Raw genomic sequence first — 277,185 nt, 5'->3', positions numbered from 1 at the left:
AACACTGTCTAACCCAGGGTTTCTGCACATTGTGAAATGAATTCACAGAGCTCTGGAGATGCCTTTGTCAGAGAGCATTTCCATAAAAGAGAGAACGTCAAGTTAACATTTTAAGTGGATTAGAATACTCTGACAAAGGTACTCTACAAGAAACAATCTTTTTTTTAAAGCATTTCTAGCACTACTTCAGGTATTTCCTATGCAATAAATAATGAGAGTTTTATTACCAGTAAGTAAATATTCTGTTACTTTTAAATTATGTTTAGTTACACACTTCAAATATCCATTTTTTTTAATTTACCAGATTTTAGAAATCTTAATTGGGTTGATTTTATTAGGTAGAGAGTAGAGCAAGAGATTCTTGCAGAAACCAGCCTTAGAAATTTACTTACAATAAAATCAGGTTGTGATTCAAGAAGAGAAATACAAGCAATAAAATTGTATCAAATGTATTTTTCTAGCCAGAGCTAGAAAAGGTCACTCTCCAAAATACGTATGCTTCATGACAAAAGCACAACTCTAATTGCGGTAACTGCAAAAGGGGTCTCCCTGCTGTCTGCCACATGCAAAGTTATTGCCAAGGTCCTCTTCAATAACTTCCTCGCAGTGGCTGAAAAGCTGCTCCTCGTATCACAACAGGATTCTGTCCGTCTAAGTGTACAATGGACATGATCTTCACTTCCTATCATCTCCAACAGACATGTGGGGAAGAGTATTAATTTATTATAATGTGACCTTTGTTATCTCAGTCTTCAGTTACATCTATCAGGAGCATCAGTGGAGCACTCTGCACAGACTTTGCAGTCTATAGAAATTTATCTCTGTGTTACATCTGCAACATGGTGTTGTGCAGGTCCACAATAAGTGCTGACTAGTGTCAAGGTAGGGTGTGTCATCACCCAAAAACCTCTCTCAGTCTTTCTCACTGCAAGACTGTAACTATCTTCTAGCATTTCTCTGGAGTGGAGCTACTGGCCAGTTGTTAAACTGCTCTATTACCAATTTTGTTAAGAAACTAAGAGGAAATATTCAAGTCATATATATTATACCATAACCAGGCCTCAGAAGCCTCTAGTCACTGCTGGGATGTTTTTGACAGAGCGCATTTTTAAATGAGTTCTGTTATTCAAAGTGACAGACAGACTACTTTAATTTTTACAAAATAGAAGATTAACATGTCATAACATAAAGGTGTGATTATAAGCATTACAATAAGAAAAAAAAAATAATCAATTTACCTTTTTTTTTCCTCCTAACGTCCAACTTGGGAGAAACCATTCAAAAGAAATTTCTGATCTGCCTGCCACCGGATACCCAAGATAGATTACTTGGCATTACTCTGGGGCAATCCCAGCACATATGGGCTCCATCTTGAACTTCTACTGGATACTCACAAATCTAGGACTTGGGAGCAGTTTATTGCTGCTAGTTCCCTTTAGACATTCTACCCACAGCCAGCTCAAATCAGCCTAGCACCTGCCACTACTTCACAATTCAGTCGAAAGCGAATTCTACACACGAAGATTTCTACTCAGGAATGAGGGCACCCTTGGGTTTGAAATGACCACCATTAGCAGCAATTGATTTAATATCACCATATTGAAATGTAATGTGAATTCCATCTGGTTGAACATTTCAACTAATTTTAGGCCACTTACATTACCTTACAGATGGCTGTCTACAAAATACTAGTTTATTAATAATACCTGAATTTGTTTCAGTATAATATTTCCAATATTATACTCAAACTCCTGTGCCCAATTCTACCAGCAGTTCTATCATATTTATTCTAGTTATACATGTTATTGAATCATGCAGATGGACATGCCTATTGTAAATTTTACAGTTCATGACTGGAAATGCACTATTTTTATCCAGTCATCATGCTAACATAACTTGACTCATTTTCAGTGTTTTATTTTAGTTAATCTGACACTGTCTTAGCAATGCTATCAGAGTTCAAAAATTCAATGGCAAGCATAATATTTAATTTGTCAGTCAATCCATAAATCATGTTACGTACAGTATATAATGCTTTTAATAACAGGTACTCTCTTTTTCATTTTGTGTTACAGCTGACCTATGCTGATGCCACGCAAAACAAAGGAACATTGTCCGTAATTGGGAGCATTGGAGGAAAGGGCCGTGCCATGACCCCTGACTACCTGCGGTCACTGCACGCTGTACCGGGAGTCAGACATGGTACCGGAGTGGCTGATGGTGCACCAGACTTTTCATAATAAACTGAATACTCCTTCAGTGCCTTATGGAACATAATGGAGAATCACAACAATGCAACTCATCATTCAGAATCACAATAAGCATCTAGCTTGCTTGAAAATACAGGGCAGAGTCTTAAAAAATCTAGCTTCTCTGTGAAAGTATATACTGGAATAAAATCAATTTAGTTCAACAAAAAGCCATCATTTGATAACACAAGATTTTCAGAGGAAAGGTTTCATGTATAAAATACCTGAACAATAATATTGGAACTCATTACTTTGAGCGCCAGTGTAGTTTTGCCTCACAACAATTAAAATGAGAAATTGGCGAAGTACTCAAAGTGCAAACACCAATATGCAATATAAATTAAGTGTGAAACAGTTCCTTCAATAACTATGTTAATCAACAAAGGTTTCTTGCAAGGAACAATGGCAAAATTCTTACATGACATCTTTTCTGTGAGGGGAAAAAGTAGAGTTCTATGATTTTCTTAATACAACCCAAGCTGTTCAGTAAGGTACCTACATATTAATTACCTCTATTAATAATACAATATGGGGGGTTCAGTGGGTTAAAATCCAGTCTGTGGAGAAGACGACTGTCATGATGTCAAACTGAATGTGAATAATCACATACAATGATGGCCTACTTTTATATAGGAGCAAATAGGTTTAACCTTTCCCTCTTTGAATATTCTCAAGTGTCTGATCATTGAGAAGATGTGAATCTATAGTGACCTGATCAGGTGAGAAGGGGTTAATCAGAGTGCTATACACAAAGTGTCTATATAAAAACAAAATGATTTTTTAGGTGATAATATGAACAGAAATCATGTAGATTTATTGATTTGTGTCAGTTTCCAAGGATGAAATCTTCACAAAGGTGAAGGATTTGAGTTCTTTTCATTCTTTTAAAACTTGCATGTATAAAAGTAATTGCCTACACTTCCCGCTTTTAACTTCAAACTATAGAAGTTAAGCTATAGTCACAAAGATGTTTCTGTTAAAACTGCACATTGCCAAACTCAGAAATGTTAATGAGCAAATTAGCAAATATTTAAAGCATAAAGATGCATGAGTGGACATCAATTACAAAGCCTCGGAAATGAGGTATTGTAAAAGAAAGGAGTTTTAATACATTTTGTAAATAAACTGTATAGAAAAAAGGAGTTTGCAAATGACTGACCAAACAGAGTATGCCTCCAATTTTTTTTTCATTAACATCTTTATTGTTGATACATTTATCGTATTTTCAGTGAGGCCTGACAATTCTCAGTGAGTTCTTTTACCCTTTCTGACAGTGTAACAGCAGTTATACAATCATCCCTCCTTTAGTCCTTCAAATTGCTGCCTCCCTCCCATACCTCAATGCAGTCTCAATGTGGATGTGTTATCCAGCTGTCAGAAGAAAAGAGCTAGCTTTAGTTAAGTAACTGTAGGGTCCAGGCCCTGTTTATTGGTAGCCGTCTGGCTCTACACACCTGTCTTCTATTCAATAGGAAATATAAAAGCATCTGCACTAGTTACTGCAACACACACAAAATGCTGGAGGAATTCAGGTCAGGTAGCATCCATCAAAATGAATAAACAGTTCTTCAGGACTCTTATTACTGATTTTTAACTTGACACATTCAAAAGTCTTTCTATAGTGTTTACTGTTTGACCTGAATATGGAAAGTGCTAACTGTAATATTTCACTCATTTGGGTGAAATTTTACTGAATTCATGTTGTCACAAAAGATTTGCTTGGTATCAATTCAGATGTTGGCTGCTATCAGATTTTAAAAACACACATTGAGATAACCATGCATTGTCGATCCTTAAACAGATTTCAAGGTATAAACTCCATTCCAGACAAATTTTTATAATAGACTGCACCATTCTCCCAAATCGCCTCACCCTCAAGAACAGCTCCATAACAATTTAGCGAAGATACGGAAATAAATAAGTCTTTGGTTATGGTATCAAATTAAAGCTTCCTGCTAAGGCCCAACAAGCTGGCTAGATATGTAATGCCTGAAGTTATCCTAGCAAGTTTGCATGCATATGCAATTTTAGTGACTCTTGAAGACAGTTTTTCTTAGCTGGTTCTGTGCCCTAACAGTCACAAAATTATTAATATGAAATAAATCAAAGCTTTTCCTTTTCCTTAAAGGCAGTGATAGCTTTAATCACAGTTTGTGAAATTCAAGGTTAGAAGGTTTGAACTCTGTTCTGAGGATGTTGTAAATATCTAGAGTTATTCATTTATGAAGTCATTCCAGAGAAGTCATAAATCTTGGGCTTCATTCCTTATGCCTCTTACCACATGTCTGCTCTGATATTTTGTTTGCAAAAATCATAATTTCAAAGAAATATAATAGATAAGATTGTTACAAATCTAAGTAAATGTTCATATACATGTAAAAGTATCTAAATGATCAATCTGAAAGAAGTACCTCAGACACTTGAGCCCAATGTCAGACTAATAGCCACGTTGTCTCTCAATAAAAATCTAACAAGAAAGTGTGGACACACCTGTTCACACCAAGAAATGGGTTCAATCAATCCACTTAAGAGTTCTTTGCTGAAACTCTGCAAACTACAGTCAATAAGGTTGAAGGTGAAAAGTGTCAGGTTGAACTTAATCAACTTATAAAGTACAAATCCACAATATATCCATAAATTGTTTCAAGATATGTTCATATTAATATTATTCAAAGCAACCCAAGAATGGACAGTGTAACAACCAAAAGTTGCACCACATCATCCTACCAAAAATAGAATTAGGAATCAATGCTGAGGAAGAGCAACATTATTCTTTGCCTACATCTAACCAATGCTGCATACTGACCTGGGCAAGGGCATTCCTGACAATAGGCAATTTTTACCTCTAGCCCATCACTAACATCCTTTAACTTCAATACTGAAATTTCACTAAATACCATTGTAATTTATATAATAATATATCAAACATTACAATTGAAGAAATATCATACTGGACTGCAACAATCTTCTGTTACTTTCATTGGCATTACCACCTATAAATTATAAACAGATTGATGCAAAGGCATACAAGTTACAAGCACCGTTTCAAAGCTGTTAAAAGACTCTGTATTTGGAGGGTGAATAGTGATATGCAGTCCAGTAACTCAGTTTTATGTAGCTGTTGGAAATGGAAACACTGTACTTAAGGTATAAAAATTCTATTGTGCAAAGACATTAACTCAACTTTATTCCTTCACAGGGGTGTGACAACATCACTGCTCTGCACAATTTCACAGTTTAATGCCACTGCCCCAAGGATCTTGCTTTTAGAATGGAAATGTCTACTGTCATGCCAGGGTCCCACTTTGAATTACATCACTTGATAATTTAAGCACTCATATATTTTGTGAAAATCTGTTATGAGAACTTACCATGTCATTTTTGTTACAGTTATTCCCATTGAATACTATTAAATCATTGTCAATTTGCATTATTTCTACAACTGTACATGATATAGAATAGGATTCCATTAAGTTTAATTTTTATTTATTTGCTGCATTTCAGAAGATCAAAGGTTTCTGTTTCTCATGAAATTGAGCCCTTCCAGAGCTGCAGCAGCCTTTGAAAAGCACATAAAGCTTTTACAACGATGGCATTTTATTTACATATATATATATATATTTAAAAAATGACAGATTCTGGTGTTGTTGCCACCTAGTTTGGTAAAATTCCCTTCAACTGTGTTAACTGGATTTGTTTTCTAGTTTGTATAGAAACATGTATAATGGCCTAATTTTAATGTAATCGTATGTTAAGGAGAAGAGAAAAACTAAAGTGGCCCAAATCAATCAATTCTAATTTATGAAAGAAAAATAAATCCTCAATCCCAATTATGTAGCAGTTCTCCTTTTTAAGTGTTATACAAAGCACGACATGACACATGCAACTTCATTGTGGAATATCTTGCAATTGAGAAGCTATATTCCAACCATTGTCAGTTATAGTAGGGAAACGGTCCTCAATGGTGAAATTTCAGAAGTGTTTACTTAAAAAAAAGTTTTAATATTTTGAAGGTCTTTATTTCCAATCACTTTAATGTTAAAGCAAAAGGAATTATAACTGAATAAAGATAGCAGGGCTGATTTATCTATTTTTTATTTAGCGATACAGTGCAGAGTTGGCCCTTTGAGCCGTGCCACACAATCCCTGACAAATCCTATTAACCCTAACCTAACCACGGAACAATTTACAATGACCATTTAACCTACCTGGTACGTCTTTGGACCTTGGGAGGAAACCGGAGCACCAGGGAAAACTCATGCATTCCACAGAGAGTATGGAAGACTCCTTACAGTACGGCAGCAGAACTGAACTCCAAACTCCGGAACACTCCGTGCTGTAATAGCATCGCGTTAACCACTACCCTGCTGTGGCACCCATATGTTTTTCATATGTAGTCTAGGGCACAGGTCATCCACTTACATCCTCATCACCTGGAGAGTATGATTTCTAGAAAACCTGGCGTCCAGGTACATAGCAAATCACAAGTTAAAATGGGGTGCCATCACTTAGTGAGGAGAGATTGCTTTTACTTTTAATTTCAGACAGAAAGACCCATTCTCCCTAGGGCTGCCACAGAAGTGCCAGAGAAGCAGCTGAAGCCATGTCAACGGACCCTGTTTCCCTCAGGCAGAAAGGTGCCTAAAACCATTCTGCAGAAGGCCTTGAAGAAAGTGGAAGACAATGCCAATTTTGCACTGACCAATCAGGACATGTGCTCAATACCAGAACTCTTATTTACCAGCAATGTTCCTTGGCACCCATCCCCAAACACAGCTAACCTTCACCTCAATCTTCACCAATATATGGACACCATAGTAGTCTCTTCTGCCAATCATGTTCTTACCATGTTCTTGTCCTTTCATCGATGACCTACTGTGTTTGGCTTCAATCCAAAGGTGGTTCCTATCACCCCATTCTCATTTCAGAACTCATTTCTTCAGGATTATTTATTCTGTAACCTGCATTAATGGTGCATATGAAACCAACCCTCTTCAAAGGCTCATCCTTTACCCACTTCATTATTCACTTCGGATATGAAATGAAGGTGGGTCAGTTCACATCCAATCCCTCATCCAGGTGTAGCAGGAATCTATGAATGTCATTATGAAGACCACAGAGAGTCAACGCAAAGAGCAAGTCCTGAATATCTATCCACGTCACTTTACTTTCCTCAAGAAAATACCCTGAAAAATGTCAGGGAGCCTGGCAACCTGATGTGGCCTGGACAATCAAGCATCAGTTCTGGTTTAGCTTCCCATGGAAAACTAAGTTTTATCCCTGTTCATTTGTTCTAGGTTCACCTTCTGTAGAAGCTACACCAACCATACATCCCCCTTTGATCACCTAAACATAAATGGACAGTGGGAAAGTTGTCAAAATAGAATCAATATCTAATACATTATATAACACTGTAGGACAGAGACAGCACCTAGTAGAAACAACAGCCTAGGAAACAATTTCTGCTGGACAATTTAACACAGTCGTCAAAGGTAACAAAGTGGGTAGTTGACAAAAAGCGGCCCCCTTCGTATCTGGGAATACAGAAGAAATTGCTTCCAGTTTGAGTAATGACGAGTCCAAGCATTAACACTGTGTAGGGCATCCAGTTGTTTCCATGGATGCTACATCCAACTACACACACCAAACCTCCGTCACCCATGCCAGCAGGTTGATCCTAGGCCATGTTGTTAACATTCAAGTACTAGATTCTGCTTTGATTTGGAGTAGAGAGACTATTCAAGTCTAGTGACATGTGCCCAGCAACACTTCAAACAGGGTCACAAAATTCCTGAAAATGATTAGCCAAATTCAGGGCCACAGTCCCAGAAATAAATCAATCAGCAAAGTTTAATGACCTCAATTTCAGAGTTTCAGGACCAGAATGTTACTTTAGTTCTGAGTTGGAAGAATTGTTACAGTTTTGATTATCATCTTTTCTACCAATTCACTCAATTGATACTTTTTTGTCAAAGATGTTCAATTCAAGAACCACCATGAACAACTGTTAAATTCTACCAGTATAGCCAATAGTTTATTGATTCAGCACAGACATACTCTTTCAATCCTGAATACTCAAATACTTTTGATGGTCATCTGGAGCTCATGTTTTGAAGTTAACATTTGAAGTATGATGTTGGAAGAGGAAGTTGCCAAGTCATCACTTCTCAGCCAATTCAAACAATAAAGGGGAGTTTCTATAACTAACTTTTATAATGAATTCATAGACTTCTGAAGACTCAAACACACATGCATGAAATAATAAGGAAAATTCTGGGCAATGAATATATAAAAGGACCAATAACAAGGATTTCTTCTGGATTGGCTGCTGAATCAGAATCAGAATCTGATTCTGAGATGGTAAGTGGCCAGAGGATTTTAAAGTCGGACTAACATTCATTAGAAATCCAATTTTGTACTGCAATTACATTTTAATAATTGTATTTTTGTGAAACTACCTGTATCCCAACTTTGATGTGATTATAACCAGAAAATGTAGAGGCAGAATTAGGCTACTTGTTCCTTTGAGGTTGCTCTGCAATTCAATCATGACTGGTTTATTATTCCCTCTCAACCTCAGTCTCTTGCCTTCTCAAAAGTTAAAAATTCTAAGTAACTAGATAATCGAAGTACATATATGTCACCATGTACTACCCTGAGATTCATTTCCTTGTAGCCATTCACAATAGAACAAAGAAATAAAATAGAATCAATGAAAAAATACACAAAGCAAAGACTGACAAACAATATGCAAAAGACAAACTCAAAGTTCAAAGTAAACTCATTACCAAAGTGCATATATGGCACCAGATACAGTTCTGAGATTCATTTTCTTGCAGGCATGCTCAGTAAGTCCCAAGACGTATATTAGAGTCAATTAAAAACTGCATCCAACAGGGCAGATGAACAACCAATGTTCAAAAGACAACAAGCTACGCAAATACAGAAGAAAAAATAATAATAAATAAATAAGCAAAAAATATCGAGGACATGAGAAAATGCAAGCAGAAAAAAAGCATACGCTAATAACAACAAATAAATAATTCTGAGAACATTAATTGTAGATTCCTTGAAAGCAAGTCCATGTGTTGTGGAATCAATTGAGCTGTTGAGGTGAGTGAAGATTTCCACCCTGATTGCCTGATGATTGAAGGGCAATAGCTGTCCCTGGACCTGGTTTGTGTTCTCCCTGTACCCTTTGACACCCTTTCTAATCAAGAGCGTTTCAACCTCCACTTTAAATAAACTCAGAGGCTTGGCCTCCACAGAGTCTACAGCAATAAGTTGCACAGATTCACCAACCAATGCCCTGACCAATGCCTTATGAAGCTTCAGGATTTATCATTGCTTTTATATTCTAGTCCATTCAAAATGAAAGCTAGCATTGCATTTGCTGTTCTAACTACTGACTCAACCTGCAAGTTAATTTTAGGAACCCTGCACTAAGACTCCCAAGCCCCTTTGCACTTCCAATTTCTGAATTTCCTTCCCATTTAGAAAATAATCTATGCCTTTATTCCTTCTACCAACATGCATTAACATACACTTCCCTACACAGTATTGCAGCTGCCAGTTCTTTGCCCTTTCTTCCAAATGTTCCAAGACTTCTGCAGACCCCCTGATTCCTCAACACTACCTGTCCCTCCACCTACCATGGTATTATCTGCAAACTTGGCAAAAAGCCATCAATGCCATTATCCAAGTCACTAACATAAAGTGAAAAGTAACAGACCCAACACAACCCTTGTGAAACACCACTAAGAATCCCTTTATTTGCACTCTTTGCCTTCTACCAGTCAGCCAATCTTCTATTCATTGTAGACCTTGTAATGCCGTTGGCTCTTATCTTGTTTAGCAGCCTAATGTGCAGCATTTTGTCAGAGACCTTCTGAAAATCCCAGTAAACACAATCCACTAACTCTCACTTGTCTATTCTGCCCGTTACTTCAAAGAATTCCAACAGATTTGTCAGGCAAGATTTCCCTTTAAGGAAATCATGCTGATATTGGACTATTTTATCATGTGCTTTTGGTGTGTAAGGTTTTAAAATTCTCTTTCTCCTTATGGGCAGCACAGTAGCATAATGGTCAGCACAACACTTTACAGTGCAGGCAACCAGGGTTTAATTCGCACTGCTACCTGTAAGGAGTTTGTACATTCTCCTGGTGACCAGGTAGGTTTCCTCTGGGTGCTCCAATTTCCTCCCACAGTCCAAAGTACTGGTTGGTAGGTTAATGGGTCATTGCAAATTGTCCAATGTTTAGGCTAGGATTAAATTAGGGGATTGTTGGGCAGCGCGGCTCAAAGGACTGGAAGGGTCTATTCCGCACTGTATCTCAATAAATAAATAAAGCCCTGTTTGAGATTTCTACTGCTATGCTGTGAGGTATTTTATTTTCGCAGTTTTCTATAAAACCAGTGCGTCCTGCTGGTAAGAGTGTTTTGGCTTCAGTTAAAGATAAAGGGCCATGTTGTCCAATTTAGAAAGGCTGTGCCAGCCAGTCAGGATTGTGGGATGTAGAGAAGGTTCTAGACAGAGATAGGCGGGAAGAGATTTCTGAAGGACAGTAGTCTGGTTTGGGGTCCTTTTGGCAGGAGCTGCCGAGCAGGGCACAAGGGAATGTGCCACAGAATGCGATTGGATGGAGAGTTCCCGTTACAAGAAGTGTGTTGTGCAGATGGATGACTCCAAGGAGGAAGGGCCAGTATTTCTGAGAGAGCCAGTTCATTTGTGATGGTCTTTGAGGGAAATTTGGACAGTGGCAGGTGCTTTCATACAGCCTGTAGATCCAACGCGCGAGTAGAGCAATAAACGCTGACTACTCTAGAAATGAGCTCCAATATTTATGTGCGTGTTGGACTGGTTTAATTGTATTGGGCCCTTTTATTTTTCTTTCCTTTTTTCTGTAACTGTAAATTTGGTAGATGTGATTTCTTTATAATTTTATGCTGGCGTACGATCAGTCATTTCTGGGCTACCGATAACTGTGTATGGGCAGTATTTACACAGCATTCACTCAGATTGAGGTTCCTTTAATTGAAACATCACAACATTCCTATTTGGTTAAACCCCAAATCATACTGACCCTAGATGTGCATTGCTTAGGAATGGAGGCCTTTTCAGAGCTGAGTCACGTGGCTGTCCGCAGAATGAGTTGATGAGCCAAGTTGGTGTACGAGCCCTGGTGAGAGTCTTACAGTAGGTTAATTGGTCATCGTAAATTGTCCCATGATTAGGCTAGGATTAAATTGGGGATTGCTGGGCAGCATGCTGTATCTCAATCAATCAATCAATAAATAATTATTGATGGTTTTGATTATTCCAATACGTGACTAGTTGGTTGCTGAAGAATTGCGTCAAATTTGAACCAGTAATGAGATCCTTTCAGCCATGTGAAGCAATTATTAAGTTACTTTTTCTTCCTTTTAGTACCTTTAGACATCTTTGAGAAATCTTAGTGAATTACCCCAGGAGATGATCAAATTAATTGGACCCAAATGAGCAGAGAAATTTCTCCACCATGGGATCTCACGTCACTGTGGACTGACCTCCTTTCCACAGTACACTAAACACAAGGACATGCTCATTAACAGTAGAACGTTCCATGCTCCTTCATCCTAGCTTTGAATGTTGTTGCTCAAGCAAGAAGAAATAATTTCAGCCTCACTGAAATATTTAGCATTTAAGGGACTCTCTGAGGATCTCTCAGGATGCAAACCCCAAATAAATACGCACTCACAGTCCCAACATCTTGGCTCTGAGGGGCAAGTTTGGGGCAGGCCCCATCAACTCCTCCAAAATCCCTGGAGATATTGGAAATCCTCACAATTTACCGGAGGGCTCAGGCCAAACCTGGAAAATTCCCAAATAGACTGACTACAATTTTCACCTTGAGATTTCAGCAGACAAATAAAGCAATAGTCTCAAAATTTGATTGGATGCGTAGGTTTCTCAGTCATGAGCAGGGCTCCAGTTTCCAATTTTTAAAAAGCAGCAACTATTCATATATTACACAAGATTACATCACCCACTGCAGCAAGAAACACAATCGGGCGATCAGAACCCATGGCTTTGTAGGGTGAATAAGTTTGTGGAATTAATGCCCCCAGTACTTTTGTACCTTGGGCATCACGTTAGCATAGTGGTAGCAGGGCATCAGAGTTTGGAGCTCAATCCAACGTACCCTGTAAGGTGTTTGTACATCTTCCCTATGGAATATATGGGCTTCTTCCAGGTGCTCCAGTTTCCTCCAACAGTCCAAAGACCTACCAGCTAGTAAATTAATTGGTCATTGTAAATTACCCTGTGATGAGGCCAGGGTTAAATCAGTAGGCTACTGGCACAACGCTCAAAGGTCCAAAGGACCTATTCCATGCTGTAACTCTAAATTTACTTGTTTTTTTTTTCAAGTTTTTGACTTGGATCTCCTCTGGTGCACAGACAGGGAAGTCCACACCATACCAAGGGGTGGGCTGCCACTAGCCAAAGATTCTCCACAGAACCATCAGAAGATCAGTGTGTTCTGATTCAATGAATCACAACAAGAAAAGGAGAAGTGCAGAAAGATATACAGCTTCTTCATTCCTCCCCATGACCTGATGTATTCTGCTTCAGCCGCACCTCTTCCATTTACCATTCTACATTTGGCTGAATTGTGTTCTGATTCTTCTATGTGTTAGTGATTCCACCCTGAATGTGGCATATTTCACTCAGTAAGTTACTTCTAAGTTTGGGCACCCTTGTAATATTTGTTTCTTCAGTGCTTCTTTGTCAAGTCTCACTGACCTCTCTGCCAAAGGCATGTGCTTGAGACCAAGCAACACACACAAAATGCTGGAGGAACTCAACAGGCCAGGCAGCATCTATGGAAAAGAGTCCAGTCGATGTTCCAGGCCGAGGCCCTTCTTCCTGAGTCTAGCATTTTGTGTGTGTTGTTTGGATTTCCAGCATCTGCAGATTTTTTCTTGTTTGTGCTTGAGACCAGATTGTTTCATAAACCCTTAAGTAGTATTGGTATTGGTGACTTGTAAAACAAGACTAATAGTCTGTGACAAAATCCTGAAAGCACATACCACCAGACTCAAGGAAAGCTTCTATTCCACTGTCATCAGGCTCTTATACAGACTTTTTGTGTGATAAGGTGGGCTCTTAACCTCACCTTCTACCTCATTATAATCTTGCACTGCACAGTTTTCAGAAGCTTTTACACTTTATTCTGCATTGTTATTGTTTTACGTTATTCTACCTCAATGCACTGTGTAATGATTTGATCTGTATGACCAGTATGCAAAACAAGCTTTTCACTGTATCCTGGTCAGTCAGTCAGTCAGTGGGTGCCATCCCGAATCCGGGGTTGGTGGCTATGTACCTCCATCCTCCTCGATCTTGCGACAGCACCGAGCACAGCCTCTCCTCCAGTTCGTTCTCGCTGGCCGCCTTGGCACTGCCCGCTGCCGCCCCCGCCGAACTCGAGCCCAAACTCCAGCTGCGGCCGCTTCTTTGAGCTCGACCCTTCCTTAGGCAGAGGCCTTGGGCAGGTCCAGGCACACGGTGCAGTGCCCAAGTTCATCATGTCTCTTCTAACTAGGCGCATAGCGTACGATTCATAGATACGTGGTGAGGCTTTAATCTCTTCCACGGAAGACGGCCGTTGGCTCACAAGGAGCTCATCCTCCCTTTGTCAGGTCTTGTTTTTTTTAGTTCTGCTGGGTTTCCTCACACCCTCCTCACCAGACTAAGTCCGGTGGGGGAGCCAGCCAAGTCGCCGACCACTTGACCACGGGCCCCGGCTGAGCACCGGGCGCACGTTCCCCACCGAATCTCTCCGAGCGTCCTTGGTACATGTGACAATAATAAATTAACATCAAACCAAAACTCTTACTCCAGCACATACAGTAGATTGATTAAGTTATCTAACTCAATACAAATATTGTTTTCATAACTTGTAATTCCTGTGAGGCATTTCTGCATATTTTCCCAAAAATAGGTCTAAGTATGATTTTGAAGCATCCATGCTGAACATATTTTTCTAAACTAGATTCAATTCTCTGTGTCAATCTTTGCCCATTTCTCGCGTTGGTTTAGTATCATCAGCAAGAACTATTGGTTACTTCAGTTGTTAGCTATTGTAACTGACTATACATTTCTAGTCTATTGTAACTCACTATACATTTCTAGTCTAAAATCTTCAACAGTTCTCTTGAATATGAATATTGAAAATCTTACAGCAAAATGGTAGCTTTGCCAACAATATTACTGATAATCTTATAATTTAGAATGTTTAGTTATCTAAATTTAAACACTTAGCATGTAAGACAGGGAGACAGATGGAAAGAGAGACAGACAGGCTGAGGCAGAATGAGAGAGACAGACAGGCAGAGAGAGACAGAGAGAGAGAGAAAGAGAGAGATGGACTGAAAGAGTGAGAGACAGAGACAGACAGAGGGAGAGGAAGACAGAGAGAGAGAAAGAGAGACAGAAAGAGGAAGTGACAGAGAGAGACAGATATACAGACAGACAGAGGTGAGAGAGAGAGAGATGGAGATGGGGGGGCAGTTGAATACTTGTCTTTGAAACATTAATGTAATGTTCACCACTATGCCACCAATGTTGATAAACAGGACAAGACATAGTAGAATATAGAGGATTGAAGGAGACAGCCCATTGTTTAAACCGCTAAACATTGCATTGTTTTGGACCATATCCTATTTCTGCTTTATCAATGCTATCTATGTCCACTGTTTCTGAAATTGGATGCTGCAGAGGTTTATCCTTTGCAGTGAAATCCAAATTGTCCATTAACCTTCAGTGTGGTAAGTGAAATAATTTTTTTCAGTTCAGTTAATACACATTCCAAACAATTAGTTTGATTTCCCACTGAACCATGGCTGGATATTGACATTAGAAGCAACCAAGCGTGTGTTGTCAGTCTGCTTGCTCTTCCTGCCTGGTGTGAAATACCTTGCTAAAGAGCAAAAATCATAAAATGATTAAACAGAAGCTAACAATAGACAAACACTGTAAGCTGGTAGTCATACAAGGATTACTATTTAATGGAGATCTATGTATTCATTCATTGCGAATTGGATGCCCAGCAATTCATTTCAAAGAGAACTTTGGTCCTTTCAGCAAAACAAATGTTTCTTTTTTAGAACTGATGCCTCTCTCCTTATAAGATGCAATTTCCTGGATGATTCTTTGTGAACAACTTGTGGGAAGATATAATGGTGAATTGTACAGTTATCTCAGTGAGCGGGGAATAAATTAAAAATAGCCACAGTAATATTTTTTGAACTTGGCAATAGCTGAGGCAGCTGCCTTTCTGCCCATGGCAGTGTTAAAGAGAGAGTTATTTGAGATGCCTTCCCAAAACACTGATGGATTTATTTTACAAGAACTAAATTGATGGAGAATGGTTCAGAGCCAGAGCTTTGTGTCTGTGGTTCCAGCCTTGCATTACTCCAATGAGCCATCCCTAGTGGTCCCTGATCACACATCCTGTCATATTACACCATGGATTATCTGACATTATACACTACAAGTCCAACCTACCCGTGACATCTGCACCATGAACTGTCAGTCTGCTGGGCCCCAAATCCATTCATTGAAAGATGCACAACTCACTTGATCCGGTTTGTTGTAAACATCATTCAGAAACGCAATGTCACCAGAGTTGCTGACTTGATTTTGGAGTGTGCCACTGGGATTAGAATTCCACCCTCCAGCACTGCGCTCTGCTGTACTGCTGAAGGAAGCAGTGGAACAACTTCCCAGGTTTCTTTTAGAAAAACCTTCTACTCCCATGATCTCTGCCAATATGACTTAAAACAGCCCAATTATGACAATGTGATATTACTTATGCAAGTCACATTTTATCTAACCTGAACATGAGAAAATATACAGATGCTGGAAATTCAAGCAACACACACAAAATGCTGGTGGAACGCAGCAGGCCAGGCAGCATCTATAGGAAGATGTTGACGTTTCGGACCGAAACCCTCCCATCTAACCTGCATTGGAATGTTTTTATCTGCACTGGAACCTCCTGCCTATCAATATAGTGGGAGCCTCCTCAGCACAAGATCCAATTGCTGAAAAAGTAGATGAACGTTTAAAGGACATCTGGATAAGTCTATGGATAGGAAAGGTTTAAAGGGATATGGGCCAAGCATGAGCAAATAGGATTGGGTTAGGGACTGGACTTTGGTCGACATGGATAAGCTGGCTCAGTAGGCCCATTTCCATAACATCTTACTTTAAGTTACTCGGCCATCAACCCTTTCTCAGTGTGAATGCAGGTGGAGAATACATGTGTGGTCTGTCAAAGACCAGCTGAATCCAAAAAAAAGACAAATACTTATATATATCTACCCATATTATCAGTGAGAAAGCCGGTATATGAATACTGAAGTCTGAAATTTATAAGAGCTACAACTGCCTATCATCAATCACACCACATTAGAAATAAGAGATACAGGCAAGTTTAGCAGCTTTGCAAGCCTGTGGGCTATGTGAGACTACCCATACCTGAAGATCATCTGGTAGTACAATAGTTTTAGCTGAAGTGAAATTATTTCTTTCATTTAATAATTCATACTATCCTTTTCTTCTAATATCAACAATGCCTCATGTAATTGTACTTATACAAGAACACTGAAGTAATTTATACTTATTACAATAATGAGGGTTTCTAACAATCTGAGTAATTTCAATGGAACAGACATTGTTCAAAGAACTTCATGTCAATGGAAATGCAGAAACTTCATTCCACTAAAATCATGCAACCTCTTTTCTGGAGTGGAATAAAAATTCTGAGGTGGTAAGCAATGCATTACATGGTGATGGTATTGGAACAGGCGGAAAGAGTGATGGTGGTTAGGGAACTCAGAATAAAAGAGTGAAAGTGATCCTATTAAACTGACATTCCTAACATGATTTCTGAGTCAGCCATCCACCAAGTCAACTGGGCAGCCAGGAGAAAGGGGAGTGGGAATAAGGGAGGGGTGATCATGCAGGGAGTTAGAAGAAAGAAGATATGAAAAAAGCCAAAAAAATCAAAATACTGAAGATCTCTGCAGGCCATATTGGATCTAGGGAGAGAAGGGGATAGTCAACTCTTTGGATCAGTACTCAGCATCAGGACTGAGAGTGTAGAGAGAAGAAAGCCAGCATATAGAAGTTGAGAGGGACAGAGGAGACCAGAAGCTTGCAGGTGATAGGTAGAAGCAAATGAGGGGAGGGTGGGATTACGGGCGGATGGAGCCAATGAGAGAGGAAAGGATGAATTGTACAAAGGTGACAGGTGGAACCAGATAAGGGAGAAATGATAGGCAGATGGAATCAGAAGGAGATAGGAAAGGTGAAACAAGGAAGAGAAAAACCAGGTAGATATTAGTGATAACTAGTTGGAACTAGGTGTAGAAGATTGTTGGATGTAGGTGATGACAGAGGGATAGATGAAAAAGGTGATATAAGGAGACGGAGACCTTGGGTGGACAATTGGTAGTGGATAAAATCCAGTACATGATTGGCATACTTTAAATTGGAAAATTCAATGTTCATACTGCTGAGCTACTGGGTAGAATATGAGTTGAGTTATTCTAGTTTGCATTTGACCTCACCGTGGCATTGAAGGAGGCCAGGAACAGACCACATGGAAATGGGAAAGGGAGAAGAACTTTGTAGCAGGTGCACTCGAAAATAGTGGTCTAGTCTACACTCGGGATGGGACAGGACCAGAACCACACAGGATGGGACCGGACCAGAATCACACAACGGAACAGGACCAGAATCACACAGAATGGGACAGGACCAGAGTCACACTGAATGGGACAGGACCAGAATCACATGGGATGGCATAGGACCAGATTCACACAGAAGGCGACAGAACCAGAATGAGACAGGATGGGACAGGACCAGAATCACACAGGATAGTATAGGACCATAATCACACAGATTGGGACAGGACCAGTATCACACAATACAGAAGAGGTCATGTTATAAGCATTAAATGCAATAAACTAAAGAGGAGGGTGTGCATGTGAATGTCTGCCTCACCCAGAGAGGCTGCCTAAGTCAGTGGATGATAGTGAAGGAAGTGATTGCAGTTTCTACAGTTGCAGGCTGAAAATGCCAGGGTACGGGGATGAAAGATGGGAAGGGATGAACAGACCAAGGACTGAAAAGATATTTATGTCAGAACCAGAGCTGCAAATGAGAAGAGTTTACAGATCCTGGGGTATCAAGCAGATTGGTTTGAATAAGAGGTAGGGGAGAGGGAAAACACTTCTGAATTCAAATTCTTTCTCAAGCTATCCACCTGAAGAGACTCTCAAGTCCCAAGAGCCCCATGCATTAGGGTTAGCACAAAAAGCCAAAATCTGATCAAATTTGAGCCAAGCATTTTTAGCAAAGCACTTGCCTCTTGAGAATGGGGTAATACACAACAACTTCTTGTTAAAGCTCACTGCATGAAAATTGAAACACGAGGAATTCTGCAGATGCTGGAAATTCAAGCAAAACACATCACAGTTGCTGGTGAATGCAGCAGGCCAGGCAGTATCTCTAGGAAGATGTACAGTCAACGTTTCGGGCCGAGACGCTTTGTCAGGACAGGAAAATTGAGGAGTGTTTGTTGAAGGTGTTTGGAGTCAAGTTTTACATTCTGAAACTTTTTACCAATGCTACCCCATCCCAAATCAATATGCAAGAAATTTTCACACAAAGTGTTTGTTCCAATGGAATTCTGACCAGTTCTATATCCATGTTATTGGCTAAGATTTCCTTTTATGATGTCTTTTGTAACGTTGGTCTCTTTCCTGTCTGGATTTGTGGGCTTCCAAATAAGTATTCTTGGTCTGGCCAAACCCTGTTCACTTTTGAACAAAAGTCATAAATGGTACACCAGCAAATGTCAAGTGCTAGGCTATGAATGTGAACAGTTTTTCAGAAAATAAATAAGATTAAATGAGTTTTATAAATTCAAATGGAAGTGGTTATTTTGTTCAAAAAGTGTTGAATTACCTGCAAAGTGTTATTTGAATGATGTCAAGCCTTCTTGATTTGAGAGTCTGAGATAACACAAAAAGCAAGATTCAACATCTCACAGTTAACAAGAACTTCAATATACAGTATATTATATACTATATTCCGTACCATTATTCAACTTGACACTTGCTTTCAACTTCCCTGTTAATGAGTTTCATTACGGGAAAGTTCAAAGTTGCTTAACGTGTGAATCCATCAACATAAATGCCTTCAACATGATAAATCAAAGTCATAATTTAAATTCCTTTTTCTCTATTAACTTGCTTGTCTTTTTTGTGTTTTTAACAAAATTCACAATTGCCTTCAAAAGAAAGCATCAAGCAAAGTGTTGCTTCACACAATTGTCCTTCAGAATATTAAATGTTACGGGAAACATTTTCTTGCTCTTCACCTTCTCCAGATATCTCAAAATTGGGTGTTCTTGTGTTCCCATTTCTCTCATTTATTAATGATATGCCACCAAGACACCTGGTAACCAAGTAACAGCAACTTTCCTTTAGATTTGAAAATTACAGAAGCTCCTGATGTAAGCGTAGTTAATTCTAATCTATTTCAAAACAATCTGGCAAAAAAAAAATCGATGGAGTTTGTTCCCACCTATTTTTGTTTCTCTGTAAACACCAAAGCCCAATATGAACAGGTGAAAAATGTACATTGGTTCTTGCTGGAGCAGTTGTATAAATGCTAGCAGAATCCAGGACCTCATCACAAGCAACCGCACAGCAAACATAACTGAGAATCAACAGACTGTTTTGTCATAAAGAACGTGACAATGGATTACCTTGTCCTTTCACAATATTCCACTTTACACAGAGACCATTGAATCAGCTATAGAAATTCTGGGTATAGAATTTCATCTCTTCCACCACCAGCTAAAGTCAAGTCAAATTTATTGTCATTTAACTATATACATGTATATAATGTATATAAGCATATACTGTATATAGAAATAAGACAACGTTTCTCTGAACCAGGGTAAAGCACAGTAGTACACATAACACACAATAACTTATGAAGGTAAGGATAAAATCAACAGATGTATATAGGCATCCATTAATCTCATGAGACCATGGATTTGTGCCTGGGAAGGTTTCCAGGGCGCAGGCCTGGGCTAGGTTGTGTGGAAGACCAGCGGTTGCCTATGCTGCAAGTCTCCCCTCTCCACACAACCGATGTTGTCCAAGGGAAGGGCATTAGGACCCATACAGCTTGGCACCGGTGTCGTTGCAGAGCAGTGTGTGGTTAAGTGCCTTGCTCAAGGACACACACACTGCCTCAGCCAAGGCTCGAACTAGCACCCTTCAAATCACTAGACGAACACCTTAACCACTTTTCAACACACCAACACAACAGATGAATCACACATAAATAACAAACTAAAGTGCATTAATATTAAATATTGTAAGGTATGGAACAGATTAGCCAGTGACATTTCAAATACAATGTAGCAGAGAGTTCAGAAGCCTAATAGCCTAGGGGAAGAAACTGTTTCTCATCCTGACCGCACTTATTTTTATGCATCCTAGTCTCTTACCTGATGGTAGAGTCAAAGAGGATGATGGATGGATGGCTGAGATCCTTAGTAATACTACAAGTCCTGCATAAGCAGCACTCCTGATAAATGTCCCCAATAAAACAAGTGTTTTTATAGGCATTTTGGTATCTCAACTTAGACCCCAACTGAGATCAATTTATTTGGCCGATGAAGGAATTGCCTAAGTGCACAGTTTTAACATCACCAAATCACACGAATTACCAGAGGGAAGGACTATTTGGCCTGTCAAGTGCATGCTAGCTCTGTACCATAATATTCCAATTTGTCCCACTCCCCTCGTCTTGTCCCCCAATCCTGATCATTTTCCCCATGGTCAGATAGTTATTCTACTTTGATTTGAATCCTACAATTAAGTCTTCCTCCATACCCTTCCTTAACAGAGCATTCTAAATCCTAACCATAACTGATTAAAGTCAAATCAAGTTTAATTATCATTCCAACATACATGGGTACCGTCCAACGAAACAGCATAACCTGGGGCCCAGGTGCATAACATACATTCAAAATATTGAGAGAGAAAAAAAACACGCACACACTCATCATTATACAAGAAATACACATGTACAGTCCAAGTCCCTGAGCAACATGCAAATTGATGGTACAGCTCCCGGCAATTCAGCCTGTCCTTCTGCCTGTCGAACACTGGAGGGCAGCACTGACAAGAGCAGCCTGCTCCCAACCAAGCACAGACACCACGCTATTCTGCCTCCAGCGACGTCTCACGTGGACTGGAGCAGCAAGCAAGCCTGCTTGAGGCCTTGTCCTCATTACAACTGAGGCCATGCCGCTGCCTCATCTCCTGTATTTCCACCAAACAAGGGAAACAGGCCTGCAGCATATCACATTATCAATGTCTAACAGGGTCTTGCGATCGCAAGACAAAAACATCCAAGACAGTCACTTACAGTTACACTGCACGCTGCTTTTGCGCACAGCTCTAACGTCTTCAAATAGCAGGCAGCAGCACAGTCCACACGCAGGTCAGCTCCTCCGAAATCTCGCTGGCTAGTCTGCCGGCTTCTTCTTTTCCCGGCCTTCCACTGACTCCTCCTTCTCCTGGCCAACCACCAGCTTCTCCTTCACCGATGCAGTAGACCTGCTGTACCCTTTCTTCTTGAAGTCCAGTATAGTCTTACAATCATAAAAAAACACATTTTATAATAAAGTGCACCTTTCGTTGGGCCCAAGAGGCCAATGCATTCAAAAGCACCACCATTTTACCAAACAAATTGTCCTTTTGATAGAGATCCACTCCTTGTTTTTTTTTGCCTTGTTCTCTAAATAGCAGCTGCCACTTGAAGAATCACAAACAGATATTAGTATACTTCCAACTAACAGTTTGTTTAGTTTCTAGTCATAACTGGAAATCAGTCTTCAGTACTTAAAATGTAAATGGAAAGTAGTATTCAACTTGAAGTTAAAAACACAGCTTTGCAAACAAACTCTGAATTTTGAAGACGCTCTGTCTGTGCAGAAGCAGATGCCAGTCACTACATCTGTTTTATTACTGCTCAAGGATGCAATATAAGACAATCGGTTGTTTAATTAAGATTGTTTCAAACAGACAAGTGGACTCTTAAATTGCTTAGTTCAAGGAAGCTTGCAGAACCAGTGGAGAGGATCATTTAGCTTATCAATAACTGATATGTTTATAGCTGAAAGATTTATGTATTCAGAAAAGTTAGTTTTATAGCATCTAAATCTCCTTTCAGGCAACTTGTGTTAAAAGGATATCTGCAGAAATATCATCTGCTTGTGAAGTCACCCGTGAGGTATAAAGAGGTATAAATATAGAGAGCAGTTCAAGATTATTAGAAATGGGGTAAAGAACATCAAGAAACCATGAAAGAAGCAAGGGGTGAACGAGAATCCATTCCTCCAACTTCAATTTCTGTGACAGACGACTTGTTTTTCGGCATCATTGGTATATCTTTTTAAATTATAGGTATTGTACCTATGCTTTGGAAATCCTTTATCCTTTGTGTTTAAGAAATGTTTTGTGTTGAGAAATGGTTTGTAATTTGTAAGTGTTTTATAATGTTTCAAAATTCAAGATAATGATTCAGGATAAGATTGAAATCCTCTCTGAGAATTTGGAAATGTTTAAGATAGAAATCTTTTGTGTTTTAATTTTTTTTTAGAATGTGTGGATTTAAGTGTCTATCAGTGTAAATAAATAGTGTTTTAAACTACCTTGTTAGCTGGAAGTATCTTCTCTTTGGTAGGGAGAGGGTATTAGCAGCTTAACTTGCCATGGAAAATAAACTGAGAAGTAAACTAGTCTTTGATGATTGGGTAGATTCAGTATAACCTGCCTTTAGTGAGAGTATTCATAGCTATTTATATCCGATAGGGCATAAAGTTTTCATTTGAATTTATAACATTACAGTCAGCCACCCCAGTACCATCACAAGGCTTAGCATCCCATTCCCATCAACCACCAACAACCCCGATTTAACCCTAACCTAATCATGGGACAATTTACAACCACCAATTAAACCACACAGTAGGCCTGTGGACTGCGGGAGGAAACTGGAGCATCCAGGGCAAACCCACACATCCCACAGGAAGGATGTAGAGAGGCCTTAGAAATGCCAGCAGAATTGAATTCCAAAGCCTGAGCTGCAATAGCATCGTGCTAACCTCGACACTACCGTAGCGCCCAGTTGAAGTTTGAAAATCCATTATATGATTAAGACTGCTGCTGGCATTTTATTTGTGTCTACTTCTCTGAGTGTTCACGGCAGCTACCTTTCTTTTTAATACTGAAGTAGGTCGGGAAGCATCCTAACATTGTGAGGAAGAGGATAAGGATGCAGTAGAGGAAGCTGAAGGGAAGAGAAAAAGGAAGGAAAGGAAGAGGTAATGATCAGGACTTCCTCCTGCTTCCTAAGTACTGTACTCCCTTTATGGTCCCTATCACCAAGAAACTTTACTCGGATTTATGTAAAGACAACCAGTTGCTGCTTTTCATTTAATTCAGCAGTTAGTTGACTAACAGAGTGTAAGTGGAACACTGGGCTTAAAGTTGCCCATTTTGCAAACTGATTACACTGGGACAGTTTGAATCCACCCTGCCTCCAGTCAAACTGTAACTTACTTTGCGTGGTACACCCAGTGATTTTATCTAGTAAAGGAGCCTGATCCTGCTGAATTTTCAAATAATTATTGAACATAATCATCATTATGTTTCCACGACTCAGAAACAAGCAATCACACAGCTGAAACAAGTTCATGTGAAAATGAGTTCACAGTACATTGCTGAGCTGAATCTCTCAAGGTACAAATGGACATGCAGCTAACAAATGAAATACAACAGAAGCCATAACGAATGACTACGATGTAATCATTTTAAAAGGCAATTATTTTAATTGATATCTATCAGAAGCAAATTTTCAAATCTCTCACATTCCTTCCCTATTTAAGAGTCTGGTTAGTTAGTTCAGGAGCTGAGAGACATCGTCAGAGGGTATAAGAAATAGGAACCACCAACCTTCATGTCCATACCAATAAAACAAACCCAAGCCTTCTATTAATATTCTAAGAAGTAACCAATAATCAAAATCATCAGGATACATCTGTGTGCCCAAAGACCTCTATATTTAGTATGACAGCAGTTCAATATTCACACGGACTAGCTATCTGATGTAATGAGTTTTCAAAATCAACCAGCATTCATTCAAATTTTGCTTTTGTGTGCATGTATATGTATATATACTGTATATACGTGGATGCAGTAGAGGATATATATATACACACACACACACACATATACATACACACACAAATGGCATCAGTTTTGACATACTGTAAATGGCAAAATATGCTATGATCCTGACACCCTCTGGGATACTTGCACAGCAGTACAAAAAATTAGTTGACCATATTGAGAAAGATAAGACAACAGTTCATAGAAATGTACAACATGACTGAGAGAATGGGCATTGATAGGAAGTAGAAAATACGAACGTACCAAATCACAGGGACAAAATACAGTACATTAAGGAAATAAAGTATCAGACACCTTTGTAGTATAGACATGACAAGAGGGGACCTGTGTTTCAAGTTTACGCTTGCAGCTACCTGAATACCAGTTTCAACAGAAATAAGGTATCCGGACTCAAGAACAGCTCCTTCCTCTCTGCTACAAGACTCCTGAACCAATCAACACTTTCACGTCCCTCTCTGTGGGGTTTCCACTTTCTTATGCTCTTGACCTTCACTCATTCATTCCACTATTGATACTTGAGTATTCTTTTAGTACTCTACTTCAAATTGCAGTGCAGCCTTTGCACCATCCTGCTGCTTTACACTTGTTGTTTTATTTATTGTTGTATATATTATCTTGTATAGTGTTCACTCTCTGAACCTCATGGATGCAAAGAATTTCATTGCACCCTTGTGTATTTGACAATAAGCTAATCTAATCTTAGTGGTCATGCTTAAATCTGCCAATCATCTTTCACACCTAATCAAAGAATTTGGTTTTTGATTCCCTGCACATATACATACATGAAGATTGAATAAAAGTTTGTTGCATTCCAGTTTGAGTGGCTCTTCATTCATAAATGAAGAAGAGTTGAGGAGACATTTCTTTAGCCAGAAGGTGGAGAATTTGTGGACTTTGCTGCTGAAGGTGGCTGTGGTGGCCATGTCATTTACGTTTATTTAAGGCAGAGTTTGATACATTCTTCATTGGTTAGAGCATGAAGTATTCTGGGGAGAAGGCAGAAGAACAGACTTGAGAGGGGAATGACCGGCCATGATGAAATGGTGGAGAAGAACTTCATGGGCCAAATAGACTAATTCTGCTGTTATGTCTTGTGGTCTTATAAGAAGTGCCAGTAATTACGTAGAGTTTCAGTGCATTCTCCTCTAATACAGTACAATATATTGGGGATGCTGGTTTTTCAATAGCTCATTGGTTTCATCATGGATAATTTAAAAAAATAGAAAATGCAGGAAACACCAAGCAAGTCAGACAGCATCTGTGGAAAAATGATCCAGGTCCAAGACCCTTCATTAATTTGGTGCTTTTATTTTGGATTTCCGGCGTCTGCAGTTATGTTCTATTAGTAGCATGAAGAAATAGTGATTTATTCAGAGAGCAGTACATATTTTTGAGGAGATAGGGGAAGAATGTGGGTTCTTCTTCTCTCCTTTTATATTTTCACCCATTTCGTTGACTCCTTACAGTATAATTTTATGATGCTACCTCAAATACATTTGGCAGTGCAGTGATTGGATAGTATTCAAATGCAAGAACCTGACCTGGTATTGTCATCACTAGTCTGAGGCAAATGTGAATAACTTGCCAGAGCCTGGATACCTTGGCAAAAGTTAGGCTCATATATTTAATCTTTTGCAGAGTGGTCTTGAAAGCGGTATTTCATCTGATAAATGAAGAAAATCACCTTAGCCAAAGAAGTGGATTTGACAGTCAGAAGATCAAATTCATGACCATCTAGCAGAGGACGTGAAGCATTTCATCTCTTTCAGCTGTCAGGCTCCTCTCTGTCCTTCAGATTTTAAAAAAAACCTCAAATTTCTGCTAAATAAGATCTGGGATCCCCTGTTCCTCATAGAAAATGTCAGGATATTAATATCGCCCTACATAATGATTTTAATGCTAACACAACCTTGTTACCTGCTGTCAGTGTTGCTTCGGTTTTCTTAGTTCCTCCAGCATTTTGTGTGTGTTGCTTTGGATTTTCAGCATCTGCAGACTTTCTTGTATTTATAATTCTAAATGTGCCTCTTTTCCTTTGGCCTAATCGATTTTGATTAATCTATACCTTACATGAGCAAGCATCGATGCTTAGTGTTCAGTGGAAAATGCTATTCAGAAGCTTGAACATGACAAGTCAACCTAGACTAGTTCATTTTAATCCTTGCTGCACTTGTTTGATAATACTTTGTAGGGTGTGTTGAGGATGTGAAGGATACAAGATTGAGTAGTGGCAGCAGATGAGAGGAATTTCAGGCACAAACTCTGTCATCATGAGAGCAGCGTGATTTTGTAGGATAACTGACCATGTCCTTTTCAGGTACTTGGCCAATAACAAGTTCAAACAATTCCAGAGATGTAGAATAACTCCGTGAGGACTTTAGAAAATGAATGGACATACACTCATTCTTTTGAAAATGAAAAGCAGATGGTGTACAGCTGTTTGAAGATTTTAAAAAAGAGTTCCCTGTATTCCTATGAAAAAAATAGATTTCTATTTTAAATTGCTAATGCCTGCTTCAATGAGAGAACTAAATGTCATCTCATTTGAGACAACAGATTAACTGCTATGTCTGGTAACATGCAAAAAGAAGTTTAAGTTTACACATGAAAATATATTTTACCTCTGATGATAAATTGCACTTTCACAAGAATTCACTTGCATTGACATATTATAACATTATATTCTGGGTATGAGCTTTTTTATTGAACATTGTATTTATATCATTCTTTATTCCAATGGATGGTTAAGTAAATTTGTATGCTGTGTTATTGGGAAACTTAGGTCATAAAATCATCCATCTGTTGTCGGCCCCCAACCAACACATATTCCACTCTCCCCTCCTACCCCTCCTCACAGTCCCCCACCCTGCTGTCATGACTATACCCCTCCCCCACACGAAACCACCACGGTGGGCTTCTCGGTTGAACAGGTGAGAAGACAGCTGAAACGTCTCAACCCAAGCAAGGCTGCAGGACCAGATGGTGTCAGTACCAGGGTGCTCAAAGCCTGTGCCCCTCAGCTATGTGGAGTACTTCACCATGTATTCAACATGAGCCTGAGGCTCCGGAGGGTTCCTGTACTGTGGAAGACGTCCTGCCTCGTCCCTGTGCCGAAGAGGCCGCGCCCCAGCGGCCTCAATGACCACAGACCGGTGGCATTGACCTCCCACGTTATGAAGACCCTGGAGAGACTTGTTCTGGAGCTGCTCCGGCCTATGGTCAAGCAACACTTAGATCCTCTCCAGTTTGCCTACCAGCCCCGACTAGGAGTTGAGGATGCCGTCATCTACCTGCTGAAGCATGTCTACGCCCACCTGGACAAGCCAGCAAGCACTGTGAGGGTCATGTTTTTTGACTTCTCCAGTGCGTTCAACACCATCCGCCCTGCTCTGCTGGGGGAGAAGCTGACAGCTTCCCTGGTATCATGGATTCTTGATTACCTGACTGGCAGGCCACAGTACGTGTGCTTGCAACACTGGGTGTCCGACAGAGTGATCAGCAGCACTGGGGCTCCACAGGGGACTGTCTTGTCTCCCTTTCTCTTCACCATTGACACCTCGGACTTCAACTACTGCACAGAGTCTTGTGATCTTCAGAAGTTTTCGGATGACTCTGCCATAGTTGGACGCATCAGCAAGGGAGATGAGGTTGAGTACAGGGCTACGGTAGGAAACTTTGTCACATGGTGTAAGCAGAATTATCTGCAGCTTAATGTGAAAAGACTAAGGAACTGGTGGTAGACCTGAGGAGAGCTAAGGTACTGGGGACCCCTGTTTCCATCCAGGGGGTCAGTCTGGACATGGTGGAGGATTACAAATACCTGGGGATACGAATTGACAATAAACTGGACTGGTCTAAGAACGCTGAGGCTATCTACAAGAAGGGTCAGAGCCGTCTCTATTTCCTGAGGAGACTGAGGTCCTTTAACATCTGCCGGACGATGCTGAGGATGTTCTACGAGTCTGTGGAGGCCAGTGGTATCATGTTTGCTGTTGTGTGCTGGGGCAGCAGGCTGAGGGTAGCAGACACCAATAGAATCAACAAACTCATTCGTAAGGCCAGTGATGTTGTGAGGATGGAACTGGACTCTCTCACGGTGATGTCTGAAAAGAGGATGCTGTCTAAGTTGCATGCCATCTTGGTCAATGTCTCCCATCCACTACATAATGTACTGGATGGGCACAGGAGTACATTCAGCCAGAGACTCATTCGTCCAAGATGCAGCACAGAGCGTCATAGAAAGCCATTCCTGCCTGTGGCCATCAAACTTTACAACTCCTCCCTTGGAGGGTCAGACACCCTGAGCCAATAGGCTGGTCCTGGACTTATTTCGTAATATACTGGCATAATTTACATATTACTATTTAACTATTTATGGTTCTATTACTATTTATTATTTATGGTGCAACTGTAAAGAAAGCCAATTTCCCCTGGGATCAATAAAGTATGACTATGACTATGACTACTATGACTACTTCAGTAAGTTTGAATGAAAACAGGATAATGATGTAATTGTGCAGTCTAGGTTTCATAATCATAGATGCCTAATGTACACACAGAGGCCACTTTATTAGGTACTTCCTGTACCCAATAAAGTGTCCACTGTGACGATATCCTGAGTTATTCTTATGGACTGTGCTTTTAAAAAGAGAGAGAGAGAGCGCATGTATCTGTACAGCACAAACAACTTGATATTGAGGGAGAGAGAAGGACGAAGACTGCTCACAGTTTGTTTGGGAATTCTGCAAGGACACTGCCAGCTTCTGAGATCCTACAGAGAGAGAAGGGAGGAGCTACTTGATAGACAGCTGGTGTTCAGCACAACAGTATTTAAACCAGCGTAATTGCTTGTTTCACGGGACACACAGACGCACTAAGGGGTGGTGAAGTTACCACTATCCTGTTCAGGTGCCCACGAGTGTGGGACTGAGGATCGATTGAGAGGAATCGATCTGTGATTATTAGTGCATGAAAGAGCGACCCTGTGGAGCCTACCAGTGTGTCTAAACTTTGCCTGGGTTGGTAGACTATCACTTGAAGACAGTGCTCTTAAGTTGGTCAAGTTTGGCTAACTTGGAGGTTTCGGAGGACAATGGGAAGAATCGAGGGCATCGGCTTACTCGGACAACCACAACACCTCTCTCTCTCTCTCTCTCTCTCTCTCTCTCTCTCTATCACTACTCAACTCAATACCATGAACTGTACTGATTTCATTACCCATCATCGTAAGACTGTATCCATTTACCCCTGAAGCTTGAAGAAGCTTGGTTTTTATATTTCCGCACTAATATATGCATGAACTTTGCTAACCTGTCTGATATATCTGAATTTGTATTACTGTATTGCGTAGTTACTAATCAGTCAGTCAGTGGGTGCCATCCCGAATCCAGGGTTGGCAGCTATGCACCTCCATCTTCTTTGATCTTGCGACAGCACCAAGTACAACTTCTCCTCCAGTTTGTTCTCACTGGCTGCCTTGGCACTGCCCACCGCCACCCCCGCTGAACTCGAGCCCGAGGCCATGTCAGCCTCCAGCCTTGGCCGCTTCTTCAAGCTCGGCCCTTCCTTAAGCGGAGGCCTTGGACAGGTCCAGGCACACGGTGCAGCGCCCAAGTTCATCATGTCTCTTCTAACTAAATGCTTAGCATACGATTCGTGGGTACATGGTGAGGACTTAATCTCTTCCACGGAAGATGGCCGTTGGCTCACAAGGAGCTCATCCTGCTGGGTGTCCTCACACCCTCCTCACCAGACTAAGTCCTGTGGGGGAGCTGGCCCAAGTCGCCAACCACTCAACCACAGCCCCCAGGTGCCGGGCACCCGCCCTCCACCGAATCTCTCTGAGCGTCCAGCACCTGACCGAAAACCATGGTCGAACACAATTAGTAGTTACTAATAAACGAGCATTAGTTAACAGCAATACCAGACTCCAGGGTGTTTTCCATTTCTGCTGGTTCTTTAACCCGTCACGGGGTACATAACACCACTGAGTGTATGTTCATGGTCTTCTGCTGCTGTAGCCCATCCACTTCGAGGTTCAAAGTGTTGTGCATTCAGAGGTGCTCTTCTGCACACCATGGTTGCAACATGCAGTGTTGCCTTCCTGGCAGCTTAAAACAGTCTGGCCATTCTCCTCTGACCTCTCTCGTTAACAAGGCTTTTTTTTTATCACAGAACTACCAGTCACAGGATGTCTTTTTTTTTTGTTTTTAGCACCACTTTCTGTAACCTCCAGAAGTTGCTGTGTGTGAAAATCCCAGGAGATCAGCAGTTTCTGCGATACTCAAACCCTGGCACCAGCCATCATTCCATTGTCAAAGTCACTCAGATCACATTTCTTCCCCATTCTGATATTTGGTCAGAACATGAACTGAACCTTTTGACTATGTCTGCATGCTTTTTATGCATTGAGTTGCTGCCACATATTGGCTGATTAGATATTTGCATTAACGAGCAAGTATGCAGCTGTACCTAACGAGGTGGCCATTGAGTGCATAGCATAATCTAATTCCAAACAGTTGATTAACAAAACAACAATTCTTGAACAGATTACAGAATAATTGAAAAGAAAAATGTTAATGCAGTAAAGTGGAATTATTTAAAATAAAAGGAGCTTTTATAACAAATTAAAAGTGCTTGTAATAGGTCAATATTTACACAACCATTGCTATTTTCAGCAGGCATCTTAAATCCCATTTTCCGAATACTATTATTTTTAAATGTTGTCCCCATTTCTTTGTAAATAAATACTTTACAAATCACTCTATAATAGCAATAAAGCTCCTTTGAAATTTTATATGACTACATTGTGAATGGAGTTAATCATACAGTAGAGTGTAGATTAGGAAGGGGGGAGGGAATGTTGACTCAGACCATGAGATTAGGGAAAATATCCAGTATCTATATCACAGGGTATATATAGTTCAATTATAGAACTCATTCATAATCACTGAGACGGAAATGTCTTAGTAACAAAAGCCATAGCTCCTTCAGTTGAGAGACAGATGTATTTTTCTTCTATTTCAGGGATTATATATGGAAAGAGAAACAAAGTTTCTCCAGAGCTCTTTTGATTTTACAAACTTTAAGTTGTAAGGGAACGATAAGCAAATTTCAAGGATTCAGTATAATGGGGGAGAAGGAACACTTCAAAGTTTCTGTGAAGTATTTTCTTAGACTATAATAAGTGATAAGGAAACCCAATAAAGATATAAAAACACTAAATCTAAAACAATACATAAAATAATTGATAGAAGAACAAGTCCCACAACCCATTCTAATAAATGATGCAAAGGATTAACAAAACAACGTCTAAAACGGATTACAGAATAATTGACTCAGTAGCAAACTTGATGCTCTTCTGCTCATTGAGGACTAAGTTATAATAACTGGCCCTGAGAATCTTAAAATACCTTTGGCACTGATCATAATTCTAGTCCAAGGACAGATGTCCAATGAGCTTGCTCACTGCTCACACGTCAAGAGGGCTTCTTTTGTTTTAAAATGAGAGATGTATAGGGAGGATTTTTACATTTTCCACTGAACTAGTCTATTTTCTCGAAAATTTTATTGGTCAATATTTTCCTTTGCCAAACAAAGCCGTTTTGCTTATCTCCGAAAACAAGTTGTCATATTTCTTTATGGCTTATGTCTAAATGCTTCAAGGCCTCATAGGTCCCATGATTCAAGACCTTATGTTTTCTTTCCTTGCTAATTAACAGACTTGCTTATTATGAGCAGTGTGAATGGACAACTCCATTCCAAGTTAAAAGGTCTGTTTTTAAACTATCTCATTGCAGAAGCAGATTTCCAATTTAGAACATTAAGAGTCAAGTCAAAGCAGCTGTTGAAATATATTACACAAAAATTCCTCTCAGCCATTAGACCATGGAAGTATTCATCCCATTCATCTGGAGCTCTTATTTGGATATTGCTAGAAATAGTCATACAATTTAACTTGGACTAGTTTGTTGTGGAAACCAGTTCAAATCTGAAATTAGAAGTTGACCATAGCCCAATTCAAGAATCTAGACATACAATTGGTCCTGTAAAACTCAGGCTGGATAACCAGATTATAATTGCTTGCTGTTGTCATACCTATAACATTATGTCTTGCTGTTCAGAACACTGACTCTACTGATTCCTTTTGGCAATGACTGCTGAGTGTCCACTGTTCTATCATGAGAAATGCTTTCTTAAAATATTTAGGCAATGTCTACTGCTTGCTGATTGGATGATGTTGTATCTGAACAGAGATTGGCTGTGTACATACATCTACTGATGCCTCTGGACACATCTTCAGTGATGTTCCTGGAATCGTCGGGTGTTTCGGGTCTTTCAATATCATACAACCTCCTCCAGGTGACCCAGCCGGGGCTGATCAGACTCCAGCTTGTATCCAGATGGCTAGCTACTTATGAATCCACGGCTCCCCTCTTTTGAGCCACAGCCATCTTGAGGCCCTCTCTGCCGCATCGGTGGTACTGCGGATGGCTCTCCTCTTCCTCTCTCCCTCGATGCCTAAATTGCTGAAGGCACTAGCTAAGGAACAGGCTGCGAATCCCCTACAACCATCCTCCACTGGGAGACACCTCGCTCTCCATCCAGTCTGCTGACAGTTGCTGACCAGTCCTGCGTACTTGGAGAGCTTCCTTTCAAAGGCCTCTTCCAAGTGATCTTCCCATGGGACTGTCAGTTCCAGCAGCACCACTTGCTTAGCAGACTCAGACACTAGGACAATGTCTGGTCACAGGGTGGTGGCTGCGATGTGGTTGGGGAACTTCAGCTGCCGTTCGAGCTCCACCAACAGCTGCCAGTCCCTTGCAGAGGTCAGGATGTCTGCAGATGTTCTTTTGGCAGGTATTGGCTGCTCCCCAGCTCTGACAAAGGCAATGGTCTGCTTGGAGGGTCGGGACTGCTTCGCCCACTCAACTCCTGCGCTGGTGGCTTTAGTGATGGCCTTCAGGACTTGCTCATGCCTCCATCGGTACCGTCTCACACCAAGTGCCCTTGCGCAGCCGCCAAGGATGTGCTCCAGAGTTCCTCACTTGGAGTACATTGAGCACACAGATGACTCTGCCTTACTCCATGTGTGCAGGTTTGATGGGCTTGGAAGCACATCGTACACTGCCTGGATGAGAAATTGGATGTGGTGTGGTCCGGCTTTCCAAAGATCAGCCCAGGTCACTTTCCTCTCAACCACATTCTCCCATCTTGTCCAAGCTCCCTGTTGCTTCATTTCCAATGCCTTGCAGGTTCTTGTCTCCTCCACTACTGCTGTCACCTCCTCCTGAACTAGACGTTGCCTTTCCTTCCCTCTGGTGTCCATTTGGGGAGTTGGAAAGGATCCTAGACCAGCTCAGCCTCGTGTGACCACTCCCACCAGCCTCCTGTGACGCAGCCTTGCCTCTGCTTCCTGAACAGCTTCCTCTGCCCTCCATTTCCTGTCAGTCCTCACTTGGATCCCTGCTCTAGCCACCTTCGGATCACTTGAGTCCCTATACTGTATCACTTCTCTGGCTCTTGTTACCTTGAATTCTTCCTCCAAGGATTTGAAGGGCATTTGCAGTTTGTTGTGGTGTCCATAGAGTGCGATGCTGCTCAGGCTCTTTGGCAGCCCCAGCGATCTCCTGAGGTGGTTGCTAACCCTCTTCTCTGAGGTTTCGACTGTTAAGATCAGAATTGCATAGACGAGGAGGGGCCACAGGATTCTGGGAAGAATCCCATGCTGATACACCCAGGCTTTAAACTTCCCAGGTAGGCCAGACTTGTCCACAGATTTCAGCCAGCCATCCAACTCGGTGCAGGTCACCTGGATGAACGTCATGTCCCTTAAAGAGCCGTCAAAAACCTTGCCTAAGCTCTTGACTGGCTTTTCTATGATGGTTGGGATGGCTGTGCCTGCGATGCTGAACCGGAAATTGTTCTCCACCTTCCCTTTCCTCAGCACCATCAATCTTGGTTTGGCTGGTTTGAAACGCATCCGGGCGCACTCCACCAGCTTTTTGAGCCCCTGCTTCTCTCTTCATCTAAAATCTAAAACCTACATGAGCTAATGCTAGCATGGCCAGTCTGCACAGAAATCAACTTTATCTGCTTAACATTTAACAATGGTCCAGATCAGACCAGGAGTCATTTGCAGAAAAAGGTTTTGCTGCATATACATTGCTCTTCTCAAGAACACAAACAACTAAACTAAGAAAATAAGTTTCACCTGGATAAAATATTCAGCATGTAAGCATGGCCCAACCTGTATTCAAAATTTCCAGAATATGTACAGTGCCTAATAAAAGTATTCACCACCCCCTACCCCCCCCCAGAAGTTTTCATGTTTTATTGTTTTACAACATTGAATCTCAGTGGATATAATTTGCCTTTTTTGACACAGATAAACAGAAAAAGACTCGTATCAAGGTGAAAACAGACCTCTACAAAGTGATCTACATTAATTACAAATATAAAACACAAAACTGTTGATTGCATAAGTATTCACCCCATTTAATGTGACACACTAAATTATCACTGGTGCAGCCAATTGGTTTTAGTAGTCACATAACTGGTTAAATGGAGATCTGTTTTTGGAGACCTGTGTGCAGACAAGGTCTCCATATTGATTGTCGTAAAAATACACCAGTATCTGAAAGGCCCAACTGCTGGTGAGTCAGTATCCTGGCAAAACTACACCATGAAGACAAAAGAATACTCCAAACAACTCTGTGGAAAGGTTATTGAAAAGCACGTCAGGAGATGGATACAAGAAAATTTCCAAGTCTCTGAATATCCCTTGGAGTTCAGTTAAGTCAATCATCAAGAAATGGAAAGACCATGTAAGAAGGGACTAGTGATGGAGGCCACTAAGAGACCTATGACAACTCTGAAGGAGTTAAAAGCTTCAGGGGCTGAGATGGGAGCGACTGTGCATACAACAACTGTTGCCCGGGAGCTTCACCAGTTGCAGCTTTATGGGAGAATGGCAAAGAGAAAGCCAATGTTGAAAAAAAACTCACATGAAATCTTGGCTAGAGCTTGCTAGGAGGCATGTAGGAGACTCTGAAGTCAGCTGGAAGAAGGTCCTATGGTCTGATGAAAGCAAAATTGAGTTTTTTGGCCATCAGACTAAATGCTATGTTTGGCATAAGCCAATCACCAGACATCATCCAAAACACACCAACGCTACCATGGAGCATTGTGGTGGCTGCATCATGCTATGGGGATGTTTCACTGCAGCAGGCCCTGGAAAGCTTGTGAAGGTAGAGGCTAAAATGAATGCAACATAATACAGGGAAATTCTGGATGAAAACCTGATGCAGTCTGCAAGAGAACTGCGATTTTGGAGAAGATTTGTTTTTCAGTAAGATAACGACCCCAAGCATAAAGTGAAAGCTACACAGGAATGGCTTCAAAGCAACAAAGTTAATGTCATGGGGTGGCCGAGTCAGAGTGCAGACCTCAATCCAACTGAGAATTTGTGGCTGAACTTGAAAAGGGCTGTTCACTCACAATCCCCTTTCAATCTGACAGAGCTTGAGCAGTTTTGTAAAAAAAAATGGGGAAAAATTGCAGTGTCCAGATGTGCAAAGCTGATAAAGACCTATCCACACAGATTCAGGGCTGTAATTGTTGCTAACGGTGCATTTTAGTGCCGTGAACCACATGCTTACAAAGAACAGAACCTGCTTTGCCATTGTTACGCATGGGGACTTAAGGCTTCTGCTGTCACAACTAGAACCAAATATTTCAACTCTTGCTAAAAACCATCAAGCTCAGGGATCACACTGATATAGAAGCTGCTGTACAGTGCACAGATACTGTGTAAGCTAGGCTTAAAGACAAATAAAATTTGAAAGCAGAATCATTTTTCTCATGTTAGCATAGGGTAGACATGTTTTTACACTATCGGGATGCCGGAAAGTATATTGTGCCTAAGAGAGGCAATGGCAAATATGAAGGTGCTTTTGGAGAGTGTTGGAAAATATGAAAGTGCTTTGGGAGGTGTTGGGCTAAAAAAGGTTCGGAAACACTGCCTTAGACTTTGCTCACAACACATTATAGTTATTGAGACCATAAGACCATAAGATATAGGAGCAGAAGTGGGCCATTCAACCCATCAGGTCTGCCCCGCCATTCAATCATGAGCTGATCCAATTCTTCCAGTTATCCCTACTCCACTGCCTTCTCCCCATACGCTTTGATGCCCTGGCTAATCAAGAACCTATCTATCTCTGCCTTAAATGCACTTGACCTCCACAGCTGCTTGTGGCAACAAATTCCACAGATTTATCACCCTCTGAAAAAGTAATTTCTCCACATCTTTGTTCTAAAAGGATGTCTTTCAATCCTGAAGTCATTCCCTCTTGTCCTAGACTACCCTACTAGGGGAAATAACTTTGCCATATCTAATCTGTTCAGGCCTTTTAACATTTGGCATGCTTCAATGAGATCCCCCTCATTCTCCTGAACTTCAGGGAATACAGTCCAAGAGCTGCCAAATGTTCCTTGTACAGTAACCCTTTCATTCCTGGAATCATTCTCGTGAATCTTGTCTGAACCCTCTCCAATGTCTGTATATCCTTTCTAAATTAAGGAGCTCAAAACTGCACACAATTCCCTAAGTGTGATTTCACGAGTGTCTTATACAGTCTCAACATCACATCCCTGCTCTTATATTCTATACCTCTAGAAACAAATGCCAGCATTGCATTCACCTTCTACACCACCGACTCAACCTGGAGGTTAACCTTTACGGTATCCTGTACAAGGACTCCCAAGACCCTTTGCGTCTCTGCAATTTGAATTCTCTCCCAATCTAAATAATAGTCTTCCGATTTATTTCTTCCACCAAAGTGCATGACCAAACACTTCCCAAAATTGTACTTCATTTGCCACTTCTTTGCCCATTCCCCTAAACTATCTAATTCTCTCTGTTTCCTCAACAATACCCACTTCTCCACCTATCTTTGTATCATCGGCAAATTTAGCCACAAATTCATTAACACATTGTCCAAATCATTGACATACATCATAAAAGCAGTGGTCTCACACTGACCCTGTGGAACTCCACTGGTAACCGGCAGCCAGCCTGAATAGGATCACCTTATTCCCACTCTGTTTTCTGCCGATCAGCCAATGCTCCACCCATGTTAGTAACTTCCTGTAATTCCATGGGCTCTTATCTTGCTAAGCAGTCTCATGTGCGACACCTTGTCAAAGGCCTTCTGAAAATCCACATCTACTGCATCTCCTTTGTCTACCCTGCTTGTAATTTCCTCAAAAAATTCCAGTAGGTTAGTCAGGCAGGATTTTCCTTTCAGGAAACCATGCTGGCTTTGGCCTATCTTGTTATATGCCTCCAGGTACTCCATCATCTCATCCCTAACTATCGATTCCAACAACTTCCCAACCACTGATGTCAGGCTGACAGGTCTATAGTTTCCTGTCTGCTGCCTCCCACCCTTCTTAAATATCGGAGGAACAATTGCAATTTTCCAGTCATCCAGTACAATGCCAGAATCTATCAATTCTTGGAAGATCATTGTTAATGCCTCCGCAATCTCTCCAGCTACTTCCTTCAGAACCCGAGGATGCATTCCATCAGGTCCAGGAGATTTATCCACCCTCAGACCATTAAGCTTCCTGAGCACCTCCTCAGTCATAATTTTTACTGCACAAACTTCACTTCCCCGACACTCTTATATGTCCGGTATACTGCAGATGTCGTCCACTGTGAAGACTCATGCAAAATACGCATTCAGTTCCTTTGCCATCTCTGCGTCTCTCATTACAATATCCCCAGTGTCATTTTCCATTGGTCCTATATCAGAGGGGTGTAAAATGAGGGTAGAAGCAAAAAGTAGTAAGGTGAAAAGTAAAAGTGGCAGGCTGGCAAATCCAGGGCAAAAATTAAAAAGGGCCACTTTTCAACAAAATTTTATAAGGGCTAAGAGTGTTGTAAAAGCGAGCCTGAAGGGTTTGTGTGTCAATGCAAGGAGCATTCGTAACAAGGTGGATGAATTAAAAGTGCAGATTGTTATTAATGAATATGATATAGTTGGGATCACAGAGACATGGCTCCAGGGTGACCAGGGATGGGAGCTCAACATTCAGGGATATTCAATATTCGGGAGGGATAGACATGAAAGAAAAGGAGGTGGGGTAGCATTGCTGGTTAGAGAGGAGATTAACGCAATAGAAAGGAAGGACATTAGCCGGGAAGATGTGGAATCGATATGGGTAGAGCTGCATAACACTAAGGGGCAGAAAACGCTGGTGGGAGTTGTGTACAGGCCACCTAGCAGTAGTAGTGAGGTTGGGGATGGTATTAAACAGGAAATTAGAAATGTGTGCAATAAAGGAACAGCAGTTATAATGGGTGACTTCAATCTACATATAGATTGGGTGAACCGAATTGGTAAGGGTGCTGAGGAAGAGGATTTCTTGGAATGTATGCAGGATGGTTTTTTGAACCAACATGTCGAGGAACCAACTAGAGAGCAGGCTATTCTAGACCGGGTATTGAGCAATGAGGAAGGGTTAATTAGCAATCTTGTCGTGAGAGGCCCCTTGGGTAAGAGTGACCATAATATGGTGGAATTCTTTATTAAGATGGAGAGTGACATAGTTAATTCAGAAACAAAGGTTCTGAACTTAAAGAAGGGTAACTTTGAAGGTATGAGATGTGAATTAGCTAAGATAGACTGGCAAATGACACTTAAAGGGTTGACAGTGGATATGCAATGGCAAGCATTTAAAGGTTGCATGGATGAACTACAACAATTGTTCATCCCAGTTTGGCAAAAGAATAAATCAAGGAAGGTAGCGCACCCGTGGCTGACAAGGGAAATTAGGGATAGTATCAATTCCAAAGAAGAAGCATACAAATTAGCCAGAAAAAGTGGCTCACCTGAGGACTGGGAGAAAGTCAGAGTCCAGCAGAGGAGGACAAACGGCTTAATTAGGAAGGGGGAAAAAAGATTATGAGAGAAAACTGGCGGGGAACATAAAAACTGACTGTAAAAGCTTTTATAGATATGTGAAAAGAAAAAGATTGGTTAAGACAAATGTAGGTCCCCCACAGACAGAAACAGGTGAATTGATTACGGGGAACAAGGACATGGCAGACCAATTGAATAACGACTTTGGTTCAGTCTTCACTAAGGAGGACATAAATAATCTTCCGGAAATAGTAGGGGACAGAGGGTCCAGTGAGATGGAGGAACTGGGGGAAATACATGTTAGTAGGGAAGTGGTGTTAGGTAAATTGAAGGGATTAAAGGCAGATAAATCCCCAGGGCTAGATGGTCTGCATCCCAGAGTGCTTAAGGAAGTAGCGCAAGAAATAGTGGATGCATTAGTGATAATTTTTCAAAACTCTTTAGATTCTGGACTAGTTCCTGAGGATTGGAAGGTGGCTAAGGTAACCTCACTTTTTAAAAAAGGAGGGAGAGAGAAACCGGGGAATTATAGACTGGATAGGCGAACATTGGTGGTGGGGAAACTGCTAGAGTCAGTTATCAAAGATGTGATAACAGCACATTTGGAAAGCGGTGAAATCATCGGACTAAGTCAGCATGGATTTGTGAAAGGAAAATCATGTCTGGCGAATCTCATAGAATTTTTTGAGGATATAACTAGTAGAGTGGATGGGGAGAACCAGTGGATGTGGTATATTTGGATTTTCAAAAGGATTTTGACAAGGTCCCACACAGGAGATTAGTGTGCAAACTTAAAGCACACGGTATTGGGGGTAAGGTATTGATGTGGATAGAGAATTGGTTGGCAGACAGGAAGCAAAGAGTGGGAATAAACGGGACCTTTTCAGAATGGCAGGCAGTGACTAGTGGGGTACCGCAAGGCTCAGTGCTGGGACCCCAGTTGTTTACAATATATATTAATGACTTAGATGAGGGAATTAAATGCAGCATCTTCAAGTTTGCGGATGACACGAAGCTGGGCGGCAGTGTTAGCTGTGAGAAGGATGCTAAGAGGATGCAGAGTGACTTGGATAGGTTAGGTGATTGGGCGAGTTCATGGCAGATGCAATTTAATGTGGATAAATGTGAGGTTATCCACTTTGGTGGCAAAAACAGGAAAACAGATTATTATCTGAATGGTGGCCGATTAGGAAAAGGGGAGGTGCAACAAGACCTGGGTGTCATTATACACCAGTCATTGAAAGTGGGCATGCAGGTACAGCAGGCAGTGAAAAAGGCGAATGGTATGCTGGCATTCATAGCAAGAAGATTCGAGTACAGGAGCAGGGAGGTACTACTGCAGTTGTACAAGGCCTTGGTGAGACCACACCTGGAGTATTGTGTGCAGTTTTGGTCCCCTAATCTGAGGAAAGACATCCTTGCCATAGAGGGAGTACAAAGAAGGTTCACCAGATTGATCCTGGGATGGCAGGACTTTCATATGATGAAAGATTGGATTGACTAGGCTTATACTCGTTGGAATTTAGAAGATTGAGGGGGGATCTTATTGAAACATATAAAATCCTAAAGGGATTGGACAGGCTAGATGCAGGAAGATTGTTCCCAATGTTGGGGAAGTCCAGAACGAGGGGTCACAGTTTCAGGATAAAAGGGAAGCTTTTTAGGACCAAGATTAGGAAAAACTTCTTCACACAGAGAGTGGTGAATCTGTGGAATTCTCTGCCACAGGAAACAATTGAGGCCAGTTTATTGGCTATATTTAAGAGGGAGTTAGATATGGCCCTTGTGGCTAAAGGGATCAGGGGGTATGGAGAGAAGGCTGGTACAGGGTTCTGAGTTGGATGATCAGCCATGATCATACTGAATGGTGGTGCAGGCTCAAAGGGCCGAATGGCCTACTCCTGCACCTATTTTCTATGTTTCTATGTTTCTATATCTACTCTCAACTCTCTTTTAGCCTTTATATACTTAAAAAAGCTTTTAGTATCTTCTTTGATATTAGTCACCAGCTTCCTTTCATAACTCATCTTTTCCTTCCTAATGACCTTTTTAGTTTCCTTTTGCAAGTCTTTAAAAGCTTCCCAATCCTCTTTCTTCCCAGTAGTTTTGGCTTCCTTGTATGCCCTCTCTTTTGCTTTCACTTTGGCTCTGACTTCACTGGTCAGCCATGGTAGTGTTCTTCTTTCATTCAAAAATGTCTTCTTATTTGGAATATATCTGTCTTGCACTTCCCTCATTTTTCGCAGAAACTCCAGCCATTGCTGCTCTGCTATCCTTCCTGCTAGTGTCCCTTTCCAGTCAACTTTGGCCACTTCCTCTCTCAAGAAACTGTAATTTCTTTTATTCTACTGAAATACTGGCACACTGGAATTTAGTTTCTCCTTCTCAAATTTCAAAGTGAACTCGATCATATTGTGATCACTGTTCCATAAGGGTTCCTTAACCTTAAACTCTCTTATCAGCTCCAGATCATTGCACAACACCCAATCCAGCACAGCCAATCCCCTAGTGGGCTCAACAACAAGCTGTTCTAAAAAGCCATCGCTTAGACATTCTACAAATTCTCTCTCTTAAAGTTCAGTACTTGCCTAGTTTTCCCAATGCACTTTCATGTTAAAACATAGAACGTAGAACATAGAATAGTACAGCACAGTACAGGCCCTTCGGCCCACAATGTTATGCCGACCCTCAAACCCTGCCTCCCATATAAGCCCCCACCTTAAATTCCTCCATATACCTGTCTAGTAGTCTCTTAAACTTCACTTGTGTATCTGCCTCCACCACTGACTCAGGCAGTGCATTCCATGCACCAACCACTCTCTGAGTAAAAAACCTTCCTCTAATAACCCCCTTGAACTTCCCACCCCTTACCTTAAAGCCATGTCCTCTTGTATTGAGCAGTAGTGCCCTGGGGAAGAGGCGCTGGCTATCCACTCTATTTATTCTTCTTATTATCTTGTACACCTCTATCATGCCTCCTCGCATCCTCCTTCTCTCCAAAGAGTAAAGCCCTAGCTCCCTTAATCTCTGATCATAATGCATACATTCTAAACCAGGCAGCATCCTGGTAAATCTCCTCTGTACCCTTTCCAATGCTTCCACATCCTTCCTATATTGAGGTGACCAGAACTGGACACAGTACTCCAAGTGTGACCTAGCCAGAGTTTTATAGAGCTGCATCATTACATCACAACTCTTAAACTCTATCCCTCGACTTATGAAAGCTAACACACCATAAGCTTTCTTAACTACCCTATCCACCTGTGAGGCAACTTTCAGGGATCTGTGGATATGTACCCCCAGATCCCTCTGCTCCTCCACACTACCAAGTATCCTGCCATTTACTTTGTACTCTAAAATCCCCAATGATTATCATGACATTGCCCTTCTGATACGCCTTTTCTATTTCCTGCTGTAATTTGTAATCCACATCCCGGCTGCTATTTGGAGGCCAGTATGCAACTGCCATTCGGGTCCTTTTAACCTTGCTATTTCTTAACTCAACCCATAGAGACTCTACACCTTCTGATACTATGTCATCCTTCTCTAATGATTTAATATTATTTCTTATACACAGGGCCACACCACCCCCTCTGCCTGCTAACCTATCTTTCCGATACATCGTATATCCTTGGTCGTTCAGCTCCCAATGGCAGCCATCCTTTAACCAGGTTTCAGAGATGGCCACAATATCATACTTGTCAATCTGTAGCTGAATTTCAAGATCGCAAGATTGTAACATTTCTTTGTCTGGCATATCATGAGAAATCTGGACTGAAAAAATGGTGTTAATTCTGAGCCTAGCCTATACATTATTGCTGTTCACTACTGTACTACAATGTTAGCTAGCAACAATTTTCATACTCTAATCATGCAGTGACACAAATTCTGTGATTTATGAAGTTCATAATCTGTCCTTTCAAATGGTCTTCATCCCAGTTCTCTAGTCCAGAGCCCATCCAAGATCTTACTGCCCCACTTTATGTAACTTCAGGCAAAGTATCAAGTTTTGTCTGAGCTATAACGATGTCATAACTCTCCCCTTTATTAATCGCTGTGACTGAGGTTGGACTAAACAATAGGTGATTGACCATGTTCATCAATCAACAATGAAAAAGGCAGAAGCTGACAAAAAAAAAATGTAGACAGTACATTGTGGAGTATCCGAAATATGGATTTACACCAGCACCAAGCAACCAGCAGCAGCCAGCAGCAGCCAATGTGTCTGTGTTGTGAAAAGGTGTTCTTTTTTTCAAATGAGGCAATGAAACTGTCCAGCATCTTTGAATGTTTGAAGACAATACACCCTGATAAAGCAAACAAGAACTTAGATTATTTTTCATCAAAACTTTCAGAAATTGAAAACACTTCAAAATATTTTTGCCAGTACTTCACAACAGAACATGATGGTTTGCATGCTTCATACAACATTTCATTGCTCATTGCTATATCTGGAAAGCCCCATGCAATTGGAGAAGAACTGATTCTGCCAGCGGTAAAATACGTTTTAAGCACAGTATTGTATAAGACACCAGACCAAATAGTTAAAGCAATTCCACTCAGTGACAACTCAGTTCAAAGATGAATAGATAAAATATCCAAGAATGTGGAAGACACATTGTGCAATATACTTAGAACAACAGAATTTGCTCTGAGATTAGATGAATCGATTTTGCCAGGAAACAAATCTTTGCTTTTTGGTTATGTTTACTTCATTAAAGATAAAAGCATAGTTCAAGAGTTGTTATTTGAAAGGGGACTAGAAACAGATACAAAGGGGAGTCAATATTTCTTCTTGTGCAATTTTTCAAGGAGGACATTCCCCTCACCAACACTCTTGCTTGTGCAACAGACGGTGCACCATCAATGACAGGACACCTCTGTGAGTTTATTACTTTCTTGAAGAAAGCTGTACCAAATATATTTACCATTCACTGTGCAACTCACAGACAACAAATTGGCACAAAAAAAACCAAGTGATCAGCTGCACTAATTAAATACTGTTATCACAGCAGTAAATAAAATCAAGTCTCATGCTGTCAATTCTAGACCATTTCCAAAGCTTTGCATTGAGAACAATGAACAGTTTGAATGCTAGCTGTTGCACACTGAAATCAGATGGCTCTCAAACTGAAACTGATTGAGATTCTTTTATGCAATTTTTGAAACTGTAATGAAAATCTTTGAAGATCTGAATACTTCATTCAGTAACCAACTCAAGAATATTAGTCATAACGTTGCTTTCTTGTCAGAATTATTCACAAAATTAAATGAAATCAGTCTTCATTTGCAAGGAAATGATGTGAATCTTATCAAAGTCAAATCAGTCATTTCCATATTTCTGTCCAAGTTAACCCTATTTAAGTGCAACATTTTCCAACACAACATTTTTCCAATTTCCAAGCCTCTCTGAATTGGAAGAGAAAGAAAGAATACCAGATGATAACCTTCAAGTATACTGTGTCAACCTGGGTGAGCTACATAAAGACATGTCAGAGTAATTTCATCATCTTCTCTCATTCCAAATTTCAGATTGGGTAATAAATCCATTCCTGAACATTTGTAATAAGGAATTAACAGGTAGGACGGAGGGAAAACTGATCTTGTTACAAAATGACCTTGAGCTGCAGCTAAGGTTCAAAAAAATATCAAGACTTTTAGCTGCAGAAAGAAATCTCTGAATGCTACCCTGCACTATGGAAAAGGTCAAAATGTTCTTTATTACTCTTCCAACATCATATTTAATGGAGCATGGTTTCAGTGCTGTCACCCAATTTCTTTCAAAGCAACAAAACAGACTGCAAATTACTGAGACTCTTTCTGAGTGACATTCAGCCTGATGTTGAGAAGCTGATATTGCTGCATCGAGCCCCTCCACTTCATTAAAAGGTGAAAAAGCAGAAGTAGTGAATAGTGGGACTACTAATTTATTCTCTAAATAATTTTACTTGTAGCTTTAAATAGATTTGAATATTTTTTGCAATTATTTGTCACTGCTTTGAATTTGCAGTTTCTATTTTCTTTCACAGTGCATCATAAATAAAAATTCTTCATAGTCTTTATGCAATGGCCTGAAAGGAAGAAGGGGTACTGGGGGATGTTGACTTGGAGCCAAGGGGGCAGTAACCCAAAAAAGTTTGGGAAGCACTAGTCTAGGTTACTTGGCTTGCTAATTGTTGAGATTGGGAAATATCTTGATCACCTAATGAGACAAGAATACCTTGTGTCAGTATTAGTATTTTAGACCGGTAACAGGAAATGCACAATATTTTCTATTAAAATTTTCAATGACAATACCCTTATTCTCATTTCTAGTTCTATAGTGAAATTCTTACAAGAAATAAATAAGATGCTTTTCTCCTTCTGTCATCCTCTCAGACACATTGTAACGTAATGAAGGCATCTATATCACTAGCAAGTCTCACAGTTAAGGTCATAGTTTAAGGAGTTGTTGTTTACAGCTATTCACTGGTCACCAAGGTCATCAATGGATAGACAGCAGTGAGCAAACAGTTCTGACAAACTACTTCTCTTTCTGACCTCTAAATTACTGGACAGTTACAAAAACTGCAAGCTGCCACCTTGTAACAACGTCTGCTGTCACTGCAGTTCTTACGCACTAGCTTCGTGTCCAAACGTTTCTAAAAAATGAAAAATCATGTTTACAAATTATTGCCATAGTCTCAAAAATTATTAACCCATGTCCACCAAATCTATTAATTTCAAAGTCAAATTCAAACGCTCACAAAACACTATTATTAGAAAGAAAAGATACCTGTGTAATGTGTGTAAATCAGGGCATTGGGCATTAGCTTAATGACCCTTCTCTTCAATTTGAATTATTTTTGGCCATTATGCTTCTTGTTTTTGCTTAGTCTAAAAAAGCAATTTTAAACATCATCATAAAAATATTACTGCCCTGGATTTTCTGTCCCTTAGCTGATTTCCAATGAAATGGATGGCGGCAATAAATTAGTCAGGGACATGTTACACCAGATCTTCTGTCCTATTTTTACCATGATTCAATATAATACTGGAACAGATGCAAGGCTCATGATCTACAATACATTCACTCATTTATCATATTCAAATGACAGAAGTACTTCATTCAATTTATTTTCCACTATGTGTGCTTTGACTACATTCAGGGCCAAGAAGCTCATTAATTTAAGCAGCAGAAGTGAATTAAATATTAATAGATCAAATAAGCCTAGGCAATCAATTGCTGAGATGCAGAGAGGTTAGGGACGGGAACTGTGGATCATAGGGGGGAAGCTGTAGGCAAAGGTTTCACCCAGTCACAATTCCACCACTGTTGTGGCCAAGTAGAAGATAAGGACTGCTATTTCCTGCTATTGTCACTCTGAAAAATATTGCTCATATTTTGATGAAATATTTACCACATCATTGAGACTTCATACAGTCCCATTTGGCTGTGCTGTAGGATGAAAGCTTAGGCACATAACCAGTAAATATCAATTAATCACAGGAGCTGAGAGCCACTTAAAGCTAGAAGGTATTTATTGTGGACTGAAATTATTTCAAGTTGCCGGACTCATATAATCTGTAGTTTAAGTCCCCATTACATGAGCTACCACTAACAGAGCAGTGCTAAAAGCAAGTATGAATTCTCCATTAGTATTTTAAATATTAATGCAACAATTGGACATAGAACAAATTAATTCTGACTTCTCCTTCGATAATGTGGATGGTCATTTTTCTGTGGTCTAACAATCACATGAAGTGATTCCTCTTCTGTTACATCTGGCTGAATGCTTCACTATGAGCTCTGCTTGTAATGTTGTATAATCTTGGTTTGGTTTTTATTTTGTTTTTGCTTCAGAACAAGAACATTTTTTTTCTGTGAAGTACTTAATAAAGGGTTCTGTATCTATAGACTCCTGACAATCTGCTTTACCCCATTATCTCCTTGTAGAATCTTTCTACATTTATTCTGTGGACATGACAGAAACTTCAATACAGGTTGTGTACCCCTTGTGGGCACGTGGCCAAGTGGCTAAGGCATTGGACTGGTGATCTGAAGGTCGTGAGTTCGAGCCCCAGCCGAGGCAGCATGTTGTGTCCTTGAGCAAGGCACTTAACCACACAGTGCTCTGCGACGGCACTGGTGTATCGGCCCTTGCCCTTCCCTTGGACAAGATCGGTGTCATGGACAGGGGAGACTTGCAGCATGGGCAACTGCCGGTCTTCCATACAACCTTGCCCAGGCCTGCACCCTGGAGAGTAAAGACTTTCCAGGTGCAGATCCATTGTCTCGCAAGACTAATGGATGCCTTAGTACCCCTTATCTGAAGTGTTTGGGACCAGAATTTTTTCTGATTTTGGAATATATAATGAGATAGCTTGCGACTGCCATCATTTCAGACTCTGAATTTATGTGCTCCCAGAAAGCAGTCTTGGTCATCACACAAATGTACTTAACAGTAAAAAATATTACATACCATTAATATAATGAAAATATAATGTGTTCAGGTTAACAAAAGCAGCATCAGGAGAATATCTGAATCATCTGTAGAACAAAAACAAACAACAGGCTTTCAGTCTCCATCTATGATGTTGTGTTTTGATTAAAAGGTTACAGTACGCTGCATTTGTATTTTAGCTTTTTTTATGTTATACATAAGGTACAAGAATAAACAGCACTGTAGACTTGTTCTGCTGTTAGATTTTCCTCAGCGACAATATTCTCAAACTCATTGATGAATTTCCCTTCATGATCAGCAGATGTTTTATCTTTAAACTTCTTTTTAAATCTTTTAAATTTAATGCTGCACCTTTTCTTAAATTCCTGCAACCACTCTGCTGAATATTCACAATTACCTTCAATTTTTAGTTCATCATGATAGACCTTGCTAGTTTCATGATCAGCGTACTGTTAAGTGCCATAAGGTCATTCCAGTGCTGACAAATCCACTCTTTCAATACACAACTGAGATCTTCATTTTCACTTTATGCAGTGTTTTTCTATTTTTCATTAATTTCTCTTCATTACATATGTGAGGTCACTTTGCAGAACTGTTTGTGAGCGCCTTGTGGAATTTTCTATTTGTGACGTCATGTCAGTGCTCAAAAAAAATTTTGAATTTTAGACATTTCAGATAAGGGGTACTCTACTTGTAATAATACAAAAAGGGCCTTATATTCAGTTTACCTTACATCACAAGCTCCCTCCTTCAGGATAGAAGTCCACACATCAGCATTCATTAAAATAAAACAAGGCTTCAAAAATTCTAAGGTTTAATAATTCACCTGAACAAGAACTTGGCAAGAAAATTAGTTGTTCCCTACAGCAATCTCCACACAAATGAATAATCACATAAAATATTGGGTTGTGACATTACTAAATCAACTGGAGATACATTTTACCTGCATATTCACACTCCAAATCACACATGTCACATTGACCATTGCTCATGTTTTTGAAATGAATGAAATAAGGCATTTGTCTAAAAGGACAACAATACAGAGACATGAACTAGGCCATTTAGACTGCCTCCATTCACCTCCTAGTAATGACATCTGTAGATTTCAGGCATTATATTCCAATAACCATGGCTTACAAAAATCTATCAAACTTGAATTTAAAACTGATAATTGACAGATAACCTACATTCAATTGTAATTTGTGCAAGATGGTTTAAATTTCCATCTATCTTTCAGGTAAACAAGTATTTCTTAACTTCAATCTTTAAAGGACTAGCTCAAATTTTCAAACAATGTTCTATAGTGTTAGATTCCCTAACCTGTGGAAATTGGTTCTCTCCGGCTATCTTATCAGTCTCCCCTTAAGTTGCTAAGCTTCAGAAAATGCAACCCTAATTTGATTAACCTCTTGTTATTGATTTCTATGAGTACCAGGTAAAGCTACATACCATCCATCGTCTTTCCTGCAGAGTAATCCTCAGAACTACTCACAGTCTCTGTGTGTAATCCAGACAAGACTTCATTTAGCTGTGGCATAATTTCTTCAACATCAGATTGTAGTACTCCATTGGACTTTGCAAGTACTTTCTTTGTCATGTTCTCCAGCCCCGCAAGTCTCTGAGTAATCTGCTCTCCTCCACTCCTGGCCTTTTGAGCATCAATGATTTTAATTGATCTTCCAACAGCAGCCATGCCAATAGAAAATGTTCCATACTTTCTGTTTTAGATGTAAAGACCATTAAGTTTTACCACAATGAAATTCACACTTTACTTACCCACTTTAATCTATCAACACTGCGAGTATTTGTCACCTCTGTTTATGTTTTCTGCAAAGCTGGCACTGCTGCCAATCTTTGCCATCACCTAAGTCATTAGCAAATACCAGTTCTAATTCCAATCCCTGAAATACATTAGTGTTAGTACCCCGCCAAAATGTATCTTATCTACAGTATTGCCTTTGCACTCTGAGCATATGGAGAATGTTCTAGCAGGTTAAAAATTTGTCTTCATCTTTATGACCTTGAACTTTCCACTGTTCCCTCTAAGCTGTGTAGGTGTGCAGTCACACAGTAACTGAAATGCTACCGTGCACATAGCCCTTATTGCCACAGAGCTTTTATGTAATGTTAATATAATTTTGAAATCTATGTCAATATAATTGTGAAATACCCAGTAATTAATTGTGTTAACATAATCCATAAATTTTCTAAATAATGAATTACCATAACCTTTACTTTGAAACATTGTAGAACTTCAACATATTGACATTGTCAGTGTTTCAAGTTACAACACTGTTACAAATTGTAACAATAAACACAGAATGGAAGTCAGTAGCTCATTGTTAATAGCTTCCAGCCCGCTAAACACCAAGTTATAGTCACAGTATCTTGATAATATCATTTATTGGAGTGACAAAGTGAAAGATCTGCTTGGATCTGTAAGTTCTGACACCGGTTTCTGGGACACCTTTGAAAGGGTGAACTCATTGCAGTGCAGGTTGATGGATACGATTACATATTCCTGTTTCAGCCTACTACAACTGAGCATCACAACTGCAAGCAAGGTCTGTACAATTAATAAAGATGTTTTAACACAATTGAACAGTCTATCACTGCTAAATCCGACAGAAATAATGCCGACTGCGCAATAATATCCTCACTAGGAGGACTCCTTGTCAGAAATGTGGTCGTTGCTTGGGGCTACAAGTGCATTTTAAAAACCAAGGTTTTTGACTACCAAAACCGACTATCTTGCTGGCCAAAGTACAGTCTCTGGTAAATAAAATTGATGATCTCAGAGTTAAGGCATTGTATCAGAGGAACATTAGGACAGCATGCATCCTCTGCTTCACGGAATCCTGGTTAACCACTTCTGTACTGAACGCAGTGATTCAGTTTGACTGTACACCATCAGGATAGGACTGTTGAGTCTCTCAGAAGCAGAGGTGATGGTGTATGCCTCATGATCAATTGCTAATGTATTGGTGGCATCCCAATTTTACCTACCAGACCTGGAATATCTCGCAATTAAATGCCATCCATTTTACCTGTCACAGGAAATTTCAGTGATCTTTTTGATAGCAGAGCATATTCCACCTCAGACCAATGTCAAACAGGCTCTAGATGATCTGAGCAATGTGATCAACATGCATGTTAACCAGGCCAGCTTGAAAAAGTCACTAAATAATTATCATCAACAATTCACTTGTAGCACCAGAGGAAACAACACACTGGACCACTGTTACACCACCAAGAGTGCTTACTGTGCTATTCCATGCCCATACTTTGGGAAGTCTGATCACCTGGCTGTACTTCTACTCCCGGAATATAGGCAGAGACTGAAGACTGCAGAACCAGCAGTGAGGACCAAGAAGGTTTGGACAAGGGAAGCACAGGAGTGCTTACAGGACTGCTTTGAATCAGTGGACCAAACTGTATTCAGGGATTCATTTTCAAATCAGGACGAGTATGATGCAGTTGTTACCAACTTCATTAAAACCTGTGTGAACAAGTGTGTGCCTACAAGAACTTGCTGTACAATCACAAACTAAAAGCCGTGGATGATTCAAGAGGTTTGACGTCTGTTGAGGGCTAGATGATGGCATTTAAGTATGGTAACCCAGGCCTATACAAGAACACCAGGTATGTCTTGCGGAGGGCTTTTTCAAGAACAAAAAAAAATTCCAAGCAGGGTGTGGAGGCAACATCGGATACACGTCAACTCTGGCAGGGTTTGCAGGACATTACTTCCTACATAGGGAAACCCAATAGCATGAATGGCAGCAATGCTTCACTACTAGACGAGCTCAACACCTTTTATGCCTGCTTTGAAAGGGAGAACGTAACTGCCGCTGTGAAGATCCCTGCTGCACCCAGTAACACTGTGATCTCTGTCTCAGAGGCTGATGTCAGGCTGTCTTTCAGGAGGGTGACCCTCCCAAGGCGCAGGCCCTGATGAAGTACCTGGTAAGGCTTTGAAAACTTGTGCCAACCAACTGGTAGGTGTATTCAAACACATTTTCAACCTCCCATTGCTACGACCAGAAGTTCTCACGGGCTTCAAAAGGGCAACAATTATATCAGTGCCCAAGAAGAGTAGTGTGAGCTACTTAATGTCTATCATCCAGTAGCACTCACATCTATAGTGATGAAATGTTTTGAGACATTGGTCATGGCTAGAATTAACTCCTGCCTCAGCAAGGAGCTGGATCCACTGCAATGGACCTATCGCCACAATAGGTCTGCGGCAGACGCAATTTCAATGGCTCTTCACACAGCCTTAGATCATCTGGACAATACAAACAGCTATGTCAGGATGCTCTTCGTTGACTACAGTTCAGCGTTTAACACCATCATTCCTAAAGTCCTGAATGATAAGTTATGGAACCTGGGCCTTTGTATCTCACTCTGTAATTGGATCCTCAACTTCCTTACAGAAGACCACAATCTGTGCAGATTGGTAATAATATTTCTTCCTCGCTGACAATCAACACTGGCCCACCTCAGGAATGTGTGCTTAGCCCACTGCTCTACTCTCTCTATACCTATGACTGTGTGGCTAGGCATAGTTCAAATGCCACTATTAATTTGCTGATGATACAACCATTGTAGGCAGAATCTCAGATGGAGACTAGTTGAGTGGTGTCGCAGCAACAACCTTGCACTCAATGTCAGTAAGACCAAAGAGCTGATTGTGGACCAGAAAGGGTAGGGTGATGAAACATGAACCAATCCTCATAAAGGAATCAGAAGGTGAGAAGGTGAGCAATTTCAAGTTCCTGGACGTCAAGATCTGTGAGCATCTAACCTGGTCCCAACATATTGATGCAGTTACAAAGAAGACAAGACAGAGGCTTAGGAGTTTGCGGAAATTTGGTTTGTCACCTAAAACACTCGAAAACTTCTGCAGATGTACAGTGGAAAACATTCTGACAGGCTATATCACAGTCTGGTATGGGGGTGGGGGGAGAGGTGCTACTGCACAAGGTCGAAAGAAGTTACAGAAAGTTTAAAAATTAGTCAGCTCCATCTTGGGTGCTAGCCTCCGTAGTATCCAGGGTATCTTCAAGGAGCGGTGTCACAGAAAGGTGGCGTCCATCATTAAGGACACCCATTACCCAGGATATGCCCTCTTCTCATTGTTATCATCACGAAGGAGGTACTGAAGCCTGAACATACACACTCAGTGATTCAGGAACAGTTTCTTCCCCTCTGCCCCCCAATTCTGAAATGGACATTGAACCCATGAACACTACTCCACATTTATTATTTCTGTTTTTGCACTACTTTTAATTAAATTAATGCAATATATATATAGACTGTAATCCATTTGTTTTTCTTTCTATATTATGTATTTCATTGTTCTGCTGCCACTAAGTTAACAAATTTCACGACATATGCTGGTGATATTAAACATGACTCTGATTCTGATACTGTGCCTATTATTCAACTCATTCGACATGTGTGTAATCTCTTTTATAATAGATTTCCTGATGATGAGTTAAGAGAATGGCAAGCTTTTGACCGGGATGCTATTGCAAATTTTGAATTTGGAAAAGAGAATGTTGTACGACTGACAAAAGAATACTCAGCTAACAAACTAAGATGAAAGCACAGCCTGAAAAATATCGCAGTAATACTCTGATTTCAATTTTGCCTTTTCTGGGAAAGTAAAGACTGTTTTAATTACAGCGTTCACTGATATGTTGAGCTATGTGCTTAGAAATGAAGAATTTGAATTTGAAGAACTTGACATTGTTGGAACATTTCAAGCTTCTAGTGCTGACTATGAATATGGATTCAGCCTTATGAATTCAAGCAAATGTAAATCTAGGAATATTTGGAGGATCTATTGAGGATTAAGACACATCTATCATCTGGATGCAAAATTAATCTGGACTGTGTTTATAGACAATGGATTTGTAATAAAGACATGTAAGGGGGTTTCGATTTTTATGTTACTGCGGAGGCTAATTAAAATGGCGTCTTTGTTATGTTAATCTGGGGAATGCGGCTTTGTTGTGTTAAACGCTGAGAAAGTTTGCGCTAGCAGCGTGTTGTGGTTTAGAGGGTAATAAGAAATATGTTATTAACCAATTGGGATAGTTGTTATGGTTTTGATGTATTTGAAGATACTGTATGCGCGGGGTTTTGGGGAGAAGGCAGGAGAGCGAGACAGAGGATGGACGAGGTCCTGTGAGTCCGCTAACGGGGTCGGACCCCAAGCGGGACGTTCGGCGAGGAGATGGAGACGGACTCGTGTGGAGCGTCTGGTCGACCACCGTTGTTGGTCCCAGGTGGCCGGTCGAGCTGGTCCGATGGGGTCGCAGGGTGAAGAAGAAGGTCCTTGAGCTCCAACGGTTTTTGTGCACGAAGAGATTGAACTTTGATAAGTGTGACGCCTTTTATTTTCCTTTTATATTTTATTCTCTTTTAATTATATAGTTCCAGTAATATCTATAAACTGTAAATCATTTAACTGCATCTGGTGTATTGTCTGTTATTTGGGCAGGGTGGGGTACCTCACACAGCATCCACACAAACGAATTATCCAGTTTGGCAGGGCCGGGGCTGTTTCCCTAGATGATAGCAAGCCAAGCGACCCTGAGGGTGGCCGGGGGGGCTACATTCTGGGGGCTCGTCCGGGATTGAGTCTGCTGGTATGCTGTGTGGGTGCCCTGTTTAAATCTGTAATGTGTGTCTCTGTGGGTTATTTGCTGTTGATTGCTGTATGCGTTGTGGGTGCGGTCTTTGTTCGAGTTCGGGCTGGCATTGACGAGTTGGAGGTGGCACTAGGGGCTGTCCATGCGGTTGGGAGAGAGAGGAAAGAGTGGTCTGATTTGGAGGTAGAGTGTGCAAATAAATGTTCTAGCTCTGGCAGGCTCCGCCTGGCACTTGGGATAGTGTCCACCCCAAGAGGGGCGGAGGCGTGTGAGACATGGGCGGAGCAGATCTCTCAGTTGTTAGATGAGTGGCAGTGCTCGGTGGAGGGAGAGCGACAGGGATTGGTTGAAAGTTTGAGTAGGTGGGCTGGTGACGGTGTTAGAACTGTCAGGTTCACTTACACCGTAGTGACAGCTGTCAGTTATTTGAAAGGGGGGGGAGTTTTCAGTGTGTCTTCTCTGGCTAGGAGGGCGGCTAAATTGCTTGTAGTGCTGGGGGATCATTTCAGGGGATCAGCCCCTCCTTCAGTTGTTCGGCTGATCAGAGAGGTGTCAGGAAACTTAGTGGAGGCCCAGTGGGGGAACGGCTTGGGGTCTCTGAGGAAGCACGTTCCCAGCAATGTACCAATGAACTTCCGCAAGGAAAAGACCCTATTCCTGAAGGCTTAGAGGGACCACGCCCCAGCGTGTCGTTATGAATAGAGGGAAGCGATGCTAAAGCTATCCTCGACCCCGGGGCACAGATCAAGTTGTTGTACAGTTGGTTTTACAACCAGTGTCTGAAGCATTTATCCTTGACAACCGCAAGGGCACCAGAGACTTTGGATACTAGTGGCAGTAGTTATCCAGAAGACGATGATTGGTTAATGACCCTGGAGTTCATGGAGGCATTTTCTGGGCACCCAGCGTATCGAGTTGCTTCTGAGGACATGTGTAGCAGCCTTGAGCCGGTACTGAATTTAAACGAGACCCAGCGGTGGTACGGCTTGGGGAAAGTAGCTGAGGGTGAGACCCTCTTAGCAGATGCTCCGAACTACCATGAGGGAGGGGAGTTGACCGCTGAAGACACCTTAGTGAGAGAGAAGCAAATGTACCCTAGCGGCATGGAAGATGAAGGCAGCGTGTGTGTGGATGATGCGACGTGGTTTAATGTGCTGCATCTGAGGGGTGGATGTTGCCAGATCCTGAGGAGTGCAGCTGTTGAGCCGAAGACGGCCGTTATTAGTTCCCTAGGATTCTTCCGATCCGAATAGATGCCCGAGGGCATATCCGGAGCCCCTGCATCCTTCCCGTGGGGCATGAGGAAGACCATGGGGGAAGTGAAGGTGTGTGGAGTTTTGACGTATGTGGATGACCACCTAGAGTTTGGATTCGCCTGGGGGGACTATGAGGCGAGGCGAGTGGCTGAGCCCGGGCAACCGAAGCGAAGTGTCAAATGTGGAGGAGTTTTTGGCCGGAGGAGTTTGGTGCAATGTGAGGAAAATGACCCGACATACCAGTTGAACTTCCTGGTGTTGGGACAGACAGTGGTGGACCGGGGGATGGAAACCCAGGTCGTCAATCTGAATGAGACACAGGGAAGAGAGGGGATTTGCACCGCACTGCGCTCATGTACTGATGAATTAATCCAGCGAGAAGAAACAATGACCTACCTTCGAAGGAATCAGCAGAAACTCAAGACGTCCACTCAGAACAGATTGGAAGATTTACACGTTGGGGAAGATCAAGGAAGTGTTCTGACTAAGGTCAACAGAAAACCGAGAGCCCAGGGAGGGGAGTTTGACTACACTCCCGAGGAGGTGAAGAAATGGAGGACAGATCTCGGAAAAGAGAAGCAGACACTTGAAAGGAACCTGAAGGTGACTATCGCAAGTTCAAACGAAGTGGAAAGACTGAAAGTTGACCTGGAAGACGCCCTCAGGAAGAAACAACCGGAGGCTGAACATCCTTTAACTGCTGCTTTTCAGGTCGGGGTGGAAGAAGCTGGTGGGGTAACTGCATTCCAGATTGAGATGGCCAGGAACCCTGCGTCAGAACTGTGGAGGCTGTGGCGAGAGTTGAAGGAGTCCCCGAAGAAGCTGACGTCTCAACTGCAGGAGGCTGAAGGGGTAGCCCCGGCTAAATGTTTCAGTTTGGAGAAACTCAAACAGCAGCTACCGATCGAGGGAATGAGGAAGGATACGGGTTCGAAGGATGATGTGTTGCACATGTGGAACATGCTGCCTTTCGCTAACTTCCCCGTGATTGAGGATGAGACCTTTGGCCCTTCTCCCACTGAGCCAGGTGTAGTGGGGAGAGCTAGCTGTGGGCAGTCTGAGTTACGGCAGGATCAGGAAGGAGGAGAGGTGGGGCCCCGGACACGGGACTGGGGGCTCCGAGCTGTAGTGGTGGCCTGAGTGAGAGAGGAGTTGGCAAGCAGGCCCGAGGTATCCCTAGTAGTGTCTGAGCCTTTTGGGTTTAGGTGAGGGGGTACGGAGGTCTCAGAGGGTTAAGAAGCTCCCAGATAGGTTGGCCTATTTAGTGCCCGTGGGACGGGAGTAAGGTCCACTGTTTGGGGAGCACTGTCACTGTGTGTATCTGTGTATGTGTGTGTTGTGTGTCTGTAGGACTGGGTGGCGAGTTATTTAGAAGTCATGAGGACATGACTTTATTTGGTGGGGGGAGAGCGTAAGGGGGTTTTGATTTTTATGTTACTGCGGAGGCTAATTAAAATGGCGTCTTTGTTATGTTAATCTGGGGAATGCGGCTTTGTTGTGTTAAACGCTGAGAAAGTTTGCGCTAGCAGCTTGTTGTGGTTTAGAGGGTGATAAGAAATACGTTATTAACCAATTGGGATAGTTGTTATGGTTTTGGTGTATTTGAAGATACTGTATGCGCGGGGTTTTGGGGCAGAAGGCGGGAGAGCGAGACAGAGGATGGACGAGGTGCTGTGAGTCCGCTAACGGGGTCAGACCCCGAGCAGGACGTTCGGCAAGGAGACGGAGACAGACTCGTGTGGAGCGTCTGGTCGACCACCGTTGTTGGTCCCAGGCGGCCAGTCGAGGTGGTCCGAGGGGTCACAGGGTGAAGAAGAAGGTCCTTGAGCTCCAACGGTTTTTGTGCACAAAGAGATTGAACTTTGATAAGTGTGGCGCCTTTTATTTTCCTTTTAAATTTTATTCTCTTTTAATTATATAGTTCCGGTAATATCTATAAACTGTAAATCATTTAATTGCATCTGGTGTATTGTCTGTTATTTGGGCGGGGTGGGGTACATCATACAGCATCCACATAAACTAATTAGCCAGTTTGGCGGGGCCGAGGCTGTTTCCCTGGACGACAGCGAGCCGAGCGACCCTGAGGGTGGCCGGGGGGCTACAGACAGATGAGAAAAAGTTTACGAAACAGGAAAGATTTTCTTTGTTGTACTGTTTCATTACACCCTTCAATTAATAAGTAAAATCAAAAGCATGTGTTTTTAAAATTTTCATTCTAAAAATTCATAATATTCATATTACTTAAATGAAATGTTTAAAGTGCTGCACAGTTTTCAGACCATGTAGAAGTTTCCTGCACAGAGCAATAATTGGTCCATGCAGCTTTAAAAAAAAAATTAGAGGGAACATTGACTTTAACTAAAAAGGAAATTGGAATCTCATACAAATAATATTCATTAACTTTCTCCTGTCTAAAGTTTAATAAAAATAATTCAGTTAGATAAGTAAAACATGACTGATAAATCTACATAAATATTCATATTTTTCAAGCTCTCGTCACTATGTCAATTAGAAATTCAGGTAATTTCCTGGCAACAGATGTTAAAACAAGTGATTCATTAACTCCTAATTTTATTCCTTAATCTTGCTTAAATCATGAAGTGCAAAATAAAAATTTCCAATTTATAGTAAGTTTCCCTGAATCAAAAAACAATGGAGAATTATTCTTCAGGCAATGTTCTTACCCAGTATCTTACACTCTCTGGGACTGAAACCATCTGGCATATAGATAGATGGCTTATTTTATTGCATATACACTAGGGTGCAATGAAATTCCTTGCTTGCTTGAAGCTCACAAACAGTACATGTGGTAGTAAACCATATGCATGGTAATATGAAATACAACATTAAAATGATGAATCAAACCAGCAGAAAAGTGAAAAAATCTTAGTCCATTTCTGAAGTAGACTGCATCACAGCTTGGTATGGAAACACCAATACTCTTCAGTGGAAAATCCGATAAAAAGTAGTAGATGGGACCCAGTCCATCACCGATTAAGCCCTCCCCACCACTGAGCACATCTATACAAAACGTTGTCACAGGAAAGCAGCATCCATCATCAGGGACCCCCACCACCCAGGTCATACTCTTTTATCGCTATTGCCATCAGGAAGAAGGTACAGGAGCCTCAGGACTTGCACCACCAGGTTCAGAAGCAGTTATCTCCCTCAACTATCAGGCCCATGAACCAAAGGCAATAACTTCACTCGACCCATCATTAAAATGTTCCCACAGCCTACGGACTCAATTTCAAGGACTCTATAACCCACATTATCAATATCTATTGCCTTTTGATTTATTATTATTATTTCTTTCTTTTGGTATTTGCACAGTTCACATTGTCATTTGCACACTGGTTGAACACCCAAGTAGGTGTGGTCTTTCATTGATTCTGTTATGGTTATTAACCTATTATTGATTTATTGAGTGTGCCAGCAAGAAAATGGATATCAGGGTTGAATATGATGACGTGATGGCGCGTGGCCAAGTGGCTAAGTCGTTGGTCTAGTGATCTGAAGGTCGCTAGTTCGAGCCTCAGCTGAGGCAGCGTGTTGTGTCCTAGAGCAAGGCACTTAACCACACATTGCTCTGTGACGACACCGGTGCCAAGCTGTATCGGCCCTAGTGCCCTTCTCTTGGACAACACTGGTTGTGTGGAGAAGGGAGACTTGCAGCATGGGCAACTGCTGCTCTTCCATACAACCTTGCCCAGGCCTGCGCCCGGGAAACCTTCCAAGGCGCAAATCCATGGTCTCACAAGACTAACGGATACCTATATACGATGATATATATGTACTTTGATAATACATTTACTTTGAACTTTGAAAAATGCTGAAATGATCAAACTGAATTATCAGGTGAGGTAGAATTGAGTCTTGAGTATTTGTCCCCCCGATTATTTTACATCATTATTGTTATTTTGTTTGCACTAATAATCGAGTGCTCAACTGATTTTTTTAGATATCCATAGTGCTATCCAGGTCGTCTGCTGTAGGAGAGAGGTAGTGGTATATGTACAGCACTTTGAGACGCTGTAGGCATCTAGCTCTCACAAGTAGGATTGGAAGTTTTTCATGCCAGATCTGAGATTTTCATTTTAAATGCCATTTTCCTCAATCAGAGAAAGACTTTGTTGGCACATTAAAGCCTGTGGTGAATGTCATCATTCATCTCTGCTTTCACAGAGGACTGGCCACTGAGACGTGAGAATACCGGCAGCAAATTTTTCAAAAATGTTTTTTTTTAAAACACCTCAGAAATTTTTTGCCGTTATGATAGACCTCTTGAAGCTGAACACAATTATAATTTCAGAGTACTTGTATCATGTAGGAATTTGGAGAAACAAGAACTTAACCTTTTTAAATAAAATGTGTTTAACTGTATAACAATGCTGATGCTTTGCAATAGTTCAACTAAGCTAAAAATGTTTTGTTGATGATTTTAATTTGTATTCAGTATTTGAGGCTTCTCACTTAAGTGTCCAACAATAATCAGCCAGCTTTGATGTGGTCATGGAGAAACGGCTGATACTGTTTCTCCATTACCAGAATGTCCTGGTGAAACCTTTCACTATGCTCATCACTCACTGATTCTTGAGAATTTGGATAAAACAGGTTTTAATTTTGAAAAGAAAAAAATTTAAATGTTAAGAAATCTAAACTTATATGGTTATAGAACAAGGTCTTTTTCCTGGCATTACCTAGTTTTTGTCAACACAGTCAGACACAATGAAAAAGCTAATTATTCCTATTTATTTAGTTTTATATAGATTTAGAGGTTTTAAATCATTGTGTCTACACCATAGGTACACATATATGCTGTTAAATGTTGAATATTCACTTTTGTTCATTTTTTATACTCTTTCACGCATACTCCTTTAAAAACTCTTACATCATGCAACTCTTATCATTAGCATTAAATGTACAAAATAACAATTTTGGACATTAAAAAAACACATTTTTAATTTTAAAGAGACAATTACTTTAATAAATCAACTGTTTTGGAGAAACAGATTTTAAGCATATTAATTTAAAACAAAGAAGATCCATCTGACGGTGGTGACTGAGACCTGACGGTGATGGCAGTGGCCTAATTACAACAAACAGTTCCAACCTTTTCACCACTCAAGTCAATGCTTCCTTGCTTAACAGCTTTATTTAACAATTTGGTACAATAAATAACAATTATTCATGTACATTTCACCCTTCTGTAAATAATAACAATGGTAAACAGCAAAATAAAAACTACAGTACAACTGCAATGTTTAAGCAGAAATATCAGAAAACACATCAGGAACTAAAAAAATTCCATCCATTTCTGGGCTTGAAAATCTTCGAAAACATTCAGTCAGCTTTATCAGGAAGTAGACGATTAATATTCTCCTCCTCTATGAAGTCCTTGACTTCAGCAGACAGATCTCCCTCGTTCTGCTCGCACAATGATGGCTCCATCTGTTTGACCAGAATACCTTCAACTGGTATGAAGCACATATCCTTTCCACCTGGTTTTAGATGGAAGCGCATGTTGGGCCCATGAGGGTGGAAAAACTCCACTTGAACATCTTGATGATGAGCATCCACAGTGACAGCCTTTGCTAACCACCAATTTTGGTCATAAATGACTGCAAGCCAATCTCCACAATTAATGTTACCAGCAGATATATCTGTCATAGTACCATCAAGACCACTCTGGGGTTCCTGCTTCATTTCCTCCGTCAGCATTGCCAAAGGCCCACTGTCCTTTCCCATTGTGGTAGGGCCATCATTCTCCTCAGCCTGGCATGTGTATTTTCAGTCAACTGAAATGTTGTTGAGCTGAAACACTGGCACATCTGTGGCTCACAGCAGAAACATGACAATGATCTGCAATGGATGCTGTTTCGGTAAGGTATCACCTGATGGATTTTCCTCGTTGCTGGTACAGGTTTTAGTGGCTGAGAAAGGAGTGCATCATATTCATATGTCTGCATGTCACCTTCAGCAATATGATAGAGCTGAGTACTGCAAAGGCTTCTCCCAACCATCTCATGGAAGATCTTACCATCCACAATGTCATTCCCCCGCAGTACAAGGCTGTCTGCAGTCCTTTTCACAGTTCGCCCAATGCCGTCTGGAGCTCCCTTCCCATGTGAAGTGGCGAAGAAGTTCCAGGTTGTTCTCTGGAAACCCAGTGTTGGAGGTACATTGCAGAGGAGAGAGAAGTTCTTCTTGTTTTTGTACTGCTTGCTGGGGCCATCTGACCAAAATTGAATGGTATCAACTTCTGGAAATTTTAAATGAATATCTCTGAGGACTGGTTCCATGTGAGTCCAAATATGGCAGAAGCTTCCTGTCACTTGGATTCTGATATTGTACAAAATCCTGCTTTCTCTTCTTTTGTGTAGTACATGCCAGTGTGCAGATTGAGCTGTGGGAGATTCTGACCAAAATGGCATGACTGTGCCTCAGAACTATATTTGCATTTCCATGCCTCAGAAAAGTCCACATGCACAATTACAGTGCTTTCATTGCAGTTCTGTATCAAGCTCCTGTATTCCCTGGACTGGTTCTGAACCAAGCACACACGTGTTGTTGGTTCACTCTTTAGTTTGTCTTCATACAGTTCGATGAGCTCTGCCAGTGTGCCATTGTCTATCACAAGTCTTGTATTGTAGTGAATTCCATCTGCTGTTTGGTCCTGAACTCGTTCCCATTGCTGCCACTCAACATTGGTCAACTCTTGCTGTGGGGTGGGAACTGTGTGCTTGTGGAGACACTGGGTGCGGGAGCGCAGAAGACATGCCTCGCTTGTCTGAGAACAACACACAAGTTCAAAACTATCCTCCAATTTGTTGGACTTGACAATATCATGTGCTCTTAGGACATCAAACATTGGCTTTGCATTTTCATGGTATTGGAATGACTTTCGATATGATGATTTTGGTGCTGTGACATAGAATGGACATAAAGCACAGAAGGATGAATAACTGAGTTTTACAGTTGGTTCCTTTTTGATGAACTCCCTGTGGAGGTTGAATATTGTGTCATCGCCAATGCTTTTTCCGTTTGTTCTTATCTTTTATTATCTCTTGAAGTTTATTTTTCAAAGCTTTCATCTTTCTCAAGTATCTTGCTCTTGTTTTCTTTCTTTCCCTTTCCCTTGCTATAGCCTGCCTACTGTGAGTTGGCTCCAGTATAGTCTGATCCAAAGGACTATCTGGGGGAGTTTCTGGGTGTTCTGGGCCCTTTCTCTTATGCTTTCTTGACTCTTGCTGTCTACATTTCCACGCCTTTCTCTTACTCCTCTTTTCCCTTTCATTCAAATCACTGATAGTTTTTAATCTTCCCATCCTCTACCCTCTTCTTCCATCTTTGCTTTTCCTTTCTCAGGTATTCCTCCTTTAACTCTGGCTCACTATATATTTTCTCTCTCCGCTGTTTATGGTATTCCCTGTTTCTTCTCCTTTGCTCCTCCACTGTAGCTGCTGCCTAGCCAGAACTTCCTAAAATACATAATAGGAAGGTCAGAATTTAATGGAATTACTATGAAATTGTGCAAAATTACAATGAATTTAATTATTATTAATTTGGGTGAAATTTTATAAAATGATTATGAAATGGTGCAACTAAATTCATTTATGGTTTTAATCATTGGGGATAGATATAGTAAGGAAATATTGTAGGCCTGTGTGTGGAAGACATAACCGGGAAATTATGTATAGTATAAATAAAGAGGTTAGTGAAACATTACAAGCCATATTACTATTTAGTGTGATCATAAATTATATTCAACCCTCCACTGAGGATGATTTGGATGTTTTTGTCAACACTGTCAAACTATGTGTCACCACCACCAACCTAACAGTTTTGACATCTGACGGTGGTGACAAAAACACACCTTTTTACATGACATGCATGAGTTGTATACAGGAGCCATCTTGTTTTCCCTCTGTTGCTAACTGCCTCTAGCCTCTACTTAAAATGCATAAATTTATGTCATAATTTAAAATAATTCTTTCTATACAAAAGAGACAGCATTGACACATCATGGTTGGAACAGTAGTAACATAAATAAATATGAAAAATTTATTGAAAAAATAGCAAACTTACAGGAGCTTGTTTGACCTTGTTGCATTTAGCAGATGTGAAGGGTGGAAAGGGGGTCCTCAGGAATATAGTTGACCATGTGGTTGCCTGACTTTATTGCTTTTTTTTATAAATATCTGATGTTGTTGACAAAAACTTGAGACACGTTTTGAGTAACCACAAAATAAGAATAAATATTGTTGAAAATTCACTGCTTTTAGTTTTAAAGAGGTTTTTCAATCTACTCTTTCATCTGGCATATATATTATACATTTTAAATGATTTTTCACACTTCTTTATCAAATTGAAATGATAATCTCTTGTCAACAGATTTTGTGGGTACTGGGCTATCATATAATCATATAATTTATAAAATTAAAAACAAACATGAAAAAATGTTGCATTTGTGCAAAAGACCCTCAGATAATCAACCCTGATTATTTTAAATAAGAAAATGTTACTAATTTTCAACAGAATTAGCACTTTTCTTAGTGGGACATGTTTTCCCAGAAGCCTCAAGAATCAGTGCACTAACAGTGCCAAGAGTTGCTGGGAAGAAGTCTAGATGGGAATGCAAAAAATGATTCCTTAATAAAATGTTACACTTCATGGTTTTGTGTGCTTCAAGCATGTTGTCAACCAGCTGCACGTAGTTTGGTGCTCTGTGGTTGCCAAGAAAATTTTCAACAACATCCTTGAATGCCTTCCATGCGATTTTCTCCAGTCCCACCAGAAGTTCTTCAAATTGCCTGTCATTGATGACCTGTTTGATCTGTTGACCAACAAAAATGCCTTCCTTAATCTTGGCATTAATTATTGTGGGAAATAACTCCCTCAAATATCGAAATCCTTTATGTTCCTTCTTCATTGCTTTTACAAAATTTTTCATGAGCCCAATTCATGACCCTGAGGGGAATTAAGGGTTATGGAGAATAGGCAGGTAGGTGGAGATGAGTCTGTGGCCTGATCAGCCATCATCTTATTGAATGGCGGAGCAGGCTCAAGAGACCAGATGGCCTACTCCTGCTCCTATTTCTTATGTTTTTTTCATGAGGAAGCAAAAATATATTTGTTGTTTCTACAAGTGGCTTATATGCCGCACTTTTCTGACCTGGAATCAACTGCTTACAGAATGGCCAATCCTTTGGAGTGAGATACTTTGGCAGGACTATTCGATTCCCAAGTGGAACAACAGTATTTGGTGTATCCAAGCTGCATTGCTACGAGCAGCACTACTACTTTCAAGATCACCAATTTCCAGTTGTAGTTGCTGTACTGTATGTGTTTCAACAAGACTTCCAAATTCTGGTAGTTTTCTATCAGGTGTACTGCATTGCCAATTGGTATTGAAGGGTGGACATTGCCATTGTGTAGCACAGCTTTCAGGCTCAAGAATCAATAAAAAGTTATGGGTCATGCTGGCAACCCAAAGCAAGCCTGGACAAGATAGACAACTTTTCAGCTTACATTATGGACGACATTTTAACTGGCTTGAATTATGAGTTGAAATAACAAGTATAGGGGATTCCAAAAAAAAAAGGTGTGTGATATGGAAATTTCATGGTGATTTTCATGATTAGCAGCCCAAAATCCATAAGATACACCCAAAGGTATTCAGGAGCTAAAATCTTTGTTGTCCAGTGGAATCAGTCAATCTTTTCCAGGCTTTTATAAATCTTCTACCTGATCTACTTCGTACATATTTTTACCTTCTCACACCCAGCAGAGGATTCTCTAATGAGTGTGTGATTTCAGTTCAGAGAAGTTGCCTCAGTTCCTTACCATACATTGGATGAATTGAATTGAATTGGCTTTATTACTAAAGGTCCTTCATATACATGAGGAGTAAAAATCTTTATGTTACATCTCTGTTCAAATGTGCAACATGCAATTATAATAATCTATAATAAATATTATGTACAACAGGATAGTCAATATAACATAGAAATACAGTTGTGTCAGCATGAATTAATCAGTCTGATGGCCTGGTGGAAAAAGCTGTCCCGGAGCCTGTTGGCCCTGGCTTTTTGCTGCAGTACCGTTTCCCAGATGGTAGCAGCTGGAACAGTTTGTGAGTGGGGCGACTCAGGCTCCATCGGGCCTTTTTTACACACCTGTCTTTGTAAATGTCTTGAAAGCTCACAACTGCAAATGCACTGGGCTGTTGGCACCACTCTCTGCAGAGGGTTCTCTGCAGAGTTCCCATACCAGGCAGTGCTGCAACCAGTCAGGATGCTCTCAGTTGTGCCCCTGTAGAAAGGTCTTAGGATCTGGGGGCCCACACCAAACTTTTTCAAATGTCTGAGGTGAAAGAGGCGCTGTTGTGCCTTTTTCACCACACAAACGGTATGTATAAACCACATGAGATCCTCAGTGATGTTTATGCCAAGGAACTTAAAGCTGTTCACTCTCTCAACCCCAGATAGATTGATTTCAATAGGGGTTAGCCTGTCTTCATTCATCCTGTAGTCCACAACCAGCTCCTTTGTTTTAGCGACATTGAGAGAGAGGTTGTTTTCTTGACAGCACTGGGTCAGGGTGATGACTGCCTCTCTGTAATGAATTCCCATTAGGAAACCAGCACTGGAATCTAGCCTGCAGATCATAGGATTTCCAAGTTCAGATATGCATGCACAGAGGCTGCTATTGGTGAAGTAGAATAACAAAGGAAAATATTGACAGCATTTCCAAGCATTATTCCACAACATCTGGATAATCATGGCAAGAAACGATTCAGAACACCATCAGCAAATGTATTATCTTTCAAGACAATTCAATCAATGTAAAAATTAAGATATCCTTAAAATCATACTGCTTTTCCTACTTCAGGTTTAATATATTTCATCATCTCACAGCTTCTATGTACAACTCCACTGTAGACTTTAATCACCTTTTACCTCTGAGTACTTAAGAAACAAGAACTGATGTGTAAAGTAGACCATACAGATGCTCTTGAAACAAACATTGTGGTTGGTTGGTAAGTTGATGGTGAAGATCCTGAGAGACAGAACTTATGAACATTTGGAGAGGCATATTATGATTATGAATAGTCAGCATGGCTTTTTCAAATGCAGGTCGTGCCTTACAAGCCTGATTGAATTTTTCGAGGATGTGACTAAACACATTGATGAAGGAAGAGCAGTAGATGTGGTGTATATGGATTTCAGCAAGGCATTTGACAAGGTACCCCATGCAAGGCTTATTGAGAAAGTAAGGAGGCATGGGATCCAAGGGGACATTGCTTTGTGGATCCAGAACTGGCTTGCCTACAGAAGACAAAGAGTGGTTGTAGACGGTTCATATTCTGCATGGAGGTCGGACACCAGTGGTGTGCCTCGGGGTTCTGTTCTGGAACCCCAACTCTTCGTGACTTTTATAAATGACCTGGATGAGGAAGTGGAAGGATGGGTTAGTAAATTTGCTGATGACACAAAGGTTGGGGGCGTTGTGGATAGTGTGGAGGGCTGTCAGAGGATAGGATGCAAAACTGGGCTGAGAAGTGGCAGATGGGGTTCAACCCAGTTAAGTGTGAAGTGGTTCATTTTGGTAGGTCAAATATGATGACAGAATATAGTATTAATGGTAAGACTCTTGGCAGTGTGGAGAATCAGAGGGATCTTAGAGTCCAAATCCATAAGACACTCAAAGCTGTTGCGCAGATTGACTCTGCGGTTAAGAAAGCATACGGTGCATTGGCCTTCATCAATCATGGGATTGAGTTTAGGAGCTGAGAGATAATGTTGCAGCTATATAGGATCCTGGTGAGGCCCACTTGGAGTATTGTGCTCATTTCTGGTCGCCTCACTACAGGAAGGATGTGGAAGCCATAGAAAGGGCGCAGAGGAGATTTACAAGGATGTTGCCTGGATTGGGGAGCATGCCTTATGAGAATAGGTTGAGTGAACTCGGCATTTTTTCCTTGGAGTGATGGAGGATGAGAGGTGACCTGATAGAGGTGTATAAGATGATGAGAGGCATTGATCTTGCGAGTAGTCATTTTCCCAGGGCTGAAATGGCTAGCACGAGAGGGCACAATTTTAAGGCACTTGGAGGTAGGTACAAAGGAGACGTCAGGGGCAAGTTTTTTACTCAGAGGGTGGTGAGTGTGTGGAAAGTGCTGCTGAGGACAGTGGTGGAGGCGGATATAGATAGGGTCTTATAAGGGACTCCTGGACAGGTACATGGAGCTCAGAAAATTAGAGGGCTATGGGTAACCCTAGAGTAATGTCCAAGGTAAGGACACGTTTGGCTCAGCTTCGTGGGCTAAGGGCCTGTATTGTGCTGTAGGTTTTCTATGTTTCTAAACACTTTGTAAATAAAGTACGAAGTTTACAGTTAGCTTAGTGAGAAATTTGACATATTTTTATGAACATTTAATCCCCTTAAATGCAATGTAAGTGAATGGGATTTAATGGCTACCAGTACATAGGATAAGAATACCATGAATTTTTTTAATTAGATTATGAGGGCACGCAGTCCTCTTTTATTGTTATTTAGTAATGCATGCATTAAGAAATGATACAATGTTCCTCCGGTGTGATATCACAGAAACACAAGACAGACCAAGACTGAAAAACTGAGAAAAACCACGTAATTATAACATATAGTTACAACAGTGCAAGCAATACCGTAACTTGATGAAGAACAGGCCATGGGCACGGTAAAAAAACGTTCAAAGTCTGTAGAAAGTCCCATCATCTCACGCAGATGGGAGAAGGAAGAAAACTCTCTTCCTGCCATGAGCTACCAGTGCTGCAAACTTGCCGATGCAGCATCCTGGAAGCACCCGACCACAGTCTGACTCTGAGTTGTCCGAATACTTCAAGCCTCCGACCAGCCCTCCGACACCAAGCACCAAGCACCATCTCTGCCGAGCGCTTCAACCCCAGCCCCGGCTGCCAGCAACAGGAAAAGCCGAGGATTTGGGGCCTTCCCTCCGGAGATTCTCGATCGCACAGTAGCAGCGGCAGCGAACCGGGCATTTCAGAAGTTTCTCCAGATGTTCCTCCATGCTTCTCACGTCTGTCTCCATCAAATCAGAATTGTGCATGGCCCCTATTTAACAAATACGATATCATTTCATCCGAGAGGCCGCGCCCGCTGCGTCGTGCCGCCATCTTCTCCTCCTGCCTAGTTTTGTTTTGCAAACTTTTTGTTGCTTTCACTTTGTCAATATCACTGAGCATTGGAGACATTCAGAAGCATTCCAAGTATTTGACAGAACAAAGATCTGAGGATATAACATTGCTGTCCCTCAAAGTTAGTATTTGCACATTCTCCCTATGACTCAGAGAGTTCCTTCCAGGCTACCACCCAAATCGAAAAGATGTGCTGATTGTTAGCTTATTTGGTTACTTTAAATTGCCCTGGTGTAGTTGGATGTTAAGTGAATCAAGAGGATATTGATGAGTATGTATGGGAGGTTGTTGGGAAATAAGTGAGAGAGGTGGAATTACCCTGAGTGAAATATCTCTTAATTTTAGTTCTCAACAACACCAGATTAACACACATTCTTAATCACCCTATCAACTTGTATGGAGGAATCTATGGATGTGGACCCCAAATCACTCTGTTCCTCTATACCGTTAAGAATCCTGCCGTTAAATCTGGATTCTGCTTTCAAGTTTGACCTCCCAAAGTATACCACTTCAGACTTTTCTGGATTGAACTCCATCTGCCACCTGTCAGCTTATCTTCATCACATCAATGTCCCATGGTATTCTATGACAATTTGCTATGTTATTCACATCACCACCAAACTTGATGTTATCTGCAGACTTACTAACCCAGTCTTCCACTTTCTCATCCAAGTGCTTTATGAAAATCACAAGTATCAGGTGTCCCAGAACAGAACCCTGCAGAATCTGATCACTGATCACTGACCTCTAGCCAGAAAATGCTCCATCTGCTACCACCCTTTGCTTTCTGTGGTACTTCTTCTTGATTCAACGTTATTTCACTCTACCATCCTTCCCTGCCTCAATGGGGCAAACCTATCCCAAACCTTTCAAAAGTGCTCCAGAAACAACCTCCACATTTCCATTATGTATTTCCCCAAGAACATCTGTTCCCAATTAATGCTCTCAAGTTTCTGCCTAGTAGCATCATAATTCACCCTCCCCCAGTTACCATCCCCTACCATCTGATCTTAGCCTTGTCCAAGACTATGCTATGTTTTAACATTTCATTGGCTTTTGGAGTTAATTGCAAAAAAAAATGGATTTCTAGGTTATTGTGAGTGAATTGTTGAATTTCTCACTGAACAACAATTCATTGCTAAATCCTGGAGATCATATAAAAAATTATAAAAACATGCATGTGCTGTGGGTTGGTCCCTTGAAATTCTATTTAAAATAAAACAGGAGGGCTCTACAGAACTTGGAACACAACAATCAGTTGGTTGCCAAGACTAACTTGGAAAATAGCTAATGCTAGTAACAGGTGCAAAATGAAACTGTATTCTGTGTACAATCAAATTGACTTTGATGTACTCACGAATTAGCGAACATAATTGAAGAAATACAATCATGGAAATTGTGTTCCTTGTCAGCTGTTGTGTCAATTTCAGCTGCTGATTTAATCAGTGATAATATGATTACAATACTATCGAGAGAAGAATCGCCTTTAAGGTGTAAGCCTTCTGAAGTTAATGCACAAAGGCACACTAATGAAATAAACTGTAATGAAACAGTTAAACAATGTCACATTGTGATGAAAAAAATAATACAACAAAAATACTTGATTAAAGTTCTAGGATCATTTAACAGCTGTGGCAAAAGTGCACAATTCAACAGGAAAAGAGTGATCCAAGTGGAATTTAAAACAATATAAATCAGAGATAGCCTATTGATGAGAAGAAACTGAAAGCAAATTTTAGTTGACACAAATCAAGTACAACAAGACAAAAATATAACACATTCATTAAGGCTAACAGAGGCAAATAAAAATCCTATCAAAAAGAAGTATAACCATATTATGTTCTATACCAACAAAAGATGACGGCATGTTACATTCTGTCATGAAAGAAATCAATGTGCTGAAGATAAACAAAATTATGTTAAAATATACATTAGTGTCAACTAACGAACACTATTTCGACAAATATGATGAGACAAAGAAGCAACTTCTTCTAAAAATGACTGAATTAAGGATAACATTAACGATAACTTCAGTCTCTGCAGAGAACAAACTCTGCAGATTATGCATTACTCAGAATCGGGTTTATGATCACTGCCTTATCTGAAGTGCAATGTGTTGTTTTGCAGCAGCAGTCCACTGCAGAGACACAAAATTAGTATAAATTACCAAAAGAAAATTAAATAGTGCAAAAAGGAATAATAAGATAGTGTTCACAGGTTCATGGGCAGTTTGGAATTTGATGGCAAAGGGGAAGAAACTGCTCCTAAATTGTTGAGTGTGGGTCTTCAAGCTCCTGTACTTCCCCATAGATGTTAGTAATGAGAAAAGGGCATGTTCTGGATGTGAGGATCCTTAGTGATGGATGCTGCCTACTTGAAGCACCACCTCTTGAGTAGGTCCTCAGTGGAGGGGAGGTCTACAACACTCTGCAGCCTCTTGTGAAGCTGTGCATGGAGAATCTGTGCTGGGTGGTGAAGCAGCCAGTCAGAATGCTCTCCACTGTGCAACTACAGAAACCTCTAAGAGTCTTCGATGACCTAATCTCCTCTAATTCCTAATGATGTGCTCGTGTGCCTTATTCATGATTGCATCAATGTGTTGGTCCTAGGGTGGATCCTTCAAGATGTTGACATCCAGCAACTTGCAAATCCTCACCCTTTCCACTGCTGACCATTTAGTGAGCACTGGTATATGTTTTCCTGACTTCCCCTTTGTGAAGCACGCAGTGAATTGCTTGATCTTACTGATGCTGAGTGCAAGGTTGCTGTTGTTGTCGTGACAACACTCAACCAGCCTATCTATCTTGCTCCTGTACTCTTTATCGCCATCTGACATTTCACCAACAATAATGATGTCATTAGCGAATTAATAGATCGCGTTTAGGCTCGACTTAGCCAAACAAATATGAGAGACTGAGCACAGGAGAGAGTAGAGCAGTGGACTGAGCATGCATCTTTGAGGTGTGCTGGTGTTGATTGTCAGTGAGGAGATGTTATTACAGATCTGTACGACTAGGGTACACCAATGAGGAAGCTGAGGATCGCATTGCAGAGGGAGGAACAGAGGCCCAGGGTTAAAAGCTTGGTGATTAATACTGAAGGGATGGTGGTATTGAATACCAAGTTATAATTGATAAGCAGCAAGATGACATTCATTTTACTATTGTCTACATGCTCCAAAGATGAATGGAGAGCCAGTGAGTTTGCATCCACTTGTTATGGCAGTAGGCAAATTTCAGCAGGTCCAGTTCATCGCTTAAGGCAGGGGTTAACCAAACTCTTGAACACTTTTTAATGGTAGATGTGAGTGCTAATGGTCGATGGTGATTGAAGCAGCTCACCCTGCTCTACTTGAGCATCAGACTGATTGCTGTCCTTTTGAAGCGGCTGAGAACTTCTGCCAGCTGGTCGGGACAGGGTTTTCAATACACATCCATTGGAGCCCAATGCTTTACAAGGATTCACCCTGCTGAAGGATGTTCTGACAAAGGCCTCAGAGATGGAGATCGCATGGTTAGACCATAAGACATAGGAGCAGAATTAGGCCATTTGGCCCATTCAGTTTTCTGTGCCATTCAAATATGGCTGATCCTTTCTTCCCCTCCTCAGCCCCACTCCCCAGTCTTTGGTGCCGTGACTAAATCAAGAACCTACCAAACCCTGCCTTAATACACCCAATGACCTGGTTTCCACAGTTGCCTGTGGTAATAAGTTCCACAGGGTCGCTACCCTCTGGCCAGCAAAATTTCTCCACATCTCTGTTTTAAATGGATGCCCCTCTATCCTGAATTTGTGCCTTCTTGTCCTACATGGGAAACATCCTTTCCACATCTACTCTGTCTAGGCCTTTCAACATTCGAAAGGTTTCAATGAGATCCCCCCTCATCCTTCTAAATTCAGGCGAGTACAGACCCAGAGCTATCAAATGTTTCTGATATGATAACCCCTTCATTCCTGGAATCATCCTTGTGAACCTCCTCTGAACCCTCTCCAATGCCAGCACATCTTTTCTTCAAAGAGGAGCCCAAAATTCTCAAGGTGAGGGCTCACCAGTGCCTTATAAAGCTTCAGCATCACATCCCTGCTCTTGGATTCCAGACCTCTTGAAATGAATGTTAACATTGCATTTGCCTTCCTCAACCTGTATTTCAACCTTTAGGGTGCTCTGCACAAGCACTCCCAATTCCCTTTGCACCTCCAATTTTGGCCTCATTTAGAAAGTAGTCTGCACATTTATTTCTACTACAATAGTGCATGACTATACATTTTCAAACATTGTATTTCATTTGCCACTCTCTTGCCCATTCTTCTAATCTATCCAAGACCGACACCAACCCCTGTGGAACACCTCCAGTCACTGACAGCCAACCAGAAAAGGATCTTTTTATTCCCATTCACTGCCTCCTACCAATCAGCCAATGCTCTAACCATGCCAGTAACTTTCCTGTAATGCCATGGGCTCTTAACTTGGTAAGCAGCTTTGTGTGTGGCACTTCGTCAAAAGCATTCTGAAAGTCCAAATGTACAACATCCACTACATCCCCCTTATCTATCTTACATGTAATCTCCTCAAATAAATCCAACAGGTTCATCAGGAAAGATTTTCCCTTCAGGAAGCCTTGCTGACATTGTCTTATCTTGCCCTGTGTCACCAAGTGCTCCATTACCCCATCCTTAACAATTGACTCCAACATTTTCTGAACCACTAAGGTCAGGCTAACTGATCTACAATTTCCTTTCTGCTGCCTTCCTGCTTTCTTAAAGAGTGGAGTGATAAATGTAATTTTCCAGTCCTCTGGCACCATGCCAGAGTCTAATGAAAGATCATTACTAATGCCTCCACAATCTCTAACACTACCTCTTTCAGAATCCTAGGCTGCAGTTCATCTGGTCCAGCTGACTTATATATCTTTAGGTCTTTCAGCATTTGAGCACCTTCTCCCTTGTAATAGTAACTGTATTCACTTGTCTTCCCTCACACCCTTCAACATCTGGCACACTGCTAGTGTATTCCTCAGTGAAGACTGATGAAAAATAGTCATTTGGTTCATCTGCCATCTCCTTGGCCCCCATTATTATTTCTCCAGCCTCATTTTCTAGCGGTTCTTTATCCAATCTTATATCTCTCTTCTTTACACACTTAAATTTTTTTTTTTTTACTATGCACTTTGATATGGTTGCTGGCTGCTTTTGGATTTGCAAAGGTGTAACGTTATTCTCCCTTTCAAAGTTTGCATAAAAGTCATTAAACCATTTGTACAGTTAGGTTTTGCCTTGGCATGCAAACCCTGCCACAGCTGCCATGCATCTGTTTGTGTCTCTAATTTCACATGGAATCGTCTTTTCATTCGGGTGGCCTTCTGTAGGTCGTACCTCCATATTTCAAAATTTCTTCAAGGATAAAAGAAATTATGCAGTACCAAAATCTCCATCTAGTGGCCTAGGTCTAGAATAATAAGCAGTTATTAGCATATGATCGTGGTTTGATCCTCTGACAAAATCACATGCAAACCCTGATCACATATAAACAATGAATTCATAAAATTGAGCACAAAATTCTGCTCTATTGGGATCCACACAAATTCTACCTTGCTTTATTTAGAGTCTCCAGGAAATTGTGGTCACTATCCATTGCTGCATATATGGGGTACAAACTCCTGATATTATAATATTGAGAGATTAGTAATTTCTGCCTCTGGCCTTTGGCAAGATTTGATTCACTTGGAACAACAGCAGGAAATATCTACATCTCATGGTCTCAGTATTATTTTTATTTGCATAGTTTATCACCTTTTGCACATCGGTTGTTTGTCAGTCTGTGCCTGTTCCCATAGTTTTTTTCTTGTTTTTCTTTTTTTTTCATTTTCAAATCTTTTTTTATTGATTATTATTGAGATCAACAAAAAAAATACATTAAAGTAATCAAGTCAACATGTCAATATGTACAATGAGGATTTAAATTACCAAATCACTGATTAACAATGCTAAACAATATATCAATAATAAGAAGAAAAAATAAAGTGTTAAGAATATTTTTCAGAAAAAAGAACCCCTACTAACTAAAACAAAGAAACACCCCGCTAACAAAAAAAAAATGAAAAGAGAAAAAAAGTACGCCATACAAGCTCTGGGGTTGTTTTTCTTTTTTGTTGCATCCCTTTATTCCTGTAAATGCCTGCAAGAGAATGAATCTTAAGGTCATATATGGTAACATATACATACTCTGATATTAAATTGACTTTGAAGTCGGTGGGGGGGGTGCGGTTTAGTGAATCCCAGGGTCGGGAAGAACAACGGGCCAAGTTAAATAGTGGGAAAGGAAGTGAATTAATGACAATTTTACAACAAGTCAGGAAAGGTGAATGATAAACTAAAGCCAGATTTGCCTGAAACCTCCAACCAAATTTGTCAAAAAAACCTTTGTAATCTTATTGTGACTCTGTTTATAATCCTTAATCCTATTCCCTGCGAAGTAGTTGTTGGTCCACATCAAAAACACGCCTATAATCTCAACACTGCAGATCTTGCCTGAAGGAGTGCTGGCTAACTTCCTCAGCACAGTTGTCATCTTTTTAAAATGGCATGTTTAAAATCATTCAAATGTTGTTTCTCTTCCTTTAATTTTTGGTAATACTCTGCAATCTCATCCTTCCAGTCATCACCTTGATTACTATTTTCAAATTAGTTCAAAGAAAGAAGGTTGCACCACATACAGATTACATAATTGCAAATAGTTAACTATCATTGAATACAATTCTATAGCAATTGTTGTGTTACTAGTCAGAATCACAATGCACAGAACAGCAGATTAAATCCCAATAGGGCTGCTACTGATGTTTAAGTATTTGAATTTAGTTATTTTAAAGAAATCTGGTCCCATTGAAATGGAATAAACATGTGCTGTCCATTCGTAGCACCTTGTGACATCCAGGGCATTTAAATGCTTTCAAGCTTTTATGGGTTTCTGAAATAGAATCAAGAAGCTCTTGTCAAAATGGTGAAAACGGTTCAATACAGCATGTCTTGTCTTGTCTTGTCCAAACCCTGAGAAGTTAAAATACTGCCTAGAAATTTGGTGCTCCCCCATTTTTGAAATAATAAATGATGCTATATGTAGCCTTAAATCTAAAAATTGAGAGACCAACAAAGGAAAAAAATTACAAAAATTATGAAATCCTCAAAAATTATTTGTAACTTTTTTCGCCTTCATTAAAACATTTTCTGTACATCTCCAAAACTGTTTGCAGTTACTGCCTCACTCCTACACGGACCATTGAGACACTGTGTTAAAGTACACAGTCCATGGTAGCAATAAACTGAGAGAAACAGGGGTGTTGGGATGAAGTAGTGAGTGTGGTATGATGCTTATTTCTACAGAAGCCTACACGCCCCACAACTGACTTATTAACCTCCTACCACCCCACCCCACAAGTGCAATGAAACATTTATTCCTGTGCTTCAGGTTACCACAAGGCAGAAATCAGTGGCACTGATCTGCACAGTTAAAAGCTGCTTCAAGATCACTACAGCAGATCTGTCATCATTCTCAGAGGAATAATGAGAAACGAAGACACTATCATCCCAGGGGGACACTTTGATTCAAATAGGATGGTGACAGCCTCACATTATCATTGGGCATCATTAATACCCATCAGAGAAATGTAGTCTGAGTTTATGATCTGCGATAAGTGATCTGCAAGTTGAGGAAAAAATACATATTTAAAGCAATTATCTCTTAAATCACAGGCTTGTTCATAATTTAACAGCAGGCAGATAAAAGATGCTATCAGGTAATGAAAAATTCAGTGTAAATTACAGCAAATGTGAATGCAATTAATTCTTATAGATCAGCGCTAACATTCTATATTTAATATGCAAAACAATATTTTTAATAATCAATGCAAGGCTACATCTAGCTGTGAAATAATAGCAGAAAAGAAATTATTCATATGTCAATGTGTCATTTGGGAAGCACAGATGAGAAAGACTAGTTGGTCAATTATAGCCTATTTTACATACAACACAAAACAGTGCAGCAGAGGAATAGGCTGTTCAGCCCAGCACATCTGTGTCAGTTATGGTAGCTCTTTAACTAATCCCATGGTCTGTATCTCACTCTCTCTTCTTGCTCTTGTGTCTGTCTAAATGCCTCTTAAAAATTGTTACCATATCTGCATCTGACACTTCCACGGCAGCATATTCTAGGTTCCTACCTCTCTCTGTGTGCCAAAATTTGCCCTGTACATCTCCTTTAAAGAACACAACTCTCGCCTTAAAACCATGCTCTGTAGAATATGACATTTCCACCCTGGGGGAAAATAACTAGGACTATCTGCCCAACCTATGCTTCTTGTAGTTTTATCTACTTCCATCTGGTTTCCCCTTTGCCTCCTACACTCCAGAGAAAACAACTACTCTTTATAGCTAATTCACCCCAATCCACCAACATCCTGGTGAAGTTTTGCTGCACCCTTTCCAAGTGTCCCCTCCTTTCAATAGTGAGGTGACGAGAACTGATGCACACTCCATTTTTGGCCTAATCAATCTTTCATACAGCCTCCGCATGAATTTCGAACCTTTGTACTCAACACAGACCAATGAAGACGTGCATGCCTTTAATCTTCTATATTACCCTACCCACTTGTGTTAGCACCCTCAGGAAACTATGAACTTGCCCCAATGATTGCACTGTGCATGAATATTCCTAAGACCGCTGACAATTATTGTATACTTAATAAATTAGTCTAGAGTATTTTACTCACTAGGGTCTTGCAGTTTTTTTAGGGAGAATGATCTCTATGAATTTCCTGGCGCATTGAAGACAATATGTTTAACAAAGAAGGCACTCTCGAGTATAGTACATGGCATTATTTTGCTTCTAAGGTATTTGTGGGTAGGACTTTACTCCCTGGAGTGTAGAAGAATGAAGGGAGATTTGATAGAGGTATATAAAATTATGATGGGTATAGATAGAGTGAATGCAAGCAGGCTTTTTCCACTGAGGCAAGGGGAGAAAAAAACCAGAGGACATGGGTTAAGGGTGAGGGGGGAAAAGTTTAAAGGGAACATGGGGGGGGCTTCTTCACACAGAGAGTGGTGGGAGTACGGAATGAGCTGCCAGACGAGATGGTAAATGCGGGTTCTTTTTTAACATTTAAGAATAAATTGGACAAATACATGGATGGGAGGTGTATGGAGGGATATGGTCCGTGTGCAGGTCAGTGGGACTAGGCAGAAAATGGTTCGGCACAGCCAAGAAGGGCCAAAAGGCCTGTTTCTGTGCTGTAGTTTTTCTATGGTTTCTATGGAAACTATTTAACTGTGGAAATAACTAAGAAAAGAATATTGCTAAGACTATGTTAGTAAATCAACATCTCTGGGATTTGCACATATGCACCTGCAAATTTGGAACTCTCAAAGTCAAGGTTAGTGATTGACCAGGCTTTAACCATGTTCTGCTGCTGGGCCTCTCATGGAACTTAGCAAAGTCGAGGGGAGTTGGGGGGGTCTTTCTTTCCTTTGATGGCGGGAAATTTTACAACATCTTGTGTCTTGCCAGAGAACTGGCTTCACATCTCCCATTCAGATAGAATTAAATATTGGAATTATTTTTCCAATATTTATAATGGCTTGTGTTTTAAGAATTGATATTAAAATTGTTTAATGGCTCTTAATTCAATAGTATTGATTTTTTTAAATGTCTGAAGAATCTATACTTTAATGATTCCGATGACGTCAGGTAAGTCAAGTATCTTTTTTGTAGAGTGGGGAATGGCTCCTTTTAGTTCCTCCACATGACGTCTTTAACAGTCTTTCAGTGTACAGGGCCTCACTATGAAAGAACGTGGCAGCACGTCTACAGCAGTATTACTTGATCTGATAACCAAGAAAAGTTCATTGTTTGGGCGTCTGTCTTCAGCCAAAGCGAGCTCATTGTAATTATACAGTTCACCAGTGGTGGCACTGCAGCACCTCTACCGTAGAGAGACTGTTTGCACTTTGACAAAGTTACGAGGAATTTTAACTGTAATTTGGGAAAGTAAATGCTGATAGGAAATGCAGGCACCTACAAGATTTTAAACCTATCACTTTTCATATGCAGCCTTCAGATTAGAGGTAATGGGGTGGAACAATTGGAAACAGATTGTTTACATGTAATTTAGTTTACATTTTAAAATAATAATTTCTTTATAGATTTTTAATGGAAGCTATCTACACAAACAGGTCACGTTTCAATTACACTTGCGCTGATCGTTGTATTACAGCGATATAGCAATAGATGCACAGATTTATAATCAGATATTGCTTGGCTCGGTGCATATTAAGGCAGCCATGCCTAACAACGATCCGCAGCTGCTTTCATTGCAATTCTTTGTGCATATTCTACAAAGAGTTAATAGTGCAACTCATTTGCCAGTACACAACAGGACAAGTTAAATAAATATTTCAGTACTTTTGCGGTTCGTATCTCGAGAACTTTTATGTACCTTTTATGAGCCGTGTGCTTTTAAAACCACTGTTTCATATCAAGCAACTAGCAGATGAAGGATCTTTACGAGTCCAGCAAGTGGCGACAAGTATTTTTCCAACAGTGCAAAGATCATTAAGAAGTTCTTCTTATATAAATGTACTGACATAGTAGCATTTTTAATATGAAAGATTTTTGCAATCTTTGGGCTTTTACCTATAAATGCACTGATATGCCATTTTGTCCTCATAATGCACTGTAATAATAATAAAGCTTTAACTTTGCAGAAAAGTCTTGTCACATAAAACCATAAAGGCACTATTCTGTTCAAAGACACTGCTTCAAACCAGTTATGTTACTATAAGCATCAGTATTAGCTAGTGGTAAGGTAAAGATTGTGTATTTGATTTGAACAACAGATGATTAGAGTATTAACAAGAATGTGGAGCCCTTCTTTTTTCACAGCTCCAACCTTTTTTTTTAGAAAGAAAGCGATTGGCTAATTCTTCTGTATCTACGTGTTCTCCTGGCAAAATCGTTTATATTAAGTAGTGAAAAATCTATGGAAGTTTTTCTTCTGAGGGGAAGGAAGAAAATGAAAATGTAATAATCAAAATCCACATATAGGTAAAGTGAAATGAAAATGTATATTTAATAGATTTGAAAGGAGATAAGACACAGTTACTTTAATAAAGTTAAACATTGGAACAGGAACAAATTTCTGAAAAGGATCTGAATGACAAGAGGGAGCTTGCCACCAAAACTACATTTTTGGATATGACATGATTTTGAGAGTTGGCTGTGCGATTAATTCACACCCTCAGATGCAGATATACAAAATATCTGGATTTTTTCCATGCCAATTGGAAGTTGGGTGAACAATTTACCTTCCAACTATTGAAAGGCCTGGACAGAGTGAATGTGAAAAAGGTTGTGGGAGAGTCTAGGACCAGAGGGCACAGCCTCAGAACAGAAGGATGTTCTTTCGAAACAGAAATGAGGAAAAATTTCTTCAGCCAGTGGGTGGTGAATCTGTGGAATTGGGTCATTGGGTATATTTAAAGTGGAAGTTGATAGGTTCTTCATTCGTAAGGGTGAAGAAGTATATAGAGTGAAGGCAGGAAAATGGGTTTGAGAGAGAAAATAAATCAGCCCTGATCAAATGGCAGAACAGACTCAATGGGCTGTATGGCCTCATTCTTCTCCTATGTCTTATGCTCTTATTTATTCTTTTGGCAACCAGAAATTAATACAAGTACTTGCACTACTTTCAGTGTCATATCTCTTCATCCCTGACTTACCAGACAGGATCAGATCACAACCCCTGTCATGCAGGCTGAACTTTGTCCCCTTACAGCCTCTGTTATGATGTTTTAGATTCACTCTTCCTCCTCCTGTTCCAAATTCGGACAAGATTCAAATGCATTCTATGTCCATCAATTCACTCACCTTTCAGCAGGAGCAGAGAGAATCATGCAGCATGGCATTCTCGCTTAGTTCAGCTAAGATACTGTGGGTCTATGTACTAAAGTCAAACTTGAATTTTAATTCAGTGTAGACAGGATGGTAGTTAGGGCAGTGGAATACTCCAGTAAGATGTGGGACTTCAAGATACCTAACAGACTCCATGATGATTACATCTTCAGAAAGTACACCCAAATTCAGCTCCCTTCTGACCAGATCAAGGAGCTGGAGCTGGATGTACTCAGGATCATCTGGGAAACTGGAAACATCATAAACACCCAAAATACAGGCTTCATATTGTTGATGGGTGACCCCTAGGAGAAGGAAAGGGAGTAAACAGTCCGTGCAGAGTTCCCCTCTGGCCATTTCCTCTTAGCAACAAGTACAGTACACTCCTTTGGATATTGCAGAGAGGGATGACCTGTTAGGGCACACCAGTGGCACTGTGGCCAGCTCTGCAGCGCAGAGGGAGGAGAAAAGTCAGGCAGAGCAATAGTGATAGGAGACCCGATAGATAGGAGGATGGACAGGAGAGTCTAAGGCAGCAAAGGAAAAGCAGGGATGGTGTGTTGCTTCCCAGTTGCTAGGCTCCATTATGCCTCAGAGTGGCTGCAGAATATTCTCAAGGGGGAGGGCGAGCATCCAGAGGTGGACGTGCACTTTACACCAATGACATAGTAATCTCTGGATTACTCCCAGTGCCACGTGCTAGTCAGGGCAGGAATAGGATGATAGTACAAGGGAAAGAAAGAACTTCCCACACATGCTCTCTGTACCCAGGATATTTGAAACTGGACACTAGGCAGCTACCCAATAGGAGAAGCAGCTGTAGTTCCTAAACTAATCAGTCACGACAGAAGCGACTTTTGACAACCAGAATAAACCACCCACCCCACAGGACTGTGAATAGCGAAGAAGACAGGCAAAGAATACAGGAGGATATTGATCAGTTGCAGGTCAGTTGAGAAGTGTTGTACCTTGGTAGATCAAATTGAAATGTAAAGGGCAAGAGTCAGTATGGATGGGCAGAGGGATCCAGAGCTTCCTGAAGGTGACTACATAGCTTGATAGGGTGCTTGCCTTTATTAGTTATGCCTCAACTTTATTAGTTGAGGCATTGAGCTCAAAGGTCAGGAAGGCTTTTGAACACACCAGCGCGGCGTATCCCTTGAACCAGCTTCATCTCCACTCACCTCTTCCTTGTTTGCAGTGATAGTTTACCACAATTTACTTCAGAAAATGTGTTATTGATGTTTTTAGTCAAATGTCTTGCCGGAGGTTTGTCCCGGTGAGGAAGATAAAGAATGGTAGGGTGAACGAACCATGGGTGACAAGTGAGGTGGAAAATCTAGTCAGGTGGAAGAAGGCAGCACACATGAGGTTTAGGAAGCAAGGATCAGATGGGTCTATTGAGGAATATAGGGAAGCAAGAAAGGAGCTTAAGAAGGGGCTGAGAAGAGCAAGAAGGGGGCATGAGAAGGCCTTGGCGAGTAGGGTAAAGGAAAACCCCAAGGCATTCTTCAATTATGTGAAGAAAAAAAGGATGACAGTAGTGAAGGTAGGACTGATTAGAGATAAAGGTGGGAAGATGTGCCTGGAGGCTGTGGAAGTGAGTGAGGTCCTCAATGAATACTTCTCTTCAGTATTCACCAATGAGAGGGAACTTGATGATGGTGAGGACAATATGAGTGAGGTTGATGTTCTGGAGCATGTTGATATTAAGGGAGAGGAGGTGTTGGAGTTGTTAAAATACATTAGGACAGATAAGTCCCCGGGGCCTGATGGAATATTCCCCAGGCTGCTCCACGAGGCGAGAGAAGAGATTGCTGAGCCTCTGGCTAGGATCTTTATGTCCTTGTTGTCCACGGGAATGGTACCAGAGGTTTGGAGGGAGGCGAATGTTGTTCCCTTGTTCAAAAAAGGTAGTAGGGATAGTCCAGGTAATTACAGACCAGTGAGCCTTACGTCTGTGGTGGGAAAGCTGTTGGAAAAGATTCTTAGAGATAGGGTCTATAGGCATTTAGAGAATCATGGTCTGATCAGGGACAGTCAGCATGGCTTTGTGAAGGGCAGATCGTGTCTAACAAGCGTGATAGAGTTCTTTGAGGAGGTGACCAGGCATATAGATGAGGGTAGTGCAGTGGATGTGATCTATATGGATTTTAGTAAGGCATTTGACAAGGTTCCACACGGTAGGCTTATTCAGAAAGTTAGAAGGCATGGGATCCAGGGAAGTTTGGCCAGATGGATTCAGAATTGGCTTGCCTGCAGAAGGCAGAGGGTGGTGGTGGAGGGAGTACATTCAGATTGGAGGATTGTGACTAGTGGTGTCCCACAAGGATCTGTTCTGGGACCTCTACTTTTCGTGATTTTTATTAACAACCTGGATGTGGGGGTAGAAGGGTGGGTTGGCAAGTTTGCAGATGACACAAAGGTTGGTGGTGTTGTAGATAGTGTAGAGGATTGTCAAAGATTGCAGAGAGACATTGATAGGATGCAGAAGTGGGCTGAGAAGTGGCAGATGGAGTTCAACCCGGAGAAGTGTGAGGTGGTACACTTTGGAAGGACAAACTCCAAGGCAGAGTACAAAGTAAACGGCAGGATACTTGGTAGTGTGGAGGAGCAGAGGGATCTCGGGGTACATGTCCACAGATCCCTGAAAGTTGCCTCACAGGTGGATAGGGTAGTTAAGAAAGCTTATGGGGTGTTGGCTTTCATAAGTCGAAGGATAGAGTTTAAGAGTTGTGATGTAATGATGCAGCTCTGTAAAACTCTGGTTAGGCCACACTTGGAGTACTGTGTCCAGTTCTGGTCACCTCACTACAGGAAGGATGTGGAAGCATTGGAAAGGGTACAGAGGAGATTTACCAGGATGCTGCCTGGTTTAGAAAGTATGCATCATGATCAGAGATTAAGGGAGCTAGAGCTTTACTCTTTGGAGAGAAGGAGGATGAGAGGAGACATGATAGAGGTGTACAAGATAATAAGAGGAATAGATAGAGTGGATAGCCAGTGCCTCTTCCCCAGGGCACCACTGCTCACTACAAGAGGACATGGCTCTAAGGTAAGGGGTGGGAAGTTCAAGGGGGATATTAGAGGAAGGTTTTTTACTCAGAGAGTGGTTGGTGCGTGGAATGCACTGCCTGAGTCAGTGGTGGAGGCAGATACACTAGTGAAATTTAAGCGACTACTAGACAGGTATATGGAGGAATCTAAGGTGGGGGCTTATATGGGAGGCAGGGTTTGAGGATCGGCACAACATTGTGGGCCGAAGGGCCTGTACTGTGCTGTACTATTCTATGTTCTATGTTTAGAACTATCAGTAAGAGGCCGTTTGCTTTCAGTAGCATCATCTTAAATCAGGAATTGAGTATGGCAGTACCTTGTCACTTTTACAATATCCAAATCTATTCAGAATCAGAATCGAGCTTAATATCACTGACATATGTCATGAAATTTGTAGTTGTGTGGCAACATACAGAGCAATACGTAAAAAATACTATAAATTACAATTAAAAATGTATAATTAAATTGAATATGTAGTGCAAAAAGAGAGCAAAAATACTGAGGTAGTATTCATGGGTTAGTTCATTGTCTGTTAAAAATCTGACGAGGCAGTGGAAGGAGCTCCTCTCTGATGGTAGTAGAAAAGAGCACGTCCCGGGCGATGGGGCTCCTTAATGATAGATGCTGCCTTCTTGAGGCATTCTATTTTGAAAACATCCTCAATGCTAGGGACCATTATCTTCCACTGCAACATTTTGAATAGCAACATCCTATATACCTACTTCATACTCAAAGTCAATTCATTATCAAAGTACATATATATCACCAGGGGGCATAATGTTTAGGTGCTTGGAAGTAGGTACAAGGGGGATGTTAGACGCAAGTTGTTTTACATAGAGAGTAGTGGGTGTGTGATATGTGCTGCCAGGGACAGTGGTAGGGGTGGATACAGTAGGGTCTTTTAAGAGACTCTTAGGTGCATGGAGCTTAGAAAAATAGAGTGCTATGCGGTAGGGAAATTCTAGGCAGTTTCTAGAGTACATGGTCGGCACAAAATTGTGGGCCGAAGGGCCTGTAATATGCTGTAGATTTCTATGTTCTATGCTCTATGTTCATACACTACTTTATAAAATTGTCCAAAGTTGTGTTTCCAAGGTGGCAAGTGTGTGATATTTAGTATTTCAGTAAAATGCAGAGCAAACTTGATGTGGCAGTTCTATTGTTCAAAGGTCAGTGGCTATAAACCATGAAGTACAACTACCAATTCATTAGTGACAATGCCACCTTGAAGACGAGTCTGAAAAGATAAAATCTTCTGCATGTTCCTGCAGTGTGCTTCAAGCTGGTAAATTTTTAATGTTATAAAAATGCACAGGCAGTGACATCTGGTTGTCAGAAGTATTTTTCAGTCTTTGGTATCATTTGTTCAGAGGGCTCAATAAATTGCCTGAGCAAATATACACAAGAATACACACAGGAAAATAGGAGCAAAAGTTAGCCACGTTATCCCTCCAGCCTGCAATGTCATTTAAAAGCATCATGTTTGATCTGCCTGAGGCTTCAACTCCACTTCTGTGCCAGTTGCGAAAGCCCTCAATTCCCTGATCTTTAAAACATTTATCCAACTCCAGCTCCTCTTTAAAAACCTCCAGTGATCTACCCTCTATGACCCTCTGGAGCAGAGATGATACCATCTTCTGTAAGAACTTACTACACACCTCAATTTTAAATGACAGCCCCTTGTAAGTTAGGTCCCCTCTCATTAACATCTTGCATATTAATAACATCACCTCTTATTCTTCTAAATTCAGAAACATAGAAACATAGAAACATAGAAAATAGGTGCAGGAGTAGGCCATTCGGCCCTTTGAGCCTGCACCGCCATTTATTATGATCATGGCTGATCATCCAACTCAGAATCCCGCCCCAGCCTTCCCTCCATACCCCCTGACCCCCATAGCCACAAGGGCCATATCTAACTCCCTTTTAAATATAGCCAATGAACTGGCCTCAACTGTTTTCTGTGGCAGAGAATTCCACAGATTCACCGCTCTCTGTGTGAAGAAGTTTTTCCTAATCTCGGTCCTAAAAGGCTTCCCCTCTATTCTCAAACTGTGGCCCCTCGTTCTGGACTTCCCCAACATCGGGAACAATCTTCCTGCATCTAGCCTGTCCAATCCCTTTAGGATCTTATACGTTTCAATCAGAACCCCCCTCAATCTTCTAAATTCCAACGAGTACAAGCCCAGTTCATCCAGTCTTTCTTCATATGAAAGTCCTGCCATCCCAGGAATCAATCTGGTGAACCTTCTTTGTACTCCCTCTATGGCAAGGATGTCTTTCCTCAGATTAGGGGACCAAAACTGCACACAATACTCCAGGTGTGGTCTCACCAAGGCCTTGTACAACTGCAGTAGTACCTCCCTGCTCCTGTACTCAAATCCTCTCGCTATAAATGCCAGTATACCATTCGCCCTTTTCACCGCCTGCTGTACCTGCATGCCCACTTTCAATGACTGGTGTATAATGACACCCAGGTCTCGTTGCACCTCCCCTTTTCCTAATCGGCCACCATTCAGATAATAATCTGTTTTCCTATTTTTGCCACCAAAGTGGATAATTTCACATTTATCCACATTAAATTGCATCTGCCATGAATTTGCCCACTCACCCAACCTATCCAAGTCACCCTGCATCCTCTTAGCATCCTCCTCACAGCTAACACTGCCACCCAGCTTCGTGTCATCCGCAAACTTGGAGATGCTGCATTTAATTCCCTCATCCAGGTCATTAATATATATTATAAACAACTGGGGTCCCAGCACTGAGCCTTGCGGTACCCCACTAGTCACCGCCTGCCATTCTGAAAAGGTCCCGTTTATTCCCACTCTTTGCGTCCTGTCTGCTAACCAATTCTCTATCCACATCAATACCTTACCCCCAATACCGTGTGCTTTAAGTTTGCACACTAATCTCCTGTGTGGGACCTTGTCAAAAGAACACAGGTCTAATTTTTGTTTGTTAGTTGTTCGCAATTGGCCAATTCTCATCTCAGCAATAAGACAAATAAATTGCATCTGAACTTCCTCAAATGCAGATATAACCATCCTTAGATAAGGGAACAAGTGTGAACAGTGCTCAAGGCTCAGTCCCAACAACAATCTAAACAAATATAATAATACTTATTTATTTTTAAATCACAGCTCCCTAATAATAAAGGCCAAAATGCCATTTGCTTTCTTAATAACTTACCATACCTGAATGCTAAATTTTGGTGAACAAAATGAATACCTACATCCTGTTGTGCTTCATTCATTTGCAGATCAGTAAAGATCATAAACTCCAGATGTATATTGTAATCTGTCATGGTGTTTATGATCTTGTATCCCATTGTACCCCACTCATTTTCAGTCTCTCCCCCTTTAGAGGATACTCCGCCTTTTAATTCCTCCAAGTGTGAGGCGTTGCACTTTGGGAAATCAAACATAATGCTAAGAACAGTTTTGTTGCACAGAGGGATCTTGGAGTGCAAATCCATTGCTTCATGCAAGTGGCTGCGTTGGTTGAGAGGGTGCTAAACAAGAAAAATGGAAAGCTTGCCTTGATTAGTCGGGACACCAAGTTCAACAGTCAAGAAGTTGACTTGCAACTTAATCAGTGTGCTATACTTGTTTGCACACTGTATAATTAATAATGTAGATGATCTTGTAGCACAGTTAGAGATTGGCAGGTATGACATTGTGGGCATCACCGAGTTGTGGCTGAAAGAAGATCATAGCTGGGAGCTAACATCCAAGAATATAATTGTATGGAAAGGACAAGCAGTTAGGCTGGGGGCGGGTGGCTTGTTGGTAAAAATAGATGAAATAAGTTCTTCAGAAAGAGATGACATAGGATCGGAAGATGTAGAATCCTTGCGGGTAGTGTTAGGAAACTGTAATGTTTAGTTGGTTCTTTACTCAGTCTGGAACATCTGCAGAGCAAAGATGCATATTTCAGGATGCTCTTTATTAACTACAGCTTGGTATTCAACACTGACATCCCCTCAAAATTAATCAACAGGCTACAAGACCTTTGTATCAATACATCCTTGTGCAATTGGATCCTCAATTTCCTCTCTGATTGCCAACAATATCTCCTCCACAATCTTCATCAGCACAGTGCACCACAAGTCTGTGTGTTTAGCCCCCTGCTCTATTTGCTTTATCCTCATGACTGTGTGGCCAAGCACAGTTCCAATGCCATTTTCAAGTTTGCTGACAACACCACTGTCACTGGCCAAATCTAAAGTGGTGACGAATCAGCATATAGGAGGGAGATTGAAAATCTGGCTGAGTGGTGCCACGACAACAACCTCTCACTCAATGTCGGTAAGGCCAAGGAGCTGATTATTATGGAATTTATTGTCTCTGATGGCTGCAGAGGCCAAATCATTGGGTATATTTAAAGCAGAGGTTGATATGTTCTTGATTAGTAAGGGCATTGATGGTTAAGAGAAAACATAAAATAATCTGCAGATGCTGTGATCAAAGCAACACTCACAATACGCTGGAAAAACTCAGCAGGTCGGGCAGCATCAGTGGAAACGATGAGTCGACGTTTCGGGCCGGAACCGTTCCTCAGGACTGAAGAAAGAAGGTGGGGGAGGGTTGGAAGAAGGCTCATAGTTTAACTAAACTAAACTAGTTAAACTACGAGCCTTCTTCCAACCCTCCCCCACCTTCTTTCTTCAGTCCTGAGGAACGGTTCCGGCCCGAAACGTCGACTCATCGTTTCCACTGATGCTGCCCGACCTGCTGAGTTTTTCCAGCGTATTGTGAGTGGCTAAGAGAAGGCAAGAGAATGAGTTTGAGAGGGCTTCAACTATGAAGGAATGGTGGAGCAGATTCAATGGGTCAAGTGGCCTAATTCTGCTCATATGTCTTATGGTCTTAGAAGGGATTAGTTTAGTTAGGTGTTTAATTACAAGTTTAATTAGTCCAGCACAACACCATGAGCAGTTATATATCATTATCTGAAATGACTGTTAGATGTTCCAACCAAATTCTGAGGTGGGGCATGAGTTCAGGAAACTGACGTGAATTAACACCATGCGTAAACTGTACATCCGTTCCTGCCTTAGAAAACTGTCGAAAACAACAATATTATTTTTTTGGAATTACCTTGGACTGTATGATATTCAAAAATAGTGCTTAATACTACCCCAAAGTGTTGCCAAATTAAGTACTTCTGAATTGTTACCCAGCATCTTGTTTTCATTTCTCTCAGCAGTAGAATTACTTTTACAAGGACCATCAGTGCTGGCACTGTTCAAGATGTTAAGTCACTGAGCTGCTCTCTCCCTGCTGTACTTTGGCTTGAAAACTTAATCTGATTCTGCAGTTGCTCTACTTTTTATTGATTCATAGCAAACCTGACAATAAACCAGAGGTATAATTTCGTCTTATTGTACAGGAGTTTCAAATGTTAGGCAAAAAGTGATAAATATATATTTTAGCTTTAACTTTGCTTGAATAATTTATTACTTACATTGTCCATAGATACGATGATCCGTACCAAACTCATTGTGACATTTAAAATAAAATCAATGTGGCTATAATATTCTGATTCCGTTTTTAGGGCCAGGATAAAATTTTACAGATTTATTATACAGAGATTCAAAGAGAACATTGTAGACTGAAGTACAGAATAGTAGCTAGTACTGATGTTGAAGCAATATATTAAATTTAAATGCTTGTAAACATTCATATTATTTGATCAATATGTTTCCCATCATAGAGCATGGTGCAGTATCTCTGCCCACAATGTTGTTCTGACCTTTTAACCTGCTCCAAGATCAATTTAGAATCAGAATCAGAATCAGGTTTAATATCACTAGCATATGTCATGAATTTTGTTGCTTAACTCTTCCCTCCTCCCACATCGCTCTCTATTTTTCTTTCATCTATGTGGCTAAGAGTGTCTTAAATGCCCCTAATCTATCTGCCTGATAGCTGAATTAATCTTTCGATAAGTGATTTAAATTCAAGACTTTGCTGAGTGGCTTTGCCAGTGCACTTCTTTTTAACAATTAGTTTCAAGAAAACCTTAAAAGATATGAAGAGAGAAAAATATCTGTGGCTCACTGGGTAATATTCTCACTTCTTCAACCATGAGAAATGACAAGAACTAAAATCCGTGACATGATTTTACTGACAAAAGAAAACTCTCGATAGTTGGATTATTACAAGATTATAGCAAGACCCGAAGGGATTCATTGAAATAGGAAGGGAAGGAGAGGCGAGGAAAGGGAGGAGGCCTGGATTAAAGGGTATGAACTATAAGGAAAGGTTGGAAAGAACTTGGATTGTTCTCTATTGGAAGGTTAGGGGAAACTGACAGAGGTTTTTAAAAATTGAGAGCCATAAAAAAGATTTATCTCAATTTTTAAAAACCTCTGTCAGTTTCCCCTAACCTTCCAATAGAGAACAACCCAAGTTCTTTCCAACCTTTCCTTATAGTTCATACCCTTTAATCCAGGCCTCTTCCCTTGCCTCTCCTCTCCTCTCCTTCCTATTTCAATAAATCCCTTTGGGCCTTGCTATAATCTTGTAATAATCCGGCTTTTCAATTTCAAGCATGATGGTGGTTTGACGCGGCCTTCTTGCCCGCTACCCGGGGCGGCTGGAGACACTCGCTAAAAGAAGAGAGCGCGTGTGGTCTCCAGAATGAAACAGACCCTGTATATGTTTGTATTTTTTTATCAACAGTTTTCACCATACGATGTTAATGTGGAAGAGTGAACAGTAAATGGTTAACCTTACTATGACTCTGTCTTCATTGGCTCTGGTTTAACTTGGTGTTTAGTCAGAGTTTCAACACACTGCACAAGAACACTACAGGTAGATATGTCAAACACCTGTGGAGGGATAGGGATGATGTTAGGAATCAACATTTCAATTGCTTAATTCCCTGAAAAACATGAAAGTATTTTCAACAAGGCAGAGATTCTTTTATGCTGAGTCTGCAAGACCATACATGTTTGACTTCTAAACTAAAGGTCATTGGTCACTCGATGGGCTTAATCTAAATCAGTAGTTCCCAACCATTTTTATGCCATGGACTAATGCCATTAAACAAGGGGTCCGTGGACCCCAGATTGAGAACCCATGATCTAGATTAACATTTCAATGCAATTATTAGAAAATACCCCATTTTTAGAAGGTCTATACTTCGATACCTTGATAAATCAAGGCAGATTTTGAATGATCCACTTCTCTGTGTTATTACAGATCACGTCAATTATTCATCCAATACCAGGAGAGAAAGATAAATGCAAACAACAACACACATAAAAGTTGCTGGTGAACACAGCAGGCCAGGCAGCATCTCTAGGAAGAGGTGCAGTCGACGTTTCAGGCCGAGCCTCTTCGTCAGGACTAACTGAAGGAAGAGTGAGTAAGGGATTTGAAAGTTGGAGGGGGAGGGGGAGATCCAAAATGATAGGAGAAGACAGGAGGGGGAGGGATGGAGGCAAGAGTTGGACAGGTGATAGGCAAAAGGGATATGAGAGGATCATGGGACCGGAGGCCCAGGGAGAAAGACAAGGGGGGGAGGAACCGAGAGGATGGGCAAGGGGTATGTTCAGAGGGACAGAGGGAGAAAAAGGAGAGTGAGAGAAAGAATGTATGTATAAAAATAAGTAACAGATGGGGTACGAGGGGGAGGTGGGGCATTAGCGGAAGTTAGAGAAGTCTATGTTCATGCCATCAGGTTGGAGGCTACCCAGACGGAATATAAGGTGTTGTTCCTCCAACCTGAGTAATCATTTAGTTTGTTTGTCTGACCTTGCTTGGATTCTATCATGCTTCTGAGAGTAAGTGAACAGAACTATCTGCTGTACTGAAAAGCTTTAAAAGATAAATTTGTCAAAGTTATTTTTTAAATCACTTTTACAAGTTAATGTATTGATAAATTAGCATTTGAAACCTTTCAACCAAAGTTTCATTTGGTTCTTATATTAATTGCAACATCACTTCAGCAAAATTATAAACTTTAAAAGGCACAATTATTTAATTCTTTAACTGAGCCTATCTCATATCATTCAATAAATCCTCTGTTCCTAAAATATCTTTCACAGTCGTCATGCCACCATAGTAATCAATGCCTTGTTTTAACTATCAGTAACTTGCTGTGCAAAGACAAATGCTCACATTAATAGATGTGGCTAGCTTTGACTGATGAATACTTGTCAAAGAATAAACGAGCTACTTGCTGGGCAGAATAGTACACAGAAGCAGGCAATTTGAAATGCCTCCTGAGTCTTCTCAGCAGCTAGTTTATTCTGAAAGATTCTAACAATCATTGACCCTGTTTTGTGTGTCTGAAGTCCCTTGTTGGCTGTCCCACTTTCTGAGTGTTAGACTGGGCAGCCTGATTATTGCACATGATACCATGTTTTCATGTTATTTTGCTTTCAGGATCAAATTCATCAGCAATGTCTCCTCACGTCTATTTTAAAGGCTGTCACCATGAGAAAAGTTAAAATGAAATATAACCTATTGTTTTCAATTAAAGTTTGTAAATGTCCTGTTTAAGTTTGACCAGGCTTCAAGAATTATAATATTCAACACATGATTCTGCACCCTTGAGCTATATATGTTCAAGATGAAAATTCATTAATGAAATTGTGGAATTTTATTAATATTTTGTCTACATGGAAATCTTTTCACTGAATTGCATTTCCTGAAATATACAGTATATTCTGCTATGTTATTCATCATAGCTTTTGCAGAGGTATTGAATATAGAGAGCATGTATTGAAACAGTGCAGGTCTTTATGAATTGCTGCACTGTTTGGGAATCAGGATATCTTACCATCAAACTCCATACTTTGGTTAAGCTGAGAATGATGAATAACCCACAAATATTGTTGTATGTTAGTGCATTGGATTCTTTCCAGAGAACCATAAATGGGTCATTAGTTTGCTGAACCAGTTAACAGGCTTCAATGATCTGTTTGTGGTGGGGTAGGGTGAGGTAGATGGAGGATTCCTGTTGATTGTTGTTAAAAATATATCCATGCTGGCAGCCAAAGGAACAGAGAATTTCGGACCACAAAATAGTTTTCAAGGCTTGTTAGTGCGATAGATTAAACACAATTCCTTCATCTCTACACACATTATGCCCACTATCTATTTGCAGCCCAGCATTACACATTTGAAGTCAATTTTTAAATAATCAAATTAGACTTTATGTATAATAAAAATATACTTACAAAAATGATCTGTACAATACCTTTCATTCTTACAATCATAGTCAATGCATTACATAGTGTTCTGTTACATTCCTTAAAACTACTACTGCAGTAACTGAGGGGATTCCTCACCCAACATAGCCCCTTCCTGTCCAGCGGTGGAAGAACCCAATACAGTGGTCCTTCCCCACTCAGCCCTTATGATGGCTGCAACAAGCACCCCTTAGAACTTACTCCTCTACAGACATCTCCATGCACTGGCAGACCAACAAGTTGCAGGGCATCTTTCACCAAGTTAATGATCTGCCAGCAGCACTTGATGTACTTCTCCGAGTGTGTCCCTGGGAACAGCCCTGTAGATCAGAGAGTCCTCTATCATGCAGCTGCTCAGGGTGAACTACCACACAGGCCCTTGCACCTTTCTCTATACAGTCTTTGCAAGCCCATAGTCTGCAAAGAGGTGAGCAGCTGTCTCAGCCCCATTATAGTCATCCTGTAAACAGTGTACAGTGGATGTGATGCTCTGGGCATGCAGGAAGGATCTGACTTAGAGGGTGCCTTTCATTGCCAGCCAAGCAAGGTCTTGGTGAGATCTGGTGATGAGGCCTTCTGCCAGACGATCAGAGAACCACCCTACTGCGTGCATTGAGTCCTTTTCCTGCAGGAGGTTCCATGCTGACCACTGCATGATGGGCGTGGTCAAAGGTGTTGGCCTGATAGAATGACTGGGACATTGCGTGGCAACGGGGCCTGACCTATCCTTCACATCACCGGTAATTGGTGCTCGCCTACTTGGTTCCATACACACTTTCTCTATAGTTCCAACTGCAGTCCACTGAATTGTAGTGCTGTGACGGGTAAACGAAGTACCCTGAAATCTGTATGCAAGAAAGATAAATGTCAGATTATTGCTGAGAAAGCTGTTCTGAAATCTAGAAAGAGGCACCTTCTAAGTAAAGTGCCTTAAATCTAAGCAATTGAATTGTGTCTTATTTTGCACTGCTATGGATGATGTGCAAACAAGACTAAGTTCCCAGTAGCTTGTTCTAACTATCATTCACAAAAAATAAAGTGGAAATTTGATGGTTTCTAATAAATCTCAGGGCAGAAAACCTTTAATAAATGGACCTTAAAGGATACAAAAGAATGCACCATTCAACATGACAGATTTGATCTGGGCCATGACTTTACCCTTATCTCTGTTCCCCATAATCGGTCATTCTTCTATTGTTCATAAGTTTTCTAAATTAGCCATGAAAATATTTGAAGACTCAGACTCCGCAGCTGCCTGGGGTAGAGAATCCCAAAGATACAACACTCAGGAAAGAAATTTCTCCTCTGTATTAAAATCAATCCTTTATTCTGAAACTATATTTTCTAGTTTTAGATTTCCCATAAAGGGGAATCTCTTCAGCTTAATCTGTTAAGCCTCCACATGCAATAAATCATAATAAAATGATGATAAAAGATAACATTTTTATTGCTCAATTCTTTCTATCATCTGGGAGTGAACAGAATGGGATATAAAGGTTCACTGAAATAAATTAGTTTCCACAAGCAAGAAAATATTTTTTTACAAATACACTTAAGACTGGTACTTTGCAACACAAAAATTATTATTAAATGGGTTGCTCTGCTGTCCTTTATCATCATGGCTCCAGTCCTTGTTGCATATGGCATCCTGTGTGACTCAGTATGCAGCACAAATAATAGAGTTCAAAGTTCAATTGTTATCAGAGAATGTATTAATTATATAAACTTGAGATTTGTTTGCTTGCAGGTAGCCACAAAAGCAAGAAGCCAGAAAGAACCCAATTAAAGAAAGAAAAGAAAAAAAAAGAAAAAGAAAAGACCAATACCCAATTCACTATATTACAAAATTTAAATACATTGATGCAAAGGAAATATGAAGTTGGCTAGTGAGGAATGAAATAGATCCAAGAATCCCTGCCAGCCACAGATGGACTGAGTGTATCTTTGCCTGTTCTTTGGAGTTGAGAGCCATTAGTGAGTCATTAACACACATCAAAGTTGCTGGTGAATGCAGCAGGCCAGGCAGCATCTCTAGGAAGAGGTATAGTCGAAGTTTCGGGCTGAGACCCTTCGTCAGGACTAACTGAAAGAAGAGGTATCCACATAAGCAAGTGAGATATTAGTAAAGTTTCTTTCTTATTGAAGAGTTAGAGCAGTGGGGATGGCAGTCAGGCCAGCAGTGTGCTCCTCTGCAGGTAGTGTGAAGTCAGGGAGGCCTCCGGTATCCCTGAACACCAGCTGTAGCTCTTTGCAAACCATCTTAGGGAACTGGAGTCCAATCACAAACAAGAGAAAATCTGCAGATGCTGGAAATCAAAACACCACACAAAACGCTGGAGGAACTCAGCAGGCCAGGCAGCATCTATGGAAAAGTGTAAACAGATGACCCTTCATCAGTCCTATCTGGCTCTGTGGCTCAGAAGGGAAGGGGGAGGGGGGAAAGAAGAGTATTGATAGGAGATTTACAGATTAGGGGATCAGACAGAAAATTCTGTGGATGAGGATGGAACTGCGGGATAGTATGTTGCTTCCCAGGTGCTAGGGTCAGAGACATCTCGGATCAAGTCCACAGTATTCTTAAGGGAAGTGTTAAGTAGCCAGAAGTTGTGGTATACATGGCTACCAATAACAGAACCAGGAAAAGGGATGAGGTCCTAAAGAATAAACGTATGGACTTAGGAAGGAAGCTAAAAATGAAACCTCGAGGATAGTAAATCTCTGATTACTGCCTGTGCCGTGTGCCAGTGAGGATAATAGGAAAATATTGCAGACAAATAAGTGGCTTAAGAGTTAGTGCAGGAAGCAGAGTTTCAGACTTGTGCATCATTGTGATCTGTTGTGGGGAATATATGACTTACACAGTTTACACTTGAACTCAAAAGGGACCAATGTCCTTGTGGGCAAGCTTGCTAGCACTTTGGGAGTGGGGTGGGGTTAAACTAGTTTGGCAGAGTGTTGCAAAGCACAAGTGTTAGGTCAGATGATGGAGCTGTTGGTGTAAAATTAGATACAATATGCAAAGAGACCATGAGGAAGGATCGGTGGTGGATAGAGCATAAATGTTGTCATTTGCAAACACGAGAAAATCTTTAGGTGCTGGAAATCCAAGCAACACACACAAAATGCTGGAGGAACTCAGCAGGCCAGGCAGCATCTAAACGTTGACTGTACTCTTTTCCCAGGTGCTGCCTGGTCTGCTGAGTTCCTCTGGCATTTGGAATGCAGCCATTTGGATGGATTGAAAGGTGTTTGCTTTCATACAATTAAAGTATTGGGAATAAGGGTGATGAACTGAGAATCTGGATCAGTACCTGGAAAACACTACTGGTGACGGTAGTAGAGGCTGATACAATGAAGACATTTATATAAATAAGATAGCCACCTAAATGTAAGAAAAATAGAGGATTATGAGTTGTATGGGAGGAAAGGTTAGATTGTGGAGTTGATTTATGGAGGTCAGCACATCATGGGCTGAAGCAGCTGTACTATTCTGTACTGTTCCATGCTTATTTGATATGTATTGGAGTTTTGAGAAACTTAAATCCCAGCTGCGTACCCAGGTTTTCCCTTTTGTATTTTGTTGTGTACCATTCCTGGTCTTTTGCACAACAGAATTAGAATGGTTATCACTAACTTCAATGCAGTTGGATATGTTTTACAGCAGTAGTTTGGTGCAAACACACAAAATCACTATAAATTACAATCAAATAGTGCAAAAGGAAAAAAAAAATCAATTCTCTTACTTGTAGTGCATTGCTGTTGTTACTATTCTAACCTGGTTTCCAGTCCCTCAGTCCTAACATATTGAGCTCTATGCTCAAGAAGTAATAAGTTTCTATTCAATATTTTTACAGTATAAGCTTAATAGGCAATAAAGAGAATTTGGGGGGTGGGGTTGATGATTGTGCTGCCTTTCTTTTCTTTCTTGGTTTCATGGCTACCTGGAGAAGAATTTCAAGTTGTTAACTTTGATACTAAATAAACCTTTGAATCAAAACCCACCAAGTTTTATATCTTTCAGATACAATGATAACATATGACCAGTTCTTGTCAGCCCATCTGATGTAGGCATGACTAGCTTTGGTGAGCCCAATGGCCAGTCGGCTATTTGATTGCTCCTGAACTCCTACACGTGGTGCAAATATTTTGAAATACATTGCAGTCATGGTGCCTATTTTATTCAATCTAATTCTGATTAGCCATTTTGTACATTTCACACCTATTTACAGTACATTCATCTACTGTTTTCTCTTATCCTGAAACTCTCAGGAGGTCAGCTGCAATTCACTTATGTCCAGTCTACCAACAACTGCCACAGAGAGGTACATTCCAAGATGTAGGAGCAACTTGAAGGATATACTGAAGTCCAAAGTTTCCGTAAGGCTGTCATTTAGATCATGCTTTCTTCAATGTTTCACAGATGTACTGTTTAAAAAGGAAAGGGAAAATTGCTTAAACATTTTAAAAGTGGAGTGACTGCACATTGGAGAAAGATAGGTATTGATTGCATTTACTGTCTGTTATGAATAAAGCATATTTTTGGTGAAAAAAAAATACCCTGCACATTTGCCCTGACATCTCAGAATGCCTCATGCTCATGTTAATTTGCTTCAATACAGGTTGAGGAATGAAATACTTCCCTGCGTAAATATTATGGTTAATTTCCAGGCCCCTTATGTCAAATCACAAACAAAAGAAAATCCGCAGACACTGGAAAGCCAACTAATACACTCAAAATGCTGGAGGAACTCAGCAGACCAGGCAACATCTATGGAAAAAAAGTACTATCGACGTTTCGGGTTAAGGCCCTTCGGCAGGACTGGAGGGAGAAAAGGTGGAGTAGATTTAAAAGGTGGGGGTGGGGTAAAAGAAACACAAGGTGATAGGTGAAACCTGAAGGGGGTGGGATGAAGTAAAGAGGCGGGAAGTTGATTGGTGAAAGAGATACAGGGCTGGAAAAGGAGGAGTCTGATAGAAGAGGACAGAAGGCCATGGAAGAAAGAAAAGGGGGAAGAAATACCAAAGGGAGGCAATAGAGGGCAAGGAGATAAGGTGATAGAGGGAAAAGGGAATGGACAAAGCTGAGGAGGGGCATTACCCGGAGTTCGGGAAATGGATGTTCATGCCATCAGGTTGGAGGCTACCGAGACAGAATATAAAATGTTGACAGAATATACAACACCTTTTATTTCTCTCGGGTAGCTTCCAACCTGATGGCATGAGCATCAATTTCTCAAACCTCCGGTAAAGCCCCCCTCCCCTTCACTATTCCCTTAAAATCTTAATTTTTCTATAGATGAACCTCATTATTTTACCATCATTTAGTATTTTTAGCTTTTTGGTAATTTTTAAATTTTTTTTTTAAGAAAAGCAGTTCTAAGGAATAGTTTTAAGTAATTTTAGGAGTATCCAGGAGAGCCAATGGACCATTTCAATTATTATACATTTTAAGCTAAATTACAGTAAGTGTAAATTCAACTTTAAAAAGTCATGTATTGTAATGAATATGCCAAAGGAAAAATATGAATCATAAATGATTACTGATAAATAGCATGGAGCTAATTCTGTGCCAGATCTGAGGTCAGGATCTTCAATATCCCTTCCCAACCTGTGTGAACAGGTTGACAGTGCTTGAAACTTCACAGACCAAGGTCTTAGGCAGACATCCCACCCTACAAAAACTCATTTCAGGGAGGTAGCACCACCACCCCCGCCTCCCGCAACCCCGTATCTCCTCCCGGTCGACCTCCAAGGGTGTATGTATACAGGACATTTGATTATAACACAACAATTTATTTGATCACATAGAAACTATTTACACACACACACACAATATATATTCCTTGTTAAGTATTTTGTTGTCAGTCTCAATGCTAATAGCTAAATGCTAATGCAAATAGCTTTCCTATTTCTTTTGCAAACTTTCCTTGTACTGTGATGTGGCTTGCTTGGCAGATTTGAGCATTTTGCCGGAAGTCTCAACCTCATAGCAGTCTGTGTCAATGAATTTGTTAATTTTGCAAGACATCAGATATACAAGTGTTTTGTGAGATAGCAGACTTCTAAATTCTGTCTTAATGTGATGCACCATGCTGAATGCCCTTTCTAAATCACAATTAGAATTTGGCATCATTATTTTTGACCCCTATTAGGCAGGGGTGAAGTACGATTTATAGTTTCTTTTTTTGGAACACTCTGCCCTGGCGCTGCAGGACACTAAACTGAACTGATGGACAATGAAAGAGAAAGAGGTCGACTGTAAAGCCTGCTCACAGAGAAAACTAATAAGTCTACTTAGCACAAAGAGAAAGCAATCAGGATTATCTCTCTCTCTCTCTCTCTCTCACACACACACAAATATCGATTTCCAGGATATTGTATATAATTTGCGGGCATCAGGGAGCTGCTATCATTATGCGGGAGATTCCCGGAACTTCTGGGAGAGGTGGGATGTCTGTCTTAGGGAAATATGGTACTGAAATAAACAGGGTCAGAACACTGATTAGGACAGAATAAAGAAAGGCTTCACAATAAAGGAGCATGTTGCTGAAGCAAGTGACATTTGTGACAGGCTCCCAGTCAATTAGTTTAAGGATACTGTTTAAGGAATGATTCTGTCTGCAAGAGTACATAATGATAATGGCTCAAGACAGGGCTAGTAATAAATGAAACAAAATTATTTTTGAAAGTAACAGAGGTAAAAGACAAAATTGGCTAGCTGGTAAGATCAAAGTGTGTATGAGATTAAGGAGACAGTGTAAGCTCAATGTGAAAAAAATGAACCTGCAGCCAGAGCACAGTTAGGAAGAGGCCTACAACACAGTCACGCAGTCTATGAGACTCAAGAATGAGGAGCATACTGTAACTATAGCTTTGGTTAAGTATTGTTTCTGTGTACTGTGTGAAACTTAATAAATCTGTTGTGCTTACAATTGTAAAGAGTGCAAATATACTACAAGCACCTGTAGCAACCAAAAGCTTGGAGTACTGGGATTAAGCCTATTGACGATGTTACAAGAGAAACCAAACATCCCAGAGGAAAGCACAAATGCTCAATGTGACATTGACGAAATTACTATCAGAAGGTAAAGAGCCATTTCTTCCCCCCGCCCCCCCCCCCACAGTACAAAGTAATGCAAATAACATCCAGCTATTTGAGGATATTAAACATCAAAATCAGCACAATAATAATGACTGTGGTAACAAAATGAACAAGCAATATGTTATGAATTCAAATTCTATCAGGATAGGTTGTAAACCTGAGTGATATTTGGGCTACACCCACAAGCATTACAGAAACATTCAGGACTATTACCAAAATCCAATTAGTTAATTTTTGCAGGGAAATAGCCTGTTAAATAAAAAGGCTTGCCTATCCAATGTCAAACTGATACATTCAACCCTACGTTAGCATGCCAGTTGGCATGACACTGTCACAGCTCGGGGAGTTCGGAGTTCAATTATTGACATAATTTGTTATTAGCATAACAAAATTTTCTGTAAACAAAAATGCATGGTTGAGATTTTTTAAAAAGATCTGATTGTTCTGACCTCCAGAGACATAGTTCGTTTTGTATGAATATCACTTCCTAGATGTAAACTTTTTTTTACATCATTTCCTGTGTAGGCAGATTTTTATTTTGATTTGAAGCACACGATGGAAAGATATTGATCTTCATCCACTTTTTATTTGGTCTTGAAACAGCAATATCAGTAAATAATACACATCTTCATGTAAGTGTTATGTTTAGATTCTTCTTTGCACCGCATGTTTACTCTGTATAGATATGGGGTGCTGCATAAGTGTATTAACTTGGTTAACACCTGTTGTCAAAAATAATAGACAATATTAGTGTATTCAGGCGTGCAATGATTCTGCATTGAATTTACTACGTATTTTACTTAACTCTTGGCAGTTTCACAAAAAAAGAAATCTCATTAAAAACCTTGAAAGAAGGCTGAAAGTGATTTTTGAGAAGTTGTTTGGCTCACTACATAGCTGTGTCTATATGCAGTGAAGGCATTAGACTGCCATTCCAGTTATTTCAACTATTTTCACAGTGCAGGTTGAGTACCTCGTATCCAAAATGCTTGGGGCCAGAAGTGTTTCAGACTTCAGATTCTGGAATATATAATGATCTATTTTGGGATTGCCATAATTTCTGACACTGAATTTGTGCTACCAGCAAGTAGTCTTTCCCTTACACTTTTTCATCGCACAAATGTACTTAATGGTAAACATTAGTACATACCATTAACATAATGAAAATATAACATGTTCAGCTTAACAAAAGCAGCATCAGGAGATTACCCGAATCATCTGTAGAGCAACAAATATGCAGGCTTTCAAGTCTCCACTCATGATGCCGTGTTTTGATTAAAATGTTATAGTACACTCTGGATTTTACATTTTTTTTCAGTTTTTATCTAAGGTATAACAACAACCAGCATTGTGGACTTGTTCTGGTGCTAGATTTTCAGCAGCGACTGTCTTGGCAAATTGATCGATGAATTTCTCTGCTGCTTCGTGATCAGCAGATGCTTTATCTTTACGCAAACACAAAGAAATCTGCAGATGCTGGAAATTCAAGCACCACACATATAAGTTGTTGGTGAACACAGCAGGCCAGGCAGCATCTCTAGGAAGAGGTACAGTCGACATTTTGGGCCGAGACCCTTCGTCAGCACTAACTGAAAGAAGAGCTAGTAAGATATCCCACTTTCAAATCTCTTACTAGCTCTTCTTTCAGTTAGTCCTGACGAAGGGTCTCGGCCCAAAACGTCGACTGTACCTCTTCCTAGAGATGCTGCCTGGCCTGCTGCGTTCACCAGCAACTTTTGTGTGTGTCTCTTTATCTTTAAATGTTTTTAAATCTTTGGAAATTTTATGCTGTATCTTTTCATAAACTTCTGCAACCAGCCTGAGTATCACAATTACCTCCAATATTCAGATCTTTGCTTGTTTCATGATCAGCATATTGTTAAGCGCCATGTGTTCACTCCAACTACAATGAATCCACTCTTTCAATACACATTGTGATCTTTTTTTTGCCTTATGCAGTGTTTTTCTATTTTTGATTAATTATGTGAGGTCACTTCTCAGAACTGTCTGTGGTGTGCAGCGACCTGCCCATTGCCTGCAAACCTTCCCAGCGCCTTGTGGAATTAGTCATGTTAGTGCTTAAACAAAATCTTCGGTTTCAGAGGTTTCTGGATTTATATTTTTGGTTAAGGTGTATTCAACATGTATGTATAAACTTCTGTGTTGAACAAACTACAAGGCAGACTGAGGTCAATCTGCTATTATTAAAAGTTGTCATTAAATTCAATAGTGCAACAACAAAAGAATGAGCAGAACTTTCACAACATATGACCAACTGAGAAAACTATCCATTTATTTAGAAAAAGATTACACTGGTAGAATACAGCAGATAAAAAATTCAAATGTAATTTTGAAAATTTATGACCAAACATAGGTATTCATGGAAATAGAAATCTCCTGTAGTTGTACAATTTAAACCTAATTTCATCTCAAGGACAATACTTGCAATTTGCTTTAAAATTTTCATGAAATAAACACAAGATGCTGCACAGGATAGTTTTAATCAGTAAACTAAACAATGGCTGATTTTAATTACACACAATCACTATACTAGTGTATACATAATATACAAATATCTTCATTGCCGTAAAGGTGAAGATGGAAGGTTGTAGACAGCTGGCAGCAGGCATGAGCCTGCACTCAAAATGACTGCAAATGTACTTCGTGGTTTTGCAGCGTACAGCACATTGTGCTTATATTTAAGAGCAAACCACTTGCTAATATACTGAGAATGACATGCATACAGACAAAACATCAAGTGAAAAAGACAACACAACTCAATTTTTAAATGATGGCCAACAGAAATGGAGTGAAAGTAATTGAACAAAATGTTTTAATAGGCTTCGGTTAGGTCCTCCCTCTCCTGATTTTGTCAACCTCACCAATGAAGTCCTTGCGTTCCAAATTCAGTAGCACAAGTAAATTCACGGCACCAGCTTGTAGTCCAATGGGGAAAGAGCTGTAAATATTTAAGAAAAATAAAGGTTTAGTGAACATAGAACATTACAGCACAGTACAGGCCCTTTGGCCCATGACACTGTGCTGACCCTTTAACCTGTTCTAGGACCAATCTAACCCTTCCCTCCTACATAATCCTCCATATTTCTATCATCCATGTGCCTAAGAGTTTCTTAAATGTCCCTAATGTATCCGCCTCTATCACCACCCCTGACACCTCTGTAAAAAGCATGCCTCTGACATCCTTCCTATACTTTCCTCCAATCACTCTAAAATTAAGCATCTTTACATTTCTGCCCTGGAAAAAGTCTCTGGCTATGCACCCTATCTATGCCCTGTTATCATCTTGTACACCCCTATCAAGTCACCTCTCATTCTCCATCACTCGAAAGAGAAAAGCCCTAGCTTGCTCAACGTATCCTCCTGAGACATGCTCTCTAATTCAGGCAGCATCCGGATAAATCTCCTCTGCACTCTCCAAAGCTTCCACATCTTTCTAATGAGGTGACAAGGATTTGGAAAACAATATTCCATACGTCGTCTAACCAGGGTTTTGCAGATCTATAACATTATGTCACAGCTCTTGAACTCAATCCTCTGACTAACGAGGGCCAACAGACAATATGCCTTCTTAACAACCCTATCAAATTGCGCAATGTGGACACCAAGGTCCCTCGGTTCCTCCTGCTAAGAATCCTGCCATTACCCTATATTCTGATTCTGCTTTCAAATTCAACCTTTCAAAGTGATTCACGTCACACTTTTCTCAGTTGATCAGCATCTGCCACTTCTCAGCCCAGCTCTCCATCCCATCAATGTCCACAGTAACCTATGACAACCTTCTCCACTATCCACAACTTCAACATTTGTGTCAACATTGTTGTTTATCAGCCACCGAATAATAACACTACAGTGGCACAGGCAATAAGCAGAGAAATATCTGAGGCATGTAAAAATGGAGCAGCAGTTATCATGGGGGGATTTTAACTTGCACAAAGATTGGGCGAATCATGTTGGTCGAGACAGTCTAGAGGAGGATTTTACAGAACGCATCCATGGTGGCTTTCTTGAACAGCATGTTGCTGAACCTACTAGGGAATGTGCTATCTTAGATCTGGTCCTGTGCAATGAGATGGGTAAAGTTAGTGATTCTGTAGTTAGGGATCCTTTTGGAAAGAGTGATCACAGTATGATTGAGTTTGTCATACAAATGAAGGGTGCAATAGTTCGATCTAAAACCAGTGTATTATGCCTAAACAAAGGATGAGGGAGAATTTGGCTAGTGTAGACTGGGAACACAGGCTATATGGCGGGACGGTTCAGTGGAACAGTGGAAGACTTTCAAAGAGGATTTTCATGGTGCTCAACGAAATTATATTCCAGTTAAAAGCAAAGACAGTAAGGGTGAGGAGATCCAACCTTAGATAACTAAGGAAATAAAGAAGGCATCAAACTAAAAGCTCGTGCATACAAAGTCTCCAAGAGTAGTGGGAAGCTGGAAGACTGGGAAAACTTTAAAAACCACTAAGCAAGTAATAAAGAAAGGGAAGACGGATTATAAAAGTATAAAAGTAAAAGTTTTTTATAATTATATAAAGCAGAAAAGGGTGGCTAAAGTGTACGTAGATGCAGAGACAGATGCAGCATGGATACAGCAAAGGCAGGCCCTGTCTGACAAACTTACTGAAGTGCCCTGAAGATATAATGAGCGCAGTGGATAGAGGGGAACAGGTAGACGTTATTTACTTGGTTTTCCAGAAGGCATTCGATAAGGTGCGCATAAAAGACTTATTCATAAGATAAGGATGCATAGAGTTGGGGGTGATGTATTAGCATGGATAGAGGATTAGTTAATTAATAGAAAGCAGAGAGTGGGCACATATGGGTGTTACTCTGGTTGGCAATCAGTGGTGAGCGGTGTGCCTGCAACTGTTCACGATATACAAACCTACATTAATGATCTGGAAGAGCGGACTAAGAGTTGTGTACCTAAGTTTGCAGATGATTCTAAATTGGGTGGAAAAGTCAATTGTGCAAAAGGTACAAAGAGTCTGCAGAGAGACATAGATAGGTTAAGTGAGTGGGCAAGGGTCTGGCTGATGGAGTAAAATGATAGTAAATACAAGGTCAACCACTTTGGATGGGAAAATGGAAGAGCAGATTATTATTTAAATGATAAAAAAAATTGCAGCACGCTGCTGTGCAGAGGGACGTGGGAGTGCTTGTGCATGAATTACAAAAGGTTGGTCTGCAGGTGCAGCAGGCCATCAAGAAGGCAAATGGAATGTTGGCCTTTACTGCTAGAAGAATTGAACTTAAAAGCAGGGAGGTTATGCTACAACTGTAGAGGGCACTGGTGAGGTTGCACCAGGAATACTGCATGCAGTTCTGGTCTCCTTACTTGACGAAAGATATACTGGCTTTGGAGGCTGTGCAGAGGAGGTTCACCAGGTTGACTTCAGAGATGAAAGGGTTAGAGTATCAGGAGAGATTGAGTCACCTGGGACTGTACTCACTGGAATTCAGAAGAATAAGACATCTTATAAAAACATATAAAATTATGCAAGCAATAGATTAAGATAGAGGCAGGAAAGTTGTTTCCACTGGTAGGTGACACCAGAACTAGGGGACATAGCCTCAAGATTCAGGGGGGTAGACTTAGGACAGAGATGAGGAGGAACTGCTTTTCTCAGAGAGTAGTGAATCTGTGGAATTCTCTGCACAATGAAGCAGTGGAAGTTACCTCAGTAAATATGTTTACGACAAGGTTAGATTTTTGCGTAGAAGGGGAACTAAGGGTTATGGGGAAAAGGCGGGTACGTGGAGATGAGTACATAGCCAGATGGCCTACTCCTGCTCCTATTTCTTACGTTCGTATCTACAAACATACTAACCCATCATTCTACTTCCTCATCTGTCATTTATAAAAATCACAAAGAACAGGGGGTCTCAGAATAGATCCCTGCAGAACACCATTGGTCAGTGACCTCCCAGGCAGAATATGCTCAATCTACTACCACCCTCTGCCTTTGATAGGCAAGCCAATTTTGTATCCAATCAGTCATTTCCCTGGATCACATGCCTCTTGACTTTTAAGAATGAGTCTACCAGGTTTACCCTTACTAAAATCCATATACACCACATCCACTGTTTCACTTTCATTAATGTGCTTTGTCACATACTCAGAATTCATTCAGGCTCATGAAGCATGACCTGCTTCTCAAGAATCTCCTGCAATAGTTTGCCACCACTGAAGTAAGACTCACTTGTCAATAATTCCCAGGGTTATCCTTATTCCTTTTTTTGAACAAAGGAATAACATATGCCACTCTCCAATTACCTGGTAGTACTCCTGTGGCCAGTAAGGAGAAAGATTTTTGTCAAGGGCACGTCAAATCTCTTTCCTCACTTCCTGTAGTAATCTGGGGTATCCTGACCAGCCATGAGGAATTACCCATCATAATGTTTTTCAAAAGTTCCAGTAGATCATCTTTCTTAACATCAGCTTGTTCTAGCAATATAAGCCTGTTTTACACTGTCCTCAGAAAACTCAAGGAACCTCTCACTGGGGAATACTGAAGCAAAGCATTCCTTAACAACTTCCCCTTCTACATTTCCTCTTCTACACAATCAGGAAGGCTCACCAATACCACTACTTTCTGAGGAAGCTGAAGAGAGCTGGATTATGCAAACTTGTAGTCATGCATACTTCTACAGATGCGCAGCAGAGAGCATCAGAACAAGCTGCATCACTGTATGGTACAGAAAATGCATTGCAGCCAACAGGAAGCGTGTGTGTGTGTGTGTGTGTGTGTGTGTGTGTGTGTGTGTGTGTGTGTGTGTGTGTGTGTGTGTGTGTGTGTGTGTGTATGTATATATATATTTTTTTAAAAAGCCAGTATCATCGTGAAGAATCCCACCCACCTTGCTCATAAACTGTTTGCCCCACTCCCATTAGGCAGGTGGCTATGGAGCATCCACACCAGGACCACCAGACTCAAAAGCAGTTACTTTCCCCAAGCAGTAAGGCTGACCAACACCTCCACCCACTACAATCACAAGATGCAACACACACAAAATGCTGGAGGAACTTAGCAGGCCAGACAGTATCTATGGAAAAGAGTAAACAGTCAACGTTTTGGGCTGAGACATTGACCATTTATTCTTTTTCGTACATGCTTCCTGGTCTTCTGAGTTCCTTCAGTATTTTGTGTGACCTCCTCCCACTAACCCAGCCCTCCATACCCCTGAACCACAACTACCTTATCATTACCTGTCAGTCACCTTATGTACCAACACTCCTGTGTCAAGTGTCACTTTATGGACGTACAATCACTGAATATAAACAATCTAATGTATGTATGTATGTATGTATGTATGTATGTTTGTTTGTTTATTTATTTATTGTGTTTTTAAGTAATTGCTTATTGATTTACTGATACAGCACTTCCAGCCCTTCAAGCCACACTGCACCAGCAAATTCACAATTCCAATTAAACCTTACCTAAGCCCAGGACAATTTACAATGACCAGTAAACCTACCCAGTACGTCTTTGGACTGTGGGAGGAAACAGGAACACCTAGGAAAACCCATGACTCCTTACAGAACAGTGCCAGATTTGAACTCTGAACACCTAAACTCCCCGAGCTGTAATATCCAGTACATTACTGTGGCAACGATGATATAATTGTGTTCTTTATCTTATTGTGTTTTATTTTTGTGCTGCATCAAATCTGGAGAAACAATTTAGTTCCCCTTTACACCTATGTACTGGTAATGACGTTAAACAATCTTCAATCTTCTAAACCTGATTAGTTCTTCCAGCACTCCAGTCATCCTCCTGTTCTTCACATACATGTAGATCACCTTGGGGTTTTCCTTAATCCTACTCGCCAAGGCCTTCCAGGATTCCAAAGTCCATTTTCAGCTCCTTCCTGGCTACCTTGTTACTCTCTAGATCTTATTGTTGCTTCCTAAACCTTAAGTAGGCTTCTTTCTTCCTCTCTGACTAGATGTTCCACATTTCATCAACTATGGTTCTTTCATCCTTTCCCTGCCTCAATGGGACAAACCTAACTAGAATCCTATGCAAGTACTCCCTAACCAACCTCCACATTTCTGTTGTGCATTTCCCTGAGAACATCCATTCCCAATTTACACTCCCAAATTCCCACCAAACAGCACAATTCACCATATGCTCCTATCCTTGTCCAAGGTGATCAAAAAGGTCAGGGAGTTTCTAAACAGCCACTACTGAAAACAGCAAATCAGCAGAAACGATCAAAACCATTTATGACTTTCAGATGTACACCTACTGTATCCCCTTGCTTCAAGGCAAATAATGCAGTCTTGTCTCTCCACATAATGTATACCATTCTGTTTCTGAAATATCCTCCACCCAAGCTACAACGATTCACTAAGTGGCCAACAGTTGGACCTACTGTGCTGGAACTGGTATACATCTTCCAGTCTGATGCTACATCAAATAAGTTTTATCTCAACAGGGAGGTGCTTTAGTCACATCGAGGAAAAGTTAAAGTAGCTTAACAGAATATTGTCTCAATATGAATCAATACAAGACAGATCATCTCACAGCAGGCATAAAGCCAAGCAGCAATATGCCCTTTCCATTAAGCCTCACATGATTGTGACATGCATCACTGATTTACTAAGGAACATAGTCCTTTTCTCATGTTATAAACATCCCAAACTTACATCCATTTTATCCTGATTGTAGACTTCAGGAAAGGGAAACCAGAGATCCATGAGCCAGTAATCATCGGAGGATCAGAAGTAGAGAGGGTCAGTAACTTTAAATTCCTTGCTGTCACTATCCCAGAGGACTTGTCCTGGACCCATCAAATAACTCTTATTGTGAAGAAAGCATGACAGCACCTCTGCTTCCTCAAGAGTCTGTGGAGGTTCGGCATGTCACTGAAGAACTTGGCAAACTTCCATAGATGTGTTGGAAAGTGTGCTGACTGGCTGCATTATGCCTGGTATGGGAACACCAATGCCTTTGAGCAGAAAACCCTACAAAAGGTAGTGGATTTGGCCCCGTGTATCATGGGTAAAACCCTCCAAATCATTGAGCACATCTACATGAAATGTTGCCGTAGAAAAGCAGCATCCATCATCAAAGATCCTCACCATCCAGACCATGCACTTTTCTCGCTGCTGCCATCAGGTAGAAGGTACAGATGCCTTGGGACTCACCACCAGGTTCAAGAACAGTTATTACCCCTCAACCATCAGGCTCTTGAACAAAAGGGGATAGCTACACTCATTTAAAGACTGTTATAGTGTTATTTCATGCTTGTTATTTATTGCCTTTTTAGTTATATCTGCATTTGCACAGTTTGTTTACAGTTAACAGTTTCTGATGTTTACAGTTACTGTTCTATAGATTTACTAAGTGTGCCCACAGAAAAAGAACCTCAGGGTTGCATGTGATAAATTTTACTTTGAATTTTAAAGTATCCTTTTGGTATAGGGAATTCAAATAACAAGCATAAGTGGTTCCCAAATTTGTGTTTCTGTTCAGAAACAATTTATTCTTATTGTTTAGTCATTTAATCCTGGATGTCTCCTCTCAAGTAAAAGCATTTGCTAATATCCAATTACAGAAATATAGATATCTATGCTCTATTTTGATTTAAATTACTTTGCACTTCCTTTGCCTTCTGCACCATATTGAGCAGATTCTCTTAATATTTTGCTTACCAAATACTACTCACAAAGAAAAAAATGCAGGAGTCATAAACTGACAAAGAAAGAACTGTTTGTTGTAATGTTAGAAAATAACACTTGACAATTAAGTTGACTATTTTACACCAAAATCAATACCTTACCATTAGTTGGGTTATTCTTCATTATCTATGTTTTTCTGAGGATTTATGAGTATGATTATTAAGGAAAAAAGTCAGAATGTGTCACTTATACCATTGACTTTCTAATAAAAAGACAAGCAAGCACTGTAGAACTGGAGTGATTCTAGAAACTGTATAAGGGATGTAAATTTATCACGTGGCAAAAACATCCTGCACTCAACGTTAGCACGAGCAAGGAATTAATTACGAAGGGAGGGAAGTTGGGAGGACACACTCCAATCTTTATTGAAGGGTCAACAGTAGAAAGAGCAAGCTCTTCAAAGTTTCTGGGCATCAATATCTCAGAGGATCTATCTTGGCCCCAATACAATGATGCATCACAAAGAAGGTATGCCATACTTCATGAGGAGTTTAAGGAAATCTGGCATATCACTCTTGTAAATTTCTACAGATGCATAGTGCAGAGCATTCTGACTCCTATAGAGGCTCCAATACCTAAGACTGAAATCAATTGCAAAGGATGACAGATTCAGCCAGCTCCATCAAGGACACAAGCCTACCCACATCTTCAAGAGGCAAAGGCCCAAGAAAGCATCCATCATTAATGACCCTTATCATCCAGTTCACACCCTCTTCTCTTCAATACCATCGAGGAGCCTGAAGATTACAACTTAACATTTTAGGAACTGCTTCTTCTCCTCTGCCATGAGATTTCTGAATGGTCCATGAAACTAACTTGTTATTCCTCTTTTGCACTTTTTATTTTTATAACTGCAGAGACTTTTATGTCTTGCATTGTACTACTGCTGCAAAACAACAAATGTCATGACACGTCACTGATAATAAACCTGATTCTGATTCTGCGAGGTGAAACTCCAAATGTGAAGAAAATAATAGTGGTTGGCATTAAGGCTCTTTGTATGGTATATCAATTTTAAGATTATTCTGTATTTCATAGAAATTTCAATAAATCTAGTTTTGTCTTGAACCCATTTCTACAAGCATAGGATCAATTAAAAAGGATATTGTTTTTTGTCATCTTTCAATCCACTACTCTCACGCTTTTCTTTCTTCTCTCCTTTGTCATGCCTGGATTCCTGTTGAAAATATTAAACAAATAAAATATTACAAAATTTTGACAGGTTGAATTGATTACAGTCACATTGGCTGCATTCAAGTTCAGTTTATTATCATCTTACCATACACACATACCACAAAAAAAAGGAACAATCCCTGTTCCACACAAATTATATAGGGTTCTAGATTCAGCTCTTAAAATTAATAAACTTGAAGGTTCTTTTATAAATTATGACATCTAAATTTTCTTATTCAAAGATATCATAAACCAGAAATCTACTGGTGCAACCAAGGGCATGTTCCTAGGTATACTGACAACATAATCTACAAATAGGGTACATCGGAGACGATGCGGAGTTAAGATGGCGCTAAATGGCGACTTCTTTGCTTGCATCTTTGGAAACAGCTCTATTTCCAACTTTAATATCTTTATTTTCCCCGTCAGGGTTCTTTTGAAGACCCTGACCTGGAGTTACACGCTGACTTCAGTTCTTTCTGGGAATGGGACCCGTTCTCGGGGTTTCAGGACCGCCCATTACTCGGCACACCAAGGGGTAGGCCTGAGAGGCGGCCTAGTGTTTGGAAGCCTAAGATCTTGCAGCTCTGGATATGGGCAGATCGAGGGTCGGTGTTACGGCAGGAGACTTGTGTGTCATTGGGGAGGCCGGAAAATCTTTCACTGTGGGCCCGTAGACCTGCAATCTTTACGATCTTCGGGCACCGAGCTCTTAAAAAGCGACGAAACAGACTTTTTAACATCGTAAACCAGCTTCTTGTTGTTATGTCTCCCGCTTGCTGTGAAAATGGGGGACACCCCCCTCTCCCTTATTAGGGAGAGAGAAAACCTGTGGGTTGCTGAATGCCAGATGAATTGCGATAGTCTTTGGGGTAAGTGCAAGGTCTGTGTCTTTGCTATCGCTTAGTTCACGCTTGTGCTTGGTAGCTGGTGTGCTTTTTGTTTTGCTGGTGGGGGAGTGGGGAGAGGGGATTGTTGCTCGCCGTCGCTTACGCCCATGAGGAGGGAGCTGGGGGGGAGAACTTTTAACTGTCATTCATTCTTTGGGGTACTTCTCTGTTTTTGTAGATGTTTTGCGAAGAAAAAGCATTTCAGGCTGTATATTGTATACATTTCTCTGACATTAAATTGAACCTTTGAACACTGCCACTGGATAATAAAGTAGCTCATCACCAATTAGTCCTTTATTTTCTTCATTGTCATTACATGCAAAATTATTAAATATAACAGCAATAGTTCCAAGTCACACTTGGCTGGACGTTTAAAGGCAAGAGTCAAAGACATTAAATATTAAAATTTTGGAAGTCAAATATTTCCATTTCAAACAATTAACTTATTTATTTTAAGATACAGATGGTCTGCTGCATGCTCTCAAATAATTGTATTTTTAATTAATTTCTAAGAACTATAGTTAATTAAACATTACTAGCACGTGTTTCTTCGGGAAAGTTGCTGATTCTGCCCTGTTCTAATCTAATCATAAGATTATATTTTTACAATAAAGTATAAAACACTAACATTTGTTATACATTTTAAACTAAATTATCTAAGTTTGCAATTTCTTGTCAAAACTAAATCATCTACCATACCTTTTTGCTGGCAGTTGAACTTTTCTCTATTTTTTCTAATTTGATGGAGTCGTTTTTATCCCTGTCTTTACCAGAGGCAGATTTTGAGCTCTTATTTTTCTCCTTCTCACTCGAGCGTGGGGAATCTACTGGACTTGCACTTTTACTCCTTTTCCCAGAGCCACCTGTGAAACATTCAATCCTCAATTTATTTTACAGTAATAGAACACTATGACTTGAGTTGACTGCAACACATATGCCAATTCTTCAACACAATGTTGAAAGATTTTCATATTTTTGAAAATTTTTCCAACTGACCTACTCCTCATCAGATAAAGAAATTACTTGGCAATGTTCAAAAATGTGCTACAAGTTGTCTGGCTCTCAAGGCCAATAAAACGAAAACAATATTTGCTCTTTTTGATCCCTTGCAACACTGTGACATAACAAAGATTTCACTTGATATACCTTAGCAATTCACACTTACTCACTTGATCCCTAAGCAGATCTATATACAGTACTTTTTTTCATTTTAATACTTGTTTGGAGAATCACTGGTCAAAGCTGAAATTAACACCATCCAAAATCATCATAGCCAAAGATTTATTTTACTTTGGGTTTTTTTTAATGTCACCCGAAATAAACACATTAAATCTCAAGACTGCGCCATTGCATTTTCTTTAAGTAACAAATTTCTATGTTGAAATAAAATGCCACATGAGGACAAGGCAGAGATAAACCACTATTAAGTTCACAGAATTTCATCCAATCACTATTAAGGGTCAGATCACACTACAGAATGGCAATAATATATTCTGGGCAAGTGTCACCTGTGAGTGAGTGGCACATCACTGGCAACGAACAATGGAGCCCACAGCATGAGAGAAAAGGTAGGTGCAACCTGGTGAAGATGCATTTGCCAATATGCAGGCTATACTTTCTAACAGAACAGCTAAAATTCAGCAATTCAAGATCAAGTCCAAAACTTGTGCAAAAGCTGTGAAACTGAATTTGCAGGAGGATGAATCCCAAAATATATTCCATCATTGACTCTACAAGCATTCAAGTAATTGGATCTATGTTTGCCATGAGTAACAGGGATTATACTGCACAGAATCCACACACATCAAAGTTGCTGTTGAATGCAGTAGGCCAGGCAGCATCTCTAGGAAGAGGTACAGTCGACGTTTCAGGCCGAGACCCTTCGTCAGGACTAACTGAAAGAAGAGTTAGTAAGAGATTTGAAAGTGGGAGGGGGAGGGGGAGATCCAAAATGATAGGAGAAGACAGGAAGGGGAGGGATGGAGCCAGGAGCTGGACAGGCGATTGGCAAAAGGGATATGAGAGGATCATGGGACAAGAGGATGGGCAAGGGGTATAGTGAGAGGGACAGAGGGAGAAAAAGGAGAGAGAGAAAAAGAATGTGTGTATATAAATAAATAACAGATGGAGTACGAGGGGAAGGTGGGGCATTAGCGGAAGCTTGAGAAGTCAATATTCATGCCATCAGGTTGGAGGCTACCCAGACGGAATATAAGGTGTTGTTCCTCCAACCTGAGTGTGGCTTCATCTTTACAGTAGAGGAGGCCGTGGATAGACATATCAGAATGGGAATGGGACGTGGAATTAAAATGTGTGGCCACTGGGAGATCCTGCTTTCTCTGGTGGACAGAGCATAGGTGTTCAGTGAAACAATCTCTCAGTCTGCGTCGGGTCTTGCCAATATATAGAAGGCCACATCGGGAGCACCGGACACAGTATATCACCCCAGCCGACTCACAGGTGAAGTGTCGACTCATCTGGAAGGACTGTCTGGGGCTCTGAATGGTGGTAAGGGAGGAAGTGTAAGGGCATGTGTAGCACTTGTTCCGCTTACAAGGATAAGTGCCAGAAGGGAGATTGGTGGGGAGGGATGGTGGGGGGGGAACAAATGGACAAGGGAGTCACGTAGGGAGCGATCCCTGCGGAAAGTGGGGGGGGGGCGAGGGAAAGATGTGCTTAGTGGTGGGATCCTGTTGGAGGTGGCGGAAGTTATGGAGAATAATATGTTGGACCAGGAGGCTGGTGGGGTGGTAGGTGAGGACCAGGGGAACCCTATTCCTAGTGGGGTAGTGGGAGGATGGAGTGAGAGCAGATGTGCGTGAAATGGGGGAGATGCACCTCCTATCATTTTGGATCTCCCCCTCCCCCTCTCACTTTCAAATCTCTTACTAGCTCTTCTTTCAGTTAGTCCTGACGAAGGGTCTCGGCCCGAGACGCCAACTGTACCTCTTCCTAGAGATGCTGCCTGGCCTGCTGCGTTCACCAGCAACTTTGATGTGTGTGGCTTGAATTTCCAGCATCTGCAGATTTCCTCGTGTTTGTGTTTTTAAATACTGCATAGAAAGTGAGCAAATTCTAAAATATTTTGCTTTGAATGAGCTAACAATTTTAATTTTTAAATTAGCTTTACTTTTTAAATGTTATTTTCTTCCATTTTAATTCTATTAATGCCTTAAATACCCAGAAACATTAAAACAATTACATTTCAAAAAACAATTAAATTTTCTATGGCTTCAAAAGAAAGCAAATCTTGCCCTCATTTTCACCTTATGTTAAAGATTGTCAGTAGTTTTATGGGTTGGGCTGAAGTCTGTACACTAAGCTGTCTACAACCTAATGCACTGAATTCAGGGATGTGGAAAGTCAGTAAGATTAAGCCAGTCCTGCATGATCCAGTCCACCTTAAGCAAGGTTTATAACAGATTGAGAAAACAATGAGAAAAAATGTATAGTTTGACTAAGAGCCAAACAATGTATTACATAACAATTAAGTATATCCAGTCTCCATTTTATTCAAGTAAATGTGAAAATTAATCCACTAGATCAGACCTTCATCATGTCGCCAATTTTCATTTCACTTTTCAGCACTTTAAGTTGTTTTTCTATGTTAACTATATTCGACAGCTATTGAGGAATCATTTAGCTGACTTGGATCGGTCAACCTATCTTTAAAAATGCTAACAGCAAAAAAGATACTAATATTTACCTGTTCCATTTTCATCTTTACGCCGTTTTGATTCTTGTATGTTCTCTCGATCACTATTTGAATGATCCTAAGAAGAAAAGAAACAAAAATTCCTACCTAGAATAACAAAAGGAGGTCATTCAAGAGGGAATTCCTGGCAAAACAAAGCTGCAGAGAACATAGGACATAGAATAGTACTACAAAAGAACAGGCCCTTTGGCACATTTCTGTGATGACCATGATCCAATTTAAATTAATCCCATCTGCCAGATCATCTATATCCCTCCATTCCCTGCCTGTTCATGCACATATCTAAATACTTCTTCCACGTTGCTATTACCTGCTTCTACTACTTTTCCTGGCAGTGTGCTCTAATCATCAACCACACTGTGTAAAAATAACTTTAAACATTCCTCCTCTCAAATTAAAGCTACACCCTTCAATATTTAACATTTCCACCTTCGGACCAAGACTTTGGCTTTCTACCCCTTCTATGCCTCTCATAATTTTATGTATGTCTATCAGATTCCCCCCTCAGCCTCTGACACTCAAATGACAACTTTCCAAGTGTATCCAACCTCTCCATTTTGCTAGTACTCTCCGATTCAAGGAACAAACAGATGAATCTCTTCTACACTCAGTCCAAAGCTCCCACATCCTTCTGTAATGCAATAACCAGAAGAGCACGTAATAGACGAAATGGCCTAACCAAGGTTTTCTACGGGTAAAAACCAGCTTTCTAACTTTTACACTCAACACCTCAACTGATAAAGGGCATAGGCTCTTCTTTAAACCTTCCTATCAATCTTTGTTGCTTCGTCTAGGGATCTATAGACTTGTACCAAAGATCCCTTTGCTAAAATTCATGTATACAATATACACTGCCCAAATTTAAATCATCTTTTCTAGCTCCTCAAAAACTCCATGGCCTCTTGTGAGCAAAGTCTAGGCCAGAACCAAATAGATTCAATCCTCAAGAATCATTTCCAAAAATTTCCCTACAACTGATGCAAGGTTTATCCAGTGATTTCCTTGTTTGTCTTTACTGTTCTTCTTAAACAGAGGAATAATATTGGCTTTCTCCAATCTTCTGAGATCTTACATGTGGCTAAAGAAGAGTAAAAAATCTCAATCAAGGCCCCAATCTTCTCTCAATAACCCAGGATCCCATCAGGCCTGGTCCTATTCACTTTAATGCGCTTCAGGTGACCTAACAGCACCTCCTCCTTGATTTTAACATGCCCTAGAATATAAGCACAACCCTCCCTGATCTCACTATCCTCCATGTCTTTCTCTTTACTGAAAAGATACCTCATTCTCATTCAGTATTTTACCCACTTCCTTTCGCTCAATATATAAATTCCCTTTGTCTGAGTGGGATTACCTTTGTTTTTTATAATGTTTTGAGATTCTTCCTAATCCTATCTGTCAAGGGCAGGTTTAGTGGCCTTGTAGCTCCCCTGATTCTGTTAATGTTCTCTCTTGCTTGCTTGAAAGAAAGAAAGATGGCGCTGGTAACTGGCGACTTTGCGCGTGCTCTCCTGAGCAATCTGCCCTCTCCACTATCCTATACCCGAGAAACCCTTCTAAGCCTCCAATCTAGCAAGGTCAAGATCAACAACACCCTGGCGAAGCTACTGACCCAGCTGGAGACCACCATGCCAGAATTGCTTCTTAAACTCCGGACCGCACCTGGATCCGACCAGCGAGGCCGGAGCTTCCGGAGACCCGCGGTCTGCTACTGTGCCGAAGCCCTTGGAGACGCGGCCCATTCCGACCAGCACCTCTTCAGAGCAGACAACCACACAGAAGTGATGGCGGAAACTTCAAGGTGCCCCAGACGCTTCCCCGGAGCGACCACCGTAAAGTCCCGTTGGTGGCCATCCACAGCTGTCGGAAGTGAGGCCTCAGCCGCTGACCTCGGAAATTGAACCCGAGGCTCTGCAACCGTGACTCGGCTTCAGGATTTGTTTCAGCCAGGAGCCCAGCCATCTGGGATTAAGTGTTGGCTTTGGGGCCCGACCCAATCGACAGCCCGGGCCCCCGGCAGCGGAGCCTCCCCCGTTACCCGGCCCGAGCGTCCGACGACGCAACCCGCCGATCGATCCCTACGGGATGCACCCATCAACCTCAAAGAGCTAACAACAACACACTGGAAACCTGGAAAGATGCACTATTTACCGAGGAAGCGTAGGAAAACAGCTGGGCTGCTGGTCAGATTGAAGCTGAGGGGCTTCGGGGTCCCTGTGTCCACCATCCTACTAGCTAATGTGCTAGCCATAGAGAACAAGGTGGATGATCTTAAAGGGAGACTCACCTACTGCAGGGAGATGCAGAACTGCTGTGTATTCTGTTTCACCAAGACCTGGCTCTCCTCTGCCACCCCCGACTGTGCCATCCGACCGGAGGGATTTTCGATCCATCGGATGGACCGCACGGCGTCTTCAGGCAAGACGAAGGGAGGTGGTGTCTGCCTACTGATCAACACTGCGTGGTGCTCGGACACAGTGGCACTGACAAGCTCCTGCAGCCCGGACCAGGAACACCTGTCGGTGAAGTGTCGTCCCTACTATCTGCCACAGGAATTCACCTTGGTCATACTGACGGCAGTCTACATTCACCCCCAGGCGGACATGGAGTGTGCTCTGAACATACTGTACGCCAACATCACTGAACTCGAGACCAGATATCCGGAGGCTTTGTTCATTACAGCCGGGGACTTTAACCAGGCCAACCGCAGAAAGGTGCTGCCAACGTTATACCAACATGTCTCCTGCCCCACTAGAGGCCTGAATACACTTGACCACTGCTACACAGCAGTCAAGGATGCCTACCGTTCCGTCCCACGACCTCACTTCGTAAAATCCGACCATCAGGCCGTACTCCTCCTCCTGGCTTACAAACAGAAACTGAAGCGGGAGGTCACGGTGTCAAAAGTAGGTCGCGTTGGACGGAGGAAACAGATGAGGTCCTCCGTGACTACTTTGAATCGGTGGACTGGTTAGTATTCAAAGCAGCTAACCTCGATGAGTATGCCTCAGCTGTCATGGACTTTATTTGGAAATGCACGGAGGACTGTGTGTCTCGCAAGACGATCCGGGTATTCCCTAACCGGAAACCTTGGATGAATTTTGAGGTCAAGTCCCTTTTAAAGGCTAGAGCTGCGGCTTTTAGGTCCGGGGATACTAGTCGCTACCCGGAATCCAGGCGTGAACTCCGGAAAGCCATTAAAGGCGCTAAGAGGCAATATCAAGCCAAGTTGAAAGCCCAGGCTATCCAGAGGGATGCCAGTAGACAATGGCAGGGTCTAAATGAGATCATTGGGTGCAAAGAAAAGGCTGGGAATATCAATAACTGTGGCGCTTCTCTTCCTGACGAACTTAACGTATTCTACACAAGATTCGAACAGAAGAGGAGCGTCCCGCTCCCTCTGGATGAACTGGACCTGGTGACATCGAGATTCATCGTCACCGAGGAGGACGTTAGAAGGGCCTTCCTGAAGATAAATCCAAGGAAGGCGATGGGCCCAGATGGCATCCCAGGACGGGTTCTCCGGGCCTGTGCAAGCGAGCTAGCTGCAGTGTTTGCTGACATCTTCAACTGCTCCTTGCTTCAGTCTAAGATCCCCTTGTGGTTTAAGAAGGCAACGATAATCCCAGAGCCGAAGAAGAGCAAGGTGGCATGCCTGAATGACTATTGACCTGTTGCTCTGACATCAATTGCTATGAAGTGCTTCAAGAGATTCGTTATGGCACACATCAACCACCGCCTACCAGTCAACCTCGACGCTTTGCAATTCACCTACCAGAGCAACAGGTTAACGGTAGATGCCACCTCTATGGCCCTACATTTCTCCTTAGAACACCTGGAGAATAAAGACGCAAACATAAGGCTCCTTGTCATTGACTACAGCTCTGCCTTTAATACAATCATTCCAAGTAAACTGATTCCTAAGCTCCAGAACCTGGGCCTTAGCACTCAGATCTGCAGCTGGATCTTCAACTTCCTCACAGACAGGGCCCAGGCTGTAAAAGTAGGGGACAAGCTCTCCCCTACAATCATTCTGAGCACCAGTGCCCCATAAGGCTGTGTACTCAGCCCCCTGCTGTACTCACTGTACACCCATGATTGTGTAGCCAAGTTTCCATCAAACTCAATATATAAATTCGCTGATGACACAATTGTAGGTCATATCTCGGGTAATGATGAGTTTGAGTACAGAGAGGAAATTAAGAACCTGGTGGCATGGTGTGAAGACAATAATCTATCCCTCAACGTCAGCAAGACGAAGGAATTGGTTGTTGACTTCAGAAGGAGTAGCAGACCGCACGACCCAATTTACAACGGTGGTGTGCAAGTGGAACAGGTCAAAAGCTTTAAGTTCTTCGGGGTTAATATCACAAATGACCTGACTTGGTCCAGCCAAGCAGAGTCCACTGCCAAGAAGGCCCACCAGCACCTTCACTTTCTGAGAAAACTAAAGAAATTTGGCCTGTCCCATAAAACCCTCACTAATTTTTATAGATGCACCGTAGAAAGCATTCTTCTAGGGTGCACCACAACCTGGTATGGAAGTTGCCCTGTCCAATACTGAAAGAAGCTGCAGAAGATTGTGAACATGGCGCAGCACATCACACAAACTAATCTTCCGTCCTTGGACTCACTTTACACCGCACGCTGTCGGAGCAGTGCTGCCAGGATAATCAAGGACATGACCCACCCAGCCAACACACTTTTCGTCCCTCTTCCCTCCAGGAGAAGGTTCAGGAGCTTGAAGACTTGTACAGCCAGATTTGGGAACAGCATCTTTCCAACTGTGATAAGACTGCTGAACGGATCCTGACCCGGATCTGGGCCGTACCCTCCAAACATCCGGACCTGCCTCTCGTTTTTTTTGCACTACCTTCCTTGCCATTTTTCTATTTTCTATTTATGATTTATAATTTAAATTTTTAATATTTACTAATTGTTACTATTTTTAAGATTTAATATTTGTAATCCATGGAGCAGGAAGCGCAGAATCAAATATTGCTGTGATGATTGTACGTTCTAGTATCAATTGTTTGGCGACAAAGTATAAAGTATATTCTTCTAACGCCCTGTCCAATTTCAGCTTCTGAAATGTTACACATGCTTCCTTTTTCACTTTGACTAAATTTATAACTTTTCCAACTTTATCTTTCTTCCTTACAGGATCATGATGGTTCTAAATTCTGACCAACTGACTCTGAAATGGCTTCTACAATTCAGATATTGATTACCCAATAACAACAGCTCCCAAGCTACTTTCCTGCCTTATACTGTTGTGATTAGTTTTTCCCCAATTTCCCCTAAGGTTAGGTCTTATCCTTACCCATAACTATTGGAAAACTTTTGAGATATGATTGCTTTTCTTAAAACAGTCACCAGAAAATCTGATCACCTGGCTAGGCTAATTTCTTAATGCAAGGTCTGGTATGGCCCCTTAGTTGGATGGACTTAACAACATTCTGTGTTAGAAAACCCTACAGAATAAACAAAATTTTGCCCCAGCTGAGCCTCAAGCACCCCAGTCAACATTTCTGGAAATTAAACTCATTTGTTGAGAGGTTACATGACTTTTAAAAGTCAAGTCTCATCTTAGTCAAAACGAATGCAAGAAATATATTTATCATCACTCCAAGCTTCTTCCAGTCTTTCAATACAACTCAAGAAATATCAAAAGCAGAAAAAAAACTCTGTTCAACAGGAAACATTCAGATTCATAGTTATAGATGTCACTGGTTTAAAAAAAAACTGCAATGTGCAAAACTGTTTAGTTCTGGTTTAAATCTGCTTTGCTATCAACCGTACCCTCTTGCGCTCTTTTCGTTCTTTATCTTCTTTCTTTTCCCTCTCTCTTGACCGATCTCTTAACTTCTCCACTTCTTTCTTCTCCATTTCTCTTTCTTTACTCTTTGACTGTGTGCCTGTACTATGGTTGGTATGATGTGGGCTATGATGCTGTTAAAAACGATGCAAGGCACATTTATGATGACAATGTCTCAACAGAATTAAATAACATTCCATTAAAGTCAAATAAAACACCCTCCTTAATACAATAAAAATTTCAATGCAGTAATACATTTGCTTGTTAGCTGGCTTCAGGTTCAAAACACAACTGAAAACAAGATGATTTTGTTGAGGTCTTCACCCAAAAGATTTAAAGGAATGTAGAATGAGCATTAGTAGTTCTAAATCACTGAACACAAGTGTAAGAAGCAAGATCATTAAAGATATTGAAGTTGCAAAAGTAATTAAATCATTGAAATAAAAATAAGTAAATATAAAATATCTTTAAGATAAACTAAAATAAAGAAAACATCTTTCATTTCAACTTGTCGGTGAAGGGCAGAAATTTCCATTGCCAATTAGTAGCCACAACTTCCAGAAACACACAAACTTCCAGGGATTAACACTGAGACTCTATGTGCCCCTAATTCAAGGGATTTCACTTTAATTTTGTTTGCACAGGGTACCCCCCAGGTTAAATGATCTGATTCAGGAAAATCCCATTTGATGCAAGTTCTTCCATAGATTCTTAAAGCATTTTCCAGATGTTAATAATGATGTTTTATGGTGTTCGTTAATGATTGGATACAGTATACTATGGGTAGTGTTAGGGAAAATATTCAATAATTGAATTATTCAAGTGCATGTCAAGCAATATGAAATGCACTATTATATTAAATGCACATTTCTGACTTACAGAGAAATCAATATATGTACAGCTCCCAGGAAATGAACTGAGATGTTACCCACGGATTGCCCTGTACTAATTTACATTTGTACATGGATATGGTAAAAAGAGAAACTCAGAATAAAGTTTATTATACAGTGGCGTTAGCCCAAGAAAATTTGTGATTGAACTTAACAATTTTGGTTAAACTGCATTTTAATAGACCATTGTATTCGAAGAGCTTCAACGTAATCTATAGAATGCAGGCAGTTAAAATCAATGGTCATCATAAATTTCAAATGCTAAAATATAGAAAACTCAAAGGTAAATATTGCTTAAGGCTTTCCTTATAAGCATGCTTAGTATGAAGCTGTCCTTGGAAGCAATGTCACAGTATTTTTATATGCTCCATTACACTGGCCATGCAACATCACGTCAAAATACAAAATATACCAAGCATTTTTAGCGTTTCATACATTAAAATACTATATGATCACGGAATTTATGAAAGCTGCCTCAGGTCTGCCCTCTCCACCAGAAAATCAGTTGATTTCCCCTGAACCAATCTAGTGATGGGGAAAACATGTGGTGGAAAAGAGATTAAAGGACTGGAAGACAGTATTGTCTTCATTCAGGGAATGCAATGAAGATTGGGAATTGAACTGAAACCTAACACGGACCACACTTTATCAAAGTTGCTGGTGAACACAGCAGGCCAGGCAGCATCTCTAGGAAGAGGTACAATCGACGTTTCAGGCCGAGACCCTTCGTCAGGACTAACAGGAACTGTAGGATTTCATTTAATAATTCCTTTACAAGTAATCTTCGGATGACCAAAGAGAAACACTCCCTAAGCAAGCACTGAAGAAAGACTAGATTAATAAAACATTTCCTACATTCTTTATTCTCAAAATGTGCCTCATGATCAAAATAAGTTAAAATAAAAATCACTAATGGGGTGATGCTGCATTTAGGTTTATATCTCTTTATGGAGAAAAGAGACCACTATGGCTATATAATGGAACAATGACTGTCTAAGAGATAAATTCACACAGCTTTAAAACACATTTCTGGTTTCAAATTTATGTTTACTTGGAAACTTATTATTATAGTTTCTTTATGGTCAGCCAGTCAACTAGTCAGAAAGAAACAAATCAAAATTTTAGAAAGTTGATATACATTAATCTTCAACAACCCTACAACAAACCCACAATATAATTTATATTAACTTACAAGAATTTATTGAGGAAACAAAAGGCCTCTTTGCAAACGTTCCCCACTGCATACAAATTCCAACAGCAAAAATAACATTTTCATCAGATGTTTTGAGTTTTGGACCTTCAAAAATGGAATCTCAAAAAATATCCAAATAACAATTTAGACAAGGGTATACAAAAATATATGATACAAAAATAAATTTGGATATGAAATACTTTAATTTTTAAGTGGTATTTGAGTAACATTGTAAATATATTGTTTGATTAAGCATTCTTGCTCGTTTAAGTAACGCATTGTGGGTTACTTGTAAAAGTTCATAAATGGCATACATCATCACATGATATGGGCATGCCTCATTTAAACTAAAAACTAAATTAGGCTCGCATTTCGGACTCTCCGTCTTTTCCTTTAAATTAGTTTTATGTTTTGGAGTTACAAAACATAACACGAAGAAAATAAATTTTATTTAAAGCTGAAATGAAATAATGGCTCTGAATGAGATAATGTAAAAATTCATAAGAAAAGAAGATATAGAAGCAGAATTAGGCCATTTGGCCTATCGGGTCTGCTCTGCCATTTCATCGTAGCTGATCCATTTTCCTTTTTGGCCCCCATCTCCTGCCTTCTCCTCGTATCCTTTCATGCCCTGACCAATCAAGAATCTATCAACCTCTGCCTTAAATACAGTGGCATGCAAAAGTTTGGGCACACCTGGTCAAAATTTCTGTTTCTGTGAATAGCTAAGCGAGTAAAAGATGAACTGATTTCCAAAAGAAAGTTAAAGATGACACATTTCTTTAATGTTTAAAGCAAGAAAACTTTTTTATTTCCATCTTTTACAGTTTCAAAATAACAAAAAAGGAAAAGGGCCCGAAGCAAAAGTTTGGGCACCCCACATACCAGTACTTAGCAACATCTCCTTTGGCAAGTATCACAGCTTGTAAATGCTTTCTGTAGTCAGCTAAGAGTTTTCAATTCTTGTTTGGGGGATTTTCACCCATTCTTCCTTGCAAAAGGCTTCTAATTCTGTGAGAATCTTGGGCCATCTTGCATGCACTGCTCTTTTGAGGTCTATCCACAGATTTTTGATGATGTTTAGGTCAGAACTGTGAGGACCATGGCAAAATCTTCAGCTTGCGCCTCTTGAGGTAGTCCATTGTGGATTTTGAGGTGTGTTTAGGTTCATTATCCTGTTGTAGAAGCCATTCTCTTTTCATCTTCGGCTTTTTTACGGAGGGTGTGATGTTTGCTTCCAGAATTTGCTGGTATTTAATTGAATTTTAACTTCATCAGTCCACAGGACTTGTTTCCAAAATGTATCAGGCTTGTTTAGATGTTCCTTTGAACCCTTTGAATAGAACTTTTTGGCTGCAAAGAGCAAAGGTATGCTTGGACAAAAAAGGGTGCAGAATTTCATGAAAGGAACCCCTCTCCAACTGTTAAGCATGGGGGTGGATCGATCATGCTTTGGGCTTGTGTTGCAGCCGGTGGCACGGGGAACATTTACTGGTAGAGGGAAGAATGAATTCAATCCTCTACAACAGGATAATGAACCTAAACACACCTCAAAATCCATAATGGACTACCTCAAGAGGCACAAGCTGAAGATTTTGCTATGGTCCTCACAGTCCCCTGACCTAAACATCATCAAAAATCTGTGGATAGACCTCAAAAAGAGCACTGCATGCAAGACAGCCCAAGATTCTCACAGAACTAGAAGCTTTTTGCAAGGAAGAATGGGCAAAAATCCCCTAAACAAGAATTGAAAGACTCTTAGCTGGCTACAAAAAGCGTTTACAAGCTGTGATACTTGCCAAAGGGGTGTTACTAAGTACTGCCATGCAGGGTGCCCAAACTTTTGCTTCCGGCCCTTTTCCTTTTTTGTTATTTTGAACTGTAAATGGTGGAAATAAAGAAGTTTTCTTGCTTAAAATATTTTAAAAATGTGTCATCTTTAACTTTATGCATTTTTGAAATCAGTTCATCTTTTACTCACTTAGCTATTCAGTCACAGAAATTTTGACCGGGGTGCCCAAACTTTTGCCTGCCACTGTATATCCAATGACTTGACCTTCGCAGCCGCCTGTGACAACAAATTCACCACTCTCTGGCTAAAGGAATTCCTCCTCATCTCCATTCTAAAAGGACGCCCCTTTATTTTGAGGCTGTATCCTCAGGTCCTAGACCCCACCCACCATAGGAAACATCCTGTTCACGTCCACTCTATTGAGGCCTCTCAACATTCGATAGTTTTCAATGAGGTCACCCCTCATTAGTCTAAATTCCAGTCAGCAGCAGCCCAAAGCCATCAAATGTTCCCCATATGACAAGCCTTTCAATCCTGGAATCATTTTTGTGAACCTCCTTTGAACCCACTCCGGCGTCAGCACATCCTCTATTAGATAAGGGGCTGAAAACTGCTCATAATACTCCGTGAGGCCTCACCAGTACTTTATAAAGCCTTCACAGTACATCGTTACTTTTATATTCTAGTCCTCCCAAAGTGAATGCCTTCCTCACCACCGACTCAACCTGCAACTTAACCTTTAGGGAATCCTACATGTCAACTCACAAGTTACTTTGCACCTCAGATTTTTGAATTTTCTCTCCATTTAGGAAACAGTTTTCTTTTATCAAAGTGCATGACCTTGCACTTCCTGACACCATATTCCACCTGCCCATACTCCATTCTTTGCCCATAATCCGAAGCAGTCTAAGTTCTTCCGTAGCCTCTCTACTTGCTCAAAACTACCTGTTCCTACACTTATCTTCGTATCATCCAGATACTTGGCCAGAAAGCCATAACTGTCATCCAGGTTATTGGCATATAATGTAAAAAGAAGAGTCCCAACACAGACCCCTGTGGAACTCCACTAGTCACTAGCAGCCAACTAGAAAAGACTCCCTTTATTCCCACTCTTTGCCTCCTGTCAATCAGTAAATACTTTATTCGTACTAGTATCTTTCCTGTAGAAGCATGGACTCCTTTAAGCAGCTTCATGTGTGGCACCTTGTAAAAGGCCTTCTGAAAATCCAAGTATACAACATCAACCAATTCTCCTTTGTCTATCCTGCTTGTTACTTCCCAAGGCAGCCATGCTGACTACGGCCTATTTTATCATGCGCCTCCAAGTACTCTGAAACTACATCCTTAACTCCAACGTCTTCCCAACCACTGAGGTCAGACTAACTGATCTATAATTTCCTGTCTTTTGCCTCCCTCCCTTCTTGAAGAGTGGAAAATCCTTGCTGAGAAGAAAGTAGGATCAGAAACCTAAGCTATTATTGGAACTCTGAAGAGGATTGAACAGAATGCAAAATAGATTATGCTGTCCAACACAAAGACACCAATCATATTCACCACATTTTAAACAAATGAAATATTGTTACCAAGTACTCAATGGAAAAATCTGAAAATAAAAGGGACAGAAAAAATGTAGTATTTCTTGCATAATGAAAAGCATCAAAATTTGGTTGCACGCAGTTAAAACAGCTCACATGACAGTCTTTCAGGATTATTAACATAATACCCTCACCAAAACCCAATATGTATATCGACACAATTCAAAAAATAGCATGAGCTAGGAGGTAATGGTAAATAAACTAAGTTCATATACTGTATATTCTAAATAACTGAAGATAAACTTGCATGATTCAGCAACATTTAAGCAGAATGCATTAGTTCTGTACTAGTGCTGCCAAAACTGCTTAGATTATTCAAAGTCCAGACACGCAGCAAAATTATGTTTGTGCACAAACGTGCAGTCAATTTATTCCCTTGACAAACTCAAGTGCAATTTCAATATTTCACATCAACTGAAACATTTTCAGCTCAACTACAAAAAGCAAAATCTGGAAATGTTGGATAAATTGAACCTTCCAGTGTTCAATAATACTACTAAGATCTAAAATTATATATTAAAATCTTCAAAATCCAATTCTAAGATTAACTGAAAGAAATTATATGGATTTAACTCCTCTGAATTGGAAATTTTGAACTACTCTGCTGCCCTTTGGCATGACAGTGAAAGGTATAAATTGCTGAAAGCAGAAATTCAGCTGGTTTAATATGTTAACTTCCTTTTCCTTTGCGTTTCTATTACATACTTTAAAACCTTCATTTACCGTTCTTCCAAAGTCTTTAACAGATTTATGACAAGAATTTCAATCCTAGGTTTCATGTAGCTTCAGAAAGGGAGACTCTTTATTCTTACTGTTTCTGATTTGAACGAAAACAGAATCCTCTGCATTGACTTCACAATTATCTTGTCATTCAGTGTGAATATTCAAATTGATTCTGTCATCCAACTTGCAACTATGCTCTTCCTCCAATACATTTCTTCACCTCAAGATAAATATCTTCTGAGCAATCAGATTTGCTACCACCTCGCATGTCTCAATCCACTGCTTTTAAATGACATCAAAAGGTCCACATTCCATTTTCACTCCCAACAAATTGTTGGGTCCTCATCTACTTGCATCTCATTGCACTGAACATAATTATTTATCCATGACTTTTGGTAACATTATAATTTGTTTTTGCTTAAGCAATCTCCCCCTTTCCTTGTGAAACAGATGTATTTGGACTGCTCTAAGCTACATTCTGTTTAATAAATTACTTCATCAATGAATTGTTTTTCTTACTGAAACTACATTAGCTCTATCTATCCAAAAATTACTTATTTGTATCCTTCAAGTCTAGCCCCATCTAGCTGAGGACACCTTTGGCCAAAATGATAATTATTCTAATTACAGTAACGTGAACTGTCCTCAGTTATTCTATGCACCACTTTGTTTCTTTATGCCACTGTTATTTACATATTTCTGATGCAACACTGGCAGAATGCTGCCATGGTTCCCACACCCCTCCTTTCATTGCATAATTATGTAAATTACTTACAAACTAACATTAGTCCTTTTTGGACCAGTTGTTATAGATCCTTCAGTGACATCATGTGCACAAGACCCATTTCTTTTGGAGGCGAAAGACATGCACAATAACATGGATAGCCTAAAACCTTTTCTATTATGCCTAATATTTCAAATTCCATGTTTTAAACAAATACATTGGTCAAGATAATTATTAATGACATACAAAATAAGTTGACATCATTAATAATAGCTAAACTCAACTGGACTATTGGTAAATTAATACCTGGAGGCCCCAGAACTAACTGAAGATCCTCAATTAACAAGGCATACAATATAAGAGCAGGGATGATATGTTGCAACTTTAAAACAGGGTTAGATCATAAACAGAATGCAGAATGGCTTCAATTCTGGTCATGACACAAAAGGACATAATTGCACTGGGGAAGGTGCAGAAGAGATTCACAAGAATATTGCATTGGAATGGAAAATATTAGTTAAGATGTGAGACTGGATAAAGTTGGGTTGTTTTCATTGGATCAGAGGTGACTAAGGTCAGACTAACAGAAGTATGAGACAAAGAAAACAGGGATAGTAAGAAACCTTACCCCATGGCAATCTAAACCCGGGGTTGAAGTTAAAAAGTAAAATGCTTAGAAGGATCAGGGAAGAATTTTTCACCTAAATGTTGGCTGTAACCTGAAATGACCAAAAAGAAGCAGAAGGAACAGGTATGAAGTGTATGAAAAAAGGCACAAAGTCTATGCTAAGACAAGTTTAATCGTAATCAGTGAGTGGTGGAAATATTCTACATGTCAGGCATAATGTGCAGAGAGTGGAAGAGTTAACATTTCAAAATGATGCATGATCAAAACAGGAGATTAAGAGATATAAATAAATAGGTGGAGAGAATAAAGTATAGGTGATATGGTCAAAGTCGACAGAAATTATATGACAAAAGGTGATTGATAGTGTAAAGTGAAGGTTTTCCTTCATTAATTTTAAATAACAATTGTCTTTGCCATTTAAACTTCCACCTTACTGTTCAGTAGTAGAAGTAAAAAGCATTAACAGCCAATATAAAAGGACTGAATAAATTATTAAAATTACCAGATGAAAAGACTGTGAATGCTAACAATCTAAATAAAGCTGAAAATGTTGCATAATTTAAGCTTTTCAATAACGGCAGGTCAAAGGCTGCTATGGTTCTTGGACAAAATAGAAGCTTCACTGTAACAGAGAACTTAAAGTGGAAAAAGATAAAAAGCTGGGTCATACTCGCAAATGGTGGTATTCTACAAACTGGTTATCCAATCTGCGTCTGTTCCCCTCAGTGTAAATATACATCATATGCAATAAATTCACAATACAAATAAAACAGTGATCCACTAGGAAAATATGACTAGAGCCCTAGATGGCAAGATATTGCATGAAAGTGAACCTCAGACTAAAGGTTTGTAGATAACTTGGTGCTCAATTAAGTTAGAACTGGCATTACATCATTATCATCACAAACTCAAATGAAGCCCGAGGCATTTCTCTGGAAATTAAATTTTTTTTAAGTAATCAAATTACTAGAATTATGGAATAGGAATATGAAATCCAGGCATTAACCCATAAATTTATTTGCATGAAATCTTCCATAATAAGGTTCAATGATTTGGGACACCTCTTACAGAAGAAAAACAAATCAAGAAAATGGCTGGGATACCCTTTGTTTGGGACACCACACTGTTAAATTGGGACAGGAGATGGTCAGTCACATGCACTTGTGTAGCTGTTAGTCACTACATTGTGCATAAAGCAAATACTGTGTGTGCTTATATTATATTATGAACTTGGATTGATGGGCGTCGATTCAAAAAGCAGTCATTTTTGATAATTTGTTTTTTTTAAATTGTGCCTAAAAGAAATTTGAGACCCTTGCCATTAAAAGATTTGACATTAGCCATGTTACCCTACTGGACCAAAATAAGAGCCATCTACCTAACACGACTCATCATCAGCTTGAAGAGGTAAATGAAGTGCTGAAAAGTACAATTGCACGTTTAATATATACCATCAATAAGACAAACTGAATAAGAATGGGCATTACACAGGGGACAACAGGGAACATCCCAAAAGCAAAATCATGAGTTAAGGATCCAGATGTTGAAGAGGCCCTCAATCAATGGTCTTTCACTCTAATTAGACAACGTGTGCGTGTCAGTAGACCAATGTTAAAATACACAGAGTAGCGAGCTAAGAAGCTAGGTCACAAAGATTTTAAAGCAACAGACGGTTTGTTGTCTTGATGGAAACGTAGGTACCACATTAAACTCAAGAAAGCACACATTGAGAAAGATGCTTTAAGTGCAGAAGCATGGATACCTGCAAAACTACCCGACTTGCTTCAAAAATTTTGTGCAGATGATACCTACAACACTGATGAAATGGGCTTTTTTTTTTTATATTGTGCCATGCCCAACAGTTCCCTTGGCTAGAAAAACACAACTCTATCAGGTTCAAAGAAAGCAATGGATCAGTTTACTGTGTTGTGTTGTTCAAATATGTCAGGAACTGATAAAAAAAATTTGTTAGTTATCGGGAAAAGTGTTAAACTCTGGTGCTTTAAGGGGCCAAGAATAGATAGTTTACGAATTGATGATTATACCAGCGTACACTTGATGAATGGAAGCGTAAGGAGATTGTACATTCTCCCAGTGACCGCTTGGTAGGTTCACTGATCATTGTAAATTGTCCTGTGATTAGGTTAGGGCTAAATCGGGGTTGCTGGGCTGCACTGTTTTCCACGCTAACCTGACAATTGCTGATATTGGCATAAGCCTATTTTAGTGCTTTTAAATGTCTCTGATAATTAGAGACATTTAACACCTTGTAGCTGATTCAATAATAAATAAATTTGGATATATGTTAAGCAATGGTTAACAAATAACAAACAGACAGAAAAATAAACAAAAATACTAAGCTAAACTTAATTTTAGTAACAGAAATCAGCAACCACATTGAAATGAATTAGACTGGGTTACATTCAGCAGTTTTGGCTGGTGTAATCCTGGGAGTTTGAAGATGATCAAATGCAGTAAGTAACTGGCCCTAACTTTGTTAATTACCTAATGCCATTATGCTTCCTATGGAACCAACAGCAGAAGAAAGAGTTAGTGCATTCTATAATACCAATGTAATACAAGTCCAGAACGTGCTCACACACTTACTGCAGTAGCCGAGCCCCTTCGTCAGGACTAACTGAAGGAAGAGATTTGAAGATTGATTTTTGACTTTCAAATCTCTTATTAGCTCTTCCTTCAGTTAGTCCTGACGAAGGGTCTCGGCCCAAAACATCGACTGTACCTCTTCCTAGAGATGCTGCCTGGCCTGCTGCGTTCACCAGCAACTTTGATGTGTGTTGCTTGAATTTCCAGCATCTGCAGAATTCCTCGTGTTTACTATGAATCCATCACCTGGACATCTGTCCAATGCAGTAAGTCACAATTCTTTTAAAGGATCAAATAAAAGGTTTTTTTTTCAACTGTATAGTATTCCAATGATCTTCTGGTCTTACTGCTTGAAGACCTTGAGCAGTTGTATGCAGTAAACAAGTAATCATTTTGTTATTGAAATCCAACAAAGAGAAAGTTAGAAAAAATTATACCAAGCTGATAATGATGTATTATTCCAATATTAATCCCAAGCTTCAAGCAAATAGTCAAATAACTATGAAATTATAGAATAGATAAATAAACAAAAATCTGCAGTGAATGTCCAAAAAATTGCAAAAGCTGAATATTTAAAACTAAAACTGAAAAGAATGAAACACTCAGCAAGTTAGGCCACTTCTGTAGGAGAAACAAGGTCTGATGGTGGATTTCTAACTATTAATGTTGACTATTTCTCTTCCGACAGATATAACATGATTGCTAAGCAGTTCCATCTTTTTTCTGCTTTTGTTCTCAAAATCAGTAATGATTACAAACATAAGCTGAAATGCTGCTTACATCCCACAATCCTTCTATGTAACCAGTAACACAGGTAAGTTGAAGGGTTACGGATAAATGAGTCAGAATAAAACTGATAACAATTCATCACATAAAATAATGCACTTCAGGACTAATTTGCCTCAGCCATACAAATACAAACATATTGAAGTTACTTTGCTACCAAATAAAAAAGTTACAAAATAATGACATATAATGGAAAATATTTCAGATTGTTCTCCTTCAGATGAACTGGTGAAAAAGATTCATTTATAGGTTTTACTCATCCATAAGTTTCCAATAAAGTCATCAATTACATTTATGAATAATCAAGGAGATTTCCAATAATATATCAGCAATGAATCAACAAGACTTCCAAATGAATATTGTTTTGAAAAGTGATGGCAGCTCAGTTAAGAACACTAACAGTAACCAAAATAGATGAATTTTACTCAAAAAGTTCTGCTTATCTTACCAACAATCCCATTCAATCACTATTCATGGGAAGCCGAATTTTAACAAACCACTCAGGGGTATTTGCCATGGCCAATGTTCACAAAGGTTTGTGTGTGCTTTAAATTCTAATTCAAGCTAACAAGCAAATGTACTTCAACAGAATAATAATTAGATTAACTAAACCACAGTGATGTCTTAATCAATCTCAATATTTTACACTATGATAGCAAAGCATCTCAATTTGCAAGTGAAGCAAATATTCTGAATCAAAAATATTTTCCCAAAATACATCAACAATTAAAATGGTAAAAAAAAGTACACCTATCTTTCCTTTTTTAAAAATACTGGAATAGAAAGATATCCAGAAAGGTTTTGACTCAATTTTAAATACAAATAATATGTAAGTAGTTAATAAGATGAAATTACAATTAAACACAACTTAACAGTTTTGACTCTTTAAACCCCAAGCTTGAGATTTTGATACTGAATGCCTGGTTATTATGGTGCTCCATTTTAGAGGTGTCACCAGTCCCATAGAAATCCACCAGAATATCTTGACAGGCAAGTGTAAATTCAAACACTACTGGCAAGTAATTTCATTGAGGATAAAGCTACTTTACGTCAGGTGTATTGTTCTGACAATCCACGCTCACGCGGAAACTGAAAGTTAGCATTCCGAATCAAAACCATGCTGGTGTTTGTTCTCAAGCTCAGCCCACTTGTGATATCTGAAGTATATCAGACTGTTAACCAGGCAAATCCAAATTTTCTGCTTTGCACATCATGTTAAATAAATCAACATATAAGCAGGAGATATTGGCTCCTTAACAGCTGGTAAAAAAGCAAAGCGTTAAAAAAAAACAATTAACAAAATTGGGTCAAAGCATTTCTGGAATACAAGTATATATTTATAAGTGACAATGTTTGTGAAACCACAGTCAATAAGACGACTGCAAAAGTTCACCTATAAAAGCTGTCTAAATAAGGCTCAAGTGTCAAACCTTTGCTGATGATTCTTTGTGATCACCGAGACCATCCTGTAGGAATGAATGGAGATGACAGATGAGCTGCAGCGCTTCTCAGAAACCAGAGGACTTTGGGATGCAAGGTGGTGACCACTCTAATGTCTTGCTTGACATGCAGTTACACCTTTAGGAACTAGGCTTTAGGAATTGTTAATGCTTACTGAACAGGATAATAACAGTAATACATTTGAAATCTATGTTCCAGGAAACAATTTACTGTGATAAAAATGATTTCTCGAACTTATTTAGATATATTATTTAAATCTGTCTGATGCTGCTGTCATTCATAATTGTAGTCTATATATTAAATTTACAACTAAGCATTAATTTACTAGATACAAAATAAAACTCCCTGAATATATTACTTAATACTTAATATAAAATGTTACTATTAAAAAATATACATTAACAAATATCAATTAAATCTTTAAATGTGATGTTATAGAATACTGTTTTCTGTATGAGTAGACTAAGTGAACAATTAAATTCAATGCTAAAAGTGTTAATCTTGTAAAGAGGTGCAGCTCAACAAACCACAATGGGCTCTTTAACCTCCCTTCCAGTGCACTGCATCCAGGAATTGGCACATACTCCTCCAAGTTTCAACCCACAGCAAACTCAAGGATTCGTGGGGGGTTCATCTACATTAAAATAAATACAGCAAACGGTGCAAGGAAGCATCTGCCCTGATTCTTCTATTAGGACACACCCACGTTTCGTGCTGCGTAGTACACCATCGGCCCTCTTGGCTGGAAGGTGGGCTTGGCTGCCATATTTGCATTTTCCTAAGGCAGGATTCAAAAGGCTGGCACACCCAAGGGAAAACAACCCCATGAAGGGAAGAGACTAACAACAGCTGCACGCTGTCAGAATTTACACAACTACAGCAGATCAGATCACCAAGGAGGTATTAAAGACTTTAATGGAATTCCCTCCATTACTTCCTTCCCAGAAGGCACGAATTGGTAGTATGCTCATCAGCGGGCCTGATGAATCCAGAGGTATCCGGTTATTCTGAACAACTCCAACATTCTTCAGTGCTGAAACGCTCTTCACTCTCAGCGCTGACACCTTGTTGCGACTCCAGCTTGAAGCTATTTTGCTTGTAGCATTATTGCACTTCAAAAACTGACCACTTAATACAATTTGAGGCACTTTGAAGAAAAACTTTCTTGGATTTTCCTCTTACTATTTACAATTTTCGCTAGGTCCTTGAAGCCTTTTTTTTTTATATAAAATTTGCTTACAAAATAGTCCAATAAAGAAAATGAATGCATTTTCTATTTAAAAGAAACCTCCAGAGGCTCCATTTTGCACCTTGTATCACTTGAAGGAAGACGATTATTTCCAGAATACCGGCATTCCAAACAGGACAGCCTAATACTGACGGTGCCTTCCTTAGGCTATACTAACCTTTACTGTAGTGGAATGTGATGGTGAGGAGTGGGAATCGAGCTTGCGCCGTTTTTGTTCTGTAATATAAAAATGATTACATGGTCTAGTAGATTGCGGTAAATTGCAAATTTAAAAAGAAAAATCAAAACAAAAATTTTCTTTAGAACCAAGTAATACAGAATATAATTAATAATACTATCATTAACAAAGAACATACAGATCATGATCTTTCTCCTTATATTAAGAAAACAGAGAAAGAATGGAAAGCGAATAAAAAAAAAATACAATGCTTCCTAAAATGGTGGAATCATTTACAAAAAAAAATGAAATAAAAATGATATTACACAATGTAGTTCCCCAAATTGTGCTCTACTTAAATTTCAAATAGCTTAAGGTGAACATCTAAATAGAGAGGAGGACTTAATAGACTTGATGAGGAAGCATGACATAGAAATTAACACATGCAATTTATTGCAAAGAAGATGCAGTAAGGACCAAAATGCAACATTTTCATGGAGATGCAGGAAAAAAGAAGAAATGGAGCTGTACCTATTGAAATCTTTGCAAACTTAAGAACAACCTGGGATTACTATTAAAGTTGCAAGATCTATGGATTCATAAAGAACAAAAGAGTTCAAAAGGAATAAATTTCTGCTAAATCTATCCCAAAAAATGGCAAGGTCCCAGACTGATTGTTAGATTCAAAACAGTACTGTAAGTAGTTCATGGTCTTAGCAGGTGTATAGAAGACATACTGAAGTAATGCCAAAGACAGAGGAGTTCTGTTGGACGGAGAGACCAAAGGCGGCTAAAGAGATTTAACAGTGATATTCAAAATTGTAATGAATCATGGCATAAATAAGGAGAAAGAGGCTTCTAAAGACATTGAGGGTGAGTAACCAGAGGGAAGGGATTTGAGGCAATCACAAAGATGAGATTTCTTGTCTGAACATGTGTGTTTGGTTTCCACACAATAATTCCACATGTTAAATTATATATCAAATTCCACATATATCAAATTTAGAACTTAATGTTTTCCAAACAGTATCATAGTTCTATGCTTATGCACTTTAAATAATATTTATGGCTTACCTTTGGCTAACCCAAAGTAAAACTCAATTAGCTGAAGATGAGAAAAAATTTTTTTACATTCCAGGAAAAATAAAGCAAAACAAATTTGGTCATGTTTCAATAATGTATGAAATAAAAATATATTGTGTTCAAACTTCTTAAACTATAGCCATGTTTAAACTGTCAAGAGGAAAAAAAAGAACAAAGCTGTCAAATTTTGGCAACACACATAAAAGTTGCTGGTGAACGCAGCAGGCCAGGCAGCATCTGTAGGAAGAGGTGCAGTCGACGTTTCAGGCCGAGACCCTTCGTCAGGACTAACTGAAGGAAGAGTAAGTAAAGGATTTGAAAATTGGAGGGGGAGGGGAAGATCCAAAATGATAGGAGAAGACAGGAGGGGGAGGGATAGAGCCAAGAGCTGCACAGGTGATAGGCAAAAAGGGATACGAGAGGATTATGGGACAGGAGGTCCGGGAAGAAAGACAAGGGGGGGGGAACCCAGAGGATGGGCAAGAGGTATATTCAGAGGGACAGAGGGAGAAAAAGGAGAGTGAGAGAAAGAATGTGTGCATAAAAATAAGTAACAGATGGGGTATGAGGGGAAGGTGGGGCCTTAGCAGAAGTTAGAGAAGTCGATGTTCATGCCATCAGGTTGGAGGCTACCCAGACGGAATATAAGGTGTTGTTCCTCCAACCTGAGTGTGGCTTCATCTTTACAGTAGAGGAGGCCGTGGACAGACATGTCAGAATGGGAATGGGATGTGGCTCTTGGCTCTATCCCTCCCCCTCCTGTCTTCTCCTATCATTTTGGATCTTCCCCTCCCCCTCCAACTTTCAAATCCCTTACTCACTCTTCCTTCAGTTAGTCCTGACATAGGGACTTGGCCTGAAACGTCGACTGCACCTCTTCCTACAGATGCTGCCTGGCCTGCTGCGTTCACCAGCAACTTTTATGTGTGTTGCTTGAATTTCCAGCATCTGCAGAATTCCTGTTGTTTGCTGTCAAATTTTGGTTTGGTTTCAATCAATGAAGGACTATTAAGGGAGCCATTAACAGAAACATGAATGCCTCCTGATTACGACCATTTACTTATTTCAAATAAGTGATAAAGCTTTTAATTAACTTGCATTTGACATGCAAGTAATTAGTTATTAAATTGCACAAGAGTGATAAAGCTTCCATGTGGCAGTTCCTCCAGTGGGGGAACTCATTATGAAACCTTGCAAAGCTAAAGAAGCAACAAAGAACTTTGCCCCTTAGTGTTGCCCATGATAAAACCATAGAGAGGAAGTGTTGGAGGGACAGTATTCAAGATGTAATGATGAAAAGAGACAGAGAGAGAAAGTGTAAAATTATCAAAGAGCAGACCCCCAACCAACATTCATCCCTTTGGCTACCACCATTGGGTAGGTAATATATTTTCTGTTGATCCGGTTGCATGCTTGACTGCTTTACAATTGTAATTACACTGACAATGTTCTTAAGTGCCTGAGAAGCTTTAGAACATTGCAAGATAAAAACTAAAATTAAAATTATTATTTTTTTAAATTTAGAAGCCATTGAGGCAGGAACTATTGCAACACTTAAGAGGCATTTAGATCTGAACTGAACTGAATATGCTGCACTGGTTTGGTATTTTATATTCTGTGTTTTTCCACCCCTTTTTTTGCCATTTGCATGATTTGTTCTTTTTTTGCATGTTGGGTGGTTTGACGTTTTTCTTTGAACAGGTTCCATGGTTTTCTTTCATTGTTTCATGGCTGTCTGGGAAGACGAATCTCAGGGTTGTATACAGCATACATACTTTGATAAATAAATGCAGTTTGAATCGGTGAGGGTAAGGGGCTTGGAACAGGCAATTGGGAATAGGGGTGAATGCTGCAGTCAGTATGGACCAAATGGGCCAAGTAACCTGTTTCCATGCTGTATTTCCCTATGATTCTACTGTTCTACGAGTTAGAATGTGCCAACTTCTGAATGACCTGCTTCTGATTTTATGTCATTCCTTACTATTCCTTTTGTATTTTCAACTGCTTCAAGCAAATGGAAAAACTGATTTTCATCTCATAATTTGTTTTCAATTAACAAATAAATCTCTGCTCATGAACAATTTGAAATAGCTTCCAAATCATTAAACACAACTCTGAAAATTTTCATAGACCCATTGGTGTAATTACTGGAGAAAAACTTTGGCAAAGTATGCTTGTTCCTTTTTTAAATGCCTACTTTGTTGGTTGAAATGGGATTAAATAATTTATATCTTCAAGTTCTTCTCATAAAAAAGAAAATGAAACAGAATATATTGTCTTACTATCTTACCCCTATCAGTTTCTGAAGATTCGGATCGTGGAACTGGGGACTTCAAGGACCCAGCAGAGGCCGATTTTTCTCCTTTAGTGCCTGTGTGACTTTCTTTGGATTTGGCTTCCTTTAGTGCATCTCTCTCCTTGGATTGCTCCTTTTCTTTCTCCTTTTCCGAGTGTGATTTTGCTTCAGCACTGCTTGATGTCAACCTGGATTTGTCTTCTTTTGCTGTCTTCTCATCCTTCCTGATCTTCTCTTTCTCTTTGTCTGCTTTTGGTGTTTTTTCCTTGGTCTCGCGTATTTTTTCATCTTTATTCATTCGTTCTTCTTTTGATTTCTCCTTTACTTCTTTAGCTGTTGCTTTAGCCTCTGGAGGAACAGCTGGGGTTGCCTTATCTTTTTTATCCTTGTCTTTTTCCTTCCCACTTTTTTCTTTCTCTTCCTTCTCTTTTGTAACTTTGTTGCTGGAAAAGAATATGAAGCCCAAAATGTTTTATTTTATATGTAGGATGAGAACATATGCAGAATCATATGACTCGCGTTCTAAGTAAATCACATTTCAAGGTATGCTACTATTCACAGAGAGCACTGTATAATACAAACTTACTATAGAGACAAAATATATTTTAACAAAAGTCCAATGCCAGTAAAGATACTCAAATTTCCTAGCATTAGGAAAAGGCAAACATATTTTTACAAGCTTTTGTCAGCATCGTCAAGTGATGCTGATGGATGGGTCTTGCTAATACACTAAATTATATGAGAAGTTATTCATAAAGTTAAGTAGTTGTTGAATTTTGCCAATTAATTTTCAAATGCGCTTATAACTTGAGGACCATAGCCCATGACTTCAATATCAAACCTGGAAATGGCTTATTATACTATCGTCTTTCATAGCCAAAGACACAAGAAGTATCCTCCTCTCTGTTTGGTCTTATATACAAAACAAATTAGTAAAGTGGGCAGCTCTAGAAGCCATCCTGGACAATATCACCCCTTAGCCAACAGGGAATTTACCAGTTCAAATGGCATTCATTTTCAATGTAATTCACAAATGTTATAAAGAATAACTGTATTTGAGGGTCAACAGCAATTCACTTAAAACAAATCATGACTGATTATTTTGAATTTTGCAATAACTAAGGTTAATGAAGGAATGCAGTAGATGATGCTGACATGGATTTTCAAAAGGAGTTATATAAAGTTGCACACAAAAAGCCAGCAAACAGAATTCAGACCAATGAAATTAAAGGGTCAGCAGCAACACAGATAAAACATTAGCTAAAAGACTGAAGCAAGATCACATAAACTGGTATTTTCATACTTTTAGCCAGACTGCTGAAGTATACCCGATCGAGATCCATTCTGCCACCATGGTTTTTTCAACATAAGTTAATTGGTTTGGATGTGGAGAGTTTCCAGATTTGTAGCTGACATCAAGTTTGTAAGTGTGATAGATCTTGTAGTGTCTTACTATCCATTTCAAAATAACATGTATGGACTAATACAAGATGATATTTACTAACTGAAATAGAACATTAAGGCAAAAAGAACAAGGAAAGGCACCAAAGATTAAATGGCACAGTTCTAAATGTGTAAAATTTATAATATTTTGAAACAGTGAGGATTGATTGTAAGTAAAGCACTCAGGATCATGAGATTAGAGACATAGATGACTAAGAAGCACATAAATTCTGTTGAATTTGTTCAAAATAATGTGCACCCTAAAATTCCAGTTAAAGTTAGAATGCAGAAGCTGGAGTTAGTCTCCTTGGAGCCAACAAAAGTTGAGAGATAATATTCATGGAGATGATCAGGATTTTTTCTTTTTTCAGTAAGTTAAACACAAAGAAACAGCTCCTATTAGCAAAATCTAGGAAAAAGTACAATGAGAATAAGAAAAAAAATCTTTACTCAGAAAACAGTTATAACCTGAAACTTGCTAGTTGTCCAATAAGTGAAGAAAGGGATAAGGGCTTGAGAGAAAACATTTTGCAGTAAAACTGGAAAGACAAGGAAAATGGGACTGATTGATTTATTTGGATCCAATTTGTACCCTTCTCATATTGTAACAATTGTAAAAATTCAATGACCATCTATCCATGATACATTTAGAACTTTCAACATGCAGACAGGAAGGCCAAATTCTTACCTATTTATAGAATTGGTTCCATTACTGGCCATAACTTTGGGTATTGTATTAGCTGCTTTGTTAGTAACTTTAATAGCACTCTGAGATTTCTCCTTCAATTTATCTGTTAAAAAGAAAAGAGATTTTAAAACTTGCTCCATTCCTTTAAGGAACTTCCTGTGGGTCTATTCAAAAAAAAAAATTATTAAAGGTGTACTAATGCTTACAACATTTAATGTATAACAATAATAACAATTAAAGCAAAAATGATTTTTACAAAAGATCTATGACCTGGACTTTGTTCTCAATGATATAGTAACAGGTCTCGTGTGATTTCTTTGAATTCCATTCTCCAAGAATTAGTAATCCATGGCAATGCAAGTCCTCTTTCTGACAGTAGTAACTAACTTGTCAGGTTAAAGAGATCACTGATCCTCAGCAAAGTTGCTTCGCATTAAATCATCATATTAAAGAATCCTTATAGACAATGAAAGCAGGAAAAGCATAAATTTAGCTAATGTTTTAAACATTTACAAAAGATGCACATGATGACAGCAAAAATTCAAACACCAAACTTGAAACTAAAATCGAAAAGAATACAAAATAAAGCCAGATTTATTTTGGTGCACAGAACTGACTATGCTATAATTGAAGGCAAGAACACAATCAACAAAAAGATGTATAATTACAGACTACGGAATCTGCCATCTCCAAAGGTGGCAGGCATGGACTGCTCCAGACCGTGATCCTTACTGCCAACCTCAATGGTTCTAACGATCCTGAGCAGATTCAGAAGGCAGACTCCACCGCCATCAATGGGGGTTCCAACCACCACGGACATCTTCAAAGTGCTGATTGCGCAACGTCCAACTCCAACTCCAGCCTTGACCAACAGCACCCAAGGCCGAGACTTCATGTGCTGCTGCTGGAACCCGTCTCCCCTTCCCCCACAACCACTCTGCAATCCCGTGTCTCTTGGGTCCCACCAACAGCTCTCGGGTCCTCGCAGACTCCATCTTCCACTTAACCCACCTTCCATGAGCAGCTTCCCCTCTCCTCTGACACTACCAACCCCCTTTCCCCCTCTGATCTCAGCTCCCATTCGTGCCAGGTCTTCACTGTCCCCTCCGAACTTTTATCTGCATCCGTTGACTCAGTTCTAACCCCCCAGTTCAGTCGCTTCCTAGCTACATCTGTGACACTTCACACACTCTTGATCTTTTCAATGATTTCAAGTTCCTTGAACCCGATCATCTTAGTTTCACTATGGATGCCCAGTCCCTATACACCTCCATCCCCCACCAGGAAAGCCTCAAAGCTCTCCGTTTCTTTCCGGACACCAGACCCAACCAGTTCCCCTCCACCACCACACTCCTCCGTACTGTGGAACATCCTAACTCTCAACAATTTCTCCTTTGGCTCCTCCCAATCCTTCAAACAAAAGGTGTAGCCATGGGCACTCACACGAGTCCCAGCTATGCCTGCCTTTTTGTCGGCTACATGGAACAGTCTATGTTCCAAGTCCACACTGGTATCACTCCCCAACTTTTCTACGCAACATCGACAACTGCATTGGTGCTGCTTCCTGCACCCATCGGGAGCTCATCGACTTCATCAACTTTGCCTCCAACTTCCACCCTGCCCTCAAATTTACTTGGCCCCCTTCCGACACATCCCTCGCCTTTCCTGTATAGTATGAATAGTATGAATGGCAGCTAGGCTTCACTACCAGATGAACTCAACGCCTTCTATGTCTGCTTTGAAAGGGAGAACACAACTACAGCTGTGAAGATCCCTGCTGCATCTGATGACCCTGTGATCTCCGTCTCAGAGGCTGATGTTAGGCTGTCTTTAAACAGAGCGAACCCTTGCAAAGCAGAAGGTCCCGATGGAGTACCTGGTAAGGATCCGAAAACCTGTGCCAGCCAACTAGCAGGAGTATTCAGGGACATTTTCAATCTGTCACTGCTAGGAGCAGAAGTTCCCACTTGCTTCAAAAAGGCACCAATACCAGTGCCAAAGAAGAATAATGTGGGCTGCCTTAACGACTATCACCTGGTAGCACTCACATCGACAGTGATGAAATGCTTTGAGAGGTTGGTTATGACTAGACTGAACTCCTGCCTCAGCAAGGACCTGCACCCATTGCAATTTGCCTATCGTCACAATAGGTCAACAGCAGACGCAATCTCCATGGCTTTTCACACGGCTTTAGATCACCTGGACAATACAAACATCTATGTCAGGATGCAGTTCATCAACTATAGCTCAGCATTTAATACGATCATTCCCACAGTCCTGATTGAGAAGTTGCAGAACCTGGGCCTCTGCACTCCCCCTTCATAATTGGATCCTCGACTTCCTAACCAGAAGACCACAATCTGTGCGGATTGGTGATAACATATCCTCCTCGCTGACAATCAACACTGGCACATCCCAGGGGTGTGTGCTTAGCCCACTGTTCTACTCTCTCTACACATGACTGTGTGGCTAGGCATAGCTCAAACACCATCTATAAATTTGCTGACAATACAACCATTGTTGGTAGAATATCAGGTGGTGACGAGAGGGTGTACAGGAGTGAGTATGCCAACTAGTGGAATGGTGCCGCAGCAACAACCTGGCACTCAACATCAGTAAGACGGAAGAGCTGATTGTGGACTTCAGGAAGGGCAAGACGAAGAAAAACGTACCAATCCTCATAGAGGGATCAGAAGTGGAGAGAGTGAGCAACTTCAGGTTCCTGGATGTCAAGACCTCTGAGGATCTAACCTGGTCCCAACACATTGATGTAGTCATAAAGAAGGCAAGACAGTGGCTATACTTTATTAAGAGTTTGAAGCGATTTGGCATGTCAACAAATATACTCAAAAACTTCTACAGTTGTACTGTGAAGAGCATTCTGATAGGCTGCGTCACTGTCTGGTATGGAGGGGCTACTGCATAGAACCAAAAGAAGCTGCAGAAGGTTGTAAATCTAGTCAGCTCCATCTTGGGCACTAGCCTACAAAGTACCCAGGACATCATTAGGGAGCGGTGTCTCAGAAAGGCAGCGTCCATTATTAAAGAACTCCAGCACCCAGGGCATGCCCTTTTCTCACTGTTACCATCGGGGAGGAGATACAGAAGCCTGAAGGCACACACTCAGTGATTCAGGAACAACTTCTTCCCCTCTTCTATCCGATTCCTGAATGGACTTTGAAGCTTTGGACACTACCTCACTTTTTTAAACATACAGTATTTCTGTTTTTGCACATTTTTTAATAATCTATTCAATATACATAATTGATTTACTTGTTTATTATTGTTTTTTTTTATTTTCTCTCTGCTAGATTATGTATTGCACTGAACTGTTGCTGCTAAGTTAACAAATTTCTCGTCACATGCCGATGATAATAAACCTGATTCTGATTCTGTCTCTATCTCTGCAGACAGCTTATCCACTGATATCTATTATAAACCCACTGATTCTCACAGCTACCTGGATGATACCTCTTCCCACCCTGTTACTTGTAAAAATACTATCCCCTTCTCCCAATTCCTCCGTCTCCACAGCATCTACTCTCAGGATGAGGCTTTTCATAGAAACATAGAAAAATAGGTGCAGGAGTAGGCCATTCAGCCCTTCAAACCTGCACCGCCATTTATTATGATCATGGCTGATCAACCAACTCAGAACCCTGCACCAGCCTTCCCTCCAGACTCCCTGATCCCCATAGTCACAAGGGCCATATCTAACTCCCTCTTAAATATAGCCAATGAACTGGCCTCAAGTGGTTCCTGTGGCAGAGAATTCCACAGATTCACCACTCTCTGTGTGAAGTAGTTTTTCCTGATCTCAGTCCTAAAAGGCTTACCCCTTATCCTCTTAAAGCACACGGTATTGGGGGTAAGGTATTGATGTGGATGGAGAATTGGTTAGCAGACAGGAAGCAATGAGTGGGAATAAACGGGACCTTTTCAGAATGGCAGGCAGTGACTAGTGGCGTACCGCAAGGCTTAGTGCTGGGACCCCAGTTGTTTACAATATATATTAATGACTTGGATGAGGGAATTAAATGCAGCATCTCCAAGTTTGCGGATGACACGAAGCTGGGTGGCAGTGTTAGCTGTGAGGAGGATGCTAAGAGGATGCAGAGTGACTTGGATAGGTTGGGTGAGTGGGCAAATTCATGGCAGATGCAATTTAATGTGGATAAATGTGAAGTTATCCACTTTGGTAGCAAAAATAGGAAAACAGATTATTATCTGAATGGTGGCCGATTAGGAAAAGGGGAGGTGCAACGAGACCTGGGTGTCATTATACACCAGTCGTTGAAAGTGGGCATGCAGGTACAGCAGGCGGTGAAAAAGGCGAATGGTATGCTGGCATTTATAGCCAGAGGATTTGAGTACAGGAGCAGGGAGGTACTACTGCAGTTGTACAAGGCCTTGGTGAGACCACACCTGGAGTATTGTGTGCAGTTTTGGTCCCCTAATCTGAGGAAAGACATCCTTGCCATAGAGGGAGTACAAAGAAGGTTCACCAGATTGATTCCTGGGATGGCAGGACTTTCATATGAAGAAAGACTGGATGAACTGGGCTTGTACTTGTTGGAATTTAGAAGATTGAGGGGGGATCTGATTGAAACGTATAAAATCCTACAGGGATTGGACAGGCTAGATGTAGGAAGATTGTTCCCGATGTTGGGGAAGTCCAGAACAAGGGGTCACAGTTTGAGGATAAAGTGGAAGCCTTTTAGGACCGAGATTAGGAAAAACTTCTTCACTCAGAGAGTGGTGAACCTGTGGAATTCTCTGCCACAGGAAGCAGTTGAGGCCAGTACATTGGCTATATTTAAGAGGGAGTTAGATATGGCCCTTGTGGCTACGGGGATCAGGGGGTATGGAGGGAAGGCTGGGGCGGGGTTCTGAGTTGGATGATCAGCCATGATCATAATAAATGGCGGTGCAGGCTCGAAGGGCCGAATGGCCTACTCCTGCACCTATTTTCTATGTTTCTATTTCATAAGAACATAAGAAATAGGAGCAATAGGAGCAAGAGTAGGCCATCTGGCCCGTTGGGTATGCTCCGCCATTCGGTAAGATCATGGCTAATCTGGCCATGGACTCATCTCCACCTGCCTGCTTTTTCTCCATAACCCTTAATTCCGCTACTATGCAAAAATCATCCAACCTTGTCTCAAGTATATTTACTATGGTAGCCTCCACTGCTTCATTGGGCAGAGATCTTCACAGATTTACCGCTCTCTGGGAAAAGCAGTTCCTCCTCATCTCCATCCTAAATCTACTCCCCAAATCTCAAGGATATGTTCCCTAGTTTTAGTCTCATCTATCAGTGGAAACAAATTTCCTGCCTCTATCTTATCTATCCCTTTCATAATTTTATGTTTCAATAAGATCTCTTTCTTCTGAATTCCAGCGAGTACAGTCCCAGGCGACTCAATCTCTCCTCACAGTCTGAACCCCGCCCCCCCCCAATCTCTGCAATCAACCCGATGAATCCCCTCTGCACAGCCTCCACAGCTAGTATATCCTTCCTTAAGTAAGGAAAACAGAACGGCATGCAGTACTCCAGGTACAGCCTCACCAATACCCTGTACAGTTGCAGCAAAACTATTAAATTCAATCCCTCTAGCAATGAAGGCCAATATTGTATTTGCCTTCTTGTTAGCCTGCTGCCACCTGCAAACCAACCTTTTGATTCATGCACAAGTACTCCAAAGTCCCTCCACACAGCAGCATGCTGCAATTCTTTATTATTTAAATAATAATCTTATCTTCCATTTTTCCTTCCAAAGTGGATGACCTCACATTTAGCAACATTGTACTCCATCCACCAGACCCTTGCCCACTCACTTAACCTATCCATATCTCTGCAGACTCTCTGTATCTTCTGCACAATTTTCTTTCCCACTCAATGTAGTGTCACCAGCAAGCTTAGATACACTACACTTGGTCCTCTTCCAGATTGTTAATGTAAATCGTGAACAGTTGCGGGCCCAGCACTGACTCCTGTGGCGCACTGCTTATCACTGATTGCCAACCAGAGTAACACCCATGTCTCCCAATCTTCTGCTTTCTATTAGTTAACCAATCCTCTATCCATGCTAACACATCACCCCCAACTCTATGTATCCTTATCTTATGGATAAGTCTTTTATGCTGCACCTTATTGAACATCTTCTGGAAATTTCACACACGTCTGCCCTCACCTCATCCTCCTGCCACTCCAGCAAGGATAGAGATCCACTTGTCCTCAACTGCCACCCCACCAGCCTCTGCGTCCCACACATAATTCTCTGTGACTTCCGCCATCTCCAACAGGAACCCACCACCAAGCATATCTTCCCGCCCTATTTTCTGCTTTCCACAGGAATCACTCCCTTCTACCTTGTCCATTCATCCCTCTCCACTGATCTCCCTCCTAGCACTTTGCCTTGCAAGCTGAACAAGTGCTATACTTGCCCCTGCACCTCCTCCCTCGCTATCATTCAGGGCCCCAAACAGACCATAAGACAAAGGAGCAGAAGTAGGCCATTCGGCCCATCGAGTCTGCTCCACCATTTTATCATGAGCTGATCCATTTTCTCCTATTTAGTCCCACTCCCCTGCCTTCTCACCATAACCTTTGATGCCCTGGCTACTCAGATACCTATCAATCTCTGCCTTAAATACACCCAATGACTTGGTCTCCACTGCTGCCCGTCCAGGTCAGGTGAAGTGAAGGTGAGGTGAAGCGAAGGTGAGGTGAAGCGAAGGTGAGGTGAAGCGTCTCCCAATCTACCTCAGATCTCACTGATATACAGGGGGCCACAACAGGAGCACCAAATACAGTAGATGACCCCAAAAGACTTGCACCTTCACCTGCAAGTTTGTTGGGGTCATCTACTGGATCCGGTGCTCCTGCTGTGGCCTCCTGTCAGTGAGACCCGAAGTAGACTGGGAGACCACTTCGCTGAGCACCTATGCTCTGTCTGCCAGAAAAAAGCAACATCTCCCATTGGCCACCGATTTGAATTCCACTTCCCATTCCCATACCAACGTGTCAATGCATGGCCTCTTCTATTATCGTGATGAGGCCACACTCAGGTTGGAGAAGCATCACCTTATATTCTGTCTGGGTGTGTCTCCAACCTGATGGCACGAATATCAATTTCTCGAACTTCCAGTGATGTCCTCACTCCTTCACCATTCCCTATTCCCATTTCCCTCTCACCATACCTCCTTATCTGCCCATCACCTCCCTCTGGTGCCCCTCCCCCTTTTCTTTCCTCCATGGCCTTCTGTCATCTATCAGATTCGCCCTTCTCTAGCCCTGTACCTCTTTCACCAATCAACTTCTCTGCTCGTTACTTTACCCCCCACCCAGTTTCACCTATAACCTTGCGTTTCTTCCTTCCCGCACCCACCCCCCTTACTCTTGGCTCCATCTTTTTTTCTCCAGTCCTGATGAAGTGCCTGGGCCTGAAACATCCACTGTACTCTTTTCCATAGATGCTGCCTGGCCTGCTGAGTTCCTCCAGCATTTTTTGTGTGCTGCTTGGATTTCCAGCATCTGCAGATTTTTTCTTGTTTATGTATAATTTCTGTCTGATTATTTTATAGCACTTGATATGTAAATATCTACAAGTAATTTGTAAGTACCTGTAACCATTTGTAATTCATGAGCTCTCACTGACGGTGGTGAGGGAAGATAAGATATAGCACAGCATGTGGAGGACTGCTGAATCACAATACGAATGAAGCATGGAGAGAAGCACCAAAGTTGCTGACAATTTTATAGTTTGATATATACACAGTGAACCTGATAAATCCACGATCATTACAAATTCCTATCCCAAATAGTGATAAAGTAAAGCTGCAATTACGAGGGAGTGAACAGTGGTGAATAATTCTTGCCCCAGGCTTATAGCTCCAGCTACCTCAGTTCAAGTTGCTCTTGAGTACTGTTTGAGTGGAGTTTGCCCATTTCCCCATGACCGTGTGCATTTCTTCCACCTGCTCCAGTTACTTCCCATAATGTTCCCCCTGTGTACTTAAGTGAAGTGAACCATATATAGTTAACTATGTTGCAGAGCTACAGAGAAAGAGAGATATGAGACTAGCAGTATGAATGCAACTGGACGGTGATCTTTCTCCGCCCAGTAAAGAGAGCTTGCCCCTGCTGGATTATCAGAAGGATGGGCTAGGAAATCAAATCTGGACCACTTGTGTTCTCCATATTCAAGGATATACAGTAAAACTCTAATTCTGATACCACTAAATAAAAATTTTAAAAAACACTGTAGATGCTAGAAATATTTACTGCAACTCATGGAATTACTCAACATATCAAATACCATCTGTAGAAAGAGAAACAACAAGTTTCAGGTTGGTGACCCATTGTCAGAATTCCTCCTGACGAAAGATCTTCGATCTGAAACATTAACTGCTTCTCTTTCCAGAGATATTGTCTGAAGTGCTGAGTATTTCCAGTACTTCGTGCTTTCATAGGCAGAAACCAAACTGGATATATTAAATGAAATTTTAGTCACAATTAAGAGATTCCTTAGCTGACATCAGTCAGAGCTATACCCCAAATGTTTTAAAGTTCACTTTGCATTCATAGGGAAGTCTTTACCAACTATCTAACTTTTTAAATAAGCAATCGAGGGGCAATTTATTGAAAAATCTCAGATTCTAAAGCACAATTAAATCAGAAGTATATTGAAAGCAAAGTTAACAATGAAATAATGTGTGAGAGACCATCAAATTGAATTCAACTTGAAAGATCTGATTTGGTGTCTGAATGGGACAAAATAATTGAGTCTCTGGAAGGTGAGTGATCTGCAACTTAATTCCTATTATTGTATTTGTCCTCTTAGTTATTCACCATCAGCATAAGCAAGTTACAGTAAAAATAATAAGCTAACCCTAAACATTTTAAATTGTTATTTATTTTTATTCCTTAATTATTTTTGTTCCTTGCTCCTTAAGACAACATTTAATTTTGCTGGAGTTCATTGTAAAATGACATTAAAGCACCATTTTAAACTAATGCATTTAAAAATGAATACTGCCACTTTTGAAGAACTCTACAGTTAATCCTCATCCTGCCTTTGTCTTCATCTGCACAAATGCATTTTTCCAGCAAGCATTGCTGGATTACAAGCAAAAGCCTGTCTGATTCTCCACTCCTCAATAATACATTATTACCAAGGCCTTCACTGAGTTAGTTGCACATCACTGAATTCTTACACTATTAATCCTAAAAAGGTGATTAGTTGCAACGCATGTTGGAAATACAGAAAAAAACTTTTCTTACCAGTTTCCTCATTTGTGCCTTCTTCAGCTTTGGCTGCATTGGTGGATGCTGCAGCAGGTTGCGTGATTGTGCCTGGTCCATTCTGAACAGTTGCAGGTGTTGCACTTCTTGCTGGTGGATCCTTGTGATGAAATTCATTCTCAGGGACCATGTATGGTTTCCTACTTTTCAACTGGCCAGAATAGCTGCAAGTCGCACAGAGTGTTAAGCACAGAAAACAAATCTTGGAAGACAGTTACAGTTTAATTTTAAAACATTAGATAAAGTGAACTGAGCAGCTAAAAACTGAACAACTAAAACTAAATATCTTGGGAGTTGGTAAGCGTTCAATGAAATTGATTTTCAATCAACATATAAAGGAATTGTATCTAAAATACAATTCTTTTCTTAAAAGGGATTGTAACAGCTTTCAATCTTTTCAAAATTCCCAGTGGTTCTGCAATACAGCGGTTCCATAACCGTCTTTTCTCAAATTCACATTGAACATGTATCACAAATCAATCCCATTCTTCCACAATTTTCCCTGTAATTTATTCTTCCCACATTCCCATCAACTCTCCTAAGATTCTACCATTGATTAAGCACAAGGGGTAATTTATAGCAGCCTAATAGCTTATCAACCTATCAACTAACTGATGGAGAATCAAAATTAACGGAAACCAAAAACAAGAACAATCAATTCAAGACAGGTTCAGATTGAACACGTTTTCACCAAAATGATCAAAACAGACTGGTCTTCACTGTACAGAAATGTCCCAGGCTAATTTATTGTTATTACAAACTGCATGAATAATCTTATCGAATGGCCCACAGTTAACACAATTTAGAAACATAGATCAAGATAGATGCAGGGATGCTCAAACTAATTCATGTAAAACATTATAATTAATCCTGAATCAGATGGCCTACTGAAAAAAAGGTTACTAAACTGCAAATAGTTTATTGAAAGAAAGGGGAGAAAGAGGAGAACCAGGTGATAGCCAGACGAAGAGAAGAGGCAAGAGGCCAGGGTGGAGAATAGAAGAGGGAAGGGTAAGGGGAAAAAATTACCAGAAGTTGGAGAAATCGGTGTTCATGCCATTAGGTTGGAGGTCACCTACATAGATGAGGTGCTGTTCCTCCACCCTGTGAGTGGCTTCATCATGTTAAAAGAGGCGGCCATGGAACAAGTTATCAGAACAGGAATGGGATAGGAATTAAAATGGTTTGCCACTGGGAATTTCCTCTTTTGGCAGATGGAGCGGAGGTGTTCAACAAAGCAGTCCCCTAATTTATGTCAGGTTTCACCAATGTGGAGGAGGCTGCATTGGGAGCTTCAGATTCAACAGATGACCCCCCAACAGATTTGCAAGTGAAGTGTTGCCTCACCTGGAAGGGCTGCTTCTGGCCCTGAATTGAGGTGAGGAAGGCGGTGAATGGGCAAGTGTGTAGCATATCTTTCGATCGCAAAGATATGTGCCAGGAGGGAGATTAGTGAGGAGGGATGAATAGGCAACAGAATCACAGAAGAAGCAAAGCCTGCAGAAAGAAGGGGGTGGCGGTGGGGGTGGGAAGTAAGATGTGTTTGGTGGTAGGAAACTGTTGAACTTGGCGGAAGATGTGGAGAATGATAAGTTGGATGCAGAGGCTCATGGGATGGTCGGCAAGGACAAGAAGAACTCAAGGTGTTGGGAAGATGGGGTGAGCGCAGATGTCCAGGAAATGTTAGAGATGCAGATGAGGGCTGCATCAATGGTGGAGGAAGGAAAACCCCATTCTTTGAAGGAAGAGGATATCTCCTAAGTCCTGGAAAGGAAAGTCACATCCTGGGAACAGATGCAACTGAAACAAAGTAGCTGAGAAAAGAGAACAGCAATTTTATAGGCCATTCACTGCCTTCCTCACCTCACTTCAGGTTAATAAAAGGCATCGGTAGACAGTTAGTTTCCAGAGATAGAGACACTGATCAAGAAAGGGAGAGAACAGTCAGAAATGGACCAAGTGAAATTAAGGGCAGGGTGAAGTTGGTGACAAAGTTGATGAAATGGATGCGTTCAGCAAAAGTGTATGAAGTAGCACCAGTGCAGTCATCAATGTAGCACAGAAAGAGTTGGGGAGCATTACCAGGGAAGGCTTGTAACATGGACTGCTCCGAGTAGCCAACGAAAAGGCAAGCACAGCTCAGGACCATGGCTACCCCTTGAGTTTGAAGAAAGCAGGAGGATCCAAAAGAGAAATTGTTGAAGATGAGTACCAGCTCTGCCAGATGGAGGAGGGTGGTGATGGAGGGGAACTGGTTGGGTCTTTTGTAGAGAAGAAGCAGAGAAATTAATGCCTTCTTGATAGGGGATAGAAGTGTATTGGGACTGGACATCCACAGTGAATATAAAGTAATCAGGGCTAGGAAATTAGAAGTTGTTAAGATTGAGAGCATGTCAAGTGTCATGGATGTAGGTGTGAAGGGACTGTACCAAGGAGGATAGAATGGAGGTGAGATAGGCAGATATGAGTTCAATGGAGCAAGAGCAGGAAAAAGACAAAAGGGTTATGCAGACAGCCTGGTTCACAGATCTTGGGTATGAGGTAGAAATAAGCAGTGTGAGGTAAGGGAACTATGAGGTTGATGGTACCAGAAGTTAGAGAAACCAATATACCATCAGATTGGAGGCTACCCAGGGTGAATAGGAGCTGTTGCTCCTCCAACCTGAGCATGGCCTCATTGTGGCAATTGAGGCCGTGGACAGACATGTCAGAATGGGAAAGGGAAATCGAACTGGAATGAGTGGCCACCTGGAGATCTTGCCTTTTGACGTGCTTAATGCAGCAGCCTCCAAATCTATGTCGGGCCTCACCGATATAGAGAAGGCAGTACCAGGAGCTCTGAATAGATGACCCCATCAGATTTGACAAGTACTACAATTGCCCTCTACACCTCCTCCCTTACCACAAATTCAGGGCAAAACACATGGTCTCATCTATCACTGCCAGCTTTCACTCCTTCTTCTTCCCCCACCATCTTATTTTGGCTTCTGCCCTCTTCAATTCCAGTCTCGATGAAGGGTCATGGCCCGAAACAGCTGTTTTTCCCGTCCAAAAATACTTTTTAAATAAGTAGACATAAAAAGAATTGATATAGTCTTCTGTCCACTCTACCCCCCCCCCACCCCACTATGAATTCAATCAACTGAAGATACCGGCCAAGCTTACATGGTAAAAATGTAACAGCTCTCCAGCACCTCAAGAGAGTACAAGAGTTGTTCACCAGCCTCAGCAACATCCTTATGAGCTTTTCTACACCCGTGCCAGCTTAAGTACATCAGTCCTATAGCTAAGCAAATAGAACTGCACCAAGTATTCCAAGTCTCACCAGCATTGTGTACAATTGAAACATATGTCCCAACTGTTACGCTCGATGCTCGCAACAAAACACCCTCTTCATCACCCTACCTACTTGTAGTGCTGCTTTCAGGAAACCAAAAAAAACTTGCAAACCTAGTCATTGTCATTTACCATACAAGTTCTGCCCTAACTTCTCAAAATGCAACACTTTATACTCATAAAAGTTGCCATTCTTTGTGAGCTCAAAAGAATTATCAGCAGATTTTATCATGCATTGCCAACTATGATCTTCCCAACTGTCAGTCCGCACTTGCCTGGAAATCAAATGGAATTGTGTGGCTTGCATGCCCTGCTGCAGAACAATTCCATTGTCAACCTCAGCCAAAATTATTTCAATTTTGTAATCAGCAGAAATTTTGAAAGCTGCTCATTCAACATCAGTCTACTTTTAATAACAGGAAATCTTGCCATCTTGTTTGCATTTTTGAGCTTACAGTGGAACTTCTGAGTTGTGAAGTGTACTGGGATAACAGATGTCTTTGAAATGCAACCTTGACTGTTAACAGAAGTTAGGCTGAGCCTGAAAGTACCTTTTCATGATCTTTAGATGTTTAGTAAATATGAAACACTGTTTCAATTTTACAGAAGTACTGATTTTAACCTCAGTGCTTTTCTCTTAATCACCAACTGAAGTTAATTTCTTCACTTGAAAAACCAAAGGGCACACTATTCAAACTACATATATTAAAGGATAGACTAAAATCAGGAAAGTGACAAGTGACACTAGTGCAGCAGCTCTTTTCAATATGGATTGCAGAAGATCAGAGTCCATGCAAATAATTTCACCACCTATCCCATTACATTAATAAATCAAAACATGAATAGTGGATTCCAACTTTAATCCTTTGGGGTTTTTTAGGTTAATGGTCAACAAGAGATTCTGTTTAAGCAACACACACAAAATGCTGGTGGAACGCAGCAGGCCAGGCAGCATCTATAGGAAGAAATACAGTCGATGTTTTGGATCGAGAAACGTCAACTGTATTTCTTCCTATAGATGCTGCCTGGCTTACTGCATTCCACCAGCATTTTGTGTGCGTTGCTTGAACTTCCAGCATCTGCAGATTTTCTCATGTTTAAGAGATACTGTTTTATATTTTTGTATCCCGAGAATATTAAAATGATGGGAGAAAGCATATTTCTTCCAAATGAGATACAATTGAATTTTGTTACATTGTGTTAAGCCGCAATGTCATGTTGATAAATTTTCAGTTCAAAACTGCATTCCATATTTCATTGTGTATTCGAAACCAACAATTCCATTAAAATTAGATTTACATTTACAAGATGCCTTTTATGTCTTTCAGGGTATCCCAAATACCCCAGAGCCAAAAATCTTTTATTTTTCAACAAAGAGGACATTCACCATTTTAAATGTAGCAAAATCCCTGCAGCAAAATTGGGGCACTGCTAGTCCCAAGCAGCAATGTGAAAATTACCACATAATTTGTTTCTAAGTATTATTGTTTTGGGATAAATACCAGCCAGACAACCAGTGGTTATTCCTGCTTGCCTTCAAAATGGTGCAATTAAATTTTGTACATACACATGAGTGCAAGTGGAAGCTCAGTTTACGGTCTAAAAAACACCACTGAAAATGTAACAACACTAGTTCAGTACTGCACTGGATTTCCTGGGCTCAAGTTGCTGCAGTGAGATTTGTACTTGACTAAAAACCTGCGAGAACCAATAACTGAGCAAGTCCTCATTTCCATTTTTAATGTTTTGTTTCTTGGTCATTAAAAAGTACATATCCTTAAGTAAAGTGCACTTAGTCATTATTTGTAAGCTAGTTGGAATTTCACACCTATGCACATTTTTTCCCTCAATAAACAATGCAGATTAAGCTTTTCATTTGAAATTATAGTTTTAAAAGACTCAGTGAGAAATCTGAAAATAGCACCTGGTCAATAAGATTAACCAATTAAATTAGCATTGATTAATAAATTGTGCTACAAGTGATTGAAAATGGTGATGGAAAATAAAGCAGCACCATCTACAGGTGATCGAGGACTGCACTAATCACAATACAACTAAGCGTTGAAGAATTCAGTAAGTCAGGATGCATCTGAAGGCAAAGGGATGGTCGGCACCTTCTATCAGGACCATCTAAATCCCAAACATTAGTCATCCGTTTGACTCCACAGATATTGGACAAACCGAGTTTCTCCAGCAGTTTGCTTTCTGCTGATTATTTCAGCATCTGCAGCCTCTAGTGTTTTCACAACTAAATATTTCCTTAACCAACCAGACAAACTGCTCAAGTTTATAATGTAAAACCAGAGAAGGAAGAGGTGATTACTCTGAATGAATTCTGTCTCCAATGAGATACAGAACACAAAGTAAGGTGAGAAAATGTTGATATTAAAACTAATGGGTCAGAGAACAACTTTTCTTAAAACAAAGTAATGACAATAATAAAAACCTGAAGAAATAAGGTATCATATTTCCAACAATCGGTATTAAGTGGCATATTGGTCAAGCTTAGATTAGAACATTTAAATGTGAAATTAGTTGCAAACTTGCTAATAAATTTCATTGATGGATGAAACCAAAAACAACAAAATTACAAAGCTAATAGAGGAGCAGTGCACTTACAGCATATTCAATGTTCATATTAATTCAGTAACCACTCTATTGCAAGGTCACATTATGACATTTAAAATGGTGAATACCATTAACCTTCCTTACACACACAAAATGCCAGAGGAACTCAACAGGTCAGGCAGCACCAATGGAGGGGAAACAAACAGTCGACTTTTCTGGCCTGATGAAGAGTCTCTTCCCGAAATATCCACTGTTATGCCTTCCACTGATGCTTCCTGAACTGCTGAGTTCCACCAGCATCTTGTGTGTGTTGCTCAAGATTTCCAGCATCTGCAGAATCTCTTGTGTTATTAACCATAGCTGTTTTGGCTTCAATTTTGGGGCCATTTCACTAGATTTTCTAATATCATTACTTTAATACTAGCATTATTGAAAGTATAAATCCAAATTAAAGCCATTGAGGCTGGGGCTGATAAACCAAGACTAAACCTCAAAAATATATTCCACTAAAATACTCTGCATTAAATCACATTCAACTTCACTTTGTTACCCCATAGCAAGAGCATAGAGATCAGGTCTCTTCTCTTTCTCTTCTTGGCAAATTTTATGCACTCTTCGCTCCAATGCTTGACCTAAATTCAATACTTTGGGGTACCAGGGGAGGACTTTCGTCAATACGATCAATATGTTCCGAATATGCACATACTCGCCAGTTTCAAGGCAGTGCACAGATGCCTGAAAGATAGTGAAAAACAATTACATGAACATCAAAACTGGTTCACATTCTTCGGATACAAAATGTAGCAGCACTTTTATATATCTACCCATACAGCAAGTTTTTTAGACGAGCTACTGGAATGCCCTGAGAATCCTCAGCAAAAATAATTAAAATGTTGCAGCAATTTAAAAAAGGAATAACTAGTGAGGTAAACACAAATAAGTCCAACCTTAAAAATTTTGCAATCAATAACCAAGTTCAGTAATTGTTTAGATACACAGTACTTGTAATGAGGCAGTAAAACTCCCTGTCCGAATTGCCAATTCAAATTGCTTTTCTGAGTAGAAGCAATACTGCAAATATCGTTTCTATCATTATGTAAAATTGAACTTGAGCTCCAGGTTTAGATCATGCCACACTTTTGGTATATGAAGAACTTAGTCAGGGCAATACACAGTCAGAAAAAAATACAATTGTAGATCAATAAACAAACATAGGCCCTGTACTGTGTGCCTTTGTTACATATTGCAGCCATCGTGCCAAAAAGACAAAATTCTGCCCATCTTTGTCTAGTTTTCACAAGAAGTAAATATCCAAATATTTCACATCATATTCAGGTAAAAGGGGCAATCACACAAGACAGACTAACCACACTTGAAATTTATTAATACAATGCAAGACACTCATGCTTGCAACAAAACAATCCACAGCCTCAAATCCAATAAATGTTCTACCAGAAATCCAGCCCTAGCACTACATGTCTAAAATATTAACTACATATAGTGCAACAACCAAAGCACTTAACCTCTTAACTAAAAGTTCAAGTGAAACTCAGTCTTTTCACAAATTCAGTTGACCAATGAAACTGTCCACTTGATATCATCCTTGCAAAACAGTAATCATATTAAACCATTGGTATGCTGGCCAATTTAAAAGATATCGTTAAAACTAGTTTAACCAGGAATTTGGGCTGTTGATTAATCATTACATGACGAAAAGTATCAAAACAAATTTCACTCACAAACTACTCCTTGCTTGGTCAAATATTTATTAACATGTCGGCAGATTAACATAACAATGCAACTGGCTTCCCAGGACTGCCTTAGAAAATATTAAGAGTTCATAACCATACTAAATTTGGACTGAAGACTGAACTGATCGCCATAAAAACCTCAGCTTTTGCTGCATCAAAGTATGTGTGATCTCTTTTTCAGTTGATGTCCCTCTCTTTTATCACAAATAACCCCAACTGCCACAGCCTATTGCAACAGTAGAGTTCATTACTACTGCCAGTTAAAAAGAAAAGGCAAAGAAGACAAAGCAAAGCTTACTTTGGTCAATTTGTAATGCCACTTATGTACAACATGTCTGAAATTTTCATAATCTAACTGGTCAGCTTTATTCCCTCCATCAAATCCACTTGCTCGCAAAATTGTGAGAAACCCTGGATAATTGCCACATTCCTGAGGGAGCAAAAGAAACAGAAAACAATGCAGCTGGTTAGACTGAGTCTCTTCCCCTGAGTGTTAAGGGAAAAAATGCCATCATAAAACAAGAACTAAGCTGCAATGGCTTCTTGTATCCAAAACATAATTAAAATGTTACCTTATCATATATAGTTCTGTCACTGTGCCACCTGGTAACTGTCTCCAACATGCTGCAAAGAAATCTGCCGTAGCGACTAGCCTCATTTTCTGTGCAGCTTGCAACAGTGTATATAATGTCAGAGAAGACCTTAAAACAAAGTGAACAAATATTAAAATCTACATGGACAAAAGACTATTTACATATTTTTTGGAAAAAGAACATGAAGTGTTTTACCCGATCATAACACAGAAGTGTGGAAAAATTAGGCGTCTTCAACTGATGAACTAATTCCACAAACTTAGCACAGTAAACTGCATCTATGGCCGAGAAGATGCATCTTGGGAAGATACACAGTTGAAGAAACTTTGTAATGGTCTCATTTTTGGTAGATTCTGAGGGAATTAAAACACAAGTATTTAGTAAAATGCTCTATGAAATAAAATTAAGACAGCTAAGTACGACTATCAATATCAAAGTCCACATCATCATTTCAACTGTATACATGTATGCTACCAAATGAAACCTTCCTCCAGACCAAGTGCATACTATAGTATGTTTAACTCATACATACAAAATAATATTGCCACAAATAAAGTAACAAATAATGAGGTGCATTTAGAAACAGGTTAAAAACTAAACAACATAATGCTGCTGGTGCTACAGACATGGTGAGAGCTTTGCATTGGTAGAGGGTTCAGTAGTCCCCCAACCTGGTGGAAGGAGCTGTATTCCCATCCTAAAAGTCCTTGTCCTAATGCTATGGTAACTCTTGTATAATGCAGGGCATCAAAAAGATTGCTGGACAGATGGGAGGGATCACTGACAATGCTAAGGGTCTTGATTATGCAATGCTATTGGTAAGTATCTCAAATGAGAGACCCCCAATGATCCCCTCAGCAGTCCTATGCCTTCCAAATCCTGCGCCAGATGGTGATGCAGCTGGTCAGTACACTCTCAATCGTGCTCCTGTAAAAAGTGGTTAGAATAGGGTGGAGGAGCGGAGTCTTGCTTGCCTCAATCTCCTCAAAAAGTGGAGGTGCTGCTGTGCTTTCTTGATTAAAGAGGTGGTGTTGAGGGACCAGGTCAGATCATCCATTATGTGCACTCCCATAAACTTGGTGCTCCTAATTCTGTCAATGGAGGAGCCATTTACATGCTGTGAGATGTGGTCAGTCTGCACCTTCCCGAAGACCACAATCATTACATTGCCATTCAAGTTGCTGTACTTGTACCATTCTGCAGGCGTATCACCTTCTCACTGTACGCCACCTTGGTAACGAAGAAACCAACCATTGTCTCATCCGCAAACTTGTTGATCTGGTCAGAACTGGATCGAGCAGTACAGTTGTACGTCATCGGCATGAACAGTAGCAGGCTTACCACAAAGAATAAGAGTATGAACAGAAATGTGTGGTCTTAGTTGTGATGCTTCCCATCCTCAACATTTATTGATTTGGTCAAAAATGATTTTAAAAATGAGCAATTACGCAATATTAAAAACACTACTTGTTTTTCTTTGTTCAGTATATCACAAGTTAATATCAACTGATATAGATACATAATTTTGAAATGGATAAATTCAACTGCATTTAGATTCCAATTACTCACTAGCAAGTAACCAATTATCTTTTTCCAGTCTTAACCTCTGCAGAACTCTATGAGCATGTTCCATTTGTTTCTTTTCTTCTTCCTGAAGCTTATCCTGTAGTGCAGTGCAACGTTCTTTTTCCTTCTTTTTTTTATTCAGGGGCTTGTTAAGAAAAATATATTAACAACTGTTAATATAGTCATGCAACAAAAACATAGAACACAGAATATAGAAGTTGAAAGCATTTTAAAAATAACTAGGTATAAATTGATGGCCAAAACTTTTAAGGTAAACTGTCAAGTTGTTCGCACTCATCTGAACACATTATATACAAGATTAAATTTTATCAAATTGCTTAATTAAAATGTCTTTTTAAGAATACAAATTAAGTGGTGCATGTCAACACTGATCTGCCCAACAAATTCATAAATCATCTCAATAACCAATTAAAATAGTAATTTTCAACATTGGTCAATCCCTTGGTAAAGCCATTGAATCAGACCACTATAGCACAGAGCAGTTCAGCCCACTTAGTGAATTCCAAACTGTTATGTTGCCTTGTCCCATCGACCCGCATCTAGGCCATGGTCTTCCATACCCTTCCCATCCACATACTTATCCAACAACACTTAAATGTGTATTCTTTGGTATGAAGGAAGCCGTGGAAATGATGTCACAAGAGCAATACTTTCAGGCAATTAACAAAATTCTGAGGAGGCGAAAGGGTGTGAAAATGCAAGGATTCATTTCAAAATAGTTTCAATTTCTGAAGCCTTACCATTTCCTGATTGTCATCAATAGCTTTCATTTGGATCTTCAATTTGTTTACTTCACGGTCATAACTTGTACTAGGGACTGCAAGGTCATACATAGAGAGAGACCAAAATGTGGCATAGAACTGAGGACTGATATCATCCCACACTTTAGCAGGGTGAAGTGAAACCACAGCATCATGTACAGGTGCCATTACCAATTCACATGCATTGATGTATTTCTGAACTTTTTGTTGTTGTTTGTTCCCTTTTTCAGCTTTCTTCAATTCATCATATTTGGACTGGAAAAAATATAAATATATTCTGTAACACTTAAATATTAATAAAATTTAATTATTAGCTACAAGTTTTGTTTCTTTTGCATACAACTATCCATATAGATTCCATTTCATGGCTGCTTCTTTATATATTTAATGTTTTATATATATATATATATATATATATTTAAAGTTCAATTACAAACATAGATATATGGAACAGGATGAAGAAACTTGGTCCTCAAGCCTGTTCAAGTCAAGGATATATGATTATAACCACATAGGCATCCCCTCTCCCTGTGGCAACTATTCAAATAAAAAGCCTCATTATTTGCTATATATTAGTCTTCTGTGAATCATCTATGAGAACATCCAGATTCCTCCAACTCTCAGAAATCCCCACCCACTCAAAATTATTTAAAACTGCTTCCACCACTGTTTAAGGGCAAGGTAGCTAAGGGAGTAAAAGGCCACTCTAGGCAGAGGGAAATTCACAGTTAGCAAAAGAATTGCTCACTCTTATCAAAAAATCAAATCATTAAGAATCAGTTTATATAAAAAAGAACAAACTTTGCATCTTGAACCTTTGTACAGAGATAAGAAAAATTCTTTAAGTAAACTAAAAACTGTAAATAAAATTCAAATTAATGCCCAAAACCTTAACAAAGTACAGACTGAAACTAATGAAAAACATTATATGTGAGGTATTTTGTCACAGCAACAATCATCTTCGTACAGCTCAATACCCCAATGGAAACGTCAATGCCACCCTGTAAATTTATGCACCGAATTCCTCAAGTGTCATAGATAACTATTATAGCAGTGGTAAAACATCCAATATGCTAGTAATTTAATTTTACACTATATTTTTCTCACAGTTTCTTTCCAATTTCTCTTGTTTATTCATTAGTACAACGGTAAAACATGGAAAAGTCTTCTTGAAACATGAACTATTTTATAGCAAATTTTTAGTTTCTCTTCAGCTAAGAATCCTAAGCTAAGTTCCTGAGTTTTTTTATCAAGCGGTTCGACTAATTTGACTTAGCCTAACTTCACTAGTCCAGTGCTAATGTTATAAATAACTCCCCTTCTCTGGTCTGTCCCAGTTTGCATTAGCAAAACAGGTTTTAAAAATAATGCACCATCTCAAAAAGTGACAATAGCAGAGATTCAAACCTAAATGCCAGAACCTGGAGCAAAAAACTAGATGCTGGAAGGTCCTTCAGATAAAGGCTTGTTTCTGTTCATTTCCCTCCACAGATGCTATATGCCCCACTGAATTAGAGATTAGTGTGCAAACTTAAAGCACACGGTATTGGGGGTAAGGTATTGGTGTGGGTGGAGAGTTGGTTAGGAGACAGGAAGCAAAGAGTGGGAATAAATGGGACCTTTTCAGAATGGCAGGCAGTGACGAGTGGGGTACCGCAAGGCTCAGTGCTGGGACCCCAGTTGTTTACAATATATATTAATGACTTGGATGAGGGAATTAAATGCAGCATCTCCAAGTTTGCGGATGACACGAAGCTGGGCAGCAGTGTTAGCTGTGAGGAGGATGCTAAGAGGATGCAGGGTGACTTGGATAGGTTGGGTGAGTGGGCAAATTCATGGCAGATGCAATTTAATGTGGATAAACGTGAAGTTATCCACTTTGGTGGCAAAAATAGGAAAACAGATTATTATCTGAATGGTGGCCGATTAGGAAAAGGGGAGGTGCAACGAGACCTGGATGTCATTATACACCAGTCATTGAAAGTGGGCATGCAGGTACAGCAGGCGGTGAAAAAGGCGAATGGTATGCTGGCATTTATAGCGAGAGGATTCGAGTACAGGAGCAGGGAGGTACTACTGCAGTTGTACAAGGCCTTGGTGAGACCACACCTGGAGTATTGTGTGCAGTTTTGGTCCCCTAATCTGAGGAAAGACATCCTTGCCATAGAGGGAGTACAAAGAAGGTTCACCAGATTGATTCCTGGGATGGCAGGACTTTCATATAAAGAAAGACTGGATGAACTGGGCTTGTACTCGTTGGAATTTAGAAGATTGAGGGGGGATCTGATTGAAACGTATAAGATCCTAAAGAGATTGGACAGGCTAGATGCAGGAAGATTGTTCCCGATGTTGGGGAAGTCCAGAACGAGGGGCCACAGTTTGAGGATAGAGGGTTCTATGTTTCTATGAATTCTTCCAGCATTTTATTTGTTTTAAAAAAAAGCTCCTGCTGCCCACCGGGTCAATAATGAGCATCAGTTACCCATAATCAACTCTTAACCCATTTAACAGCACTTGGTCATTCAAATACTCCTCGTTGACCCCCCAAATACTGAGAGAATACATGCCTCCACCACATACTCAGGCAGTGCATACAGATTCCAACCATTCACAAGGTAAAAAAAAATCTTCATCAGATCGACTTTAATATAATGGTAACCAAGAGGGAAAAAAAATCAATACAATGGTGCAAGAAACTTTCAGACAAAGGGAAAAAAAAAAGTGGGAGGAATTGGTGAGACAGTCACCAAAATACTGATTTACATTTGATATTTTCCCTGTCAGTAGATACAATATTTCAACCTGGACATTCCAATTACCCAAATATTCAGGAAAGATAGCATAAATTTGGATAACTTTGATGAGGTATGTTTCCAAGTTTTTGTTGACACTTGATTCAAAGGAGAGAAGGACAACACTTCAAAATAAAACACTTTTTAATGCAGGTTAACAAAAAAAGCCAGAAACAAAAGTTGGGGAAAACGAATATATCGTACGAATTATATAATATATAGGATGAATATATTTTGGGAATAGATGGATTTCATGGGCAATGATGAGTTCAATGACAAAAGATAGGACATGAAGAAGAGAAGAATGTGACATGTAATAGCATGACAAGCTTGATTTCTTTAGTAGGAAGTAAATGAAATAAAAACAGATTATCCTAAAGTTTCAGAACTGTACAAAGTTCTGATGTTTTGGTAATTTCAACTTTCCTCATTTGGACTTGCATGTACTGAGGAATTCAAATATGATATGAAGTGTCATAGACCAAAGCTCAACATTTTATCATCAGAGTAACAAAATTTGGTTCATTAACAAGCCCAATTTCCCATACACCGCAAGAATAAAAAGGGCTCTCCACTTTAACGGCCTCCTCTGGTCATGACTTATAAACCTACTTGATGATTCAAAGTTTATTATCAATAGTAGAGTTCATGCCAAGGTAAAAATTATACTTTAACTGATTTTATGGTGAAAGTCTATGTATTTAAATCCTCTTATCTGTGAAACATTCTAATAAATTGCCAATATTAAAATAATGGCTGAGAAAAAATGAAATCTGCATTCTATTTATGCGCTTAAAATTAAAGTAGCTGCAAAGTAAAGCTGAATACTTACTGAAATGTGATGTGCATACATAGGACGTGACAAGAAAAATGCAGCATCGTGAGGTGTGTGAAACTGATTGCAAAGAACATCAATTGAAGGCACTCGTTTGATGTAATCTTCTGTACTTAGATTTGAAGCTAAAAATCCTCCAAACTGCACCAGTGTATCATGGCACTGTAAACACAAACAAAACACATTTAGATTGGGCTTCAAATTGCATTCCAAGCAAAACATGACAAAAGCAACAAGATTTTGGTAACATCACTATCTCATTATCTATCACCGATCAACATGCTCTTGCTTTTTTCTGAATTTACAAACAATTAGGAAAATGAATTATCAGGGTCGAAACAAAATTAATCTTAAATAAAATTGCATGTAGAATGAAATTTGTGATCAAATGATAGGTTGCAGCATTGTGCTGCATCTATGCACAAAGGAACTATGCTCTGAGCAGGTTCAAAGCAACATACACTCAAAGTTAAATCTAAACTTCCCATACTTGCTCCAGTCATCACCTCAAACGAAAATGATTAATAGAATTTGTTTTGTAATTCTGACAAGCTTGTATAATGATCTGAAAAATAGCTGAAATTTATATTAAATTTTAGATTATTTTACTTTTCCCAAGTCATATTAACTGAGAATGAGGTTTGAGTGACCAAACAATTTGACACAGGAGCTTACAGTGACAGGATGATTTATAGCACATCTGCCTGGGCTGCTGTCAAAATTAACATGTCAGCAAGTAGACTGAACCTTTCAGCACAGTTTTCTATGCTCAAGCTTATCATACGATATGGGAAAAAATAAAAATACAGAGTCATAGGTCAGCACAGTGCAGAAGCAGACCTTTCAGCCCATCTAGTCTGTGACAAACAGTTACTCTATCTAGTCCCACCATCCTGCACCTGGAACATATCCCTTTATATCCCTTCCATCTGTGTAGTTATCGAAACTTCTCTTAAACACTGCAATCAAACCTGCATCCACCACTTCCACTGATAGCTCTGAGTAAAGTTTCCCTCAGGTTCCTCAAAGATATTCCACCTTTCACCATTAAACAATGAACTCTAGTTCTAGTTTCATCCAACCGCAATGGAAAAAGCCCCTCATAATTTAAAATACCTCTTTCTCCCTTCCTATTATTCTCCTATATTCCAGTGAATAAAGTCCTAACTGATTCAACTTTTCCCTACAACTCAGGTCCTAGATTTCCTGTCAGATCGCCGGCTGGTGGTTAAGAGTAGGCTCCCTCACCTCTGCCCCTCAACACAGATGCCCCTCAGGGCTGTGTACTATGCCCCCCCTTTACTCTCTGTATACCCATGACTGTGCCGCCACCCACAGCTCCAATCTATAATTAAATTTGCTGACAACACTATACTGATTGGCCTAATCTCAAATTATAATGAGGGAGCCTACAGAGAAGAGGTCATCACCCTGACACAGTGGTGTCAAGAAAACAAACTCTCCCTCAACGCCACAAAGACAAAAGAGGAATGGAGACAGGCTAGCCCCTATTGACATCAGTGGATCTGGGGTTGAGAGGGTGAACAACTTTAACTCCTTGGCATTAACATCACCGAGGATCTCAAGTGGTCTGTACATACCGGCTGTGTGGTGAAAAAGACACAACAACATCTCTTTCATCTCAAACGGTTGAAGAAGTTTGGTGTGGGTGCCCAAATCCTAAGAACTTTCTATAGGGGCACAATTGATAGCATCCTGACTGACTGTATCACTACCTGGTATGGGATCTGCACTTCTTTCATTCACAGGACTCTGCAGAGTAGTGTGGACAGCCCAGTGCATCTGTAGATGTGAACTTTCCACTATTCAAGACATTTACAAAGACAGGTATGTAAAAAGGGCCCAAAGGATCATTGGGGACCCGAGTAACCCCAATAACAAACTGTTCCAGCTGCTACCATCCGGGAAACGGTACTGCAGCATAAAAGCCAGGACCAACAGGCTCCGGGACAGCTCTTCCACCAGGCCATCAGAGTGCTTCACTCATGCTGACACAACTGTATTTCTATGTTATATTGATTATCCTGTTGCACATACTATAAATTCAACATTGCACATTTCAATGGAGACGTAGTGTAAAGAGTTTTACTCCTCATATATATAAATTCAATTCAAGTCCCAGCAATATTCTTGTAAATTTTCTCTGTACTTTTTGCAATCTTACTGACATCTTTCCTGTAGGTAGGTGACCAGGACTGCAAACAACACTTCAAATGATACACCATCTTATATAATTTCAATATAACATTCCAACTCCTGCACTCAAGACTTTGATTTATGAATGCCAATGTGCCAAAAACTCTCTTTATAACCCTATCTACCTGCGACACAACTTTCAAGGAATTATGGATCTGTATTCCAGATCCCTCTGTTGTAATAACCTGCTGTACAAATCTGGCAAGAGAGGCAGGGGAACAAAATGATGCATATTTTTTTAAAAACATATCTGAAACATATAAATGACACAATACAACACTAAAACATTAACTGATATAATACCAAACACAGCATGCAAAAAAGAAATCACTGAAGTTTGAATCACCAAAATTAAAATTATCTAACTCTAAAATCAGAAGTAAAACTCCACACTTTCAATGTCAGGATTTGCATAGCAAACAAATTATCAAAATGCTGTGCCTCCGTAAGTAATTTTGTTTCCATCAAGAGAAATGCAAAATTACACTGGTTTTGTTTCCAATAACACAAGCTAAGTAAGAAGGGAGGAATAAGAGAAAAAGAGCTTTAACCTCCTTATTTAATATGATGTGACCAATAAAAGAAAGGTTAACAAACACAGACTGCAGGGTTGATATGCACAAATGCACACTTTCCTATCAGCACAGACCAATAAATTTACTATTCTAAGCTGAGGCTATGCTGTACAGCGGAATGTCAGATGCAAGAGACTGATGCTGTTCTTGCCCATCTTGCCAGCTGATAGAAGACCATGGTTTTGATCATGATTCATGACCAGCGAGGAACTTATGAGAACAGTAGCTGTTCTCAACACAAAGGAAGCTCTGTTCCATGTGTTTCAAAAGTTTAAAAAATTTAATCTGTTGGTTATTTAGTTAAAGAGCTGTTCACATTGGATCAATGGAATTACAAAGAGATGGTTAGCTTTGGATTGGGGGGTGAAGGGTAAATTTGAGGCTGAAATTTCAAATCTTCTTAACAGTAAAGTAGATGCATTTGTATAAGTAGTATCATGAAACTGCCATTAGCAGAATATTTAGAAGATAGTTTTTGCTTAGATCTGGTTGTTAAAGTTTTTTTATGCTAAGTAACCTGCTTTGCTACTTAATACACAATACAAGCTTAAAAAATTCTGAAGCTGAACTGCAAGATGAAGGATAATCATCACACAATCTCTGAAAAGTTACAGTATGCAGCTTTGCCATTGTAGATACCAGCAATGAAAGAGATAAATTGTGAAACAAAACACACACAAACATAGAACAGTACAGCACAGTACAGGCCCTTCAGCCCACAATGTTGTGCCGACCCTTAAATCCTGTCTCCAATATAAACCCCCACCTTAAATTCCTCCATATACCTGTCTAGTAGTCTCTTAAATTTCGCAGTGTATCTGCCTCCACCACTGACTCAGGCAGTGCATTCCACGCACCAACCACTCTCTGAGTAAAAAACCTTCCTCTAATATCCCCCTTGAACTTCCCACCCCTTACCTTAAAGCCGTGCCCTCTTGTATTGAGCAGTGCTGCCTTGGGGAAGAGGCACTGGCTGACCACTCTATCTATTCCTCTTAATATCTTGTATACCACTATCATGTCTCCTCTCATCCTCCTCTCCAGAGAGTAAAGCCATAGCTCCCTTAATCTCTGATCATAATGCATACTCTCTAAACCAGGCAGCATCCTGGCAATTCTCCTCTGTACCCTTTCCAATGCTTCCACATCCTTCCTATAGTGAGGCGACCAGAACTGGACACAGTATTCCAAGTGTGGCCTAACCAGAGTTTTATAGAGCTGCATCATTACATCGCGACTCTTAAACTCTATCCCTCGACTTATGAAAGCTAACACCCCATAAGTTTTCTTAACTACCCTATCCACCTGTGAGGCAACTTTCAGGGACATGTACCCCCAGATCACTCTGCTCCTCCACACTACCAAGTATCCTGCCATTTACTTTGTACTCTGCCTTGGAGTTTGTCCTTCCAAAGTACAGCACCTCACACTTCTCGTGGTTGAACTCCATCTGCCTCTTCTCAGCCCACTTGTGCATCTTATCAATCTCGCTCTGCAATCTTTGACAATCCTCTACACTATCCACAACACCACCAACCTTTGTGTCTTCTGCAAACTTGCCAGCCCACCCTTCTATCCCCACATCCAGGTCGTTAATAAAAATCACAAAAAGTAGAGGTCCCAGAAACGATCCTTGTGGGACACCACTAGTCACAACCCTCCAATCCGAACCTATTCCCTACACCACGACCCTCTGCTTTCTGCAGGCAAGCCAATTCTGAATGTACCTGGCCACATTTCCCTGTATCCCTTGCCTTCTAACTTTCTGAATAAGGCTACCATGTGGAACCTTGTCAAATGCCTCACTAAAATCCATATAGATCACATCCACTGCACTACCCTTATCTATATGCCTGGTCACCTCCTTAAAGAACTCTATCAGGCTTGTTAGACACAATCTGCCCTTCACAAAGCCATGCTGACTATCCCTGATCAAACGACGATTCTCTGAATGCCCCTAGATCTTATCTCTAAGGATCTTTTCCAACAGCTTTCCCACCACAGACGTATGGTTCACTGGACTATAATTACCCAGACTATCCCTACTACCTTTTTTGAACAAGGGGACAACATTCGCCTCCCTCCAATCCTCTGGTACCATTCCCGTGGACAATAAGGACAAAAAGATCCTAGCCAGAGGCTCAGCAATCTCTTCCCTTGCCTCTTGGAGAAACCTGGGGAATATTCCGTCAGGCCTCGGGGACTTATCCGTCCCAATGTATTTTAACAACTCCAACACCTCTTCTCCCTTAATATCAACATGCTCCAGAACATCAACCTCACTCATACTGTCCTCACCATCATCAAGTTCCCTCTCATTCATGAATACCAAAGAGAAATATTCATTGAGGACCTCGCTCACTTCCACAGCCTCCAGGCACATCTTCCCATCTTTATCTCTAATCAATCCTACCTTCACTCATGTCATCCTTTTGTTCTTCAGATAATTGAAGAATGCCTTGGAGTTTTCCTTTACCTTACTCGCCAAGGCCTTCTCATGCCCCCTTCTTGCTCTTCTCAGCCCCTTCTTAAGCTCCTTTCTCGCGACCCTATATTCCTCAATAGACCCATCTCATCCTTGCTTCCTAATCCTCATGTATGCTGCCTTCTTCCACCTGACTAGATTTACTACCTCACTTGTCACCCATGGTTCCTTCACCCTACCATTCTTTATCTTCCTCACCAGGACAAATTTATCCCTAACATCCTGCAAGAGATCCCTAAACATTGACCACATGTCCATAGTACATTTCCCTGCAAAAACATCACCTCAATACACACCTGCAAGTTCTAGCCGTACAGCCTCATAATTTGCCCTTCCCCAATGAAAAATTTTCCTGTCCTCTCTGATTCTATCCTTTTCCATGATAATGCTAAAGGCCAGGAAGCAGTGTTCACTGTCCCCCAGATGCCCACCCACTGAGAGATCTGTGCCCTGACCCGGTTCGTTACCTAATACTAGATCTAGTATAGCATTCCCCCTAGTCGGCCTGTCAACATACTGTGACAGGAATCTGTCCTGGACACACTTAACAAACTCTGCCCCGTCTAAACCGTTGGAACTAATCAGGTGCCAATCAATATTAGGGAAGTTAAAGTCACCCATGATAACAACCCTGTTATTTTTGCACTTTTCCAAAATCTGCCTCCCAATCTGCTCCTTGGTATATCTGCTGCTACCAGAGGGCCTATAGTATACTCCCAACAGAGTAACTGCTCCCTTCCTGTTCCTGACTTCCACCCATATGGACTCAAGAGAGGATCCTGGTACATTACCTACCCTTTCTGTAGCTGTAATAGTATCCCTCACCAGTAATGCCACCCCTCCTCCCCTTCCCCTCCCCATCCCCTTTAAAGCACTGAAATCCAGGAATATTGAGAATCCATTCCTGCCCCGGTGCCAGCCAAGTCTCCGTAATGACAACATCATAATTCCATGTATGTATCCAAGCTCTCAGTTCATCACCTTTGTTCCTGATGCTTCTTGCATTGAAGTACAGGTGTCCCCCGCTTTTCAAACGTTCGCTTTACAAAACCTCACTGTTACAAAAGACCTACATTAGTACCCTAGTTTCACTTTCAGAAGGTGTTTTCACTGTTACAAAACAAAAATTCAGCGCGCTATAAAAGGCAGCGCGCCCCGAGCAGCCGCTCTCCCCCCGGATTCTCGCTGGCATTGCTTAAACACGAGCCTGTGAGCAGCTGTTTGCAAGATGAGTTCTATGGTATCGGAAAAGCCTGAAAGAGCTCGTAAGGGTGTTACACTTACGGTAAAACTAGACATAATTAAGCGTTTTGATCGTGGTGAATAAAGGACAATGTGAGTTTGGCTTGTGGAAGTTGACGAAGATGATGTTGAAGAGGTTTTGGCATCTCATCAGCAAGAACTGACAGATGAAGAGCTGATGCAATTGGAAGAGAAAAGGATAACAATTGAAACCAAATGAGTAATGATAAAGTACGACTTTAATTTTGAAAGGGTACGTCGGTTTAGGGGATATTTGCAGGACGGTTTGAGTCCTTATTAAGGAACTGTGTGATAGAAAAATACGTGAGGCTCAGCCTTCCACATCAGCCACAGCAGACGACAAACCTTGACCTTTGACATCGAGGCGGGCAGTCATAGGAGAAGATGAGCTGCCTGCTGTAATGGAAACAGGCAACGAGATGACACCCCAGTGTCCCAACACCCCAACACCCCAACCCCCAGGCCACGGGCAGATACCGATTCGTGGAGAATGCAAAGGTAGCTGGGAGGCACACAGCACATCTTTAAGAAAAAAGCCGAAATAAACATGCTAATTAATTAGATGTCACCGACACGTAATTATCAGCCCAGATCAGAGACGACGCAATCAGAAATCGGTACTGATCTGGGCCGACAATTATGGGCGGCACCTAATTAATTAGCATGTTTGTTTTGGCTTTTTTCTTAAGGATGTGTTGTGTACCTCCCGGCTACCGCTGGACTCCTGCGTTCTTCGCGGCAATGTATCGCTCAGCGGCCTGGAGGGTGGGGGGCCACTGCAGCACCCAAACTCTGACGACTCAGTCTAACACACCATCATCGGTGTGCTCAGCGCTATCCCGATTCCGGTAAGTGATACTACACTGTACATACATTATTTCTACTTTATATAGGCTGTGTATTTTTACATGTTATTTGGTATGATTTGGCAGCTTCATAGCTTAAAGGTTGCTGGAGAGCGCTTGTGCGTTTTTGCCAACAGCGCTTGCATGAGATTTTCTGCCGACGGCGCTTGCGTGAGATTTTCGCTCCGGAGAACAGTTCAGTAATGATTGTGGAGAAGTATTTCTACTTTATATAGGCTGTGTATTTATCATATCATTCCTGCTTTTACTATATGTTACTGTTATTTTAGGTTTTATGTGTTATTTGGCATGATTTGGTAGGTTATTTTTGGGTCTGTGAACGCTCACAAAATTTTCCCATATAAATAAATGGTAATTGCTTCTTCACTTTACGACATTTCGGCTTATGAACCGTTTCATAGGAACGCTCTACCTTCGGACGGCGGGGGAAACCTGTACACATACTTTAGCCCTTCTACCTTACTACCTTTACACCCTTTCTTCTGCTTCTCTTTCCTCAAAGCTTCTTTATATATTAGATCTGGCTTTACTCCATGCAATTCTTCCACTGCTCTATCGCTCCGGGTCTAGATGAACTCAGCAGGTCAGGCAGCATCTATGGAAAAGAATAAACAGTCTACGCTTCAGGCCAAGACCCTTCATCCATAGATGCTCCCTGGCCTGCTGAGTATTCAGCACCCAACCCTTTGTTCACATAAATAAGGATTTATGTGTGCATCATATGCTCCTATTTTCACAGTTGAACCCAAAAAAACAAGGAAAACTGTAAAGCATGAGAAACTAAAAATTCAAAAATTGAAATGTCAGTATTCAAAAGTATTTATCCCTCTTTGCTCCCTCTTTAAACCACCCCTCAGAGCTATTATAGCCAGTAGTCTTTTAGGATAAATCTCTAAGAGCTTTGCAAACCTGATACAGCAAGATTTGCCCATTCCTCCTTGCAAAATTGCTCAAGCTGTGCCAGTTTAATTGAAGAGTGGCAGTGGAAAGCAATCTTGAGGTCTTGCCAGATTTTTGACTGGATCAAGGTCAGGGCTGACTGGGCCACTGAAGGACATCAATTTTCTTCATTTGAAGGCACTTCATGGTTGAGCTGGCAGTGTGTTTTGGGTCATTGTCCTTCCCAGTTTAAGCTTTTGGGAGAGGCCAACAGGTTTTTATCCAGGATCTCTCTGTATTTGGCACCATTCATCTTCCTATCAATCCTGACCAGATTTCCAAACTCTGCTGCTGAAAAGTATCTCCACAGCATGAAGCTACCTCCACCATACCTTACAGGAGGGATTATGTTCCCTGGCTGATGTACAGTATTAGATTTATGCTACATGTAGTGTTGAGGCCAAAAAGTTCCACTTTGGTCTCATCCAACCACAAGACCTTCTTCCACATCTTGTAAGTGACAAAGTCTAAACACTTTTTTTTAAAGCCAGGGCTTCTCCCTTGCCACTCTTCTATAAATCTCCTTTATGTATAAGGCCTTCGAGATTGTGAAGCCATGAACTTCATCTCCAGTTTCAGCCACTGACTTCTGCAGCTTACTCAGAATGACTGCTGGTGTCACAGTAGCTTCTCTTACAAGAGAATTTAGAGGGGTGGCTTGACCTTGGCAGCGTGGCTATGGTTTCATTTCCTCCACCACCATCCCCCCGACTTTTTCACGATACCTTGCAATAAGCTCCAAGACATGTTCAATGCCTTTGAGATGGTCTTGTACCCTTCCTCCTATTTGTGCTTCTCTATTAACATTTCTCTGACTTCCCTTGAATGCTTTTTTGTCTTCATTTTGGTTTGGTCAGTTGAAAATCTATCATACTGTTTGACCATAGAGAGAGGGGGTATTTATTTAGGTGATCCTCTAGTCTTCTACATCAACAAATTGTGTGAGTTGGTAACATATAGAATTGTACCTGAGGAAAGTTAGTGCAGTATCACAAAGGGGATGAATACTTTTTCAGCCTCACAATTTTGTTTTTCCAATTTTTAGTTGACAGGTTTTGGAATTTTTCATTTGATTTGACATGATGCACAATGGTTGGTGGTGGTACTACTACTACGTCCACTCAGGCTTAGGGGGCCGGCGTTGGGCACGATGACAGACTCTCCACTTCTCCTTCTCCCTCATCAGTGTGTTCAGTTCATCTACATTAGCCGCGCCGCTGTCTTCTTGGAGAGTGTTGACCATAGTCTTGGGAGGGCGCCTAGGGTTCATCCTCCCATGCTTGGGAGATTATGTTTGGTAGATTAGTTCAAAAAATCCTACTTTTAAATTTAGAAAATGAATACAGTGAAAAAGAGTTGAGGGGGCTGAATGTCTTTACATGGCACTGTAGTACGTTTTAATCAATTTGACTGCCTTGTCAAAACTATGATTACTCAGATAAGAATCAACAAACTTGAGAAACTAAATTCCTAACATTGTTTTGATAATCTTACACCTTCCACAGAAAATGTTACAGGTGTAATACTGAATTCATTAACTGCATTTCTTAATTCTTACCTGATCATACAATTTCCCGACTAATTTAAGATGTTTCTCGCCCCCTTCCTGGAAAATAACACCATTCCTCTGTTGAGCCATGAGGAGACAAAGGGGAAGTGCCAGGTCGTGGTCAAGCAGAGCATCTTTTAGTCGTTGGGATGATTTTTTTGTGTTCCTAATTTGTCCAAAGTATCCACCCTTTAAACAACAACAAAAAAAATACAGAAATTCCTCCTCACCAAGATAAATGCATCAAGAGTAAATATATTCAAATCACAAGAAAAAGAATCAGACAGAAAACAAAATAGCAGGCTCAGGCTCCAACTTTTTTTTTTGCCTATTATCATTGACCCTCAACTCCCACATCTTTCAAAGATATATCTACCTCCTCTTTAAAGACCTATAGTCATCTTGGCTTCACAACACTCTTGGATACAAAGTACTAGATTTACCACCCTTGTATAAAGAATTCCTATGCATCCCTATTTTAAATGATGGTTTTGCTGTAAATACATCCCTTCTGTCAAGAATTTCTCACTTGTAGAAACAGGTCAACAACTACTACATCTTTGCTTTAGGATCTAATATTAAAACCTTCAGTATCCAAACTTAAACATTCAGCAAATCTTTCTTGCCATTTAAATCAATATAGTATACAGAATAATAAAGAGCAATAATCATTAACAATATAATTTTAGTCATACCTTAAGTTACCTCTGTATGTTTACAGTGATTTTGCAAAAATTTGTTCAATCCTTGATTTGTTAAGTGAACAAAAATGACTTGCCTCAGCTTTTAACTGCTCTCCACCTGTCATAGCTTCCAACTGCTCAGTTGTCATTTCCTCTGTAATTTCAATACCAGCCATCTTCTGTACCACTTCTTTCAGGATCAGAAGATCAAAACTATTAAAAAACACAAAAATCAATAATCAAAATGAAAAGAAAATGTCTTAATTTTATCCTCCATTGTTAATAGAATGATTATTTACCATATCAAGTTATCAGTGAACCATATTACAGAATTCCAATAAATGCAAATACATAAATTATGATCAAAAAAGATCAAGTCGATATTGTGGATATAAATACATCCCACAATTTCCTGTTGTCAAATTTGTCTTCTCAAAGCTGGTCATTAAAGTTGAAATCAAGACACTTATATAACCAGATAAAAATACATAAAAGCAATATATTTGGAAAAGTTAATCAATTATTTCAGTTGAAGTTGGTACCACAGATTATAATTGCAACAAAAGATCAAATGAATTGTGGCACCTCTTCCCCTAAAATATAACAATTTTTATAACTTAAACACTTAGCACAAAACAGAATGTATTAGTTTGCTTGCTCAAACCCAACAGTCGCATATTAGTACCCCTGAAACAATAAAGCTATACCTTTTACCAGCCTTCAGCTGATTTGCAACATACTGCAGAAGACCAGTGAGCTCTATGGGATATTTTCTGAATATTGCACCACAAAAACTTGCTAGACCTGTTAAGAGAAAGGAACTCCTGTCTTTAAAGATCAAAAGAAAAAATTCATTAAAAAAATCAAGCCTATTAGTCTTGGAAAATTCACTTTAAAATACAGCAACAAAATGAACAATGGAAATTTAAACTTTACTAACTTTATTAGTACAATTTCAACAGCAATGTCTTTGTCAATAACTCTATGCAATACCTTACTGCCTTTATCATTTAATATCGTTTTCTTCACATTTATTTCCATGCAGTTCACAGCAGAGTAAAAAACTTCACATCAATGTTGTCATTTCAATTAGTCTTCATGGTAAACTCGTGTATATACTAATTTTATCAAAATATGGCCAACTAACAAATTGTTTTCTTCTTATTGGCACAAAATTCCAACATACAGTGGATTCCAGTTAATTGAACCATCAGTTACTCAAGGTAGCCGCTTATTTGGGACAACTCTTAAAGAATAATGAAAAACTAATCAAAAAAAATTGCCAGGATTCCCTTCATTTATTTGAGACACTATGCTGCTTCATTGGGGTTGGAGACGGTTGTCAACTTCTAACTAGTGCCAGTCACAAGCACTTGTGTGGATGTTAGAGGATACACTGTGCATACTGGTTTTTGTCAACCACAGTTGGTGAGAAATAAGCAGTAAGGCAATTCAGAACATGATTGTTCACTATAGTTTCAAGAATTCAGGCTTGAAGATGCCAGGAGTGGAAATTAAACAATTTCACTACTTCAATAAGTTATGAACTACGAAGAAATTGAAGGTATAGACGATCATCTTGAATGTTACAATGACAATGAAGATTTGGAGGTTGCAGTCATAGATAGCATTGTATGCAGACAGTACATTATCTGCACGAGGAGTCTGTCTTGATTTTGTTTATTGCATACACTGGATTCATTCCTCTGTCGGTAATTATTAGGAATTAATATACAGTTTTATAGTACTGCAGTATTACTGGTAGTGTTTTAATTTGTTCTATATTTCATTTGAATACACAATTTGTTACTCAGCTTATCTTGTTCATACTTATTTTACTACTTTATGAAACTTCAGCTCATTAGGACAGCTGCTGAATTGGGCCAAAATGTACTGGTCCTGATGTATCCCAATTAACTGGAATCCACTGTATTTCTTGCAACAATTAATCATGCCTACTGCACTTTTGACTGCCCAGATATGACTTTCAGGATTACTGCCTATGCCACGTGCCAGAGAGGGTAAGAATAGGACAAAATGGCAGATGAATGTGTGGCTGAGGAATTGGTACAGGGGTATAGTTTCACATTCTGGATCACTGGATCGCCACAGTAGCGTAGCAGTTAGCACAACATTATTACAGCTCAAGACATCAGAGATCAATTCTACCGCTGTGTGTATGCCCTTCTCATGGAATCAGTGGTTTCTGCTGAGTGCTCCGGTTTCCTCCCGCGATCCAAAGACGTACCGGTTAGAGGGTTAATTGGTCATCGTAAATTGTTTTGTGATTAGTCTAGGGTTAAATTGAGGGTCGCTGGTGGCACGGCTTGAAAGGCTGGAAGGGCTTATTCTGTACTGTATCTCTAAATAAAATCTCTTCTGATAAAGGTATTTCCTGTACAAAAAGGCTAAGTTACACCTGAATTCAAAGGGGACCAACATCCTTACAGGCAGGTTTGTTTGAAATGCTGGGGATCGTTTCAACTAATTTCCCAGGGGGATAGGAACCAGAGTGATAGGGCTGAGGCTGGGGCAGTAGGTAAACAAATAGATGCAGAGTGTAGTGAGACTGAGGAAGAACAGGCAGATGATAGGGGAAAATTGTAGACAGTGTGATGGGTTGAAGTGTAGCATCGAGACAACATTGAAAATAGTGATGAATACAGGACAAAAGGCTTTATATTTGAATGCACACTTCGTACAGGATAAGGTAGATGATCTTGTGGATTAGCAGATCTTAGAGATTGGCAGGTATGACTTGGGCATTACTGAATCATGGCAGAGAGAAAATCACAGTTGGGAATTTAACAACCAAGTGCACATATTATATCAAAAGCACAGGCAGGTAAACAGAGGTGGTTTCGTAGCTCTTCTGGTAGAAAATGAAATCAAGTCATTAAAAAGAGGAGACATAGGATCAGAAGACGCAGAATCCTCATGGGTAGAGTTAATGAACTTTAAGAGTAAAAACAAAAGCCCTGATGAGAATTACGTACAGGCCTCTGAACAGTAGCCAGGATGTGGGATACAAATTACAATGGGAGAGAGTAAAGATACTTTATACTTTATTGTCGCCAAACAATTGATACTAGAACGTACAATCATCACAGCAATATTTAATTCTGCGCTTCCCGCTCCGTAGAGTGCAAATCGATAGTAAATATTAAAAATTTTAATTATAAATCATAAATAGAAATTAGAAAATGGAAAGTAAGGTAGTGCAAAAAAACCGAGAGGCAAGTCCGGATATTTGGAGGGTACGGCCCAGATCTGAGTCAGGATCCGTTCAGCAGCCTTATCACAGTTAGAAAGAAGCTGTTCCCAAATCTGGCCATACGAGTCTTCAAGCTCCTGAGCCTTCTCGGGAGGGAAGAGGGACGAAAAGTGTGTTGGCTGGGTGGGTCGTGTCTTTCATTATCCTGGCAGCACTGCTCCGACAGCATGCAGTGTAAAGTGAGTCCAAGGACGGAAACACGAGGGACTCTGCAGACACTGGAATTTCAAGCAACACACATAAAAGTTGCTGGTGATCACAGTAGGCCAGGCGGCATCTCTAGGAAGAGGTACAGTCGACGTTTCGGGTCGAGACCCTTCGTCAGGACTAACTGAAAGAAGAGCTAGTAAGAGATTTGAAAGTTTAGAAAATAGGAACAAATCTCTTACTAGTTCTTCTTTCAGTTAGTCCTGACGAAGGGTCTTGGCCCAAAACGTCGACTGTACGTCTTCCTAGAGATGCCGCCTGGCCTGCTGCATTCACCAGCAACTTTTATGTGTGTTCCAAGAACGGAAGATTGATTTGTATGATGTGCCAGGCTGTGTTCACGATCTTCTGCAGCTTCTTCCGGTCTTGGACAGGACAACTTCCATACCAGGTTGTGATGCATCCTTGAAGAATGCTTTCTACAGAGCACTTATAAAAATTAGTGAGGGTTTTAGGGAACAGGCCAAATTTCTTCAGCTTTCTCAGGAAGTAAAGACACTGGTGGGCCTTCTTGGCAGTGGACTCTGCTTGGTTGGACCTAGTCAGGTCATTTGTGATATTGATCCCGAGGAACTTAAAGCTTTTGACCTGTTCCACTTGTGCACCACCAATGTAAATTGGGTCGTGCGGTCCGCTACTCCTTCTGAAGTCAACAACCAATTCCTTCGTCTTGCCGACATTGAGGGATAGGTTATTGTCTTTGCACCATGCCACCAGGTTCTTAATTTCCTCTCTGTACTCAAACTCATCATTGCCCCAGATACAGCCTGCAATTGTGGTGTCATCAGCAAACTTATATATTGAGTTCGATGGAAACTTGGCTACACAATCACGGGTGTACAGTGAGTACAGCAGGGGGCTGAGTACATAGCCTTGTGGGGCACCGGTGCTCAGAGTGAGCGTAGAGGAGAACTTGTCTCCTATTTTTACAGCCTGGGTCCTGTCTGTGAGGAAGCTGAAGATCCAGCTGCAGACCTGAGTGCTAAGGCCCAAGTTCCAGAGCTTAGGAATCAGTTTATTTGGAATGATGGTATTAAAGGCAGAGCTGTAGTCAATGAAAAGGAGCTTTACATATGCGTCTTTATTCTCCAGCTGTTCTAAGGAGGAATGTAGGGCCAGAGAGATGACATCTGCCGTTGACCTGTTGCTCCGGAGGGCGAATAGCAAAGCGCCACGGTTGACTGGTAGGCTGTGGTTGATGTGTGCCATAACCAATCGCTCGAAGCACTTCAAACCAATTGATGTCACAGCCACAGGTCGATAGATAGAAATGTAAAATGAGTGATGTTACGATAGCCATAGGGGATTTCACATACAAGTAGATTGGGAATATTGGGTTGGTGCTGGATCCCAAGAGGTAGGATTTGTAGAATGCCTATGAGATGGCTTTTTAGAACAGCTTGTGAATAAACCCACTAGGAGAAAAAGCAATTCTGGACTAGAGGTTGTACTACAAACTACATTTGATTAGAGAACACTTCACACTGCAGTTTGAAAGGGATAAGGTAAGATCAGGTGTATAAGTATTACAGTGGAGTAAAGGGAACTACAGAGGCATGAGAGGGGACCTGGTCAAAGTTATTCGGATGACGATACCAGCAGGAATGATGGCAGAACAGCAATGGCGAGAGTTTCTGGAAGCATTTCAGAAGACACAAGATACATACATCCCAAAAGAGAAGCATTCTAATGAGAGGATGAGGCAACCATAGCTAACAAGAGAAGTCAAAGAAAAGTTAAAGTGAGGGCATATGATAACACAAGAACTAGTGGGAAGTTAGAGGATTGGAAAGCTTTTCAAGAAATCAACAGAAGGCAACAAAAAAGGCATAAGGAGAGAAAAGTCGAAACATAAAGGTAAACTGGCAATAATATATGAAAAAGGATAACTTTTTTTTCAGATATAAAAAGAGTAAACAGGTGAGAATGGATTTCAGACCACTGGAAAATGACACCGTAGACATAGTAAAAGGAAACAAAAAATAGCAGACAAACTTAATAAGTATTTTGCATCAGTCTCCACTATGGAAGATACCGATGTGATGCCAGAAATTCAAGAGTGTCAGGGGGCAGAAGTGCTGTTGTAAATATTCAGGTGTTGTTTGAGAAGTTGAAAAGTTTGAAGATAGATAAGTCATATCTACCAGATGGACTACACCCCAGGGTTCTGAAAGAGGTAGCTTAAAAGACTTTGAAGGCATTAGTTGAAGATTGTTGGGGCATCTTTCAAGAATTACTAAATTCTAAAATGGCTCTGGAAAACTATCATTTCACTCTTTAAGAAGGGAGAAAGACAGAATAAAGGAAATTATAGGCCAATTAGCCTAAATTCAGTGGTTGGGAAGACACTGGAGTCCTTTAATAAGGATGAAGTTTCAGGGTGATAAAATAACCCGAAGTCAGCATGATTCCCTGAAGGGGAAATCTTGCCTGACATATCTGCTGGAATTCTTCGAGGAAATAACAAGTAGGATAGACAAAGGAGAGTCAGATGTTGTTTACTTGAATTTTCAGAAGGCCTTTAACAAAGTGCTACACATGAGGTTGCTAAACAAGATGAGAGCCCATAGTATTATAAGAAAGATTCTGACTGGCTGCCAGTGATAATGGTGTTTCTAGGGATCTGTGTTGGGACCACTTCGTTTGACATTATTTGGATAAAGGAATTAATAGCTCCGTGGCTAAGTTTGTGGACGATACAACGATAGGTGGAGGGTTGGATAGTGTTGAGGACGCAGGGAGTCTGCAGAAGGACCAAAACAGATTGGGAGAATGTGTAAGGAAGAGGCAACTAGAATACAGTGTAGGTAAGTTTTTGATCATGTACTTTGGTAAAAGGAATAAAAAACATACTGTAGACTATTTTACAAATGGGGAAAATATTCAGAAATCAGAGGTGCAAAGGGACTCGGGAGTCCTTGTGCAGATTCTCTAAAGGTTAACTTGCAAGTTGAATCTGTGATAGGAAGGCAAATGCAATGTTGGCATTCAATTCGAGTTGACTAGAATATAAAAGGATGTAATGCTGAGGGGTTATAAGACACTGGTCAGACCGTACCTGGAGTATTGTGAGTAACTTTAGGCACCGTATGTTGAACAGATGTGCTGGTAGTGGAGAAAGTCCACAAGGTTTACAAAAATGATTCCAGGAACGAAAGGCTTATCATATGAGGAGTGTTAGATGGCCCTGGGCCTGTATTTGGAGTTTAGAAGAATGAGGGGGGAATCTCATAGAAACCAGTTGAATATTGAAAGGCCTTGACAGAGTTGATGCAGGGAGGATGTTTCCCATAGTGGTTGAATCTCAGACCAGAACACAGCCTCAAAATACAAGGACATCCCTCTAGAACAGAGATGAGAAGGATTTTCTTTAGCCAGAGGGTGATAAATCTGTGGAATTCATTGTTACAGCTGTCTTTGGGCATGTTTAAAGTGGAGGTTGATAGTTGATTAATCAGTCAGGACATCAAAGGTTATGGGGAAAAGGAAGGAGAATTGGGTTGAGAGGTCTAACAAATCAGCTGTTGTGTGTGATGGTGGTGCAAATTCAATAGGTCAAATGTCCTAATTTTGCTTCTATGCATTATGGTCTTACTTGAAGAGCATTTTTAATGTACTGTACTTTTGAAAGAGTGACCTAACTACAAAACAAAATAAAAATCTGACTGACTCTGCAACCAAGTTGAGATAGTGGTGTCATCATGCTTCATCCTCTCTTTCTCCGGATTGGCCAGGGCTTCAATGATGCAATCTTTTCACAAGTTAAGAGAAAACTGCAAACTTGAAATGAAGCAGTAGCTTATTGAGTCTCATTATAAAAATATAAATTTGTCAAGCAGCAATTCCTTGTCTGAGCACAGAAACATGTGTCAACTTAAAATAAACTAGAATCACATTTTATATTCTGAAAATCCCCATTTAGATACCCCATACAATAATGACTTCACCATTTCCTCTTTAAATATCTTTTACATATAGAAATTTACAGTACATTACAGGCCCTTCGGCCCACAATGTTGTGCCGACCATGCCTACTCTAGAGACTGCCTAGAATTTCCCTAGCACATAATCTTCTATTTTCCTAAGCTCCATGTACCTATACAAGAGGCTCTTAAAAGACCCTATTGTATCTGCTTCCACTGCCGGCAGTGCATTTCATCCACCCACCACTGTCTGTGTGAAAATCTTACCCGACATCCCCTCGGTACCCATTTCCAAGCACCTTAAAACTATGCCCCCTCATGTTATCCATTTCAGCCCTGGGAAAAAGCCTCTGGCTATTCACATGATCAATGTCCCTCATCATCTTATGCACCTCTATCAGGTTCACCTCTCCTCCTCCATCAATCCAAGGAGAACAGGCCAAGTACACTCAACCAAAAGGTACGTCCCCCAATCCAGGCAACATCCTCGGAAATCTCCTCTGTACTCTCTCTACATCAATCTGCACAGCAGCTTTGAATGTCCTATTGACATGGACCCGAAGATCTCTCTGCCTAGAGTTTTACCATTTATATTATATTCTGTCCTCAAACTGTACCTACCAAAATGAACCACTTCACATTTAACTGGGTTGAAGTCCATCTGCCACTTTTCAGCCCAGTTCTTCATCCTATCGATGTCCCACTGTAACCTCTGACAACCCTCCAGACTATCCACAACAACCCCATCCTTTGTATCATCAGCAAACTTACTAACCCAGCCTTCTACTTCTTCATCCAGGTCATTTATAAAAATTGCAAAGAAGAGGGGTCCCAGAACAGATCCCTGTAGAACAACAACCACCCTTTGCCTTTTGTGGGCAAGCAAATTCTGGATCCACAAAGCAAGGTCTCCTTGGATCCCATGCCTCTTTACTTTCTGAAGGAGCCTGGCATGGGGAACCTTATCAAATGCCTTACTGAAATCGATATACACTACATCCACTGCTCTACCTTCATCAATGTGTCTTGTTACTTTCTTTTAACTAAACATGGACAACAAAAGGTGCCTTAATCAAGTTGTATTAAAAAACGTTCAATAGAAACCCATTTGAAAATGTTGAAATGCCATAATACCAAGTGGTCAAACCAGTTTTAATTTGTACATCCAAGCAGTACTGCAAATACAAACATGCAATGACACTTGCAAAATCTAATGGGTGTCGTCTTATACTTGTCAAATTCTTATTCTGCTTCTTTCTTTTCATATTTAAGGCTATCTATTTATAAACATCCTGGATTTTCTAAAAAGGCTTAGGCACATATATATATAGCTAAGGTGCCTAAGATTTTTACACAGTACTATATTTGTCAATGTGGTGTGCAGACCAGGGTTGTAAATCCTGTTAATGGTGAGAGTGGAGTACTGCCGGAGGGGTGTGGGACAGGGGTCAGGGAAGGCGTGCCAAGGGCAGGGAGTGGCGCAGCTGCAGACACACCCAGCCCTGTGACACCAGGCAAGGTATTTCGATTTCAAACAATGGTTCATCAATCATTACAGAACACCTCCCTGGTGCTTTCCACTCCTTCCCCTCTCCCTGTCTCCTTCCAACTCTCAGGCAGCAAAACAGATCTACATCAGAATCAAGTTGATCATCACTCACGTATGCCATGAAATTTGTGATTTTTTTTTGTGGCAGCAGTACAGTGCAATACATAAAATTACCACAGTACTGTGTAAAAGTCAAGCACCCTAGCTATATAAATGTGCCTAAGACTTCTGCATAATACTGTATCTTGAATTAGTCTCATTTCATTATATTACAGCTACTTATGCAGCACTAAATTATCCTAAAACAGCTTCTATTATTATTATTAGTTCTACAACCCAATGAATTTAATCAATGAGCATCAAATAAAGTGAAATGACGAAGAATGAACTCACTACCATAAAGTTCCCTGTAACATGCTAGCAGAGGTACTGCAATTTTAATTCATTGTTAACTGTTCTGCCTAAAAACTGCACACAAGAATGACTACTATAATTTAGGTTGATCATGAGAGATTCTCTTTCACATAAATGATTTTAACAAAAAGAATAATCCCACTTATCTTGCACTGCCTCAAAGGAAAGTAAAATTATGGGGATGGGTTGATAGTATTAAGTTTTGAATGCAGAGTTGATGAATATTAAAGCTGTATTTAGCTATGTAGATTGCAAAATAGCAATGTACAAATCAAAATAGATTGACTGTAATCAAAATTAGTAACCACCATAGCAGAAAAATAATAAACCTGTTGAATCCTGCTCAACTAAAATAAACTCATAAGATGCTGCAAGAAAAACATTTAAGTATATGCAGGTAAAGAATCACAGAATTCTCATCAATTTCAGTAAACCAAGGTGAAATACCATTAATAGCTTCATGGGATAGAAACAAAATTTGTGAATTCGAGTTCTAAAACAGAATTTCAGTCTTATTTGCATTGACAAATCAATTTAAGACATACACCTCCAATTTATCATTGACAGCTCATCATAAATTTGGGTGCTTTTAAAGGATACAAGCCAAGACATCGTAGTTCAAGGAAGTGAGGTATTTCAAAGAATCCACAACAGGAGTAATTAGGTTGTCATACTTCTGAATCTGTGACAAAATCTATAAAGAAAAAGAAAGATATTTACTAAAACAAGGGATGTTGCCTACTACAATAACAGAACCTATTTTCAAATGAGATTTTTTTTGTGAACTGACACATTCATGCTATAGGGAACTCAAGATTGTTCAACACAATGAATTCTTGCCTTATTAAATAAAAATCTCTATTACAGAATTAACAAGTACTACAGAGAAAAATGAACTATGGATATGCAAATATGTACTTGAAAGATCAACCCAGTGTCTCATGCAAACAACGTTAAAGGGCTTTTTTACTGGTTTACACACACTCACTAAAATCTAAAGCCGATTTTGAGGATACAAAGAAATAAAGTTAACTAGCTTTCAGGATTAGACTTAGGTTTATTATCAATGACATGAAATGAAACTTGTTGCTTTGCAGCAATATATAAAAAAGTTACAATAATAAATGGATAGAAAAATAAATAGAGCAAAATAGGTAGATAGTGCTCTTGGACCATTCTGAAATCTGATGGGAGAGAGGAAGAAGCTGTTCCTAAAACACTGAGTGTCCTCAAGCTCCTGTATTTCCTCCCTGATGGTGGTAATGAGAAGAGGCCATGTCCGAGGTGATGAGGGTCTTTAACGATGAATGTCACCACCTTTTGAAGCTGTCCTCAAAGGTGGGGAAACTAATGCCCATGATGGAGCTGGGAAAGTCTACAATCCTCTGCAGCTTTATTCGATCCTGTGCATTGGATCTTCCATACCAGGCAGTGATGCAACAAGTCAGAATGTTCTCCTTGGTACCTCTTTCATATCCTTACGGAAAACAATATCCTGAAAGACAACTGGATGTTTCTAAAGGCAGTCAAAGTTGGAATAAAGTTAAACACTGCAACCAAATTACAACAAACGAATCCCCCAAAAATGCAAGTAAACAAATAATCCAGCTTTGGCTGAGAAGAACCAATGCCTGTAGACAACAGGAAAGTTCTAGCACTCTTTCTTCAATTGTGTCAAAGCATACCTTTTGAATGGACAAAAAATAAGATTTCATGTTGCCCAAAAGACAGCATCTGTTCAACATTTCTCTGGTTTGTACCAGTGGCTTCCAGGAAAGACTGGATGGCAACCGAGGAAGGTCAGTGATGCTGGAGAGACAGCTGACCTCCAGGATAGACTGGCACGGGTTCACAAGGCTAGCAACTTTGTGGGCAGCACTCGCAAGAGGGCACCACTCAAGCTACAACTGAACACGAACAGCAATACCCCCAGAGTCTCCCGGGGGGGGCGGGCGGAGGATGAGAGACTCAACAGGACCATCGTACTGGCAACAGCCAGGGCAGGAAACACCATTACGTGGAAGCTAAAGCAAACAACACTGACCGGAGAGGAATTCACAGTAAGGTGTCATTGCGGGAAAGTCTACAAAAACATCAGAGGGCTCAAGATACACCAGAGCAAGTCTAGATGTGGATCAATGGTGACCCAAGTGCCTGGATCGTCAGACATCGCCTGGATGCAGTTCAGTGATGATCTAGACAGCACCCTGGAAGTTGCCTTAGCAGGTCCAGTACACAGAAAGATTGACTCACTCACAGCCATAACGTACAATCCAGCTAAGGCATGTTTTGGCCCAATGGAGTGGAGAAGCCAGCCCGAGTTTCCGCGACAACCAAATAGGAGGGAAACAGAGATTCATCACTTGAGAGGCAAATTAAAGGCACTCAACAAGAGGTTTAAAACCAGCTCACCGGCTGAAAAAGAAGGTATCAAGTACTTAACCAGAATGCTGTGGGAAAAGTTGTGTGAACTCCAGAGGGTGGAACATCTACAACAGCAAAGAAGGAAGAAAGAGAAAAGGCAAGCGCAGTTTGTGAGAGATCCATTCAGCTTCACCCTTCTCGGCCAACAAAAATCTGGTGTACTATCCAGCTCGAAGCCAGAGGTAGAGAAGTTCCTGCAGGAGGCACACAGCGACCCACAGAGGGGTCGGGGACTAGGAACCAATCGGGCTGTGTGTAGATCAGAAAAACCATCAGTGAGCTGAATGTGAAGGAGCCTACATGGCAGGAAATCCAGAACATCATCCGGAAAGCTAAAGCATCAGCTGCCCCAGGCCCAAGCGGCATACCTTATAAGGTGTATAAGAAATGCCCAAAACTTCTTCGGAGGCTGTGGAAGGTCATGAGAAAGATCTGGGCCAAAGGTACTATTCCATCAAGTTGGAAATTGGCAGAGGGATGCTTTATTCCAAAGGAAGAGGTTTCTTCCACAATTGCCCAGTTTAGGACAATTTCTCCCCTGGATGTGGAATGTAAGGTTTTCTTTTTTGTGCTCGCAAGAAGGCTGACTTCTTACATAACGCAAAACTGCTAAATCAACACATCCATCCAGAAAGGCAGTATTCCAGGCTTTTCGGGGTACCTGGAACACACCTTAATGATTAGCCATTTGATCCGTGAGGCCAAGCAGAAAAAAGGCGACCTAACAGTTGTCTGGTTAGACCTCGCGAATGCCTACAGGGATATTCCACATGACCTCATCCTAGAAGGACTCGGCCACTACTATATCCCAGTGACTATTCAAGACATAATCACCAGCTACCTAGGAGGATTCAAACTCAGATTTACATCAGCCCATTTCACAACTAGTTGGCAGGACCTCCAGAAGGGGATTCCTACTGGGTGCACCATCTCCCCCATCCTATTTATTATGGGAATGAACCTCCTATTATCAGCAGCAGAAGATGTAACCTGCGGCTTGACGCTGGAGTCCGGTATTGTTCAACTGGCTCTACGAGGGTTCACAGACGACATCACTATAACAACTGTGTCACATGTCCGAGCAAGATGGGTATATTGGAAACCCTGGGTAATGTAGCCAGTTGGGCGAGGATGTCCTTCAAGGCCAAGAAGTCCAGGTGTATGGTGATCAGAAAGGGCAAAGTTACTAGCAAGTTTAGCTCCCAGGTTCAGGGTGAGGTCATCCCTTCCATCAAGATAACCCGATAAAATGCTTGGGGAAGTGGTTTAATGTGTCACTGACAGATGGGGCCAATGTCACCAATGCTGTGAAGCAGACAGACGAATGGCAGAGGAAGATCGATAAATCCAGACTTCCCGGTAAATTCAAGAGCTGGCTGTACCAATATGGCATTCTGCCCAGGCTTCTCTGGCTCTTCGCACTTTATGAGTTCCCCATGACTGCCGTAGAGGGCATCAAGAGGAAAACCAATAAGCACCTGCGGAGATGGTTGGGAGTTCCCCCAAGCTCTTCTTCAGTGGGCCTCGACATTCATTCTGGGCAACTGTAGCTTCCCCTGTCATCTGTTGTGGAGGAATTCAAGGTGGCAAAATGCAGAGCCTTATTAAGCTTGAGAGATTCCAATGACGTCTTGGTAAAGCAAGCAGGCGTTACAACCAGATCTGGGCGCAAGTAGGCAGCCAACGCAGCTGTGGAGGAGGCAGTGTGTTCTCTGAAGTTGCCAGATATCATCGGCAACCTCTGCGTCGGGCGGCAAGACCTCGGCTCAGTTCACTTCCAGCAGTGGGGAAACGCAAGCATAAGGAACAGGCGGGACATGGTACAGGCAGAAGTATGGATCTGTGAGGAAGAGAAGCGGATGTCAAAGGCAGTGGAACAAGGATCCCAAGGTGCCTGGACAAAATGGGATCTGCCTAAGCGCAAGATCTCATGGGCAGAGTTATGGAGACTGGAGCCCTTCCGTATTTCCTTCCTCTTGCGATCCGTGTATGACACCCTTCCTTCACCATTACATCTGTACACATGGGGAATGAGAGAGGGCCCGAACTGTAAGCTCTGTGGTCAAAAGGGGTCACTGGCACATATACTGTCCCCGTATAAAACAGCTCTAACTCAAGGACGGTATAGGTGGCGCCATGATAAGGTGTTTCTGGCTCTTGCTGACACACTAGAGCAGGAGAGATGCAAGAAGAGGATGGCTGGCACAGATTTGAGGAAGGCCATCACCTTCATCAAAGAGGGAGCCAAGCCTTCTGTAACCAAACAACCAAAGCCCAATCAGCTGCTAACGGCCATGTCCTGGGAAATGAGGGTCGATGTGGGAAGGAGGTTGCAGTTCCCGGATGTGGCGCACACGACCCTACGCCCGGACATTGTACTGTGGTCAACTGAAGACAAGAAAATAATTCTGGTTGAGCTGACTGTGCCAAGGGAGGAGAGATGGGAAGAGGCCACGAGAGAAAGGCCTTGAAGTACCAGCCCTTAGTGCAGGAGTGTAAAGACAAGGGATGGCAGGCATGGTTGTTCCCTGTGGAGATCGGCTGCAGAGATTTCCCAGCCAAATCAGCATGGCGGTTGTTGTCAGATCTGGGCCTGGATGAAAGAAGCAAAAAACAAGCAGCTCGTAGGATGGGGGAAGAGGCAGAACAAGTCTCTTGTTGGATTTGGAGTAGGTGAGAGAAGGGGAGCTGGAAGGCAGGAGCAGATGGGCAGTGATTTGGCCACCAACTGGAGAGTGTCGTGGTTAAGGGTTGAAACACTCTGTGAAGGTTGGGAACCGCCTCATGACATCTGCTCCTGGCTGAACGCTACGGTTACCTTATAAGGTAACTGGAGAATGCACCCTAACAGGTGTATGTAACAAGATACTTGAATAAACCATTACAGCTTAACTTCCGCAATTGGATTTAAATATATTTTGCCTCAAGTGTTAAAGCACCACCTCCTAGCCAAATGCTGAAACTTTACATTTTGTTTTATGAATACACAAATCTTTTTATTCTTATCAATATCTGATAGCCAGGCCAAATTTTGAAAAGTATATTACAATTAAGATTCAAAAGGAATCTATCAATAAATGAAATCCTTATTATTGCCTTTCTTCAAGTTAAATGGGCTTCAGCTTCTTACCCTCGATCATCAGGAAGTCACCTCTACTTCCTGAGGAGACTGAGGTCCTTTGGAGTATGCAGGCCTCTCTTTCATATGTTCTGTCAGTCCGTTGTTGCCAGTACAATCTCCTATGCAGTTGTGTCCATCAACATGGTTGATGTCAACAGGCTCAATAAACTGATTAGGAGGGCTGGCTATTTTAAGAGTCAAACTGGACTCACCGTAGGCTGAGGTAGAACAAAGGACCCTGCAGAAAATCGTGGCAATACTGGACAATGTTTCTCTCCCCCTGCATGTCACATTGACTAAACAGAGGAGCACCTTTTGTAACGGACTCAGCCAACTACGCTGCTCCAAAGAGTGCTATATGGTAGCATTCTTATGCTCAGCCAGTAAGCTCTATAAATGAGTCAACCTATAGGTGGGGAAGTGATGAGCCCCTCCTGTTAGACTGTTTGTGGAAATTTGTCTTCTATTCTTTCTACTTGTCTTCTAATATTTGTATATCTGTGCACTTGCAATGCTACTATGACACTGTAATTTCCTTTGGGATCAATAAAGTATCTATCTTTTTCTGAACAGTCTAGAACCCAAACCTGAAACATCATATAAAACAGGGATAATAAACCCAGAGCAGCTATTGAAGGTTAAACAGCTGTCAGCACTTCTTTTGCCAAGGCACAAACCTCACTCTTCATTTAATTCACTTCTGACAGAATCTGGTTTAGAAATGCATATAAGAATTAAATGAGAATAATTATATATTTGAATATGAAAATATCTGGTGCCCAAAGTGCAAACCAGTGAACCGAATATAACACTGATCAGCTCTTAACTGTGAAGTTTCAAACTAAATTCTTAATTATCAGGAATTTTAAGCAACTAGTAACAGTACTGTTAAGTAAACAAACATTACCATTAAGGAAAACAACCTACTTCAATCATTGAACCATCTGAGGTCAAATACATGTCAGATAAATCTCATCCCACAATGCTCGAACTTTACAAACTTTCCAAATTTTCGCAACTGAGAGAGGGTTCTTTTACCCACATGGGTGAAGTCAAGATACAGATTTAGGCCTCAAATGAAAATTAATGGTATTATGCATTAAAACACACAATATTATCAGGCAATCTAACATTTTAATTTCCAGCTGGGACACAATCTCCACAAATATGAAGTTGAGGATTAATACGTACATAATCAAAAAGGATCGTTGGATTACTGTGACTCAACTTGCCAATTTGTCTTCCAGAAGGCTTTACATTTTCCTTAGTTAGGCGCCTGAATAAAACAATGAAAAGTGAATATATTTACAGTTACATATTATATGTACAAATTGAATACCTAGACTTGAAATACATTTCTAGAACCACTTCTTCCCTTCTGTCATCAGATTTCTTAATGGTTCAGAACCCATGCCCAAAGCATTTGAATTAAGTTTTAAGACTATCTATCAGAGTATCCAGTGTACACTGCAAATCAAATCACGTGGGGGGGGAGAAAAGGGATACACATTAACAAAGGCATTACTCTCTCATAATTCATGAGAAAGCTGTTATCAAACTATCTTGCAGGCATGAAAAAGTGATACACTATCAATGCATACAATTAAATGAAGAAACCACCAACAAAAAAAAATATAAACTCTACAATACTCACCCTGGGTTGTTAGATATGATGTCTCATGATACCAATATACAGTGGATTCCAATTAACTGGGGCACATCAGGACCAGTATATTTTGCCTCAATTAAGCAGTTGCCCCCAATTTAGCTGAAGTTTCATGGCAATAGTTAAAAAGGTATAAGAAAGACAAACTACTATTTAACTGAGTAACAAATTATTTATTTAAATGAAATACAAAACAAATTAGAACACTACCAATAAAAATTACTGGTGGTTTGTTCATTGTATCCGACGATGACAGGAAACCTTTGCAGGAGAGTTTTAAAAACAATTGCACTGGGACAGCTCCAATCTCTTGACCAGTGGTATGAGTAGACATCACATCTGAAGTCCTCTCTGGTTGCAGTGGATAACTATGACTTCTTCTGCACCTTGTCATTCTCTTTTCTTCTGCACCTTGTCATCCTCTTCACTCTCCATGGAGCATTGCAGAACTACCTTCCTGGTCACTGGATCTCACTCGCCCAGCATCCGAAGCTGACTTTGCATGCCACGGCAGTATGTCCCTATCTACCAGAATACATGACCCGCCGGCTACTCTCACCAAGTTTCGCCCACCTATTGAAGCCATGTGGCCACGGTCACATGCAAACAGCTACTTGGAGCCACAGGTGAGAGCTGAGTATCCAGTGGGAACCAAAAGTAACATTCAAGATCATTGTTGATACCTTTAAATTCTTCGTAGTTCCTCAATTGCTGAAGTTGTGAAATCATTTCATTTTCACTCCCAGCTGTTTCCAGCATCTCCAAACCTCAAAGCTCGAAACCACAGTGAGTAAAGCAGTTCTGAATTGTCTTACTGCTTATTTCTCACCAGCTATCAGTGACAAAGATCACCGATTTTTTAAACACAAGCACATGCAATTGATGTTATTTAAAACCTGTTTGTTCTAAGTACGGTCTAGCCACAGTTTCCTGGCCCTATTAAGCAGTGTAGTATCCCAAATAAATGAAGGGAATCCTGGCAATTTTCTCAATTTGTTTTTGTTCTTTAAGAATTGCCCCACATAAGTGGCTGCCTAGATTAACCAATGGCCCAATTAACCAGAATCCACTCTAAAAATATTATTTGAAAGATTTTCTTGCCATACAGGTTTGTTTGACTTCAGTAACTTCCCCACTTCTAGACGTGAAGTTCTAAAATCTTGCACCTATCCTAAGGTTTTTAATAGTGAAAAAGATGGCAAAACTCTTAAAAATTAGCCACTATATCTCTACTAAAAATACAACTAATACTCCGTGATAAATTAGCTTTTCTGAATCTGTTGACCTTTCAAAAGGATTGCCAAGAGGCAAGGAAAAGTGACACAAATAGGTATTATTGGTGAAATTATCAAGCATAAGATCTTGACGCAAAAATGTTTCTGAGAGTAATCAAAACTAGGTTTGCTTTTAAAGGCTTTCACCCTGACAATCCAAGCTGCTGTCCAGGCTGAAATGAAAACAGGCAATGCTGCAATCACTCAGCAAGTGAAACAACATCTGTGGAAAGAGAAAGAGTTGATGGTTCATTTCCAAAGCCCTGTGTTAAAACTGTGGGGAAAAAAAGAAAATAAAGAGTAGAACTACAGATGAAAATTCAAGTTCCAAAATACAACAGCAAATATTGGAGATGCAATCTAAAATCAGAAAAAATATCTTGAAACATCTAACTGATCAGCAAACATTAGAACAAGAAGCAGAAATGATGTTCAATTTGATAATCTTTTCTCAAACGAAATGAAGCCTTTCAGATACAGAAGCAAGTAGGGAAACAGCTGGAGAAACTTGGGAAGATGAGCAAGGGATGCCTATGACAGGCTTGAAAACAGGAGAGATGAAATGACATAAGTTTGATGTCAAAGGTAACAAAAGAGATGTCAACACAGAATGGTAATCATAAATTAACAAAGAATTTGCAAGAAATACCATACATCTTGAACGAAATTTCTGAAAATTCTCAGTTGAAATTGTTGTACTTAACCAAGGAATTGTAATGAGCCTCATCAAAACTTAAAATTAAAAGTGCAAGAACAGAAAAGTTAAATTAAGATGGAATATTAACATTACAGGAAGCTCAGGAACATGCTTGCAGCCACCCAATCAAAACTGTGATAAAGTGAAAAGCAGGAGAATTTAAGTAATTCTTGTCTTCTCCTGATTGGGAAGACCAGTTATTTAAATTTTCCTATCATTCACTTTTTCTTTTGTTTCTCCTCCACTATTTCATATTCCAAATTCCTGCAGAACTTGGGTGTCACTGCAGGATTTACTGCAGCCCTTTAGGTAAATTATTCCTTCAGTGCTTTGTATTTAGTGACAATGAATAAAAAGGAATTGTACTTGATTTCCATGTCAATCTGCAGTCAAAAACAATAGTTTGTCTTCCTCTGAGCAAACATGAGGACAGCACTGACTCTTGCTTTGAAGCTGCGCCACACTGCCTCTGGTACTCCAGCGCAGCAGCTCCAACGCCTTTCTCCTGGGCCACTGCAAACAAGCGACATCATGGCCTGAAGTCCAGTCTTCGCCACAACCAAAGCCACACTGTGCCCCCAGCTGTCAACCATCATAAGAAAAGTGACTAAGATGATCACATGCTGTTAGACAGCACACCTTCTTTGCACACCAACTGACACCTCTCTGACTCAGGCAGCAGCACGATCCGCACCAAGCCCAGCTCCACCGCCAAGCAACAACCCGCAGATGGGGTAGACCTGTTGCACTCCAAGTTCTCAATGTCCAGCAGGGCCTTGCAATCATAAAAAAATGTTTACAAGAGACACCACCACCTCTGGATTGCCCTGCAGAAACTGCTGCACCCAAGCACACCACTATGTTACCAGAACAAATAATTTTATATGTTAGGTGGATAGTTTTCCAGTGAGAGACGATATGAATTTAAATGATCAATGATTTCAAAAAAATCTTCCCAACTCTAGGACAACTCTCACTTAGCAGTACCAGAGCTTCAAACACATGTCAAAACTAGTTACGTTTTCACTATAAAGCAGAATGTTACATACTTTATGATCATTACTGGATCTACTCAAGAACTCAAGATTCTGGTTTGTTATAATAGCATTTCCTGCACACAAGCGTAAGGAGAACGAAGTAATTTTAACTCCAGATCTGAAGCAGCATAAAAAAAATCCACAAAATATACAAAATGCATAAGATAGCTTACATACAGATTGATTCTATGCTCATAAAGTGACACTAGGTAGTGTATAAGGCGGCTGCCGGAAAATAGTAAAGCAGTGGTGGAGTTGGAGGGTGCAGGTGTTGATGCACTTTACTGCTGAGGAAAAGTATCTCTTTTTGAGTCTGCTGGTCCTGGTGTGGATACTACAAAGCCACTTCCCTGATGGAAGGGGGACAAACAATCCATGAGCAGGGTGTGTGGGATCCTTCATAGTGTTACTAGCCCTTTTCTGGCAATTTTCTGTACAGTCGGCTCTCCTTAACCGCGGGCGATTGGTTCCGGGAACGCCCCTCCCCCTCCCCCGAGGATACCAAAAAACGTGGGTGCTCAAGTCCCTTATATAAAATGGCGTATTATTTGCATATAACCTACGCACATCCTACCATATACTTTAAATCATCTCTAGATTACTTATAATACCTAATACAATGTAAATGCTATGTAAATAGTTGTTATATTGTATTGTTTCGGGAATAATGACAAGAAAAAAAAGTCTGTACATCTTCAGTACAGACGCAACCATCATAGCTCTTCTGGGAACGCTGATGCCACCTCGGCATCAGCCGATGCTGATTCTCCCGTGATCTTTAAGTTCTTGAGGCTGTAGCACTTTACATAGCCAGCCAGCCATCCCTTACTAGCCTTAAACTCCTTCCTCTTGCTCATAACACAAGTAGCAAACGAACGAGACGCGAGACGAACAACACTCAACTTTAATTATCTCTAGATTACAGTACTTGTAATACCTAATACAATGGAAATGCTACATAAATAGTTGTTACACCGTACTGTTCAGGGAATAAGGACACTTTGGAGGAGGTTCAATAATACTATGGAGGTTGAGGACTGAGGATCAAAGATCTAAGATTCCTACTTTCTCGACGAGAGATAGCACTTTACGCTCCCTCTTAGCCTTTGAGGAATTGTTTTGACCGCTTAATTGCTTTTCAGGAGCCATTTTTTCACAGAAACAAAGTAGCGACTGAACAAAACACGAGGCGAACAATGCTCAAACGACGAATGCTGGAGAGAGAACTTCCGGGTTTTCCCAATCCGCGGTTGGTTGAATCCGCGCATGCGGAACCTGTGAATAAGGAGGGCCGACTGTATATATGTCTTTCGGGGGGGGGGGGGAGGCTGGTGCCAGTGATGCATTGGTCAGTTTTGACTATCCATGGTAAAGGCTTCCTGTCCGCCGCAGAGCAGTTTCCATTCCAAGCAGTGATGCAGCTTGTTAGGATGCCCTCCACTGTGCATCTGCAGTATGACAAGTACAGATGTGCAAAGTCCAGCTCTCTTCAGCTTCCTCAGAAGGTATTTGGTGAACTTTCACAGCTGTGTTGGATGTGTTTTGGAACTATAAGAGGTTGTGTGTGATGTGCACTCCCAGCGGTTTGAAACTGCTTGCAGTTTTCACTACAGTGCTGCCAATGTAAAGGAGGGTGTCAGTGGTGCAAGTCTTGAAGTTGATAACCATCTTCTGTTTGTAGATATTCAGGAAAAGGTTATTTGCCTGGTATCAGGACTCTGCTCTTCCACTACTACCCCCTGTAGACCATCCTATTATTCCCTCATCAATGGCAATATGGAATGTTAAAATTCAACAAGATGGTTTAAAGATCATTTGGGGGGGGGGTCTGTCAATGAGTCCATATGGATAGAACTTGGAAACAAAAAGGGGATGATCACTTTAGTGAAGCTTCGGTATAAGCCTACCAATAGTCAGCGGGAACTTGAGAAGCAAGTGTTGAGAAACTGCTCATTGTTGTAAGAATAATAGTGTTATATTACTGGGAGATTTTAATTTCCCCAGTATTGACTGGGCTCCCGAAGTGTTATGGGCTTTGACTGCATGGAATTCATGAAATGTGTCAAGAAACTTTTCTGATTTAGTTGAGGGCCTCAGTCGAGAGGGTACAATCCTAGACCTCTTCTTTGGGAAGGAAGCAGGATAGGTAACTGGAGTGGCAGTCATGGAGAACTTTAAATCTAGGGACGATAATTCAGTAAGTTTTAAAAAGGTGATGGAAAAGAACCAGACAGTTCTACAGGTTAAGGTACTGAACTTTGGGGAAATTAAGCAAGATCTAGCAGAAGCCAATTGGGTGAACCTGTCAGAAAAAAAGACTAAAAAGCAAGCTGGGAGGATTTTAAAAGTGTGATATCAAGATTCCAAGAGCAGTACAGGAGAAACTGGGATGAGATGGGTGCACACCATGGTTGTCTTGGACTCAGTGGGCTAAACAGGCTGATTCTGTGCTGAATTAACTTTATGATTCTATACAATACCTCAGACTATCTGAGGTAGATTACGTCTCTTGTGCTCTGGACTTACTGACCTTGGTAAAAGTTCTTCCAAAAGATTAACAGGATCAAAGAAACTTGAGGTTTTTGTTTTTTTAAAAGTCCGTACAAACGCCATACATGCAATGAAAAGCCTGAATATTTAAATAAGTTTGAATGGTACTGGCATATAGCGATGCAGCTCATTCCCTATTTTCTGGTAGTTAGCATGTTAAATAAAAATACAACAATGATGAACTTGCAAAGCATTGTAATAATTAATTGACTTGAAAATAATAATGAGATTCTCAACAGGTTGAACTCATTAATTTTCCTCATTACTAATACAGAAAATAATTAGAAAATTGTGGACTGGGTTATGTTCCAGCAGATTTATTATTTAATATTAAAAATGGAAACTTACTTCATAATGTACTTAGCTCTATCAATTGTCTGAGCTTTGACTTTAACCAGCAGAGGATGGCTATTGTAGGTGTCATTTTTCCACTGTCCATACAAACGATACCTGTAACCAATACGTTTAGGTATTAAGCAACCAGTACTTCAGTGCATGAAAAGGAATAATTACATACAAACACTGTTCCAAATATTCACCTATATTGGTAAGGGAATGTTTTCAACATTCCCCAAAGCTCTTCTGACATGCATGCGTTGGAGTCCATTAGAGTAAGGGAAGGTAACAACACCTGGTCTGCAATACTGAGAAAACAGCTCACAAGGGACTCCTAGAGAGTTGAAGACAAATATAAAGTTAAGTCTCAAAATTTAATTGGTTAGACAGAATATTTAGATTGCACATTTGAGCATCTACTCATCCCGCATCCAACCTGCCAAACAATGATTTCAATAGTAAAGCTGCTTCATTAAATATTTTAAGCTGTGATGTGAACATGTTCAAAGACACCTTGCAAATTTAAATCTGAAAATTTTAGTGTTGCAGCCATTAGAGAGGTTAAAAAATGGATTTCAAATTAAAAGCCTGATTTTTTAAAAATAAACTGATAAGTTGATGAGAAACGGTTCACTCCTCCAAGGCCAATGAGAAGTTGTAACTTGGTAACAAAAGCATTCACTTCATTCTAAATTAAGATGTAATAGTATTACTTTTTGAAAATTATCACGAATTATGGGCAGAGATACAAAAAAAAGTCAAGATAAAAAAATATTGATGACAACTTTGTCCAATGCAAATAGTGTTTCCAATTCAAAATATATGGTCCAATCTACACTGCCAGCTGAAATGGAATATTCTTTCAGAATATTACAAAGGTTGTCAAGGCAAGTCATGCTCAAATTGCAGTTTAATTGCTGTCATTTGTTATTACTGAAATGACCAATTTGCACCTCGAAATTACACAAAGAAAATTAGCAAACAAATCCTTGGTGGTGACAGAAAATGTCATTGTGTGTGTTTGTGGCATTAATTTAAACAGGCCAATGCCAATTTGAAAATAACAAAGCACTATTTCTTACAAATATTGTTACTATTTTGGTCTAATTCTAACACTTTAATAACAGCATTAAATTTGCTAAGCAGCTCTGGAAAAAAATCATTTGTTTTACTAACTAGATCAGAATTCCATTAAAACTATGATTAAACAGTAAATTTTTACTGCATTTTATCTGCACTAGCACTTCCAGTTCAACGGTGAAGAATGTTACTCTGCTAAAAATGTTTCCACTGGATGGGTATTAATTTGCCTTCTAGAGCAAGTTGCAAACTATCCCATCAGTTTGTCAAATGAAAAGCAAAACCATTGCAGATGTTGGAAATAGAAATAGAAAATGGTGAAGATACTCAGGTTAAGTAACTTTAATGGAGAAAGAAAAACACATCCAATGAAAGGTCCAGTCAACGCTTCAGGCCGAGAAGCGTCGACTGCACCTCTTCCTACGGATGCTGCTTGGCCTGCTGCGTTCACCAGCAACTTTGATGTGTGTTGTTTGAACTTCCAGCATCTGCAGAATTCCTGTTGTTTCCAATGAAAGGTCCTTGATTTTAAATGTTAGCTCTATTTCTCTGCCTCAAATACTACCAGACCTGCTAAGTATCTCAGCTGGATCTGTGAAGTATCACATGCATTTCCTATTTTATTACTGCTGAGTTAATATGTTATTGCACAAGCTGAACAAAAAAAAATCAAATATAAACCAATTTCTCTCTGAGAATACACTCTGGGCACTCAATAGGCAGTATCTGCAGAAATAAAAACATGAATGATAAAGAGAAATCAACATGAAACATTGAAACTGTTTCTCTCACCAAAAAGTTAACTGATCTGCTGAGTTTTCTGTGTTTGTTTACTTCCTGACAACTTGCTGCTCTGCTCCAAATCAATGGAGTTCAATTGAAGATCCCCACATTTTTCACATTAGACTCTTTATGTCAAGTTTAGACTGGGGCACTCAGAAGGTTTGGGGTGGCGGGGAGCAGCTTAAAAAACAAAGCTGGATATGAAGCCTGAAGGTTTGCTCAAGTCTTTGAGTGGCGCTTGTTTTGGCCTGCCCTTGACCTAACTGCATTCCAGGAGATCCAGGTGGCTCATAGGGGCTTACCAATCAAATCCAAGAGGCAATATTCCAACAGATTTTTCCTTCTAGATAAGCCAAGGTTAACTCCAAGATATTTGATTACCCAAAGCGCAAGTGTGGGTGGGCAGCCACATTAAACACAATCTAGAAGACCAATATAATCCATAAAGCAGAGGAAAATACCCAGTAACCTCAATTCCACTATGCTTTGGGAACTTACCATTCGCTCCTTGTCATCCAGTTTACCTCCATCTGATGAATGCTGTGAATACAAGTCAAGATCATAACTAAACCAAGACTCCAAAGAAAAAGTTCTCTTCAGTTTCAATAGTAACAACAATTCAATCTTTAAAAGGTCAAGTTTTGAATGCTGATAGTATTAATAATTCCAAAAAATTATTTTGCATAGATTTTGTCAATAGTGCAGATATACATCCTAGGGAGTGGAAACAGAGAGCAGAGGAGGGTAAACATCCAAGGAAAGAGATGAGAGGGAACAACACAAAAGCAGAATAGGCCAAGGATTTAAAAACCATAAGCTGAACTGTTTGAACACAATCAATTTGACAGAACAATATAAAAGGTAGTTCTGTACATGTAAATAACTTTAATGCAAATACGAATGTCCATCACTAAGAAAATTTGGTCACACAAACCTCTTTCATAAATGCTTTTCCTATGCGAACCACCTTAGCAAATAAGATAGGGTCATGCCAAAGATGTGGACCAAGGTAGCAAAGCATACTGAAAACCTCTTTTCTCAAATCTTCATACGTTTCGACTGGTTTTGGAGCCCTTTCATTCCTAAGCAAACGAATTACTGTTCCCTTGGCTCCCTTTGGTACACCAACTCTGCAAATAAAATTTGAAGAACGTAGACAAATATATGTCAAGCTGATCACAAAAGGTGAGAACAGATTAAAAACTGATGACATTAACAAAGCCTACAAGGAAGGAAATCTTCTGAATTTCTGTGAATACCAGACTGCTGTTGCTGTCAATCAAACAGTTGTGAACATAATCAGTGAGTAAAAATACTTAACTTTGTATGCCATAAGAATTCTGGTTAGAGCAGGATCCAAGAATTAGTTTCATAAAAATTTGTTTAAAATAGCAAAATGAAAGTTAAAGAAATGGACTAGAACAATAGTGTTAATTTTTCTCACTTTTTGCAGAAGAATACATCAGCACAAACCTGTGTGGGTGCCATAAATGTCTACAATTCCAAGCAGATATCAGCTGCGTGACCCTGCTGAGCATTTCTCATACTCCCAGTTTCATAAGCCCACTCAATACTTCCTGACGCTCTGTTGAGCCATATTTTCCTGCTACATCCCAGTCACCCTAATAAGTACGAACACAATTTTGTTTTGAAATCCAACTACCTCTGATTCTTTCATCCTCACAGGCATAAGTTACTGGTCATTACCACTTACAAGTTATTTTTTTCTGCTCATATCTCCCCTTTATTACTTGTCTAAAACTTTTAAATTTAAATCACTTAGTATTTGTAGCATCAGCTCATGCAAACAGCCCTTTTTGTCCACTGTACCTCAACATATTGTGACTAATATACCTATCCAACTTCTCTCAAGCTCCCTTTCAACCTGATTTTTGTTTGCTAAATTCCCTCATATCTGGAGCAATTCTGATAAATCGCTGCATTCTAGCCTCAACCAGGTTATGCAAGCCCGTACTTCCTTCTAAACAACAACTTTACAGCACTTATAAAAACACTGCAAAGCAACAAAATGCGACACAAGTGATCAACCTAGATGAAGGGTCTTAGTCCAAAATAGTGACTCTTCATTTCCCTCCATAGACGCTACCTGACCTGCTAAATTCCTCCAGCATTTTGTGTGTGACACTCCAGAGCAACTTATTCAATGTGAATCATTAAATTCACTTACCTTCTGTATAAAGGTTCTGCAATGACGTGAATCAATTGACAGAGGGCAAGTGCTATTGGCTTATGTGAGGTGGCATAGAAAGGAGGTAGCTGATCCATGATACACTGTGCATGATACCAATCACCAATCTTCAAGACAGCTTCTAATAATCCAAGCTTCTGGTTGTCAGGAGGCTGTATAAATTAAAAAATCAAGGCATGCAAGCTAATCAATCCATAATTATTTGTCCAATTTTGTTCCAAAAATGAGAAAATGATAATAAAACTAGTGTGGACATTTAAGCAGGCTCTCAAGTGGAGATCCAGAAGTATAATTTTTGTCAAAATCTTTATTAATACTCAGGATCACAACTTTCAAACTGGGCAGACTCACTACATAACTAAGTACTGATGCAGATAGTGCCAGAGTGAGCAAATACTAATAGTTCACGCTTTACTTCATGAAATTCCTCTTCAATTATCACATATAAGGCAGCTAATAACTGTCCAATGTAGAAGGCAAGCAAAAATGAAACAATGCTCTTGTTGATATCATCAACAAAACACACGATTAAAAGCAACAACCGTTATCTTGGTGCTATTAATTGACCAATACTTAATTTCATAACATGAAAGAGTGGGCTGCCTCACGACTGCCCTCTGACCCTCAACACAGGTGCCCCTCAGGTCTGTGTCCTAAACTCTCTCCTTCACTCTCTGTATGCCCATGACTGTGTCGCCACCCACAGCTCTAATCTAATAATTAAATTTGCCGACGACACTACACTGATCGGCCTAATCTCAAATAATAATGAGGAAACCTACAGAGAAGAAGTCATCACCCTGACATAGTGGTGTTAAGAAAACAACCTCTCCCTCAATTCACAAAAACAATGGAGCTGGTTGTGGACTACAGGAGGAATGGAGACATGCTAACCCCTATTGACATCAATGGATCTGGGGTTGAGAGGTTAAACAGCTTTAAGTTTCTCAGCATAAACATCACCAAGGATCTCACGTGGTCTGTACACACCGGCTGTGTGGTGAAACAACACCAACTCTTTCACCTCAGATGGTTGAAGAAGTTTGGTATGGGTCCCCAAATCTTAAGAACTTTCTATAGAGGCACAATTGAGAGCATTCTGACTGGCTGCATCACTGCCTGGTATGGGAACTGTACTTCCCTCAATTGCAGGACTCTGCAGAGAGTGGAGCGGACAGCCCAGCGCATTTGTACATGTGAACTTCCCACTATTCAAGACATTTACAAAGACAAGTGTGTAATAAGGCCCGAAGGATTATTGAGGACCCGAGACACCCCAAACATAATCTGTTCCAGCTGCCACCATCCGGGAGACGGTACCGCAGCATAAAAGCCAGGACCAACAGGCTCTGAGACAGCTTCTTCCACCAGGCCATCAGACTGATTAATTTATGCTGACACAACTGTATTTCTATGTTATATTGACTGTCCTGTTGTACATACTATTTATTATAAATTACCATAAATTGCACATTTAGACAGAGACATAATGTAAAGATTTTTACTCCTCATGTACATGAAGGATGTAAGTAATAAAATCAATTCAATTCAATTCATTCATTGGCTATCAAAGATGTTACACAATAAATTCATTTACTCTTGTATGCCAGAATGAAGTACTGGGCTAATTAAATAATCTTTTGTTTAACTGTCTTAAGTTTATTTGATACAGTCTTGAGTCAATATTCATATGTGTATAAGACAATAAGAGGCATAGTGTGGACAGTCAGACCCCTCCACCCGCCCCCCCCCCCACCAAAAGGAAGAAATGGCTTATACGAGGGGCATAATTTTAAGGTCACTGGAATATAGGGAATGTCAGAGGCAGGTTTTTTTCTTAAACACACTGAGTGTTGGGTGCATGCTACACACTGTCAGGAGTGTTGGTAGAGGCAGATAAATTAGGGACATTTAAGAAACCCTTAGATAGGTATATGAATGAAAGAAAAATGGGGGGGGGGGCGAAACGGGCTATGTGGGAGGGAAGCATTAAGATTAATCTAAGAGTAGGTTAACTCCGCATGGACGGTCCCAAGCCGAGCTGCAAAAGGAGGAGGGTTGCGCATGGGGCAGGTAACCTCATTCCACAAAAGCCCAGAGCTACAGAAACACCAACAGTAACTCCAAAAACCTCATTCCCGGGGGAGAAAGGATCTTTGAAGATAGGCTACACCTGGGGACAAGGTGAAAGACTGGCCAGGACAGAGAACTCTGGTGAGCTGCTGTCAGCAGCCATGGCCCCAGTAGGGGTGATGGGTTCAGGTGAATAAGGAGTAGGTTAAAACATCTGCACAATATCATGGGCTGAAGAACTTGTAGGTTTTGTACTATGGTTCACACACTAGGCAAAAGACATCCTGAAAAGTAAATGCTGAAGTTGAAAAATGCTTTCATCCCTACCCTTTTACTTCGGAATGACAAGCCAATTACTTAGGACCAAAGTGATCAATGAAAATGCAGGGGATCTCAGACAAACCACCGAGTTTCATTGACAATATCTGGGTCCAATGCATCAAGCAACAAATGCAAACAATCAACAATCTTAACCCTTTGCTGGAGTATAATTTGAACATACCTTTTCATTTTTCTCTTCCTCCTTCTCTTTCTCCTTCTCCTTCTCATCTGGTTTGTCTGCAGAAAGCACTACCAAAGTGAGCTTTCGCGCAATTTGCTTAGCTTCAACAATTTCACGTTTATGTTGTTCCAGAATGCTTGTATCCAACGGAAGAAGCTGGAAAAACAATAGGGATTACAAATGTCAATTGTCAGTTTGAAGTCATGGACTGAAGAACTTTCAATCGGTGCAGGCATGAGCTTCTGTTGAAAGAAAACCATAAAAGGAAAAACTATCCTTGCTGAATCCATATCTTAGATCGTTAGCTGATCACAATAGTTTCATGAGATGACACATCTTGGAATGCATTCATCACCACTTGTGTAAGTGAAAGGGAATAATTAGCCAAACACATTCACACTTCACTACGCCTGCAGATGCAGAAGTAAAACTCATGCTGACCTCCACACTGCAGCTAAGTAGTTCTCCAAATAGTCACAAGCTAGCCATCAACAGTAATGCCCAAAGAATCAGTTACTTTAGCTGTAAGAGATTTAACTGCCAGATTGAAGAAATAGAAGGGAATGAAGAAAAAGACACTTGGAGTATAAATAATACATGCAATCAGCGGCCTAAATTTTGCCTGGACCCTGCCGACATTCCCTTGGATAAGAGCCAAGTTCTGGATTCCTATATTGTGGATGGATGCATGAAAACTATGTGCCAAACCAGCAGCTTTCTGTTTCCTAGTGTTTTTCTGCCAGAAACCATGATTGGTCTAATTACAGAAACCAGTGCAGACCACAAAGTTCCCTCAAACATTTACACTGGCAGAAAACAAAAAAGCTGAATGAGGAGAAACAATTCCAAAGGATTGCAGCAACTTACATTTAATTTTCATTTTCTTGAATTGAATGAATTCAGTCAAATCTCCTTTCATCTAGTTTTATAATTCTTGAAATTGTATCGTTTTTACTGTAGAAGCCATTGGAGGTCATAAGACATTAATGCCTTGCTAATCCAAGCAGGCATCACCTTTTCCCCCACTTTTATGGATCAGTTCTGTTCTGCCCAATCCCCAAATACCACTTACATGTGCAGAAGACTTACAAACAGAATTAGGCCCATCAAGTCTGCTCTGTCAGTGGCCTTTGACTGCTTAAATCCCTAGAACTGACTGTCATCCATGTGCATTAACTAAAGAATTAATAGCTACAGATACTCATCAGGAGTAGAAAAAAGTCAATGTTAAACAGATATAGTGACATGTTATTTTAATGAAATTGTACTTTGTGTAGAGTATAAAAATATGATAAACCAATTAAACTAAATCACATGCTTGTGCTGTAAATACTAAAGGATTCTATAGGGGGGAGCGGAGAAGAAGAGTTGAATTACCAAGTAAATATAATTGCAAGAAAGATCTTTAACCATAAAAGACTTGAGCTTTTAAACAGCCAGATGTTTTGAACCTGCCTTGGAAATGTTAAGCAGTGATTTCAATGCTAATTTTAACTTCCAAGGATGTTCCTGCTATAGATGGCAGCTTCACTCCAGGACACTCTTTAAGAAATAATATTTTGGTGAACATCAACTTCAATACCATTTGTACTTTAGAAGATATTATTAGTCCAATGATAACTGCATTCAAGGTTCAATTTGGAGCCCGAGGACATACTTTTCAGACTTCTACATAAATATCTCTGAAAACATTCAGTCAGCATCCGACAAAAATTTATCAATGAAAAGCATCAACTCTATTGCCCTCTCCCCAAATGCTGCCTGACCTCTAGCTCCACCATTTTCAGATTTCTTTTCATATTTCCAGCATTTGCAGGTACCTGTCATTTGCACTCAAATGTCTACATATAGTGTTTCTTTTTGTAGCTCGGGTCCTAACAGGCATTCATCTTGTGGAAATTACACTAATGAAACTCACTGAAAATAATGAGTTCACTTACATGAACATAAAGATCATCAAGCTCTACCAAGTTGTTTTGCAGTAGAATGGCAGCCACACGATAAAGTGAAGATGGTGTCTCTCCATTGGGTTCCTTAAATTTTAAAGAATTACTTTTGATTAAGCGAGATTGGCATCAATAAATGAAAAAAATACATAATTTTTTCTCTGTTAAATTGCAGTAAAATATAGCAAAAGCAGCCTTAATTCACGATTGTAAGCAAAATTTCTATAATATATAAAAAAATCAAGCAGTAAATGAACATTTAGTTAAGATGACAAAAAGTGAACTTGAAATTTCATTGTGAAATCCTTGAGAATAACTTGTGTCTGTTTTTCTTCGTATTTTTCTTGATGCTTATTACATACGAATAAATTCTGACTTTAAAATGGAAGTGAAGTGAGTTCATGTACTTTTCTTTTTCATGAATCTGATTTAGTTTGTTAATATTTCAATCACTCAAGCCTAATCAAGTCAGGTTACTGCTTCAAACTGTTGATGTCATGAAAACAGTGCCATACTTTCCTTGAAACAATGGGGTCAGGAAAATTCTTCAAAGTATTATACAACCTTTTAACCAGACAAGATTATAACGTTGAATGCAGGCACTTACCTTGGTTTTGAGAGGCTGTCTTCTCAACACCTTTTCCCACAGTCTAGAACTAAAAGGCATCAGCTGAGCAGTTCTACAGTGCAGGAGGGAGGCGAGAGAATATACTATCAAAACAGATAAGTACCTCCAGTCAACATCAATTTTTGTTTAAATGTTACAATTACAAAACCATGCAAGTTGAACTATGAAAAGTTCACATACAATGCTTACCATCGGCAAGTGTTAATCACTATTCATTGCCATTGCTTCAAGTCAGAGGATTTCAGTCAACATGCCATCAATTAAAAATTTAGAACCAAAACAGGTATTCCCAAACAGGATATTTTTTTAAACAGTACCTGATAAAATTTAAACTTGAAGCCCAAGATATGACAGAGAGTCTGTAACTCGCACATGTTCATATAGGATTCTATCAAAGGTACAAAAAAGTCATCATGTTCTGGCCTACATTCGTAAACTTCTAAGATAATGTCCAAAACTCGGTTTGGATCCAGATTGAAGCAACCTTTAAAACAAAAACAGATTATTAAATCAAAAAAGTTTCATAATGCTGTCATTCACTAACACCGAGCATAGGGAGGGAACGTTGACTCAGACATTGAGAGGCCTGCGTCGGGCATCTTCATGCCTTACAAGGTGCAGGTTGGAAGTCTGTGTGCGCTGAGCATAACTTACTTTCGAAACAATATGGTGATAACGCAAGTAATTTCAGATTCTTGTAAAAAGGAATTTATGGATTTGTACAAATGCAAGCTACTTTTTCTTTTCAAATCAAGCTGATTAACTCAAATACTAACATTTTCCAACATTAACTTAATACTTTAAGACAGCCATGTTAAATCCATGTCATGGGGCTAGCAAAAATATTGGACCTTAAGAGGAAGGCTTATTATTATTATTGTTATTAGAACATTTTCTCATTACAGAGTAACAACTTATGAATACAGATGAAGAAAATCCCTATCAACATGCAAAATGCTGGAGAAACTCAGGCAGTATCTCTGAAAGGGAATAAACAGTCAATAATAAAAGGCCGACACTCTTCATTAAAAGAAATATGAAACCCGACAGCACAATACAGGCCCTTCGGCCCACAATGCTGTGCTGAACATGTACTTACTTTAGAAATTATCTAGGGTTACCTAATTTTTCTAAGCTCCATGTACCTATCCAGGAGTCTCTTAAAAGACCCTATCGTATCCGCCTCCACCACCAATGCCGGCAGCCCACTCACCACTCTCTGCGTAAAAAACTTAGCCCTGACATCTCCTCTGTACCTACTTCCAAGCACCTTAAAACTGTGCCCTCTCGTGATAGACATTTCAGACCTGCGAAAAAGCCTTTGACTATCCACACGATCAAGGCCTCTCAACATCTTATACACCTCTATCAGGTCATCTCTCATCCTCCGCCGCTCCAAGGAGAAAAGGCCGAAAAGGCCGAGTTAGGACTGGAAAGGAATAGAAGGGTGGGAGAGGAGTGGGAAGGAGTAAAACTAGGTGAGGGGAAAGTGGGTGGGTGAGAGAGGACAGATGAAGGAAGAACCTGGGAGGTGATAGATCAAAAAGTAAGGGGCTAAAGAAGTAACCTAATAGGAGAGGACAATGGACCATGGAACATGGAAGTAAGGAAAGAGAAGGGACACCAGAGTTGAGGTGAGGTGAAGAGAAGGGATGAGAGAGGAACCAGAATGGAGAATGGAAAAAAGAGAGAAATGAAGTGGGTGGTCACTGGGAGATCCTGCCTTTTGCGGCAAACGGAACAAAGGTGCTCGAAAAAGCAGTCCCCGCTCTACGTTGGATCCCAACAATGTAAAGCAGGCCACACCAGAAGTAGTGGGCACAACAGATGACCCCTACAGGCTCATTGGTGAAGTATCACCTCACCTGGAAGGACTGTTTGAGGCCCTGAATGATCATGAGGGAGGATGTTTTGGGCCAGGTGTAGCACTTATCACGACTGCAGGGTTAAGTGCCAGGACAGAGATTAAAGGAGAGACTAGTGGACAAGGGAGTCATGAAGAAAACTATCTCTATCGACAGCGGAGAATGGGATGGGAGGGAAAGTTGTGCTTAGTATTTGAATGGGAGACCACTAAGTCAAGCACCTTTGCTCCATCTGCTGCTAAGACAGGATCTCCCAGTGGTCACCCATTTCATGGGACTTCCCACTCCCATTCCAACATGTCTCTCCATGGCCTCCTCTACTGCAATAATGAGCTTATGCTCAGGTTGGAGGAGAAAGACCTCCTTTCCTTTCTTCCAAGGTCCACTGTCCTCTCCTATTAGATTCCTTCTTCATCATCCATTTACCACATCCACCTAACACTTCCCCATTTCTTACTTCATTCCTCCTCACCTGGCTTCACCTATCACCTAGCAGCTTGTACTCCTTCCCTTCTCCCCATCCTTCTTATTCAGGTTTCTTCCCCTTTCCAGTCCTAATGAAGGCTCTCAGCCTGAAATATGGACTGTTTACTTTCCTCCATAGACGCTGCCAGAAAGAACTTATAAATCTTATTCATTTCAGTTTGGCTCACTTTTCAAACTATATTTAAAATTAATAAGATTACTTTTTTCCAGATTATCTGGTGAATCCTCAATTGTTGCCTTCCGTAATAATAGACATAGGTGTTCTCAGGTAATTAAGATTTGAAACTTTTGGTATTAAACATGGTGCATCAATATTCTACGGCCAGAAACTAAAACAAATTAAATCAACAAATAGAAAATGCAATTGGTTCATATCAAATAATTCATGAGAAACATCACATTTCTTTGTTGTACTTTAGTCACAGTACTGTACCAATTAGTGATTTGATGTTTTCTAGTATCAGGTCACTTGTGAGGTTTCCAGTTAAGTCTTGGCCAAGCTCAGTAAAAAGCTTTCCGTAACCTTCATTTTCTTCTCGTAACAAGTTAAATTTCTGCTGCTTATAACTAAAAATAAAAAAATGAATAAATAAGTTATCTTAACATTGCTTATGTTGTCATAAGCATTTTCCTCAACCATTAATTCTACTTATATACACACACACACAGATCAATAATCATTTATGTGTATGACATTGTTGTATTCATTCTGCAATTGGTTGGTGAAAGATGTACAGCAACCTGAGTGCCCAGTTTTTTTTAATTAACCTTTCCCATGCTACAGATAAGCATTGCCTAGCAAAGTTTTTACATAGTATGCCTTTAGTCAGCTTAAATTAAAAACATGGCATGTGGGATAATAAAGAGAAACCAATTCTTCACACTGACACAATGCACAAGTCATGACTTGCATTCAAGTCATTGTTTTTAAATATGAACATTCAACACCTACTGACAGCAGCTTTATATAAATTAAAATCTTCAATTACTGTGTTAAGTTTATGTAGGGTGACAAAAATTTTAAGTATATTAAAAGGGAAAAAAAGAAATTAGGGAGAGAACAGAGCCCCTCAAAAACCGAAGCGTTTATGTGTGCAGCCACAGGAAACACTCAAGATCCTCAATGATATTTCTGCTTTGCTTTCACAATGAACACGTGAGAACGAAGGGAAGTTAATGGGGATCCCTTGGGAATAGTCTGCAGCACAAGACAGGAGATCCTGGACCTCTTGAAATCGATGAAAATAGACAAATCTCCAGGGTCTAACCAGAGATATCCAACAACAACATGGGAGGCAAAAGAAATTCCATGAGACCAAACTTACATAGTTGTATCATCAACAGCCATTGGTGAGGTGCCAGAAAACTGGACAGCGGAGATGTTGCACATTTATTAAAGAAGGGATGCAAAGAAAACCCTAGGAAATACAGACCAGTAATACTAATATCTGTGATAGGTCAGCTACTCAAGAGGATAGAGAGGGATAAGATATACATACACATCTATAAAGACGGGTTGATTTGGGATAGCTTTGTGGAGGAGGTGGGGAGAGGAGGAGGAGGAGGAGGAGGAGGAGGTGGAAGAGCAGGAGCTTTGTTCATGGGACATCATATTTTACCAACTCAACTGAGGTTTTTTGATGAAATGATCAAGAGGTTGATGAGGGCTGAGCAGTCGACATGAGCAAAATGGATTTCAGTAATGTCTTTGATATGGTTACCCACATAAGGCTACTCTGCAATGTCATATCACATGGAGTCCAAGGACAGCTGGCTAATTTTTTTTGTGATAGCATTCTGGAGGAAGAGTGTATCATTTTTTAATGTGTGCATTTCTAAATGACAATAAACGAGGACTAAGTGTCCTCATAATCTAAAAAATAAAAAAATTAGATACAGAATTGGCTTGATAGTAGGAGGCAGAGAGTGATGTTGGAAGTCTTGTTCCTCTCGGACTGGAGGCCTGTGACTAGAGGCATGCTGTCGGTGTGCTGGGCCCACTGATGTTGTCATCAATATGAAGGATTTGACTGAGAATGTACAAGATACAGTACAGATACACAGTTTGCAAATACTAAAATAGGTGACATTGTTGACAGTGAAATGTTATCAAAAATTACAGTGGGATCAATTTGGTCAATAGGCTGAGGAATGGTAACTGGAGTTTAGTTTAGTTAAGTGACAAGAATTGCAATTTGGAAAGTCAAATCAAAGTAGGACTTTCACAGTAAATGTCAGGGTGCTGGGGAGTCTTGTACACAGAGAAACTTCGGAGTACAGATATGTGGTTCCTTGGAAGTGGGGTCATAGGTAGACCATGTAGTGAAAAAGGTTTTTGGCATGTTGGCTTTCATCAGTCAGGGTACTGAGTACGGAAATTGGGAGATTATATTGCAGTTGTACAAGACGCTGGTGAATTTGCATTACCATGTTCAGTTTCGGTCATCCTGCTATTGGAAAAATGTTCACTAGAAAGAGAGCAGAAAATATCTACAACAATGTTGATAGGATGTAAGGAACTGAGTTCTACGAAGAGGTTGGATAGGCTAGGACTATTTTCCCCACTGAAGTACAGAAGACTGAGGGGTGATCTAATAAAGTTGAACAAAAACATGAGGGGCATAGAAAAGTTGAATGCACTTTCCCTCAGAGTTAGGGAATCAAGAACATTGGTTTAAGTTAAGAGAGAGAAAGATTTATTCAGAACTTGAATGGCAGCTTTATTTTAAATAGGTGGAGGGCGGAACAGGCTCTTCTGACCGACTGAGCCGTGCCACCGAGCAACCCATTGATTTAACTATAGCCTCATCACAGGACAATTAACAATGACCAATTAACCTACTACCGGTATGTCTTTGGACAATGGGAGAAAACCTATGTGCACACAGGTCGAACATGCAAACTTTCTTACAGAGGACCCCATATCTGTCAGAGGAAATAGTTGAGACAAGTAGGACAGAAAATTTTAAAGGACATTTGGACAAGTACAGAGAGGGAAAGTTTAAGATTTGGGCCAAACACAAGCAAATGGGACTAGCTTAGATAGGCATCTTGGTCAGCATAGGATGGTGGACCAAAGGCCCCATTTCTATGTTCTAGGACTCTCACAATGCCACATGCTATACAATGCAACTGAATTGTCATTTTGTTCCCATCATTTCTCCTTTATGAAGTCACTTTGGAAGTGAGACTTGTGGATGACGATTTATCCTCACTGACCTATAACTTGTAATAATGAGGCCGTCAAATGCAGGCAGATAATTTTGCATTTTCCATCTTCATTGTACACAAGTTTCTCATCAATTCATATTTTATTACTGGAAGCAAATGAACAAACTGTGTCAACTTTCTAACCATATCAATGTTCATGTGTGCTCTTCTGAACCATGAAAAATAAATGTATAGTCTTAACAAACTTGGTAGATAGAAAACTTACACGTTTAGTTTTCTATCTATGTTTCTTAGGGTAGCGCTGGTTAATCAATGATACATTATCTGGGCTCAAACATTTATTTTTTAATCATGTATTCTTAGATTATCACTAAGTAATTCAACTGTTCAAAAAACAATTGTTGGGGGTTCCCACCCTGAATCAGGCTCCTCTGATTCACAAAATGGAATTCTCCTCCATATTCACTACTATCAATAAAACTGATTTTTTTTAATGAATTTGTAGAATTACAAATATAATGAAATGAAATTCTACTTCCTGCACAAATTACTGTTTTAGCATGGATAAATTTTCAAAAAACTGATTTTTTTCCCCAGTAGGGCATAGTCCATAAACAAGAGCATGTTATTAGAGCAAGATAGTGAAAGGACAAGATGCAATCCCACATAGAGTCAAGACAGTCATGGAAAAGGCATTACAAAGCACTACCAGTTAGAAAGACGGGGCACACTTTTGAACTAAATGCTCATATGATGAGAGGGAAAATTCATGGCAGAAAAATATGACTTTTTTGGGAGTAAAAACAATTTTATAAATCAGAGAGGGGACAAAGGAGTAACAAGTCAAAATGGTAACACATTAATGATGGTGATGTATAAGACAACAGTGGTCATTGTCAAAGATTGCAGTTAACTTGATATGCTAGAAGAACTGCATGCATCCAATATGTAATGTTAAAAGAATGAGGTCATAGAATAACTTAATGGTAGGGTAGGAATACAGAAAGATGTTAGCAGTTGACAAACCAGGCAGTGCAAATGTATGGTTGATTAATTGTCAACATTTAGAGTCAATGGATTGCACATGTGAATGCACAAATGAAAGAAGTGAAACAAAAATTTTAAAAATGAAAGCACAAGCCAATTGGAGGTACAATTTCAGGACCATCTCCTTTTCAAAGAACAGCAAAGCACTGTCAGCAATGCCACAGGATATGTTGATATCCACATGCTCCACTGACTGAAATATGAACAAAAACAGGAATATGACTCAGATCAAAGGAGATTTTGGTGACCCAACTCTACTATAGCTGACTACAGTTTGCATAAGGTACATCAACAATTTGCCCAAATCTTTTGGTGTGATCATTGTACAAAATATTCTCAATAAGTATGAAGAATAAGTGTCTCAATTAACTCCCTGATCCAACTAGTAACACATGGCAACTACTACGCTATTTCACAAATCTTTCAAAAGATGCTTAACTTTTCAATTTATTAACCAACACAATGGTTAAAAGAATGATTAAAATTCATATAAACTTTTAAATTTTTCATTGTTTAAATTTCACATTTTTACATTTGTCTGCAGGTGACTGCAAGAAACTGCAGAGTTATAGACACAGCTCAGCTTCCCCTCCATGAACTCTCTTGATTTCTTGCTGCCTCAGTAAAGCAGCCAGCATAATGAAAGACTCCTCCCACTCTGGGCATTCTCATTCCCATCAGGCAGAATGATAAGAAGCCTGAAAGAATGTACCACCAGATTCAATGACAGTTTCTACCCTGCTGTTGTCAGACTCTTGAATAGACCTGATTAAGAAGGATTCATGACCTCACCATCTATCTAGTCATGATCTTGCACTTTACCAGCACTGCATTTTCTCTGTGGCATTTACACTTTCTTCTGCACTATTGTTTTGCCTTGTTCTACCTCAAAGCACTGTATAATGAATGAACAGTATGCATGAGATGTGACAAAATTAAAGCAATACCAATATCAAATTTCCTTTTAGTCACTTTTGCTGAATTCATGTTAATTCTTGTACATTTCTCTAGTCTAACACAACTGCTTTCCATACCAAAGTTAAAATTGCAGAAACTATGTTATTGCCAAAACTACAATTTAATATACAAGTTAGCAGAAATAAATAAAATCTATCAAGCAGCCTCCAATCTTACATCTCCATTTTAAATTAATGTCCTCAATAAACATCTTCTCATTCTAAACATCCACATGTTCTCTATTTGTTCATTTACATGAACATTAATGTTATATGAATGCTCAGTACAAATAACACACCTGCATTAAGTTAGATTAAGAATAAATTTGATCTGAATTTAAAAAAACAGAAGTTGCCAATCTCCATTGGTATAATCACAGCTCACATTATTCCAACAGTGAAATAAAAGTCGTCAATGACTTACAATAGTTTAGTTTTGATCTTAACAGATTTCTGGTTGAACTGCTGAGACTGTTTTACAAGCCCAAGAGATTCTAACGTCTCTGGATCCAGCCGTTCCTTGAGAACTGTATCTGAAACCAAACACTGTAACAAAGGAAAGAGCGGTGAATTAGAGTTCGGTGCAAACTACTGATACAAGGCAGTAATGCTGGTAAAAATTTAAGTTGTTCAAATGACCAACTTAACAATTTTGTCACAACACAGACTAACAATGCAAATACAGAATACTGGCTGCATCACAACCTGGCATGGAAACATCAAAGCCCTTGAACAGAAAAGTTTACAAAAAGTAGTGGATACAGCCCAGTCCATCGCTGATAAAGCCCTCTCCACCACTGAGCGCATCTACATGGAACACTGTTGCAGGAAAGCAGCATTCATCACAAAGGACCCTACCACCTAGTCTCTTCTCGCTCTGCATCAGGAAGGTGGTAAAGGACCCTCAGGACTCACACCACCAGGTTCAGGAACAGTTATTACCTCTCAAACATCAGGCTCTTGAACCTGATGTGTTAACTTCACTCCACCTCACTTGCCCAATCAGTGAACTGTTCCCACAACCTATGGACTCACTTTCAAATCTCATGCTCTCGGTATTTATTATTACATTATTTCTATTATTTACTATTATTTCTTTTCTTTCTCTTTGTATTTGCACAGTTTGTGGTCTTTTGCACACTGGTTTTCTGCCCAGTTGGTGCAGTCTTTCAATCATTTTATTATGGTTATTGGACTTACTATGTATGTCCACAAGAAAATGAATTTCAGGATTTTATATAGTGGCATATGTTTACAGTACTTTCATAATAATTGACTTTGAACTAACACTTCCTGAGATTTTCTTTCACCTCCTTCAAGGCATCCCCTATCACCATTGATGACAAGAATGTGAAATCTCCAAGGATCTATTGCTTTGGGTGCCTGCTCTTAGCTGCATCCTCCTATCAAGAATAGGGAAATTTTTCCTTTGTCCTCACTTTCCAACTTAGCAGTCATCATATGCAAAAAAAAACTTTCAACATATACAAACTGTGGAGGAATTCAGCAAGTCAGGTAGTGTCTATGGTGGAAAATGAACAGTCAACACTTCGGGTCAAGACCCTTCATGAGGACTCATGAGCCTTCTTCGGACCTGACTGCTTTTCAACTATCTTGGTTTACTTGCCAACTCATTTTCCTCCTGAAGGGTCTCAATCTGAAACAGATTGTTAATTTTCCTTCATACATGATGACTCTCTGAGATCCTCTAATATTGTGCTTGCATTGACCTAGATTTCCAGCATCTGCAGTCTCTCATGTCTTAACTTCAATTCCAAATCTGGGTAAAGCATGACAGTTAGAATGAAAATGCACCTGAAAGCTGACATGTTCAACTACTCAGGATGATGAGAACTCCATGTTAACTTCACAGCATCTGACAACTCCCTAATCTGCACAAGACACAAGTGCTCCAGCAATTCTCATTGACCTCTTCAAGGATGCCAGGTGCAATTTCCAAAGTCAAACCAATCCTATCTCGGACCAGTGGTAAAGTATGAATGCACAGTCCCAATCTAATTCCAGTAATGGTGGGTTCTTGCTCCTCCACTGATTCAACATGTGCCCACAATATTCCAGTGGAATGAACCACATTTGTACCCAACTAACCTCAGAGGTAGACATCCTACATCAATTATATCAGAGAATTCTTTATCTTACTACAGTTTTGCCATAACCCTTACTTATGCTCAACAGCATCATATTTAATTAACTACATATCAAATCCTATAATCCATTTTACGCAGCAGTCAAAATGAGGTGTACGCTTCACAGGAGTCTGCATGCCAACATTGTTAATAGCCAGCTCTCATCACAGCTGCTATTAAATCACAATGTGTAAATATTACCACCAGTTCAGCAACATTTGAATCATACAACACACAATATAGCTTTAGTGAGGACTGTACATGGATCTTCAGTTGCAACTCCACTCTTCTGATCTGCTTATAATCTATTTACTGGTCAATGAGGCTAATGCTCTGTGCCTGAATGCCACAAAAGGTTTTGGCAAGTAGCAAGTACATGGGCCTCATCCTCTGTCAAAATCTTTCAGGTTTGAAAATACTGCTAACATTTAAAGTACTTGAAAACAGAGATGATTTGTTTAAAGAATCAAAAATGATAAATTTAAATTTAAAATACAGGAATAATAAAAATAAAATTGTTAATGATCAGGCCCAGAAACCATATTCATACAAATAAGGCCTCTACATTTCCACAAGATAAGAACAAGAAAGGAATTATTCCTTGCATAATTCTGGGGAATCCACAACTTCCATCACCACCAGGTTCTGTCACTTGACTCCACATGAAGTCCAGTAATGAAGTTCAGTTACAGAAGCACTGGCATCTGTCACCCAGCACGCTCCACACATGTTAGGTGCATGCTAGTCCAGGACTTCATTACCTGGGAGAAATTCAAAGTCAGCACAAAGCAGCTAGTCCAATTTCAACTGTAACCTCACACTTGCCTGCCACCAAATTAGCAGGCCTTGCACTATGTTCAATTTCTCACATTCAGGAATTAATCAATTTTCCTGACAAGAAAATATGCATTTTACAGCTCAAAACATAACATTGTCCAATTTGAACAAGTGATCCACCACCTCATACCGGAAGACATTTCATTTCCCATTTCCAAAAGGTAAAACAGATCCTCAGTTCTTTGTTTTCCTGTTGGACCTATCAACCTTCAATACTGATCTCAAGTTAAAGGTGAGTAAGTGTCAGATTCATAAATGTTTGTTTTAAAAAGGTAGATGGGATCTTTTTTCACCACCAAATAATAAGCAGTCAGGAACTGAAGCTATATCACCAAGATCTTATAAAAAACACAGTTATCAAGTAAGCTTATGATTAAATCAACATGGGTGCAGTGATAACTCTGAAGCCTGATTACAACACCTCTTCAAATACAATTCTTCCTCTGAACATGAAATAAAAACAAACCAAACTTTTGAGCAACTGCACCCCCTTGTGTTCTATTAAAGTTATGCAGTTAACTGCAGCTGTGTAAAAAACTAATTAAATGTTTTCAATTAAATCTAATGCAAAAAGTCTGTATGACACTGCAAGACATCCATCACATCCTTGCCTACTCACTCGGCTTCTCTAATTTTCTCCTAATCACCATTTCATCTGAGTACTGTCAGCAAGTTTTGGAATATCACAATTAGTCCCCTCAGATAAATAATTGATAGAGATTACAACTGGGGTCCAAGCACTTATTCTAATAGTGAGCAACCAATCACAGCCTGCTAACCTGAGAAATATGTATTTATTCCCACTTAGTTCAATTTCCAACTCTCATTCCACATCAGTATTTGAACTGCTAAATTGACCATTTTCCGGTGTGGGAGGCTATCAAGTACTGATTGAAAATTCAAATACAAAACTATTCACTGGTTTCTGTTTTTATTTTACCAGTCACATCTTCAAAACAACTCCAATGGATTACACAAACATGGCTTTCCTTTCTTAAGTCTATGCTGACTCTGCTCAATTCTTTCAAAGCCACAGCTTCTCCTGAGAATCATTCTTCAGATGCAGTTGGAAACATGTTACAAAGACTTAGCAACACAATACTGGTTAACTCACTTTTTAAAAAAATACAGCTTCTAACATTAGGTTCTCTTTCAGTTGCTTGAAATGCTCAAGTCATTGTGAACAATACATTGTACCCACATCTGATGAGAATCAAGTAGAAATGCCATCAGCAGGGACTTCTCAATTGTTTTTGATTTGAACAGTGTCAGGATAGAGGCAGTGCTTCTCAAATCTTTCAAAATCTGGTGATTTGTGTTAGGATTGCAGTCATCACACAAGTTAAGCAAAACAGATGTGCGAAGGCATGGGTGATGTAAACATCCTTGTTACCTCTCACTAAAACAATAATAAAATCAAACATACAAATACCTGAATTGGCATGTTGCTATAAAATATTCTGTTTGCCCATTTGGTGAAACAAGATGATGATCATAACAAGGTTGAACTCCAAGTGATTTGTCAGGCCATCTCCAATAAAGTTAGCTGGCCTACTCTGAGCTTGCTGAACACATACCGCCTGAGGTTTGCATCTTTTCCTACCCTGGTGTTCAAATCACCCATACAGGATGGATCAATCCATCTTCCTAAAGGATACAACTCAAGATTTTCCTCAAGAATGGCATTGAAGTATTTTTTGATTACAATGGTGGTTTCAACAACTGGGGTGTGCGCGCTCATAACTGCACACTGGTCATTCGGCAATGCGATCACTTCTCCCATTCAAATATCCCCATAATGCCGTTCATTCTTTGTGGGTGAACCCATTCCATGCGAGCTTCAGTTCACACTTCCCATAAGATGCGCCAAATGCTTTCTTCTCTTTACTGTCCACCTCAAGTCCATAATCTCTCCCGTGGTGGTGATGATGTTAGATTACCTAAATTCACAGGCACCAGCAGCAAAATGACATGTACATCAGTATCTAAGAATCCTAATGTCGTAGGTTCCAAACTCTATTTTGTTGCTCGTGCACTAATTGTTTTATGATGAAAGTTGATACATACGTATTGCCACACAGCACTGAGGGGAGACCCCATTCTGATGTATGGACATCAACACTCACACAAAGGTGGACACACATTAAGTGCCACTTAACATCTGCACATTCAAATGCATGTGTGGGCCCAGGTTAATGCTCACTACAGCTCCATACTTTGCTCTATCTTACCTCCATCTGTCGCATCTCTAAGTTTCCTCTCCTTCAAATGTTCCCCTCTCCCTAACCTCTCCTGGCTTTCCACAAAACAATCCCTCCACCTACCACTCTCTCCTGCCAGTTGATCTCACTTTTTCCTTCCGTGCACCAATCACCCTGCCCTGTTTCTCTCTTCTAATATGCTTTCTTTCCATTGGAAGCTGACCAACTCCCTGTTCCTCCCTTCTTCCCTCACAAGCACTTTTCAATCCCAACTCTTAACCTGCCTCACCACTCAGCAACAACTCTCAGCTCTGAGCAATCAGAGCACCACATATTGAAATAAATATGAAATAAGCTAGAATTTCCAAGTTGCAAAGACCTCCAATGTATAAAGATACTCACCAAACATGCTAAAACCAGTTGGGTAAAATGATCTCTCTTACTTTTTTCTTCCATGCAACTTGTTTCAATATCTGTAATTAACACATTGTTAAACTTTGCTCTTAACTCAGTAGGTACAAAACTGAAATTGATTAATAGCTATAAAAATATTTTCTCCCTCACCAAGAACACAGAAAACATCAGCCAAGATTGATGACATATCATCCCGAAGTTCCTAAAAAACAGAAAAGGGAAGACTCTTATTAATATTGATGTCATAGCCCCACCTATAAATTGAGAACTTCCCAAAAGGAAAATGATGCCAAAACTAATATGTTTGGTTATTAAATGAACATCCCAAAGGAATGCTCTTAATTCCAAGAGATATATAAAGACAAATGATAGCAAAGTTTCCATAAACAGGCTATCAGAGACAAAACAAATGTTTTTGAAACATTCCATCCAACTCGAGCTCCATCATAGGCACAACCCTCCCCACCACAGAGGACGTCTTCAAAATGCAGTGCCTCAAAAAGGCAGCATCCATCATTAAGGATCTTCAACGTCCTGGACATGCCCTCTTATCATTACTACCATCAGGGAGGACAGGAGCTTGACCGTTTTACGAACAGCTTCTTCCTGTGTCATCAGATTTCTGAACAGTCCTTGCTCTTCCTCTTTCGCATTATCTATTTATCAGAATCATGTTTAATATCACCGGCATATGTCATACAAAACTTTAACTTTTACAGCAGCAGTACAAGAAATACACGATAAATTATAGATAAAAAAATGAATGACAGTAAGTATACTACGAAATAGTTAAAATCAGTAGCGCAAAAAAAAATTTTTTTAAAAAAAGTAGTTTGTGGCTCAAAAGAGGGGAGCCATGGAGTCATAAGTAGCTAGCCATCTGGACACAAGCTGGGGTCTGATCAGCCCCGGCTGGGTCACCTGGAGGAGGTTGTATGATGTTGAAAGACCCGAAACACCCGATGATTCCAGGAACATCACCTGAAGATGTGTCCAGAAGCATCAGTAGATGTATGTACACAGGTAGTATCCATATGTTAAATGTCCATTTAGAAATCAGATGGCAGAAGGAAAGAAGCTGTTCCTGAATCGCTGAGTGTGCGCCTTCAATAATTTTAGTAATTAGATATTTTTATGTCTTGCATTATACTGCCGGCACAAAACAACATATTTTATGAAATTTTTCAGTGATGATAAACCTGATTCTAAAGCTCCAAGTGCAACTAAATTTAAGCTTGAAATGCCTAAACGAAACCAAAACATAATTAATTCCTTTTCTAAGAGAAATTTGACCAATAGAGATACAAATTGCAAGATTACATGATAATCACAGGTTAACAAGGCCAAGGAATTCAATCCTTCATTACAAAACACCCTTCAAGGACACTCTCTCTTGAATTACTAATTAATTAATTTGCAGACGTCCACTTCAGTTGCTCCATTTGGAAATTATATATTGATTCTTTGTGTAGAGCATTTTCTGATTTAACCTGCTTTTTATTAGTAACCCAATGCCTCTGTTTCATGTTAATGTTAAACAGTTAATACTTTCATTGACATAGATCTAATGGGTTTCTCAAGTTCAATTAATATTTTAGAGTTGACAGAAATCTTTTGTTTAGAAACTACTGGATGCTGTTTGCAAAGTAAAAATTCTATGACTGTGAATTGTTCACCAAATTTCACTCAATCAAGATCCTCTCTACATTAAATGTATGGATAATGCAGCATTTAATGTTACATAAGCTGCATCCTTACCCAGTTCAAGAGTTTCAAAAAGGCAGCAATTTTTTTTAAAGAAACCTGCTTCCAAACTTTATAAAATCTTAAACTAACCTTAGTTTTTCCACAGCTACCATGGATTCAGATTTTTTTTGTGTTCCCTTCAATACCTCAAATTTTGGCACAAAATAATGAGACAACTGGACAGCACAGCGGTGCAACAGTTAGCGATGCTGTCATAATGCTCCCAGTGATACATGTTCAATCCCAAACTTGGCTATTCTCCACATGTAGTTTGTACATTTTTCCTGTGATCAAGGTTTACCCTAGATGCTCCAGTTCCCTCCCACATACCAAAATGTATAAATAGGTGAATTGACTTATTATTTGTGTAATGAAAGGACAGGAGAACTGGGAGAGGTCATGGGCATATGAGAGAATAGTTTATAGGGAAATAAGAGTATAAATACTATCAGAACTAACAAAGTCTCAAACAAGTGTATGCAATGAGAAAAAAATTAAAGTTGAACAAAGAAATTGCACTTTTAGGAAAAAAATACATCCAGAGAAGATTAAGGCAAAATGCAATACAGTGGTTTCCAGTTAATTGGGGCACATCAGAACAAGTACATTCTGGCCCAGTTAAGCAGCTGCACCAATTAGCCAATGTTTCATGGAAATAGTTAAAAAGACAAACTAATGTTTAACTAAGTATCAAATTATGTATTTAAATGAAAACCAGAACAAATTAGAATACTATCAATACTACTACAGTACTATAAAACTTTGTATTAGCTCCTAACAGTAATTGATGGCGGAATTATTCCAGTGTACGCCCCTGTGTCCCATTGATTGACTGCAAATGAACAAAATCAACAAAAACACCTATTGCAGATAATTGGCTGTCTTTATACAATCCATTCAAGGACTGCATCTTTCAGATCTTATTTTCATTGTAGCATTCAATATGATTGTCAATTCTTCATAGTGCCTAACTTGTTGAAGTTGTGAAACAGCGTCATTTTCACTCCTGGCTGTTTCTGGCATCTCTAAGCCTGAATGCTTGAAAACTATGAGCAATAATGTTGTGAATGGCCTTGTGCTTATTTCTCACCAACTTTCAACAAAAATCACTGCTTTTTGAATACGAACACATGCAACTGAAACTACTTAAAAATTCTAACCATGGTATAGAGTCTAACAGCTATGCAAGTGCATATGACTGACGCTAGTTAACAAGTGCTTAGTAACAGTCTTTTGTCCGAGTTATGTAGCATTGTGTCCCAAATAAACCAAGGGAATCCTGACTATTTTCTCGATTCCAAATAAGCAATTGCCCCAATTAACTGATGGCCCAATTAACCGGAATCCACTGTATTAAGTATATGTCTGAGTAATAAATGGAAGATTCTAATTGTTATTCCAGCTTCTGATCTTGAGTTGTTGCATTAAATGAAGTAAAAGAAATAATGCTAAATCCAACATTAAGACTCAAAATTCTGCACCATATTGTCTGATTCACATTAAGGGCCAAATGCATATTTGCACCCCATCAACAAAATTAAAACCTCAGCAAGTCTCTTCCCTTCCCACCTTAGAAGTGTAATATGTTATAAGTATTAAATTGAAATTGTTAAATATTTAATTATTTGGCTGAAATATTTTCCTTCCAAAATACAGGGCTGAAAAGTTAGCTCTGTGATATTAATTTTTACTGTAGTAATGTCATCACAAATACTGTACTAATCATTCACTCTTACACCATATTAAAACATAGGAATTAATCAGCTGTATTTAAAGCCATTTGTTTACTAATGCAATTTTTAAAAACTGTGCCTGTTCTGAATAAATCTGACTTTATAGGGAGAATGTTAAAGTACCCAATTTGCAACAAAAAAATTGCTATTGTGTGACTTATAAAGGCCTTCATTGTTCCATTCAGTATGAAGGAAAACCAAATATGGACATTATGTTTCAACTGACAAAAAGTGTGAACATTGGAGAACAACTGCTAGCTGCTTCACAATGGTATTCTTTCATATAAGTGGATTACTTAACCAGCAAACTCATGATTGCGTGGATACTAGAGAACAATGACAGTTGTTAGAACTGCAACAATGCAAGAACCTGCCCTGCGACAATTTGGACCTTCCTTAAGTTGTTAATTGGCTCCTGATATTTATCTTTAACCATTTAACTTGCTTTATAATTTTCCAAAGTTAATTGCAATTACATGTAATGGAACAAGGTTTAAAAGTTTGACACTCACTTTCATCGTTGTACAGAAAAAGTCAGGATGAGAACTACATTCACAGTACACGATCCTTCTCTCACTTTCACTCAAAAAAGGGCTTTTCTACAAATGAATTCCAAATTCTTATCTCCCATAACATGGCCCACAGTTGGCAGAACAAATTTCCTTCAGGGTCCAGTAATTATGATGTACAATGAACTGTATTTTTGGATGGCTTTATTCTGCAGTGGAGCAATGGCTGCCAGTGAGGAGAGATTATTACAAAAGTCTGCATGCACAAGACCAAAAAAAATCAGAAAAACAACTGTGAACATGTAATTATGGCAGGCAAAACACTTAAAAGATTAAAGGTGAAAAATCGTATGAATACTTTGCATAATTAATTTGCTAATTATAAGAGAAAACTGTAAGTCAAAAAAAGTTGTAAGCAATTATCCCAAATCCAATTTATTTGAAAAGGTGAGCAAGGTATCTTCTGCGCTACACCCTCAATCAACAGGTTCTTGAACGAAAGGGGACAACTTCACTCTCCCCATCACTGAAATGTTCTCATGACCAATGGACTCACTTTCAAGGACTCTCTATCTCATGTTCCAGATATATATTGCCTATTTTTTAAAAATTATTTCTTTCCTCTTGTACTTGCACAGTTTGTTCTCTCTGCACCTTGGTTGAACTACCAAGTTGAGCAATCTTTTATTGATTCTGGTTATTATACTTTATGTCTATTGAGTGTGCCCGCAAGAAAGTGAATCTCAGGATTGTATATGGTGACATATATGTACTTTGATAACAAACTTCCTTTGAACTTTGAACTGGAATTGCGAAAATGTCAAAATAGCATTGTCATTTCTGAGGATATGGGATCCACTGGCTATCATCCATGCACATGACAGGAAATGATAGATAAACATACATCCATATCTCAAAAGGTCAGGTACTGACATCCCTGGTTGCCCGTTCAATTGCTGGACTTATCACTAATCTAGCAGCAGAGTAGTGATTGCCCAATGAAGGGATAAAGATGCACTTTGCATTCAACACTCAGACTTATATCAGACCAGACTAGACTAGAAAAAAATGCCCCATTCCAATGGAGTCACCAAGCCTGGTAACACCTAATTTTTTTAAAAAAGTGTAAAGCCTGGCTTTTAATATGTTTTTAAATGAAATTTAACCCATTGAGCAACCTTTAAAAATAGTTTCATGCTTTAAAAATCATTAAATGAACTGTTAAAAAGCTGTCAGATCATCCAAAGGTGAATGTACTGATCTGCTTGCAGGACAGAATTGCTCAGTCTCACCGGATCCCAGGTGGGTGCCGAGGATCATCTTATTCAATCTCCCACGCTGGAAAAAGTAGGGACAGGGAGTGAGCTGGGTGCAATTCATTCCCAAACCTGAAAATCCACATCTTTGTGAAGCTGCATCCTGGTTCTTACAGCTGAATGTAAGGTGCATCATGTGTCGCAACTTCCAAGCACATAACAAACAGGACTAATCTATTAATGAATTTGCTTCACTTGCCAACACCAAGATCCAAGACAGCATACAAAATTTACCTGTAAGATAGACACTAAATTGCTCCTTCACTAAGTTCTTGAACCTAGTTCTTGAAGGTAAATTTGCTCTATCAATTAAATATAAAATTAAACTTAATATTAATGATCACCTAAGATAACGTTTCCTGCTGAAGGCGCACAGAGACCCAATGGTGATTAATATTAGAAAAGCTCCTTATAGAAAATAATATTTTACAAAAAATAGACTTCACCTTTGGGAAGACAACGTTTAAGTATCTGGCTTCTTTGAATGTTTCACTTCAATTAAAAGCCACATTCTACTATAAAAATTCATTCATAAAATACAATGCTTATTGAATATCCCATGTTGAAAGAAAAACGAAGTTTTCCACCACTTACCATTATATCATTCAGAGCACTGGCTGCTTGGTCTTGTCTCAAATTCCCTTTTATTACATGCCATGCCAACTCATACAAGGCTTGCTGGATATCTGTTTTACAATCAAATTAAATGCATGTTGATACAGGAACATGAATAAAGACTGAATAAGTCCAATCTATTTCAGATGAAATTGTGTCAAGTTTCAATGACTGAAAATATTCCCAATGAATTCAGACTGCATTAATGAAGCTTATAACTAAAATTAAAGAGAATGCATTTTTAATAAACATCTATACATGGAACAACTGTAGCATGACAACCAATCTTAATTAATCAAAATAGCTCTTGCTCTGAAACCTTTTGTTATATATCTGCTTATCAGTTCATTTCTCTGGAGTCGATGAATTAAATTTCCAATGTCTTTCTTAAATATCTCCTATAAGCATGACAAGTGAATCATGGAAAAAGCTAAAAACAAAAGAAAAATTAGCAGAATTCTATTTTCTCACCTTTTGTTACAGCTTGAAATTCTATGTTTTTGTTCGATTATCATATACAGACAGAAGATATTTGAAAACTAAGAAAATATTCAAATTCCAGTTATACCTTCAATTTCACATCTTGAATTTACAATAAAAAGCATTCTTAAAATCTATTCTGATCTAAAGCATCGATCAGCACCAATGCAGAAATGAGACAGATCCTACATGCTTCTCTATTTATGAACCAAAGAAAGAGAACACAAACTTCACTAATTGGAAAATTATTTTATGAACTGAAAGGACTTACCATAAGCTATTCTGAACCTACAGAGACAGAAGATTTTGTTGAAGAATTGTCTTAAGAAGATAAGGACTTCCAGGTCAACATATTAAAGAAGTGACAGTAAATATTAAATCAAAAATTTCATGAGAACTTTTCTTTGTATGTTTGACTCCAATAAATTCTAAATTGCCAATGATTTTAGCCTTCATTGTCTGTGGAATAAGCCAAACAACATTGCTGGTGCAAACCTGGGATGACATTGTAAATAGAAGGTTTTGCCCTAATTAAACAGAGCTCAATTCATTTGAAAATAGTGCCTATTCTCCATTTGTCAGACAAAGCATGAATTTTCAAAACCAAACATAACAGAACATAAATGTCCTGAAATCTAGGACTTTTTTCAATGCCATGATACAATCAAACTGAACATTTAAGTATCACCTGATGAATGAATATAGGTCATTTTCCTATCAAAATGAACATTAAATTGTTCATGAAGTACAAGAAAATGAATTCCAAAGCAAATTGAATGTGCAAACAGAAAAGGACCACAAGCCATTCTTGATCACCAGGATTCAAAAAAGGGAGGTGAGTGGAGGTAGCAACAAAAAAAAAAATCCTTCCATGGAATTAAAAATTGGCCTTCAAACCTACACTGCAAGGCATATGTTGAATCAACAGACAAAATTCCTCCATATTTCAGGTTCTGTGTCATGTTCCTCACCAAACAAAAATTGTTGTTACATAATAAGCATGTATTCTGAGTGGTGTACAGCAAAAAGATCAGGCCAGTTACAAATAGTGATTCAATTGTACACAGAGTACAATTGCTCCCAGTATACAATCACAAAGCAGAAAATCTTACCTCGAAATGTTACATCATTGTAACCTCGATTCTCACTGAGATTACGGCATAATTGTACACTGCAAAGTAAAATAGCTATCATTAGAATGACTCATAATATAGCATGATAGAATTTATTTATAAAATTAATTAATGCTTGCTGAGCATATTCTTCAAGCAAAATATTACAGATACTGCTAAGCTACAAAATATTTAAATCCTCCAAGACCTAACACAAGCAAATAACAGCAAAACTTGAGTAAATCAAGTTAATTTACAACTAAAACAACAGGAATTTTTTTCACTACATTATTTGGTCAAACAAATGCCAAGAGTTTGGTAACAATTTCAAAGGTATTTTTCCTTTCGATTGAAGATTATGTTGATGCACTTGATTAAATGACCACGTCCATAAGACCAACTAAAAGGCATCCTTGTATTAGATTTTGATGCAATATTGCAAACTGGACATATACAATCATATTTATATTCTAGATACTGCGGAAACATCTGAGATGACCTGTAAGATTGACAACATTGATGAGGTTACAGGCACTGAACTCAAACATAGAACATAGAATAGTACAGCACATTACAGGCCCTTCGGCCCACAATGTTGTGCCGACCCTCAAACCCTGCCTCCCATATAACCCCCCATCTTAAATTCCTCCATATACCTGTCTAGTAGTCTCTTAAACTTCACTAGTGTATCTGCCTCCAGCACTGACTCAGGCAGTGCATTCCATGCACCAACCACTCTCTGAGTAAAAAACCTTCCTCTAATATCCCCCTTGAATTTCACACCCCTTACCTTAAAGCCATGTCCTCTTATATTGATGCAAACAACAGGAATCCTGCAGATGCCGGAAATTCAAGCAACATACATCAAAGTTGCTGGTGAACGCAGCAGGTCAGGCAGCATCTCTAGGAAGAGGTACAGTCGACGTTTCAGGCCGAGACCCTTCGTCAGGACTGACGAAGGGTCTCGGCCTGAAACGTCGACTGTACCTCTTCTTAGAGATGCTGCCTGGCCTGCGGTGTTCACCAGCAACTTTGATGTGTGTTGCTCCTCTTGTATTGAGCAGTGGTGTCCTGGAGAAGAGGCGCTGGCTATCCACTCTATCTATTCCTCTTATTATCTTGTACACCTCTATCATGTCTCCTTTCACCTTCCTTTTCTCCAAAGAGAAAAGCCCCAGCTTCCTTAATCTCTGATCATAATGCATACTCTCTAAACCAGGCAGCATCCTGGTAAATCTCCACTGTACCCTTTCCAATGCTTCCACATCCTTCCTATAGTGAGGCGACCAGAACTGGACACAGTACTCCAAATGTGGCCTAACCAGAGTTTTATAGAGCTGCATCATTATATCGCGACTCTTAAACTCTATCCCTCGACTTATGAAAGCTAACACCCCATAAGCTTTCTTAACTACCCTATCTACCTGTGAGGCAACTTTCAGGGATCTGTAGACATGTACCCCCAGATCCCTCCGCTCCTCCACACTACCAAGTATCCTGCCATTACTTTGTACTCTGCCTTGGAGTTTGTCCTTCCAAAGTCTACCACCTCACACTTCTCTGGGTTGAAATCCATCTGCCATTTCTCAGCCCACTTCAGCATCCTATCAATGTCTCTCTGTAAACTTCAACAATCCTCTACACTATCTACAATACCACCAAACTTTGTGTTGTCTGCAAACTTGCCAACCCACCATTCTACCCCCACATCCAGGTCGTTAATAATAATCACGAAAAGTAGAGGTCCCAGAACAGATCCTTGTGGGACGCCACTAGTCACAATCCTCCAATCTGAATGTACTCCCTCCACCACCACCCTCTGCCTTCTGCAAGCAAGCCAATTCTGAATCCACCTGGCCAAACTTCCCTGGATCCCATGCCTTCGGACTTTCTGAATAAGCCTACCGTGTGGAACCTTGTCAAATGCCTTACTAAAATTCAGACAGATCACATCCACTGCACTACCCTCATCTATATGCCTGGTCACCTCCTCAAAGAACTCTATCAGGCTTGTTAGACACAACCTGCTCTTCACAAAGCCATGCTGACTGTCACTGATCAGACCATGACTCTCTAAATGCCCAGAGATCCTATTTCTGAGAATCTTTTCCAGCAGCTTTCTCACCACAGACGTAAGGCTCACTGGTCTATAATTACCCAGACTATCCTTACTACCTTTTTTGAACAAGGGGCGACATTCACCTCCCTCCAATCCTCCGGTACCATTCCCATGGACAATTGAGGACAGAAAGATCCTAGCCAGAGGCTCAGCAATCTCTTCCCTCGCCTCGTGGAGCAGCCTGGGGAATATTTCGTCAGGCCCCGGGGACTTATCCGTCCTAATATATCTTAACAACTCCAATACCTCCTCTCCCTTAATATCAACATGCTCCAGAACATCAACCTCACTCATATTGTCCCCACCGTCATCAAGTTCCCTCTCATTGGTGAGTACCAAAGAGAAGGATTCATTGCAGACCTCGCATACTTCCACAGCCCCCAAGCACATCGTCCCACCTTTATCTCTAATCGGTCCTACCTTCACTCCTGCCATCCTTTTTTTCTTTACATAATTGAAGAATGCCTTGGGGTTTTCCTTTACCCTACTTGCCAAGGCCTTCTCATGCCCCCTTCTTGCTCTTCTCAGCCCCTTCTTAAGCTTCTTTCTTGCTTCCCTATATTCCTCAATAGACCCATCTGATCCTTGCTTCCTAAACTTCATGTATGCTGCCTTCTTCCACCTGACTAGATTTTCCACCTCACTTGTCACCCATGGTTCCTTCACCCTACCATTCTTTATCTTCCTCACCGGGATAAATTTATCCCTAACATCCTGCAAGAGATCTCTAAACATCGACCACATGTCCATAGTACATTTCCCTGCAAAAACATCATCCCAATTCACACCCGCAAGTTCTAGCCTTATAGCCTTATAATTTGCCCTTCCCCAATTAAAAATTTTCCTGTCCTCTCTGATTCTATCCTTTTCCATGATAATGCAAAAGGCCAGGGAGCAGTGGTCACTGTCCCCCAGATGCTCACCCACTGAGAGATCTGTGACCTGACCCGGTTCATTACCTAGTACTAGATCTAGTATGGCATTCCCCCTGGTCGGCCTGTCCACATACTGTGACTGGAATCCATCCTGGACACATTTAACAAACTCTGCCCCATCTAAACCCTTGGAACTAATCAGCTACCAATCAATATTAGGGAAGTTAAATTTACCCATGATAACAACCCTGTTATTTTTGCACCTTTCCAAAATCTGCCTCCCAATCTGCTCCTCTGTATCTCTGCTGCTACCAGGGGGCCTATAGAATACCCCCAATAGAGTAACTGCTCCCTTCCTGTTCCCGACTTCCACCCATATTGACTCAAAAGAGGATCCTGCTACATTACCCACCCTTTCTGTAGCTGTAATAGTATCCCTGACCAGTAATGCCACCCCTCCTCCCCTTTTTTCACCCTCTCTATCCCTTTTAAAGCACTGAAATCCAGGAATATTGAGAATCCATTCCTGCCCTGGTGCCAGCCAAGTCTCTGTAATGGCCACTACATCATAATTCCATGTATGTATCCAAGCTCTCAATTCATCAACTTTGTTCCTGATGCTTCTTGCATTGAGGTACACACACTTCAGCCCTTCTACCTTACTACCTTTACACCGTTTATTCTGTTTCGCTTTCCTCAAAGCCTCTCTATATGTTAGTTCTGGCTTTACTCCATGCACTTCTTCCACTGCTCTATCGCTCTGGGTCCCATCCCCCTTGCAAATTAGTTTAAACCCCGCCCCCCCCACCCCCGAACCATGTCAGCAAACCTACCTGCAAGGATTTTGCTCCCCCTCTAGTTCAGGTGCAACCCATCCAATCTGTACAGGTCCCACCTTCCCCAGAAGAGATCCTAATGATCCAAAAATCTAAAACCTTGCTCCCTGCACCAACTCCTCAGCCACGCATTCAACTGCCATCTCCTCCAATGCTTACCATCACTGTCACGTAGCACTGGCAGCAATCCTGAGAACGCCACCCTTGAGGTCCTGTTCTTCAGCCTTCTGCCTAGTTCCCGAAACTCACACTTCAGGACCTTATCCCTCCTCCTGCCTATGTCGTTGGTACCAACATGTATCACGACTTCCGGCTGCTTTCCCTCTCATACCAGGATGTCATGCACTCGGTCAGAGACATCCCGGACCCTGGCACCCGGGAGGCAACAAACCATGCGGGTGTCCTTCTCACGTCCACAAAATCTCCTGTCTGCTCCCCTGACCATAGAGTCTCCAATGACGACAGCTCTCCTCTTCTCCATCCTACCCTTCTGCACCACAGGGTCAGACTCAGTGCCAGAGGCCCTGCCACCATGGTTCACACCTGGTCGGTCGCCCCGCCAACAGTATCCAGGACGGTAAACTTATTATTCAGGGAAATGGCTACAGGGGTGCTCTGCACAACCTGTCTGCTCACTTTCGCTTTTGCTCCTCTGACTGTCAGCACAACGACCTGCTTCCGACAGCCTAGGTGTGACTATCTCCCTGTAGCTCTCATCTATGACTGCCTCATTCTCCCTTATGAGTCGAAGGTCATCTAGCTGCTGCTCCAGATTCCTTACATGGTCTTCCAGATCGCCCAGCCGTATGCACTTCTGGCAGATGTGACTCTGCGGGAGAGGGGCGCTCCCCCTGCCACATCTCACATGAGAGGCACATCACCGTCTCAGGAGGCATTGTAAAGACCAACTGTGAGCAAGCTTGTCCTCCACCTCTTCTCGTCGAAGCCTCTCGAGTCAAAGCCTCTCGAGTCAAAGCCTCAAAGCTCATCACATTACAGTAATAATGCTGACTTTTAGTAAAACAGGCATCATCACGATTTGCATGATGCAAAGTCACATCATCTACACACGCATGAAGTGATGTGGGTTCAAAACAAAGTGTTAATATTTTTTCCTTTCCTAAAGCAAATAGAGTCTGAATTTTATTTACATCTTATTCAAAATTTTTGAGTCGTGAGTTCTGAATTATCCAAAGAGCAAGTTTCCATAATCGGGGGGGGGACGGGGGAGTAGAGAGGTGGCAAACACTTAAAAACTAAGCAAACATCTGAAGGAAGTAATGAGAACTGTGATGTGCTTTAAATATATTCTTTAAATTTATGTTTAAATTAAAAGAGCAAATAAAGTCCAGAAAACAATGAAGTATTATGGGCCTTGGATTATGCTCTTATCAGTAGACAACACTGCACAGGAAAAACACCCAAGTTAGCAATTTCACAAATCCACTTAGTGGTGCAGAAACATGCTGACAAATTATTGTACAAAAACATTGCTCAGGAATTCCAAACATCAGCAACCGGATGAAAGAAACCTTGAAAGTGTATTACTATCTGAAGACGAAGAACTTTAAAATGTTACTCTTCTTCAGAGTTGAATTTAAAAACATGCTAGGATGTTAAAGGATTCATTTTATTGGAATCATCCAGTAGTACAATGTTTTTGGTTAACAAAGAAAAACACTGACAAAATTTTCAATAGGTTCAGGTTGTATTTGTGTGATCATGCATCAATCAAATAGAATTTTACTTAATTCAACTTTCAAGACAATTGAATGGGAAGAATAATTAAACTCTACTTTGTTGGTGTATACAACTAATTTGTTTCCAATGTTAGCATCTATTGTCCATTGCTAATTGCACTAAGACAGTTGTGAGTCTACATTGGGGGGAAAAAAAGCTATTCAGAAGGACCAGGATATCCAGAACCATCAATCACTGAAATTTACATTATATGTAAATATAAGGGCATCGGATATATTGGCCTCAGTTGAAAGACGATTTCAACACACACACACAAAGCCCAACTATCCATAAATGGTGATGTAGTGGAAAGAGTCTCCAGTTTCAAGTTTTTGGAGAGGAACATCACTGAAGAGATCTCTTTGTCTGTCAACTCAACCTCGGCGGTAGGGAAGGTACAATGATAATATTACCTGAGGTGTTTAAGAGGAGCTAATCTGCCCCAAAGATTGCTGGCCAACTTTTATTGTTGTGTAATAGAGAGCATACTGACATACAGAATGACAGTGTGGTACTCTAACTGCAGCACGACAGATCACAAAGCACTCCAACAGGTGATTAGGACAGCTCAGCACACCATTGGTACTAAATTACCATACCTGGAGACAACCTACAACTCTCAATGCCTACAGCCCACTTGTAATATCATAAGACACATCCATCCCGGATACTGTGTGTTCAATCTGCTATCTGGTCGAAGATGCAGAAACATCTTAGCCAAGACAGTAAGACTGAAAAGCAGCTTCTTCCTGAGGGCTGTTGTGCCGCTGAATAATGTTGCATCCTGGCTTGCCAATGGCCTTGAAGTGTTATGGACCATTATTATTTTTTTAATTAAGCTGTACCACATGCATTGTAAGGATATGCTTTGCATGGACTGAATTAGCACCACAATCTTGTTGTCTTGAGTATTGAAAACAAAGTTCTATTCCAAGATTTTTGCATAGTACTGCATTTGTCAATGTGGAGCGATGATTGTTTAATTTTAATTGTCATTTTCTTTGTAGTTTAGCAATTATCTGCTTGTATTTTAAGTAGCCTTTAAATACAGAACAGTTTAATATGCCTCCGGTAGCTTATACAAAGTACAATTCCGGAAGCTTCTTAGCTTCTTTGCTCTTTGCTCTAAATAAGTATTTTCTCATTGGTTGATTTCACTACATTATTAAATAAGGATTTTCTAATTGGATTATTGTTATCTATGTAATTTTCTTTCCTCTATGGTATAAAAGTACCTGTATTGTGCCAGGCACCACCTTTCTTTCTTTAGTTTCTCCCTCCAATTACTAGACTTCTGTTCCTGCTTGTTCAAGCTTCCCTTTGTTCTCTCAAATGATCATGAAGCAACAAGCCTCGTAACTTCTAAAAGAACCTCAGATTTAAACAGCAGAGTCCTATAATTTCTGCACCCAACATGGTGCAGCTGTGAAGATTTAAGGACTTGGAAGAATCACAGGCAGCGTGGAAGATTTTTAGCATGCAACTAAACGGGAGATAGGAGCTTCCAACCTAATTGCAAATTGTCTGAGAGAATCAATACATCAGGCTTCAATACATCATTGAATAGATGTAGAAGTAGAATTGCATTGCTATTTTTAAAAATCATATCTGTAAAAAAAGAAACACACAAGGCTGTAGAGCCGCATGCAAACCGGTAGAGCGCTAATTAAATACACAAGCCAGTAGAGCACTAAAAAGAACTAAATTCGTACAAGTGGTGGAGCACTGATAAAAAAGTTATAAAATCGTGCAAGCCAGTAGAGCGCATGAGAAAACTTGATACATGCAGGCCAGCAGAGCACAGGGGAAATGATTAAATTTGGGTTATAGTCATACTTTATTGATCCCGGGGGAAATTGGTTTCCTTACAGTTGCACCATAAATAATAAATAGTGATAAAGCCATAAATAGTTAAATAGTAATATGTAAATTATGCCAGGAAATAAGTCCAGGACCAGTCTATTGGCGCAGGGTGTCTGACCCTCCAAGGGACGGGTTGTAAAGTTTGATGGCCACAGCAGGAATGACTTCCTATGACGCTCTGTGTTGCATCTCAGTGGAATGAGTCTCTGGCTGAATGTACTCTTGTGCCCACTCAGTACATTATGTAGTGGATGGGAGACATTGTCCAAGATGGCATGCAACTTGGATAGCATCCTCTTTTCAGACACCACTGTCAGAGAGTCCAGTTCCATCCCCACAACATCACTGGCCTTACGAATGAGTTTGTTGATTCTGTTGGTGTCTGCTACCCTCAGCCTGCTGCCCCAGCACACAACAGCAAACATGATCGCACTGGCCACCACAGACTCGTAGAACATCCTCAGCATCGTCCGGCAGATGTTCAAGGACCTCAGGAAATAGAGACGGCTCTGACCCTTCTTGTAGACAGCCTCAGTGTTCCTTGACCAGTCCAGTTTATTGTCAATTCGTATCCCCAGGTATTTGTAATCCTCCACCATGTCCACACTGAACCCCGGATGGAAACAGGGGTCACCGTGAATAACCTGTTAAAATTTCGGCTGCAAACTATTAAAATTTTGAGATCACAGTCAACGTAATAAAAAGTATGGATGAATTAAGATTGAATCAAGAAAATGGCTGAAGTCATGAAACTTACTAAGAATTCTTATCTGAATAAAGCACCTCAGTTTGATAAAACGAATGAAAAATTCCAAGCAAAATATACCAACACTGTTGGGTTTATTAACATTCAGAAAATGCTTGAGGGAAAGCAAATACCTGCTACTGATTTGGAGGTAAGACTGTGTGGTCAGTTTGATCAAATGTGCAGGTGGTTGAAAGAACTAAACAGGATGAGTAAAGCCTTACTAATCGAAGGAGTCCCACAGCTTGCAATGAACTATAAAAACGCCATGATAAACAGTAAACTGTCTAGGGAGCAGGTCTATGCATTGGCCAAATGGGTGGAAGAACAGCACGATAGCTCAATTGATGTGCATTATATGAAGTTTCAAAGCAAACTAAAAGGAAATCAAAAGGTGCAACCGCAAGTTCAAGTGTATGGTCCTGCTAGTGACACAACTGCTGGTGCTCTGCCCTGCGAAACACCTACTTCTGAAGCTCTGCCCAAGGAGCTACAGCTGACATTGAATGTTCTTTCTATACAGCCATCCAAACTCCAGGTACAGTGACACCATCTGAAATCCAAAGGATTACAGGGCGGATATAACATGGATTTTACTGACTTCCAGGGACAGCAAGGATGACAGTGATGAAACAGTAGGATTGGCAACTATGTCAAGGTCGTTCCCAATAAAGACCAAGGTAGGAGGAGAAGATGGCGGTGCGCCTGCGTGTGCGCAGCCCTCCGGTGAAAAATGATATCATATCTGTTAAATAGGAGCCGTGGACAATTCTGATTTGATGGAGAATGGACGTGAAAGCACAAAGGAACATCTGGAGAAATTTCTGAAACGCCCGTTCGCTGCTGTCATTACTGTGGTTGGGAATCTTTCGGAAGGTAGGCCTCAAAATCCCCGGCCTTGCCTGCTTTTGACGACCGAGAAGGAGGTCAAATCGTTCAGACAGAGATGGCGCTCAGTACTCGGTGTCGAAGAGCTGATCAGAGCTCAAAGTTTTCGGATGACTGAGTCAGATTGTGGTCGGCATGGCAGGGAGAGTTTTTCTTCCTTCTCCCATCTGCATGAGATGTGGGACATTTGAGAAACTTTGAACTTTACTGTGCTCATGGACTTCTTCATCAAGTTATGGTATTGTGCACTGTTGTAGCTATATGTTATAATTATGTGGTTTTGTCAGTTTTTTCAGTCTTGGTCTGTCCTGTATTTTGTGATATCACACCAGAGGAAATAATATATCATTTCTTAATGCATGCATTACTAAGTGACAAAAAAAGAGGACTACGTGTCTTCATCCTAAAGGAAGTGAAGACACATCAGTATAAAGATGAGAACTATGCAATGAGCCATTTGGTCTACCATCAACCACTTGAAGTAGGTAAGATTGACAAATGGTCAGCTGAACTTCAACGTATCAAGAACATACACCAACAGCATTATTTGGTGGCCTTCAAATTTTGGCCACTAAGTTGTCTTCTCAGCAAACCAGACATTTGAGTGAGAATTGATGACGCATGGGAGATGATGAACAAGATACTGTAAAGAGGCGGTTGGAAGAACAGGCCTCAGCATGAATGGATTGGAAGAAAGTGTTGATTGCAAGCAAAAGGTTTCTGAGAATGTTTCTGAACATGAAAAATACTAGAGGACAACATGGTTAACTTATTCAAGCGTTCTGGACATGAAGATACTGTTGAAGATAGTACAAGATGGTCTCTTGAAGTTAACTTTTATGGGTGGCCTGAAACCAGAGGTTGCTAAAATGGTAAAGTTGACAAAGCTGAATTGGAATGAAGATGCCGTTGCATACAGCAAGCTCATGTGAGTCGCCAATCAAGTGGGACAAGATATCAAAATCCAACCGAAACCCAGTTACCTATTGAACAACAGCCATCAGCTTCTAATGAACTGAAGAAACTGGATGGGTGTTCTTCACAGTCATCTTGGTCTGGGTCATATTACCAAGACCCATCTCCTGAAACACAGTGTCACTTGTGTGGTAAAAGCAGACACTGGGCTTCAAGACTTTGGCATAAAGAACAACAGAAACAAGCTCAACAGCAAACTGAGCCCCCTGCCTCACAAAGTTCTGAAGATTCTAAGTTCATGACACAGTTTCAACAAGCAGTGGTGGATATGATGGACATATGGTCATGGTCAAAAAAATGACGAGGCTTTTTTCTTAGTCTTTGCCTACCTTGACAGAGCAAAAACCTAGATGGCTTATATGTTAACCTACTGATTGGAAATAAGTATGTTTAATTCTTATTGTATAAAGGAGCCGACCTGACATGTATCGCCAAAGCTACTGCCTAAAGGTGCCAAATACCACAAACTGAAATCAGTGAATGCACAGTGGGTACATGAGGACAGAGAATTACATTAATCAAAAACGAACCAGTCCAAGTACAAATCTGTCTCACCTAAAAGAAATGCAATCCAGGTAGGAGATATCTCATAACCTCTTCTTGGAATGGATGTCTTCCTAATTTTAGACTCTGCCCTTGAGCTTGTGGAGGGTAAAATTATTTGGAATCTCATGCAGTTAGCCAAATCTGAATGGACTACTCATCCCATATGGTCAAAAGATCAAAATGACTGTGACCTGCTGGAAATGAATCCTATTAAGTTTACTTGAGAAGATGCCATCTTGTACTAAGCAGTATCCTCTGAGCAGATCATCTGTGTAAGGTATTTTACCTACTGACAACCAGCAGGCAGAGCTAGGGATCCTTATTCAGACTCACAGCCTATCAAACAGTCCAGTCTGGCCTGTAATGAAAGCAAATGGTACCTGGAAATTGACAATGGATTGCTGGGTTGCTAATTAATGTATTGACAAGTTAACCACTTTAGCAGCAGATCCATCCACTATTTTTAATGCTCTGAACTCGTCACACAAGTGGTTTACAGTCATTGATATGGCCATTAGATTCTGTTCAGTAGTACTGGTGCCTGAATGTCAACAGTGGTTGGCTTTTCCAGTTATGATCAACAATACCAGTGGACAAGGGTACTACAAGGGCTCCACAACAGTATCATTGTCTACCACATGGTTTTGAGGCAACATCTGAGGGACCTACCAGCCCTTGATTTGACTATCATACAATGTGTGGATAATATCCTGATTGCATCCTAAACTATAGACCAGCATGAACGTTATGTGCTTAATTTGCTCAATTAGCTAATCTCCAGGGGTCACAAAGTAAACCTAGACAAGGCTCAATTACAACAAGAGGAAGTAAATTTACTCAGGACAAAAAAATTTCCCAAAGTAAATGGGAAATGACTGAGGACCATGCAAAAGTCAGTCATTTGTAGGTTTGTACAACTACAACAGAGCATGGGTCAATTACTCAACCACTCAACAATCTGCTGAAAGGCAGTAAGTGCTCAGATGACCTTGTGACTCTCAATGAAGGACAGCTGGAAGCTATTCGAACTTTAAAAGTTGCATTGTATACTGTACCTACATTAGGAATCCACAATACAAGCAGACCATTTACCCTGTATGTTGATGAGAAATGTGATTATATGATAGCAGTTTTAACTCAAGAACAAAGTTCAAAGTACATTTATTATCAAAGAATATAGAAATTATACAACTTTGAGATTTGTTTGCTCACAGGTAGCCACAAAGCAAGAAACCCGAAAGAACCCGAGTAAAAAAATTGAAACACCAACACCAGACACACATGGAAAAAAACACAAATCATGCAAACAATTGAAGCAAACAACAATCCGAACTAAAAATTGAGCCCTCAGATCCAAACCCTGGAGCAGCCCAGAGCCTTGCTTGTCAGTTCATCAAATTAGTGGGCACAGAGCACAGATGTCAGGAAAGTCTTCAGAGCCTCAGTGCCAGAGAGAGAGAGAGAGAAAGAGGAGCGATCATCACGGAGAATGAGAAAAATTGACTCTCGCTCCAGATCCCAACAAGCTCTCTTTTCAGTCTACCTAGGCTGGCCTTGAAATTGATCAAACGGTGGAACAGTGAAAGGCTCCAGTGCCCAAGAGAGAAAGGAGAGAACATCGCGCAGAGTGAGTGAAATCAGTTCTCGCATATGATCTGGGTTGATGTTTACACTGCCTGAAGAGCATATCGTACCTTGCTCTCGGACCTGGGCACAGCTGCTGTGAAAGGCTCCCAGCCTAGACCACATCACCCAGCAACTTGCCGGGACTGGCTTTCGCCAGCTAGCCCAAAACCACTCTCAAGCTCTTCAGATCAGTTCAGCACCCAAAGCAATCCATCCTCGTGCCCAGGCATCGTATTCTTTTGGCACCCAGAGCGATCCAACCTCACTTCCGGTCCAACTGTCTGAGCATCAGAACTCCATCTGCAACGATTCTGCAACATGCCATTTCGGCTCACCCCTTCACTGTTTGCAGAAATAATTTAACACAATTTACCTCAGAAAAGATATTATTGATTATGCTTTTAGTTGGATTTCTTAGCTTTTTGATGACCAGGAAGCTGTCATACACGTTCTGTAGTGCCATCTTAACATGGCGATCTATAGTGTCCTGCTGGTTATTACTCTGCTAAATCGGATATTATAGCATTAGGGAGGGGTCCGTATCTATGAACAGTGCAGGCAACTTATCTGGCAGTAATGACTGTTCGATCAAATTTTGAATGTTTGATGTCCACACTTCATATACTTTACTGATTATGAATAGGATCTCTCAAGTAACAACCACTCAGTATCCAAGTGGTCAACTGTTCTAGAAGTACCTAATATCACCATTCAACAGGCGAGCCCAGCAAATCCAGCTACACTGTCATCGTCGACATGATATCTTATGGTCTATAGGAGATTGGGGCTGAAAGGGATCAGCCATGATGAAACAGTGGAGTAGACTCGATGGGCCACATGGCCTAATTCTGCTCCTATGTCTAATGGTCAAGAGCAAGAGTATGCAAATTATTACAAAGAAATGCCTTTATCAAACCCAGATTTGATTCTACATACTGATAGCTCCTCAGTGATTGAGTGCAGAATTCGAATGGCTAGACGGGCAGTGTTTCTGAAACTGAAATGCTGGCATCATGAAGCTGATGGAACAAGTGAAGTTGGATTTCTTGACTGAAGTTATCCCCTTTGGTTCAAGAGCCTGATGGTTGAGGATTTGTTTGACTTGTCTTGATGACTCTGGGTGATCATGGTATCTCTGTGCAACAGGCAGACCAAAATTCTTTGATTGAAGCCTGTAAGTTGGCAGAAGGAAGAATTGCTAACATCAACACTGATTCTCAATATGTTTTTGGAGTTGTCTCTGATTTTAGAAACGTACAAAGAAAATAAGGATTTCTTATGACTATAAGAACTCCAAGCAAAAATGGCCAATTAGTACAAGGACTTTTGGATGACATCCAAGTGCCATCAGAAGTAATGTATTAAATTAATGGAAAGCCATGGAAATGCATTTGTGAATGAAACTGCAAAAAGGGCAGCATGGGAAAAATAAAGGAAATACAAGGAGTACCAAGAACATATGCAATGAATCTGACAACTGGAATTGTTGAAATAAAGTTGAACTCTGTATTGCAGACAAACATACAAGTTATCGAAGACATGCAATTCAATGATCCAGACTGGAGAAGTGGTTCTGGATGGAGAATGGTGGGAAGTTAAACAGTGGAGTATGGAGATATGGCACTAGTCATAGACTATAAACCATCTGCATAACTTCTTTATCTGGCACAACACATACAATCCTGATGACAAATTGAGAGTGCAAAAGATGATCAATATATTCTCCCAATAGTGGTGGAAACCAAAGTTCAGGGCACAAGCTCAACAAAATATTTGAAAGATGCATGACATGTAATAAAACAAATCCTGGAGTAGCAGAAAAAAGTGTTCCTGCCCCAACTGGTCCATCTGTCCTGGCAAACACTTGCAAGAGTGTTCCTTGTTCACAGTTGATGAACAGTGAATGGTCCTTTTCTTGAGCACATCACCCAGAGTCATCAAGACAAGTCAAACAAATCCTCAACCATCACGCTCTTGAACCAAAGGGGATAACTTCAGTCAAGAAATCCAACTTCACTTGTTCCATCACTGAAATGTTCCCCCAACCTAAGGATTCAATTTCCAGGACTCTTCAGCTCATGTTCTTGATTATTGATATCATGCTTATTTATTATTTTTTTCCTTTCTTTTTGTATTTGCACAGCTTGCTGTCTTCACACACTGGTTGTCTGGCCTGTTGGTGCAGTATTTCATGGATTCTATTATGGTTATTGAATATGCTCCCAAGAACATGAATCTCGGGGTTCTATATGGTGACATACACTTAAATTCAGAAGTTTACATACACCTTAGCCAAATACACTTAAACTCAGTTTTTCACAATTCCTGACATTTAATCCTAGGAAACACTCCGTCTTAGGTCAATTAGGATCACTACTTTATTTTAAGAATGTGAAGTGTCGGAATAATATAGCAGAGAGAATGATTTATTTCAGCTTTTACTTCTTTCATCACTTTCCCAATGGGTCAGAAGTTTACATACACTTTGATAGTATTTGGTAGTATTGCCTTTAAATTGTTTAACTTGGGTCAAACTTTTTGGGTATTCTTCCACAAGCTTCTCACAGTAAGTTGCTAGAATTTTGTTCCATTCCTCCAGACAGGACTGGTGTAACTGAGTCAGGTTTGCAGGCCTCCTTGCTCACACATGCTATTTCAGTTCAGCCCACAAATTTTCTATTGGATTGAGGTCAGGGCTTTGTGATGGACACTCCAATACCTTGACTTTGTTGTCCTTAAGCAATTTTGCCACAAATTTGGAGGTATGCTTGGGTCATTGTCCATTTGGAAGACCTGTTTGCCACCGAGCTTTAACTTCCTGGCTGACGTCTTGAGATGTTGCTTCAATATATCCACATAATTTTCCTTCCTCATGATGCCATCTATTTTGTGAAGTGCACCAGTCCCTCCTACAGCAAAGCACCCCCACAACATGATGCTGCCACCCCCATGCTTCATGGATGGGATGGTGTTCTTCGGCTTGCAAGCCTTGCCCTTTTTCCCCCAAACATAACGATGGTCATTATGGCCAAACAGTTCAATTTTTATTTCATCAGACCAGAGGACATTTCTCCAAAAAGTAAGATCTTTGTCCTCATGTGCACTTGCAAAGTGTAGTCTGGCTTTTTTTATGGCGGTTTTAGTGCAGTGGCTTCTTCCTTGCTGAGCAGCCTTTCAGGTTATGTCGATATAGGACTCGTTTTACTGTGGATATAGATACTTGTGTACCTGTTTCCTCCAGCATCTTCACAAGGTCCTTTGCTGTTGTTCTGGGATTGATTTGCACTTTTTGCGCCAAAGTACATTCATCTCTAGGAGACAGAATGCGTCTCCTTCCTGAGCGGTATAACAGCTGCGTGGTCCCATGGTGTTTATACTTGTGTACTATTGTTTGTACAGATGAACATGGTACCTTCAGGCGTTTGGAAATTGCTCCCAAGGATGAACCAGACTTGTCATCATTTCTGACCTCAATCCGATAGAAAATTTATGGGCAGAATTGAAAAAGCGTGTGTGAGAAAGGAGGCCTACAAACCTGACTCAGTTACACCAGTTCTGTCTGGAGGAATGGAACAAAATTCCGGCAACTTATTGTGAGAAGCTTGGGGAAGGCTATCCAAAATGTTTGACCCAAGTTAAACAATTTAAAGGTAATGCTACCAAATACTAACATAGTGTATGTAAACTTGGGACCCACTGGGAAATTGATGAATGAAATAAAAGCTGAAATAAATCATTCTCTCTACTATTATTCTGACATTTCACATTCTTAAAATAAAGTAGTGACCCTAACTGACCTGAGACAGGGAATGTTTTCTAGGATTAAATGTCAGGAATGGTGAAAAACTGAGTTTAAATGTATTTGGCTAAGGTGTATGTAAACTTCTGACTTCAACTGTATGTGCACTTTGATAATAAATTTACTTTAAACTTCAAATCATTAAATTACCACTAAGTATCATGAGAAAAGTGTGCCATGACTTCCAACGGTCTTGTGTGGTATCAGAGCAATCCCAAACAAGACAACAAACCAAAGTCCATTGAAGGTGGTAACAGGATATTATATGTCACTGCAAGGTATTGCCCTTTGGTAAGACCAACCAAGGTAGGTCTTCCACAATGAATGGTCGGGCACTGAGGAGTGTGGTAGAACAAAGTGATCTGAGAATACAGGTCCATAATTCATTGAAAGTGGTGGCACAGGGAGGTAGGGTCATAAAGTAAGCTTCTGGCACCTGGCCTTCATAAATCAAAGTAATGAGTACAGGAGATGGGATGTTATGTTGACATTGTATAAGACGCAGGTGAGGCCTAATTTGGAGTACTGTATGCAGTTTTGGTCACCCACCTACTGGAGAGATGTAAATAAGGTTGAAAGAATACAGAGAAAATTTACAAGGATGTTGCTGAGACTGGAGGACCCAAGTTATAAGGAAAGATTGAATATGGTAGGACTTTATTCTTTGCAATGTAGTAGACCGAAAGATTTGATAGAGGTATACAAAATTATGAGGGGTATGACCAGCAAATGAGCCCCATCTTCTCTCAAAATCAAATAAAGGTTCAAAGGTTCAACTTCTAATTTTCTCCAAACTAAGACATAGCATCACTTGAGAGAACCATTGTGACAAAGTGGGAGCTGATGTATCCTTCCACTTCAACAAAATGGCCCTCCTAGCTATCAATGTAACAAGTGCAATAACATGTTGGTCAGACACAGAAATAACATGAATATTTTGAGAAACTATTCCAAAAAGAACAGTTAATTTATTAGGTTGTAAATTAATTTTAAGTGCTTTAGAAATTATTGAGAAAACCGACTTCCAGAACTGTTCCAATATAGAACAAGACCAAAGCATATGTGTCAGTGTAGCTATCTCAGTTTTACATCTATCACAATCACTATCAACATCAGGAAAGATTTTAGAAAGACTCTCCTTTGTCAAATGATAACGAGGTACAATTTTAAATTGAATCAATGAATGGCTAGCACAAATTGAAGAAGAGTTACCAACTTCAATATCCGCATCCAATCCTCCGTCATAAAAGTCAAATTAAGTTCATTTTCCCAATCCTGTTTAATCTTAGATAAAGGACGCTTATCCCATTGTAATAATAAATTATAAATTCTTCCAACAGAACCCTTAATCAAAGGATTCATACTCATAATAGTATCTAACAGGTCAGCCTCCAATATGTAAGGGAAATTACTTAAATATTTTTGTAAAAAATATCTAACTTGAAGGTATTGCAGAAAGTGTGAGTATGAAAGAGAATATTTATCAATCAATTGTTCAAAGGACATCAATCTATCTTCTTTAAATAAATCCTTTATTTGATTTTGAGAAAAGATGGGGCTCATTTGCTCGTTATTATCATTTGAGTTCATTGATATAATTTTTCCACGATCTAATTGTAAATTTTTTTTAGTATATTTTCTTGCTGGCGGTTTGATGTTTATTTTTAGAAGCTTTTTGTATGACGCATGGCTCCGGGGTTGTACACCTAATGGGTTCTCTTTTTTTTTCCCTCACTTTTCTGCTCAGTAGGTTTTTTTTGGTATCACAAAATTTTGTTTTCAATCTTTAAGATAATGGTTTTTTTTGAGGCATTGTAAGTGTTGTTACTTCGATGTACTCATGTTATTTTTCCTATACATACAATAAAAAGATTTGAAAAGAAAGAAAATTATGAGGGGTATAAATAGGGTAAATTCAAGGAGTCCTTTTTCCACTGAGATTGGCTAGGGCTACAACTAGGTCATGGGTTAAGGGCGTAAGGTGAAAAGTTTAAGGAGAACAAGGGGAAACTTTTTCATTCAGAGGGGTGTGAGAGTGTGGAACGAGCTGCCAGTGCATGTGGTGCATGCGACATCTATTTTCAAGTTTAAGAGAAGTTTGGATAGGTACATGGATGGGAGGGATATGGAGGGCTATGGTCTGAGTGCAGTTTGATGGGGGTAGGCAGTTTAAATGTTTCAGTATGGACTAGATAGGCTAAAGGGCCTGTTTATTGCCATACTTTTCAATGATTCTCAGACTCTGAGATTTGACAGGTCACAAAATACTTTACATCAGCAGATGCACCATTGAAAGTATGCTGACGAGTTGCAAAGGCTGCAGAAATTTGTGGACACAACTTGATCCATTATGGACACAGTCCTCCCACCATTCACAGCATTCAAAGGAAGCACTGTCTCAAAAAGTCAACATCTATGATCAAGCTCCCCATCATTAGGTCATGCATTCCTCTCAGTGCTAAGGCTAAGCAGGGGGTACAACAGAATGAGGTCCCACACCACATTTCAGCTACTTTTATACAACCATAATTTTCCTGAACATACCTGTAGAACCCTGCCTTGACATCAACGGAACATTGTGAAACACTTTTTGCACTACCACATCAATTGTGTCATAGACCCTACATCTGTTCTATGTTCTATTAAGGCGGGGGGGGGGTATATGGGAGGCAGGGTTTAAGGGTCGGCACAACATTGTGGGCCGAAGGGCCTGTACTATGCTGGACTGTTCCATATCCTAGCCCCTCTCCAACCATCGCCAAAGCCCATCTTCAGCCAACTGAATTTTTTTCAAACAGCTCAGAGCACAGTCAAAACTATATGGTCAAAGATTCATTTGCAATACCCAAGATATGTGCTGCAACACATGGTCCAATATCTGAGCTTTCACTGAAGATTATGCAATGTTCATAACTATTTGCAAGTCATTAGAAAATGAAGCAATACATAATGTTCAGCCATTGGTTAGGAAATGACAGCTAATATTTACAGAACAAAAGTGACTGTCAGTGCTCTCCTTTGACAAAAGTTGAATCATCTGCCCTCAAAATTCCAACAGTAAAGTACCATAGGTGCTGGAAGTCTGCAATTTGAAAAAACATTAGCAATATTAAACATATTACTCACATTTACTAAAGGCCAGTGGCTTCCTGAGTGTTACTTTTAACCGTATTTTGGCAGTTCTTGTTGCCAAAATATTAAAGTAGCTCTTAATCATGCAGCAAATGATTACCCTCCTGTCACTCCAAAACCATTCCATCAACTTTAAGGTGGAAGTCAGTAGTGACGAAATCCCACTTACTTGAAAGAGTGCAATTCAAACACCACAAAAGGAGGTCAAACACCATCCTTGGCAAAGTAGCTTGTTTTGATTGACATCCATGTAAGACAATTAACATTAATTCCCTCTATCACTGTTGCACCAAGGCAAGATTTCAGAATATCTACAAAATACACTGCAGTCACTTACCTCAACTCCTCCATCAGCATTTTCAAACTACTGATTAAGATAAAAGTGGGGGGAAAAAAAAAACATGGCTTGGTCAGGTATATCCAAGAACAGTGCGGAAAACTTAAGAAATTATGGGAGCCCTGGGTAAAATATATGCATTATCATCACCAGGGAGTGTGATGCTGGAAGACTAGAGAGTGGCTAATACTTTGGTTTTATTGAAGAAGGAATGCAAAGAAAATCCTGGGAACTATAGACCAGTAAGCCAAACACCTGTAAGTTAACTTACTAGAGTAGACTATTAAGCATCATGGTCAGCGCAATGCTATTACAGCTCAGGGCATTCTGGAGTCGAGTTCAATTCCGGTTCCATCTGTAAGGAGTTTGTACGTTCACCCCGTGGACTATGTGGGTTTCCTTTGGGTGCTCTAATTTTCTCCCTCGGCCTAAAGATGTACCAGGTAGTAGGTTAATTGATCATTGCAATTTGTCCTGTGATTGTCCAGCTGGTGTTGCTAAGTGTGGTGTTGAATTTTGGGGCAAATCAAATCACAGTAGGTCTTTCACAGTAAACAGTAAAGCCCTGGAGAGTGCTGTGGAACTAAGGGACCTAGGAGTACAAGACATACTTCACTTAAAGTGGTATCACACATTGACAAAATAGTAAAGGTGGATTTTGGCATGCTTGCCTTTTTTATTAAGGGATGAGGTATAGAAATTGGCATGTTATGTTGCAGCTGTACAAGACATTGGTGAGGTGGCATTTGGAATACTGTGTTGAGTTTTGGCCACCCTGCCAATAGAAAAAATACTATCAAGCTGGAAAGAGAGCAAAGAAGATTTATGAAGATGTTACCAGGACTTGAAAAACTGGGTACAGAGAAAGATCTGACAGACATGCACTTTATTCAATGGAGCATAGGAGGCAAAGGGGTGACTGCATTTCATTGGCTTTGTATCTGTACTCGGCACAATAACAATAAAGTTGAATTTAATCTAATCTAAAAGGGTTATAGACAGAGTTAATGGTCACAGTCTTTTTTCACCAGTTTGGGGAATCGAGAGCTAAAGGACATAGGTTTAAGGTTTAACAGGAAATTGAAAAGACAACTTTTTCCAGATGATGTTTCATATGTAGGAGGAGATGTGAGAGGAAGTGGTTGAGACAGCTGCAATAACATCATAGGATAAGGGTCAAATGGGATGACCTCAAATGAGCATACACGAATTGGCCCAAAAGGCCTGTTTCAATTGTGGATGACTCTGTAACTGCATCACTGAATATTCCCCTCCAGGTTATGCATCACCATGGCCTGGAAATATATCACTGTTCCTTCATCATTGGATCTCCATGTAGAAAAACACAACTATATACAGTGCCTATCAAAAGTATTTACCCCCTTTGGAAGTTTTCGTATTTTATTGTTTTACAACATTGAATCATAGTGGATTTAGTTTGGCTTTTTTGGCACTGATAAACAGAAAAAGACTCTTTCGTGTCAAAATTAAAACAGATCTCTAAGAAAGTGATCTAAATTAATTACAAATATAAAACACAAAATAACTTATTGCATAAGTATTCACCCCCTTCAAGTCAGTATTTAACAGATACATCTTTGTCAACAATTATCACGTTGAGTTTGTGTGAATAGGTCTCTATCAGCTTTGCACATCTGGACACAGCAATTTTTCCCCACTCTTTTTTTTACAAAACTCCTCAAGCTCTGTTGGATTGCATGGGGATTGTGAGTGAACAGCTCTTTTCAAGTCCAGCTAAAATTCTCCATTTAATTGAAGTCTGGACTCTGACTTGGCCGCTCCAGGACATTAACTTTGTTGTTTTGAAGCTATTCCTGTGCAGCTTTGGCTTTATGCCTAGGGTCATTGTCTTGCTGGAAAACAAATCTTCTCCCAACTCGCAGTTCTCTTGCAGACTGTATCAGGTTTTCCAATCCTGGGTATGACTCTAAACTGCAACTGGTGATGAGGCTCTGATTGGGGACTCTCAGAGCTTTGGGGAAAGTGGAGTTACCCATAGTCATTCATTGCCCCCAGGGCCGCTCTGACCCGGAACGGTAGCACCTGCAAGGGTTCCTGCTCAGGATACCAGCGAAGGCCAACGGCAGATCCGGCATATTCAGTAACTGAATTTATGATGGAGAAGGTGGATGAACTGCGACCTCAAATGTCAACGGCTATAGTATAGGCGGACGAACATTTGGGAAGAGAAATGGTGAATTCTTTAGTTCACCCAACTGTACGCAACAGCAAACCACAGTTGCAATTCACTAAGAAAACCATGGTCAAACTCACAAAATGTATCACACAACAACAGCGTCAAGAGGATCTTCAAGACAACTCTGAAGACGTTTCGCTCGGTAGGGTTGATTCTGGCCAGCAGGGAATTCCCGACCGTCATCAAGCTACTGCTCATAAAATTAAAGTAACACAAGAGAAAATTATTGCCACTTGGAATGTAAGAACCCTATCAAGCAGGAAGATTGGATGATGTGACCAATGAAATGGAAAGACTAAAGATTAACATCATGGGAATTAGCGAAGTTCATTGAATAGGTGCTGGAACATATCAGATTAGAAATAAAACACTAGTTTATTCTTGTGGAACACCCCACACTAATGGAGTAGGAATTCTTATGGATGAAAACCTACCAAAATTGTTTTAGGATATTGGGCAATGTCAGAAAGAATCCCCCTCGAGAACAACCATTTGATTTAGTAATTATACAGGTATATGCACCAACAACAGATGGAACAAATGAAGATATAGACAAATTCTATGAAGAATTTGAACAAGCAAAGAATGGATGCAAATCTCAAGATATTGTTATTGCCATGGGAGACAAGGTGCTGATGGAATTTGCTAAATGCTAAAGACAGACATGGTGCTGATGGAATTTGGACTAGGGGAAAGAAATGAAAGAGGCGAGAAATGGGTAGAATGGTACAAGATGAATAATCAGGTCATTATGAATACCTACTTTAAAAACCATCCAAGATGATTGTGGACCTGGAAAAGTGCAGGTGATAACACTAGAAATCAAATTGACTTTATTACTATAAACCAAAGATTTAGAAACTCAGTGACTCAATGCAAAACATATCCAGGTGCAGACTATAATAGTGACCATAACCCAGTAGTATGTTATGTAAAAGTAAAACTTAAAAAACTAACGAAGCAAATACCTGAACAATCCCTTGACTACTTGCAATTAATTAAAGAAGAAAACTTCAGACAAAAATTTACAATTGAGGTAAGGAATAGATTTCAAAGTCTAGAAATAGAATCTGTTGATAGATGATAGAATAAAATTTAACTTTTAAATGATGCCTTGGTAGAATCAGCAAAGTCAGTGATTCCAAACAAAGAAAAAAGCACAAAGAATAAATGGATGACAGATGAAATCAAAAATCTAATGGAAGGAAGGAGACGGAAGAAAGCAAATCCTATAGAATATAAGTCTTTAGGGATAAAAAAAAAGTTAACAGCTAATGTCAAAAAGCCAAAGAAGAATGGTTAAACCAGGAATGTGAGCAAATAGAAAGAATCCCTATTACTGATCCAAAAAGGTTACATCAACAAATCAAGAATATCACTGGTAAAAAGCTCCTCTGTTCTTCAGGTGGATGTTTGAAAGCAAAGCACAGTACCATTATCATGAAGATAGATGAGATTATGAACAGATGGACTGAGTATATTCAAGAATTGTTTGAAGGCGATCGAGGAGAAAAACCAGAAATTCAGAAAAACATTGAAGGTCCAAGTATTTTAAAATCTGAAGTTCGTCATGCAATGAATAAGATGAAGAAAGGAAAGGCAGGTCCTGATGAATTAGTAATAGAACAAATTATTGCCCTTGAAGATCATGGAATTGAAAAACTTACTGATTTAATCAATGACATTTGTGAGACTGGAATAATACCAGAAGAGATGGAAAAAAATCAGTATTTATCACTCTTCCTAAGAAAGCTGGAGCAATAGAATGTGAATTACATAGGATCATAAGTTTAATGAGTCATATCACCAAGATACTTCTAAGAATTTTGATGACAAGAGCTAAAAATAAGATACAAGCTGAAATAGGCAATGTGGTTTTGTGAAAGACAAAGGTACAAGAAACGCAATATTGATGTTAAGGATACTATCAGAACGAGCTATTCAAGTGCAAAAGATTTGTTTGTTTTATCGACTACACAAAAGCATTTGATAAAGTGAAGCACAATAAGTTATTTGAAATATTACAGAAAACTCTATATCTAGATTCGAAAGACCTCCACCTAATCAGAAATCTGTACTGGGAACAAACTGCCGCTGCAAGAATAGATGGAGGAGTGAGTCACTTTACGAAAATCAAGAGAGGCGTTAGACAAGGATGTGTTTTCTCCCTTGATTTAATGTGTACAGTGAAACAATATTACAAAAAATAAGAGAAATCTTGGGAATCAAAGTTGGCGGTGAAAACATCAACAATTTCAGATATGCAGATGACACTGTGTTAATTGCAAGTGCGGAGGAAGAACTACAAAACATAATTGATATAATTGTTGAAGAAAGTGCATCAATTGCAAAAAGACAGAACATATGGTGATATCCAAAAAGGAGAATCCTATCTGCAGGCTGAGAATAAATGGGGAAGACACAAAACAAGTAAAGAACTTTTGCTACTTAGGAAGCTGGGTGACATCAGATGGCAGGTGCCACTTGGACATCAAAAGAAGAATAGGAATGGCAAAAGAAACCTTTACGAGATTGAAGAGTATACTGACCAACACTAAACTAGGCATGACAACCCGCCCCAGAGTACTGAAATGTTATGTTTATCCAGTTATGTTATATGGCTCAGAATGTTGGACAATATCTAGTAACATGAGGAAATGAATTGTAGCAGCAGAAATGTGTTTTTTGAGGAGGATGCAAAGAATATCATGGACAAAGCGAATATCTAATGAGGATGTCAAGAACACAGCAACCACAAAAAGAGAAATAATGTATGAGATCATGAAAAGGCAACGTAACTCCATTGGACATGTGATTAGGAAAGAGGAGTTAGAATGCACAGTAATTATGGGAAAGATTGAAGGGAAGAAAGCAAGAGGAAGACAAAAACAAATGATGATGGAGCCAGCTGCCAGAGAACTGGAAATGAATACCAATGAATTGGCCCACTTGACCCGAAACAGGAGTGTGTGGGCCATGGCAATCAAAGCTCAAATTGGGCATGGCACCTCATGATGATGATGATGATGATCAGGTTTTCCTCCAGGATTTCCCTGTATTATGCTGCATTCATTTTACCCTCTACCTTCACAAGCCTTCCAGGGCCTGCTGCAATGAAGCATCTTCACAGCATGATGCAGCTATCACCAATCTTCATGGTGGGGATGGTGTTTTTTTGATGATGTGCAGTGTTTGGCTTACACCATACATAGCCTTTAGTCTGATGGCCAAAAAGCTCAATTTTGGTTTCATCAGATCATAGAACTTTCTTCCAGCTGACTTCAGAGATTCTTGCATGCTTTCTGGCAAACTCTAGCTGAAATTTCACATAAGTTCTTTTCAACAGCGGCTTTCTCTTTGCAACTCTCCCATGAAGCTGCAACTGGCCAAGCACCCGGGCAACAGCTGCTGTATGCACAGTCTCTCTCATCTCAGCCACCCAAGCTTGTTTCTCCTCCAGAGATGTCATAGGTCTCTCGAAAGCCTCCCTCACTTGTTCCCTTCTTGCATGGTCACTCAGCGTTTGAGGATGGCCTGCTCGAGGCAGATTTACAGCTGTGCCATTTCTTGATGATTGACTTAACTGTACTTCAAGGGATATACAGTGACATGGAAATTTTCTTGTATCCATCTCCTGACTTGTGCTTTTCAATAACCTTTTCATGGAATAGCATAGCGTGTTCTTTTGTCTTCATGGTGTAGTTTTTGCCAGGATACTGATTCAACAGCAGTTGGACCTTCCTGATACTGGTGTATTTTCACTACAGTCTATAGAAGCACCTTGACTGCACACGTCTCCAAAAATAGATCTCCATTTAATGAATTATGTGACTTCTAAAACCAATTGGCTGCACTCGTGTTGATTTGCTGTGTCATATTAAGGGGGGAGGGGTGAATACTTATGCAATTATTTTGTGTTTTATATTTGTAATTGATTTACTTTGTAGAGATCTGTTTTTACTTTGATATGAAAGAACAATTTTCTGTCATCAATGTCAAAAAAGGCACATTAAATTCACTGTGATTCAATGTTGTAAAACAATAAAACATAAAAACTTCTTGGGGGGTGAATACTTTTTATAGGCATTGTATACATTTCTTAAGCAAATTCTTACATCATGTCAGCCAAGAGTACAAATCTTCTTTGTAGTTCTTTTGGTCAATATTTGGACTGAAGAAGTGAAGCAGATATTCTTTTAATGAGAACTTGGATGCTGCATTGCTACCAATGTCAGAATCATGTTTATTATCCCTGACTATGTTGTGAGATTTGTCATTTTGCCACAACATTGTTGGTCCGACCAACTGTCCTCCATGCTGCAGGACTGTTTCGATGACGTCGACTGGAACGTCTTCCATGATGAGAATGTCTCCAAATTCACTGATGGAGTCAAGCACTTCATCCAGAAGTGCATCGACGATGTCATCCCCAGCAGTCAGTCAGGGTCTTCCTGAACCAGAAACCCTGGATCAATAGTTCCGTGCGAGCAGCACTCATAATGCAACATTGAGCTTACATCACTGGTGATCAACTAGAGCTCAAGAAGAGCAGCTATGATCTGCACAAAGCTATCAAGGCTGCAAAACAACAATATAGGGAGAGGACTGAGTCAAGATTCACAACGAATAGCACACGTGACTTGTGGCAAGGGCTGGATACCATCGCAGACTTCAAAGCCAAACGTTGTGGTGTCACCAATATCGCGGCCTCTCTCCCAGATGAGCTCAATCACTTTTATGCTCAGTTCAATGTTGCTAACTCTGAGCCTCCGAGGAAAGCCGCTACAACTTGCAATCTGATCATCTCTGAGGCACGCAGATGTTTCCAATGAGTGGACAGTTGCAAGGCTGCGGGACTGGACGGCATCCCAGGGCGAGTACTCAGGATGCGCGCAGCACAACTGGCAGGTGTGTTTACTGATATTTTTAATCTCTCCCTCTCCCAGTGTAGAGTGCCCTCCTGCTTCAAATTATCCACCATTGTCCCCGTACCAAAAAAGACCAAGGTAACGTGCCTGAACGACTGGGGTCCTGTCACACTCACCTCAATAATAAGCAAATGCTTTGAGAGGCTGGGCAAGGATTACATCTGCAGCTTGCTACCACCCAAACTGGACCCCTACAATTCATCTACCGACACAACCAATCAACAGATGACGCAATAGCCACTGCTCTACTTGTCGTCCTTACACATCTGGAGAAGAAGGATGCTTATGTGAAAATGCTGTTCTTGGACGACAATTCAACATCCTTTTCAAATCTTTTTATTATTATATTATTCAAAAATATAACACGAGTACATCGAAGTAACGACACTTACAATGTCTCAAGGAAAAAAAACATTATCTTAAAGATTGAAAAATTTTGTGATAATAAAAAAACCCTACTAAGCAGAAAAAGTGGGGGAAAAAACCCGATTAGGTGTACAACCCCGGAGCCATGCGTCATACAAGAAGCTTCTAAAAATAAACATCAAACCACCAGCAAGAAAGAAAAATACACCAAAAAATTTACAATTAGATTGTGGAGAAAATCTGTCAATTAGCTCAAATGATAATAACGAGCAAATGAGCCCCATCTTTTCTCAAAATCAAATAAAGGTTCAAAGGTTCGACTTCTAATTTTCTCCAAACTAAGACATAGCATCACTTGAGAGAACCATTGTGACAAAGTAGGAGCTGATGTATCCTTCCACTTCAACAAAATGGCCCTCTGAGCTATCAATGTAACAAATGCAATAACATGTTAGTCAGACACAGAAATACCATGGATATTTTGAGGAATTATTCCAAAAAGCACAGTTAATTTGTTAGGTTCTAGATTAATTTTAAGGGCTTTAGAAATTGTCGAAAAAACTGACTTCCAGAACTGTTCCAGTATAGAACAAGACCAAAACATATCTGCCAGTGTAGCTATCTCAGTTTTACATCTATCACAATAACTATCAACATTAGGAAATATTTTAGAGAGTCTCTCCTTCGTCAAATGGTGATGATGCACAATTTTAAATTGAATCAGTGAATGACTAGCACAGATCGAAGAAGAGTTAACCAGCTTCAGAATCCGCGTCCAATCCTCCGCCATAAAAGTCAATTTGAGTTCCTTTTCCCAATCCTGTTTAATCTTAAATAAAGGACGCTTATCCCATTGTAATAATAAATTATAAATTCTTCCGATAGAACCCTTTGTCGAAGGGTTCATACTCATAGTAGTATCTAACAGATCAGCCTCCAACATGTAAGGAAAATTACTTAAAATATTTTTGTAAAAGTCTAACTTGAAGGTATGGTAAAAAGTGTGATTATGAAAGAGAATACTTATCAATTATTCAAAAGGCATCAATCTAACTTCTTTAAATAAATCCAAAGAAGAATTAATACCTTTATTTTTCCAAAGTAAAAAAATTGGATCACTCAAAGAAGGCTTAAAAAAGTAATTTCGATAAATTAAACTACAAAGTTTAAATTTTTTAAGATTTTAAAAAAATTGCAGAACTGGAGCCAAATTTGTAAAGAATGCTTAATCACAGGGTATAGGTTTAAATTAGCAACTTTAGCTAATTGTATAGGTAAAGCAACTCCCAATAACAAGGTTAAATAAAACGATTTCACAGCTTTCAGTTCCAGATCTACCCAAATTAGCCGAACATTCTTATCAACCCAATATAAGCAAAAGGACATGTATTGCATATTAACAGCCCAGTAATACATTCTTAGATTTGGCAAAGCAAGACCTCCATCCTTTTTCAACTTTTGTAAGTGACATTTACTAATTCTTGGTCTTTTATTATTCCAAATAAAAGATAAAATAATAGAATCAATCCGATCAAAAAACTTCTTTGTCAAAAAAACAGGGATATTCTGAAATAAATATAAAAATTTTGGTAAAATCATCATTTTAATTATATGAATATGACCAACAAGTGAAAATGTAAGTGGACTCCATCTACTAAATAAATACTTCATAGAGTCTACTAAAGGAACAAAATTAACTTCATAAAGATCCTTGTATTTTTTAGTAATTATAACACCTAAATATCTAAAAGAATCAGTGACTTCAAAAGGAGTATTATCATATATAGAGCCAGATTCATTTAAAGGAAACAATTCACTTTTACTAAAATTTATTTTATATCCTGAAAAATCCCCAAATTCATTGAATAATTATAGCAAGGCAGGAATAGATTTGTCAGGGTTAGATATATAAACCAATAAATCATCAGCATAAAGAGAGATCTTATGCATGGTCTCATTCACAAAAATCCCATGAATATTTTCAGCTTCACGAAGAGCAATAGCAAGGGGTTCTAATATTAAATTAAATAACAAAGGACTTAATGGACAACCTTGTCTTGTCCCCCGTGAAAGCTGAAAAAAAGGAGACCTACAGTTGTTAGTGACAACAGTAGCAATAGCTTTACATATCATTTTAATCCAATTATTAAAATTAACACCAAAGCCAAATTTCTCTAAAATATTAAATAAATATTTCCATTCGACTCGATCAAACGCTTTTTCAGCATCCAAAAATATGACGCATTGTGGAGTTTTAAAAGAGGACGAATATATTATGTTAAATAGTCTCCAAACATTTGAAAAAGAATAGCAACCCTTTATAATACCTGTTTGATCTTTAAAAATAATTTTACCCAAAAAATTCTCCAACCGATTGGCCATTATCTTCGACAGAATCTTAGCATCGCCATTCTGTGTGAGGCACAGTCAGTAGGATCTTTATCCTTTTTAAAAATTAAAAAGAAATAGAAGCTTCATAAAAAGTAGAGGGTAAATCATCTTCCACAAAAGAATCCTTAAACAATTCCAACATATACGGAGAAAGCAATTTTCCAAGTTTTTATAAAATTCTACAGGATAACCATCAAGTCCCGCGGCCTTACCAGATTGCATTGAAAAAATATCTTTATGAATTTCGGCTTCAGTAATTTGGGCATTAAGAGTTTTTTGATCCTCAACAGAAATTTTAAGAAAAGCAATCTTTCATAAAAAAGCATTCATTTCAGGAGAATCTACTGAACATTGAGATTTATAAAGTTCAGAATAAAAATCTTGAAAAACATTATTAATTTCTTCATATTCCCGAGCCAGCGTACCATCTTTCCTACGGATTTTCAAAATCTGCCTTTTGGCTCCAGCTATTTTTAATTGAGATGCGAACAGTTTGTTATTTTTATCTCCAAACATGTAGAATTGGCTCTTTAACTTAAGCAAATAGCCTTCAATGGGAGGAGTTAATAATAGGTTATATTGTGATTGAAGTTCCACCCTTTGTTTGAATAATCAATATTAGGGGAAATTGAATATTATCTAAATCTTTAATTTGTTTTGAAATTTTATCTAGTTCTACTTTAGTCTGTTTTCTAAGTTTAGCTGAATAAGAAATAATCTGACCACATAAAAATGCTTTAAATGTATCCCATATAATTAATTTGGACGTACCCCCTATATCATTAAAAAGAAAAAAATCTTTTATCTGGTTTTCAATGAAACTGACAAAGTCAGAGTTTTGCAATAATGTCTGAGACATGCGCCATGGTGGAGGGGCAAGAATGACATCATCAAATTCAAAGGACAAACTCAGAGGCGCATGAACAGACATAGTAATAGCATCATATTAACAATTTTTAACACTAGGCAAAAAGCAGGGATCAATTATAATATGATCAATCCTCAAATATTTTTTATAGACACGTGAAAAGAAGGAATATTCTCTGTTATCGGGGTGCAGATGCCTCCACAATTCGATCAACCCAAAAACGATCAAAAAGGAGTTAATAAGTGATGTGGAACGATTTGGAAGTCGCTGATTGGTTGAGCTCTTATCGATCATAGGATTTAAATAACAGTTAAAATCCCCACCTATTATCAACATATATTCATGTAAATCAGGCTTTAAAGCAAATACCTTCTTCAAAAAAGAATCATCTAAATTAGGACCATACAGATTGACCAAAACAACTTTTCTGTTACAGATCACTTCTTTAACAATTAAAAATCTACCATTATAATCTGATTCAATATCCTCTTGAATAAATATATTGGATTTAATAAAGATAGGCACACCTTTAGTTTTACTGTGAGAGGTAGAGTGGAATTGCAAGCCTCTCCACCAATCCAAAAAACCTATTTTGATCTCCCTCCCTGATATGTGTCTTCTGAGCAAAAATTATATCAGGTTGGAATTCATTAATAATTTTAAAAGTCTTTTTTTCGTTTGATAGGATGATTCCAACCACGTACATTCCAACTTATTACATTAATCCGTCTAAATGCCATACTATAATTTTATCCTACTTTATACATGCGCAGAGCACATACCAATACGGGATGATCAAAAATGGTAGCGATGAAGAATGCAACTAAATAAAAAACACACATGCTCCGGAACCACCCAATGGGAAAAAACGCTTAACTCTAAGCCCACTCACCCACCCCCAGAAGCCCGAAAAAAAAGGCCAGCAATCTATGATAGAATACAAAGCCAAGGACTGCTCTGTCTGTATTTCCTTTCCCTCCCCCAGTTAGTAAAAAGAGAGTGACCTTGTAAGAAAGACGATAAAGTCTCAGCAAAAGTATTTACATTCTATCATCTATTAAACAAGAAAGAAACAAAATAATGTTATCTCTTAGAGAGAAAAACCAGCGCCATCTTTAAATTTAACATTAAATCCCTAAAAAAACTTAAAATTTGGTTATAAGACGCTATAATAAAACAGAAAAAAAGTTAATAGTATATTTAACACAGCTAAATTTTCAAAAATACCAATTAATATCATAAATAATTAAACATATATATAAAGAAGCCCTATTAGTAGGAAAAAACTACCAATTAATTAATTAAGAAACAAAAAAAAAACCAAACCAGGTATTAGGTTAAAGGAACAAATCCCTTGATTTTCTTTTCTCAGATGAATGTCCAAATAACCATTTAAACAGTCATACTTGAACCATAAATCTTCTTTCCAAAAGAGAACCAATAATATGCAATAATGAACAAATCTCCTTATCTTTTTTTTTACTAGTCTCTCAATGGAATATCCAAGTAACCTTCATAAATCTTCTTTCCGAAATGCCAATAATATACAGATAACAAAACCAACTTTCAGATCGTTCATTCGGGAGCGGCGGCAGGTATAGTCTGAACAAAGTCCAGTGCAGTTTTTGGATCAAAAAATGTACGAGGAGAGTAAGGAGGAAAAACTTTAATTCTTGTTCGGTAACACAAAGAAGGAAACAGTTTCTTATCATAAACAACAGGAATTCTGCAGATGCTGGAAATTCAAGCAACACACATAAAAGTTGCTGGTGAACGCAACAGGCCAGGCAGCATCTCTAGGAAGAGGTGCAGTCGACGTTTCGGGCCGAGACCCTTCGTCAGGACTACAGTGCAGTACAGTACAGTTTCTTATCATATGTCTGTTTCATTACCAAAGCAAGTCTTGATCTTTGTCCCATTACCTCCTTCAGATAATCTTCATAAGAACAGAGCTCAGACTCCTTAAGTCTAAAAACTCTCTGTTTTCTTGCCAATTGCATTATTTGATCTTTAATTTTAAAGTGATGAAAACAAACCAGAACAGATCTCGGTTTATTTGGATTCTTAAATTTCAAAGTATACGCTCTGTGTGCTCTTTCTACAGCAGGTGGCTATGATAAAATGGTAGGAAATAAAGTATGAAAAAGCTTACCAAACTAAGCAGTTAAATCCCCATCTTCAGCTCCTTCTTGCAGCCCAACAATTTGTATATTCTTTCGGAGAGACCTAATTTCCAGGTCTATAATCTTATTTTGATACCTTTCCAAACAGGTTGTAGATTCAAACAATTTTTGCTTAGTTATCTTCAACTCCTCTTCATGTGTAATAACTTGAGTTTCCAAGTCTTTAAGTTTTCCCAGAAATGACTTCATTTCATTACTATTCTTTTCTAGTTGGTCTTTAATTGACCCATTTTGATCTTTAATTGAATTCAATGTCTGAACAATATCTTCAGCCCATGGTGGCATTTCATCAGAACTTTCCTTTGGCATCTTTCATTTTCCATTACCTTTGTCATTAGGTTCAGACAGGCTCTTCCCACTCCTCATAGACATAGACATATTATTCCCCCTCAAGAATCAGTAAATAAAAATTTTAAATTCGAAGTTTAACCAAGGGGGAGAGAAAGAAAACTAAGAGCAGCTCAAAATTGCTGCTACTCCATTTGCAGACAGGGGCGGTCTCAACAGTTCAACATTCAACACCATCCAGGCTCAACAAGAAGCTCAGCTACATTAACCTTGACCTTGCCTTGTGCAGCTGGATCCTGGACTTCCAGTCAGATTGCCAGCAGGTTGTAAGAGTTAGCTCCCTCACCTCCAACCCTCTGACTCTCAATACAGAGCCCCTTAGGGCTGTGTACCAAGTACCCTCCTTTACTCCCTGCATACCCACGACTATATCGCCACGACTATATCACAGCTCCAATGTGCTAACTAAATTTGCCCGACAACACTACATTGATTGACCTTATCTCAGTGACAAGGTGGTCTACAGGGAAGAAGTTATCTCTCTGACACAGTAGTGTCAAGAAAACAACCTCTCCCTCAATGTCACAAAAACAAAGGAGCTGGTTATGGATTACAGGAGGAATGGAGACGGGCTAACCCCTATTGACATCAATGGATCTGGGATTGAGAGGGTAAACAGCTTCAAGTTCCTCAGCATCCACATCACTGAAGACCTCACGTGGTCTGTACACACCAACTGTGTGGCGAAAAAGACACAACAGTGCCTCTTTCACCTCAGATGGTTGAGGAAGCTTGGTATGTGCCCACAATTCCTAAGAACTTTCTACAGGGGCACACTTGAGAGCACCCTGACTGGCTGCATCGCTGCCTGGTACAAGAACTCCCTTAATCGCAGGACTCTGCAGAGAGTGGTGCAGACAGCCCAGCGCATCTATAGTTCTGAACTTCCCATGATTCAAGACACTTACAAGGACAGGTGTGTAAAAAGGGCCCATAGGATCACTGGGGACCCAAGTCATCCCAACCACAATCTATTCCAGCTGCTACCATCTGGGGAGCAGTACCACAGCATAAAAGCCAGAACCAACAGGCTCCGAGACAGCTTCTTCTACCAGGCTATCAGACTGAAGAACTCATGTTGATTTGAGTCACAGTCATACTTCATTGATCCCGGGGGAAATTGGTTTTCATTACAGTTGCACAATAAATAATTAAATAGTAATAAAACCATAAATAGTTAAATAGTAATATGTAAATTATGCCAGGAAATAAGTCCAGGACCAGCCTATTGCCTCAGGGTGTCTGACCCTCCAAGGGACGAGTTGTAAAGTTTGATGGCCACAGGCAGGAATGACTTCCTATGACGCTCTGTGTTGCATCTCGGTGGAATGAGTCTCTGGCTGAATGTACTCCTGTGCCCAACCAGTACATTGTGTAGTCGATGGGAGACATTAACCAAGATGGCATTCAACTTGGACAGCATCCTCTTTTCAGACACCACCATCAGAGAGTCCATTTCCATCCCCACAACATCACTGGCCTTATGAATGAATTTGTTGATTCTGTTGGTGTCTGCTACCCTCAGCCTGCTGCCCCAGCACACAACAGCAAACATGATCGCACTGGCCACCACAGACTCATAGAACATCCTCAGCATCGTCCGGCAGATGTTAAAGGACCTCAGTCTCCTCAGGAAATAGAGACGGTTCTGACCCTTCTTGTAGACAGCCTCAGTGTTCTTTGACCAGTCCAGTTTATTGTCAATTAGTATCCCCAGGTATTTGTAATCCTCCACCATGTCCACCTTGATCCCCTGGATGGAAACAGGGGTCACTGGTGCCTTAACCCTCCTCAGGTCTACCACCAGCTCTTTAGTCTTTTTCACATTAAGCTGCAGATAATTATGCTCACACCATGTGACAAAGTTTCCTACTGTAGCCCTGTACTCAGCCTCATCTCCCTTGCTGATGCATCCAACTATGGCAGAGTCATCAGAAAACTTCTGGAGAAGACAAGACTCTGTGTAGTAGTTGAAGTCCGAGGTGTAAATGGTGAACAGAAAGGGAGACAGGACAGTCCCCTGTGGAGCCCCAGTGCTGCTGATCTATATTGTGCTATAGTGTACTATAGTGTATCTATAGTGTACTCTATATTACACTGACTGTCCTACTTATTATAAATTATTATATATTACTATGATTGCATATGACACCTTTAGATGGAGATGTAACAAAGATTTTTACTCATGTATGTGAAGGATGTAAAAAATAAAGTCAATTCAATTCAATACAGTGCAAGACATAAAAATTTACTATAAGCTACAGAAATAAATCAATTGTTCAAAAGATGAATAATAGTGTTCATGCTCCATTCACAAATCTGATAGTGGAGGGGAAGAAGCTGCCTCGCAACCATTGGTCTTCCAGCACCTGTACCACCTCCCGGATGGTTGTTACAAGAAAAGAGCATGTCCTGAATGGTGAGTGCCCTTAATGATGAATGCTGCCTTTTTAAGCCATTGCCTCTTGAAGATGTCCTCGATAGTAGGGAGGCAAGTACCCATGATGGAGCTGGCTGTGTCTACAAACCTCTGCAGCCCTGTGCATTGGAGCCCCCAAACAAGTCTGTGATCAATACTCTACACCTTAGATATATGTAGAAATTTGCAAGTCTTTGGTGGTATACAAAATCTCCTTAACGTCCTAATGAAGTAAAGCTAACACGGTTTCTTCATGATTGCATTAATGTGTTGGGCCCAAGCGGATCGGAGATGTTAATCGTCAGGAACTTGAAGCTGTTCACTCTTCCCACTACTGACCCGCCCCCCTCATTGAGGACTGGCATGTGTTCTTCCAACTTCACCTTCAGAACTACAAAATGTCAATACTGGTTATCACTGGGAAGGAGATACAGAAGCCTGAAGCCATACTCCACGATCATAGACAGCTTCCACAACCTCTGCCAACCAATTTCTAAATGGACATTGAACCCATGAGCATTGATACAACACTGAGCCAAGTCACCTGCAGAAACTCTCTGATGACTCAGCAGTAGCTGGGTGTATAAAGGGAGGACAGGAGGATGAATACAGGACCCTGATGGACGAATTTGTCAAATGTTGCAAGCTGGTTCATCTGTAGCTCAACATAAGAAAGACAAGGAGATGATGATGGACTTTAAGCCTGCACTGCTCCCTGTTACTATTGATGGTGAGAACATGGATGTGGTGAGGACCTACAAGTACCTGGAAGTGTACCTGGATGACAGGCTTGAGTGGAGTACCAACAGATGCTGTGTACAAGAAGAGCCAGAGTTGCCTCTACTTCCTGAGGAGACTGAGGTCCTTTGGAGTATGCGGGTCTCACCTTCAATGTTCCATCAGTCTGCTGTCGCAAGTATAATCTTCTATGCAGTGGTGTGCTAAGACAATGGCATCAACATGGGTGATGCCAACAGGCTCAATAAACTGATTAGAAAGGCTGGCTCTGTTATAGGAGTCAAACTGAGCAAAGTGGAGGCTGTGGTAGAACTAAGGGCACTATGGAAAACCCTGGCAATTCTGGACAATGTTTCACACCCTCTGCATGCCACTTTAGCTGAACAGGAGAGCACTTTTAATAACAGACAAAGACAACTGTGCTGCTGCACAGAGCACTATATGAAGTCATTCTTACCCTCAGCCATTAGGCTGTATAATGAGTCAACCTATTACTGGGGAAGTGATGACCCCCTCTTGTTAGACTACTTGTGATAACTTATTTTATATTCTTTCTACTTCTAATATTTATACGTGTGCACTTATAATGCTACTGTGACACTGTAGTTTCTTTTGGGCTCAATAAAGTATCTATCTCACTAAATTTTGTTGCACTACTTATTTTAACCTGACTATTTAACAGACATGCATATACTTAATACAGGGGTCCCCCGCTTTTCCAACGTTCGCTTTATGAAACCTCGCTGTTACGAAAGACCTACATTAGTTCCCCGTTTTTGCTAATAGAAGGTGTTTTCACTGTTACGAAAAAAAGCAGCGTGTGAAAAAAGCAGCGCGCGATAAAAGGCAGCCGCTCTCCCCCGGATTCTCGCTGGCATTGCTTAAACACGTGTCTGTGAGCAGCCGTTAGCAAGATGAGTTCGAAGGTATAGGAAAAGCCTAAAAGAGCTCGTAAGGGTGTTAGACGTAGCGTAAAACTAGACATAATTAAGCGTTTCGATCATGGTGAACGAAGTAAGGACAAAGTGAGTTTGGCTTGTGGAAGTTGACGAAGATGATGTTGAAGAGGTTTTGACATCCCATGACCAAGAACTGATAGATGACGAGCTGATGCAACTGGAAGAGGAAAGGATAACAATCGAAACCGAATGCAGTAGCGAATGGACGGAAAGTGAAGTCGTCCAGGAACTGAACGTGAAGAAGATGACCTGCCTGCCCTGATGGAAACAGACGACGATGAGGTGACACCCCAGTGTCCCACCACCCCAACCCCCAGGCTGCAGTCCGATACATTGCCGTGGAGAATGCAGCAGTAGCCGGGATGCACCCAGCACATCTTTAAGAAAAAAGCCAAAATAAACAAACTAATTTATTAGGTGCTGCCTGGCACGTAAATGTCAGCCCAGATCAGAGGCGATTGCCGATTGCGTCGCCTCAGATCTGGGCCAACATTTACGTGCCGGGCGGCACCTATTTAATTAGCTTGTTTATTTCAGCTTTTTTCTTAAAGATGTGCTGGGTGCATCCTGGCCACCGCTGTACCACTGCACGCTTCGCAGCCCGGTATCGTTCCCCAGCCTGGAGGTTGGGGACCACTGTACCACCCCAACCTCCGATGACTCAGCCTAACACACCATCATCAGTGTGCTTGGCACTGTCTTCCCAATTCCGGTAAGTGATATTACACAGTACATACATTATTTCTACTTTATACAGGCTGTGTATTTTTATGTGTTATTTGGTATGATTTGGCAGCTTCATAGCTTAAAGGTTACTGGAGAGAGTGTTTCTGCCGAGAGCGCTTGCGTGAGATTTTCGCTACAAACAACAGTGCGGCAATGATTGTGGAAAAGTATTTCTACTTTATATAGGCTGTGTATTTATCATATCATTCCTGCTGTTACTATATGTTACTGTTATTTTAGGTTTTATGTGTTATTTGACATGATTTGGTAGGTTATTTTTTGGGTCTGCGAACGCTCACAGGTTTTTCCCATATAAATAAATGGTAATTGCTTCTTCGCTTTATGACATTCCAGCTTATGAACCGTTTCATAGGAACGCTCTACCTTCGGATGGCGGGGGAAACCTGTATGGTATTTTTCTCTTTATATTTATCATGTATTTCATTACACTGCTGCCATAAAGTTAACAAATTCACTATATGCGCCACTGATATTAAATGTGATTCTGATTAATTCATTGGTCTTGCAGAAGGTGCGTCTGATGCTCCTGTTGTGACACCACTCAACCAGCCAAACAAACTCATTCTTGTTCATCTCCTTGTTACCATCTGAAATTATACCAACAGTTAATGTCAGCCATGACCAACCTCTCAAAGCTCTTCAACACAGGATGACACACACAAAAAATGCTGGTGAATGCAGCAGGCCAGGCAGCATCTATAGGAAGAGGTACAGTCGATGTTTTGGGCCGAGACCCTTCATCCTGCTGCATTCACCAGCATTTTTTGTGTGTGTTGCTTGAATTTCCAGCATCTGAAGATTTTCTTGTGTCAACACAGGAATTGAGGCAGCTTCTCTGCTTTTCTTGGCCACTTTTTGAAACAGGTGGGAACATCTGACTACAACAGTGAAAGGCTGAAGATGTCCTTGAAAGAAGATCCGCCAGTTATATGGCACAGATTTTTAGTACACCACAAAGAACACCATCAGGGCCTGAAGCCATGCAAGGGTATGCCCTCATGAAGGGCGTTCTGATATCAAGCTCCAAGAAAGAAACCCCAGTCATTTGATGTGGGGACTCACACAGGTGTAGTTTTAGTCTCCATTTCAAATTAGGCATGAAAGACAGCGAGTTCCTCAGACATCAGAGCATCAGTGCCATTTATGTTACCAGATTTTACCCTGAAGGAAGTAATGGCATACAAGCCCTGCCATAGTTGTCACGCATCCGATTGTCTCTTTAACTTCACGTGTAATTACCTTTTCGTTCTCAGGATGGGCTTCCACAGGACATACTGGGACATTTTTGTAGGGTTCTGGATTGCCTGTCTTGAACACCACAGATCTAACACTCAGCAAACTGCATATGTCCTGGTCATCCAGGGCTTCCGGTTTAGTAAGACACTGTATGTTCTTGAAAGCAAATACTCATCCGCACAGGCCTTAATGAAGTCAGTGATGACTGTGACATATTCATTTAGATCTGAAGACGAATCCCTGAATATGGCCCAGTCCACCATTTCAAAGCAGTCCTCGAAATACTCCTCTGCCATCTTGACCATTCCTTCGCTGATGATCATCAGGGTGCACAGTTGTATAACTGATCACAATAATCAGCTCCAGTGCCAGCTTGACAACTGCCAGGGGACTTTATAAGTGTGCCTTTCAAATAAATCTCAGACACATACAAAATGTATTAAGAAAAGGTAGATCACTGTTCGGACAGATTTTTGCATAACCAACATGGTGAATCTCTCGAACTCTTATCTAGGAAGATTGTGGGACATCATTGAGATATTAAGAGGGTAAAGATAATTTTTTTGAAACAAAATTCAGGGAGTTCTGGAGAACTGACACTAAAGAGGAATGAGACTTGGGGCAGTTTAGCCTGTTTAATAGCAAGGCAGGCAAGTATGGTCATGAGAACTACTCCTCCTATTATTTTTTTCTTTCAATTACTGTGACTATGGGTCCCTTTCACGGCAACAGGAATTGTTGGCCAATTTATTCAAGGAAATTGAGTCATAGCAGGAGGTGGAAAGGAAACCGGATTTATTTCTTAGGACACAGTGAATGATTTCAACCACTAATCTGTCTCAGATTCTCCAAAGATGCAAAGCATAAACATTTGCCAAAGGCAATATTTATTTCTTCACTTCTTGTATCCAGCCACAAAGCATTAGTCCAAAATCCAGCATCTGGACAAGAGAAGCCAGACACCTCATATTTACAGTTTCTGTAGCTCAATTAATGAGCACACAGTCGCAATTTAAGACTGCTACAAGAATGCTCTCAGAGCTAAGGTGTCTAGCTCTACCAAGTGAAAACAAGCAAATTGCAACTGGTGTTGTAAAGTTCTTTTGATCTACCCAATGCAAAGACACCACGTACTACGGTGACTGTAACTTTAACTCTTTATTAGCAAGTTACCAGAGAGAACCCTCCTGAAGCACTCTCTTGGGCTGCTCCGGGGTCTCTGGTTTCTAAAGCAAATACAGTGTTTTTTATATGTATGCAGTCACATACATAGATACAGGTGGGTTCACCCTATTAGCTTCTGTACAGATGAGTATTGTTTAACTTATTAGCCATAAATTGTTCGTTAACAGCTTAACTACCCTTATGTCTGGGTACAGCCATACATAAGCTGACCCCTCAGAGCTTCCCACCCTTGAAACAGGCATTCCTTATAATGCTTATCTAGCAAGTGCTATCTTTCTTACCGCAGTTAATCAAAAAATGATACAGTTGTTCTTAAGCAAGGACTGAAATTACACGCATCGCATACCGAGAATATTATCACCTGCTCAGCTTATCTTGTGAGAAACACTTGTGCTTCTATGCTCTTTGTCAAAGTCTTAGCCGCTATGACCCTTACAAAATAGCCAGGGTCACAAGAGGCTTATGAGATGCTAACTTCTTAATATTATATTACACTGGCAGCAATCACGCAAAACAAGACCAATAAGGTCAGACATACTTGGGACAAAATGGACAATGCAAGTTTTTTTCTGAACAACAACAAATTTTAAATGTTGGTTTGAGTGTAAGGGAAATATTTCTGTTATATCCAGCTGCATTATATGTTAACCACTGTCTCTGGATAATTCTGACAAAGGTGGTCCAAACCTGGCTGTGAAAGGAGGATGGTTGGGCATGGGACTTGCAATCTCATCCTGTTAAAAACCCAGTGCTACAGAGATGTCAACAGAAGCTCCAACGACCTCATCCCTGCGAGAGGAAGGATCTCCAAAGGTGGACTATAACTTGAACCAAAACAGAGGACTCTGATGAGCAGCAGCCAGTGCCCTAGTAAGGGTAATGGGGTTACATCTACAGGGTGGATAAATTCAATACTTGAATTTAATAAACCAACACACATCAAAGTTGCTGGTGAACGCAGCAGGCCAGGCAGCATCTCTAGGAAGAGGTGCAGTCGACGTTTCAGGCCGAGACCCTTCGTCAGGACTAACTGAAGGAAGAGTGAGTAAGGGATTTGAAAGTTGGAGAGGGAGGGGGAGATCCAAAATGATAGGAGAAGACAGGAGGGAGAGGGATGGAGCCAAAAGCTGGACAGGTGATAGGCAAAAGGGGATACGAGAGGATCATGGGACAGGAGGTCCGGGAAGAAAGACGGGGGGGGGGGGGGGGAGAGACCCAGAGGATGGGCAAGAGGTATATTCAGAGGGACAGAGGGAGAAAAAAGAGAGTGAGAGAAAGAATGTGTGCATAAAAATAAGTAACAGATGGGGTACGAGGGGGAGGTGGGGCCTTAGCGGAAGTTAAGAGAAGTCGATGTTCATGCCATCAGGTTGGAGGCTACCCAGACGGAATATAAGGTGTTGTTCCTCCAACCTGAGTGTGGCTTCATCTTTACAGTAGAGGAGGCCGTGGATAGACATGTCAGAATGGGAATGGGATGTGGAATTAAAATGTGTGGCCACTGGGAGATCCTGCTTTCTCTGGCGGACAGAGCGTAGATGTTCAGCAAAGCGGTCTCCCAGTCTGCGTCGGGTCTCGCCAATATATAGAAGGCCACATCGGGAGCACTGGACGCAGTATATCACCCCAGTCGACTCACAGGTGAAGTGTTGACTCACCTGGAAGGATTGTTTGGGGCCCTGAATGGTGGTATGGGAGGAAGTGTAAGGGCATGTGTAGCACTTGTTCCGCTTACACGGATAAGTGCCAGGAGGGAGATCAGTGGGGATGGATGGGGGGGATGAATGGACAAGGGAGTTGTGTAGGGAGCGATCCCTGCGGAATGCAGAGACAGGGGGGGAGGGAAAGATGTGCTTAGTGGTGGGATCCCGTTGGAGGTGGCAGAAGTTACGGAGAATAATATGTTGGACCCGGAGGCTGGTGGGGTGGTAGGTGAGGACCAGGGGAACCCTATTCCTAGTGGGGTGGCAGGAGGATGGAGTGAGAGATGATGTACATGAAATGGGGGAGATGCGTTTAAGAGCAGAGTTGATAGTGGAGGAAGGGAAGCCCCTTTCTTTAAAAAAGGAAGACATCTCCCTCGTCCTGGAATGAAAAGCCTCATCCTGAGAGCAGATGCGGTGGAGACGGAGGAATTGCGAGAAAGGGATGGCGTTTTTGCAAGAGACAGGGTGAGAAGAGGAATAGTCCAGATAGCTGTGAGAGTCAGTAGGCTTATAGTAGACATCAGTGGATAAGCTGTCTCCAGAGACAGAGACAGAAAGATCTAGAAAGGGGAGGGAGGTGTCGGAAATGGACCAGGTAAACTTGAGGGCAGGGTGAAAGTTGGAGGCAAAGTTAATAAAGTCAACGAGTTCTGCATGCGTGCAGGAAGCAGCGCCAATGCAGTCGTCGATGTAGCGAAGGAAAAGTGGGGGACAGATACCAGAATAGGCACGGAACATAGATTGTTCCACAAACCCAACAAAAAGGCAGGCATAGCTAGGACCCATACGGGTGCCCATAGCTACACCTTTAGTTTGGTGGAAGTGGGAGGAGCCAAAGGAGAAATTATTAAGAGTAAGGACCAATTCCGCTAGACGGAGCAGAGTGGTGGTAGAGGGGAACTGATTAGGTCTGGAATCCAAAAAGAAGCGTAGAGCTTTGAGACTTTCCTGATGGGGGATGGAAGTATATAAGGACTGGACATCCATGGTGAAAATAAAGCGGTGGGGACCAGGGAACTTAAAATGGTAGAGGGGAACTTGAATTTAATAAATCACCTATGCCTTCATATTTGAAGTCACCATGGCATATTTTTCATAAATTTTCAAATTTCAAAAGATGACAAGAATAATTTTCTTAATGGCTGTGGCAATGAGTTCACAACAAATTCATTTTAATATATTTAAGACTGAGGAGATAAGTGCAACAGTTTACAGTGACTGTTAGCTCAGAGAGATTGAAATTTTGATCAACCATGAAGGGTAAGAATTCCAAACTCTATTTTGCGCAACTTGCTAGAAACTATTTTTAAACAAGTATCAACAACATCCTTATTTAGTGAATAAATCACTAAAACTACTCAAAATTTGGAAAAATATACAATTTTCAAACACACAGGGTGTACAAGTAACTGCTCATTCTAAATTCAGAAACAAAACATAATAACTACTTAAAATACAAATTCACTTCTTATAAGGTCAAATCTCCATTCAGATCAAATGGTGAGCCCTTACCAACACTGCACACATACCATCATGCACATATCTGTTTTAAAGTACTGCTTCAGGCAGGCAGATTATTGGAACCAATTTTTATCTTAAGAATATCAGTCCTATTGACCTCCATCAGCTGATAAATTTCTCAAAAATTTGTTTCCAAATTCGTAGAATTTCAGCCAGCCTTTCACCTGTTAATTCCAGTGCGCGTCCTTGAAAGTTGCAACTCCTCAAAGGTGACTCTTATTTAAATTTCTGCCTCACCATCCCTAGTTGCAAGCTCCCATCACTGGTCAGGTGAACAAATTTCCGATTTCTCATTGATTGTTCTACCAACGGATCTGAATCTCTTGATTACTGACTTATCTATTCAGGGAAATAGGAACTTCTTATTAAACTCGTCCAGGCCCTCCTGCACTTATAATTCTCAATCAAATTTCCTTAGCTCTAAAGAGCAACAAAGTGAATTCAAAATTACTCTCCCTACAGAAGAATATTCCCTGACAACAGCTTCAAAAGCCCTTTCTACTGCCAGCATATCCAACTTGCAAAATGGCATGAGAACTATCGGCACTACTATAGCAGAGGTCTAACTAATGATATATACAGTGAACATAGTTTCACTGTCCCTCAGCTCATAGTCAGATGCCTTGCATGCCTTCTAAAGAAAATCATTTATCTGCCTTGCAGCTTCAGGGACTTGCAAACCAAGATTCCGATGTTTCTTATACCATGTTCCTACCATTTATGTTCACTTTCTGGACTGAATTCCATCTGCCATTTCAATGAAAGCATCCACTCCAAATAAAATACCTAATTTCACCATGTAAACCAACCATGCATCATTGATGAGTACCTTAAAAAAGTTGCAGCATTGGAAATTAAGCTTGGAGCAATAACCAAGCAGCACTCAAATTGAAATTGAGCTGTAAGTAAATAAGCATTTTTGCTTTTCTGAAGTTCAAAGTAGATTATCAAAATACGTACTTATTATCCTGAGATTCATTTTCTTGCAAGCATTCACCGTTTAAAAAATACAAGAATCAATGAAAAACTACACAGAAACGAAGGCTGACAAGCCACCAATGTGCAAAAGAGAAACTATGCAAATAACCCAGAGTACAGGTGTCCCCTGCTTTTCAAATGTTCGCTTCATGAAACCTCACTGTTACGAAAGACCTACATTAGTTCCCTGTTTTCACAAACAAAAGGTGTTTTCACTGTTACGAAAAAAGGCAGCACGCGAAAAAAAGCAGCAAGCTCCCCAAGCAGCCGCTCTTCCCTGGATTCGGAACGGCATCGAGGCAGGCAGACATAGAAGAAGATGACCTGCTTGCCCTAATGGAAACAGACGACGAGATGACTCCCCAGTGTCCCACCACCCCAACCCCCGGGCCGCGGACAGATACCGATCCACGAAGAATGCAGTGGTGGCTGGAACGCACCCAGCACATCTTTAAGAAAGAAGCCGAAATAAACAAGCTAATTAATTAGGTACCGCCAGGCACGTAAGTGTCGGTCCAGATCAGAGGCGATTGCCCATTGCATCGCCTCTGATCGGGGCCGACATTTACGTGCCGGGCAGCACCTAATTAATTAGTTTGTTTATTTCAGCTTTCTTCTTAAAGATGTGCTGACTGCGTTTCAGCTACTGCTGTACCACTGCATGCTTCGCGAATCGGTATCAGGTCGCTGCCCGGAGGGCAGGGGCCACTGTACCACCCCAAACTCCGATGACTCAGCCTAACACACCATCATCAGTGTGCTCGATGTCTTCCCGGTTCCAATAAGTGATACTACACTGTACATACATTATTTCTACTTTATATCGGCTGTGCACTTTTACGTATTATTTGGTATGATTTGGCAGCTTCATAGCTTAAAGGTTACTGGAGAGCGCTTGCGCCGTGTTTCTGCTGAGAGCACTTGCGTGAGATTTTCGCTACAGAGAACAGTGCGGCAATGATTGTGGATAAGTATCTCTACCTTATATAGGCTGTGTGTTCATCATATTATTCCTGCTTTTACTAATATGTTACTGTTATTTTAGGTTTTATGTGTTATTTGGCATGATTTGGTAGGTTATTTTTGGGTCTGCGAACATTCACAAATTTTTCCCATATAAATTAATGGTAATTGCTTCTTCACTTTACGACATTTCGGCTTACGAACTGTTTCACAGGAACGCTCTACCTTTGGATGGCGGGGGAAACTTGTAATGCTGTCTCGTTTGGCTGTATTCATGTATGGTTGAACGACAATCAAACTTGAATTGAAGTGAATTACCAAAAAAAATTAACTTGAGTTGCAGAATCCTTGAACACAAGTCCAGAAGTTGGGTTCAGTGATCAGTTCAGTGTTATGAGTGAAGTTATCCACACTGGTTCATGAGCCTGATGGCTCAAGTGTAATAAACTCCTCCTGACCCTGGTAGTGTGGGACCCAAGGCACCTGTACCTCCTTCCCGATGGCAACAGCAAGGAGGAAGCATGGCCTAAATGGTAGAGGTCCTTGATGACGGATACTGCTTTCTTATGGCAAAGTTAGAGCAAGAAAAGATTCAACTGACAACCCACTGCTTTTCAAGTATGAAGTTAAAGCGCCTGTTATATTGTTCAAAGAACCAACAGATCCATTCAAAGACTATTTGAAAACATAATATTAGGACACCGAAAGGATCAGGCAAAAGTGCCTCCATGGTAAAACCTAAGTAATTTAAGTACAATGCACAATCTTGCTGAATTATTTCAAAAACAGGCACAGATGTGTCAATAACCTTAAAGTGAAACCAGAGTCCTGGAAAAGAATAGCATGAACACTTACCACCTGATATAAAAAACTGATATGTTTTTAACCAAAAATAAGCACAGCTTTGAATGAAATCAATCTATTTAACAGTTTAAATATCTAACCAGCTCATAAATTTGACAATGCTACTTCAACGAGTTACATTTTTGTTTTATGCACAGGCTTGTAAAAGGCTTCAGTGGGTTGTAGATTTAGCAACCTCCATCATGGGCACAACCCTCCCCATCATCGAGAACATATTCATAAGGTAATCCTTCAAAAAGGTTGCATCCATCATTAAGGTCCCTCACCACCTGCAACATGCCAGTTCTGATCAGGGAAGAAGAACAGCAGCCTGAAGACCCATCTTCAATATATTAAAACAGCTTTTTCCCCTCTGCCATAAGAACCCTGAATGAGTCATGAACACAATTCTGTTATTCCTCTTTAGCGCTATTTTTGGCTGGTTGGTGGCACAATGGCATCAGCACCGGACTCCAGAGCGAAGGCTCCGGAGTTCGAATCCAAGTCGGGCCACCTCCCGAGCATGCTTTCCATCTGTGCCGGGTTGACCGTCGAGCTAGCCACTCGGCCTCGTTAAAAAAAGGGTCGAGTTAAGAACGTTCATATTGTGACCCAGTTAATCCAAAAGGAGACCAATCCTGACAACATGCGCCAGACAAGAATGGCTGACTGTTTGGTGCGACACACTAAAAAAAAGCGCTATTTTTTATATTTTAACTGAATAGTAATTTGTTATGCCTGTACTGTATTGCTGCCGCTGAACAAGAAGTTTCACAACTTATGTCAGTGACAATAAACTTAATTCTGATTCTAATGTTCAACCACCCATTACTAAAAAAACTCCAATACTTGTTTAATCATGATCAGTTTCAAATTCCCTCACTTTTCAGTGTTTATATATTGAACAAGGGCCAGAGATAATTTATTTCAAATGAGAGCATCAGGACTAAAGATGGCCAGACTGGGTAACAGCTTCTTCCCCAGGCGATGAGATTGATGAATACCCTGCCACCACCAAAGTCTCATCACTAGGTCAGCGAGCCATTTACTGTTTATCCATGCTATGTACTTCATACGCATTTTGAATTATATTTTATCAACTTATTCGTGGCAATATTTTATGTGCCGTGTGTGATATATTTAATAGGGATGCACCATAGTCTGGAGGAATGTTGATTCATTTTGTTGTGTATATGTACAGTCAGATGACAATAAATTTGAACTTAATATGCAAAATGCACAAAGTGGCCAAAAGGTCACAGAGTTAAAATACTTGACAGAAAGGAAATGTAATGTTACTAAGGTCTGGAATGTGTACACAGAAATAAAAAGTCACAGCAAACTTTGAGATCTTTTAAAAGGTAAATGCTCAGCCTTCTCAAAGAAGCCAAATTGGTATGGCTGTGGGACAAGGACAGGACAAAATAAATCACTTTCTTCAGGACAGCACCAATGTCTCTTTATGAAGCATCTTAATTCTATGTTCTAAGGTTGAGAGAACAGGAAAAATATCCTACATACTTCAATTCTATGAAGTACAAATGGCTTGGCAATTTTATTCTGCTTTGCCCTCCCAAATTCCTTATCTCACTCAAAATCTCACTTCATTAATTTGCTGAAGATTTGCTTAATTACCACTTACTTTTTAAGTTATGGAAATTGATTACTTTGCTATAACAACTCGCTAAAAGAACACCTTTCGATTTCCTTCAACTTATATTTTGCACTTCTGTTAAATCCTATCACTTACATTTGGGCCCAATGAACTTCCTACTTATGCAAAGATTTTCCAAAACTCACGTATATTCAACCCAATTTTACGTTACACCTAAGACATCCACGTTCCTCATAAAAGGCACGGAAAACACAGTCTAAGATGAAATGTGGTCTATTCCTAGGCTGAAGATCGGGCCCTCAGTCGACCTAAAAGCACCACGTTTCTATAATATGCAGATATACACAAAAGCTCGCACAACGCTGTGCAACTGATGAACGGGCCGCTCGGGTTGGCTCTGCAGCACGAAATAAGGTATAAATAACCATCACGGAACCCGCCCGTTAAGTTGTTCTCAAACGGCGGACTTACAAGTCAGTTCTGCCTCCTTTCTCCCAGTTCTTCAGCCAGTCACTATGGAAAACCATCACCGCCATCTTAGCTACACACCATTCTACACCAAGAGCCCGGATGTTTCGCCCGGCAAGCTTGCGGGTCAGAGGTCAATGTAGCCCGGCGTACGCTGGGAGTCTGGGAAGAAACTTAATGTTTGTCGTTCTGACTTGCTCCAGCGGCTATGTCCTTTGACTGTAACATAAATTCTTCTTCCGTGAAGTTAGTCCTCGTTATGTCCTAAATCTGCAAACCTAGGAATGCCTGAGTGGCAGTTGTGGATATCTACTGTCTTCGACTACGCCGTCTATAATTGTAGACTTAATTGACTCTTAAACTGTTTCCTTCGTCCAGTGGTACTGGGTGATAGATAATAATTAATAACCCGACTAGAATGGGCTTTTCTTCCTATTGTAGATAGATACTTTATTGATCCCAAAGGAAATTACAGTGTCATAGTAGCATTACAAGTGCACAGATACACAAATATTAGAAGAGAAGTAAGAAATAATTTTAAAATGTTACCTTTACAGTCTAAGGTGTAAGGAGGGTGTCATCACTTCCCCAGCATTGGTTGACTCAATATAAAGCTTAATAACCAGGTGCGGGGGGGGGGGGGTAAGTGACTTCGTATAGAGCTCTTTGGAGCAGCGCTGTTGTCTTAGTCTATTACTAAAAGAGTTCCTCTATTCAGTCAAGGTGGGAAGCAGAGGATGAGAAATATTGTCCATAATTGCCGGGATTTTTTGTACTGCCCTTTGTTCTACAAAATATTTCCAGTTTGACTCCTATAGCAGAGCCAGCCTTAGTAATCAGTTTATTGAGCCTGTTGGCATCACCCATGTTGATGCCATTGCCCCAGCACAACACTGTATAGGAGATTGTACTTATGACAACAGACTGATAGAACATGTGAAGGAGAGTCCTGCATACTCTAAAGGACCTCGGTCTCCTCGGAATTGTTGAGGTGACTCTGGCCCTGCTTGTACACAGCCTCTGTGTTGGTGCTCCACTCAAGTCTGTCATCCTGGTGCACTCCCAGATACTGGTAGGTCCTCACCACATCCACGTCCTCACCAGCAATAGTAACAGGGAACAGTGCAGGCTTAGTCTTCCTAAAGTCCATCACCATCTCCTTTGTCTTACAGATGTTGAGCTACAGATAATTCAGCTTGCACCATTTGACAAAGTCTTCCAACAGGACCCTGTATTCTTCTTCTTCTTCTTCTTTTTTGTTTTATGGTGGTTGACAACCAGTTTTCAGTGCATTACCGCCAACTGCTAGACTTGTGGTGTTCCAACCAAATATGTCCTGGAGTTCTCTACTTTAGACAATCTAGTTCAGCCTGCAGTTCTCTATTAGCATCACTCTGTAGTTGCAATTCCTCGTGAATGCTTAATGCACTCATTAGATAATGCCGCAAACTGCTATTCTTCCCTAATTATGTCACGTTTTTGCGTAGTTGCATTACCTCAACTACAGTGATTTCATCTACATCGCTTGTAAGACTAAAATCGTCTTGTTAAAGAATAGTCATTATTGCATGTTATACTTTTAAAATT

General features: G+C 40.2%; 2 protein-coding genes across 2 annotated transcripts in view; one reads left to right on the top strand and one right to left on the bottom strand.

Moving 5' to 3' along the window:
* LOC140204578 (glutamate receptor 3-like) overlaps nt 1–2,163 on the top strand; it is a 385,312-nt gene extending 383,149 nt beyond the window's left edge. The window contains exon 16 of the mRNA XM_072271301.1: nt 2,076–2,163. The gene's annotated coding sequence lies outside the window, so the exon portion shown is untranslated. The remainder of the gene's footprint in view (nt 1–2,075) is intronic.
* Nucleotides 2,164–102,654: 100,491 nt separating this feature from the next.
* Nucleotides 102,655–275,689, bottom strand: thoc2 (THO complex 2). The gene is made up of 39 exons (XM_072270839.1): nt 275,602–275,689; nt 227,438–227,496; nt 225,825–225,916; nt 220,077–220,128; nt 219,915–219,985; nt 214,752–214,873; nt 209,587–209,720; nt 207,120–207,286; nt 206,169–206,261; nt 204,229–204,384; nt 201,633–201,805; nt 200,379–200,574; nt 199,943–199,984; nt 197,785–197,915; nt 197,594–197,695; nt 191,213–191,297; nt 185,077–185,170; nt 182,261–182,341; nt 175,817–175,913; nt 175,205–175,322; nt 174,436–174,615; nt 164,530–164,694; nt 160,885–161,160; nt 160,127–160,268; nt 158,753–158,910; nt 158,537–158,665; nt 158,263–158,394; nt 156,764–156,948; nt 150,289–150,473; nt 141,003–141,105; nt 138,866–139,314; nt 135,493–135,551; nt 134,056–134,091; nt 121,673–121,822; nt 115,862–115,928; nt 112,855–113,018; nt 111,199–111,269; nt 110,194–110,242; nt 102,655–103,342 (listed from the first exon to the last, which is right to left on the bottom strand). Exons 1-38 carry the CDS (start codon nt 275,664–275,666, stop codon nt 110,215–110,217), a joined length of 4,809 nt encoding a protein of 1,602 aa, XP_072126940.1. The 5' UTR covers nt 275,667–275,689; the 3' UTR covers nt 102,655–103,342; nt 110,194–110,214.
* Between the last annotated feature and the right edge of the window lie 1,496 nt (nt 275,690–277,185).

The sequence above is a fragment of the Mobula birostris genome, chromosome 10 (assembly GCF_030028105.1).
Source record: "Mobula birostris isolate sMobBir1 chromosome 10, sMobBir1.hap1, whole genome shotgun sequence".
Classification (NCBI taxonomy): domain Eukaryota; kingdom Metazoa; phylum Chordata; class Chondrichthyes; order Myliobatiformes; family Myliobatidae; genus Mobula; species Mobula birostris.
This window is presented reverse-complemented; position numbering and strand designations above follow the sequence as displayed.

Bases quoted from the DNA above. Each gene is read 5' to 3' on its own strand.
- thoc2 (XM_072270839.1), bottom strand. From the start codon at position 275,666: ATGGCGGTGATGGTTTTCCATAGTGACTGGCTGAAGAACTGGGAGAAA. The intron at 174,616-175,204 runs GCAAGTCATTTT...TGTTGTTTAAAG, and splicing joins GAGAGCAGTTAAAAGCTGAG to GGTGGATACTTTGGACAAAT. The intron at 115,929-121,672 runs GTACGGTTGATA...TTTTCTTCTTAG, and splicing joins AACGAAAAGAGCGCAAGAGG to GATCATTCAAATAGTGATCG.